Below are 277,836 nucleotides of genomic sequence, written 5' to 3'. Positions count from 1 at the left end.
GCCGCCGGAGCACTTGTGGTAAGGAATTCCCAAACGACGTTATCTTTTGGACGTTTTGAAGATATGCCTTAAAAAGCGAAAAAAAAATCATGCCGTGACCAGGATTCGAACCTGGGTTATTACGGCCACAACGTAATGTCCTTACCGCTAGACGATCACGGCGAGCCACGCTGTGGATCTATGTCAAATGGTATCTCAAGCAATAAATATATCTGCCTATCATTGAACGATTATGAAAAGCAAATAATTGTAAAGAGAATCAAATTTTAAGGCCAAAAAAAAAAAAAAACATGCAGCCGCCGGAGCACTTATGGTAAGGAATTTCTAAACAACGTTATCCTTTCGACGTTCTGAAGATATGCCTTTGAAAGCGAAAAGAGATTCATGCCGTGACCAGGATTCGAACCTGGGTTATAACGGCCACAACGTAATGTCCTAACCTCTAGACGATCACGGCGAGCCACGTTGTGGATCTATGGCAAACGGTATCTCGAGCAATAAATATATATCTACCTATCATTGAATGATATGACAAGCAAATAATTGTATAAACATAATTAAATTTTAAAGCCAAAAAAAAAAAACATGCTTCCACCAGAGCCCTTATGGTAAGGAATTTCTAAACAACGTTATCCTATGGACGTTTTGAAAATATGCCTTGAGAAGCGAAAAAAAATCATGCCGTGACCTGGATTCGAACCTGGGTTATTACGGCCACAACGTAATGTCCTAACCTCTAGACGATCACGGCGAGCCATGTTGTGGATCTATGTCAAAAGGTATCTCAAGCAATATATATATCTGCCTATCATTGAATGATATGACAAGCAAATAATTGTAAAGAGAATCAAATTTTAAGGCCAAAAAAAAAACACATGCAGCCGCCGGAGCACTTGTGGTAAGGAATGCCCAAAACAACGTTATCCTTTGGACGTTTTGAAGATATGCCTTAAAAGCGAAAAAAAAAATCATGCCGTGACCAGGATTCGAACCTGGGTTATTACGGCCACAACGTAATGTCCTAACCTCTAGACGATCACGGCGAGCCACGCTGTGGATCTATATGTCAAAAGGTATCTCGAGCAATAAATATATATCTACCTAGCATTGAATGATATGACAAGCAAATAATTGTATAAACATAATTAAATTTTAAGGCCAAAAAAAAACATGCAGCCGCCGGAGCACTTGTGGTAAGGAATTCCCAAACGACGTTATCCTTTGGACGTTTTGAAGATATGCCTTAAAAAGCGAAAAGAGATTCATGCCGTGACCAGGATTCGAACCTGGGTTATTACGGCCACAACGTACTGTCCTAACCTCTAGACGATCACGGCGAGCCACGCTGTGGATCTATGTCAAAAGGTATCTCAAGCAATATATATATATATCTGCCTATCATTGAATGATATGACAAGCAAATAATTGTAAAGAGAATCAAATTTTAAGGCCAAAAAAAAAAAAAACATGCAGCCGCCGGAGCACTTATGGTAAGGAATTTCTAAACAACGTTATCCTTTGGACGTTTTGAAAATATGCCTTAAAAAGCGAAAAGAGATTCATGCCGTGACCAGGATTCGAACCTGGGTTATTACGGCCACAACGTAATGTCCTAACCTCTAGACGATCACGGCGAGCCATGTTGTGGATCTATGTCAAAAGGTATCTCAAGCAATATATATATCTGCCTATCATTGAATGATATGACAAGCAAATAATTGTAAAGAGAATCAAATTTTAAGGCCCCAAAAAAAAAACATGCAGCCGCCGGAGCACTTATGGTAAGGAATTTCTAAACAACGTTATCCTATGGACGTTTTGAAAATATGCCTTAAAAAGCGAAAAGAGATTCATGCCGTGACCAGGATTCGAACCTGGGTTATTACGGCCACAACGTAATGTCCTAACCTCTAGACGATCACGGCGAGCCATGTTGTGGATCTATGTCAAAAGGTATCTCAAGCAATATATATATATATCTGCCTATCATTGAATGATATGACAAGCAAATAATTGTAAAGAGAATCAAATTTTAAGGCCCCCAAAAAAAACATGCAGCCGCCGGAGCACTTATGGTAAGGAATTTCTAAACAACGTTATCCTATGGACGTTTTGAAAATATGCCTTAAAAAGCGAAAAGAGATTCATGCCGTGACCAGGATTCGAACCTGGGTTATTACGGCCACAACGTAATGTCCTAACCTCTAGACGATCACGGCGAGCCATGTTGTGGATCTATGTCAAAAGGTATCTCAAGCAATATATATATATATCTGCCTATCATTGAATGATATGACAAGCAAATAATTGTAAAGAGAATCAAATTTTAAGGCCAAAAAAAAAAAACATGCAGCCGCCGGAGCACTTGTGGTAAGGAATGCCCAAAACAACGTTATCCTTTGGACGTTTTGAAGATATGCCTTAAAAAGCGAAAAAAAAATCATGCCGTGACCAGGATTCGAACCTGGGTTATTACGGCCACAACGTAATGTCCTAACCTCTAGACGATCACGGCGAGCCATGTTGTGGATCTATGTCAAAAGGTATCTCAAGCAATATATATATATATCTGCCTATCATTGAATGATATGACAAGCAAATAATTGTAAAGAGAATCAAATTTTAAGGCCAAAAAAAAAACACATGCAGCCGCCGGAGCACTTGTGGTAAGGAATGCCCAAAGCAACGTTATCCTTTCGACGTTTTGAAGATATGCCTTAAAAAGCGAAAAAAAAATCATGCCGTGACCAGGATTCGAACCTGGGTTATTACGGCCACAACGTAATGTCCTAACCTCTAGACGATCACGGCGAGCCACGCTGTGGATCTATGTCAAAAGGTATCTCGAGCAATAAATATATATCTGCCTATCATTGAATGATATGACAAGCAAATAATTGTACAAACATAATTAAATTTTAAGGCCAAAAAAAAAACATGCAGCCGCCGGAGCACTTGTGGTAAGGAATTCCCAAACGACGTTATCCTTTGGACGTTTTGAAGATATGCCTTGAAAAGCGAAAAAAAAATCATGCCGTGACCAGGATTCGAACCTGGGTTAAAACGTCGATTTTCAAAATTTTGTCATTTTGACGACTTGTTTTATCTCGACAAAACGTCAATTTTCAAATTGTTGTCATTTTGACGACTTGTTGTATCTCGGCAAAACGTTGAGATTCAAATTTTTGTCATTTTGACGACTTGTTGTATCTCGGCAAAACGTCAATTTTCAGATTTTTGTCATTTTGATGAGTTATTGTATCTTGGCAAAACGTCAATTTTCAGAATTTGTCATTTTGACGACTTGTTGCATCTCGGCAAATTTAATAATTTTGTCGTTTTGACGAGTTGTTAAACTCGGCAATACGTCATTTTTCTGAATTTTGTCATTTTGACGAGTTTGTTTCTCTTTCATCACCATGTCCCTTCTACGCTTCCGTAAACGTGCCTCTCAAAGGTGATATTCCAAACACGTTGTATAAAGAAGTGCTGAATAGGTCTGCTGTTCTGAGATATTGAAATATCTATTCACAAAACAACAGACCGTTAATTTTGTATTTGTATTTGAGTGGATATAACCACTTCAAATAAATCACTACTTGCCTTCTATCCTCTGATTCTAGTTAGTCCAACAAGTGCCCACCAACTATTCCCTGGAAGGAATATAAACATTGGGTCGCGTTAGACACAATACCAATCTAGCCAGATTTTTTACCCCTTAATTCTGTCAGAGCACCTGATAGAGGGTCTTAAAGGAAATTGAAGACCGGCATTTTCCATGTCTCTTCCCCTCATTTGACTGAGTTGTATAGGCTCGCTGACATTATAAGAAAGTTGCTTCTATTCCACTCCAGCCCCCCCCCCCCCCCCCACACACACACCATTCCAGCGAAACGATATCCCGCTAATACTTACAAAAGATCAGATTTAGTAAAGTAGAAAAGACCGGAGAAAAACGTATTGGTGGAAACCTAGCAAACAGCAGTGGCGTCACCAGACTTTTCAGTCTGGGGGGGGGCACAGGGGAGACACCAGCATTTGATGGGGGGGGGCACTTAGGTGGATACGGATCGCCGTCCTGGGGGAGGGGTCTAAGGGGAGGGGTGCCCCCTCCAGGCGCGACGGAACGGGAAAATTATTGGGGGGGGGGCTAATGTGTAGATACTATCTAAGCGGAGCGCCACCATCGGTTGGCGCGGAGCGTACAAGAAAATTTTGGGTCTTTCAAACCCCCAGATGGCCGGAAACGGCACTTCCCGAGTGTTTATGCTGCGAATACCTAGCCCTAAAATATGGGTCTCAAGCCTGCAATTTATCAGATTGCACGTAAAAGCATTGTAATTTGTATATTCGATGGTGTTTTAAGAGAGTAGCTATTACTCGTAGTGTACTCGCAAAGACGTTTTTGAGTGTAGTAAGGGGATGTTGGAGAACTGGCTGAAATGAAGCAAGTCATTGGCCTAAGACGAAGTTGTGTTGCGCTCACCGGTACTCACACTCGCTGCTTCCACTTTTCACGGGGCGTGAAGACGCGGTTGGGGTGACAATGTGGTCCATAGCCAGGGGACGGGCCGAGGGTCCCCCCAGCATTTACTAAAATTATTACACCTATATAGTATACGTGTGCATCGGACAGATCGACAAGTATGCATTGAAAAATGGGCAGATGCACGTTTCGGAGCCTTGGTAAATATTGGGGGGGCTTATCATGCATTTGCCCCCTCAACTTTTTCATTGGGGGCTGAGCCCCCAAGCCCCCCCCCCCCGGTTCCGCCGCCACTGCCCCCTCCCCTTTGGAAAATTTTCGCATACGGAGGATGGGCTAGATGCAAAATGCTGCCACATTTGATGCTAAATTCGATCTGAAGATATCTCCAGAAATTGCTATTTTTGAGGTAATGATTTTAACAAGGCGCAGAATTTTGCAGAGGATATGAACCACATGCTGTCGATATTATGCCTAACCCTATATCAATAGAACCTACATTTGTTGAATTAATGTGTGCATGACCCCCGACTCCTTTCTTGTCCTTCTCGTTTTCGCCCATTATCTATTAAGATGTAACAGGTTCCAGCATCGTTTTTGGCTCCTATCAGGGATCTCACCATGCAATCCAAAGTTTGATCACACATCGAGTATGGCTCAGTATGCAGGTGTGAACATTCGCCATTTGTTCCTACAAGCATCTGACCTCAAATGACCTCTGCACCCCTTACACAACAGGGTTAATATATGGGTCCACAAATATAGGCAAGTATGGTGCCTGCGGACCCTCACATTCTCACATTTCGTCAGCTCCTAACCTGTCAACCTCAGACCAAGGCAACATATTGCAGTACCCTCCCTTCTCACAGTCATGTAGCTCGCGAAGCGGACGTGTATATCCGCTGGTATGGCGTGAGCACTGACACATGGCAATGTAAATATCGACACTTGTTGTGATGGCGCGGGTTACGACTTCGATACCCGACGTTCAAGGATAAACTTTTTCATTTTTTCGCAGCTCATTTGAAGAAAATACGAATTACTGTGCTTCTTTGTCCTTATGAAAAACCAACTCAGATGATGGGAGTTGAATATAACAAAATATATATATATTTTTTACCAACCCAAATCTCAGATGGGGGGGGGGCACTCGGGGGGGGGGGGCACTAGGTTTTCCAGGGGGGGGCACGTGCCCCCCTGGCCCCCCCTTGGCGACGCCACTGGCAAACAGCATCCTCGCCATACTCTTCTCCTTAACCTCTTCCCCACCCCCTTCCCGCCCCTAGCCCGTATTTACCCGCCCCACAAATAATTCCTAGAAATAGAACAAAAGTTTGGCCATGTTACACTCAGTCCCAATCTAGCCCTTCCGGAAAGAATTAGTAAAAGGCCAACCCAAAATAGAATTCTCTGCTCCCAAGCGTCAAAAGAATGGTACAATCAAGCGGCAATTATTTATACCAAACAAATATGTTGTCCCGCATATACATTTTATTTCACCTCCCAAATCGACCTCATTTCGATGACTATTTTTAGGTCCTCTCTCTAGATTCTGCATCGCATCATCTGAATCTTGGAGTCACCAGCTTCAATTTCCTTGGTTAATTTACAAACAACAGTTTTTACATTTTTTACCATGCTGGTATACTGAGACACCCGTTTGTATTCTTTCTCACGGATCTTTAAAAAAATTTTTTTTTACAATAAATTTCATTTTCCATCATCTATGGTTTACTTAGGTGCTCTTCTCCACCAAAATATATCCTTTACATAAAAACAGTTATCATGTTTCGTATCATACATGAAAAATGATATCTCCGAATCATTTCTTTTCTAGTTTATGGCAAATCTTCCCCGATTGTAAAATATGTTAAATATGAGAAAGGATCAGACTTCAGCAGCAAATAGTTAGACCCAGAATTCCTACCACTTTCCACCTACCTCCCCCTCACCTACATCTCAACCTTTCTCCTCCCAAACCCCCCTTTCTCCTCCCAAACCCCCGTTTCTCCTCCCAAACCCCCGTTTCTCCTCCCAAACACCCATTTCTCTCCCCCACAACCATTATTTTCCATGATCTAAATATCTCCTCTAATAGTGTAATATCCAGGGTCATTGAAAACCCCCCTGGTCCAAAGAACCCTTCCCCCCTTTTTTGATCCATTCCCCCTTATAACTATGTTATGACAATAAGGATATGTTATTCTTTGATCCCATAGTTTCTCTGGCCCACTAATTGATACTGGAGGTGTACCCCCTGACCACTCTGGTCAGGCCTGGTAAGGTCCTGTTGATTGATTACTCTTTAGTTTGACAACACAATTTTGATTACACATGGTGAATAACAATTCTACATTCCTATCATGCCCAAATCTTCACATACCCCCTCCCTCCCTCCCTTCCTTTCCTCCCCACCCCGAATGTTATCTTTCCCTTACCAACATCTTAACATATTTACCAATGCAAATATGAGCAGGATTTTGTTAACTTAATGTGTTTTATCCACCTTTTATTAATACTGTACATATCACAGAGAAAACAAAACTAAGAATTACCACCAATTTGTTCATGTCATACAGTGAGTAGCTAAATACTGTAAGTCATTCACTAATAACATTGCAATGAAAATAAAAACTGTAAAAAATACAAATTTACCAGAAAATAACTGTGTACACTTTTAAACATAATTGTGCCTGAAAAATGCCTCAAATGGGGTTTATACTTATACTGTGGGATAGCCACACTGTTAAAGAGAAAGGAAGTTTGGAGAGGGAGGGGGGGGGTTCATTCCATAGAAACTTTGATGAGGAATCAATGTTTGCACTCACATACACAAATCACGAATGAAGAATTGGACTTACTTTTCTGACTTTTTAGCTAAATATCTATAAATATAGACTGAGTTCACTAAAACACTGCACAGTTTGAAATTATTTACATATTCTATTCTACCAATATTCTTTCTCCTTTTGGACTATAAACCTGAGAAACAAAGAATACAAGTTGGTTGCCTTTAAAGAATAATTCATCTGAAAAAAGGTTGCTAGTTAGTTCTTCATAGACTAGACTGCTAAAGAGGAACAAATTAATCTAAACAATCAAACAACTTTATTCTGCTATATCCTGTGTCGAAACCCTTGGATATCAACATTTTTTAACAGGTTTATAGACCCTTCTTTTTAACTCCTATACATAACAATTTATTGTAACATCAATTGGATGGCGATCACTTAGGTTGCCCTCGGTAACGATGAAGTTCTGTAATCGACTTCCGTTTGCAGTTTATTTACGGTCAATCAATGTAACAGTATATTCGAGTGGCCCTAGTTGGCTTTATCACCAACTGCTTCAAGCCCAATGTTTCTATTTTGTCCATTCTTTTGTTTAGTTTTATCATGAGTTTGATTTATATCGATGTCACCAGATATGAAAACATCACTGAATGTACTTATAGGTGCATTACACTTTTCAGAAAACATATCAAGTACCAAGTAGAGCATTTGAATCACAGGAGGTCTCTATAGCATGGACATTAAAAAAAAAACGTTTCTTCGAGCACATAAAATTATCTTCAAACCATACTGTCTCAATATCTTCCACTTGATACTTGCTATGCCATTGAGACACAGATGGTCCATCTCACATTTTTTACCAAAATCTAGCTCAAAGCAAATGTGTGTAGTGTTATAGATGCAGATTGATGAAAAATGGTTTTGAGTTTGCTTTGTTTTTCACACTTTCTTAGCTGGTTTTTCTTCTATCTTTGACTGAGCAGGGTCCAAATTTTCCCTAAAGCAGGTGTGAAGTATACAACATATCAAAGAAATTAATGTATTTTATTTTTAGATTCTACCGATTGTCTAGTAGAAAAGTTGATACAAAATGTTTCGCCATTGAATATCAAAATCAAGTTTTCACCTCTTATTAACCACACAACTAAATATGCATCCAAGGTCAGACACCATTTTAATATATTTTCTAGTAACTTTAAATAACTGATCACACATTTGTGCGATAAATAGTTCCGATTACACAAGTGAATTAAGAAATTAAATTTGAAAGTCTTTAAATTGAGAAACAAGATCCCAAAGCCTAGGTAGCAAACAATTTTCAAAGTGAACAATACCTAGCATATAAAAAAATCAACATATTTATATCACAGTATCTTTTCAGATTGCATATGTTAGATTACCGTGGACCTCGTGGCAGTGAAATATTTGACTGAGGGAGTAACTGAGGGAAAGAGCAACATATGTACTCTTCAGTGGAGACGAGAAATCTGAAAACCTTAAAAATCATGCCAAGATGTTTTACTTTTAAACCAATTTAGTAGCAAAGTAGCCACAAATTTTCAATGTGAACAAAACCTAGCATCATCTTATACACTTTGTATTTCTTTGTAGAGTTAAACAGATACAAAATGATTTCAAAATGTTGCAAAGATGTTGATTAAAAATTACTATTGTTTGTTTGTTAGCATAACACTTTGACCTAGTTATCCCATAACCATGACAACCGCACCTGCTACTGGAATCATGAAACAATTTAGGGAAGAATTTGTTAATGGTTATTTACTATGCTGTATCACCTGTTAACCTAAAGCCTATGCTAATGCCCACATTTAGAAAACCCAGGTCAAAGTTGAACTCAGTATGAACATAGTGCTTTATTTATAACTTTAAAATTAGCTTCTTCTAGACTCATAACACGAGTACAACAGTATGAGTATTTGAGTACAACTACATTGTCCCTCGATACGAGTACAAGGCTCTAAGCAAGAGTACGAGTACCTATATAGTCTTGCATCCTTACTTGGGTACAGAAAGGGTAAGGACTATTGAGTATGAGTATAAATCCACAAGGGACAGAGTATCAGTTCGGGCAACTAGACTAGAAGACTTTTACGAGTAAACAAACACTACACGTCTGGTTTTCTTTCACCTTCCAAAACGACCTTATTTTGACGACTATTTTGGGGTCCTCTCTCGTAGATTCTGCATCGCATCACCTGAATCTTTGAGTCAACAGCTTCCGTTTCCTTGGTTGGTTTACGAACAACTTATAAATATCAACAGTCATTACAAAACCTAAGTAATCGTTGTGACCTGTCAGCTCGTCAATAAGCAAATGGCCTCCAAGGTGGTACAGCGGTCACTTCTACAAAAGTTAAACTCATTTTAGCTCATAAGAATACAATTGCAATGACAGAACAATTGTTGAGTTAAATATATATCTGTTTCAATAAATAGTTCAGTCAAACTGTTTTCACCATGAGTTCAAGTGGCTGTCACTTTTAATTGCATCATTCAAATTTTGTTCCTCTGTTTTGACCATATTGCACCCTGGAAGATACGGTTGTCGAGTTGCGTTCACTGTATCGTCGAGAATTCCTGGAGTACGCTCTGTTGCTCCAGGTTTGTGACGGTGAGTGCCCGCCTAAACTTGAGAATGATGGACCGCACCTGTAGCCAAGAAATATTTGACGAAAAAAAAGAAAAAAGAGAAAAATATTACACAAAAATGGATATGAAAAAAAGTAAATAGAGCACATGGATAGGAGGATGCCATTAAATATGCTAGATCAACCAGAAAATGGTCACCTATGCTGACAGCAGATCATGTCCTTATTGGCCACCCACAGGATTTTTTTTTAAAACCTTTTAGCAAAATTGTTGGCATGCTAAGATCTGGGAACAACACTCATGCCCTTTAAGGTCGCTGGTTACAAATAACGGATTTGACTGTACAAACGAGGCGGATGTTCACTGGATATGACACAAATTCCTAACAACTACCCAAAAATTCTTATGCCATGGCATCTTATGCTGACTTTTGAAACAAATAAGTATTTATAACATTTTTGCAAGTTTTGACGTTGATGAATCCTTCCTCACGGACCCAAAGTCAAAGGTGTGTAGATCCAGCAAATTCTATGACCTTTTAAAAGCTTTACAACTTGAGGAATTTTCACTAAGATTTACATATTTTGCTGACGGATGGTAAATGAGGAGTGAGATCCTACCAGTGCAGTAAAAAACGCTGACTGCTTCGGTTTTTCGGCGTATCTCTCGTACTGGTCCAGACTGTCCTGCAGTTTTAGCGTCAATGTGTCATAATTTGATTTCACCACTTCCAGGACCTGTCAAGCAAAACCCAGAGAATCACAAATGTTAAATAAACCAGTTACCGCATCCAAAAATACCATACAGATGTACAGAATGTGACAATACATGTTCCATATAGATACAACACTGTGATGTTTCAATGGCAGAGCTCCATAGCAACCAGCAGAACGATGTATCTGTATGCATCTTACCTGCCCTACGCACATATCACCTTAAGTCTCAGAGTTTCGTGGATCGTGATGGCCATCTGTTGGGTGCTAACAGTTAGCTGCAGCAACACTACATAATTGTGAATCAAACTGTCTCTACACTGCATTAGATGGTTTGTTGACAAGATTGGTTGCCACGGCAGCAGTTTCGAGACTGATCAGTGCTATATAGATAAGCCTTATGTAACTTTGTGCCAATGGTTCGATTGAGAGCTTACACCCTGGGTATCCAGAGGTCTCACTAGGACCCTCTGGGTTTACCATCAAAATTCCCAGAAGATTCTATGCAACTTTTTACATTAAAAAAAGCAATGCAAGTAAGATGAAATACACAGGTTTTTGTTGCTACTTCAAACGTAGCCTATCAGTTTGCTGTCCCTTAGAAGGTCTAATTGATGTCCAATCCCAGAAGTGGAGTCTTCCATCTTCATTCACTGCCCAATCCCCTCTATGGTACTGGATTGATAAACGACAGACATCTAGTAAAGTGAGTAAGAGATGACCTTAAAATGGCACGCTTGAAATTGAAGTTTCCTTAAAGCTACAACAACGTTTGATCATATCTAAATAGAAAACACACAACAAGCTTTTTCCTTACCTGTTCCTCTGAGAGTGACGGTTGGGTACTGACAGCCGAGACGGAATCCACTTTTGGGGTGAAATGGTTCACTATTGCCCTAGAGAGGTTAAGCAAATAAGAAAACAACACTATTAATAAACAACAGTGAAAACATGAATGTTACAACTAAAGACTACAGGTAGGTAAAGGTTACTGTTGACAACTGCTACTTCCATCAGCATGTGTGTAGGAAATGGGGAGAACCCTAAATGCTCAAAATAACCTGAGATAATAGGGCATGATAAATTAGTCATGTTTATCTAAACAGGTGCTCTTGAAGCACTAACAACCACCTCCCCCCCCCCATCCACCCTTCTTATTCCTATACCCCCTATACTCCCCTAAAGACAGATTCTTCTCACAGCTTCTTTATGCTTTGAAATGTCTTATTTCAAATGTTTATAATTTCCCCAGTCGGTGTTCCATTGCTCATCCGAATATATTCTTTAGGTTCCAAATTAAAAATAGATAAAACTTGCAGGTTTTGAAAAGTCAACTGAAAAAACTTTGAAACAGCAACATGTCTAAATGTATAACTTCTACATAACAGTCAAACTTTTGTCCATACAAATGAAACTCCATTAACTAGTTGAACCATGGTAATGCTATACAACTGGATTCAAATTGTAGAATTAGTGATGAGAAAGAAACATGCAAATTACTTTAAATGTTTAATTCTGATTGGACAGACTCACCTGACATTTACCAGACAGTTGGTCAGTTTGTTTGCCGTGATCTTAAATTCACCAGAGTTGGTGGAATGACGAAGGGCTGAAAGAGATGTAACATCGAAAAGAGGACGATAGCTTGACTAGTTCTTATCAATCAAGAAAAAAATAAAAAATGTGAACACCAGACTCTTTTATTTTGCTCTCACTAAAAACATATCAAATTAAGTAACAATTCACAACTATGAAATGTCATCAGGCACACAACCCCTACGACAGAACAAAAAGTCACTCCCTACAAGGGGTTTCTAAGGGCATTTAGTATTACAGTGTTCAATCTATCTGAGATTGAAGTGATGGAAAAAAACAGACTAATTCATATAACAGACAGATATCAATAAAATGAAAGAAAATGAACACAAAAACTGAATGAGATGAATAAAAGATATGGAAGGAATTAAAAAGTGAAATGAATAAGTTTAGAAGAACTTTAGAAAGAGAAAGGAAAGAAATCAAAACCAAGTCAAATAAATACAAACTTACAAAGGATTAAAATGAGACAAATTACACATTGGAAATGAGGAAATATATATATAAAAAAACCAAATCTTAAAGCGAAACATAGGTAAGTGATTGGAAAACTTGTTAATGAATGGAACCAATTAAGCAAAATGAATATAAATGAGAGGGAACAATTGAAACAATGGAATACATTTCAACTGAATGATTAAAACAAGAAAGACAAATGAGATGCCATATGATCATCTTGCAAACTTCTTTCCTCCTTCACCAAAAACTTTTGCGAATCTCCAAGCCCTTTCTATGACTCAACTTACCAAGTGAATAGAGGTTGTCGAAGACTTGGTGCATTCTAATGATTTCATAATATAGTTCATCGTAGCTACCGGCTGTCGGCAAGAATGTATCTCCGTAGGTGATGAATAGATTAAAAAGATTCACAACCTACCAAAACAACGAAACAGACAAGATTAAAGACCATCAGTCCTAAAATAGGCTTGGAGTACAAATTCTAGAGCTTTCAATGTTATCGAAACAAACAGATTCACTGGTTTACTGATTAACTTTTCTACCAGGCAAAAATGAAATTAATTCTATTCCTTTCCAATTCAGTTGTCTGTCTCTCTACACGTGATCTTAGTTTTGTTTCATTTCATTCAACCTCAGATGAAGATCCTGATTGAAAGATTGAAGGACTGAAAGATTGAAGGACTGAAGGATTGAAACACAAGTCCCTCTAAATGTTTTAGTTTACCTACACATGCTCTTCTTTGCAGTAGATAAGCAGTTTGTTAACAGTTTTTTTTCTCTCTCTTTCTCTATTCCCTGACAGCAGAATAACAAGAGATATTCATTCTTTCAATGAGTACTTTCATTATCAAGGGGGATAAAGTAATTTATTCAAAGTAAATTTGCCAAATTACTGTATATTTGGTAGTTCACTATATTTACAACGTTACTTCCATTAAAAGAAGGACCAAACTTACCTTGCATGCAAGTTCAAAGATATTCTGAGAAGGTAATAGTATCGACTCGTTGGAGAGAAGGTATTTCAGTAGATTAATTAACGCTGTAAGAAATTAAAAACAAAGAGTGTTCGTTATCGTGTTTATCAAACTCTCTGAATCTCCAGTTAAGTCTACACTGATAACACAAGTTTCAAGAAACTTCTCCAATATTAATACAGATTTTGTTTGGCCGTCTTAAGCTTCTTTCACACTGTCGTGTAAATGTGCCACGATCGTCTGTTATCATTGGTTTGGAATCCTATTCTAGCTGATATTTTCTTTGCTCTTTTCAACTCAAAATATCCCAACATTGATGTAAAATGTACTACAACAATGGGGAATTGCATGGTTGGTTTCTGGCAATTCCAAGTATTACGATATAACTAATTCCAGTGACCTGAGAATTCCTTCTGTAAAATGTTCATAACTTTTCCACGATTGCCATCGCCATGGAAACCCTGCGAGAGTGTAGGTACTTACATGTCCACAGGTCCTTCCATGGATACTGAAGCCTCACACGACACTTTTTCTGATAACACATCAACCTGTGAATAATGCCCAGACTCATCCTGCCAAAGAAATAATATCATATGATATGAGAGAGGTAGGTCATTAGAGACAAATGCTATCAGTGCATGTTACATTTCAACAGTAGCTTTATTTTTTGACAAAGAGGCTCGTTCACCTCTTAAAAGGTGAGAAACACACATCAGCATTTGGTCGGATACTGGAAAATACTTCACAAATTAATGTTCAGTTAATGAAATTAGAAGCTTCTGGCCATATTGTTATATGCAAAGTAGGCTGCAATGAAAAGTATGGTGGCCTTGTTTAAGTTCAGATTGTTTTTGCTTTGGAGGGTTAACTAGCTTCTCTCAAGAGTTTAATAATATGTAATTAGAACATATGCTGTAAGCGTACGTTGTAACCAAAAACTTAACAAAGTAACAGAAAAGGAAATGCAATCATTCAAATTCATAGACTACTTTACTGCTGATTTTACCACGTTACATAACCACCTTGATTTTATGCATATCAGTTTAAGAAGTCGTTGAACAGACGAAATAACATCTTCATCGTTTCTCTTAAATGTTTAGTCCAACCATTTCAACCATTTTATACGGAGAAACTACCACCTAATCCTCTTAAATGCTTCTAATTTGTTGCAATGTAAAATATAAACACTAAGATTTGTCCTAAAGTCCCTCCTTCAAGACAAAACATCGACTCAAAATCAATCTCGACTTTGTTGTTTTTTGCCAATAACTGTGATGCAAATCACTGACAAGATCTCAGGCAACATTTTCAGTGTTTAAGATTATTTAGTACCACACATGACCTTTGACCCTCCTTAATCAACTCCACAAATTAATTATGTCGAAGGTTGCTGATACTTATATCAGTACCACACATGACCTTTGACCCTCCTTAATCAACTCCACAAATTAATTATGTCGAAGGTTGCTGATACTTATATCAGTACCACAAATGACCTTTGATCCCTCTTTAATCAACTTCACAAGTTAACTATGCTGAAGGTTGCTGATACTTATATCAGTACCACACATGACCTTTGACCCTCCTTAATCAACCCCACAAAGGTTGCTGATACTTACATTAATAGCTCTTGAGGTAACGTCTTCATCATGTGACTCATTATGAACTCGACCATGAGATCTAAGTGAGAAAGCAAAACAAACACCTTTACCATTATTCAGTTTCCTAGTTACCTTTGAGTATGTAAGTAAAAAACAATAATTTACATTGATTTTGCCAATTTTTTTTTAGGGTGCCGGAGGGGGGTGGGGTGGGAATAGGAGAGTCAATTTCGAAAACAAATCAATTTGGGTCGTGGGTGTGTTGATGAAACTTGAAGGGGACTTCAGGGAAGTCTTTCTACCTCATTCTCCTAGCTCCTACAACTGAAGGTTTCATGTCACCTCATCACATCCCAAACAGCTAAATGCGTTGAAAGGTACACTTTAAAATCAATCGAGTATTCAGTTATCTTAATATGAATGTTGTTTGGACAATATGAAATTTCAGATAAGTTAAAAACAATGTGTTACTAATGGAGTAGCCAGCCACACAAAATAAGCAGAATAAAAAAAATCAGCTAACCAAAAACTGGCAAACATTTCGATTAACATTTCAAATATTCTTTCATTCATTACCACTCACCTAAGACAGCACATGCTAGAGGCCTGGGAGCTACATCCCTGTCAGTTCCTGGCTTTCGATGTCTCATTGGCTGCAGAATAAAATACAAAGATATGGTTACACTTCTGTTATTTAAAATTACAGTCTGCATATATATATAACTTTTAAGTTTTAAAGTCGCTGTGTATTTGAGGCTGTCAGTGTGCTAAATATCCAACCTTAAACTGTTTTATTTGAAAGATTCTCTGGTTTGTAAAAAAGATGAAGTCAGACTTACTGCTCGATGTATTGGTACTCGAAATGTTAAATTAGCGTCGTGAAGGAATGAGTTGGCATATTGATCCTAAAGGAATGAAAAGAAAAAGAAAAGGAAGGAAGAAATTCAAACTGTCCAAACATTTATCTTCTTCACTTCCAGGGAAGCATTAAGAGAAGTGTGAATATCTTCAGGGAATAAACTCATCCTGTATCGCACACAGCGAAATTCTACGCAAAAATGGGACAAATCAGCTGTGCAAGTGCAAAGATTTTTTTTGTACACAGGAATGATAGCATGTTCAGAGAGGACTAGACTGCTACAGGAACTTTTTATATAAATGATTCCCTGAGTGTTGCTATGTGTTAAAATAAGCATACTGTCTTGGCATGGAGGCAGTCAGATGGAGCTATAAATGGGATTTTGTCCTTTATAATGGTTGCTGTGCATTGGTTTGAAAATAAAATTGTTAATGTCTTCAATTCAACCAAAGTTTGAAACTTCTTGAAAGTTAACAAAATATGGTAGAAAGTCATAATAATGGTATTAACTCATGCTCAAATTTTAACAAATATATTATTGAAAGTATAATATGTCACTGTAAAATTAGATTATTTTCTTAGATAACACTCATCTATGTCTAAGTCACACCCTTCAGGAAACTTTTAAGAACTACTAACAAGCTAAAATATGAACCCAATACTGGAAATTATTAAGGTCTGCCTAGAGATGAAACCATTACATTGTTTGAAATTTGCAGTAATTCTATTTCATTATGAACTGACATGTAGATGGCTCTTGGTTGAAAAACCCACCCTACTATGACCTGGAGGGGATTGATACCTTGAAAACCCGATTGCTTCCCTCATTGCTTCAAGTGCTGCCGCCCATATCCACTCGGCCACAGCACGGGTACACAATGGTGAGCACCGGTTCTGGTAACTATGTTGGGATATGAGTACAATACAGACTTGCTGCAAACCTGGAACAGGTATCAACGTCTACAATGATTTGGTTGTGAGAGCGTGGTGGCCAATTGGCTAAAGCGTCGGACTCGTGATCCAAGGATCGCTGGTTCGATTCCTGCCTAGGTCATTACGTTGTGTCCTTGGGCAAGATGCTTTATCTCACTTGCCTCTCTCCACCCAGTGGTTAAGTGGGTACCTGTGAGGTAACTTGTCACTGGGCACAGCATAAAACTGCTGCTGACTGGAGGGATTGTCTCTGGGACAGGTTATCATTAACCAGGGGTAATATAACGTCTGTAAAGCGCTTTGAGACTTAACGCTGGTATAAAGCGCTAAATAAAAAGCAAATATTAGTAAATATAATTACTCCTGAGTACTACCCAACCCCATTCCCCCCTCCCCCCCCAAAAAAAACAAGAAAGTGACAGTGTAAACCACTTACCTCAGCAATGCAAGAGATAATGATAAGACAAAGCTTTGTGTTGCTGTATCGTTGGGGATCTATGGAATAAAAGAAGAAAAGAAAAAAAAAGGGAATTAAATACTGATACATAATATAAATAAAACAACACCACGAAACATATTTCATTGACTTCATGTATATAATAAAACAAATAAATATATGTATATGAAGAAAGTGGTTTAAATTTACAACATGGTAACTGCACTACAGCTACATATGTATAGCAGCACAGTGTGCAATGGGGAAACAATCAGTTTGTAATTTGAGACACTTTCATGAATTATGTCACCCATCTACTGAAGTTAATTTGCATGTCCGATGCTAGTAAATATTTGTTTCAAGCGTTGTGACTTGATACCTAATACGGTTCCGGTGAAATCTGATCAAACCATCCACGAAAATCTTGTAGTTGTAGTTTTTTTCTAAAACAGTACTAAATCACAGAGCAAATTCAGAGAGTTCATCATTACGTTTGCCCCTCTTAAAGGACATTTGTGATCTAAGCATTATGAAAGTTAACCTTCTAACCATTCTACAGTTTTACTTTGAATCTAAAATATTACTATTTACTCAATTAGATAATTAAGTTTTAAAATTAATTTGGAAAATATAAGTCTCTGATGCTTACTCTCTTCTCTGAAGATTGTTTACTTACTGTAGGTTGCTAGTTCATATCTCAAGTTGCAAAATCATTAAAAATCACATCACAGAACACAGATAAAATAAAAATCAATATTTTTTTTTTTTTTAAACTATGTACATACTAATATTTACTTACCTTTCAAGTCCTGCATAATTATGGAACAATAACAAAGAAATGTGACTTGAATGTTCATCAATGGCTCCAAGGAATTTGGGTCATAATGAAATTCTGAGAGAGAAAGCAGAGAAGGCAAAAATCAAATTAGGAAAAAATTTATGTTAAAAATATTTAACAGAGAAGTTTTCACAACTAATGAAAACCAAGATGATGCACCCAAGTTGACAGGACAATTATTCTCACCCACAGTTCTCCCATTCTAGGACTCATGGATTTTCCATGAGGACTGAGCCAAGACCCACCAAAACCCCCACCCCAACCCCCCCCCCACCCCACTCCTCAGAATCGATGCTCAGAACGAATGAAAGCTACCTAGGTCTATGGACTTCATCATTAAAATAATAACTTACTTATGCTCTGTTTGTAGGCTCCTAAAACTGTTCATACATTTTCTGACTTTTTAAAATAAAAAAAAATTTGCAACCAATTTTTGGGTCACCACCCACAGTTTGCGAACCATCACTAAACAAAGTTATATGTTTTACGTTCATAAACTCACTTTGAGCAGCACTTGGAACAGCCGGTGACTTAGGGGAGGCTGGCGTTGTAGGTGTCGGTGAGACGGGTTCTGAATGATTCTGGTGGAAAAGTGATAAAAAAATATCCTTACAAATCGTTACAAAATTTGCTTAAAGATAACAGACGGGTATGATGAGATTTTAAATAACTTAATATTAAATTAGCAAGAAAACGGACGTGCAGCACAGGACAATAGCATCATGTTAAAGTCAGTTGTACTGTTGCTTGTTAAACAGGTTCTGCATGATTCTGATGGAAAAGTGATAAAAAAAGGCCTTACAAAAAAATCTTACAAAATTTGCTCAATGACACCAGACAGGTTTGATGAGAATTTAAAAATCTTGACATTAAATTAGCAAGAACAAGAGACATGCAAACCCTGGCGACAATTATCCTGCTAATCTCAGATGTCCTGTTGTTTACGGTGTTCTTTCATCATTTGTAAGAACAGTTCACTTGGAACAGACCAGATTGTTCTCACTTATTAAAGCTCATCAAAAACAACAAACCACACCCCCTTCCTTCTTTCAAGCACAAAACATCAGTTGCAAAATATTCTTATTATCTTTTTTTTTAAAAGTGAGAGCTGCTGCATTTTCAAAAGTTCATTGTAAGGCCTGATTCAGAAGACAGGGAATGTCTAATAGCTTCTTTTCTTCTTAAAGTATTAAAGGATTGGTTCAGTTGTCATACATGTTTATGTTATATGAAAGAGGACAATAAAAGAAACACAATGGTGAAAAAACTGTTCAAATATCTTTTTCGGTTAAAGAGATATTCAAGTGTAAAGTTCTATCAGATTGTGTAGAAATTGCTGAAATCTGACTAGCTGTGATGTCACATTCTCACATTCCTGAAAAGTCTTTGTTTTTTTTCTCTAAATATTTTGTGAGATTTCATGACTTTCAACCAAAAGATATGTCAGGAGATGTGTATAAAGGTAGAAAGATTGCCAGTGGAGATATACTTAGATGCTTAAACTTACGTGAGCAAGAATTGTAATGAAGTTTCTGTTAAGGTGTACAGCCTCATAAAGAACCAGTAAGATTGCATTGTCTGGTTCCACTCTGGGGCAGAAGAAGGAGAGGTATAATTAGACATTAGAACCTTTAATCAAATAATTTTTAATAAACCCAAACAACTTGAGGGAGTAAATAAATATGCAGAGTTTTATGGCCACGACGATCACAAGATTCTTGATTTTGAAAGCTGCTTGGGGTCTGTTAATACCACGAATAATGTATTAAAACCAAATATTTTTAATATCTCTGCCTACTTGCTACTTCCAGCTCTCTCGCTGCTTCGTAGCAAAAGTTTACAAAATGGGTCATTGAAATAAGGAGTAACATGAGGTAAAGATTACCATGTGATATCTACATATTAAAAAACCCTGCCATCATTTAAGGACCAAACAAAAATGTCAGCTATCAGATATGGGTGGCTGCTCCTCATTGGAAATATTTCATTAAGGTTTTGTTCTTATTTACAATTAAAACCATCAGCAAACTTGTTTCCAGACTTAGCTTTCTACCAACCTTTCAGAGAGTGACTGATTGATTAGATAACAAGCGATACCTACTTAAGTTATTTTCAACAGATGGGAGGTAAAAATAGAAGTGATCAGAGAATGGAAAGAATTTTAAATTTAAAGACGAAACTCACCCTCTCGACCTTGCTTCTACTGATTCTGGGACAAACATATGCCCGACCTTTATACAAATTAGAGAAAAAAAGATGAAGAATTCTCAAGAGAAAATATCAATTGACTTGAGATGTAAAGGTGAAAATCCCTTATGGGGGGGGGAATGGAAATGTGGTGGAGATTCTGAGGTACCACAAATTACTGCATCCCAAGTGTCATGGTGACCCTGACAGCCTCATATCTGTTGGGATGTACAGCCCTCAGACTAACCCATCACGGGATACGTATGAGAGTGCTCGGGATATGTGTCAATTTATCATTGGGAAGTACTGTAACTTCCATACAGTAACAATTTCACACCTGCTGCTGGCTGAGGCAATCATAGCACCGTTTTTACATAAAAATTAATGTTATCTATACAGTGTTCAACTCAGATAACAGCAAGATCTGATGGTTATGGAGTTTCTTTGTACATCAGTAGCTTCTCCACACAGAAAGTTTTCATTGGCATATAATTGGATTGCAGCTCAAGCGGCCTCTCAGTGGAAATTGTCAGTGACTATTCATGAATCTACTCCACAGGTTTTTCAGGTTGCAAGAAATATTCTGTAGCAACAAATCTAAATTTACCATCATCAATTATGAGACAAATTCCCTTCCACTCCCCCTCCACCCATTCCCTATGCTAATGCTACTGTAACTTTACCATGGATGATAGTGTTGTAAACCAGCCGCCTTTAGATGGATCCTCTGTGTTCAGTTGATATTTTCTGAAGGAAAGAGAAGAGAACTCTATAAGGAAAGATCGAAAGCCCTACAGAGGAATAAGGCCCTCATTTTACGCCCCTACCTCACCCCACGCTACCCTCTCCCACTTTAAAAATGGAAACAACATGAAAGATTTGAGATCACAACAAATTTAAGGTCTACTTACTGATTATGATTTGTCAAAACAGATGATATGACCCATCCAAGTCCCTGTTAGGTAAAATGGAAGGAAATATGACATTTTATGGGAGATACTTCTTAAATAAAAAATTACTCAGTCAAATCTTAAATATGGGATTGAGATGGGATTGGTTCTTGAACATGATAAAGGTATGGGTGGTGAAAAATTTGAGGAAAGAAAAAATCTTGTGGAATATCCAAATAAATGGTATATGTTGGTCTCTGAATAATATGGAGTGGGAGGGAGGGTGGAGGGGGGGGAGGGGGTGGAAGGGGAATGAATATTTCTAGCAACAAGCCAAAATGAGCAACTGTTCTGATATATAGACTGTTTCACTATGTCATGAACTGCTGAAGCACTTTCAAACTCTTTAATTAATCTCCAACTCTTGTGACAGGAATACAACATGGGGATGAAACAAAACAAAATCTCTGTCAAGGTCTTCAACTTACGGTTAAAGCAACTTCATCATCCAGAATTGACAATTTGACGATGTAAGGGTTTGCAGACTGAAAAGCAGAAAAATTAAAAACAAAAGTTATAACTAATACTTATCGGAAATATATTCAGTGTCTATTAAGTCATTCTTTTTGTAAAAATGTGAAGATTACTCTTTTTTTTCTCTTTAATGGTCACTGGTATTGAAACCCAAATATGCTAGAAAGTGCTAGAAATGAGGTCACTCAGGTCGTAAACTTTGACAAGCACTTTGACTGATGAGCAGCTCTCAAAAATCATTTCTCAACACTCAGACATTTCATTTTTCTAATTGTTTACTCTCGATGTTTGCAAATAGATTGGAAAGTTAGGACCTCCAGGAAAGTACTTTTGAAGACAAACCAAAATGCCTATTTTTCAAAATGTAAATGGCTATATTTATATCTTCTTTCTTTTTCTATTGGTCTCACTATGTTGTTTACCAGTGTACACTTATCTTCATGTGTGTATAGTCATATCCTGAGAAACATTGAGAGAGCGCAGGGGAGAACAATTTAATAAGTATTGTAATTCTGTTTTCTCCTTTCCAATGCATATAAAGTTACAATACCATGAAAGTATCATACAAATATCCCTTGTATATATTACATACTAGTCTTTGTTCTATTATAACTCAGTAAATGTTTTTACTTGCTGGAAATAAAATAAATGAATGAAAATGAACGAATGAATGAAAGTGAATGAAATACTTTGAAAGCTAATTAATCAATGACACACTGAACGCTATTTGCTATACAGTCACATACTGCCACTTGGACAAACTTGCAGTTATGGTCTTCAATATTATGACAGTTCCAGTCCAACTAAGAATTTTCTTTCACCAGGTTGAATAATGACAATTTTTCCAGTCATTCTTGAAGATCAAACCCAAAATTTATCAGGGGTTTGTTAAAATGTCATTTCTGAGACAACTAGAAGTAAATGTAATAGACTCTCTACTCACCTCATATTTTCTGTAATTTACAAGAATCGCAAGAAGCAGAACTGCTTCGTAGCCGTGATCTTGCCGACTGACTGGATTGGACAGGATCTGAGGAGAGATAAGACAGAATTGATTATCTCCATTTGTTTGTGCATCCTGCATACAGCCGGTACAAATCAATGTACAACTCAAGTGATCTTTTCCTACCCTTTTCAACTGTTTAATACTCCGACCTCCTCTAGTTTCAGATAATTAAAAAGTATCCTTCAAAATGAAAGGATAATTTTTTAAGAAGAAAAGTCCACTTTGAATAGAGCATAGATGACTAGCTAGAACATGAAAACAAACCAGTTTAATAATACTTAGATAGGAAACTTATTTTTTTTTTTTTTTTTTTTTTTTTATATTTGAGCAAAAGCCTTTCAAATCGCTTGTATTTTGTATTCCGTATAAGATCAGGACAGTAGGGTTTTGAATTTCTGATGAATATTACCAGTCAGAGTATTGCAGAAAATGAACTAAACTTACAGCAACCAAAGTCTCAAACACACTGTTGATCATCATATACTCCATAAGAGTATTCTGACTGACGTTATCTGTGATCTGTAAAAAAACAAGACAAAATTTGACTAGTGTGAATTATCAGTGATACTTCCAAAATTGAAATTAACGGAATGACTAACAAAGCAAATCTGACCTACTTATATCTCTTGTTTGAAATGTTTTTAACGGCTGGTGAAACAATCTCAGCATTAGCATGTCTTGACTGAATTACACTGTACTTTGTCAAGCATTGTATAACTTCCTAACATATCTGGAAATTACTTCGAGGGATAAAACCTTCCCATTCAGAAACTTTTAACAATTATAACTTTACATTTGGAAATTTGGTAGCACTACAAGCAACCCTTAGGTAGAAGGAAGATAATTTTCTTTAATAACAAAACTAGATAACAGGAATTTTTTACACAAACATTGTGCACTGATATCTTAACTTCATTTATCAAATGCTGAGTATTACTTTTTTTTACATCCATACCAACCCTTTTTTTTTACTTGATTCTGTTTCAGATAAAAACAACAGACCTTAAAAGGTTGGGAAAGAGCACTGGATATTATTATACTAATCCATTATAACTGAAATGAAGGAAACATAAACCAACAAGGCTTAACTCACCGTAGCCAAGACCAATAAGAATCTGAGAGTTAAATTTTTCAAACTCACAGAGAAATCCCCAACCAGAACAGTATTCAGACTTTGAACCATACCCTGTAGCAGAGATGCAAACATTAATAATCACATGAGCAAAAACTTCCTGAGCAAAAAAATCCTGTAATTATACAGCTAACAAAATGTAACAAAATGACCATTTTTCATTCTACAGAGAAGTTGAGCTAGGAAACTTAAGACATTTATTTGTTAACAGTGAAGAAAATGGAAAAGGAGACAGCCTGACAGAATTTAATATCTTGTAAACATGACCGAATATGTCATGTTTCAACAAAACTATTTCTTATGCATAAACTAATAATGCATAATGTTTTCAAGTCTATGAGTTGTGATACCCATGACAATACACTAAATCCTCCAATCTCTGCAGTTTCTATCGAATACTCAATACTTATACATTTACCTACGCAGGCTTTTTGCTGTAGATAAGCAGTTTGTTATTACTTCTCTCATTTATCCCTACTGATGAAATGAAAAAAGTCGTAATATATTTCCACATCAACTGAATCTAGCAACTGAATTTAGCATATCATATTGTCTTATTCTGGTCACAAAGTAAATTAGCTTAATGTCAACTTGTTACCTGCAGGAGGCTCTCAGCGGAATCAAAACCCATGAGTATGTTGATGATATCAAAGCTGTGGTCTGCCAGTCTTCCCTTACAAACCCCTCGAACCAATGCACACAAAGTCTGAAGAAAATTAATCGACAAATTATTTATCAATCAAATGATTTGGTCATCGGAATGCACATGTATGAAACTGTTACATGAACGAATTTTGAATGATTCTTTGATGCATGTTCAGACATGTAATAGAATCATTCCATATGAATGAAAGAAACTTTTTCATAAAACTCTTGCCATGACACCTTTTAGATAATATAGTTTAGTTACAAACATTTTAATATACTAAGGATACCATGTAGAATTGAGTACTTTGGGCCTTAAATTCTTAAATTTTAATTTTAAAGCCACAGACTGAAAAGTACTAGGCTAGACCATATATGTGCAAGTGAATAAATCACTTGTTATGAATGTGTAAATTGCTTTACTTGAAGACATGGACTCTTTTCTTGATGCCTTTAATTAATTTTTTTTTTTTTAACTTTTTACTAACAAAGCCAACTCACCTGAAGAGAATTAATGATACGGATTGGATACTCATCTTTCAAACACAATATTGAATGGTAGAATATATTGTTAATAGTCTCCTACCAAAAGAAAAATAGAGAAATATAATAACAGCTAGTGACATATGATTTAGAACAAATATTAGAAAAATGTATGAAACAAAGGAAAATCATCCAAAAGAAACCCCTAACATTATAAATGACAATGGGAGCCAATTACAAATATTCTATTACTTAAAAAGGCTTGATACGTTGCTCACTGCAGTCAGCAATTCAACAACCTGTTTGATATTTACATTTCTTAAATCTATCTTTTTAGAAATGAATAATCAGTCTAAACTGACAATATATTATTAACATCTATAGGATACAGGACTATTTACAGGGTGGCAACAAGAAACCATATGAACTTAAATCCAGTTATCAGTACACAGCCTTAGAGTGGGTTGATAAAGGAATACAGCCTTTCACTTACTCAATTCAGAAAAAAGGAAAGAAAAAATAGTGACAATTTCTCTTGACATGATAGATATCTGTAATCTAACTAGAATCAATATCAAAATTATTGTGCAATGATTTCTGATAATTGAAACAATGGCGAAAATACCTTCAGTTTGAACAGCTTCTCCGTAGATAGATTTCCAAGTTCACTCTCTATATACTTCACATTAGCCTATAAAGATGAAGCCAAGCAGAAAAGATGTAATTTCAAAGAAATCGGATGCGAAAATATTGCTTTTTGGCTTTTCCAAACACTCGGTTAGTAGATATTCTACCTCCAGCACTCTCACAAGAGGGTACACTTGCATTCCCAGTCAAATTACTTCGCAAAGATATTGAAAGTTACTGTCACAAATTACATCGACCTAACAGAATTACGCCCTTTCTCCACTTCAACAGCTCAGACTTTTTCTCTCCACCTTCTTTCATTTGTTGATTTACATTTTCTTAATTGGGAATGGAGGGGAGGGGGGATAGGGATGGGATGGGATGGGGAAATGGGGTGGGAAAGGGGTACATAGATAGTTTGTAGCTATAAAGGGTGTAATGAAAAACATTTCAAATAGATAACATACCTTTAACAGGAAAAACTCATCCCAGAAGTTTGGATTATCCCTAGAAGGATCCTTACCCTAACGAGGAAATTACAAAGTGAAAGATATATACTTCGAGTGAAAACACACCGACAATGAAATTGACATTTATAAGCAATTTAAGCAATAAGTGTACATTACTAAAAAATAAATAAAATTTTAAAAAATTAATTTTAAGTAGTAAAGTCATTTTCCACCATGAGGTTCAGGTTTCATTCCTATAGCACTTAGTTCAAAGATAATCTGACATTAGCATGAACCAGTAGGCTCTATTTAAGAAAGTGGGAAACCTTGATGACGAGGATATTGTTATTGTCAGTATATTTGTGTAGCACATTCAAAGCAAAGAATTACAAGTATGTACTTCACAGACTACAAAAATCAATAAAGACTTACCTTGAAGAATTCATCATAGATATCAATGATTTTCTCCTTCAGTTCCATCTTGGACTGTGACTTTTGGCGCAGAAGCACCTGATTTTTGGCCCGTGGCATACCTATCACCTGGAATATCAAAGAAAATGGAAAATAAACTGAAAGATCAATAAATTATAAATATTTCATCATTTTCTACAAATTGTATGAATTGTTCGATACATACACATGAATGAAAAAATTCATTCAGAGAATAATTTATCCCGTATCTCATCGCAAAATGCTATGCAAAGTGGGCAAACTGCTACGCAAGTGCAAAAATGTGTATCAGTTTTTGCACACAGTAACCATAGAGTGTAATGTGAAACAAGTTTATAGCATGACACTAAAAAAAAAATGCTGAAATTGATATGCAATAAAGACCAGTGTTAGGCTTGCAGTACCTTAGTTTGTAAGGCTTAATTTGTCCATCAAAGAATCTGTTTGTACACACCATATATAATAAAGTCCTGAATCTGCATTTCTGAGTAAAATAATGTTATTTTCAGTCTGTTACTTTATGTTTTATACTGTCAACTGCTCATCACACTGCTTCTTAGATATCCCTGGCTGCTTCACATATTTACCGCATGCATGCTTTTATAATCTTAATTAACACTTAAAAAGCCATAACTTTTGTTATTCATTTGCCAGATTGAGTTTTATCAAAAATCAGTTCTGTGTCGGCATTAGGCCTACCTATTTGTTTTATTTAGTCATAGGGATAGACATATGTGTATTTTCGGCATTTCTTCGATTTGCTGAGATCTTACGTGAAAGGGTGTAAGAATTTCGCCAAACTACTACTCGGTGGAAATTGTACACCACTCCACCACTACTATAGTACTAACTAGGCGTAGTCCTAGAACAAGTGTGACACAGGCTACAACAAAATGCCTATTTCGTGAAATGGGTACATGTGATTTTCAGAGAGAATACGTGTAATTGACCAGCAAGTAGGCTACAACGACGGCTAAACATAAGCTCATTGAACAGCGATCGGCTAGACAGTAATAATTCATAGTACTATGTCATGAAACAGGCTTGCTATTATTAATTACCTATCTAATCATCGAGTGGTGAATTATGTGTGATCCAAACCGTTGATTTGCAGCTAATTCGGTTGGACCCGGCTCGCTCGCATCTTAATTTTTACTCGGGTCATTGAAAGTAGTTGGTCATTTATGTAGGCTCCAAAATTGCTACTTCAAAAAGCTAGACAAGCCAATACCCCAAGGGTTTGGAATTTTCATTTGCCTTTATCCAGTTTTCATCTCAATTTAAGGAGGGGGGGGGGGGTAGGTTGAGGCGATAGCATAGGCTCCAGGTTTCAAGTCGTGAGGTTGAGCGAGGCTGGGGTGATCTAAGAGCTTGACTGAATTAGCCAGCTTCAAAACACATTCACAGAAAAAGCTGAAAAATTATGACTAATGTGAAAACTCATGTAACAATAAAAGCCACATCACCCTATTGTTAATGATCAAGTTGGTTTTGACTGTCTTATATGAGGCCATAAAATATTTGTTATCTGGCACAGTAATTGCAGAGGCCAAAAGTTTTACAGAAAGGAACCTGAGCTCCTCTTTTGGGTGCACAAACCATCTGAATTGAGTTTGTACCAATAAGCATATTTAAATCATGCAATAAACAAAATGAAATGATATATTCTATCGTTTTTATTGACATACAAAATATCAAAATGTAATTTGATGCAATATAGTAAAAATTTTCAGAAGTATAAATAATTATTGAGCTAAAGACAGTGAATTCTTCAACAGGGTCTTAAATTAGGACTGATACACCCCATAGGACCTATTTGTGAAAATTTGGTCAAGTCTGCAACTGTACAGTAGCCTAAGCTTATCTAAAACTACCTAAGGTTATTCAATATAAAGTGATATCTCTTCACAAAAATAATATGTAAAATACTGTGAGATGTTCGCTCACCAACACAGGCATCAAAAGTAAAGACAACATCTACACAAAACTACATTCCTTGGTAAAGAAACACACAACAAATTATAACTGGAACGGTGGAGAGGGAAGGGGGTGGTGAGGGTGTACTTTTTACTGATAACCTTTATGTATTGTAATGAGATACCTCAAACAGATGAGGTACTTTCTTTAACAAAGAGAGCAATTGTTTGATTCTGTGATGTAACAAACAAATATTACAGCAGGACAATTGAAACTCTACAGGCAAACACAAACAGTCAATGGGAATGTACAATTTCTTAGACATACTATGATGCCGGTCTTACAAGTATTTTAATTAACGACAAAACTTAAAGATCTACTTTATTGGCTCCAATTATAGCAAGCTATAGCTAGGAAAGTTTTGTGATTACAAAATCGACCTGCCACGGTCGTAAATCCACCTCAGGCTCTACAATTAGCCTGCATAGCTTTTTGACACCATTAGGCTCTTTGTGTAAGCACTGTGTGAAAATATGTTCATGTCTACAGTGTAGTTAATCATACAGTGTTCACACAAAGACCCTCATACAAGAAAAATATGTGGCAGGCATTGCAGACTAATTGGTAACAGAGAGGTCATTTTATGACCTAGCCAGGTAGATTATGTAATCTCAAGAAACTTTTCCATGATAGCGTTCTATAGTTGGGGTCTATACAGGCATACAGCAGACCTTTTAGGGGCGCTAGACAGATATATATTTGGTATAAACCAGGAATATTTCCATGCAAGAAAAAAAGATCTGCATGAACACAAAAATTAATTATAGCACGATCCTCCACTTTGGGGATGAGGTCTCGAACTCTAGACATTTCACTCTCCACACCCTGCTCCTTCTTTGCCTCAGGCTTAAACCTTGAATAGCGATATTGTTAATATCGCCATTCAATGTGCATTTATAGAATACCATAGCATATGATCCACACTAGAAAGAATAAAAATGCAGCTGACTTGTGTTCATCACAGTACGTCTTAATCCTTTTATCAAAAGTTCAGAGAAACATAAGTACAATCTTCCACCAAGAATGTTCCATTAAACATTTTCACTACTACATATCTAAAAACATTGAAACATGACAAATATTTTCCTTTCTTATCTTTTCTGTATACAATCAAAACATTACAATAAAAACCAAACACATTGTTTCTTGTTTACTAATTCACTAGTAATGACTAATTATTAAGTTTAAGGCACTTAAGTGAAAACACAAGTAACCATCAAGTCGATAAAGTAACTTAAGTCGATAAATTTCAATGGTGAAGCAAGTCAAACAATGTGGTCAACTTTTCTTTCCATACAGTGATTATACAGTGACTCAAGTAATTGAATGTACTCAAGTCAATCAAGTCACTAGCAATGACTCAACTTGACTTTGATTAAAGTGAACAATTTCAACTCTGATCAAAACCATTGGATGAATACATGGTTTGCTCAACAATTTATTTTCCTAGACATTCGAATCAGAAGCAGGTTATCAAGTTATCATGTTGATAATTCTTCAATGTTGCTGGATACCACTAAAAGATGAGAGATGTGACATATACAAAAGTTTTACCTAGGGAAAGCTGTCAAACCACAGAGCTGTCAAAATGTATCCTTTATGACTGATTGTAAACCTTTAACAAGAAATAATTGACCTTTGACTCCTCAATGACACATCTATTAATAACATGTCTTAACAGATAAAACACTGGAATGAGTGATGTCTTATTTAAGCAAATTCTCTTCCGTTTTCATTCGGCATCTCCTGGGCTCTTGTTAAATTATGAATGGTTGGCACTTGTCTTAGGATAGTAGCATACATATAAATGATGAAAGCTCGAACGGCAAAGAAACTGAGGACCTAAATGTATTTAAGATCTTTCCATACATGAATAACTTAAAAAATATAAAAAAGGGACACATAACACAAATATATTACTTCAAACTAGTCATTTCCAAGAAGAAAGGATGAGGAAAATCTGTCTTTGAAGATAGAACAAGGAAGATCTTTCTTTGAAGATCGCACAAGGAAGACCTGTCATTGACTCCAGAAGAAAGTGCATTCTAAATAACTTCTGGATCTCCTACAAAAGGGAATATGCCAACTGACTTTCACGGCCATGTTGAATTTCTAGATTTCTTCCTGTATCTCTTCCAAAGAATGCACTTCCAACTCTATTCAGCAAAAACAGCAGAGACTTGCACATGAACTGATGGCTTTGGACTCGTACTTGGGACATTGTACTCAAACTAAAAGTCTGTAACCTGCTGTGGTGATAATGACACCAGTTTCATTGTTACCAAACTACATTTGATATTAACATAATTTTAGCTTGCAATTGTTTCTCTGACAAAGCTAGTTTCAACTATAAGCTTTTCAGTTATGAATGTATACGCTTTTTCACATAGAGTTTTACACCAGGCAATTAATGCTTATGTTTATAAACTTTGATTTACTTTTGTTTATACAGGAGGCAGTTTCAATTCTAGCACTGTTCCATATATAAGGTGACTGAAACAATCGTATGGAATTTACCATACATTAAGAGGACGATACAAAACCACGATAAACCCTCTCTCAGAATATATAAGAATAGCTTTGGATAGCTACAGAATCTTGGCAAAAACTACTGCACTCTTGTATACAGATTTAAAACTAACAATTATCTGATGATTTGAAATCTTCACACCGCATCAATTTAGATAAACTTTACACCCGTGAACCAAATTTCAGTGAAGTACCACCGACCACCACCAGCTGAACACAAAATACAAAGTCTTAGCTTGCTTCTTTTGAAGTAAAAAATATTTCCATAAGGCAGAAGAAAACAGAAACTTCTGAAAGTTTACAGTTGGATATCCATCAAGAACTCGGAATAAATGACGACGTGGCCAGGGAGAAGAAAGAAGGGTCCGATCAGATCAAGATTAACCTCAAGAGAGCTTGCCTAGTTCGGCTTTCTTGAAGACCTCAGCAGCGGTAAATATAAAAGAGTCGATGATCCCTGCTACGGTGAACGTGCCGCCGACAATGGCACAAATCTGTAACGAAATGAAACGCCCCAGGGTTAGAAATCCGCTTGCACAAAAACTGTTACACTTGAGGAACACTGAAAAGGTGAACCTTCTACAATCTGATAGAAGTCTTACTAACTGACACTGTTAAGTGTCTATGGTATCTCAGTTCAGATTCCTTAATGAAACAATATATGGCACAGTGTGTTTTTTACCTCCTTTAGGAATGGAAAGGGAGAGTGCATGTTATCAATGCTAACTTTGAAACCCTCAATAAGATGGACTACATTACCATGTATCCCATATCTATGGTAAAGTATGAGAGCTTCAAATATAAACTGTCGTTTCTTCATTCATTCATCTCAAAATATAAGAAGTTTGCTCTTAATTTTACGAGAATATATGAACATTGTCCAAAGTTTTTAAGCCCCAAATGCAGTCAATCCCAAACTGCTCTATGTAACATGCAAATATTCTTGCTGCTTATACAAGTTCAAGAAGTTGACAGTATTCTTTGAATTCTATCCCTCCATCCTCTCACCCCTCTCTTTCTCCCTTCCCCCTCCCCCTGTTTTCAGTGATCTCAAACATGCTCTGTCCAATCACAGATCTGTAAACTGGTACTTTAAACTCACCGTTGTGATGAAGGTATAGAATGGAGCTCTCTTTTCATGATACTTGACAGTGATCGGACTGATCTGATATCGGAACCATATTGCTGGTAGAGACCTGCCTCCATGGCCAAAGGCAGAATAATGCTGTAGGCCGTGAATAAACAATGAGACAATGAGAGTACATACAGTATGGGAGCCTGGGAGGGCATTATTAACATCTAACATCTAAATTAAACTCATCATTTTATTTGAGTAGACTATTCTTGTAAGATTGAATGATCGTTTGTCATACTAATAATTTGTCACTAATGTTGTTCAAGCACTTTTGTTGAAGAAATGGAACAAAATCATCATTTAGGCATTTTGTTAATTTGTGTTTTTAGGAATGAATCTTCATAAAAATACTCCTGACAAAGGTTCAATATTTCTCGGGCAAAATATGCCTGTGTGCAAACCAGACAAGAAATGCATTAGACAGTCAACTTTCAAGTGCAGACAGGTAGGTTCCAATCTATATTAGAGAAAATTAATTATTTGCCTCAGACATTGGTGGGACTCTGGGGTCAGAGGTTAACATCTTTAGTCTGTCCCTTTGAACTTGATACTCTGGTCTGTCCATCAGTCACAATGTCACATCAGATTGTCAAGTCTGTTTTCTCCAGACAATTGGAAAAAATTCTGAGACAATTCAACTCAAAATTCTCCAGTATGTTGTCTAGATCTGAACACCACACTTTATCAAGTCTGTTTTCTTCAGTTTGGTTCATTTCTGAGGACAAAGTCGATGTCAGATTCTCCAGCCTGCAGCTAGAGTCACTAGGTTAATTAGTTAATTAGTGTGTACTCTCCACTCTGTTGTTTCTTCGATCATTGTTCAGTCTCTTGTTCTAAGTCTGAACAAGAATAGCATCAAATCTGTTTTCTTCAGAAACTTGGTTTCAGTCTGAGAGAGATAATCAAGTCAAAGTCTTCTAGTCTGTTGCTTCAGTCTGAGCATGTAGCATCGAGTCTGTTTCACCAGTCACAAGGTATAATGCTGAGAGAAACAAGTCAGATTCGAAGGTCTTTTGGCATAAATGTGAACATATTGCAGAAAAATTACCACATAATAAGTCGAAAGCATCCACACAATCATACACAACGGCATCCCCTTTAACTTCCCTGTCTCTTCCACATCCCCCTCCCCCTCCCCCACCCCCCTCCCCACCAACAGTTCTGTTGAAAAGTCGATGGATGATATTTTTAACATAAAGCAAATGGTGTGCATGAACATACACGTAGATGTATAAACACATTTAAAGGAGAAAACAAACAAATTAATGTGACGCTTATAACGTAGCACCCAGGGAATAAATGCAACACATAGTGAACCTTTACAAGTCTGTAAAGCATGTCATGCATTACAAACATCTTATTTGAGGTCATAACATTCTTCTTATATAGAAACAAAATTGTGCCTTAAACTTTCTGTGTTTGTATTAAGTACAAACAGTGTATGGCTATGGGGAGGTGGAGGGGGAGGAGGGTGAGGAGGGTGAGGAGGGTGAGGAGGGGGAGGAGGGGGAGGAGGGGGAGGAGGGGGAGGAGGGGGAGGAGGGGGAGGAGGGGGAGGAGGGGGACGGGGGAAGGAGGAGAGGGGAGGGTGGGACATATGACCATTGAGGATGTATTAAAGGTGTTATAAATATGGCTCAAAGCACTCACCTTGTAGGCATAAGTATACTGGTAGGATATATCTTCGTTGCCATTTAGATGTTTGTAAACCGTTGGGACTATTTGAAGATAGTAGTCATGTGACTCATCAGCTGAGAGAGAAACAATATCAAACGACACATGACCTCTCAGAAAGCGAAAATATTCCAAAACTATATAACAAGCTGTATCATAAAGTAGACAATCAAATATACATGGATCAGTATTCTTTCAACATAACTGACAATTTTTTTTGTAAATTCTGAGATGAAAGTGTTTTTAAGAGATTTCTTTTTCACCCCAATTCTTTTTTTCAAATTCTTCTGGGACACTAAAACCTGTCTCTGCTCTGACTACCAAAGGATTAAAACAAATTTGCATTTTAAAGCAATTCATAGCTAACAAGTGGACTATATATTAATGCTGAAGATTACAATACCACTGAGCAATTGCTAACAATTTTGTAAAATTGAAGAGCCTTGAACTTTCGAAAAAAGAATCAAACAAGTAGTTGGGATTGACACTGAGAGTTATCTTCTGATTAAACTGATCATAAAATATTAATAATCAGTTAAGTCTTAACTTAAACAAGGATGGCATAAAGTTAAATTATCCAAAAATATTTAAATTCTCAGAAAATTGTAAAAATTGTAACCCTTGAGATTAATCAAATGAGATGATCTCACAAAAGGTGCATATAAAGGTGTGTGTGTGGGGGGGAGGGGGGTTGCCCAAGGAAAAAGGCAGAGAAAAAAAATCTACTAACAGATTTTTTTGACAAGCAAAGCTAAACGTTACATGGCCTTCATACAATGTTAAGTCTTCAGTGACATGTAGAGGTGAATCTTGTAAAGACTTAGAATCAATTGGAATATAGAAGAGGTATATACATTGGTGTCAAGAGTCCGGTCGGGACCCTGGGGACAGCTATGTCACTGGGATTCCTTTTTTTAAGTCTTCAATTTGCCTTAAATATTATGAAAATGACAATACATAATTCTTTATCCCATACTGCCCAGGTGGGCCATGGAGCTGAAGTGCCCTCCCCCCACCCCCCACCCCCCACCCCTGGGTGTCCCCTCTCGTCAGTATGATATCCTAGGAAGTAGTACCGTGAACTATTTATATGAGAACTACTTGACAGTAATTGGTAAGCTAACTACTAAAAAGTGAACTAACATTTAGCTCCTGAGTGGTCTGTTCCTTGTAAGGGGTTAAAAGCAGCTGCATCTAAACTTTTGTTCTGAAAGACAAAGAAACAATCCAGAAATGAGATATTTAAATCAAACAATTTCAAGAGTTTTAATCCTGATGGCAGACAATATGACAGTATATACATGGAGGAAAAAACTATACTGCATGAAATTTCCATTACAATTTTGATTTAGATTCAAAATAATACAGATATATAAGACTGCCAAGCTGGTTTTTATCAACTCTTCTATTTCAAAATTCATTTCTCATGTTACACTAAACCATTAAATATGTTTTCAATTAAACATGCCATCAACCTCAGATCAGGTTTTCATCTCTGAATACAGCATATTTTTTTTTCATCTTTCATTTCAGCCAATAGCTAGGTCACTTTGAAAACTGAAGATATATGAATCCCTCCACATGGAAGAACATTAAACATGAACCGCTTCTTAACTTCCTACAAACCACAAAATTATCAGAGTTTACATCACACTGTGCAATTCAATCTTTTAACTCTATTCTAAAGACAGAGCAACAAAGACTGTGTTTAATTAAGCATCAGTCCAAACATTTAACTGGAATCATGTCAACATTTGTCAAAGGCTTAAATCAACAGAGTACCAACTCAGATTTAGCATGAAAACATCATAGTTACCAGCTGTTACCAGTTGGTATATTGAATCAGCAAACATAGCAAACAGTTAAACTTGCTGGTGGTTTTATTGGCATATATATCAGGAAATAACTTATTCGGTATCTCATTGCAAAATGTTATGCAAAATGTTATGTTATGTAAAATGGTCAAATTGCTACACATTTTCAAAGATTAATGGCATATTTTTTACCCATGAACTATAGTACCTTTATAAGTGACACGATCTAGAGGCTTTCAAACTGCTAAACAAAATTGTAACAGAGTATTATTCCCTGTATACATATTTTCAGGTTATATATATAAATATCAAAATAAAAATGACCTCACCAATGATGTATTCCTGCATATTCCCAAAATATGCGAGCTTATATCTAAACAAGGCTAGGTATGGTAGATTTGCTATGAGAATGGTATTTTATACTGTAGGACTAAATTATAATGGGAGCACCTTGTATATTGCACTTGTTTTTAGGCTCACTCACTAATTAGTGAGTAGTGGAATGTTTCATAGAAAACAGTATGGAGAATTCATCTCCGCCATTATGGAATTCAAGAGCTATAAGTTGATAAAGGCTAGGTAGGGCTGCTATGAAATTGGTGAAGGCCTAACCTTAAGTTTAGAGGTTTCATTGTAAATGTATCGTTGATGTTTGTCACCTTGCACTGGAGAAGCTATCACAACACTGCATAACCAGCCACTTGTAAAGCAGCTAGTAGAATTCATTTACATATAGTTTATGGTACTGCTTCATTGTCTCTCTTATTGCAACAATGAAACAAAAAAGTGAGCAAAGAAGAAGAAGAAAAACAACAACAAATATGCAACACAACAAACAAATTTTGTGTATGTAACCTGTGAATCCATCAAAAAATTCTGTAAACAACCTTCGACAGTTGTGCTGGGGAATAAAGCATAGTTTTTCAAGCACAGATTTAATAGGGAAAGATGTAGAAGACCATTGCAGATTTTACATTGCAGGCTGTCCTCAATTCAATTCACCTGGCTAGCATTTAAATTTAGTTGAATGAACTTGTGAATAGGCTTACCTGTAAATCAGCACCAAGGGTTATCTCATGGATAATATGAGAAAAATCTACCCGTTGTGGTTGGTTCATACCCACTGCATGTGTAGATACATGAAAATTACCAGGTACCTATAGCATACGAAAACATACAACAAAAATCATCAACTTGTTTGTCAGAAACCTTACGATTAAGTTTTATTGATTGATATGATTTGAAAAGAATCACCATCTTGTGAAGTCTTTATTTACATATTGTCAAATGGACAAAAGAAGTTCCTCTTGTAGCAAAAATATTTCTTGAGTTTTTCAAAATTATGTCGATGGTTTCGTACATTGTATGTGGATGCTTTATTCTTTTAACACTAACTCATATTTCTATCCCTATTGGTATCATATAGATTCTGATCGATTTAGTTAATTGGAGTTAAAAACAAGACAAATAGCGAACTACACCAATATATATACCAAATACTGTACTTTGAGAGAAATTCCTACAAAGCAGAATAACTCCAAACAGATTTTCATTTCAAAGTATTTTCAAACAGATTTCAACGATGTGCTTGTCAGATGATATTTTTGAAATTTCAAAACAATATTTCTTGCCTTGTTTATCCTGAAATTGCTTTCAAATCTGCATCCAGTTCCTCCATCGATTGGTTCTTTGACGGTGTTATCTACATGTCCTACCTCGTGCCTGCCCATGTCATCTTGAATATCCAAACCAATAACTGTGAGAAAGAATAGAGAAACAAGTTGCATTTAAACTGATTGCTAGAATAAACAAATTTCAGAAAAATGTCTATATACTCATAATTATTACAAATATACTACAACTATTAACCTTTGATCATTAAAATTCTTGGGGATCGTGTTTGTCCTTTTAGAAGGGTTTTACTTTTTGGTTGTCCGAATCGCAGATTTGGTTGTCCCTAAAAATTGTAGCAAAATAATACAGAAACGATCAGTATGTACATTGTAGGAGAGATGTTTAAGTTTGGTGAAGACAACACCAGCTTTGAGCCAGTAAAACTCCCCCATGGGTGGATCATAGGCCTACCATTATTTTTTTTTTTAATTTCAGTATCTTCAAAGTTATGCAGGGCTATACCAATTTACACCTTTTATACCTACATGGAGACATTTAGTTACAATGCAATCTGAATTTAATGTAATAAAACTAGTCGTCAGTTGGACAGCCTCCAAAGCTGATATTTGGTATTTGGTTGTATCTTATGATCAGATGACAGTCAAAAATTTGCCCTGTGAAACATATATGTTATCATTACACCCACTCAAGTTAAAAAAAAAATGTTAGCAAAACTGCTTATCCACTAGAGAGCCTGTGTAATAGAATGTGTAAAAGTAAGTTGGCCTGACATTTCGATCCTAGCAGGATCTTCTTCAAAGGCTTTTAACACACCCACTCACGTTATTAGTTCTTACAGTACTAGCTGGTTAAATAGCACATGACTTACGTGATATTATGTGGGCCATGCTTTAACTAAAAAACATACCTCTCAATTTTGCCAAGAGAGTGTAGATATTATTCAGTAACTGCCACTGATATGTTTACACAAGAAAGGAGCTTTAAAAGCTGTCATTTGGGGTGAGAAGTTGAACTCCATTACCGGGGGAATGCAGACAAGTAGGTGAGAATGGCATAGTTTGTCTGATAATGTTTTGTCATCAGTCATTCATAAAACCCAAACAATCATGTTGAAAACTTGTTGGATTCTTAACACTAATATTATACTTACATGAACACTTGAGTTTTACTAGCGAAATATTGATGTGAACATTTAGCATCTCCACTTCACCGGGATTATCGACATAAAGTTCACTCACTCTGTCGGGATGGGGGAAAAAAAGGGTTGGTTGAAGAAGAGTTGGTTAATAGGAGGTTGAAAGTACATTGCAGGAAGATTTGTCAATTATAGCAACCCTACATGTAAATATCTGTTACTTCCAAGCAGCCAAACTCGTTGCGTTACAAAACTTATCTTTAATCCTTCCTCACATTCCTTCCTACACAAAATGACAAGAGAAATTTAAATTAAGCTTTTCATTTGGACCTATAATCATCAACAATTTTTGCACACATTTGAAACAATTAATGAATTTAAATTCTAGATAGTTTGTATATACATTTACTACTGTTGTATTAGCTATGTACATATGCATCAATAAAGTTAATGATTTACAGTCTTGTAAACATATAGTAAATATGATTTAATGATATCTGTTGACATATGCATAACTGTAATCTCTATGATATTATTTCATGAGTTTTCTGTAGCATTTTCTAGCTTTATAGGAGCACACAGACACTGTTTAGCCTGACTATATGTGAACTGCAGTCAGGCAGGCTAGAAAACCCATGTATGAAATTTGACAATTTCTATCGTGTAAATTATCTGCCAGAGGGTAAATTTGATTGCTAAGTGCTTTGTTAGGACATCGAAAGTATAGAAACTTCACCCAGGACAGACCTGCTAACCTTCACAGGCCTCACCTTCAGTACTTTGCACATAAAAATGTGGGTAGACAATTTTTGTCGAAAAATTTGATAAATTTTTGGATTTGCACAAATTGGATAGATGATGCAACAATTTCTGGTGCTCCTGGTACTACGTACAAAGCAAATCAGCTGTTTTTAAATGATTCTAGCACCAGCTTTCACAAGTCCAAAAGGTTTTCTTTTCTTCTACCCTCTGTGCTTTGTTGTTTGTTTCTGCCCACAAATGCAGTGCCTCTTGTCTTTGGTTAATATGATGAATAAATAAATGAGAGAAAATAAGACAAAATGGTGCTACTTACACTTCTGGTTTTATGAAATAGTAAAATTCAGAGAGTAAGAGGAATGAGATGAATAGAGCACTCAGAACTGAGACTGTAAGAGAAAGGGAAAGAAAGTTATAGACAAAAAGTGTGTGGATTAAATCATGTACAAATACAGACAGACCGGTGCTCATTGGTACTGATTCAACCTTTGGGTTTTCATGGAATGCCAAAAGGGTAAAAAGAAAAATATGAATATGATTTCAGGACTACGCATCAAACCTCCTTCAGTCTTTCGGTTTGATATTTCCTGCAATGTAGTTTGACATCATGATCTGTATGTGGCTTGTAATGCAAGTACTCACATAAACATACAGTGCATCCTGATATTTTTGAGGATATCAAAACAGGAAACAGCCAGTGACTTGCAATAACTCGAAATGAGCAGAATAAACAAGCTGGAGGCGGACGTGTAGTGGTAAAACATGGTAAAATGTTGAGTTTTTCATGACACGTCAAAAGATATAATTCATTGATATTCGAGAACAAAAATTGTAGAGAGATGGTGGTAAACCCAAATGGGCAAAATTGATGAACTGCTTTAAAAAATATTCAGATTTTAGAGAACTCACCTCCAGCCCCAGCATAGGTTGGCTGTGTCAGGTCCTTTGGAATCTTCCTGTAGACATCTAGCCTGTAACAGCAACAAAAGTCTCTTAAGTATGACACTGTTTTCATACAATAAATCTTTTTGATGTGAGAACAACATTTGCTGTAGTGCCTTTTTCAGCATACCAATGAGACAACATTAATTGTTCACCTTTTGGAGCTACATAGTGGTACTACTGTATGGTTTATATCTTACCTAAGTGAGAGAGAAGGCCAATTGTCAAGTCCTGCAGGTTGCTGCTTACACCTTGTGCAAGCAGTTCAAACAAGATTTATGTATCACAATATACATGCAGTGCTTTGTGTCTAAAATGTCTAAAATGTGAAACACCTTTTGGTGAGGTGATACTGTCATTATGTTACTAAACAAGCAATTTCTATTCAAGTTCAAAGTTCCCTTGTTAGGGTAGACAAAGATTTCTACCACATCATGGTTGCACATGTGTGGCCCTACACCACAGGACCAAACATGCAAGCAATGGCATGTAGATGGTTTTGGATGTTTAACAAGGGGAATTTTCTAGATCTTATATAAATTACTCTTGTTATGTACATGGTCACCAGTAATGATATATTATCTGTCTGAAATTGCTCTTATTTTTTACTGCAAGGTAAGTTATATACCCCCCTTTTCTTGGATACACTACAGCCATGTTTAAGGGCGAGGTTTAATGTCATTAGTGCCTTTCCTCCATCCATCCCTCACTCTCCTCACCCCCACCCCCCTCCCTCACCCCCACCCCCACTATGGCTTGTAGACACACATGTTTGCTGATGAACCATTGGTTCTGTGTTCACAATCACCCCAAAACCAGGCTTATCCCCAATAACCATGGATTTTAGGCTGATACACTGATATTTTCACTTGTAAATGGACTATGATTATCAAAGTTCATCAATGGAAAGATAGGGTTAATCAATGAACAAAACAAGGATTACTGGACAACATACAGGTCTAATTATTTTGATAAAATTCAGGATTTTCATCACTAAAGCTGGTTTACATTAAAGGGAGGGAAGACTCGCGTATCAAAGACTGATGCTGTAATCTGACCTAGTTTCGAATGAGGTGTAACAGAAGTGTTAGACACCACTATCGATCCCAGAAAATACACACACAGCTTGCTACCGTCGGTAATTAGACACTAGTGTACAGTCAATACATGCAGCTACGGTCAATACACACAACACAGTACATAGCAGCAATGGACATCTCAGGTCCAGATAAAAGATAGCAAGGTATCACGTTTCATTACTGTCTGCATTTTGTAGCAACAAGAAAAAAATGGAGTAGCTGCAGAATACCCCGCTGGATCCGAGATTGTGGTTTTGACGGAGACGAACAACGTCCAACGCAGCCTTATATTGTGCTTGAGTAGATGGCGCTATTATAGTATTGTTAAGATTATTGGACTTTGATATTTTTCCTTTTTTCGAATGTACAATGCATATACTTGTAAAACGGGAGATATCCAACGGGGTACGTGGTCCGTTTTTGTTTCTGTTGCCGACGAACCAACAGGCTACGCAGTCATTCTGTAAAGGAAAGTAAAGCCTGAAGATGTGGAGTGACATCCAACAGGAACGTGGGGAACTGGAGCGACATCCAATGGGCTACTGGGTCTAGCTTTGTTTTTAAGTAAACCCAACGGGCTACGAAGTCAGAAGTGGTGGAATGGGGGTTGAAGTATTTAGTGGCGACGAACCAACGGGCTACGAAGTCAGAAGTTGTGGAATGGGATTTGAAGAATTTATTGGCTACGAGCCAACGGGCTACAAAGTCATTCTTTATATTAAAGTATACACAAAAATGTTTTTAAAGTAAAGTAAAACGTAAGGTCTGGGGTGACATCCAACGGGCTACGGGTACCCTAACCCCTAACCTGAACATACACGTAAAATTAATTTAAAAAAATGCACTGTGGAACTTAAGCCTATCCGTAAATAAGTTAGAACTTAAGCCTATCCGTAAATAAGTTAGCGCCATCTACCACTTTTCTCTTGTAGCCCGTAGCACCTAATTTGGTTAAGTTTCAATAACGTGGGGTATTCGACAGCTATGCCAAAAAAACTTCACTTGCAAGCAACGGAAAGTTAACTTTTTCAGAGGGCGGCACACGGTTTGGGGCGAGTCTTCAATGCCTTTATGCTATTTTATGGCAACACAAATTTGATGTGATAGCAATCTGCATAATATATATTTCACATGTCTGTAGGCCTGGGCTGACATTAGAGTAGAAAAACCCATAATCATAACAATGTCAGTTCCCAGCTGTTTTCGATATTAGAGGTTGGTTTTTTCATCCATATATTGACAATTGTGCAACAATTGACTTTCACAGCCTGGCCTACTTGAGCTCAAGTGTAGCCACTTGAACTCACATCACAGGTCTAGGCCTAACTGATGCAATTGAAATGAAGCCTTACTTAGTTAGGTTACCATTTACCAATCAGTTATTATGTTTCCATTCTGTCCACGTCGAAGGTGAATTGACAATAGTCATATGCCTAAACATGAGAACTACATTAAACAGTTAAAAGTCTTAGACTTAAGTTTGTCTATAGCAAACACTGCCAAGTTTACATGGACAGGTGCAAGGGCCTAATTTACAACGGATTGCAGCCGGGCATACGGGCTGATGTAGCCTAACTTAGGATGGATTGACGCTGTCTGTAAGTGTAACAACATATTGAAACTTAGACCCCCAAAACACAGAATAGCTTGTACCTTCTGAAATCAAACGGCATTTTCTTAGCTAAACCTGAGTCCAAGCTTCACGCAATGTTGTCAATAATTCGAGTCCGGTGTACTTGGGAAATAACAACAAGCTGTTGGCAGTTCAATACTTCACGTAAACCCTACCCTTCCACTAGTATAACTGAGCTAAATGATTGGGGCTGCCTATAATCAACAGAAATACATTTACCCCGCATGTACACATCGCCAGCGACTCAGATAAGTACACCTGGCATTAGCTTCAGAGAAAGCAAACCAGATTTGAAAGATACCGTCTTGATGTACCTTACAATAACAGAAAAGATGTTTGAATATACCAATTCAACAACTATTACTCAATCCCCATAATGTATTAGGCAGCTTTTATCATTAATTTTGTTTTCGTTTTTCCGCTCTTATGTTTAATTCTCTAGTTTTAAGAAAAAAACTTTCAACAATTGACACGTCATATGTCAGCCAGCGCGAGTTCTTTTCAACTTCTTATATCTGTTAAATTGGAAGGGTGCAGACCCATATGTAAAGACTCCACTATGTTCAAAAAGCTGCCCTGATTACAGTAATGTTAGTGTTATGAAAGTGTGCGTAGGGTGTGAAGACTCGCGCACAAAGAAACGTCTCATGCCGGTAATCTGACCTAGTTTTTTTAATCATTAATCATCATTATCATAAAATGATGTAAAATCTACCAATTCTATCCTTTGTAACAAATTAACATGGTAAAGTATGGTTTCAGTACTTTATCATTTTTTGTGAAATGTTTAAGCCAATATTCATTCATACTTAGTAAAGATTCCTAAATCCTATTGGTCCATTCAGGTCAGCTGACCGTGGTTAATCCTGTGAGTAACGCACGGTAAATTTACGGGGCATCACTTTAATAAATCTTTGGTTATATGTAACCAAAAATGTTTTGTTTCATGATTTTTCCCCCACACAAATGGTAGTGTATCAGGTGCGTATCCAGGGGGGGGCGTTGGGGGCGCGCGCCCCCCGGGTAAGGAAAAGAGGAGAGAAAAAAAAGAGAAGAAAAAAGGGAAAAGGAGGGGAAAAAAGAAAAGGAGGAGAGGAAGGAAGGGAAAAGAAAAAGAAAAAAGAGAGAAAAAGGAGAAAAGGAGGGAGTAGAAGATAGCCAAGACCTCGGGAAGAGAAAGATCCCTATTATATACACAGGGTAGCCAGTGACAGATCAAGGATTACGGAGGGGGTGTGCGCCTCACCCTACACCTTACCCCGACAACTCCATTTTTGACGTTTCCGTTTTTCCTCTCTCACTAATGTACTTGAACTCGACCGAGTCGTCGGGGAACATAACGCATTTCGGGAAGGGGGCGACCGCCCCCCCCCCGAGCAAATTTTCTTTATGACATCGCTAGTAATTTCAAAATAGACAATGCTTAGATGCAACTTACAAGGCCTGGGAAGTGTCATTTCCAGCGATCTGGGAGGCATTTTCGGCCAAAATTTTTCTTGTACGCTTCGCGCCAACTCATGGTGGCGCTTCGCTTAGATAGTTTGCCTACAGGCTTCGCCCTCCCTTGGCAATTACTCGCTACACGCCTGTTCGAATTTGTAAAGCAAAGAGCAGATATAACATCATATCAATGAGCATTGAAATGCATGTTCCACGATGTACAGCCTCAAAAACTGTCAATGTGTGTAGTCAAAGGCGTAGGAGCCAGATTGGATTTGGGGGCTGTAATGACTTGCCCGAAAAAAAAGCCAAAATTTTTCGCGCGCAAGGCGCGCATTCAACATGTCGATGCCAATATCATATAGGCAAGATCGCTCATTACATCAAATGGCATCGTCTACCGCACGGTCCGTCAAAGTTGCACAGTATACCGCCGGATGCTAATGTAAACAACCAAATGTCTTATGTAGATCAGGAGAAAAACCATACAGATCCATTTATGTCAAAACTCTCTTTTACAAAGGTAATGTCGGCCAAGCTTACAACTTTATTTCAATTACCAAGGAGATCATTTTAAGCTATTCATTGCTCTTTATTTTTCTTTCAGTAGGTGCCCAAAAAAAATGGGAAAACAATTGGGGGGCTGCAGCCCCCGCCTCCTACGGGACCGACGCCTATGAGTGAAGTGTTCGCTTTCGATATACCTGATATCGGAAATATCTCCTATTTTTCTGTTCCTTCAACCAAGTTTTGTAAAAGCCATTATAAGAGGTTGCAATATTTCTACACCAAGAAATTAACTGTGTCGGAATTTTCCAAAATTTCCTCACCAACATTCTTCATCATACTTTCCTCTACTCGTTCAATTTTCACCTGCATGTCTGTTAGGGGTTCAAGGAGGTTTTTCTATATTGGTTGTCTATAGATTGAATTTTCTGCAACATTACGGGTATGTTTTCAAGTGATTTTATTCACGAGAAAAGTGAATTTTCAAATTCTCAACTAGTAATGTGCTTAAAACCTTGAAAAGTGGGGCTTTCGGATATTGTGGGCCGTGACGTAGAATAACCTACAAAAGCAATCATCCATAGGACATGCAATCAGGTCGAACATGATGTGTGACTGGTGACAATCTTCAAAAAGGTTATGGATGGAAAAAACTTTTGGGAAATACTTGGTTCTCAGGCAAAAGTGTACATCTGGTTGCTCATTTTCAAGCCCGAGAAGTGCCATTTCCGGTGATCTGGGGGGTATCAAAACCAGAAATTTTCTTGTACGCTCCGCGCCAACCGATGGTGGCGCTCCGCTTAGATAGTAATCAGAGCCTTATATAGAGAGAGTTGCGACAACTGAAATTTGGGCGCCATTTTGGGGCCAAATGGGCAACATACAGTATGTGTGGGAATGGGCGTTCAGGTGGATAGGGGAATTTTTCGATGGCATTGTAGAAGTGTGAGCGGGATTCTGGGTTTTATTTTTGGCCTGATAAAGTTGTGGTGCTTTTGGGCGCCGAGGCTGTGTAAGTAAGGCGTCGAGTGTCGAACGGGAGGGGGGGGGGGGGAGGGATTGGCTGCGCTCAAGTTCAAGGGGATGAGGTTGGCACATTTGGAAGTCCAAATTCAACAGTTGATATTCTGGTACGGTAAAATTGTATTATGACTGGTTATATATCATATTGTAACACATATTGCACAGTTGCGGAATAATGTACATTCTTCCATTGTTGCCATGGTAACCAAACAAAGCCTGTGATTGGTCAAAACTGGGATTAACTGTAACTTGAGCTAGCAATGGCTGATGAAGTTGATATTTGGACATGTGACTGGTACTGACATGGTGCACAGAATCATGAAGCTAGGTCTTTGAAAATTGGTTGCTATGGTAACTAAATGGACCAATCACATCAGGCTTGGGGCGATTACATCTGAATGTAATCGATTACGATTACTTGAGAATGTATGATTACGATTACAGCCTAAAGTTGAAGTAATCGATTACATTGTAATGTAATCGTGATTACAATCATGATTACATTGTGGTTACTTGCACAATCCTCTGCATATCTGTTTAATATAACTCTCTGCCGGGAAATAGGGCAATGAAATAGGGCAAGGGAAGGGCATTTACAGTATATACGGACAAAATTGTGGAAGTGTATCAACAATTCCTACCAGGCATTACACATTTATGCCTTAACACGTTTAAGATGTGTAACCCATAAGTCCAGTAAAAAATACATTTTAAACAGACAAAGAGTAAACAGACAAATACTAAAGTAAAACAAATGAAGATTTTCATGCAACACTATATTTTGTAAACTAATAATTTCTGCATAGCAGCAAAACTAAAAACTGTTTTACATTATAACACCAAAATAAAACTAAACAGCTTTGAAATGGGGCATTCCACAGTACATGGGACATGGAAGGCCAAAATAAAAGTAAATTATTTTCATCAAAAAGTGGTCAACTCTGGTAAAGCAAATTCTGATCCACCAAAATACTTAATTTGCAGTGATTTTTTTGAACAGAATAATTCAGGTGATAAAAAATCTCATCCCAACATCGCAACTTTCCTGATCAGAACTTGTTAAAAATAGACCATTTTCATGCCTGAAATTTATGCTCTGTTTTCTGTGATGTTAACTATGCGTGTATGTACACTGCACAGTGCACCATACATAGCTGTAAGGACTGTGTGGTGTAACCCACAGTCCTGGTTATCAGGGATGTAAGTGCAGCCAAAAAAAACCCGGAAAACTATTCGGAGAAAACGGGGGAATGTCGTCCTAACGCATCCTACTCCTAGCTCTGAATACTTACGAACTATCGTTATGTTAGGCTAGCTCAAAAGTATTAGCGCTCTAACACATCATACCCCTAGTTCTGACTACTTACACACTATCGTTATGTTAGGCTAGCTCCAAGTAACGAATACGTCGCAGCGAAATCCGGAATAAAAAACAGTCTCACATTTGAAAGCGATCACGAATATCGACTATCATATGCGTATCCCGTAGATTTAGCCGCTCACAAATATCACAAGCGTTATTTCCGAAACTTATGTCGAGCACCAGCAGTTACGAATCAACGTGAATTAGGCAAGGTTTTTCAACGACAGAAATGAGCTATGGCGATTTGAAGTTCGCACGTACGCAACGATGTTCACATGGCACACACAATGTTGTACAGTGCAATGCGATGTGTAACAGGAAATGGTATTTTGGTTGATCGATGAGTGAAAATTGAAGTTAGCTTGCTGCAACGGGCCAGGCATTTTTGCCGCGTTGTGTATTTGATATTTGTACAATTTTGTGGAACTTTATTGGAATTAAAAAAAAACCGGATATCCGTAAAAATACGGAAGATTTACATCCCTGTGGTTATGGACTAGGCTAGGCCTAGTGTTACGAATCTTAGTTCATTGTACTAGGCCTAGGTGAAGTACTCACATCACAAAGTTTGTGATTGGAGTTCGCCTTCCAGTGAAGCCTGTTTACTTTTGCCTCCCATGTTTTCCTCCTATCTAGGTTTGTTGGGAATCTGAAAAGTTTTGAACCGTTTTCGGGTCGATTTGAACAGCCCAACGCTGAACAGCCAGGCATTTTGTGATGGCAGCGCAGATGTTGACTGCGTACGTTGTTGTCGATCATACGGCCAGAATTAGTTGGCCCCAAAATGGTGCCATGATGTCACGTGATCGAAAATTCCGGGACCCGAGTTGTCGCAACTCTCTCTATATAAGGCTCTGATAGTAATCAGAGCCTTATATAGAGAGAGTTGCGACAACTGAAATTTGGGCGCCATTTTGGGGCCAAATGGGCAACATACAGTATGTGTGGGAATGGACGTTCAGGTGGATAGGGGAATTTTTCGATGGCATTGTAGAAGTGTGAGCGGGATTCTGGGTTTTATTTTTGGCCTGATAATGTTGTGGTGCTTTTGGGCGCCGAGGCTGTGTAAGTAGGGCGTCGAGTGTTGAACGGGAGGGGGGGGGGGGGGGGGAGGGATTGGCTGCGCTCAAGTTCAAGGGGATGAGGTTGGCACATTTGGAAGTCCAAATTCAACAGTTGATATTCTGGTACGGTAAAATTGTATTATGACTGGTTATATATCATATTGTAACACATATTGCACAGTTGCGGAATAATGTACATTCTTCCATTGTTGCCATGGTAACCAAACAAAGCCTGTGATTGGTCAAAATTGGGATTAACTGTAACTTGAGCTAGCAATGGCTGATGAAGTTGATATTTGGACATGTGACTGGAACTGACATGTTGCACAGAATCATGAAGCTAGGTCTTTGAAAATTGGTTGCTATGGTAACTAAATGGACCAATCACATCAGGTTTGGGGCGATTACATCTGAATGTAATCGATTACGATTACTTGAGAATGTATGATTACGATTACGATTACAGCCTAAAGTTGAAGTAATCGATTACGATTACATTGTAATGTAATCGTGATTACAATCATGATTACATTGTGGTTACTTGCACAATCCTCTGCATATCTGTTTAATATAACTCTCTGCCGGGAAATAGGGCAATGAAATAGGGCAAGGGAAGGGCATTTACAGTATATACGGACAAAATTGTGGAAGTATATCTAGAATTCCTACCAGGCATTACACATTTATGCCTTAACACGTTTAAGATGTGTAACCCATAAGTCCAGTAAAAAATACAATTTAAACAGACAAAGAGTAAACAGACAAATACTAAAGTAAAACAAATGAAGATTTTCATGCAACACTTTATTTCAAATGTATGAAATACGAATAATAAATTGCAGCTGACAGGACTTTACCACCATAATATGATCCAAACTGGGTGCTGTAAGGAATTTACACTAATCTGGAACTCACATCGCAAATATATGGTATATGTGAGTAGGATATTTCAGCGTTATGAGAACTAAGCTGCTGCTGGAATTTGAAAAGATCTACTTCAGAATATTTTTGTATGAGAGTCAGGCTTTTATCTACGAATTTTATGTCTAATAACTTGAAAAAGCTGCATCTATATACTATAGGATCCAAAAAGTCAGAAATTCTTCAAAATACCAATTGAGCCTCTATTACTAGGCATGGGCTTCTATTATTAATGGATAAGGTAATCGTGACCAGACAACACCCCCCGGACAACCCCTCCCCCAACAGAAGCATAAATATGTTGTCAGAAGTCGAAAATTAGAGAAGTTTTCTTTTGGGGGGGATTGCTGGGGGGGGGGGGGTGAGTTGCCCGCCAACCATGGTAAAATGCTAGGCCTAGGCTCAGTCAAATTGAATTTCCTGGGTTTATGTCCTCTTTTGCTTGGAACTGCCCGGTTGTAAGAATGTGAATTAGGATCTGTATACCGTACCTATGTATGACATGGACAAACATGATTCCTGAGCCTAATTTGGCCTATGGTTTTCAGTTGACTCTGTTAGTTTTACCTGCTACCCTCTAACAGGACACAATGTTCTAGGAAATATTTTTACCTAGCCTACAGTGATATTTTAGTAACCTAATTTTTCAATATTATTTCATAAAAGATAGTGGAGTTCTGGACCAGTTCAATTCAAATCATCAAGTGCAAAGCAGAATGATTAATCATTTCAATGGTCTGCCAGATCGCCACCCAAATTTTCATAAATAGTAATCCGAACAAGCTCATGACTCAATGGAGCCAAGCAGTTTTTCATTAGGGGGCTAGGCTAGCCCTTGGTGATTTGTATTGCACACTGTGCTTCGTAGATCCCCGATTTGTCTTGCCACGCTGGAGCCTTCAATTTAAGGAATATACCCACTAAACTTTGCAGAGATATTTTTATGCACCTTATAACAGATCTCATCCCAACATCGCAACTTTCTTGATCAGAACTTGTTAAAAATAGACCATTTTCATGCCTGAAATTTATGCTGTTTTCTGTGATGTTAACTATGCGTGTATGTACACTGCACAGTGCACCATACATAGCTGTAAGGACTGTGTGGTGTAACCCACAGTCCTGGTTATCAGGGATGTAAGTGCAGCCAAAAAAAACCCGGAAACTATTCGGAGAAACCGGGGAAATGTCGTCCTAACGCATCCTACTCCTAGCTCTGAATACTTACGCACTATCGTCATGTTAGGCTAGCTCAAAAGTATATTAGCGCTCTAACACATCATACCCCTAGTTCTGACTACTTACACACTATCGTTATGTTAGGCTAGCTCCAAGTAACGAATACGTCGCAGCGAAATCCGGAATAAAAAACAGTCTCACATTTGAAAGCGATCACGAATATCGACTCTCATATGCGTATCCCGTAGATTTACCCGCTCACAAATATCACAAGCGTTATTTCCGAAACTTATGTCGAGCACCAGCAGTTACGAATCAACGTGAATTAGGCAAGGTTTTTCAACGACAGAAATGAGCTATGGCGATTTGAAGTTCGCACGTACGCAACGATGTTCACATGGCACACACAATGTTGTACAGTGCAATGCGATGTGTAACAGGAAATGGTATTTTGGTTGATCGATGAGTGAAAATTGAAGTTAGCTTGCTGCAACGGGCCAGGCATTTTTGCCGCGTTGTGTATTTGATATTTGTACAATTTTGTGGAACTTTATTGGAATTAAAAAAAAAAACGGATTTCCGTAAAAATACGGAAGACTTACATCCCTGTGGTTATGGACTAGGCTAGGCCTAGTGTTACGAATCTTAGTTCATTGTACTAGGCCTAGGTGAAGTACTCACATCACAAAGTTTGTGATTGGAGTTCGCCTTCCAGTGAAGCCTGTTTACTTTTGCCTCCCATGTTTTCCTCCTATCTAGGTTTGTTGGGAATCTGAAAAGTTTTGAACCGTTTTCGGGACGATTTGAACAGCCCCACGCTGAACAGCCAGGCATTTTGTGATGGCAGCGCATATGCTGACTGCTCGAACGTACGTTGTTGCAGAATTAGTTGGCCCCAAAATGGTGCCATGAGGTCACGTGATCGAAAATTCCGGGACCCGAGTTGTCGCAACTCTCTCTATATAAGGCTCTGATAGTAATGAGAGCCGTATATAGAGAGAGTTTGGCCAACTGGCGATTTGTGACGTCACACGCAAACCATGGGCATCAAAATAGGTCCAGTTGTCGTTACCAGTTGCGCGAAACACGAAAAACACCACACACAATATATAGCAGCTTTGCACACTGTGCTCGTTGCGAACAAACGAAGCGACTCAGAATGTCAGATTTTGACAGGCATACGAGGAACAAAATGGATATCAGGTAATGAATTAGAGTATGCGTTAGTTAATGACATTTACGTTTATCTTCACACCTGAAATGCATAGAAAACTAGCTGAAAACCTGTCATTACACTTGTTTTATTTTACGCCTCATACTACTAGTCCTACTTAAGTCATACAAACGAAAAGCACACATCACAGTCCTGGCTAGGCTAGATTACAGACGCACAACTATAGCATCAGGCCTACATTAATAGATCCTTCAATTAAATTAAGTAGGCCTACACATAAAATGACAATTTATGCTTCACTGATCTTTTCAGGTTTGCCAAAAAGAAGTTGTACCAGAGGTCATTGTATTAAACTCCAGAAGTTACATAGTAGGATTAATATTCGGCATAACTTTTTCTCTAAAGTCTAATACAACTTATACAAGGGTTGTGAATGGATGGAATGGTTTGCCTGAGAAGGTTGAATTGCAAGTAGTGTGAATGGGTTTAAGAATACTTTGGATGAGTACATTAAGCATTGTAATTGGGTATGACATTTGATGGCCTCGGTTTTATTCCTCTCATATAGCCTTAGGGTCCTTAATGGGGACTTGAATGTCTCTCCTGGTCTTTTTTTCTACTAAACTAAACTATATACTTGAGTGTAGGAGTTAGCAATAGTTGGGAGTCTGTGGGCAAACCTAAGACTGATATTGTGGTGTTAATTTCTCAGGAATGTAGTACTAGGCTATAGTAGGTGCAACAGATTGAATGGGTCTGTCGAGAAAAAGAAAACCTGCAACAACTGAAGACTGGTGTATGTTGTAGCTTATGTATTTTCCATTAACATATATACTATAAGGTCATGTCCTTAATAAGGTTTCATGGATCACACTGACATAGTGTGCCTACTTGTCAGGGTTGTCAACTGTGCACAGGGCTGATGACATCATTCAGTTTGTTATTATGCAGACAGCAAATGGCCATAATGATAATTATTAATTGTTACTTATTCTTCATACTGCCCTTACTGGCCTTACCTGAACAGTGATGTATAAAAATGCAAGAAGTCGTTAAGCTTTCCATTTAAGAATCGTTTCAGCCTGTCCTATTTCTAACATATGATTGGCAGGTTTCCACGTTACATAGCTTATCAAAATGGAGCTGTTCTGTAAAGCAAGAAAATCACACATATGCATGCATACAAACACACTCATATATAACAATTTCTGAACATCTTTTCAGCTGCCCAAAGGTACTGGAATGCAAGCTCTGTTGGGTGAATTAAAAAACCCTCATTGTACTCTTTTATTATGGTCAGCGTAGCTGGAACCAGCAATGATGGTGATGTGGATTTGACAGTACCTAGACAAGAATTCAATAGCTGCTTTGTGTTGAAGTGGGTTCAACTTGCTCAAGGCCATGACAGGATGACGACTAGACATTAGGATGACTTATCTGTTGCAGAGCTCTATAAACCAGGCAGTTGTTAAAACATCCATTGGGTGACCCTCACAGTCTACCAGGCACTGCATCACAGAAGCAAAATGAAGTGTGTGTGATACCTTCATCTTATGAGAGTGGAATGGTATCAGTGTGGCCTCTGTCAATTTGGCTTCAAGTCTTTGTTTTCTTGAAAGCTGAGAAGATCTTTCAGTGGTTTCACACTGACCTCTGTACTTGACAATTCATGTGTATTTGCCAGCTCAGGAGGAAGCCAGATTTTAATTACATTAACCAATGCTGACATTTCTTTGGACATGTGGTACATCTGCAAGGAGGTGAAGGAAGCAGTTGGAGTTGCATGGATGTGGAATCTTGTTGATAGTCTGGCAGTCTTATCCACAGATTATCCCAAAGCTTCTCCACATTGCCACATTCAGAACTTATTACATTGATAAACTTGAAAATTGCAGGAATCTAACGAAGCACCCATCAAGAGAATTTGTTTGTATAATTATTGAAAGCTGTGACCTTCTGATGTGACAGACTAAGGTGAAATAAAGGGCAATAGATTACCTTGTAAATGAACCTTGTTATTGTTTGATTGTATCTAATGTTTGCAAATTTTTAAGTTGCATGCTACCAATTGAAACATAATTCTTTCTCTATTAATGGGATATAAATACTTCTCCTTAAAGGGTGTGGAGACTCCCGCACAAAGAAACGTCTCATGCCGGTTATCGGACCTAGTTTCGAATGCGGTGTAACAGAAGTGTTAGACACCACCATTGATCCCAGAAAATACACACACAGCTTGCTACCATCTGTAAATAGACATTAGTGTAAAGTCAATACAAACATCACAGTCAATACCCACAACACAGTGCACATAGCAGCGTGGACATCTCAGGTCTAGATAAAAGATAACAAGGTATCAGGTTTCATTACTGTCTGCATTTTGTAGCGACACAAAAAAAAAATTCACTTGCAAGCAACGGAAAGTAAACTTTTTCAGAGCGCGACCATGCGGTTTAGGGCAAGTCTTCAATACCTTTAAATATACTGCATCGGTTGTTGTCACTTGATCATTTGCTTGTGTGTGAGCTAAACAGCTTAAATAATATGTAAAAAAATAATACAAACTTTCAAATTGCTTGATATTTACTTGCTCAAAATCATTATCCAATCATGATTTGTTGCTATCCTTGAGTCCATTATTCAGATGATGAGGCAGATTCCCTTCAACTCTCCATGATGAAGGTAAAACCTTATATCTTAACCAACTGCCATTGAGTGTCCATTTGAAAGTTTCAAACACACAAGTGCATTGATTAAAACAAAGACTTTATTGCTGTGGTTGCAGGAACTGGATTTCAGTCTAGTAGTCACTCACCAGGTTTGTCTTTATCACAGTCTGCTAACTGTGGCTTCTTATGTTAGGAGTTTTTCTTCAGAGCACATGTCACCTTTGATTTGTAAAAAAAGTCCTGAAATTCAGGGAGTTAAAATTTACTGTCTAAAGATAATTTAAAAAGATTTTTTTTAACTTCAATCGTCAATGTGGGTGTCAACTAAGGGAATAAGGAGGTACTGATGCAACTTTGATAAATGATAGTTGACTGCATCCAAATTAAACCAAGGCCTAGGCTATACTTTTGAAGAAGAAAATATTAGGCTGAATTCATGTTAGCCTAAAAAGGCTAGGCCAATGCTGACAATTAACACAAACCAAGATCATTTAACCATTTGGGCACTTGTTTATGGCATACTAAAAGGGTCTATATAATTAGGCCTGTATGTGTACACAAGTTGCCAATGAGTATAGACCTAGCCTAACTAGTTTAGGCCGAGGCTACTTTGTTTTCCATAGACCTAGTTTAATTGGGCCTTATACTGTGCCATATTATGTAATGTGCTATAACAGTTGTAGTAATAGCAAGAATGGTCCAGGTCTAATTAAGCCCAGGCTTAACTTATGCTTCGGGCTTAACTCAGGATTAGGGCTTTACGTGATGCCTAGAGGCTAGCCCACCCTTTTACATTAAACTAAAAGTGATACTTTTTTAGGCTAGGCATAGCCTAGGCATACAATAACTAGGAATTAGGATAACTATATGTGCGACTGAAACTGCCATGCCTATGATTACAGTAGAAGAGCTGGCATAATGAAATCGAATTTGTGGATCGTAAAACGAGAGAGAATAGCCATGCATGTAATTACAGAAACCAGTCTGAACGTAAAATTCTCGCATTGCTTGTACATTACTCGTATTACACTAGGGCCTATGGCTAGTATGGGCCTAGGCTACACAGACTTTTTTTCATTAGATCTCCATCTTGTTCTTTCTACTTCCAAAAAATTCCTCTTCTTTTATGGTCAGTCGGAAAATCAAACAACAATATCCATGTTCTGACCGATTGCAGCATCCCCAGCACCATTTCTTTCATAATTTCGTACTTTTTCGTGTACACAAACGATAGTCTATACACTGTGAGTATGCGTGTCGCCTGCTAAAAAGTTTTCAAGTGGACCTATTTTACCACCCTGTGTGGGCGTTTTCCCTCTCGACCAATCCAAATCGGTTACATGGTTGGCCAAACTCTCTCTCTATACGGCTCTGATAGTAATTCGCGCCCCCCCCCCCCCCCCGGGTTAGAAAATCCTGGATACGCGCCTGCGTATGAATGAACGGGGTTAATCAACGGTCTAGCGTGCGTTACTCACATGATTAATGCACTCCGGGTGTTAATGCTATCGCTGGATGCACTCGGGCTCCGCCCTCGTGCATCGCTTGCATTATCCCCCGATCGTGCATTAATCCTGTGAGTAACGCACGCTAGACCGTTGATTAACCCCTTATTCAATAACTACGTAACGAATTCTTCAATTTTCTGCATTTGTGTTGACACCGTATGCCACGCAGTTGACATATTCTAGAGAATTTCAAAACTCAGTTAGGCGCCACCATATAGTCGCCGCGGTGAACTTAAATACGGAAGCGTAGAAAGAGCATTAGAGTAACGACTTGCATACATGATAAAACGAAAAAAAATACCATTCGGTACAATTACTATTTTCCTGCCATAGAATAAAAATGAATCTACAGTTTAAAACAGATAAACTACAATTATAAAAGAAGGTGACGTCACCATTTTGCAATTACCAACCGTTAATTGTAAATATTCGTGACACGTGTAGTAGCTCAAACACTGTTATACAGTGATTGGGGTCAGTGATTGTTCACTCGGCCCATGAAAATGGATAGTAATTACTTGGCCTTACAATGAAGTGGCTTGTTACGACTCTGCTTTGTACCGCGTAAAATGTCAACATTTTCGTCAAATACCGTGTCGACAAGTTATGCGGACAATGCAAATCAAAAGAATGAACGTGGTGTGTATAGATGTTTGCACAGTGTGCAGAATGCAGAGTGCACAGCGGATCACCTTTCTCGTCAATTTTACCATGTGTGTGTTTTGAATTAGTGGCTTTCTATGCTTCCGTAAAATAAAGACCCTAGATGAATATCCATAACAAAGATTACCGACACCACGAGAAGCAGGTCGCATGGGGTAGCCTAGGCTGGGATCGTTGGAACTGCACGGTACTAGTATTAGTGGAAGAAATTGAATCAGAAAAATGGCAACGAATTCGAACGTCAAGCAGAATTTTCACGCAGAGACAGAGACATTTATCAATACCCTGATACAATTGGAGCTCACGTCGTCGTATGGCTACTTAGCGATGGTAAATTAACGATCTGTATTGCATAGGCTAATCGGCAATGGCGAATTCTTAGCTTGATTGTACTGAAGCCTAGGCTTTTGTGTTACTGTTAGTATCACTATCACTTTATCATGCAGGTCTAGCTAGGCCCCTAGGCTATATGTACAGGTAGAAGTTTAGAACACTGTCGACCTCAGTCAAATAATTTAGCTGTACCTAATCTATCAGATTTATCGTGAGCTTGCAATCACGTTGGATGATTTATTGTGTCAGCATTACAAAGTGAAAGTATTTAGTCATAAAGGCCTAGTCAAACATTCAGTGCACAAACATGCAGGAACCACATATTTTATTAATAACAAAGTGGCTATTCTTACGACTGTTCGTAAGAATAATTTTCGATTACGCATGCGCAGTTGCTATTTTTATGACAGGAGTACTATTTTTTACAACCAGGAGTAACCATAATTTCCGGTTAGGGTTAGGATTGGGGTTTAGGGTTAAAGTTAGGGTTAGGGTTACCCCTACTACATGCGCAGTTGCTTTATTTACTTAACTGTGCTTGAATTCGCCTTTGTCGTAAGAATAGTTTATAAATAATTGTTACGACTAGTCGTAAGAATAGCCACGGCCTATTAATAATAGTTATAATACTGGTTATAGTTTCAAGAAGGATATAACTTGGAGAAACCATCTAATAAACATCGCCAAATTACATGAGATGCAATGCCTTCCACTGAGAGGGTCCCCCTTACACCGGTAGCATTATTCCATTCATTGTCGGTCACACTAATTAGCGTCAACAGGCCGATTTCACGACAACTCAAGACAACTCAAGACAACAAGTTTAAAATACCATCAAATACAATTGATGTTATCAGAGTATATCTGCAAACACGTTTAAAACTGACTGGAACCAGCGTGCATACATATTTTTCACGGGAAAAAATGTTTTTGTTGTAAAAATCGCCGACTTTTTCCTAACGTTGAATTGGACGACGTGATGCTATTGCGCTTGCGCAATGACATCGGACCGAACCATTATAATATCGGTGGGTTTGTGCTAGGTTTGGGAACTGCCTTGTGTACAGTGTCGGTAAGGTGGGTTGACGTAGTAATAAAGCACCAAAGTATGGTGAATGAACTCCAAATCAAATTATTTAATGTTTTAAAAATAATGAATATTGCTTATTGTTTTTCCATTGTAATTTACATATGTGCATGATTATCAACTTTACAGAGTCTTGCTAACTATCATTTTGCCTGGTTTTATTATTCTCTCTGTCAAATCATTGAATGTTTTTAAAATAATGAATATTTCTTATTGCAATTAAATCCTATCACACAATCATGAATTAAAGCTTACCCTGAATATAACACGATCTGGTTAAACATAGGAATGGCTCTGTAAAAATGAATAGAAGACCATTCACAAAAAGTAGTAGTACTCACTGACACTAGTAGTAGTATAGTAACGAATGATTCTCATAAAAAGTAGTTAAGTAAAATTAGATGGCGCTGGTCACCTTTTGCCAAGTCAATCATACATTGACACCAGTGTGTGGGCACCATTCTCGATTGAAAAATTGCACTTACCTGTAGTGTAATGGTTCGGTCCAATGTCATTGCGCAAGCGCAATAGCATCACGTCGTCCAATTCAACGTTAGGAAAAAGTTGGCGATTTTTACGACAAAAACATTTTTTCCCGTGAAAAATATGTATGCACGCTGGTTCCAGTCAGTTTAAACGTGTTTGCAGATATACTCTGATAACATCAATTGTATTTGATGGTATTTTAAACTTGTTGTCTTGAGTTGTCGTGAGTTGTCGTGAAATCGGCCTGTTGACGCTAATTAGTGTGACCCTTTATTGCTGATCTGGTGAAATTTACAGCAACAAAGTTGAATATATATACAACAACTCTGTTGCTGTAAATTTGGTCATACACAAAATAATTTGAGAATCACAATTTATATCCCTTATTTACATTAATGAATTAATGTTAATAAGAGATTTGTACCCAATAACATTATTACATTTTTTTCAGATTGTATGACTTTATGTTAGATTTGATATGATCATTCCATCATTATTTTCCAACTTCCTATGCAGTCGACACATTATGACAGGGATGATGTTGCACTCTCAGGTTTTCATAAGTTTCTGAAGGACATGTCAGAAAAGAAGAAAGAAAATGCAGACAAATTGATGCAGAAGCAGAACAAGAGGGGAGGACGTGTGACTTTCCAGGATGTTCAGGTGAAGAACAAATAAATTCCAAGAGTCATTAAAGTGAAGACTTAGTGAAACCCTTCCCCCCCCCCAACCCTCCCAAAAAAGATAGTAAAATGACCACAATGTTTCTAAAGCTAATTACACCCGTATGAATGTTATGGCGTGTTCTGAAAGGGTGTGAAGACTCGCGCAAAAAGAAACATCTAAAGCCAGTTATCTGACCTAGTTTCAAATGAGGTGTAACAGAAGTGTTAGACACCACCATCGATCCCAGAAAATAGACACACATCTTGCTAACGTCGGTAATTAGACACTAGTGTACAGTCAGTAAATACAGCTGCGGTCAATACCCATAGCACAGTGTACAAACAAACAGCGATAGACATCTCAGGTCAAGTTAAAGATAACAAGGTATCACGTTTCATCACTGTCTGCATTTTCTAGCGACACGAACAAAACGTTACTTGCAAGCAACGGAAAGTTAACTTTTTCAGATGGCCGCACACGGTTTGGGGCGAGTCTTCAATGCCTTTAACTTAGTAATGGAACCTTTGTTTTCATAGGGTTGTACTTCTGCAGGTTGAGATGGACAATGTTCCCTTAAAGTTCAGTACCATCAAGCAATGTTTCTTTTTATGGTTCATTTATTGTTCTTAATGAAGTCTGTTATCATCAGAAGGAGACTTTGAGTAGGTGATTGTTGGGGTTACACAAACTGAAAACAGTCCGGTTGAGGCTGCAATATGCAATCACACACCTTACAACACTTATAACCCAAGATGTAATTTAAGATATTTTCAGGGAATGTTACTGCATGCATGGTAAATTTGTATAATTTGCATTTTCTGAATGCTGCATGAAAAAATGCCATTGTTTTGAGTGTATTATTATGCTGGTTTATTTTGGATAACTGTATGTTTGACATTTTTGATGGAATTTAGCTCATCTTTATTGACCAGCAGTGCCTACTGTGTGAAAGGCAGAGCACAAAAGATTGTCTTTTGTAGCCCAACTGCAGATAGGATGAGCCCCATGACCCTCCCCCCCCCCTCCTGTAGTGTTTGACACATCACCTTATGCTCTCATAATCCACTGGCTAATCATTTTATCCTATCTTTTTGCTGTCTTTCCAGGCTAGTTCTAGATCGAACTGGGGTAAAGGAAGTGAGGGATTAGCTGCAGCGATGGAAGCCGAGATAAATAGTAACCAAACGTTTTTGAAATTCCACAATCTTGCCGAGACTCATGAAGATAAGCATGTAATTCCTTTCACAATTTTAATTTTTTCCCTCATTCTTCTTCTGTTGGTTACTTGTTATTTCATTATTGAAGGGATTTTGAAGTCTAACATGCTACGTCTGTGCCAATGAGACTGCAAAACAGCCTTTTCATTGGGATTTTGATCCAAATTTGTATTCTGTTCAGTGCCTTTATCCCATATCAATGTAGTTAATCAAATTCAATCTCTAAGTTTCATTTCAAATAATGAACCAATTTTGTAATTTTTTGAAGCTTTCAATTTTCATTTCTACATGTGAGTAATGCCGATATGAAAATCCCCATCTGGGCTACGACTTGTTGAGGACGGACAGAATCAAGTACTTGCTTGTTAACTTCCATATGGTAAACAAGATCTATGATCAAGTTGTCTTAAGTTTGATCAGTTGATTTCTTCAGTAAGCGATAGGTTTGGTAAAAAACAATGACCACATGCAAATATTATGCTTTAGTGCACAGGCTTCAACCACATTGAATCAACATTGTGCAGCCAATCTGTCGCAAAGTTTTATGGGGTCTTAACAAATCCTTATACATCTTCTCTTGCAGACAATGGACTGGATCGAGGAAGAATTTCTTACTCCTTATGTGGAAAATATTAAACGGCTTGGAGACCTTAAGCAGCAACTGTCAAGAGCCGGTGATGGACTTGGTGAATACATATTCGATAAGGAGTTGGCAGAGTAATATATCTCGTTTTGTCACAACACAGTGCATTGTGGGTGTCAATTGTTTTCTGTGAATAGAAAGGACATAGGCACTCTTTCAGGAATGTAGAACCCTAACACAAAAGGGGTTATTTCAAGAATGAAGCAGTATGTGGCAGTGCAGTAGTGATGTAGGTGTGCTATGAAGTGAAGGGGGTTTCATCTTGGCAACGAAGGGTAGTGACCCGAACTGGCTTCCCATTACATGTTTAATAAAAGGCTTTGGAACAAAAGGAGTTGGTGCAACACTTCATGCTATATTCATTGCAAGTTAACCTTGAAGGATAAAAAAAAAAGTTGTTTGTTTGTATGAGACATTGTAGGGGGAGGGGGGGTGTGTGTGTGCATTTCTGACAGTAATTTGATGAAAGTAGCCCTTGAGGTTTAAATTTTAGTGTTACTATGCACTGAAATAGAACGTTAGAATTACAGATGAAGTTCTAGTGTTATTTTGATATTTACATCACTAGTTTGCCAGTCTATAATGCCAGTAGGTAAACTTGGTGAAGAAAGTCAAAATTTGGCATGATTTGTTAAAGTTTTTAATCCATTGTTTTATAAATTCTTACAGATATAAGTAAATAAACAAAGTTCTTTCAGCTGCCAACAGAGCCTCCAAGAACAACATTGACAAATTGAATTTTGCCAGAAATGTTATTTTGAGACCAATACAGATATCATCAGTAAGTTGATTTGCTAACCTACAGTCATGGTGTTAAGTTTACCAGTAGACCAGCAAGTTACAATCGACTGAAGGTAGCAGTACCAACAAGCCGGGCAGTTTGCTCCTTGCGGTCTTGACATTTCTCTGCAGAATTGAATATTCAGTAACTCACTCAGGAAGTAGCTAATTTCTTGCAGCGAAATGACCTCCGTTTTCCGTGATAAAAATAAGCACACAAAGAAATAAAATGAATGTCAGTTCTCAGTGCATTACTTTTGTTATTCAAATTTGCTACCTCTTTTAATTTCATACAATATCTAATGATTTAATTAGTTTTTTCTCTATCCTTGATGCCTGTCGATAGCATTGATTGGATTTCCAAACAGTTGGCCTTTAATAATGCCATTTGAGTTGTTTGCCTTATTTCCAGTACACAATAATTTTCCACTTCTGAGGTTATTTTAACAATGCAGAAAATTGCTCTTCACAGTTTTTCTGCTAATTTATTGATTTTTGTATTGTTGTGGGTATGTTATTTATGTGATGTAATAATGTGTGCTTCTTTATTGGCCTTAATGCATTTCAATTGAACTAACAAGTAACAATGGTTAAAAATGTTGCTGCAATGCCATAACCATATGAATGGAATTTCAAAATTAATTGGCTAAATTCTGTTCATCCTTGCTGTTATTCAAAGCGACTACCTCTCAAAGTTTTGTTATTCTAGTTTTAATATTTCAGAAAACACTTGGTAAATACAAATTCAGTGCTTACACAAAACAGTAGTCCCTTTGTAACTTTTGGCGGTAGTAAACGTTGCTATATGCTTTAATTATTAAAATACCATAAATCACATAACTGTAATTTTTGAGAAGAAAGGAAACATTAATTTACTAGTTTCTGTTCAATCCTTACGGTTATTCTGTCAAAGTTTTACATAATTTCCAGTGACATATTTCTTCCTCTCATTTTTGGAAACACACGGTAGATATTAATTAGGTGCTAAGACAACCTTGTTTCCTTTGTTTTGCTCTATTGTAGAATTTGTAATATTGCTATGTTTTGTATTGTTAATTAACCACATGGCAGTCCATGTTCATCGTTGTCAACATGTTATTAAATGTTACTCTAATCTGTTCATTTTCCCAAACAGACTCATCATTTTGATAAATCTTCATTTTTTAACCAATTCTGTAGCATGTTTTGGAAGCTTTTGATTGATATGTACCAAGGTCCAAAAATTGGAAATGACAGCAGCTGTCTCTCTTATTTTAGCCGCCATTCTGTTGTTTTGTCCTATTTTTTGGAAGTTGGGCAATTTTTAAAGGATTATTCTTGCTGTTATACAGTAAAAACTCTTCAGTGGTATACCGTCATATTAATGGAGATAGATTACAATTTTCATCCAAGAAACCATATTGTTTTGTGTATAAGGATATGCTGTTATATGAATTAGTAAATTGGTACTGTTATTGGAATGGGGTAATTCCTATGTGATAGCATTGAGGCAGCTTATCTCACTGTGTGCCTAAGAAGTGTTTAAATGTTCTCTCTCTTTCTTTTCTTTTGATTAAATTTTACAACTTCATATGTAAGCATTTAAAAATGGAATTTAATAATAATAAGAATGATGAGGTAATGCAAGCTCATTAGAATTAATGATAACAAATCACTGAAACATTAGTAAACTTATGATCGATATGATTAAATTATTAAGTTGTGTATTTTTGCTAAAGAATCATCAAAATTTGTAAAAAAATAGTAAAATGATAAATCATTTATTACTTAAATGCAAGAAGTGATCAATGTGAGAATTTCTACAGTTTTGGTGAAATATAAGAGAGCATTCAGAGCAATTCAATACTTTGCACAAAGTTGCTAACATAATTATGTGAAAATTTTAACATTTTAATGGCACCTTAACAGTTCCATAATTTGGCCAATAGTTTGATAATCCCACACAATTGTAAGAATGTCCACATCTCAGGAAATTAAAAAAAAAATTGTTATAAAAGAAAATCGTTGTTTTAATTTTACTTATCTAAGAACTCTTTTGCATAGAAGCAAAATTTAAAGCTCTTGCCTCAAACTTGATTTCAAATGAAATGTCCTATCACAGTAAGCAACTTTTCCTTAGTCCATCCAGCTAGTGAGTGTCCTCTATGGCCAAGTACATACATAAAACCATTTTTAATACTTGGACAATTTCTTGTTCATTGAGCCTGACACTTTTCTTGTTTCAACATCATAGTTTTATTTTCTCTATTCTGAGTATTCCTCCTAACCTTTGCAGTTGTTTAGTTTTCACTGTGACCATTATTTATCCTTTGATTTGGATCGGTGCAAGTTCTCAGATTAGTAGGTTACTATTATGAGTACTGAGTAATAATATTTACATGTGTGCTTTATGGTAATTTCAATATTAAATGCTTCTCTGTCCATTTCATTCCATATCATTTCTTCCACAAAGAATTGTAAGCTTATATAGGTGGAGATGGAGGGGAGGGGGGAGGGGGGGTGGAGGCAACCAGTTACATAGTGCTTTAGTTCTATTGCTAAATTGTGCCTTCATTATTGGATGCCTTGTATTGCCTGTTGGATGCCTTCTGTGTAGGATAAACCATTGTTTGTTATTCGTGACATCACTACAGCCATCAGTATTCATTCCCTATGCAAATTCCCTATGCTGTACAGCTACACACACTACAACCACGATTTGTAAGAATTCATTGGTTCTGTTTGTGGTATGAAAGTATTCCTTTTAATGCCCATTTGTTTTTAGTTACACTGACTTTCAAATAAAAGTTTTCATGCAAATATTTTGAATGTATTTGTGAGACATTTCTTAAGAGCATCATGAAGAATAATAAAACAGAAAACCATTTTTAACACATTTAGGCATCTTACTTTACTTTTTCCTGTCTCTTTCTCTCCCAATTTTTCACACCTTCCATTTAGAGTTGAAGTTTAAAGTTATTTCTTATTGCATAGTTGTGTCCTCTTGTAAATTTTTCAGACGTTTCTAACCAGCATCATACCCTGGATGCATCCCTTATCATGGCTGTAACCATGGACCCACTCCCCCCCCCCCCCCCCAACTGGTGATTTACTGCTATGGCACTTTTAATTGACTCATTTGTCCCTCGTCGATATCTGGGAGTAATTTGGGGTACTACAACCTCTCATAAACTACTTCCATTAACTAAGTCATCTAGGGTGACTCGTTCTAAAATATCGGGACAGTACAGTCTGCACAGATGTGTTAGTTAATCGGTGCTACTATTATTATATTTTCATGCACCCAATCGGCTTCATATCACAGAAATATGTGCTTCCGTACGTTTATGCTTCTCCTGCCGTTGTAGCTGTCATTCACGTCACAATTTCAGTGACACCACGAATACTGAAGTAAATATATATAATTTCATTTGCAGTTTACATGTCTTAAAGATGTACTACTACTAGGCTACCAGCTCACAGTCACACCATTCCAGTACAACTTAGACTAGGGTTTGGCCTAACTTAGTCTATGCCTACATGTAGACTAGGATTTGGCCTAACTTAGCCTAGGCCTACATGTATGTTGTTGTAGAGACAACTCAAGAAAAACCAACTTCACACCGTGGTAGTGTAAACATGCTCTACTGATTTATTACTCTCATCTTCTCATCTGTCACAGAGACAGATGACATTCCTGCATGTAGAGATTACACATAGAGTACAATATAATTAGTATTACGTAGGCTTAGCTATTCTTAGTATTACATATACTTTCTGTCTACCCAGTATCATAGGTATAATTAACAATAGGGTAATATGGACAAGGCAGTGGCTTTCCCATCTACCCAGTATGCATATAGTAGTTAATAGCATGATTAACATACTGTAACCTACAATGTAGCTTAAGTAAGATCAAATGACATGCCTACATAGGTCTAGGTCTATATAGATCAAGCATGGGCTACTAAAGTTACTTACATAAGCTTAGACCTGATAGTCAGGTGACTTAGGTATACCTTGTTCAAGATTTGGCCTAAAATTCTGTGAGTTATGCCAGGTCTAACAAAGCATATAATATTTGCAACTAACGCCTAATACTGTATAGTACCATGCCAAATTGAAACATCGTTGTACATTTAGAACTAGCCTAAGATTGAGGCCCATAAAGACAGGCCAAAGAGTAACGGTATAATTTCTCTGAGAAAAGTTCATTTTGCATGAAGAAATTTGTTAACATGTCAAAGATATCTCCAAAAGTCAACATTTATCATGTGTCCCCTTTCACCAGAATTTGAAGATCAGCCAATAAGAATGACTCTGAGTCCAACTTTGAGATCAAGGTTTCGAGGATGTTTGGTTGGTGCTGTTGTAGGAGACTGTATCGGAGCACCGTTTGAAGTGACAGGTGTTGGAGGACCTGGAAGTTATGATAACGTTCAAGATTTTGTTAACAAGTTTGACGTGGAAATTGACGGTCCAGGTTCAGTATTGCTATTGATTACCATTTCATACTGGATTATTATATATAACTGTCATGGTCTGAGAACTTCTTGTGTTCTGGCTGATTATTCATTAAAAAATGCAAACATATATCTGATTCTGTAGTAATATACCTGTGCACTGTAGAACTTATGTTCAAGAAAGGGAGGGGTGAGAAGGGGAGGTTGGTGGGAGGAAAGGCTACTACTGTTAAATAACAAATTCCTGTTGTTTCACCTTTTCACAAAACATTACAAATACTCTGCACTTCTGGTAATATTGAGGACTTACCACAACTAGCAGTGGAATATTATGCAAAATAGTATGTTATAATATAATATTAATACCACCACTATAAGTGGAATACTATAATAAGTGAAAGTATGTTATCATAATATTTAAGTCTCATATTACATTCCAGCCTCATGTGTTGATGGAAAAAGGCTTGAACTGTTTTTTTAATATATTATTTGATAATAAATTACAGGAGATATTAAAACTGATTCTGTTTGAATCATTTTCCTTCCTTCATTCATTAGGAAAACTGGAATATACTGATGATACTGCAATGGCAAGGTGTGTGGCTGAATCATTGATTGCTAATAATGGCCAGCTGGAAGCAAAAGATTTAGCGAAAAGGTTGGTATTTTTCTGGCCCCCAAAAAAAGGAGGTAATTCACAACAGAGTTGACTGATCATAATTTGCCCAAATTTACAGATGTTGACAAATTCGAGTGACTCAAGAGCTAGTGTACCCACAGTACAGTGCCTTTAATAGCCTACACAATTTTTATTGCAATGCACATGGATGTCTTTGACAATGGAAACTAAAGTGGGAAGTAGCTGCATTCATAATACGTGTGTGTCTAAAGCACCTTGAGTATCTCAGTTGATGTCCTGGAAAGTCTGGAAAAGTCGGGGAATTGAGAATCGTCAGATGTGTACAAACCTTGTATTATGATCAGAATAATCACTTCACTCTTTTGAACTCTTCACCCCCCCCCCCCCAATCCATGATCAAGAGTAAAATCATCCTGAGTGGCCTAATATGGTTGCTCAATATTTTGTAATAAATAGTTAAGTGTTTCTGTACTTAGAGTTTCATGTGGTTTCTTTACCACCTTTGAGATGTTCCTGTTTTTTTTGTTTCTATTTCTGTTAGATTTGCTGATGAATATATGGCACATCCCACGCGAGGATATGGCTATAACGTAGTAACGGTACTTAAGAGACTGGGAGATCGTGATCTATCAGATGTGTTTGCGCCTGCCAGAAATCAGTTCGATGGAGGCGGTTCCTATGGGAACGGGGGTGCCATGAGGGTTGCACCAGTCGCACTGTGCGGTGAAGATGAGGTAGAAAGGGTCATCCAGGTATATAAATTTAATCATTACTTTCATTCTATGATTCCAGAAACTATTAATAGTCTATTTGCACCATGAACATTCTCGTATTTGCAGAATGTACATTCTCGTGATTGCATTTTCGTCTCAAAGCTCCCTTTTCACCGTCCCATTTTTTTTTTTGGTCTCTTCAGAATGCAAAGAGCAGTGCGCTTCTCACCCATTCCAACAGAAACGGTTATAACGGTGCAGTCCTGCAGGCTCTAGCTGTTCATCAAGCCCTGCATACAGCTACAGATAAGATGAATCGCGAAAAGTTTGCTGAGAACCTTCTGAATACTATGAGAGAAAAAGTGGAATGTCAGACGTCTGACGAAGGTACTGCAAATGATAACGAAAAGGAAGCGAAACTTACAACTCTAATGAGTCAAGTCAAAAAAAGGTAAAAACCAAATATCTCCTTCATCTCCATGGCTACATGGAATGCATCATTGTAATGTAAGATTCACAAACTCGTAGGTCTTCGTAAGATATTTGTTATGCTGGGAAGTATGGTCCGTTTTGGTTAGCTGTTTTGTTTAAGGTTTGAAATCCCAAAACAAGCTGGTTATTATGTCCCAAATTCTGAAAGGTTTTATTTCACAAGATACACTTCACAGGGATTTGAGAGGACGAATTACCATATGACCATTTAAATAATGCTACCTAAAGTCTAAGACGAGACTTAACCAATTGGCCTGTCATGAAGATCATTTTTTAACTCTAAGTGTCTCTGGAAAATCTTGTAAAGTAATTCTTTGCGAAGCCCTTAGAAAATTATCAGAACTTAAATCATGACTTCATCTTGGCAATTCTTTTATACTTTTTATGCATAACTGCTGTTCTTATTTACTCCCAACTGTCCACGCCATGCTCCACTTCCTAATGTCATACTTGTGAACAGTTGCGGCGCCAGGAATTTTTAGTTGGGGAGGCTAAGGGGGGGCTGAGCCAATTTTTTGGGTGGCTTACAAGATTGAGTGATCGCCGTCCTGGGGGGAGGGGTAAATTTTTCCCAATCCTGGAAAGGCCTACTTGCAAAATGGTGGCATTTAGCGAGGCTTTTGTCACCTAAAAATTTTTCAAAAAATATGCATTTTTAAAAAAAAAATTGAAAATTTAGAACACAAGAGCTGATGGAATGTTTGGCCAATGGCCACAATATTTGAAGGTGAATTGCGCCACCATTGTAGAGTGTTTTATGCTTGCAATCCTGAGAAACAACTCATCAACACCTGGCGGATAAAGCTGGAATCTGAATTGTTTTTATCAGTCACCAAAACAAGGCTTCCTGCACCACAACTGAGTCACTGACTATTATCATGTGAAAAATTCATCAAAATTTCCATTGACCATTGTAGCACTGCGTTATGGCTGACAAAATTTGGGTAGGCTATATTGTTTCAATGAGGTTTTTTTTGTTGTTGCCTATTTCAGTTGGGGGGGCTAATGGGGGGGCTGACTACTTCAGTGGGGGGGCTAAAGCCCCCAAGCCCCCCCTTGGCACCGCCACTGCTTGTGAATATGAGAGATAATTTTTCACCAGATTACAAAAGATACTTCGGTGAAGTATAGTGTCAGGTATTTTCCGTTGTATAACTTCCCAACAGCCGTACAAACGTTTATTTGCATTGGAATAATAATACGTAACAAAAATAGGACGGAGTAAACAGCCCTCCTCAGCTTTGACCTTCAGCAGTATAAATACATAACTGTTCTATTACTGTCCATATTCAATAGGTAGCTGGTAATCTATCACTTAACTTGTACACTTCATCAGGCCTCATGAGGGGTGGGGGGGGGGGGGTCAGGAGGGCTGGAGGCCCTGGGATCCGAGATCAATATGAGGGCCCAGGTCAATATGGGATCCAGAATAATGTATTCTCAACTTCATAATAATCCCAAGGCAAAATGAAGACTTCAGAAAAAAAGGGGGGCCCGGTGATATATTTGTCCCCTGGGACTGACCTGGCTCTTGAGGTGAAATAGTAGTTCATTCCCAGGGCTGTACATTAACATTTGCCCGGTTGCAGGGGCAAGTGAAACTTACATCTGGCCGGCTCTCTCTTATCTCAACTTGCGCAATTGCATAAAATTAAGAATCGGCTCAAAGTTGCAGTGAGATACTGTATAGGCTTACAGTACCTGCACACACCTAGGTAGTGCTACAGTAGCCCAAATGTTACAGAAGCCAAGCTAACTTAGTAGGCATTTTTGCTGATGTTCTTTAGAATTGTTTGAGAGACAAAATAGGACAAGCTGCATATTAATCATTCTGCAACTTGTTTTACTATGATCATCAGTTTCTTTTGGTGATAGAATATTAAATTTTCCTACTTCACACTAGTATAATTTTGTTTACTAAATGCAGCATTCTCAAATAAAGTTCCACCCAAAGGAAAGGCAGTGACAAAGAGAGAGATAATTATCTCAACCATCGATCACAAATGACATCACAATAATATGTACAAATACAAAGGTAGATTACAAATAAATAAACAAAAATATACTCAGTAAGGAAATCCTGCAAATTTTCATATTTTGTGAAGCAATGATGCAAATAAAGTTAATTATTAGTTGCCGTTGAGGATTGAGGGATTTGCAATTTCCTTGTTAATGTTGCTGAAAGTTATTCAACATTCTTTCATTGCAGGAAAGTGGAGAGAGATGATGTTTATTGCCAAAGGCTTGAAAGTTTATGCCAATTTTTGAAAAGTGATCCACCTGCTGAGGAAGTAGCTTCAGTGTTAGGCAAGTACCTCCTTTTATTTTACATAATTTAGCATTTGTGGATTGACTTTTGCTGCAGAGAAAATGGAACAAGTTTGTGTTTATGATGTTATTGTGTTTATGTACACACACACTCCGCCCCCCACCCCACCCAGCCACCTACATCCACACATAAAAAAAATGACAGAAGTTATATTAGCACTACCTGACATATAGTCCTAATTTGTAGCCTAAGAATGCACCATTTCACATTTTAAATTTTTTAGTGTTTCCCCACTTTCCCCACCTCCCATGTGTGGGTACACTTCTACAACCTGAAGGCCACATCCCCCTCCTTCCTCAAATCCTGGACCCCCCTCCCCCTGCATTCATCCTACTTATATTGCCATTAAAGACAACCTGTAAAATTTGCGTCCTCTCAGGAAAGGGTAAATAGATTAATGTAATCTATGGCACGTACTCGTTGTACCTTTTATAACATTGCAGGGAAACCTTTACTGTTCAAATTTTGTGTAGCAGTTTTGAAGGCTGTGACTCTTTTCTCTCTCATAGTGTTCCTGCATAGAAAATTGCGATACATCTGTACACTCGTATAGCAACTTGCCCATTTTGCATAGCATTTTGCATAGCAACTTGCCCATTTTGCATAGCAACTTGACCATTTTGCATAGCATTTTGCCCATTTGCATAGCAACTTGACCATTTTGCATAGCAACTTGACCATTTTGCATAGCATTTTGCCCATTTGCATAGCAACTTGACCATTTTGCATAGCATTTTGCCCATTTGCATAGCAACTTGACCATTTTGCATAGCATTTTGCCCATTTTGCATAGCAACTTGACCATTTTGCATAGCATTTTGCCCATTTGCATAGCAACTTGACCATTTTGCAAAGCATTTTGCCCATTTTGCATAGCAACTTGACCATTTGCATAGCAACTTGACCATTTTGCATAGCATTTTGGTTTGCGATACCAGATATTCATTCCATACATTGTACATCAATATGAATGACTTTTAGTGCAAGCTTATTGTTCAGTTGTTGTCAATATCCTTACGCTAGTCTTGCATCAGACTTGTTGCATATTTGGCCTCCCTTAGATACAGATTGAGTAGTACCTGGTCAATGTCTTGGTCGTTGTCATGGATAAAATTGTTATCACTTTAGAATCATATGTTTGTCTGGTTAAAAGGAGAAGGTATGTGGTAAGAAGGGGCACTGTTGTGGAATGGATGAGAGATGCAGGAAAGGTGCTCCTACTTTATAATGATGACAAATTACGAAATAATTTAAATCGCTTGGAGGTAATGAGGTAACTCGTTCCAGCATGACCACCCTGCCTCCCCACCCCACCCTCCATCCACCTTAAGTACCTTTTCACAGCTGTTGTTGTTATTATTGTTGTTGTAAATAGCACATCATATTGCTTCATTCGCAGGTAATAGTATATCAGCCCACAACTCAGTCGGCAGTGCTTTGTATTCGTTTCTTAGATGTCTGAATCCGGTGGAGGGCCTCTATGTACAGAGTCCAATGGAAAGAACTATCTTGTATGCAATTTCTCTTGACGGGGACACGGATACCATTGCCTCGATGGCAGGTGCCATCGCTGGAGCTTTCCACGGCATCGAATCGATACCCGAACAATGGCAGAAACTCTGCGAGGGCTCCGACACAGCTCTGAAGCAAGCTGATCGGCTTTATGAAATACTCACAAAAGCCAAAACAGAGAGGTGAAGAAAAGGTGATAGAGGTAAATTACCTTTCTGGGTCCTGTTTGTCAACACTAGGAAGAAGAAAATGCCGAAATGCACTTAGGGTTTCAAAGATTTATTACGCAGAAATGTAAAAGAATCTGAAAGATTTGATATGCAGACAGATTTAAGCGGTAGTTTTTTGAGATATTAAACATTTTTTGAAGAGAACACTTTCTTGAAGGAAAAGTTGAATTGATAACAACTACAGCAATGCAAATTGTTAGTACTTGAAAATTATTTCTTGAAAGGTAAAAATGACTGAAATTTAGTTGAGATGGCAGGCATAATTTACCAGTAAATCGTAATCAATCATTTAATCTGTCACCCAGTGTGCAACAGACCTGTAGCCATGTTTGGATGAGGTCAGAGGGGTAGATGCAAAATGGTTTCTATCATGTTAAAGTACACTTGTGTATTACAAGTTCAAATGTTGCCAGAGTATAACAAATTTACAATGTGGGCCTTGTGAAATATCTGGAAATCCCCTCCCCCCCCCCCTCAGCTACTGTTCTGGCACACAGTGCATACCAAGCATAAAGCAATGGTAATTTGACATATCATGTATAAGACATTAAGTTGACATTAACTATTAAACATGGTGTATCATGTCAGACTTACTAGTGGGCCTTGTGAGACTCTCCATTTTAAATGATACCAATTTTTGGTATTTAGACATTTTGCATTCAAGAATTTTGTGTCATAATGGTGCAATATTTGATATATGATCCTTGTAATCGAAAAAAGCTTATTTGTTCATTAGCTACTCTTTATTTCCATTACAATACCTGCAGTAATATGTCACTTAATAGTCATACTCTTCGAAAGTTAAAGATATGTCATTAAGTTGACGTCAACTATTAAACACAGTGTATCATGTCAGACTATACTAGTGAGCCTTTTGAGACTATCTCTCCTCTTAAAGGTATACCTATTTTGTATTTTTGGTATTTAAAAATTTTGCATTCAAGAATTTTGTGTCATAATGGTGCAATATTTGATTTATGATCCTTGAAAAATTGAAAATAGCGATTCTGTTCATTGCCTATTCTTCATTTCCATGAAACTACCTGCAGTAATATGTCATACAGGTCAGGATTTTAATTCACAGATTGTAAGGCCCATCATACACAATCAAAGTAACCTTTCCATGTTAAGTTTGTAAATAAAGTAAATAAACAAACAGTTTGTTTTTTGTTTTCATTGTGCTGATTTACTGTTTTTTTTAACCAAAATGATTTATTTTCATCGTTAAATTGGTCTCTTTTGTGGTTGTCTTTTTGTGACCTTATGCTCTGACCCAGCCAAACTTTCAGCAAAAGGTGATCATACTTTGGAAGCAAATAAAATTCACTGTAAAAAAGATGAAGCAAACTTAACCTGTAGGATTATAAAGCACTTAGGGAAGATCTCAAGTTTATGCAGATGATATCAACCATTAATATTTCACAACTGGGACAGTTGCAAAACACCCAATAACAAATAACATACACACAAAAAAGGAGCAAATAACACAAAACATTTAATGTTATAGATATCAGGTATTTTATTGTTAAATTCAATATCAGATTAAAAAAGTTTGTAGATTTAATTAAAGAAAAGCTTTTAATATAGTTTTCATCTCATCAAGCCAAATCAACATATTTTTAACAACACACTTCGAATGTATTTTGAGAAAAAACTACACGTTTCCCAACCTATCTATTAAAAAGGGACCAATACTTATTATCGTCCATATTCACGACGTGGAAATTGAGGTCATTAAGCCTTGAAATTATCAATAACTTATCCATGACTGGTCTTTATTTACCTTAAAATTATTTATTTTGGGGTGGGGAGGGGACCAGTGTTTTCGAATGACGGGAAATGACTTCAAGTTTTCAATCCTGAAGAAATCATTCATGTGAAAAATGAATCCCTTTTGTTTCAATCTATACCAAAAAAAGAACAAAAAAAAAGATAAAAATATGAAAACAGCAAACAGAGATATGTTGGTGAGAGATTTAACTTGTAGCATGTAGCATCTGAAAACCTAATAAGCAATTAAAATGTGCAAGTTCTCAGACGTAGGTGTTCTCTGGAAAGATTGGAGGATTTATCTGTATGGAGTAACGGTATAGACCACAAGAAGATAATGAAATAAAACATTTACCCTGAAATGCCACCCTACCTTTACAGTTGTTGAAGTATCATTGCATTCTTTTTAAATAATATCTTTCAAAGGTTACTTCAGAACATGATACAGGAAGAACAGTTACTAGAAGGTCTGATCTGAAAATAACCAAATTACACTCTCAATGATGATTTCCAACCCATCCCCCCCCCCCATCTCACCCCCATCTTATTGTACTATATGGCAGAGTTAATGCAAGCATCCACATACATATTGGCTGTGGTTTACCATGTCAAAGGGCGGGAAAGCCAAGTGCAAGATCCCTCATCATTAACCTTCTAGAGATATCGTGCTCACAAGCAGCATCACATACACACACCATCGCATAGATTCCTTTAGCTTTTGTCAAGGAATCAAAATGACAAAGCAAGCAAAATTTGGTTTGAGTCAATGAAGATTGTTTTTAATGCAAATTATACCTTGTTTAGAAAAAGAATAAACTTTCAATAGCTATACCAGCACAATAACTCATACAAAGAATAGTCACACCCAACATGCTCAGTCACTAAAAGTTGATTACTTTTAATGCTTGCAGAGTAAACAAAACACTAATCTATTCCATACATACATAATCCAAACATATTCTTCATTGCTGTTATAATGGCAATGAAAACTGGTTGCATTTCTTACACAGATTGAGCAAGCTCACAAAGAATAGTGGTGTTTAAAAAGGATATTATACTATTTTTTAACTTGCAATGCTATAAAATGTAATCTTCATTGTAAATGGAAAATAAGGGCCACCTATCAACATTCACATAGTATCAGGTATATGAATTCCATTTAGGCGCCGTGGCAACGGTCAGACGATGAGGGAGCTGCAGTAACACTGCAGCCAGGCTGTGCAGGATGCAATCATTAAAATTTTGCTAACCATTTCACATTGCTGGTCTGTAGGAAAACTATTATTGGATGTTTCAGCCAAGCTGCAGAGGTAATTTGCAGCTGTTGCAGCATTTCTTTCTGACTCAGAGCTTTAACTCAACATACACCTACTTGAACTTACAACTTAAAGGAGGCAAGGCCCAACATGTGGAGAGCTCTGTCTTTAAAGCAGCTGTTTTGAGTTCATTTTGGCAAATGTTTGAAAATGATGCTTGCCACTATTCTAGTCCAATTTCATGCCGTAAATATAATAGAGAATAATTCAAAATTATTGAAAATGTCCGAAATGATTTTAACAAAATCTACTGTCCAGGCGAAGAAAATGTTTGGCCTCCAAAAGAAGCCTTGATTATTCAAAACTTGATATCCAATTTATTAAATTCTAGAAAATTATCTTAGTTTCATCAACTGTGGTTTCATTTTTAGCATTAAGGTTTAGCTAATTTGGTTTGATTTTGAAATTAGCAACCAAATACAATACTCTACTTAGGATATTTACGTAGAGCAAGTCTCAAAGAATGATTATCCTGAAATGGGTGGGTCAAACAAACATAAAGCTGGGGGAGGGGGGGGGAGTGAAACAAGAGAGAAAAAAGTTCTTATAGTTCTTAAAACTGTAATAGTTGTAAGACTTCATATATATCCATCATAATAACATGATGATGAACTATTTACAACTTTCAATAATACCTAAAATGTAACTTGTACCAAAAAAAACTTGTGCGTCTAAGTAATAATTACTGTATTTAAAGAAAGATAAATAATGACAAAGAAAGATAAATAGCAGTAGACGATGGAAAATGACTTTTTCAGACAAATGTTGATGTAGAATTTACAGAGGAAGGTCTCAATTTCTTTGGCAAATTTCGGTTCTCCACCAAATGTATTTGGTTTAAACTGGTAGAGGTTGGTGCCAGCAGACAATTAAAATGTATGCAATTGAAGAAAAAAAAAAAGTTTTTCTTTGAAAGCAAATCTCATTTTAATGACATAGTTTGTACCTTTGTGTGCAGCATGTGCTGTGCTATCTTACACACAGTAAAGAGAGAAGTCTTGGTTACCAAAAAGGAAAGGAGGAGAGGGGGGGGGGGTGGAAGAACTAGTTGGAAAACAAAATCGACAGAAGCAATAGAAAATATACTACGCGTGAGCAGGTATAAGATATCACAGCAAATTAAATGAGATACAAACCCGACCAAAATCACTTGCCTATGTGATAAAGATAACTGTTATAAACATCTTCCCAAAACTTTTATTCCACTTGAGAGATGTCATAGATTTAATTTTTCTGCACACACAAGGTTGAAGACTTGATCAAGTCTAAAATATGACATCATTGAGCTATGTGTGCTTCAATTTCTGTTGTTTTTGTTTTCTGAAATGGAGATGAGGTTTTGCTAATGCTGAATCTAAAATTGTTGAAGCACTTAAAATTACCTAAATGATGCTATTGGTTTCACTATCCACACTGCTAACATTTTACTTTGAAAATATGAAGAGAAAAAACTGAAGAGAAAGTAACGGGTGTCAGATCTTAGTGACACAATGAGAGCTCCCAGATACAACGAGAATATGTCCCAAACGGAGCAAGTATTTTTTTTTTGGTAGATGTTTTTGAAATTTGTTCTTCACAAACTTCAGGGATGAGCCCGGCATAAAAAAAAATCACGGAACTTTGTAAAAATTGCGGTATAGGCTCTCGTTTGCGTATACTACAGTGTGTTAGGACAATAGTTTTTGTCCCCGAGGTAGAAAAGAAATCACGGATATTCCGCGAATTCGCGGAAAAAGCTCATGCCTGAAACTTAGATCTCTGCCATCTAAGCTAAGCTAAGGATGATGGTTGGGTTTGTGTCTCCGTTAAGAACAAGTACGGAGTTTTTCTCTTGACATAGGCAACCATGAAATAACACCAAGATCCCATATTTATGTACTACAGTAAATATTCTTGTGACAAACAAACCTCAATGAAAATGACAAAATGTGCTACTCAAAAGACTTGTCATATATATTTCTTACTTCAGAACCTGAAGACTTCTTCTCCCAAACTTAACAACAATAAAAGCAGCATATTTTCTCACACTATCAAAAAAACTGTTCCTTCTGTTTCATAATTTTGCCAAAGTTTTGTTACTTTGTTGTATTACTGTCTGAACAAGTGTCTATACTCTTGAGGGAAGTCTGTTACATTTCAAAATAAACAACAACACTCAGCCTACCACACATTTATTGCAAAGGTATCTTCGCCAAGCCTACATTGAAGATCAAGAATTAGGCTAGCTATCTGCTAAAAATGGGTTTTGCTATTTTATTCAAGAAAAGAGTAGAACCCACATTGGTGTCTACAGAAGTAAATTTGATTGAATCGTAGGATGAAATGTCCAAATTAGGTTAGGCAGCAAGTAGTTTTACTGTATGTAGTAAAATATATTTGCAGAGCTGGTTAAACTCTCATACCAGAATAAAGACTTAATCAGAACAAATTTGTTTAATTCATGCCAGTTGCTTGTCTCAACAATGAGGTAGATGAAAAGATACAATTTCTCAACATTTCCTCAATTTATAATGTAGATTTAAACCTCCATCTCAATATTCTATATATACATACGCCTCTCCAGTATTACATACCTTCCACCCCCCCCCCCCTTCCCCTCCTACCACCATCAGCTCCATTGGCTGTCAGGGCTGAAAATTGCGTCAGGCACGGTGTTACAAAGCAAACAGAGGGGCCTTCAAAACGAGCAAAATATCGGGCTCCTCACACAAAACTAGCACCCTTTTACAACAAAGAGAACATCGGCAACAAAGACAACCAACCTGGCAGCACCATTAGTGCCTTGAACCCTGCAGCACACTGGTATCGATCGGATAAACCGATTCCGACCCCACCCCCCCCCCACCTCGAGAAGAAAATTGACACCCCATAACTTACTGGTTTGGGTATTTACTCGACTTCTCCCTCACCTCCCTCCTACTACACTACTGCACTCTCTTTATCTACCAAGATTAAATTAGGATTTAGTTAGTGTTGTTGGAGACAGAAGGAGTGAAGTTAATACTTGAATTATCTTGCTAAAAGCATTTCCTATCTAGAAAGGATATGAGACTATAAGGTTTGTCTTAATCCTTCTAAAAAGAACTCCTCCTTCTCCTTATCCTCATCCTTAATTCTTCTAAAAAAGAACATCAAGTAACTACAGACATAGAATACTTCAGATCTCTGAACAATGGAGGAGATCAGGGACAAAGTAATTTCTACATGAGGGATAAAATTATCAGAGTTCTAGAGTCATTAAAGTTAAAAGCAGCATTTTGCGTCCTTTTCTATGATTTTTCTCAACCTCACTGACTCCACAATGCCAAAACGACATACATAACTAGCTTATTTATCTAAATGGTGGCATAAAAGTCGAAAATTTGCAACTTTCAACTTTGTTTTTCTCCAAGATATTTTCCGTTGGGATCCCATTAAACCTCATAATATGAATATTTAAACACTACGAACGTCATTGGCCAATACGTAATACAACACCATGCTCGATTTGTGTAGTCTATATGGCAGTTGTACCAGGGAGTTCCATAACAACTCCCTGGTTGTACCAACGCAAAGTTTTGAATCTATTATTAGCAACAGCTCATAACTAAACCTGCATCTCTGATTGGTTGAATTCAAACTAGAGGGTTTGGGGGAACTGCATGCGATTAATTTTAAATGTGGAATTTGTCATTTTCTCATTATCTGCAAATATCCTTAATCAGTCGCCAATTAACGTTGTTGGCAGGGAAAAACTTGGCTTATATCTTAGTTTGCTGTTTTGTGATTGATATATGTAAAAAACTTGATGGACATGTCAAAAAAGTGGAAAACGGCGACCAAACGCAAAATGTTGCCTTAAAGTGCAACATGCTATGACTTAAATTAAGTTTGTAAATAGTGTCTTTGTCCAAAAGATTATATATAGCGACTCCAGTCATTTACCCTTAAAAACCAGTGAGAGGACACTTGACATGCATAATTATAACGTTGTTAAACTAATTATCACCTTATGCTGATAAATTCAACCCTTTCAAGAAATATAAAATAATAAGGGGAAAAAGTTGATATAGATATATATTGTTACTGAATTAATGATAGACTTTTTTATTTGTTTATTTACAAGTGTTCCTAACTTTACATTAAAACTAAACTAATTTAAAAACAAGACTAGGTATCACACTCTGGTCAAATGGATCGTCCCATAACAGAAGGGTGAACCACTTTTTAAATAGTTTACTACAGAAATTCTACCTTTGTAAGGTACAGGAAAAATCTGCATCATGGTTAAAGATGTTTTTTTTTGTAAAGATTCTTTAAGTTGATAAGTTTTCATGAATGTATCTGGCAACAATGTAGAATTTAAGAAATATAATTATGCCACAAAGGCTCATTTATGACAACCCTGTAATGTCATGGATCTGTTGTGACAGGATATACAAAAGACATTTCTATGTGTTTAAAACTCTAACTTTTCATTTCACTTGGATTATAATTCAACACCTCATTGGTGCAAATCGAAATTGGAATATATTCAAACTAAATTTGATACAATCAAACAATCGATATAAGGCACATTTTAAAGAGCTAACAAATATACTGACTTTTCTTTCCCTATAATACATCCAGGAACAACTCCATGATTCATCATATCCTGAAATGCACATTACATCTTGTAAAACTACAAAATCTCAAAACTTTTTTGGCAAAAAAGGGAAATTATGTTAACGTAATATCCTCGCTCGAGTGTAGAACAAAGGTTGTTGCTCCCAGACCAGATATCAAATCAAATCTAACAGTTAACCTGACATTTCCACTCCAGCCTGATTGTGCGGCCATTATGTAATTAAAACGTCTTTGTTGACAGACTAAAGTCCAACAATGTAACCCTGACACAACAAGCTGATTATCGTATCAAGAACAAACGTCGGTGCCCTTAGTTTATCTCGCATAGTTTATTCATTGACAAAGGTATCTGATAGTGGGCAACTGGATGTATTTGTCTCTGTATAGATTGCTGTGAATATTAAACTTAACAGACTTTGTGCTAGGACAAGAAAACACCTTACTTAATCAAAATTATACATATCAATATCGGATTAAAATAAATTTAAATTTGCATCAATCGATGCTAATCTGATGATTCACTTAAATGCTACAAGACCGGTCGTCTCATTTTTCACTTGCACGAACGTATCCTGGTGATACACTTCAGTAGGTCATACGGTACAATGGAAGTAATAAATACTTGTAAAAATGTAATTCTCTAGGAAAATTATCTCTACATAACTCATGTGACAGCAGAAACTAAAGGAACTTTAAGAAGCTTAAATGCATACTGTAGCAGTGATATCACTCAACTGTCACACTAAGTTACTTGAAGATTATACACAGAGAATATACCACGGAAACACACATCTGTAGATCGGACAAGCATGAGTATATTAAAATTAGATTAATATATATATATATATATATATATATATTATAACCAGATACTTTATATATAACCAGATACTATATATATAACCAGAGACTATATATATATATTATAACCAGATCTGCTTACTTTTTCTTTAATTTTATTTCCTGTCGTCTGAAAACTGTTCCTGTCATCTCTTGGTAATTCCTGTCTCTCATTTTATGTATGTACGAAACTACAAGATACGGTTGGCAGCTGAGAAAGGTGAAAGGCATAGGAGAACAGTCTGACCCTGTTACTTATAAATATTATATGAAAACTCAGTACCACAGCAAATGCTCAATGTGTCATCAATCTAGAAGGTGAACTCTCAAAGACCGATTCACGTGGTCAACGCTAACGCATTACCTCAGAGACAAGGGCTCAATTATTCAGAAATGAGGTAAATTAGGAAATTAATGAGGGACTTGTGAAGTAAGGTATGGTACGTGGAGAGTGAGGTACATGGTAGATTATCTAGAACACTATCTCCATATCAATATGGTTTAACATCGTTATCGTTAAAGTTCGGTAAAAAAAACCTGGACACATCTTGAGAAGAAGAAACAAGGCTTTTGAATTGGTCTGGGTCAGGCTCAGAGTTCTGAGTGATTTTGGTAAATATATCTTAGTGATGATCTGACTGATTATGGTAAATAAGTATATCTAATTTGAAGTGATGATGGACAAGCTAAAAAAACAGCTTTTTATCTAATCTGCAGTGATGATAGACAAGCCAAAACACAGTTTGCCTGCTGGACATGACTAAGCAGTTTTCACTCAATTATTTTTCCGGTACATAGCTACATACACTGTCAGCCGATACCTACAGTAGTTCAATATACCAACCTTCAGTATACCTTGATGGATTATTCCATTAAATTGAGTAGGGGAGTAGCATTTGTGGTGACTTTGGCTTTACCTATCATACTGTAAGCAGGATATTTTCTGTTAAAAAATATTATCATTCCTATCGAAAATATAAACAAAGCAAAATCGAGTATATGCACAAGCGATAATACAAATTACAGTTGCTATAATCGGTTACAAAACTTTGAAATACTGATTTACTACAGAGGTCAGCATATAACCAGATGTGCATTTAAAATCACCCAAGTTATTCACAGAATATGAAACTAACCTAACAAGTAAATGTATGAATATTAACCAACATCAAGATTGGTGATATAAGCCATTTCAACATACATGTCTATCCAAAGGTCAAACGTTAACTGTCCACATGACCGTCGCCCAGTACGATATTAGTTCAGAGCAAACAGATTTTACAATGGCAAACAACTTGACTGCTGTAGTTAATATGCATCTTAAAGCTGTAATGTACTGCATAAGTAGATGATGTTGCAATAACTGTCATAACATACTTATTTAAAAAAAAAAAACTTAAGTTTGGAATAAGCAGTTAGTCCCATGTCATTACTCAAATGACATAAATGCACAACCTTGACAGTCAAATTTCCCACCAAACTCATCACTTACGGACTCTTGTGACTATTTCTATGGTTTTGTAAAATGCTAAATTACTTTATTCCTTCTTCAGGGAATTGAGTAATGTCTCCAATTTAAGCTTGGTCTCATATTTTAGGGTACTCTGAGATTTGCAAAATATCATTTCTTTATAGTGAATACAGTTCTGTGTGTACTGCTATATGTTGTTAAGTGTATGTAGTAAAGTAGTATTTTGTGTAGCATAATGCAATACAATACCTGGTAGACAGACTATTGCCTGTTCTTGTCCCAAAAAGTTTTTCATCTGACAATGACAAGTTCAATGCAGAGCTGTACTGCACTTTCACATTGAATTAGATAATAAATTAGTCCTCAATTTTATATGTAAATTTGTGACTCTTCCTTCCTTATGTGGGTGAAAAAGTGAATGTTACTGGGGCTGTTACATTTATCATATTTATTCCACTGAATACATACTTTCTACATCTAAAACTACACCCACCAATTCTACGTTATTTTTGGGAAGGGTGATCCGTGGAAAATTTTGCCTTCCAGCAGAAAACAGTTCCCTGTCTAGCACACTTCGTTTCCTTCCACACGACAGGGTAAATGAAAGGCCTGCTACAAGCCACTTGATTCCAAATCTGCTTTCTAACACAAAATGATGCTGGGTAATAGCATGCACAATGTTACTGTTAAAGACATCATGAATGGCAGATTTGAAAAGAAAGAGGTGATTGGCATAATAGACCTGAGGCACAGTCAACGGGAAAGTTCAAGACCGGAGTCCGAATAGGTATAGAGAGGAGCGGTAATGCGGTAATGCACGAGATAATGCACTGAATATTCAGTAACATAGCTAGAGTGCTTCACAGAGACTGTTACGTACAAGACTGTGGTTGATTTCAAATTAGATTTCAAAAGATTTCATGGATAGTAGCATAGAAAGGAAAAAAGCAACACACTTTAACACACACATTGCTGGGTGCTGAGACCCCCACAGCAGTTTTAATGCCAGAATATACCAATCTCTGTGATTGGTCTTTGTGCTGAGATCTATACATATTCATATTAGAAAACCTTATAACTGAAAGATGAGACATACTGCAGAGCAGGGCATTCAAACAGAGCCAAGTGTCTCGTTGAAACACCTTTCTAGCTCAAATCCGTCAGGGGAGTACGGTTACCTCCTGGTTACCTGCCGATAAGTCTATTTTGCATCAATCTACTGGTTGCCCTTAGAGGACCTTCAATGGGTAGATGTGGTTCTTCCTTGATGACTAAATTAACTGTGCCGGGACACAAACCTTATTGTAATGTACCAGACTTAACTTGAGACTTTTACCCAATTAGATCTCCAACAGATACAACCCAACCCCCAAAACACAAAACTTTGATAAATTCATGGTTACACCTTATATAAATTCCAACTTTCATGAGCAGGATTTTGGAATGATGTATACTGTTTACTTTTACATACATGTCATCTTTTTGCTATATATATTTATGTATATATATTTATGTATATATATATATATATATATATATATATATATATATATATATATATATATATATATATATATATATATATATATATATATATATATACATACAGTATCTGTATTCTACAGTTCAAAGTAATTATCTCTAAAAAATAGAGGGAGGCTGCAAGATTACAAGGAAACAGAAGCAGCAGACAATAGGAAATCTTTGTCGTCCTCTTACGGCTTTCATAACGTGTTGCCAGTAGCAACAGTGGCAGTGCAGAACATCTCAGAAATAAGAGCACGGCAGACCCTCCACCATGTTGCGAGCACAGATATATCTCACTTCACAGGTTCTGAAATGAACAACAGAGAAAACATGATTAGAACAGGTTCTACTGTACATATAGGTGATATAAAACAACAGAAAATGCAACAGTGGCGACTTAGACAAGTGGTCTGTAATGCATACAAGGTTACATTCATGGTTTACTCTATTAATATGTATGAGATGACAGATCTGAAGGCAATGTATCAGCAATATTTTGCTATCTTTGCTGTGGACGATTTCATCCTTATTCAAGAATACATGATCATGTCCGATAACATTTCCGTTCCTTTTCTTTTCCTTTTAACTCTCTTAATTCCTTCCTTAATTTCCTTTTATTGGTCATCAAATGGTCACAATATCCATCAGACAGCTGAATGGGGTCACTAGCTGACGGCTTATGCCATTGCTCATATATAGATCTACAATACTGCATGCTATCTGGATGAAGTATCGAGGCATATCGAATTAAGCTGTGAGAAAGACCACATGCAATCACGACTTCACAGGAGATGTGAAAAGTCCTCTGGAATCAGTCACAATGTTTAAGTACTATGAGATCTTAATCTCAATCGTGTCCATATATATAGTTTGATGACATCCATCAATATTAGGAGCATACTTTATGTGCACTGCTACATTAAAATTTACTAGAGGCAGGAATGATGATGTATTAGTTTCCTGAACTACTTCCATGAAACAACACACACACATCAATAAACACATCATTGTAGTTGCATCGGGTTTTAAATATGATTCTCATCAAAGACTCCCGAAAAACTGATGGGTTATTTTCAACAAAGATATTTTAGAAACTATATTTCAGAGTACAGTACACATGTAACTCAAATATACTGGTAGGTGCCACTAAACAAAACAAATGTACCTTTTTATAATTAACGAACTATTTACTCTAATCAATATCTACTGCATTCTTGACATGCAGTCTCCCCATATAGATCTGTGTATGGCAGCACTGTACAGATTAGAAAGTACATTATGTATACGGTACTATCAAACTTTGAAGAGAAGATTTGCAAAGTCATTCTAGCTGATTGCAAAACATCCTGTGGGGATGATACTGTAGCAACAAAGCACAGTTTAAAGGGAAAAGAATTGTTGGTCCAATGACTAACAGTTGAGTGAACATGATTTGACATTATGTAAACATTATTAAACCAGTCGTTTCAGAATCACATACTGTACAAAGCATGAGATTGTATTCATACTCCAAATACGTATGTAAATGGACTATATGGGCTGTACGCTTACAGTATGTAAATGGACCATATAGGCTGTATGCTTACAGTATGTAAATGGTCTATATGTACAGTAGGCTGTACACTTACAGTATGTAAATGGACCATAGGCTGTGCGCTTACAGTATGTAAATGGTCTATATGTAGGCTGTACACTTACAGTATGTAAATGTTCAGAAAGTCAAAGAGGATATCCTCAAAATAAAGGCAACGGAATAGTGCCTGAATTATTGCAACATTTTCTGGGTACAGAATTTCAGAGAAAAAGGACAAGGGAGGGGTTGAGGGACAGTTTTCTCTATTTAATCTTATTGCTTTTGAAACAAATATTTAAGCCACTGCCAGTCCAACCAGAAAGTCACGTATATGTACAGTAGGCTGTACACTTACAGTATGTAAATGGACCATATAGGCTGTACGCTTACAGTATGTAAATGGTCTATATGTAGGCTGTACACTTACAGTATGTAAATGTTCAGAAAGTCAAAGAGGATATCCTCAAAATAAAGGCAACGGAATAGTGCCTGAATTATTGCAACATTTTCTGGGTACAGAATTTCAGAGAAAAAGGACAAGAGAGGGGTTGAGGGACAGTTTTCTCTATTTCATCTTATTGCTTTTGAAACAAATATTTAAGCCACTGCCAGTCCAACCAGAAAGTCACGTGACTTAGTGATTCCTTGCCAATATGAGAAGAAACTTTTAGATACAAGATTTTCTAACGATCTGAATTGCTGAGCAGAAAAGGCAAGTCTTGCAGAATTGAGTAATGCAAACCTATGCGAATAGGGTCGAAGGTCCAACAAACTTCACTTCTGCATAATAAGACTTATTATGACTGTAACCAACAATTGACATTCAACGACCTTTGAGCGCCATGGAAAACACAAAAGCCCAAGGGCACTATTGCTTCTTGTTTATAAATAAGGACTAAAAACTATCCAAAATTTGTTATTTCCAGGTTTAATGTATACAATATTATTGCCATAAATATCACAAATCATTGATTGGTCCTTTTGAGAATCTGTTGACTTTTGTATAAATTTGTTTATAAGAACTTGCAGAATCATCCTAACTGTACTTAATAATTTTGGTTGGACAGGAGTCAACCATGGACAATTAAAGTATGGGCCACAAAAATTCAAATATTTAACTTAAAAAAAACTAATGCAGGTCACTGGAGGTACTATTCCAAGGTCATGTGAGGTCAACAGAGGTACACCTCTCAAAACCTTGACCTCTGATAACTTTGCGCATGAAGGTCGCACAGGGGTCAACCATGGACAATTTTGATCAGTTTGGAGGTTGAGTTTTTGACCCATAATTGACCGTTGTTGACCTTGGCTCCCATGGCCATTACACTTTGGAAACAATCGCTTACCCTATTCACAACTAGTCCCAAAATGTCAACCATATTGGATCCCATCAGTGGAAGTTTCACAAGTTATTGCCCCAAAATACATTTTGAGCCATAATTGACCTTTGGTGACCTTGGATTACATAACGGTTATTTAAAAAACATGCACCTACTTCACTTACAACTTGTCCCAATATATCAGCCATGTCAGACTTCATCACTGGAAGTTTTTGCAAAAATTAACATAAGTGGGCAGTTTTTTGCCCATAAGCGACCTTGAATGACCTTGGATGGCATGACGGTTTTTATGGAAAATGTTCCCCTTGATAAAGTGCACTCCATCCTAAAATTGATATGCACTCCAATGTACATACAAAATGTTATTGCTAAAAAGGTATCAAATCCAACCTTTGGCACCGCATAACTTAAGAACCAGGTGTCCGATCGAAGGGGGAGTTAGTTTCGTCTATAGAGCACACAGAGCTATCATATATTAAAATAGTGACAAACATTTTTTTCTTTGCCCTGTATCTCCTAAAATGAGCATATTTATGAAAAAAATGTAACCTCTGATGACTTTGCACCTGAAGGTCGCACAGGGGTGTACCATGGACAATTTTGATTGGAAGACCATTTGAGATCTGAATATGGCCACAAAAATTCAAATAACCAAAGAAACTAATACAGGTCACCAGAGGTCAACCTAAGGTCAAAGGTCATAAAGATGCGGGTTGACTAATGGATTACAATAGCGTACCTCCCAACCTTGTCAGACATTTTGTTCTCAAGTTATCGCAAAAATACTAGTTTTTGACCCTAATTGACCTTTCTTGACCTTGGATCACACAACTGTTATTTTTGAAAATGATCCCCTACCCCATTTACAACTAGTACCACAATAACAATCATATCTGACCCTGTCAATGGGTGTTATTGTTTTCAGCCTTTGACCTCTGGTGACCCCAAATGACCTCTGACCTCCATGATAAACAATAGAGACCATCTAATCACTAGGAGCTACCAACTGCTAGGTTTAAAGTTCAATTCAGCTTTTACTTTTTGAGATATTGTGTTTACATGGTTTTCAGCTTTTGACATCTAGTGACCTCGAATGACCTTTGACTCCCATGAAAAACCATAGGGATTACCTGCTCACCAAGGCCTATCAACACACTAAGTTTAAGGTTCAAGCATCTTTTACTTCTTGAAATATAGTGTTTACAAGGTTTTTACCTTTTGACCTCTGGTGACCCCAAATGACCTTTGACCTCCATGAAAAACAAAAGGTATTACTTGCATACCAAGGGCTATCTACACACTAAGTTTGAAGTTCATTAAACTTTTCATCGAAATATCGTGTTTACATGGTTTTCAGCCTTTGACCTCTGGTGACCCTAAACGACCTTTGACCTCCATGAAAAACAATAGGGATCATCTGCTATTCTAGGTCAATCCACAGTTTAAGTTTGAAGTTCTAGCATCTTGTACTTCTTGAGATACCGTGTTTACAATGTTTTCTGCCTATGACCTCTGGTGATCGCAAATGACCTTTGACCTCCATGAAAAAAGATAGAGACCATCTACTCACTAAGGGCTACCCACATACTAGGTTTGAAATCTAAAACACTTTTACTCCTTGAGATATGATATTGTGCTTACAAGTTTTTCAGACTTTGACCTCTATTGACCTCAAATGACCTTTAAACTCCATGAAAAACAATTGGGATCATCTACTTACTAAGGGCTACCCACACACCAAGTTTGAAGTTCATACAACTTAAACTTCTTGAGATACCGTGTTTACAAGCAAAGCATCACATACACACACACATGCACACACACGCCATCACCATCGCATAGATTCCTTCGGCCTTCAGCAAGGAATCAATAAATTAATGCATCTTCAAATTCTGAGATATGTACATTCTCCTATTGAATAATGTAAAAACTTTAAACAATAGTTAACTTTGTTCCTTCTAAACCCAGTCCACGCCCCCTTCCGACCCCTTCAAACTGGCATATCTGTTAAAACTGAAATAGGCAATTAAAAAATTCAGGATTCAAGATATATCTCAAACAACAACACACACAAGCCCAGATATTGTATATAATGTAGCCTAACTACTTGCAATGCTCAGACAACAAGTGAAATGCATTTTTAAGTCCAATACTACTCGCATATCTATCCAAGTCTCGACAAAGGATGTACACAGTGAATGTTATATGTGCACTGCAGGTAGCTTGACATTACAGACATTCATCACCATGACAACGGGGTTGGCAATTACTGGTGTATTCTGTTTCAGGGTGACACTTCTGAATGTTTTGCCAATTCCTGCGTTTCTGGTTTTGAAGGCTAATGCCTCTACATGCGCATGTACTGTTCAGGAAGCAGACCAACCTAGTACTGTAGTTTCACTTTGTGAGAATCTCATAATGCCAAAAGCAGAATTTTCACTTGCTTTAATCCCACTCAGTGGGAACAAACACAGAGTTTCTTTTACGTATGTACATCCCCACAATCCTGTCAAATGTAACTTACATGTGTAGAATGACATGTTAGTATATACTGCACATGTGTATAAAATTCTTCTTTTTCTTTTTTTCTTCTCACAAATGTCGTGAAGAAAGACTTTTAAACATAAGAACTGCTGAGTCATTGCAAACATTGCATCCTAACAGAAATAGCAGTGTGTTTATATAGTCATTACTTACAGAAAGCAAAGACCTACAGAATTGGCCTTTTGTTAACTCCCTGAATATCCTTGGTATGTAAGTACAGTACTGTGATAGCTTACAACAGCACTGGTATCATTGCACTCTACATAATCAGATGCATATCGTAACTGCCTACATCATTGCTTTCTGCTTTGACAGGGTCCCTACAATTGATCACATTATTATGCTCATTACCATGCGATACTCTTTTCCACAGAATTAGCTCTTTTGCGAGGAACAACATTGCATGATGGTCTGTGAGACTTTGGAAGGACTGTATCTTTCAACTAGTGTGCTAGGGTCTACTTTCATGTGAGAACCATCACACTGAAACGGATGTTTTAGGCCATCAAGACAAGGCATCACCTAGTCAAGTATGTGTTTTATAGTGAAATACATGGAGATAATCACACATAACTAAATATACTGTAAGTTCTAAGGCAATTGCAATGAGACTACAACTGTTTGATCAATTGGTACTCGTTAGTCATTAGAGATGTTAACTGTTTTATTTTGTTTTTCATTCTGGAGAACTTAACAATTGATGTCTCACAATGTTAATTGTAATGATCTGTTGTTTCCATGTATACAGTAACCTTCATGTTTATTTAATGGTACTGAAACTTAACACAGAATGTGGGAGTAAACAGAAAGCTTGGCAAAAAAATAACCTTTAAAGTTACATATGGCCAAGTAAACTCTCACTTGATCAGTAATTTCATTTGATATTTAACATGAATATGAAGTTTATAAAAATCAAAATAGGGTATGTTCTTAATGTGTAGATGACATAGCAACATATATATACACAAAGAACTTTAATCTGTAGAAAGTGGTGTTTACAACAATGACCTCACATAAGACAACCTAACACTGTAAGATACTGTGACACACTGTACCTATATTCGACGTTGTTCATCTTTTCACTTTTTGTGAGTCTCATGTAATGAGGAAGCTGTTACTCTACAACAGCAATACATGCCAAGCTATTGCAGCTACCCATCACTACAGACCATGATTCCTCAATCAAAGTTCATTGAGAAGTCCAATCCTTGTTTGTATTGCTACGGTCTCTATTGTAATATCCTTTCCAGATCAGAAGCTGAGATGATGGAAGTCAAACAGGCCAGTGAGGACAATTTTGGCTAGCATTGAAAGTATTGGAGAAATATTGTGAAGATGTCTTCAGTGGCATTTGGGTAGAACTACTGTACTCTAGTCAGAGCAAAGAGGTTTAATACCCAAGATGTTAGAGGGTCAAAGGTCGCCAATTCAGTAGTAGTCATGTTATGGTACAGGAATAGCACAGATGCTACAAACAAACCTGGTAATGAAACAACATCACTGATTAATATTAGTCTTCATTACAACAGTGAGTGACCAATCAGGACTGAGACCTATCATAATAATGGCTTCCTGTTAGCATGTACTTACCAACCTCCTGCTCTCTGCCGGCTAATGGAGTACTTGAAAAATTCGTAAACGGACCATGAAAGCGCTGTGGCAGGCATTTGAAATATGACTCTGGCCTGCAGACCCTTGAAGTAGCCTTTCAAGCCTTGCTTGTGATAAACAGTCCTGAATGCATTCTTCATTCCACTTATTGCTATGCCGTTCTTCTCCGTCACAATGCAGGCCTCCTGGGTATTTAAGAGTGTCTTACACACGTCCAACGGGGTCGTGAGGGCCGCAGCCACGGCCCCCGCCAGACCTCCCGCTACCACGTGCGAGACGGGGTTGTACCTTCGCGTAGGATTCAGGAACTCCTGTCCAAATTCGTAGGCCACAAAATGCATGCACTGGAATGGTATATTCATTGTCAACTGTGTTGAATAACTGCGATAGAATGCACCCAAGCCTTCGGTCCTGTACACATGCTTGATACACTGCACGGCACTTGTGAAGGGGCTATGGTACATTTGTAGTCTTTGCTTTATCACTTTAAATTTTAATGACCATCATTTTTTTGTATTATTCCACAGGCAAAATACGGTCCAGCGGCAAGCATCATGATCCACAGGTAAAAAGGGAAATAACACGAACCAAATTTTCAAAAGGGCAACCAAGCATAGATCCAAGACAGACATGAAAAGAAAAAAAAATCAAGAAAGTTTCAAATTAGCAAACGTTTCCACCAGAAATTACACATAAAGAAAGTATGCATAAAAACGATTATAGAGAAATCACTCGAAATCAATGGTTCCAATCTTCATTGACAAGTTGATTGACATGTTTAATATTGTGCACTGGAACATACTCTATGAAACCTCCTATCGAGATATATCGGCTTGAGAACGTTTGCATCCAGTGCACTGTGCCTGTGGAACTCACTTCCAGAACATATAAAAATGTGCAATACTGTGAACAGTTTCAAATCAGCACTCAAAATGTATCTCTTCACCAAAGCATATATGTTATAATTGTTATTATTTTGTTAAGCGCTACGATAATTATTTCATAGTTTGTTTGGCGCTATATAAAAATTATGTATTATTATTATTATCTTCTTAAACCTCCTATTTAGTAATATCTACATGCCGATTATTATGTTGTTAAGATATTGAAATTTCAAAAACTTTTCCTGCAGCCGTGCACAATCATTTTAAGTAGTGCAAAAACAGGAACAGGAAAAAAAAATCATAATAATAAACAAAATTAGTACAACAATCAACTAAACATTTGCCTGTCAACTCCTGGACTCTTCTTTCCAAATGTGAATTCACGTGGAAACCAAGTCCCTCATATTACATCAGCTCTAAATGTTACCACTTTTTGCATGGATGGATAGAGCAGAATGTACATCATTCAAGAATTTCTTTATATGCTCGAAATAGATTAAGACAGGAAGGAATACCACCGCAAACTTAAGTTACAATAATATATGTGAAGCAGTACTGACAGCCATGTACAATAAATCTGAACATTATCCCAGTCTTGGTACTGGACATGTAAGACTTTCTATATTTGAGGGTGCACAGTTCTAAAAGGCCATCAGTTCAGTCTAGACTGATACATGGAGTATGACTGTTATGCAATGACAGCTGAGAGATAACTGTTTTTGAAGTGACTGCTTAAAGTCTCTAGTAGCAACAGTACATAAGCAATACTATGTGACACAAATATCAGTGAATCGTTTTGCGAATATTTATGTTTAAATAGGCAACAGGTCAAATGTTAATGATGAGGAAGTTCTTTACCATCCACTGGATTCATTGCAGCATCGTGGACGATCGTTGCCACACCTCCAGCTACGGCTGTAATAGATTGAAAAAGAGAAAGATAAACAAAATGAACATTGTGACAAATGTGCACTTTACTACTAATACTCCAGGTGTGAAGAAATCTTGCGTCGGTTAGATGACTTTGTGTAGGCTTGAATATGCTGGTCTGTTGACTTGCATATTCTTGCCAAACTTACCACCAAAAGCACACAAACTGGAGTACATAGTTTACACAGACCAGCAATGTTACTTACATTTGAAGGACGTTTATATTATGGCTTTGCTTAGTTTCCTGAAATTGAACAAATGTTAAAGTAGATGTGTATTCAGATGAAACTAAGAAAAATCGAAAGTGCAATAGCGTGGACAAAGCAACGTGGTTTATGAGAGGGTTCCCCTCCTCATTCTCACTGGAGGGTACCCAACCATTCTCAGAATTTTAAGACCTGTCTGTTAATTAATGCAGTTATTAACCAAGATATTTTAAAAACACCTCACCCCTTCATACAACCCTCTCAAACCAATTGCTTTTGTAATTGTTTGGTCAAGGGATAAATATTTTATGATTATTTATGTGAAATAGTGTGAAAAAATGTGCTTAGCAAAAGGGCAAAAGGAAAAAAAAACAACATTTAACAAAAACAAACAAACAGACAAGGTCCTGGACAAAATAAACAATTGTAGTACAGTTATGGTACTCATATTCCTAATAACAACTGAAGTACCATTTGCGAATGGATTTTTGCCAGGATGGGCGCTGAGTACTGTCTTCAATTTCTCATAGCATGCAAAATACAAGGCATGGGAAGGTCCCGCCCCTGTGGCTACCAATGGCAGCCCCCGCAAAGTCCTGGAGAGGCCCTCCTGACGAACAATTGTCTTCAACGCATTGCCAACATTTCTGTAATGAGGTGTTCCTGGTGCTGGGGACAGCGCTTGCATCCGTGTCTAGGACAGAAACAATGAAAATGAAAGAAAATCAGTTAAAAACAGATAAAACCAAAACGCAAACAGGCTTAGCATTAGCAATTCATTGTTTCTCTTTCAGTAGGCTTAGCGATTCGTTGTTTCTCTTTCAGGTAAAGCCATAATACCAACATGATTAGTGTTTTGTCAAAAACAAAGTGGCTCACAGATACATTTGACACCCAATAATAATTGATCCCCAAAAATTCGGACCCTAAATGGTCCCAAAACTATTGGGCCTCACAATTTTGCACCCAAAGAATGTTTCCCAGAATGCATTTGAGGTGGAAATAAAATTAGGGCCAACTTGGCCCAAAAATGGACCCAGACTTTTTTGGGCCCAGATGGTCCCAACTGCACACTAAATTAGGCTAAAATCCGACTGAAGGTTAGAGTTATTGCAATGTAAAGGTTTTTACGTTTGACTATAACCTTGTTCATATTCATAAGGTCAGAGCCAAAATCCAAAGGGCACACCTCACTATAATGCATCTACATAGCAAGTACGACACATATCCATCACTCCGTTGTTGATCGCGGACCCAGTCAAGTGTCACAAGCGCACGCACACACACATGCCAACATTACTGCATAGGTTCCTTTACTTCCAGCAGGGAACCTAACACCAAGGTATTGAAAGCAGGTCTGTTACTTAAATCTGTCAAACTCATCAAAACTTTGTTAACCTAAACTCACCCCCACCAACAATGAGATAATTTACAAAATTTAAAGCATTGCATATGGTGCATTATCATATTTATTGGTTACAAAAAACTTGCAGCACTAGATAAAACATGCAACAAATGACACCAACATTAGTCATAATCACAAAGATATTTCCCTGTGACACTACTTGGCAAACATGGACAAGAAACGGATCAACTTTTTAAATCATTGACAGAAACACAGAGCGCTCTAGTTACTCTTTTACAATTTCTTTGCTCTTGCAATTCTGCCTGTACAGCAATTTGTGTGTATGTGTACAGTATATACACAGTATTTTATATTACAAGAGTGCTGGCAACAAACATTTAACGGTCACTATCAAGATAGAGTTTTAAATAGATCATAAAGCCTACCCAAAACAAACATGGCTTCTGAAGGACAAAGCAAACAGTCAGTTCCTTGTATAACTATCTGTATTTTTCGCAAAAGGTAGGCTGTTTTCTGAACAACAGATATCGTAATTTCCAACAGGATATTTATCACTTGGGCAGGTGCTACTGTGCATGGCACGAAAGAGTCGAGTAGTAACGTAACCTCTTACTGCCCACATCATACATGTGTACCGTATTATTATTACTGGTACCGACGAACATCACTCAAGAGCATATGGTACGGAGCAAATTTCAATCAACAGAAAGGTGTATATTGCTGTACTATACTAATACACTCTACCATCTAAATGTCCTTTATTGAAAAATAATTTATAAATGATGTTATTTGCATCTCCTAACTGCAGTAGAGGGGAAACATTTCAGCAAAAAGCATGGCTCAGAAATACAATTTTATCTGTACATGATAATTTTGTAGCTCATTTAAGCATAAATCTATTCTATCTAGTAATCGCAATTCAGAGAATGCATGCTACGAAAGGAAGAAGGGAAACCTGTTTGTGAGGTAAACGTTACATAGTTTGTCACTCAATGGGAAAAATTAAAAATACCTCATCTCAGCCTTTTAACCTAAGTTGAACATACAGTATGTATGCAACAAAACAACTTGGTAATTGTCGCAAATAATCACTTAAGTTAATGTCTTTTTAAAAAGCAGGGTTTTGAATTGATTTTGGTCAACTTTTGATACTATGGAACTGCAATACTAGAATCACATCTTAAACAAGAGGGCCTTTAACCACTTAAACTTTGACCTCGGTTCCATGGCAACCACATATTTTTATTGTACTTGTCAAATTGTTATTAGGACTGTGAAGTTTCTATGTCATTTCAATGTTTCCACTTGGAGTTATAGCCAAAAAACTAAAACTTTTAACTAAATTTGACAATAAATTGGACACACCCACACACACAGACAAGTTTTGACCCCTCCCTCAGTCATGGGCTTCCGGTCACCCTGGAGTACCCCACCAAGGGTGGCAATGCCAAGAGCAGCTACTCAGGAAAATTAATCATTACCATGGCAGATGTTGCTATGGGGACTGACATAGCTTTATATGGCCCAAATGGCAAAGGAATTTCAATATGTGAGCGATGGGAGAACAAGGCTTGTACTTTGCTTGACTAGTCAGCATCATTCCATTGAGAAAGAAATAGTAGAACTTTAAATAGTGCCAGATTTGCATAAATTTGCCTAGTTTAAACATAAAAGAGAAAGCAACAAAAATTGTCAGACCAAAACAGCATCATTTTGCCTACCTTTTTACAAAACATGTATTCCAAATGTATACTGTTAATTATTCATTATGGATTACATATACATATATGTTCTTTCTATAAACAGTGTTAAAAAGTTCAATACGATGTAAAATGCCAAAAATAAGTTCAATGTATTATGCTGCTGTGGCTAAACTGTCTACACCGTCAGTAGTGCGTGGAGCTTTGTGTTGCGGGGTATTCTGCAATTAAGCCGTTAATCTTCCCTAGTTGACTCCCTAAAGTTATCAAAGAAGACAAAATAATAATGAAAACACAACTTCATAGGATAACCAACACCAACAAGGACTTTCATCTATTATTATTGCACAGTTGCAACTGCATTATATATTCAAATACTAATATCATTGTTTGGCAGAAGGAAATTTGAGATGTTCATCAGATCCTGTAACTATATCCTGTCAGCAAATCAACCATTGTCAGTCCCAAACATCAGCTTAGCTCTAAGTAAGACATAGCCTGGCTCCACTTTTCGTTAGGTACACCTCCATAACAGTAACATTAGGCTATGCAACACGGTTTCAGTTGTTTTCCGCATACGTTACTTTCCGCTGATTACTTTCCGATGAAAAAATTCTTCTGCGGAAAACACCTTTTTTTCACCTTCCTGTATACTATATTTTCCGCATATATTAGGATACCAAATTCGGGCAGGATGATTAAAATAACATGAGAAAGTATCAAAGAACGTCGATAAAGGTTGGTTAGACTGAGTTCATGTCAGAAAAGTTAAGCTGCTTATAATACAGAGGAGGCTTGGGGGGTGTGTAATTAGGGATTATTAAAGAAGTATGTGGTGGTCGGCCGATAAAAGGGCAAAGGGACACCCGCGTTATGAAGGATTGACAATCTAATAAAGTATTAAAACTGCGGTCCGCGTAATGATAGTTTAAAAAAAAAATTGTAAAAGGCGGTATCTTTGATTTTCGCTGGAAATGGCTGTATAAGTAAGGGCTGTTTTAATAGTCGAACACGCATTTTGCACCACCTTTCTTACGAGTTACATCTAAAATCATGGCCGATTTATCCTGTTACAGTTAAATCCTATCTTCTCCACCTTCCTAAATCATTCCATGTGCCTAATCAATTCAGTGAGTTATTCTGTCCCTCCAAAAAAAAACGTTACTTTCCGCTGAAAAAAACGTTGTTTTCCGCTGACAAATTTGTTTGCGGAAAACACCGTTTTGTTTCAGCGGAAAGTAACGTGTGCGGAAAACAACGGTACCCATGCAACACAACTTGTGGCTTCTTAAAAACTTGTGCAATGCACCTATACTGCAGCCTACAGTAGTTTTAGTTTACCAAGGACAAAAGCAAGAACGGAAATGGAGAGGTAGCCCAGACCTACTTATAACAATTAAATGCAATTTCGCATGAGGATTAAACCTGGGTTACGTTTACAGCCTACACCTCATGTTGCATATTGCTAATATTGTTAAGGATCCATTAAGTTTCATGCTTACGTCTACGTTCATCATGGCTGCACTATACACACCACAGTGACATTCGTTTGCAACGTCGTGAACTATTGTAGCCTAAGTGGTAGCCTAACATACACGTTGCAAACAACTCAACTTCATTAGAATGCGCGAAGGGGAATTACTTTCGAGAGGTACTTCAGGAGTAGATTGCGATTTTCTCCAACTTGCAACACCTTACCTTGACGCAATCTACAGGATACATGACACAATGTTCCATGATTCCTGCAATAGCCCCGGCTATCATAAATGTGGTAAATGATGACGTTTCGGGCAAACTTTCGTAATCATATTCTTCTGCAGCATGTTCAGATTCAGGATTGTCCATATCACTTATCCGAACTCTGAAACCATGATCTGGAATCCTTGGAAGAGAAGGTGGAACACCTATTGCACCTCGTAATTTTGGTGACGATATTTCTGCCATGCGAGATAATGCCACAGTATCAGTTGGCATATCGATCTAGCATTTGGATAGTTGGTGACTTCACAAATGATGAATGTACATAAAAGCCTACTGCCATTCCAAATGTTTCACTGCGTAGTCGTACATAAACGTCCTCATATGTATGGGGTGTGTAAATGCTATAGCATATGATCTTCACGTTGTAAGAAACACATGTACGTACTAAGTAATCGTACCGTGTACTTTTGTCCTTGCATAATACTTCGATGTGGTTGGCTTCTACCACTTATTACAAAGGGTTGACTGCCCGTTGAACACCACTTCCCGATTTTCTAGAAAACCAGTCATGAGTGATGTGATTCTGGAAGGATCCGGTTTTAGAACGGGGAAATCCTATGTTTAGACTGGAAATATTTGCTCAGGAATGGAACAATTAAACTATGACAGGAATGAGCAGCAGCACAACCGTCCGTGATTGCTGTGATTTTTCTTCTCGAGTCGTTTTCTTTCACTGCAACAGAAAACCGATAAAAACAAATGCAGGGGCCAGGCCAGACGAGATTGAGGGGTCAGGGGACTGGCTAAACCCCCTTGCCCGGGGGGCACCGACTTTTCATCATATGTGCATTCCGTACTATCAGCATTTGAACGTTTTTAATCAATAGCGTCCTTTTCCTTTTTAATTATACTATGTTCTACATTTTCAACCACATGGCACTTCTTGATTACAATGTCACTTAATTGGTCAACAACAGGGCACTTTGAAATAACAAATGGTCACTCCTTAATTACAAAAATGGAAACGGGGTGATTTTACTACGGAAAGGTGTCAGTTCGTTTATAATTATAGGGGCGCTTTTGATGTTTAAAAACAAATACTGGGTAGTATTTACCCCCGTTCGTCCCCACCCCCCCCCCCTATCCCGGGCTCCTTGCATTTGACTCGAGTCTAGTGAAAGTCGAGTCTGAGTCAAGTAGTACTTGTAGAACTTGTGTAAAAACATGAAATTATGCTTTACCACTGTTATCCCAATTAATTTAACAGTCTTAACAAAACAAACTTTACACAAAGTCTTTGCTAAAGTTTATTCTTCTATGAGAAGAACTAATTAAATATCACATTATTACAATGCAGGAACCTCGAGTGGGCCCGAAGGGGACAGCAAAATGAGATCAAAGCTTGATGAGCACATAATGCGATTAATGCAAGCTGACGTCAAAAGAGGATGGCCTGGAGCGCTAAGTCACGCTGGCGTGGGGTCCAGGGACCCGCCACAGAGCCACAGAGGTGGGGGTCGAGGAGCGAATCTTGGCGGTTTTCATTCCTCTTCAGATAGCTTCAAAACAGTAGAATTTTCGAGTTAGATGCAAGTAAATTATACTCAACGAGTTATACGGTAATCCTGCTTATTTATTTTTGGACATGGGAAGTTCCTGAATTTGTTTTCATGGGAACTATAGAGGTGGCTGTTGTATTGGGGGGGGGGGTGGCAAGAACAACATTTGGTGGGAGGGGGCATTGAGATGCCCCTTCTCTAAATTGACCCAATGTCATGTACACATGCAGAATTTGTTGATATCCATTCCACCTATTGATCCCCCTGCCCCAGTTAGTATGTTAAAAAAAGGCCCCGGTATGTGGATGCTCCGTTTTGAGTTAATTAACCATAATGCTATTATAACTAATGTCAAAGGTCAGTATAAGTCACCAGTGGTCAGAAACTGAACTAACCTTGTAAAACACAATATATTTCAAGAAGGGAAACTTGGATGAATCTAATATGTAGTATATGATTGCCTCACAGTATTGAGCAGATTCTTATTGCCTAATTTTTATTGGAGGTCATATGCGATTTGAGGTCAGACAAGGTGTAAATTTAAATACCTCTAGAGAAGAGAAACTTGGATGACATTTCATGCTAAGAATGAGGAGGCTTAGTTAAATTGGTTCCATTGTATTTTATTTTCTTTAGGGTATATATGTCAAAGTTCAGCACAGGTCAAAGTCTGACAACCTTGTAAAACGTTATAACGCTCCCGGGAAGTTTGGGTGGAATGTCGCACTCCGTATGAGAAATTTCTCATGACTTTATTGGAATTATAATCTATAAAAAAAACATTGATAGCATGATACACCTATCTCACGAAGGGAAATTCAGACACCAGATTCCGAAGAAGGTACAGCTAAGTGTATATGTCATATAAAACCTCGTTGAATTTACCGTAGATCTAAGTGTAGAAGAATCAATAAAAAAAAGTTAGTTATTTTTTCTAATTAAAAATTTATTTATTGATATCATCTTTTCTTTGGGTAGCGGGAGGGATTTTGTAAAAGCTGAAATTGAATTTCCTAAATCCGAGCTCCTCCTCCGAGATGAAAATATCTCTTGATTCTTCAGCAGCCGGAGAGTCCCCTACTTCATCACCTACCCCAAAACAAAGTAAACTATATTATGGCCTATGTAGGAGGATGCTTTTGCGGTAAAAACTCGTGCAAATCTGTAACCAGCTCAATTGCCAGTTTATTATAGATTGTTCAAAATAAATTATACGTAAAGTATAGTTTCTTAACTTGAAGAAATCTAGGTCTACGTACGTGTTAACTACAAGAACAAATCATATTCTGGAAACTTTCTATAAGGTCAGATACAGGTGTATGTTTTGCAGAGAAGTACAAAATTCCCATGGATTTGTATGTGTGTTGTGGAGGGGAGGGGCAGGGTTGGGTGGAAAGTGTCGCAATGAAAGGGACGATAGGATTATTTTGGAAAGTCCTGCCGAAAAGACTGTATGAGGGTCCCAGAATATGAGCTTCCAACAGTGTGCTGTGTATCTCTGAGTTGAAAGAATATACACTGCATATGATGAAAGTCAAATTTAATTAAGGCCGAGAAGCAAAAATGACTTGGTCCTAAGCCAAGGGCCGCTGGCGAAATTATTTTTCCCACTTCGACGCGGCCACATTAGCATAATGGGCGTGGACTATCGGTCGTTGTTACGGCTTATTGGTCCACGTCACAGACTATGCAGTGATATCACTCGGGTGTTTGTTTGGGTGCTGAAAGTTCTCAATTAAGTTACATGTCAGGGTTTCTAGTGCACGTACCAGTATAATAAATAGTATAGTTCAGAGGGACATTGCTATTTAGGCACAGTTATAGCAGGGAGCTGCTACTCTAACAGTAGCAGCTCCCTGGTTATAGTTAATACAGACGCAAGTGACAACTGTTTAAAGTGGCCATGACACGAAAATTTCAAAGTCCTATATTTTTGGGATCCATCAAAGAATGTTCTCTAGAACATGTATCAACCAATCTGCCAGTTTAAAACTTGATTTTTCAAGTCGAAAATTGAGAATGAATTTACCCTTTTCGGCGTTTGAAACTTTGTTTACTCGTTCATTTATAGATGAACAAATAATTGAGATCGATGGATAAAACAATATGGGGCACAATACATGTATCTTTGTAGGTTTTTAGCATTGAAAGGTCAGTGGGCCTACCTGGTTTAATATGAAGTGACACATCTAACTTTTTCGCCAGAACTTGTCAAGGACGATAATCAATACCACGGGAGGTTCATTTATAACTTTTCCAGACCCTGCTGTCACGACCGGAGCACAAATCCTCAAAAAGCATTGGGGGGAGGGGCGAGGAGGGGGGGTTGCATGCACTCTGATCTGATGCTCTTACGTGCATGTTGTCGAGACTCATACATCGAAAACTTTTTTGGGCGAATGGTCCTCGGAGGGGCACCAATGCCCCCAACGTCTCAGAGAGCATGTAACTCTCTAAACATTCTGCTGACGCCACTTAGTCATGTTTCTGTCTCCTCCCGATTTAACTAGAAAACGCAAGCGGCAGCGATATGAGCTTAATTATCCATGTAGATGGCAAGAATACTTGTTTTTTTGGTATCAGTTAAAGGTCTTTCAAGGTCAGGAGAGGTCCAAATTGTGAAAGCTTGTGAGAGACACGATATCAGAAGACTCCAAATATTGATTGAAGTCCCAATTAAAGTTATTGTGTTAGCAAGCCAACATAGGCCAAAACTGGCCACTGGTCTACATCAGAAACAAGAGGGTTCTTGATCTCCCATAAGAAAACTACATACCAAATCTCTGCCTGATCGGACCAAGCATTCGGGACTTATCGTGTTAACAAGATTTCCATAATTTGACCTCAGAAAATCTCTGACCTGGCCCCAAAACGATACGGATCATGTACTCATTATGGGGAACACCGAACACACATCCCAAGTATGAGCCTCATATATCTAAGTGGGGGCAAGTTATCGTGTTAACAAGCCAGGCATCACACACACACACTGACATGACTGCATAGATTCCTCAACTGGAGTCAAGGAATGAAAACAATTAGTGCAGGATATATTCATAGATTCAACAATTTTGAACCATTATCAAGCATTAAATAAAAATATGAGCATAATCACTACCTTTCTTTTATAACAAATTACATTTTATGGAACTGACAGTCGTATATTCTGACTGGCCTATTGGAACACCTGTAATAGGGTTTGCCTTTCATAAAATATAAGAGCCATACCACAGATATGGACAAAAATGCTAAAAGGTGGGGTATTTTCCAACAAGATTTATTATTTATAATATGCAGGAATATAAGTAGAAAAATCAAGGTTAAGTCAACCCATTCACATGACTACCCACCTCAGTTCCCAACTCTCAAAGTTTTTTCAATCTACCTTTTTTCATTCTACAAATTGTAAATTGCGTCCCCATAATTTATGTGGGTAAAATTTGCCCCCCTGTGCCCCCCCCCCCTGGCTGCCTCACTGAATGTTTATGTTCGGAATCGGAGAACAATAAGAGCAGGCCATGAAATAAATAAACCGTGTGAGTTCTGTTTACTGAAAATAATCTGTGAACCAATCATTGCACAAGCCGCCCCCCCCCCCCCTATCGTCCATACACACACCACCAGCAATCCACTCATATGACGTATTCTTCAATCCAGAATGTGGGAAAGTCTGTGACACTCTCCATGTACTGTGGGATGATTCTTCAAAGTCATTGAGCCAGCCACAAGCTTCATCTTTCGTAGTAAATGGCAGACGCAGAACAGCTTCAAAACAGTGTAGTGACGTTTCTTTGAAGCGACATACTCTGTGTTGATTTCCACTAAGCAATGGAGCTGGAAGTAATGCCTGTCAAATGAAATTGTCAAGTAGTAAGAATATGTAATCACAAATATTTCTGGGGGTGGGGGAGGGTGTTGGGGGTGGAGGAGGGTGTTGCGGTGTTGGGGACGGGGAGGGGGTTGTGGGGGGGGGTTGTGGAATGTGAAAGGGGATGGGAGAAAAGACCAAGAGGGTGGCCCCATGGAATGGTAAGTCATTATAGTCAAGGTAGGCCTAGCTGGGTGCAATTTACAAATCAAGCCAAACAAACCAAAGGGTCAGCAACTTGAACAAGGGCCAATTTACTCCAATGTCCTCAGACATTGCTTAGCCTAGGCCTAATTCTTACCTTGATTGAACCATCCTGTGCTGTGTCTAGCACATTAGGTTGGGCCTAACTTTAACTGTTTCAGCGTTAGCCTAGGCCTAGCTTATCAATATCAGAACAACACAGTTTGATTTTGTGATGGAATTTACCTCAAGAGCTCCTTAAGACCCGATTGACTGGGAGGAGCAGTCGCACATCATCATGGTTCTCATGAAGTCATGTCTTAGGCCTGAGTATATTAGGCCTGAGTATATTAGCTGAGTAGAGCTAGACGTAAGAGCTCGAAGTCGAAGTTACAAACTTGCCGGCCTGTGACGTATTTCATAAGCCACGCCCATGTGGCCGCGTCGAAGTGGGAAAAATAATTTCGCGGGCCGCTGTTCTATACTCAAATTAATTGGCGGCGGTATTTGAGAAAACTTTCCTCCAAGATCACGCGGTGAGTATATGAGACTCTTCTATCTTCTAGGAGGGGTGTACATATATGCGTGTAGCGAATATTCTCCCATTATCGAATATATCATGGTGTTCTCACAATAGAGATAGAGCAAATCATGTTTTTGTACAAATTTAGTACATCCTACACAGCTATGTATTTATATTTCTCTGTATCATGGAAACATAAGTCACGAATTCCTATTAGATATGTAGCCATGGTGCTATACAGTGTATGTATATGCGGCTTTACGTCCAGGCCTCTGCTACTGAATAACTGATTATACAAACTTCCCATTGTTTTGCGCACATAACTCGAAACCCACATTGGCAGCAAAGACCACAAACACCAAGTCCAAGTCTGAAGATTGAAATATCTTAGTCGTCATAAAAACTTATATCGGTAAGAAGGTTTGATAATAATATATGCTACAAGAATTGTTTAGTCATGCAGTGACTTTGCAGGAGTACGTATTTTAACCGTGATTCCACGAAATCTTTTAACGTTTCGCTGAATAGGTCTAGGATATATTTGTATGCAGTAAACTTCCGCATTTGTTGCTGAATAAAGGCTTAAAATGGTTGCTGATACTAACGTTCCTTACTGCTAATATAAACGCAACAGGTACTTCATTAAAGATGGCTATGCTTTTAACGTACACAAAAATGTGAATAACAGCCTGAGCTTTAATAAGCATACCGATGGTACTTTGGTACCTTGAAAATTGAGATCAACAGTGAGGGTCAGACTAAGGAAGTAAAAGGTAACAATAGCTGCCATACGTAGGCTACAGTGCAAATGACAAAGAGTTAGAAGAATTGGTGCTTTGAAGTTTGCAGATTTTAGATATTGGAAGTCAGAACATAAATTTCCAGAGGCGAACCAAACTTGTAATTGTAGATATTAAAAAGGTAAGACAGTACCAGGTACCTCAAGTTACTTTGTAACGCTGGTTGACCAGATTTATCAAGTTTTAACGACTAAATCTGCATAATTAATTGACCTAGGCCTAATGGAACATGTGATGAGCATTGCAAATCTGATTAGTCCAAAAGCCAAGCCTGAAAGTCAGAGACTGGCCCAAAGATCGGTCAACATTCCTTTTATATGTAAGTATATGAAGTGGTATCAGGTTTCGAACTGACCAGGCCTAAGCTAGACTTTATTTTAGGCATTCTCATTTTAGAAGCTCACTATGTTTATGTTAGACCTAGCAGTTTATTCCTTTTTTCTTAAATATTGAGTATTGTACTATAAAAGTTGCTAACTTAAAAGGTTAATGTACAACAGAATATTGACTGGAAAACTATAACAATGGACAAGGGCAAAGAACATTTGGCTAGAACATTCAGTTCTCTGAATACATGGGACCTATAGGCAGAGCACACTTTATCAAACAACAAATGAAAAGCCCTCACTTTCTCAAGGATCCAATGAAAAGTCCTCACTGTTAGATAAAAACATATGTATCATACATTAAATTTTGTTTTGCCTTTGTTTGATGTGCAAAAAATGTGGCCAACTTATAAGATGAATAAACATTGAAAAACTGACTGGTAAACGGGGAAAAAAAATGTTTGGAAAGTTTGGAAGTATTCAGTTCACATACAACCCCAGCTTTGTGAAAGTGTAATGTCAGGGAACAATTGAATGTTTGGAGTTTGTGTCGCCAGGGCTTTTGACTGAGATTATGAATATTTGGGTTCCGACTATTTACAAAAACTGTTACACACTGTAGCATTTTTATAGCAAACTGACCATTTTGCATAGCATTTTGCTGTCTATTCCAGATAAGTAACTCCTTGCGATTGTTCCAATGTCAATAACTGAGAGTTAATTATTCTATCTTTTATTCTTCAAATATTTGACTTGGTATTAAAATTAAAAAAACTTTTAAATGGTATCACAAATCAGTGACTGATTTATCTGTTATCCCATTGCAAAATGGGCAACTTGCTATACCAGTCAAAGATGTATAGCAGTTTTGTACAGGGACAGTTTATATTTTATATATACAATATTCAGAGCTTGCTGTTCAACATTTCAATACAAAAGTATTCCCTCTCCATTAACATAAAGGAGCCTTTAAATGGCACACAATGTTACTCACTCTATACTTTTATTTGCACAAATCCTTGTTTTTTAATATTAACAGTATGTGTGAAGCTAGACAGAGATAAGATATAGGACAGTCCAAAGCAGGTGGTCAGTATCTGTCCACGCAGGGGTCACTCACAGGAGTCACTCACAGGGGTCACTCACATCAACTTGTCAGCATTGAAACAGTGTAGGGACATAGAGATGGTATTGTAATTATACATGGGGGTATCACAACTATAAGTTTATTGCACGTTGACCAAGGTTTAATTAAAAGAAAAAGATAACAATCTCGCAGGGTATTGTTTTAACATAAAACCATCTTACAGGGTATTGTTTAAACTTAAAACCTTTGACACTACTGCATTGTAGCCTCATTGGACTTCCTGGACTCTTGTTAAAGGTTGGATCAACAACTCAAACAATCAGAGGAACTATTTATCAATGTGACCTACTGGCATACATATTCATTTATTTTCTATTTTCTTGGGAGGGGGGGGGGGTGGATGGGGGGATTAGCAGCAATGAAATCTTTCAAACTGAAGTTGAACATGCCCTTTAAATATGATTACTTTGTTGTTGTTAATGCTAAGAATTTCTGGCTGTAAAATTTGTAGCATCAAGAAGTGAATTTCATTGTTAGTTGCATGACTTAGTTCCTTACTATACCTAAGAAGTATCATTGTCTTCAGGTGAGTCTCAGTAGACTTCCAATGAGTATATTAGAAATTGATAAAACATATTTCTTCATTTTTTAGTTTTCCTGTTCATGCACGTATCAAACTGTATAGTTAAAATCAATGGGGTTTTTGAAATGTAATAATGAAAAGTCAAATGCAAAATGTTGTAGTTAATATTTAATTAATAGAAATTAATAGTAAATTCTAGTAATAGAAATAACTATTACTTCACCATGTCTTGTATATGTGTTTAAGCATGTTAGATGTTGTCATCTTTTGTGGCAGTGGCGTAGGAAGGTACTTTTGAGTGGGGGGGCTGGACTGATGGCCGGCCTGGGGGAGGGGTCTAAGGGGAGGGGGTGTGCCCCTCCCCTTTGGATTTTTTTGCATTTCCAGGTGGCCTCAGATGCAATTTGGTGCAATATAGCATACTTCAACCCACCCACTCCATTTTGTAAATAATTTTGCATTTTCACCTGGCCTTAGATGCAATTTGGTGCTCCAAATGAGATTTTTTTCTCATTTGGAAATGAAAAAGGGGTTTTCTGACTTGCGAAGCGGGGGGCGGAATGATACTTCAGCCCCTCCGGTTCCTACGCCCTTGTTTTGTGGTACTAATAGGGATATTGCTGTGGCCTACAATGTCACCCTGCATACAATATTTCATATTGTTAATTGAATGCCTCATCTCAATAGTTTATCCCTAGCTCAAGATATGGTTGATTGAATGCAATTTAAATTTCATTTCATTCATGGACTAGATCACAGTAGTTGGTCTGTGTTGTCATCACAGCAAATGTTCTTCAGAAGCATTCCTTTTGGTTAAAACCTTTACAATCGTGCTGGTGTGCGTGTGTGCATGTGTGTGTGTGTATGTGAAGGCCAGCTTGTTAACACTTTATTTCAAGAAGCACAATTTGAGTCCATGTCATGGTTGGTAGGTAGATGTCCCATGATGTGCCCATTTAGCTGTCAAATATTCTCCACTGCATTCAACCAATCTCAGTAGCTACATACATATACTGTATATCGATATATGATTGAAATCGTAGTGAGTTAGAAAATCCAGAACAGTGAAAAAACTTCCAGCCTCCACTGGGATTCGAACACAGGCCTCCCGCTTTATATGCAGACACCCCAACCACTAGGCTATGGACGCTGATTGTATGTCCAGAGGTTCAAAACCGGTAGGAAGGTCGTAATTTCACTGCAGGCGTTTGTCACCTGTATCAAACAATATTTACTAGTTCTGTTTCTGGTGACATATTTGGCCTTACTCTAGAGATCAAACATGATGCTAAAGCAACTCGAAATCATTTGTGATTCCTAAAGCCTGATCTTTGAACAGACTTTTGTTAATGAAATGGAGGTAAACGACAAAGGCAAATGAATGAATATATATCTCCTCTCTCCTCTCCACTCCTCTACTCTACTCAAGTCTAAAGTAGCGTTTCATGTGCTATGAGTACCAGTTTTGCCTTCCATGGATATAAACATCCCAGTCAGTAAGCAACGGAACAGAGTAAGGAACTGGATGTAATTACTGGCTAACCGTATTCTACTAAATTTCAGCATACTGCTGTACTGTGACTACATTGTACTATTTTACTGTGTTGCACTGGTATTGAACTCTATCAATGGAATTTGTGGGTTTTGTGTTTTTTTAAATTTATGATCGTATACAACATTATCTTGTAAGCAACCTTTGAACTTGAAATATTTACACTCTTTTCAAACTTTGTACATACCTTTTTTTACATTTTCACTTATAGAACAGGATTGTTATTAAGCCATGAAATCACACTACAATCTGAGATCTAGGGATGGTTCCCATGGCAACAAGAGTGGTAGAAAAGAAGCCAATGGCAACACTCCAGCTGACACAACAGATTCATCAGGCAAAGGAGAAGAAAGAAGCGATTCAGGATCCATGCAAGCGGTTGTATTCGTTACCCTCATCGTCGACCTCTTGGCCTTCACGATGATTCTGCCTCTGCTGCCCTCACTTTTAGATTACTATAGCCAGAATGATAAGGTAAGAGCCCCGTCGAGTCTGCTTACATATTGGACCAGTGATGTGCAAAGGGCGTGGGGGCCAAATACTCAAGTCCCCTGAACAGACTGATTTGGTTAGGAGCATGAACCGTCGTGGTAGGCTGTCCTTGGGCCTGGAGGGTTGGTCTAATCCTTCCCGACTGAATGTAAAGCATCTTTGAGCTGATGTTGGAGAAATTTTGGTGGGGAGGAGGGTGGGGGAGCTGAATGTTTCCAGTATCACACAGCATTGTAATTTATTGGCAGACTTGTCTAGTCAATTTTCATTTGAAAGAAGGAGATTAAAGTCACAAATTCCTGTTTGCATGATCTAGACAGTTAATACCTATTATGAAATGTTTCCTAAAAATGTTGAGAATTGAATCAAGTTCATTAATAGCTCACTTGATAAGCTAATACTTGGTGGTGGAAAACTTTAGAAGGTTGTCTTAACTTTGATAAATTACAACCCGATTTTGAGTAATGAAGGGAAAGCAAAAACATACTTGAATTTCCTAATGACTACAATGAATGGAAGGTTATGGTTATTAGAAGACTGAATTTTAGGATGTTACTATTGTAGTAATACCAGTAGCCTAGAGTATGGTAATATATATTTGCACTCTGCCATTTAACACCCACAAGCTGGAAAGGACAAAGTATTTCCTGTTCCTACGTTTGCGAATAATAGAGGGGAAATAATCCTTTGTTATCACCAGTGAGTAGTCTATTGATATTTCATCATCTTTTGAGCTTAATCAATAACATTGCACCAAAAACAGAAAACAAAGGGCCTTGGAAGGTTACGATATTAATACTAGTAGTATGAGAAAGGTCACAGCAGGTGGGAAATAGGAATTGCTGTAACAGCAAATGGTTCAACAAGTGTTAGCTACAGTATGTGTCATATACTACATTAATACAGCACTTGCTAAACTTCTGTGTTTCCTTGGAAGGCCCTTCTGGCCACAACTGTTTTGCCAAAAATAACAAGGAAATAAAAAAGGTTGATTACCTTTAGTATTGATGCTAAAATGTAGAAGAGAGAGTGAAATAATGGCCAATCATATTTTAACCATGATTTAAGTATTTTATTGCCATGCTCAAAGCAGTTTTCAATCATTGAGAATTTGTATCGCTGAAATTAAACACTCTTCACTCTCTGAAAATAAAATACTTGAGAGGGTAGCAACGTCTAGAAGAATACTCTTCAGCACCTCTTTGTTAGCATGCTAAACTTCGCAGACAATACCGATAACCTTCTAAGGGGTGATAGGGTTCAGGACACGAAAAAGTAGAAAAGGTTCACATTGGGGATTTGTCTCGTCTGTCGATGGTTCTTGTAGAGGTTGTATTCCAAGCCGACATTCCAACAGATTTGTCATTCATATTGCCCAGCAAATATGCCAGACAGTGTAGAAATGGTCACTCATTTTCAAACTTAAACAAACATCATGTTTAGTACTACCCTCAGTGCATTTTGCTACACTGAGACAGTGAGATGTTTTATTTATCACTCTTGAATTTCTGGTATAATGTTGAAGAACAGAACCTTTCGAGAAGCACCCACTTTTCAACTTCTCACAAAAAAGAGTATTTATTAGCTCAGAATGCACCCTTTGACGTCTAAAATTTGCACCCCCTCCCCCTATGTAAGAGTTGCCTACAACGACCCCAGGGCCACACCCCTCCTTTATAAATTTCTTGAGTCACATCTGGCCTTTCCGTAAAGGTTCATGCCCCAATTTAAATCAGTTGGGAGAAGTTAGAATTCCCCCCCCCCCCTCTCCCACCACTTAAATATTATGCAAGCCACTGTCTGTTGGTTGATACCAACATCTTCACAGGTAAGTCCATGTTAGTCTGGTAGACTAAAACCTGTGCGTGTTTTTGTCCCTTCTGTTACTGTTACTTGTCATTTAGCCTTTGAAGAAGATCCTGATAGGATCGAAACGTCAGGCCAACTTACTTTCACACATTCTCCAACACAGGCTCTCTAGTGGATGAGCAGTTTGCTAACAGTTTTATTTTATTTAGACCAAAACCTATCAAACTGCCATTTTCGAGGTTTATCATTCCATTCTCTCAAACTGAAACTGATATCCTTTAATCTCCCAGTAACTCAAGAAGACAGCCAAAAATTTTGTGTTTGAATTTGATAGATTTTCTCACTCTGGTGTTTAGAAAGTTGCTGGTATGGTAACTCATGTTGTTACCAACGAATTGATGCTACTCAAAATGTTGTGTAGTAAATCAAATGCCATCTCAAGAGACTTTTAGCAGTGAAATATATAAATATATTTATAATATGTTGCCTGTCAAGAAGTAGTCTAATATGGTAAAAAGTGCTCTGGATTTCACATCTGGAGTCCTCATTCAGATTATTAATAATTCAGTACTTTGGGGAATTATAGATCTTGTAAATAGAAGGAAAAAAATCATTTTGAAAGAAAATGTACCAGATGTTGGGTAAGGGTTATGTTTCTCCAGCTTATTTACAATTCTAATTAAAATAGACAAACAAAATCAAACAAAATTATGAAAATGAAAATTATTTTTGTATTCTCGTCCTGTGTATTTCAATGGAATTTGGAATATGAATATGTTTATTTCTTTAATTTGATGCTTTAAGTTGGTAAATGAAAAGTTTTATTAATTCATGAAAATAGTGACAAGTGTTAAAATCTCATGAAAATATCCTTCTCTGTTGACTGTGAATTAATTAATGTTTATTTCATGAGAGTCTGGGAATTAATTTAAATAAAATGCGATTGGAAAGTGTAAAAGCAATTTTGCTGGGCTTGTATGTAAATTGGTCAGCTCAAAATGTGCAGAAATGATCATTTGTTTCGTAAAAGTTGAATTTGGATGGTTCTTACAAATGTAAAATACTCCTTATTTAATTATATATTTAATGAAAGCAAAATGAAACAGAAAAGAAAAAGGACACATTAAAATGAAGCAAAGTGCAGTAGATTGTTGGAAGAGTGATCATAATAGATATAAATTATTTACAAGAAAAGATTTATTGCCACAAAAGAATGGAATGAGTTGCCTCAACATATCAGAAATGCACACAATCTTAGCAGTTTTTAAACGATTTGTGAAATGAATTTTATACTTATAATCATAGTTTATGCACATTTTTTGATATTTACAGTGCTCTGTAACATCTTACCTATTTTACTGTATATGTATATGTTTTTTCAATGGGCTTATATTTGTCCATTATACCCTTATTTATCTAATTATTTTGTATTCCTTATACGTTTTGGCAAGTTTACGTGCAAAGTTTTGCAATGGGCTCATTTTATTTGTTTACATTTTATTCATTGACATAATTAAGTTATCTGCTTAAATTTTTGTTTATAATCTGATTACATGATAATTCTTACATTTAAAATTATGATTACATTTACAACCTATGTTTTTTAATAACAATTATGGGGAAGATTAGCCTTGGCACTGTCATATTGTGCATAATCTGTACTGTTTCATACAGATCTCATAATTAATGCCACAGGATCACATGTGAAAGCGTTCACAAACATGTGAACACATTGGGTGAACTTGTATATACAGAGGTGCTTGGTGATTGACTAGTTCAAGGTTGTGCAGTTTGGCCAAAACGAAAAACATTGTTTTAGAATTTAATTTTCGGTTACCATGCTTTAAACAATTAGTCTGCCTTGAAAGTTGAATCTATGTTTCAACAGATCTCTTCTATAATTACGAATGTATAATACATGTTTATGTTTGTATTGATATTGATTAATTCACTGTACTGTTATGATCTGAAGTCAGCTACTGCAGCCTGCAAGTTTCGGGGAACTCGATAGGAATGATATGACAGCGCCCTCTGTTGATATTTTGGGCTGGAGAACCTTATTTGAAGATTATTTCAGATAGAGAAAAGGGTGGATTACTCCTTACTTTATTTATCCCGGTGTTTATTTCCCTTGCTTCTAATGCCACCACCTTCATACACTTAAATAGATAATCATATTGTTGACCTATGTATTAATTTTATAGACACATTTCTTACCGTTTGTACCTTTTCTTTCAGACTGGCTTATTTCTGCGGATGCAGTCCTCCGTGGATAGTTTTCGTAATCTTCTTGGTATTCCTGATACAGAGAAAAACAACTCAGTACTTTTTGGAGGTATGTGTACAATTTGTTCAAATAGTGACTCAAATCAAGACGACAAATCAACATTCTGAACAACAAATCAACAAACTGAAGTGTTTGTTTGAATAAGCGCTCACCATCCCCCACTTCTTCCCACTCCCCCACTTCTTCCCATTCACCCACTTCTTCCCCTTCCCCAATTCTTTCCACTCCCCAATTCTTTCCACTCCCCACTTCTTCCCCCTCTCCCCACTTCTTCCCCCTCCCCCCACTCTGATTACTAACTGTGGTATTGTTTACTGAGTACAGCTTTCATTGCTGTAATCTGATGGTGCTTTCCCTTGGCATATTGTGAACTTCTGTTACTCTCTCACATAAAATATCCCTTGCCAACAGACTTACCATAATGTTAGTAAATCGCTGTAATTTTATTTGATTTAATTTGTTGCAATAAATGTCACAAACCAAAAGGGGGGGGGGGGAGAGAGAAGAGGAGGAAGAAAAGGAAAAAAAATTATCTGTTGAATTATTACTGTTACCATGTCATAAATTAGTGTTGTATCATTAAGACCAAACCATTTCCATGATTTCTTTGATTACAGGTATTATCGGATCATTATTTTCTTTCCTTCAATTCTTGGCGAGTCCTGTCATCGGAGCCGCGTCAGATAAATATGGGAGACGACCTCTAATGATCATCACAACGGTACAGCTTTAGATTTTCTCTGCCATTCATGAAAAGCATCCAGTGTCATCAGCTATATAATGGTCTTGCATATCAGTAAACTGTAATAATGCTTTACAAGTACAGTGATAGTTTGTAATAACAATGTAATTATAGAGTGTTGTAAATGATCCATAATAACATTGCAAAAGAACAGTTAACAGTTCAGAAAGGGACTAGATTAGACATCGAGTGAATATGAGATGTTATAGAAAGAATGGAGAACTTTAGTACTGTCCCATTTTCAATCAGAAAGTGATCGGTAATTTATATTCTGATATTGCATCATCACAACAGAATTATCACCCAAATCTCATTTAACCTTTAGAATTTTGAACAAAAGAACATTAATTGTATTTATTTTAATAATGGGATTTTTCTTAGTCCAGTGTATTGTTCCTTAGAAAAACAAAAGCATTTATTTCATTCCTAATTAGCTGTTTAAAAATTCTTTGGTTGTATTTTAGGTAATGACTATACAGTTCTCCACTATATATCTTTTCTCTTCCTATCCTTCCATTAGGTTGGGATCGCCATTTCCTATGCTGTCTGGGCTCTTTCTTATAATTTTCCCCTGTTTGTCCTGGCAAGGATCATTGGTGGAATCAGCAAGGGGAATGTCAGTTTGAGTACAACGATAGTGACAGATGTCTCATCGACTAAGAATAGAGGAAGAGGAATGGTAAAGTTTTCTCGCAAAATGATAGATAAATATTAGTCACTGGGAGAACCCCAAAATTGTTGCTACATTTTTGAAGAAACATCCTTGAATTTATGACCCCAAAAAAATATGACAACATTAACTAACAGTTATCCACTACAGTCAGTGGCAGTAATGGCTGCAGCCCTCAACCTATACATGTAAACTTATAAAGCTAGGCTAGTTAGCTTCCATGTGGAAAGTGTGGTAGGTTCTAAGGCCAGTTGTTAAATATTCAAATTATTTGATGATTAGAGAATCTTAGCTGCAACCAGCTGCTTGAAAGTAATACCTATTTACAAACAAGGGAGGTAATGCACTATTTTTATTTAAAATTTAAGAAAATAAGTCTCTCCAGTAGGCATAATTTTTCAATTATGATCGACTTGATTTTGTACCATTGAGTCACATGCTGACTGTGGGATATGAATGTATTTTAGATCCTCCTACAAGCAGGAACTAGCAAAGAAGCCTTGTTGGCTTTGAAAGCCACAAACTGACCGAGGTCAGTCTCTTAGAATATACATTCTAATTTGATGGCCCAGAAAATGTGACTCTTTGTTCTCTAAAAAGACCAGAGTACTGCAAAGCAGGGTCCTAGGAGACCTCCCTTTTCTTGCAGATAGCATTAAACCTCAACATTCTATGTCCTGTCACTGTGTTATTAACTTTGAATACAGGTTTGAGTTATTCGTCATTGCAGATTCTCGTAGGTAACAAACAGTGTCTTTTAATAGAAATGCGCAACAAAAATGATAGGAATTTGACACCACATATGATGGCCGGCATGAAAACAAGCTGGTATTATAGAAATACAGTAGGTATGAACGGTGTGGGGTTTCTGTGTGCCCTATAAGGCTTTTAAATAAAGTAGTGTAATTAAAACTGTGCATGGAAAGGTCATTCACCACAGTATGAAATATAAATCTTTAATATCAATCATTCTCTTGGTTTGGTTGTACAGTGTAGGAAAGTAAACCAAACTCTCACAATAATGAAACCTCTGAGAATTGATATTCTTACAAACAAATTTATGATCGAAAAATTGTGTTGCATTTGAAGTGTTTATTGGCAGATTCTTATGTACCACTATGCAAAATTATCTGAAAGCCAAGTTTGTATTGGATTGAGTGGTTCCATACTAGATCATTGTAGAAGAGAAAAAGGTGTCTGAAAGTTGCAATTTGTTAGCTCATGCTGTAAAAATCTCATCGGGAAAATATCAGTATAAAGCATAGACTGGTAATGAAAAGTGTATTTGTTTCTCTCAATGTGATTAGAGTACAAGTCCATTCAGACGAGTACAGGTAACTATGCTCGAATATGAGTACAAAGTAGGGGACTCACTACAAGCCTGATAGCACAAGGTTAAGAACTGGTACCCATGCTCGGAGCTCAGTACCCATATTGTACTTGTACCAAATTTTCTGAAACCATGATAAAAATATTTAGGTGGGACCAGAACAAGAAAACATTTCTTATCTTCACTGAAGAAGACTACATCTTCAGATTACCTAATAGTATGCGTCAGATTCTTTAAAGACAAGTAAACTTTTCATTCGTAGAAGATCTTAATGCTTTTTGGCTTTCAAGCCGTCTAGTTTATAAACTGAAACAAAAGTTAAAAGAGACGTTTCTTAATTTCACATTTCTAAATCTGGAACATTGGTTCCTCTTTCTGTCAATGATGTTTTAGGCTCTCATTGGCATGGCTTTCTCAGTTGGCTTCATCATTGGTCCGATGATTGGAGCATATTTTGCAAGAGGCAGTTCTTTCGACGCAGATTCCCTCGTCAACAGGCCAGCGATATTGGCACTGAGTCTAGCTCTGCTGGATATTCTATTAGTCGTTCTGTTTTTGAAGGAATCTCTCCCGGCTGATAAAAGAGTAAGTGAATTGGCTGTATTGCTTGAAACCTTTTTAAAATATTGTTATTATTTTTTTTCATCCTTTCAAAAATGACACCTTTATTTTGATAGTTTTTTTCTTTCCATCATGTAAGAATTATCAGAGAACTGGGTTCGGGGAGTATTAATTTGTAGGGGGTGGGGTTGGATGAGGGAGTGTGTTTAACTGGAAATAGAGGGGCAGGACATTGGGGAGTACAAAGTGATGCCGATCACTTTCAGCGTTGAGGGGTTCACGACCATCCCGTTATCACGATGAGGTACTTCTTGTCGACGAGAAGTAGCCCTTTGGTAAAGAATGGGCAATAAAATTACTTGATTTATACACAACAGGTCAACAGAAATTGATTTTTGCCTTAGCCAACAGCATCCTAATCACATTGAAATCCTTTCGTTGTTTCGTTGTTCCATTCAAATTTCATTTCAATTTCTTGTCTACTATCTTCTAATGGTAGACTTTAAAGAGGAAAGAGGATTTTTGGCTAGAACGGGATTCAGACTAGCACGTGGCTTGCGAGCCTTAGGTCCCAGGTTTGGAATCCTGCTCTAGCCAAACATTTCTCTGCTTAATTCAAGTTTGTTTATAATTTTAATCTCTAGGTATCCTCGTTCGGAAACAGTCTTCAGAGTGCTCAAAACTTGATCAACCCTTTTTCACTTTTCAACTTTACTGCTGTACAGAGAGCTACTACCAAAGGTAATTACTCGACAAGGGTAACATTTATTTGAACGGAGATTGCTAGGGTGAGCACACTGCAGTGGAAATTAAAGGAGGACTTAAGACCAAACTTTTATGAATAAACGAGTTAGAGTAAAGTTGTGTCCGATTGTTCTGGTTTACAAGATAGTCATCTTTACAAATATGCTAAATCCCTGGAATGCTCCTTTAAGGCTAATCCGATGATGACATCGGCTCAACAGTGTCGGTCTAAGTGTTAATGTTAACCCGTTGTTTTATCAATTCTAATGACTTAAAGGAAACGTGCTCTTAGAACTTCATGTAAACATCAGAGCACTCGTGGAAGCCATACCACACCATTTTATCCTTGACAAATTGGGTAATGTCTTCTAAAAGCAGCATTTTGCGTCCTTTTCTATGGTTTTTCTCAACCTCACTGATTACGCGATGCAATGACGACATACATAACTAGCTTATCTTATCAAATCTTACTTCAAATGGTGGCATAAAAGTCGAAAACTTCACAACTTTCAACTTTGTTTTTCTCGAAGATATCCAAATAAACCTCGCCCATAATATGAATATTTAAAAGCTACGAACGTCATTGGCCAATACGTAATATGACATGCTTGATTTGTGTAGATTGTCTATGGCAGTTGTACCTGGGAGCTGTTAGACTCCAGCTCGCTGGTTGTACCAAGTTACCAACTTGGCGTTTTGAATCTATTTTTAGCAACGGCTCATAACTAAACCTGCATCTCTGATTGGTTGAATTCAAACTAGTGGGTTGGGGGAACTGTATGCGATTAATATTAAACGTGTCATTTGTCGGAGGACACTTTTCTCATCATCTGCAAATGTCCTAATTACTCGCCAATTAACGCTTTTGGCAGGGAAAAAAGTTTGCTGTTTTGTGATTGATATATGTAAAAAACTTGATGGACTTGTCTAAAAAGTGGAAAACGGCGACATAACGCAAAATGCTGCTTTAACATGTTATTTGACGCCATAAATAATCTGTGTTGCATGTGAGGAACTGACCGGACAGTATTTTGTATTAGAATAAAATAGTCCAGTCATGTCAACTGATGAAAAGAGTCATTTCTCAAATATTAGTACCCTTGTTTTATCCACATCTTAATTTTTGGGATGGGTGAACTTTACTAAAGATTCGCCCAAAATACTGTCCAATTTCCCAAATGGTCTTACCCCATGACACATTGCTCCTTGAATATAAAAATCCTCTTTAATTGCATTTTCAGCATCGATTTCTGTTTTATTCCTCTTCCTTTCTTCTCAGATAAGTCCATTTTTCGCCAAATTGGGTTATGCTACTTTCTCTTCTTATTCATCTTCTCCGGTCTGGAATTTACACTGACTTTCTTGGTACATCACAGGTTTCAATACACCAGGTAAGATTAATGGTTTATTAAACATGATATCGATATATAAGGTAACTCTTGTCTAAGTTTGTTCTCTTTCGCTTTTTAATCTCTTAGGAAATCTGCTTGTTCACAAAAATTGAACATATTTATTCTCTTCCTGGACGAAACATCAATGGTTTTATGATCTAGATTCCCCTCCCTTGCCTCCCTATTCTGCCCTTCCCATGTCTTCTCTCCCTCTTCTTGCTCCCCCTCCTCTCCCCCTCCCTGCCCCTTTCTACCCTTCTTTCCCTTTGTGCTTCTAACCCACGTTTCTTTTTATGAGGTGTGTACTTGTAAAATGTTTGCATTTGTGTCGAAAAGAAATTCCAAAACTGATGAAGTGTACAGTCAGTTTGACTGTCAATTTGAATGCTTAACTTTGTAAGGTATTAAACCGTTTGGCATAGTTGAAAATCTTCAACCCTAAGAAATTAATCCTGTCTAGAATATTTAATCATGTTCTAATCTTGTTGAAAACGAAAATTCATTAATTGGCAATCCTAGATAAAGCTTAACATGTTTTGGATTTGATTTGATGGAATAATGTTTGGTCCATCTCACTCAATGGGATAGTGGGAGGACAGAATGTCTTTAACAGAAGTAAGGTTTGTGGGGGGGGGGGGGGGGAGGAGGTAGTGCTCTGCAGGGAAGATTAATTACATACAATGCATCTGCCACATTATAATATGTAACACTGTTTATTGACAGTATGTGTGCAGGAGGGCGTTGTGGTCAAGTGGTTAAGGCAGTGGACTTGTGATCTAAGGATTACAGGTTCGAGCCCTGGCCAGATCATTGCGTTGTGTCCTTGGGCAAGGCGCTTTATCTCCATTGCCTCTCTTCACCCAGGTGTATAAATGGGGACCTGCGAGGTAACTTGTAAATATAGTTGCGTGCGCCGGTTTGTGGCTGCACCCTATGGGAAGTCCCCCGGGGACACGTGGTTGTGGTGCACTGTGGTGCCCCAGGAGAGATTGATTGAATTGTGCACACTTTGGTGTGTGGGTGTGACAAGTTACCAATGACCAGGGGTTAATAATTATCAGCGCACTGAGACTTAAGTGTGTATTTGCGCTTTATAAGAACTGTGTATTATTATTATTATTATTAAAGTGGAATGGGAGGGGGGAAGGTAGTGGTCTTGTGAATCAGGGGAAAATGTTCAGTCAAGGAAAATGTTTAGTCGGTGGGTCTGTCATGATTCAAAAGTGTTAATTAGTAACCTTGAGTTTAGATGTAATATTGAAGCTGATAACAGAATTAATTTTAATATAACCTGAATATGTCTTGGAAGCACCATTTGATGTCTAAATTTTGAAAAAGACACACCCTACATTCGTAATTTTTTTATCATTCTACAGCCGGTCCATAAAAGTTCATGCCCATATCAAAATCAGTCCTCCCCTAACCCCTAATCCCCCCCCCCCTCCATCCCTCCACATTTAAAATCCTGTGCACATCACTGTTTTTTAACAGGAAACTTGTTAATGTTTCTAAATTAATTTATCTTTGCAGTATGCAACAGGGAAAGATGTTTGTCTTCATTGGTCTCATAATGGCTCTAGTACAAGGTGAGTTGTATTTGCAGATCAAAAATATTTTGCAGTTTCTATTTTTTCCCAGTCGATATTCTGTCGTTAACTTGCTTGTTGGTGTAACCCTGCAAAGAGATTTATGGTATTAATTGCTATCAACTTATGGTTCAATAGGCTAGTTAGTAGAGAGAGAGAGGCAGGATTTGTATGCCTGCAGCCACTTGTTTGAATTTCTGTTCTGGTCAAGTTTTTCTTTTGCTCAAAATTATTCAAATGATTCAAAAGATATTCTAGTAAGTGATAGTGAATGACACACCTTTATTAAAACAGTTTTGTTGAATAGGGATGAAAATGACTGGAGACGAGTTTAATAGTTGTAGTCAATAAAAGTCGTTTCCTCAGTGTTGATATTAAAATCTATGATGTTTGTCCAATGTATACGTCTAGATGTTGTTTTCACCAAAAAAAGTTGTATTTGTGGTTGCTAACGCCCTGTGTGAAATCACAAATAACGTAAATTAACAAACTTTGAAATATGTGTAACTTTTCTGAAAAGTTGACTGTTAACTTTAGTTCAAACTTTCAAAATTGATTCTCTGCTTTGTAAGAAAGGGATAATTTTTGTTTGTTTGGATGTAATCATTGCAGATACAAACTAATAATACATCTGTCAACAATATATGTTGATTTATCATTTTCAGGTGGTTACGTGAGAAGAATTAAACCTGGTAAAGAGAGGAGCGTGGCTCTTGTGGTGAGTTTGACCTAAAAAAAATATATATTTCTGTAAAAGGTATAGCCACTGGTTGCATCTTGCAGCTTAGCTTCTCTGATGCGTTTTAAACATAAAATACAAGCAAGAAAAATGATAAACTATGACTTTGTCTCCACAGACCAAAGAAGTCGACTGTGTTCTTGGTGTTGGTTAATCGCTTAGTATAAAGGCAAAGATTTACATCACCAATCCCCCCCCTTCCCCTCCCCAAAACAATGCATTTTTAAGAGGTTTATACCTTGCCAAAATAGCAAATTCCTTGAAGAGTGGAGAATCTGTTAACGTCAAATTATGAATTACAAGAGACATAGTTTGATCAGAGTTTGGTTTTCTATCTGCAGTTTTGGAGTTTGCAGGTTCACTTTTTTACATTATTATTTGGATTTGTTTGCCAGCTGCATCAGATATTTAAATTACTCTAGTTTTATTTAGTACTGACATTGTCTACGTTATCAAAACTAATTTATAGCTATATTGGCATCATTCTCGCATCGTTTTCTCTCTATGTCTTTCCCACTCTTCATACCTTCCAACCCCCCCCCCTCCCCCCTCTCTCCTTCCTAACTTTTCCCACATTTCAGTATGACTGCTGATAGTTTTTGACTTCTAGCACATCTTGACTGTTAACAACCATATTGGATATTCATATTTGTAAATGGTGCGCTCTATAACGAAAAATCCATTCCTCTGACTGTGATATCTTTGTAACATATGGGATTTCTTCATCAAGTTATAAAATGACACCCAAAATCACTTCATAATTCATAGAAATTCAAACAGTGTATTAGCAATGACTGTCTTAGTAGAGGGACCATTTTCTTAAAGTAATAGGCTTTATGATTTGAACATTTTGACATAAATTTACAACATCAATATCCATCATTCATTCCTCTTCTCTTTAAAGTCAGTGCAGCTGTATAGCAGCATTGTCCGGGGGCAGACAATATGACACTAACCTCACTGTTGCCAGGTGCAATCGTTAAATCAGGCATAACCTGTAAATTGCATATCTTCAAACATTAAAACATACTTACCAGAATGATGAAGACAGTTATGTTGTGACGTTATGAATTGACCTTTTACTCTAATCATTTTTCCATATAATTTTAAATTGATTTTTTATTTCTCCATTTCGGTATTTTCATCATCAGGGCATGTTCCTGTTGCTTCCGTCTTTCATCATCATATCCTTGAGTCATTCACAACTACCGTACTACTTTGGCCTTACATTATTTTCATTTGGTGAGTTGTTATTCTTGAATTCCTCATCAAACATTCCTCTAATTGTTTTCGCCTGCCAAAACGTACAAAGTTAGTGAAACACACAATGGTGATATTCATTGTTGGGAACGGTTTGATCGTAATGAAACATAATACGTGGGAGAGTCTGTGTTCAAAGTTTCAAGCCTCCTTGGTGCCGACTTATTAAAGGTTTCCATTCGAGAAATCCAAAGATTTTATTCATTCCTCACTTGACACCTGGCTGCCCTCAAAACTACTAGACTACGATCTCCAAGAGTCCCAAGTATTCTTCCAAAAGAATGCTGATTCATAATGATGAAATTTATTATTAAGTGTATAGCTCGCTGGTGTGACATGCTAATTACTGTACAAGCCATTCATATATATATATATATATATATATGTTCATATTGATATGTGTACCTCAATGTGTGTGGAATCCTAGCATTATACAATAACAGTCATTCAGGACATAAAATGTTTGTCCAGTCTTTATCATTCAAATAAAGCAAGTAGCCCAGTTGTTAGGAGAAATTAATCCCTTTCCACAGCAGTTTGGATCGTTAAAGAAGGTGGGGATTGCCGTGACATGGATTTCTCCCCTGCATCAGTAATCTTTTTAATTTTGGTTTCATATGCAGTTGTGACTGGTACTTGCTTGCCTGTCAAATTGAAATTGATTTTCAACTGCATGAGTATATGTTCAGGTGCAAGTAGACTTTGATAGTTACATTCAGTTAGATTAAGACCTTACAAGAGAAGACATACAGCAGGGCAGGGGAGGGGGGGTGAGTGGAGGGTCAGAGGGGCTACAACCATGGCCCAGGGTCAATTAGGAGGACCGAGGATATGTGGGATGAAGAATAATGTATTCTCATTTTTATACTGTACTTATGGAAAGCTGGAGACTTCAAAAGAGGAGGCCTGGGGGATGTTATTGTCCACTGGACCCCCTCTCCCCCCCCCCTCTACCCCTCTGGCTGTTGAAAACCACCTGTCAACATTTGGTTTCTAAGAACTGCATTTCAGATCGATCACTTTCACTTTATTTAAATTTACTTCTGCCTGTTTTTGTTGTTGTTGACAGCTTCTGCCACTGTTGTTCCCTGTATGACCACTGTGGTGACCATGTACGGTAAGTAACCCTCAATCCCCCCCCTCGTCCCCCGTCACTCCAGATGATGTCATCGTCCCCACAGATTCTGGAGTTTGATCCGGTCGTTCCAGACATCGTTGTTACGAGAGGCACATATTACTACTGTTAATTGTCAGCTGCAAGCTCTTACCTGAATTCAAGGTTTCCTTATGTAAAACTTTTGTCAACACCAACCATTAGGGGTGCAACAGCAGTATTGCTAAAGTGATAGTGTGTGATGCTTGCAATTATGATAATGCTTCGAGTTTCATGTAGATGATCACAAACATTAATTTCAGTTAGACATGACTTTATTGTTTTTTATTTTATTGGATAGGCCTCAGAATCTATCTTCACTTTGGGGGTGGGGGGTGGGGAAAGACAATTTTGTTCCAAATCAAAATAGATGTTACATATGTGCAATCCTTTACTTTCAATGTCAATGCCCAAATATTGCACACCTCTTGCCTGTTATATAAAAAAAAAATTCCCTGACTTTGTGCAGCCCTGGTGTTTCAAGGCAGACTATGTGTAAAATTTATGTAAAAGTGGTATGTCCAGGAAGAAATGTTATTCTATAATCAAGTTTCAAGTTGATTTGTACCATCATCATTAATTTATATTTTATAACATGATTATTATTAAATTAAAATACTTATATATAATAAATGATATGCAATAATCAGTATATATATACATATGATGGGTAGAGGAGTCAGAATAAGCAAAGCTTTCCAGTCTGACCCCTTACAATAAAGAAAGGAAAAGAAATAAAGAATAAAAAATAGCAATGTGCTAATTACAAAAGAATAACAGCAACATTTAAGATTGGTCTAAATATGCAAATAATTATATGTAATATGAAGTCGACATCAACTTTTTTCTCAACCTATTTTTAAAAGTATATAAAGTAATATTCAATTCAGTGAGATTAGATGAGAGTGAATTCCAGAGAGAAACACCGCTTGAGCAAATCTGGGACTGTCTTAGTCTAGTTCTTGAATATGGAATGTTTAGAGAATACATCGATCTAGTGTTGTAATGATGCATATTATATCTATAATGAAAATAGGAGTTGTAAATAGGAGGAAGATTTCTATTATTAAACTCAAACATAAAAATACCTCGCTGATAATCAAATAAATCAAAAATAGTTAAGACGTTCAGACTCTTAAAAAGAGGACCTGAGTGAGCAATATACGGCGCAATACAAATGTTACAAACTTTTTAATTTAATTTATACAACAGTGATTTATTTGCACCTCCCCAAGCAAGTAAATATAATTCAGGTGTAGAAGTATTAGAGTATTTTATAAAGTCAATAATGTATCTTTCGGAAGAACATGTTTTAATCTATATATAATTCCATTTCTGCAATGTCATAGACAGATTTTCTACAAATCAGTTGAGTTCTTAATAGGGCCATTTTCATTGAAAGGTGTAGAAAAGGTCAAGTTATGCTAATGTTCATCTCCAGGGTGTGAGTTTGGCCACGCCGAGCTTTTTGGTGAAACTAATTCCATCTCTCATGTCCAACTTTCGAAAAGGCAAATTCAAGCCTCTAAAACAGTTACTGTGAAAGGCTTTATAAGCCCAAGGCTTCAGTGGTGATTTTGTTCCCAATTACAATCCATTGTCTTGAGTTAATAAGCGTCTAATAAGCGTGAAATATGCGATATTGTACAATTGCGAAGGTTGGATTTTGGATCTAGATAATCCGCGATCCATATAAACAAAAGTCGGGATAATCCCATATTTTTTAACTCTATATAGTTATTTCTTATGTTTATTTGAATTTGTTTTGCGTTTAATATGCAGCACTGCTTAAAGCTAGTAATTTTTTGTCTCTTGAATTCAGCTTAATATTCTTGCTAATTTTGTTTTATATTTTGTTTTCTTTTCTTTTATAGGTTCTGATGACCAGAAGGGGACAATAATGGGTATATTCAGATCTTTAGGAGCCCTGGCTAGGGCAATTGGACCAATACTGTTTTCTACTGGTAAGTCATACAGTGACATTAAGATACTTATGATACTTAAAAGCTCAGCTTAGCATTGTTTAGCTTAGCTATTTAAGCTAAGGGGACGACACAGATCCAAACATCTTCTTTAGCTTATATGACTGGGTTATTTGTGATCAACAACTCCCCATCAAACAGCTAAGGAAAAAATCTTGCTCTGTTTGGGAGATATCCTACTTTAAAAGTCATTTCTGAGGTCTGTCATTTTGTTAATCGGTGATAACATAGTGCCACTAGGATCTGAGAATTATTATTTACCAGATTTATATAGCGCTGTTTTCATGCTGTAGCATGTTCAAGAGCGCTTTACAATGACAACAAAATGACAAAACCCTTAAAATATAAAAATAAAATTGATGCAGCTTAATTAAATATTAATATAAAAAAATATATATACGAAGGTATAATTTAAAAACAAGATAAATTTACAGTGAAATTCCTAAAAAGAAAAAGTGAGTTTTAAGTAATTTTAAGTAACAAAATGACAAAACCAAAGTTTCTCTTTTGTTTTTCTATTCATAAGTTCAAGGTTAGAATATTAACAGTGTTGACATTAAAACCATTGCCATCAGTATGTCATGTATTAGATCCAGCATTATTCAAAACCCATATCCATTACAGAAATAAACTTTGTAAAAAATAAAGGAAAACATAAAAAAAAAAACTTGAAGTGTGTGATGTCATATTTAGGCTTGATCAAGTCTTCGGCGTTGTTTTTGAAGGATCGTGAAATCTGCGATATCTACGAAATGGGATAAGAGTTTTGGAAGTTTGTTCCTGACTGTTGTTTTCATTACATAGACTAATGATGATGGCTGGGTTTGTGTTTCCAATTAAACATATCTTCTCGATGAGGAAGCTAAAAGTGACTTCTTTCTCTCTAGAGTGGCTTGTCTTAGTGGCACAATGATGGATGTGTGTAGCCACTGATTTGTGTGTCCCACATTTCTTGTCTTAGCCTCTGGTAGTACCTCTACCATTTTTTTCACGAGTAATGCAAGAGATCGTCCATGCATTACTTATTGTATTTCAATCGTTATGAATTTGTATCCAAAGGGGTTCATAGACCAGCCTTTTTATCAAAAGAAAATTGTGTATTTGGATGTGATAATTGATTATGCAAACCCACTTTATTAGAATTAATTGTGAGTACAATCTCTATGGACGAAGAGGTTTCTCTTAACCCCAGTTAACTTATGTGACATCTGACCACTGTGATGCACAGACACTCTAGTACAGCATATTGTATCTTGTAATTTTGTGCTAATGGTAAATTGCTTTTTTGAATAGAAAATAAAAAATTGTTACTCCTTGGGAAAACTTTGTAACCACAATGGAGTGTACAAAATAGTAGCTAACTCACAAATTGTCAGTGTTGTTAAAGGGGTATCCATATTACCCTATCATCTCCAAGTGAAAATTTTTAACCTAATTGTTTTTTGCATGCATGCATGCATGCATCCATGTTAAAGTCATTTACATAGTTCCAGTGTTGTAGCTGCGCCGGTCGAACTTGGCCAGCACTACATTTGCCGACTGGTACTCCAAGGAAAAAGTTCTAATACCGGCCGGCAATCGCGCTTCTGATCGACCGGTACAAAATTCAGTAAATAGTGTCACTGTGAAAGAAATCACTCTCACTCAAATATATATAAACACACACACCCACACACATATATATATATACCCTTATACCCCCCCCCCCAGGACGCGGAATTCACAGGCAACCACCACTCCACAAAATTCAACCGCCACCTGCAAAACCCTAGGTACAACCCTGCAAAGTTCACAGTGCAAATTTATTCTAAGCACCTCAACTAGAAATGAAGTCATGTTTAAGGTACCAAGTTATCATGTAAGGGATGCTGAGAGGGCTGCAGCATCACTGCAGCTAGGCTGCATAGGACATAATCTATTGTGCTCCACAGGTTCAAACAATAGGCAAACAATGGGCAGAGGTAATCCCTATTGTTTGATATTGATTCATCCTAGCTGAGCAGGGTCTTGCAGCTACTGCACTGTTTGTTTTTGACAGGCAGCCTAAAATTAATCAATCAATACATTATGAAGGTTAGTTCTTTTGCTTTGAATCCCTATTGGATTTGCTTCAAAAGAGAAATATTTTCACCTGGATGACGTTTTTCGATGACGTTTTCAGTCTCTTGGTGCAGTCATTTTGATGCAGATGTTTTGTAATCGATTCAATACTCTTACCAAAACACAGGTAAATTATACCTCAAAATTGATCAATATCTGTCTATGGGCATAAGCGAAAAAACTAAACTGTCTAAAGTTTCAAAATTTGAGGCGTTCCACTTTTAAGATTCCCTTCAGTATGAAGCATTCTTTGACATCCTGTACATCCCATGTGAGCATGAATGTCTTGAATTATTAATTATTAATCTCTGTTATTTTATCAGTTTTCTGGTTGATTGGAGCAACGTCTTCATACATCATTGGAGCTGCCTGTTTGTTGGTGCCTATTTTACTACTGAAGAACATTCCCTTACAGAAAGTGGTTTGAAGAAGAACCGGTAAGTCGTTTGTCTGTCTCGAATGCGGGTGTCATTGTCATGTAGAAGAGTGGCATTGTCTTGATTGAGATGCATTACCGACTGGTTAGCCTAGTGGTTAGAGCATCCGCTTATCAGCCGGAAGGTTCGGGGTTCGACTCCGGGCCGAGTCATACCATAGACTTTAAAAATGGGACCTACTGCCATCTTGCTTGGTGCTTAGCATATAAGTATGGAGTAGGGGAATATGTGTGTCTGATCGGTAAATACGATTTGGCGCTCTTTGTGGCAGCTCATCGTGTATAGTCCACAGTGACTTGAGAACAGTAAATGGAATGTAAATAATAGACAGTTGGTTATAGGCACTGCGCCATGAGTGTCTTCGAATGGATACCGGCGCAATACCAAGTGTACACTATTCTATTCTATATGCAATGTATGTGCGTTAGTAACTCTGCAATGTGGGTGTCTTTGCCATGTATATATGGCATTGTCTTGATTGAGATGCATATGCAATGAATGTGCGTTAGTCTGTCTCCTATGTGGGTGTCTTTGTCATGTAGATATGGCATTGTCTTGATCGCCATGCATATACAATGTATGTGCGTACCGCTGTCCATTTCTCACCTGTTAGTATCTCGTCCCTCTGTGTAAATGCACTGGGGATGAGATATTGTACTTTACCGACAGTTTTTACAGAAATGGTTCTTAAATTGCTGCCCACCGTCACACCCCTTGAGGCTCTGACGTAGTATTTGATCATATGTTAGTGTGCGTAACCCCTACAGACTAACAAGCTCGTGCAAGCTTTCTGCATGCTAACATTGATCGCACCTAGCCACGTAAACATGTACAAGCTTGCAACAGGCAAGCTTGGCAAGATTGTGCGACCATAGCTCAGAAAGTATGAACTTGCAGCAGATTTCAGCATCTATAGTAGGAGTTACCATATAGGATAACACAGTAAACAAGACTGTGGAGACTTTTGGGGTTGAGTGAAAAAAATAATGTGTGCGCATTTATATGTGTACGCGTTACCAATAATATGAATCATAGCTGGTTCAAATCGGCCTGATGTAATCGTATCGTTTGATCATAAAAAAGATTGAATGATTGAATAAAATGTTTCAATAATGAATCAAATGTTCCATTGTGTCGCTATCTTTAAACCAAACACGAAAAAAAAATGGAAATCCATTTCTTGGAAGGTACAAGACCTTATCAACATACTTTGTGTACAACACAGTTGATATTTGATTATATGATGTGGGAGGGGGGGAGGGGTGGTTGGGGGGAGAGAGACAAAGTTTGGTCAATCCTGCAGGGTTAGCAAAAGAAATTTTGGAATAAACAGACTAGTAATTTTAAGTAGATGCAGTTAGGGTAAAGAAGACAAGCAATTATTTTCAGAATGGAAGTGGTTACGAAATCATTAGACTTAATAAGACTTTACTGGGAGGCTGCCCCAGCCCTGGCAATACCACCCTCACGGGAGGGGGAAACTAGCCAAGATAAAAGAAAAAATTCCCTCCCGGGTGACTAGAATGTCTCTCCGGAATAAAACCTTTACTTCAAGATATTGACTCACAAGTCCTCTAGCTGCCTAGAGGCCCCCCCCCCTCCCTCTGCCAGAGCCAAAGCCTCCCAGTTTAAAAAAACAAATCAAGCTTATTGAAGAAGGATTTTAAATGGTTTCTTAGCGTAATTTTTCCTAATCAGATATTTAAGAAGGAGCTTTTGAATAAGGGGGTCGATGAGAAGGGTATACCAAGGTTAACCTATTAAAAAAAGAAATACGGAATTTTGTATAAAGCAAAGATTTGCATAAGAGACAATAGAACATTGCACTAAAGTTTTGTTTCACAATTAATTGGCTTGGGTTAAAGGAAAGCATGAGTAGACAATGGCTGTAACTACTTTATTCTTATTAGATTAACTCATTTGTCACAACCCAGCTGTTTTTTGCACTCCAGCTGGTAACCCAAGAACCCATCACAAACTTGTTGCATCATAAATTAATAAAACAATGGTGTTTATCAAAAAGGGAAGAACAAAGTCATCAAAACCAACGAGGTGCGACCTTCCCCCCTTGTTTTCTCTTTTCCTTTTCCTTTTGTTTTTCTTGGAAAATTACCTAAATGGGAAGTTTGCTGGTAGACTGAAAGCAGCATAGTATTACTGTTTTGACTTTTGCAAAATATTTTGCTGGTGTTCAAAATCTTTGATTTGTGTCGTTGAATTGTCATCTATTCTGTGGACTCAGGTTGTTGATAATGAGTAGGGAGAGGACTTTTGGTTGTTTTTCTTTATTTGTTACTAGTCGTAAAGGGTCTAGTCAATGCAGCAATCGAGAAGTTTTGGTAAAAGATTGATAAATTCACGAAACTTTGTAGACAAAGGTAAATTCTATCATAATACAGGCCCAAACAAAAACACATTTAAAGATGCCCAAACATGAGGAAAAACACAGAGCTACATTTAGTGTGTTTAAGCTAAAGATAGAATTTGAGGAATATGTATTAAATGACGCGTTTTCGGGTGAGGGGCATGGGCAGGGTTTTTATTTGGGGGTGGGGGCGGGGGGTTGGAGTGAAAGTCCAATGAACTTGGCTACTGTTAGCCATAAAACTTTAGTTTAGTAGTTAGCATGACATTGACAATGACATTGAGGTATTTAAGTGTCTGACTCATATCATTATTTGGCAAACACCACATGTTGGTTGTAATTCTTTTAGCTAAGGTTTAATGGGAAGCGTGTTCCTGTTTGCTTTGAGGTAGCTGTTATCATCGGTTAGATTGTATTGACGTCAGATGTCAGACGTCAGAGATACCCTGGAATCCCTTCTTTGTGATCATTGCTGTATCAATAATGTAAGCAAATTTACATCAAAACATTGGTTTCAAAGGACTATTGGCGTAATGGCTTTGGAATGTTCAGTTTAACGCTCAGTCAACTTTGTCTCCAATGCTAACTGGGAATGATATATATATGTTAGCCGTCACAAGCCTTTGAAATAGTGTTCTGAGCTTTCATATATTTTCCATTGTACACTCTGATTTGGTTTTATAATAATGTGAGGTTTCTTAATCGGTATCAAATTTCAAACTTTTTTCTACTTTTTAATGCGATTTTAGGTATCTATTTTTATGTCCTAGTTTCTTCTTTTTTTTTCATGTTTAGTACAAATGAAACATATTTTTGGAATGGCATTCCAAAATGTCAATTTTTTTTAATAAAGTGTAAATATAAAACAGTTCCATGGGTGTTGTCATGAAAGTGACCACACAAAGTTAAATTTACAATAAAAGAAATGTTGCTTAAAATCCCACTCCTCCCTCCCTCCCCCAGAAGAAAAACATTCCAGCTGAACAGGTGTTCTGCTCAACGTTTTAGTTGCAAAATTTCGGCAATTTGGGTCAAAGAAGTCAAAATTAAGAAAGGTATAGCCTGAATCAAAGCTTTTGTTCCATCCATATCACTGCTTTCGATTTTTACCAATATCCAATAATTTAGATCCCCATATCTTCCGGTACCAATTTGATACTGATATATATTACACAAACGAGCCTTTGTGCAAACGTTGCTTGCTCTTGACCATATTAGCAACACAGCGACAGTTTTACAAAAGTCTCCTTTCGTGATAGGTAGCGACTTTCACATCCTCTCTGCGGTTATATTCACCGGCGAACTGTTCAAATTTTCCCTCTCAAGACGTAAAGTATGGATGCTCTTATCATTGCTAGATCACGCGACAGTGACGGTTTTATCCTCATGAGATCGGTTATCAAAAATGCTTTCTTTATCGGACAGTGATGGCAGGCCAACACTGACGACATCAGGTGGATATTTTCCGATATCGGCCGTGGCTGATAATTGCATACCAATAATTGGTGCAGCCACAACAACAATCAGAGCAATTTAATGTTTCTAATCATTCTGCGTTAACCTCCCTCAAAAAAGATGTTTTTCATTTAGATTTGACTTGATTTGACTTGTATACGCTTTAATGTTTTGTATGGGTTTTTAATTTTTTTTTAATATCTTTAAATTGTTTTGTTTACACCAATCAGTCAACTTGACCAGTAGTATATAATAGTTGCAGGATAAAGCCAGACTCTGGCTGGTTTGTTTGCGAACAAGTTTACAGAGGGTATTCCATCCTGGTTAAGTTTGTAACTCTGTTTACAAAGTGGGCGGCTTGGATACACTTATTTCTGATTGAATTAAAGATTTTTTTTTCTTTTGCCCTCCTGTCAGTACACATTCATTCTGCAGTTGTTAACCTCCCTCAAAAACGATGTTTTTCATTTAGATTTGACTTGCATATGCTTTACTGTTTTGTATGTTTTTTATATTTTTTATGTTTTTTACATTGTTTTGTTAACACCAATGAGTCAGTTTAAACATTAGCATAATAGTTGCAGGTTTAAAGCCAGAAGCCAGACTCTGGCTGGTTTGTTTGCAAACAAGTTTACAGATGGTATTCCATCCTGATTAAGTTCGTAACTCTGTTTACAAAGTGGGCGGCTTGGATACACCTATTTCTGATAGAATTAAAGATTTTTTTTCTTTTGCCCTCCTGTCAGTACACAGTTAAATTCTAGTTATCAGTCTTGCGTTAAATGGTGTTGTCTGTGGCAACGGCTCAGATTTAATTTTTTTTTTTACTCAAGAGGGTACTCCCCTTCATTGCACCACTCTTTAGATGATCAAATAGTCAACAAAAATAGGAAGTAACAAAAAAAAAACAAGGAAAAAGAGAATAATTATTAAAATCACACTGTTGTATCATTGAGCTAATACTTGACTTAACAAAGGAAAAATATCAATTTCAATTACAGAAAAACTAGAAAGAGCTTAAATGATTTATGAACATATGTTGCCTTCCCCCCCCCCCTCTGGCACAAAAATAATCCCCCACCCTAGCTCCACCCACATCACAACCACATTACTACTCAAAGATCTTTGACAGAGTATTTGGCAAAACTTGTCTCCCGATAGTTAACAATTGCTACTCCAGTGCATTCTGTTCTATCCATTTCTTACAGTGTTTACCATTTATTTACTATTTTATTCGTCAGCTAAAAAAATATTTGTTTTTCTTTAAAAAAAATAATCCCTGACATCTGCATTTGTTGTTACATGGATAGCATCTTCCTGGGTTTACGTGAATCTAGGAAGTTTTGAATATGTCTCAACTTTAGAAGTTTTTTTGTTTTTATTTAAAATTGAAACAGACAAAACAATAACAGTTATTGACCAAAAAGAAATTGTTTTTCAAAAACAAATGACCCCTGACATATGCATGATTTGCTAATCGGATAACAACTTCCTACTTTAACATGAATCTAGGAAGTTTTTGGAAATGTCTCAACTTTCTCTTTAGAATTTTTTTTTAATTGAAATTGAGGCAAACACAACGATAATAGTTAATATTATAACTATGGTGATGCTTGTCATATATACAACTCTCAAAAACATTAAAATATAGAAGAAAAAAAACCTTGTTCTGTTTAGGGAAATATATGGCTCAAATATTATGCCAGGAGTGGGGGTAAGGGTGGCCATATTTTACCTTGGTGTGATGTCATAGTGCAACTAGGAGATGGAAAATGAACAGTTTTTTCCCCGATATAAACAAAGCATCAATGATGTTGAGAATAGTATTCAGACTTCCTTTGTTCTACAGTCATTTATAATTAGTAACAGTCATTTATAATTAGTAACATGTCAGACATGGTTTCTACCAAAAAATAAATAAAAACAAGGAAAGGAGTAAAGAAATTCATGGCTACAACGTAGAATTTCTGCCGAAGTTCCTTCCCTGTCATTTTCTGGGTTGGATCAATTGAAACTGGAGCGAGATTCCTTGTTTAGACTCTACTAGACTGTATTATGAAGGTACTGTGGTTTTTTGACGGGAATTCCCAGCAAAGAAACAGCTCTATATATGAATCACCACCGACTAAGGATTGGATAGCTCATAGCTTAGTTGGTAGAGGACTGTGCTTGTAATCCAGAGGTCACTGGTTTGAATCCATTCTAGCCATGCATTTCTTTGTTCTTTTCCATTGTTCTTTTCTATTGTTCGTAACTTCCCACTCAGTTTTTCTATTGTTCATTTACTAAAATCAAAAGAAGACATCTCTCTCTGTATAGTTGTCTGCGAGCTTTCTTTTTAAATTATTAGCGTTTCTTGTCCCACGTTCCAAGTTAAATAATCATGATGACGGCTGGATTAGTATGTCTTCTAGTAATAGGAACATTAACACACCATCCCTCATGATGCATAATGATCTCAGTGTTTCCCCCGCACAGTCTGGAAAACAGAAAAAAAAAGTATTAAGGAAAAGACAAAAACAAAAACTCTTTTCTAGGTCATGAAAGTCCTTGAACTCAGTATGGAAAGTATGGAAAAGTCCGCATTTGATCATTTCATATATATATATGATATGATTTTATAGGAACAAGGTTTCTTAGGAAGTGTAAAGATAAATTTTAAATGTTAAAAATCAAACTTTTGATGAAAAGTCATGTCTACATCATGTCATGTTTGGTGGTTCATGACTCTTTGAATGTCCCCATCACCAGAAATTTACAAAAGTGGTTTAGCATGTTATTATGCTCTGCAGAAGGCAACAGTTGTGTCTACAAGCTTAAAGGGAGTGAAGACTCGCGCACAAAGAAACGTCTCCTGCCGGTAATCTGACCTAGTTTCGAATGAGGTGTAACAGAAGTGTTAGACACCACCATGAATCCCAGAAAATACACACACAGCTTGCTACCGTCCGTAATTAGACACTAGTGTACAGTCAATACATACAGCTATACGGTCAATACCCACAACACAGTGTACATAGCAGCGTGGATATCTCAGGTCTAGATAAAAGATAACAAGGTATTACGTTTCATTACTGTCTGCATTTTGTAGCGACAAGAAGAAAATATAAATTGCAAGCAACGTAAAGTAAACTTTTTCAGAGCGCTGCACGCAGTTTAGGGCGAGCCTTTAGCCTTTAATATTGGTGACCAGGCTGACATCAGATTTTCATTAACCATAGGCTACACAGTAAACCGTAAGACGTGTTTTTGGTCTTGTAAAGGTAATAATAATAATAATAAACTGTTCTTATTAAGCGCCCGTAACAGAAGTCTCAGGGCGCTTTACAAATATAAAGGTCAAAAAATACATAAAGAATACAAGTCAAACACACAGCAAAAGAAGCAAATGACCGAATGATAAAAAGTAAATTAGCACACAAAGGTCTGGAGTTTTATTTGCTTTAAGTCGTGAGAAGTTGAGAACCATGAATGTCATGTGATTGTCAGAAGGAAGGCCACTTATCTTAACTTCTGGAATTAGTTGATTAAGGAATAGATTAATTAGGAAACGAATTGCTTCTAAAACTTGATTGTTTGTTTTTTTGTTTTTTCCTTCTCCCGTTACAATGTCATTTGATAGTACTACAGAAGCTTGGATGATGAAATAATTGCAGTGTAGAAGCAATTTACTAACCTGATGAAATCTGTGCAGAATATGATGTAATATGATGCAAGTTATTTCACATAGCTTTTGGTCATATTAATTTGAAAAGGAGGAAGTTACTGTTTACACCATATTAGCCAGTGAGCTGTTTAAGCAAAATAAAGTATAGATTTTTAGCTTACTGAATTTATTTAAAACACTTTCCATACTAGTTTATGATGCATGACATACCTAACACATGGACTGTATTTCAGGATTTCTGAAAGTATGATTTAGTCAAACTAAGTAAGACACCATCCTAGCAAGGAAAGTCCCCCAAAAATATACCAAAATTTGCAACTTTTTCTTCTTGATTTGTTTTATTGTTAAATCAGGAGTTAGTGAGTCTATGTGATTTGTTAGTCCAGTTCCATGTGACCAGTCAGTCTAGTCCTTGTGACTAGTCAATGTATTCCATGTGACTAGTCATGTGGCTAGTCAACCTAAACAATGTGACTAGCCAGTCTTGTAAATGCGACTGGTCGGTCTAGTTAATGTGACTAATTAATCCAGTCCATGTAACTTTTCGATCAGGGCCATGTGGCTAGTTGATCAAGGCCATGTGGCTAGTCAACCTAAACAATGTGACTAGTCAATATAGTCCTTGTGACTAGTCAGTCTAGTTAATATAACTGGTTGGTCTAGTTAATGTGACTTTTTAATCCAGTCCATGTAACTTGTCGATCAGGGCCATGTGGCTAGTTGATCAAGGCCATGTGGCTAGTCAACCTAAACAATGGACCAGTCAATCAGCATCTGGTCTATGTGACCAGTCGATCAAGGCAATGTGACAAGTCAGTCAAGTTTAATGTGACAAGTCAATCTAGTAAATGTAATTAGTAGTCAGTGTAATCTGTTTGACTAGTCAGTCTATTTAATCGTGACAAGTCAGTCAAGTTAATGTGATAAGTCAATCTAGTCCATGTGACTAGTCTGTCGTCTGTTTGACTAGTCAGTCTAGTCCGTTTGACTGGTCAGTCTATTTAATCGTGACAAGTCAGTCAAGTTAATGTGATAAGTCAATCTAGTCCATGTGACTAGTCTGTCGTCTGTTTGACTAATCAATCTAGTCCGTTTGACTAGTCAGTCTATTTAATCGTGACAAGTCAGTCAAGTTAATGTGATAAGTCAATCTATTCCATGTGACTAGTCTGTAGTCTGTTTGACTAGTCAGTCTATTTAATCGTGACAAGTCAGTCAAGTTTAATGTGACAAGTCAATCTAGTCCATGTGATTAGTAAAGTTAGTCAACTTGACTCGTTAGTCCATGTGACTCGTCAGTCTGGTCCAATTAACTTAGTCAATCTATTAAATCGTGACTAGTCAGTCAATGTGACTAGTCAATGTTTTGAAGTTGCAAAGAAAACTCCTTAAAGTTTGTTCAGATTTTCCATCCTGTATTGTTGGCCATTTGTAAGTGCTTGGCAGTTCCGTTTCCTAACATTTCGTGTTAGTTTTTTTTTTCCCTGTTTCTAATCCACATTTCCTGTGGTCTCATGACATGAACCGTTTAACATGCCTCTGGAATTTTTAGGAAATGAATCTTGCGTAACAAAATGGTTAACATCGAGTAAAGTACAGCTTCCATCATATATCTGTGGTTACCTGCATTGTGTAAAATGGTAATGAAAGGCAACTGTACTGATATATATGCAAATGACAGCAAGAGTTGTGGATGTAGTTCCAAATGCATCTCATGATATTATAACAAAATTTGTTTCTAAGAAAATACTGAGATTTTCATACTCTGTATGGGTAACATCAATCCTTGTTTACCTTCTTTCTTTTTTTTATCTGGTCGAAGATCATTTGAGGTCAGGAGAGGGAAAAGTCTGAAAACATCTTAAATATGACAACTGGATCAGTAATGCTTCGTTGACCTTCATACATTGTATAAAGATCCACCTTAAGAGAGCTCAAGAACCCTATTGTTTTGTGGATGTCACTTAAGGTCAAGAGAGGTCAAAGTCTGAAACCCTTGAAAAACGCCAATAACAACAAAGTTTCAACACTGGATGAACTTCATGTACGTTATTTGTGTGAATTCACTGCTGCAAGTACAAGAACCCTCCGAGATCTCATTTTTTTTGGTGGAGGTCAAACATCACTTGGGATGACCTTGGGGTCACAGTCTGAACTCTGAACTTTATCATTAGCATGTGGAGCCAGCCTAGTCGGTACAAGAAGCCTATCGTACTTAGTGAAGGTAATATAAGTCATTTGAGGTCAACAAAAGTCAAAGTAATTTATAGCTAACTCCTAAACCAAATTGTCTCTCTGTTTTATGTCAGTACGTCGTAGTATGTCAGCACTAATAAAGCCAGCTTTACGTTAAATATCAGACACGTCTTTCCTTTTTTTCGCTTGTTGAATTAAATATAACACAGCAAGCAAGGATGAATTCATAACTTGTCTCTTTGTGTTGAGTTTGGTTATATATATATATATATATATATATATATATATATATATATATATATATATATATATATATATATATATATATATATATATATATATATACATAAACATGTTTGTATGTATGTATGTATGTATGTATGTATGTATGTATGTATGTATGTATGTATGTATGTATGTATGTATGTATGTATGTATGTATATATATATATATATATATATATATACATATACATATACATATACATATACATATACATATACATATACATATATATATATATAGTGAATATTAAAATCCCGTAATCATGGTATTGATTAGTTATTAATATCAGTATTGATTGACTTTAATTTCCAATACATCAGAAAGGGTGTCTTGGGGACCAACTTATTGTTCATTCTGTGGTTTTATTACCTTACTCTAAAAACAATAAAGGGAGAACAAAGTCGAAAGTCAGTTCTAATTAGTGAGTGAAAAGTAACACATTGGGCCTACTGCCCCCTCTCTCCCCCCCCCCCCCCATCTTGATAGCTTTTTTCCATTGCTAAGATGTTTTCATTCATTCAATTTGATTCGTTTTATTCAGATAAATACATTGTGCAACAATTTGTGATGTTATCCATTATTTTTCACTAATGCAATGAGGACAACCTGCATAAATTGAAATCCCTTCTAGGTGTCAATGAAGTCACTGGAATACACATTACCAACATGAAAAAATAACATCCCAGTCACACTAGTCAATTATTATTATGATTATTTTATTATAAGTTGATATAATCATTTCATTTTCTTTTTAAAGAGAAAGAAAACCAGCAAAATTATTAGTTCCTTCCTTCATCTGATCATTCAGATCATTTGGGGATGTGTGGGGGGGGGGGGGGGGTGGGGGGAGGTGGGGATTTAGGGTGTGATTGTAATACTAAGCATTGCAATGAGCTTCAACTACGGATGGCCATGAGATACTTCAAAATGACCGAAGAGTACTTCTCACGGAAATGCTCTACAACAGGAAACTCAGGAATCCATTCACCTGTCGATGAAAGTCCAAAATCAGACATGGTGATGTAGTGTACTATTTCCTGTACGTTCTTCTTCCTCAAGGAAGTTGCCTTCCTATCAGTTCCAGATAATTTCCCATCAACATTTCCTACTGTTTCAATGTAATTTTTTTATGATGAGTTAATATTTGTTTGTTTTTTGTTGTGTCATGTTAGGGAGATTGATTGTCTTAAAACAATATTGTCATATTTATATTATCCTTTTCCTTCCTTGAGAAGTAGTGAATCAGATGCGAAGGACTCGCATGAACTGATTAAAACAAGAAACAAATCAAATGAATATTTTGATCTCTTTTGAACCCTGTTTGCACATTTTGGGCAAGAAACACGGAGAGAAGGTTTGATAAAAAATAAAGTCACAAGCTACTGTTTCCTATAAACTGTTGATATACACTGGTTCAGTCCTTTGAAGTTCAGACGATTAGTCTTTGGAAAATGTCCACTTCTGTAAATAAACTCCTACCCATCAATAAAGGAAATTTAAGATCAACATTATATTTTGTAACTGTGGGGAACCTTTAACAGTAGTCATAAAGTTAAAGGTGGCATTTGAAGCAATGAGGCTTAGCAATCGGGAGGTTCGGGGTCCGATAACCGGCCGGGTCATAGTAAGGTGGGTTTTAATCCAAGAGCAATCTACTGTTTTCCCATCTGAAATGACTTTCTAAATTGTAAAGATTCCAAATTTGAGTAAAAAAGTTGAATTGGAAGCCACCCGACGTGTAAGTTGTAATCCATAAGCCCCTGTGGGTTTCTGCCACATTTGTGGTCGCTTAAGCGTCGTAAAAAAAGCGTCGTAAAAATATAAATAAAAAATAAATAACTGTTGCTTATTATTACTATTATTATTATTATAATTATTCTGGCAGAAAGAGTTCCTGAGAGTTTCGACGAATAAGAAAGAAAAGATGGACTAGGTTTGAATGGTATATAAATGAATATTACAACATTCTCAAACTCTACTCAACAAACATGCGAAACAACAAATATTAAAAACGAATCAGTTACTTAAAAATGATCAAGGGTACCAATAAGGGTAAAGATTGACATAAGGCGCCAATTAAATAGATTAAATAAATGTAATAAATCAATTATACCTGTGAACTTTGCAGCAACCCTGATGAACATCAACGTCGTGGTGTCCTTGTTTATAATAAATAAGTCCCTGCCCAGAATTAAATTAAGTAAATCTTCACCAAGTCACAAACAGATGGATCCAGCACACCCACCCGACTTTGTCACTTTACGTTTCTAGTGGGTAAAGAGAGAAGATCCTCTTTGAAGGAAGGCACTAAGCAAAAAAGAACATACTGTAGAATATCCAAATTCAAAGTAATGAAAAGTGTATCCAAGGGGTACTAAAAGCAGGATTACTCAAGATTATGATGGGTGAGAAAGTTGGTTACGGCGAGGGGGGGGAGGGGGAATGGAAAGGACTTCTTCTTGAAGATAAGTGTGGGGTGAAATGCGATGGTCTGTCCCCATCGATGATGTATGAACCAAGAAGTTGCGACAACCGCGTGACTTCACTGCGATGGAGTACAGTATTGGATGACGTCACTTAGTGATGTCATTTTATAAATATTATATAACCGAGGGAATGGGAGATCTGGGGTAGGGAGGGGCAAGGGGTAGGGAGAGTAACGACCTACATTGCGGCTTTACATTATTATAGATGAAAGAATACAGTCATGTTCATATTTTCTGAGAATTGTAAAATTCCTTGCATCAGGTTCACATCTCAGCTGGGGTGGGGGTGGGGGAGAGGTTTTAACTTTTCAATCTCATCAGTAATGTTGGTTTGAGCTAGATGGCCTGGGGCCATGCGCTACACATATCAGTGGAAGATAACAGCACTTTGCAGACAAGGATAGATCTGTAGGTATTCCAGACCCCCCCCCCTCTGTCTCCACCCACCTCTCTCTCTCACCCATATCAAGACAGATTCTCAAGAGGGCTCTAAAATTCACAGCTGGTTTACAAAAAGTTAACACAACCTATCGAACGTAGGGTACTGTAACCAGGCTGTGTATGATGTAATCTTTTCTGCTGTGTGGTTTAACACGATAAGTATCATTGACGTGCTTCTACAGTGGATGTCTCTTGGTGGTACGATGGTCGTACGATGGATACAATATCAAGATTTTGTATTTTTTTTTCCCTTTCAGTGCTTCCTGTGACGGTATATTTTGAACTCTCGTTCATATTGAATTGCACATAAAAAAAAAAAAAAATACCACTTCTTGATTTACCAGTATAGCAATCAGTTGAAACGTCCTGATATTCTAGTTTCTGAATCAGCTTAATGAAAGCCGGGAAATAAAATAGCAGGGTGATGAGAATTGTAAGTTAAGGGCACCATTTCTGATACAGTTCCATACAGTCAGGGGGGGCGGATGTCCCCCCTGACCGACCCAAATGGACTGCTGGCGCCCTTTTCAGCTTCTTACCACTTTTTACTTATTCGCGATTATTGACTTTTTTATTGCGCTCTCATCTACCTATTGACATTTGTCACATTTTTTTGGCGATGACACCTATTTATTCTTCATTTATCTGCAAATTAGCAAGGCACGGAAGGGTCATTTCCGGCGATCTAGGGAGTATCTTTACTCAAAATTTCGGTGGCGATTCGCTTAGATAGTGTCCGAAGCGCCCCTACAGACCATTCTCGCCCCCCTTGACCAATACCCCTAGCTCGCCACTGATTTCTATAGAATAGCAGATGCAGACTGTTGCCATTTGGATGCCCCCAGAATGAACCCATGGGAATCAAACGTGTCAGGCAGAGTAGCCCTGGGGGTGGGGGACGGGGGTGGGAATGAGTTGTTTTCATGTTGAATATAAGTACTTAAGGTTAAAAACTTCTGTAACTAGCAATGATGCAATGATACAGGTAATTCACTTTCACCAATTCGTGTGAGTGGTTAGTGTAACTTTGGTTTGCACAAGCCATTTGCCACATTGCTGTTTGATGCTTAGTGGGGCAATTCAAGTCATTTCCTAGAACATTGCAAGCATGTTTTACCATGGAGGTAAAAACCTCCATGGTTTTACCAACTGGAATGCTGTATTGCTTGACAGTCATTTGGGTGGGTGTTCTTACTCTCAAGCCCTACATTTTGTTTCCCACAGATAGGTGTTGATTGCGATTGGGAAGGGGAGGGGGGTGGGGAACTGGGAGATATGCCCTCCAATGGTTGAGTTGGGTTTATACTTGTGCATTTTCTCCCCATCCCCCCCCCCCCATTACCTATTTGAGAAGCAAATCCAGACTGTTGTCTCTATAGAAAACGGTGTTTTCAAACAGGAAAGAGTCAAAGAAGGGGGAAAAACTGGGGGCTAAACTGAAAAAAGAACAATAGTAATCAACTAAGTTGTGAATCGTGTGTGTCTAACACAAAGTAGCCTCTAGTGTATACATATTAAGGCATGTTTGGTCAAATTCTGTGCTAAATATCTACTACCCCATTTTCAAAAGAAAGTATCAATTTTTCTGCCTTATTTTAATAGGGTCACCAAATAGCGTGTGAAGTCTGTCTGGTTCTGTGATACGAAACTGATAATTACTGTGTACCGATCAAATAAAAGCAGGATTGTTTTGGCAATAGTTGAAGTGGTAACAAACAGGATGTTGTGATACTACAGCAGCAGTCATGGTCCTTTGTTATTGAGCTGTTAATACAGTAGGTGTACAGCTTGCAAGATTTTTTTATAGTTTAATAGGTTTCTAGGATTCATTGTAAACAGTGTGAAGGTGTAAACTAACCTTTACCAAACACTTTTTTTTTTCTCTTTTTTTTCTGATTGCTTATATTTCACAACTAGGAAAGAACTCCACTGGCTGCCAATAAGGGAAAGGATTCAGTTTAAACTCTGTCTTTTTGTCTTTAAATCCATGAACAATGCTGCACCTGTTTATTTATCCAATCTACTGTCACCTTATACTCCTCAAAGAACTCTCCGCTCTACTCATGACATAACCCGCTTGAATGTTCCTAGAACGAACAAGGTCTTGGGTCAGAAATCGGTCAGTGTAGCCGGTCCACAGTCATGGAACAATCTCCCTCGTACTATAAGAGAAACTGACAATATCTCTCAATTTCGTAGTAATCTTAAGACTCACCTATTTCCATGCTAGGTTGTGTCTGTGTCACAAGCGCTATGATCTAGATGGAATAGCGCTATATAAATATTAATTGTTATGTTATGTTATGTTATGATAAAGAAGCTGACCAAACATTACTTGAAATGGCAGATAATTTTGACGATGATGTGACAAAGTTCAAACTTATTGGGCAATTTGGGCAGGATGTTTACATTTACTCTGTCCCCAGAGTGTATTGCCATATATATATATATATATTTTTAGGAAAGTCCAATATATATATATATATATTTTAGGAAAGTCCAAACAGTAATTTAGTGGACTAAATGGTCAACCGTTATCTCCTCTCTTTAACTGCTTACTTCAGATCATAAACCGTACCTCACTTGGATCTATAACGGCCTCCTTCAGATTGTGATTAATTAGCATCGATGAATCATTAATTAGCAAAATTACTGATTGATTCTTTTTTTAATTCAATATGGTCTGTCGCCCAGACATTTGATGGTATTTATTTATTTTCAGAGATTTCAAGCAAATTTTGAAATGTTCTTACTTTTTTCTTCAGTACATACTGGAAATGAAACTTGATTAGATAACTTTAGTGTCACTTTGTTAGGAATTATTACCATCATCGTATTAAAATGAAATTGAAGAAAGAAACAAACAAACATAAAAAGGAAGAATGAAGCACACGACTATCTAACCAAACTTTGATGATTCGTTTTTGCTCTTTCAATAACTGATGACTTAAAAGTTTTTCATAAAATGAAAATTTTTTAATCATATGCACATATATAAATTTAAGTAACCCCCCTCCCACTCCCACACACACAAAAACAAAAACAGAAAAAAAATAATTCACAACAACAACAAGGACGACCACAAAACCTTAGCAACAAGATATGACTCTGCAACAACAACAACAACAATGAAAAGGAAAAAGGAAAGAACTGACTTTTCTCAAAGATGGTTGTATGTTCTTTATTCAATATACTGTATGTATCATTTTAAATCTATTGTGACCTATAAGAGGGATTTTTTGAATTGCAACAGTTTATTTGCTTGAAATTTACGCCTTATAAAATGGATAATTTAATCATATGCACATATATAAAATGCAAGTAACCCCCTCCCACTTCCACACACACAAAAAAAAGAAAGAAATAATTCACAACAACAACAAGGACGACCACAAAACCTTAGCAACAAGATATGACTCTGCAACAACAACAACAATGAAAAGGAAAAAGGAAAGAACTGACTTTTCTCAAAGATGGTTGTATGTTCTTTATTCAATATACTGTATGTATCATTTTAAATCTATTGTGACCTGTAAGAGGGATTTTTTGAATTGCAACAGTTTATTTGCTTGAACTTTACGCCTTATAAAATGGATAATTTAATCATGTGCACATATATAAGATGCAAGTAACCCTCTCCCACTTCCACACACACAAAAAAAAGAAAGAAATAATTCACAACAACAACAAGGACGACCACAAAACCTTAGCAACAAGATATGACTCTGCAACAACAACAACAATAAAAAGGAAAGAATTGACTTTTCTCAAAGATGGTTGTATGTTCTTTATTCAATATATGTATCATTTTAAATCTATTGTGATCTGTTAGAGGGATTTTTTGAATTGCAACATTTTATTGCTTGAACTTTACGCCTTACGCAGGTGGTCTTCTTCCTAATCATTTTGATCACATGCTGCACCCAGTGGTTGTCATTAACCACGTGATTTAAATTACACCATTTTTTGAAACTGAAAGTGATCCCATATACAGGTGATCAGGTATCCAATGATTCAGCAATAATCAAATGCAAACCTTTGTCCTTCCTTTGATCAAATCCATTTTTAGTGAAGCCAAATATGGATATCAAAGATTCATCTTCAAATTTTGGAGGAAAAAAATCCTACTTGGAATGCATCATATTTCATACTACAAATTCATTGTAATTTGATACCTACCAATATATGCAGAAACTCTATGCACTGAAATTTTCAGGGAGGATTTCTTTTCTATTTTTGCATGTAATTTAGATATCTATTCCTATATACCTATCTAATCCTTTAATGACAATGGGAAACCTTTGTTGTGATATCTTGTTACTGAATATATTTTGTCTTGTTGAGATATTCATAATTTTAATTCTGCATTGGCATTATGTTTATAAAATCCCAAGGGTACCATATCCAGACTAAAGCAGCTTGATGTTGATATCAATCAACTTTTTGTAATATTTTTTTCTTCTGGTTTTCTTTGGATTCCAGTCAACTTTTGTTTTTCTGTTGTTTTCTTTTGAATTCACTAAGCTTTTTTGTACTTTCATTTTCTGTGTTGTTTTGTTTTTCTTTCCATTTCAGTCAAGTTTTTGTCCTTTTTGTTTTTGTCTGTTTTTTTCTTTAATATCAGTCAACTTTGTGCACTTTTGTTTTCTTTTTGTTTTTCTTTTGAATTTACTCAACATTTTGAACTTTCGTTTTCTTCGATTTCCCTTAACTTTTTGAGTCCTATTCCCCCCCCCCCCCCGATCCAACAAACATGCATAATAACATACCATAACAATGTAATTAATGTTTCCTGTATTAGTCACGGTTCAATTATCACGTAGTAACAAATTAATTATTTGGAATGTTTCAAGTTGTGATAATTAATATGCTTTGTATGTGTGTGTTTAATAAACCACTAAATACAAAATAAGTGGCTGAGTAATTAATAGCTTTTCGATTGCAACTGGAGCATAAATTACTTTCTCAGAAATGTTCATTTTTTAGCAAAAACAGAACAAAAAAAACAAGAAATGTGTAACATCATAAGATGATTCTCAAATGCTAGGGCATATAGACTTTGTAGATTTTAGTTTGAAATTTTAAAGGTTCCAATAGTTTTAACAATTTTTAATATCTATATATATGTCTTTGTCTTCTTGATAAAAGTTGATATTGCTAATTTGCTTTATAAGTCTATAAAACTGTAGCAAAGTGCTCCTTTATCAAAACAACAACGTTGGATCCAGTAGCTGGGTCTATCGTATCCTGGGAATAATGACTTCCTACTCGTCTTGGTGAAAGGTTGTACCAGGTATCAGCTGCCTTCTTGCAAATTGTGGAGGATTTTTAAAGGTCACATTTAATATCATATTTTTGTTATGCACAATTGCCCAAATAGTGGACTTTGACTAAACTCATTATCTGAAGCTGGGTTATTCCCCCAAAGTTTTGTTTTTCAGTGGCGGTTTGAACTTGGAGAACGTTCGGTAGAGAGTAGCCAGAACCCATCAGTTGTGTCGGTGGCGTGGTCGGGCCTTATTGATGTGTTCGGGGTGTGTTTTACGCTGAGGTCGTCACTCTGTGTCACCGTGACCAAAATAAATTGATATTATTCTCGTACCAAATCACGTTAATATTCTCGTACAGTTGGACGACCATCAGTCAGTCAGTCTATCGAAAGTCCCTCGTACCGACAATTTTGTGCGCTATACATGTATCGCTTCATTTGTGGAGATCTGAATTCTTTGCCTGATTCCATTGTTGGGCAGGTCCAAGCTATTGTATCCCTAGAAGCCAAATTTCAAACTTTACTGGAGCACCCTAAATTTGGTGTCATGTCAAAGCTGAATTTTTGAAGTTTCAGATTTTCATAATTTTTTTGAAATTTTTTGCCTATTCAAACAATTACAGCCTGCTAATTTGCATAAATTCAAATTGCAGTGTGACGTACGGGACATTTGGAATCCTATTTCCCTGCCAGCAATATGAACTAATTGAATATGAGTTATGTGGGACATGATACACCATTCCTTCCAATAATTTTGACATATTATGTTTGGGGGTTCATCAATTAAATATGCTAATTAGCTAGTGTCCAAATATCGATGTCCCGTACGTCACAATTTTCACCCGTTCTTTTCAAATTTTGATATGAAGAACAATTTTTTTTTGGTGATATTCTCTAAAGTTCTAATTAAGAACATTGCTCAACAAAATCCATCCCAAAAATTTTGAAATAATGTTCACTGCAAATCTAATTATCAAATTTAAAAATGTGACGTACGGGACAAAATGTGACGTACGGGACATACATAGGGGGAAACCCTGTATATTTATACATAATAAACATGCATGAGCTCCAATGGGGACCAAGTAGTTGGTTAGGCAGTTGGTTAGGCCTCATCTGGAGTATGCTGTGCAGGCTTGGAACCCATATTTTGCTAAGGATAAGGAAGTACTTGAAAAGGTCCAGAGGAGGGCTACTAGGATGATTACTGTAGTTCCTTAAAGAGTGTTCCCTATAATAGGTGGTTACAACTGTTAAGTTTCACCACACTGGAGCTTAGGAGGTTACGTGGGGACTTGATCCAGGTTTTCAAGATTGTGTATGGTTTTGACAATTTATCCTTTACCGACTTTTTCATGTTTGCTAACAGTAGTTGTACCAGAGGTCATTGTCTTAAACTCCAAAAGTCACATAGTAGGATTAATATTCGGCATAACTTTTTTCTAAAAGGGTTGTGAATGAGTGGAATGGTTTGCCTGAGAAAGTTGTACGCAAGTAGTGTCAATGGGTTTAAGAATGCTTAGGACAAGCACTTTAAGCATTGTTATCGGGTCTGAGTGTTTGTGTCTTCAGTTTTTTTCTCTCTCTCTATAGGGTCCTTGATGGGGACTTTTAGTGTCCCTCCTGATCCTTTTTTTCTACCAAACTAAACTGTACTGGAAACCTTCCAATGCTTATAAATTTATTTTGTTGAAAGGTGGTAGTTGCAACTTATAATCCCTGGATGCCTGAAGAGCACATCATGGCACCAAATAAATTATTGACTGAGTGATGACCACCAACAGCCCAGGTGTTGTTCAATAAAATATCGGGAAGTCAATTGTGTGTGTGTGTGTTGGATACAGAATCATCTACAGTGCTATTCAACATTGACATTGAATGTGGACGACTTTAAGAATGTGGAGTCGTATGCCTACTGTATTGTGAAGTGTGACTATCATGAACGTGCAACAATGTTCTTGTGTCCTGAACTTAGATAATAGACACTGAGATTTTTAGTTACAAGTGTAGAGTTTCGCTTGCCCAATTTTTGCAGAGGACAATCACTCATAAGTTTGTTCAATAACCAGTATTTGGTCTAGTTTTCTTTGTTGTACTAGTTTAATAGATGGACATTACGTTGACGTTGTTATGTGGACGTTACTGTGGACATTTTGGTATGTTTTGAATGGGATGGATCATATTTCAACTTCAGGGTCAATAGTAGGGAGTATGATACAGTGTTGTACAGTATATATACCAAAACAATTTTGCACCAAAACTTTTCATCTTGAATGATTTGTGGTCTACCAAAGCTAGAATTGATGTTGTGAGTATTGATGTATGTGTAGAGTAGATTAATACTTTACACATTCTATGTTTTATGTAGTGGAATGATCTCACAAGTACAGTCACTGCTCTTTTCAATCCCAGAAAGAAGGAAATATGGCATGAAATTACCAATGACATTGTTCTGGCATATCCAAAGAAATGTTTTTATGTAGAAATCAGCTTGTTATGGTATATTCAGGAATAAAAATATGAGTTTTCATAGCCAATTTGTATATGGACAAATTGTCCCGTACGTCACATGTCCCGTACGTCACAGGACAATTTTCATTTGTGTAATCACTGAACTGGAATGGCTTCATATTTTTTTCTAATATGTTACAGTTTAGCTCTTGGAAGGTTAGGCTATTCACTAGTTATAACAGCTTGATCACTGCCCTCCTAATTTCAGAGGGATTTCAGCTTTGCTCTTTAGTAAAAAAAACACAAAATTCTCTGGTCCCGTACGTCACACTGCATATTAATTAAGATGGGACCTAATTAAAGCAAGTGTAGGAAATCTTCATGAGCTTGTAATAAAGTATCAGCAATAACAAATATGAAAACCTGAAAAAGTTTCTGGAAAATAGATTTTTTATAACTTTTAGACACATTTAAGTCTCTGAAATGTCCCGTACGTCACAGTGCAAATAGCTTGGACCTGCCCTGTTCCTGCTGGGACTATCTTTAAAGAAACAGATTGGGTATTTTTGTTTAGGTACCTTCTCTTTCCTTTCAATGGTCGAAACAAATTTTTCATTTGTCAGCACTTTGAAATTTCCCCTTCCATCCCCCCACAATCCATCTGTGCTCCCTCCCGATCTTCCATCTACCCTCTCTCTCCCCACCTTGGATCTCTCCATTCCCCCCATCCACCATCTTTACTCCCTCCCCCATCCTACATCTCCCCATCCCAATGTCTCCCGCCCCCCCCATACTTATATATCAAACTTTCTGTTTATTCGTTCCTATGATAAAGTTTTATCCTTCTGCCTTGTAAATTTTCTTCATCAATGTAAAAGCTCATCCCTCCGCCCTTGAACATTGCACTGGAATCACAACAGAGATTGTTACTCTCATTTGCTGCTCTTCTCCCACATTTGGGGAAAAAAGGATGTTCAGGCAGACTGGGTGAGGGGTGGTGTTGGCAGTGGTGTGCAACCCTCCCCCCCCTTCTTTTTAATCCCACACAAAACTTAAAAGTGGTTATTAGCACAACTTTGCTGGTAACCTAATTATTAGACCTAATTTATAGCTTTCATATGCCTCAGAATGCAACATTTTTAAGATTTTTCTTTTTTTGCATACAACCATCCACCCTGCCCCCCCCCTTCTGACTTCAACAGCAACAGGGTCATACCCCATCCTTTTTTTAAATCCTGGACGCAGCCCTGGTCCTTTTTTTTAAAATCCTGGATGCAGCCCACATGGTCTCTGTTACGTTGTTCCAGAAGCTGTAAAGATATTCACTATGGCTTATTTTTCCATCCAAAACAAAGTTGAAAAACTGGTCTGAAGTTCTAGTTCTAGCCAAAGTGTTTATAATGAATGGCTTTTTTTTAAAGTACCATTTCTTCATGACATGCATTTATTTCGACCTGAAGACCATCTTTACTTCTTTGACGGATAAACATTGATTATTTAAACATACCAACCTTGTTGGTAAAATGAAAGAAGGTGTGTTGCAATCATTCACCGAAATAACTCAGGGAAAAATGCCTCACAGTTAATGCTGTGATAGAAATACAGCTTGTGAGATATGGGAATTTGAAACAAAAGACCTGTCAAGTTTCCAGTAGCTTCATTTTACTTTGAAATTGGACTTACACAATCCAGCTAGATTGCTCAAGCCCACCTCCCCCCTCCCCCCCAAAAAAACCCTTCCCATTTGTGTTCTCCAAACTTTTTCCCTGAAAATTTTTGGGAAAACAGTTTGATATCTTGTGTATTTGCTTAAAAACAGGAAACTTTCAACCTCTCCCTTCTTTTCAGAAAGCATTTTTTATCATGTCTCACTGATCTTTTTTTGTATCCATTGTACTTTTAGATAATTATTTGAACAGAGGGACATTCTTGCGGAAAAAAAGACTGGTCCAATCTAAATATAGGAAAAAACGTCAAGGCTGGATTTGATGGAAAGGGAAGAGGTCGCAGATCTACCAGGTTCTGTTTCTTATTTTACAACTTGTGGAAATGATATTTCTTTTATTTTTTCAAATTTATGTTAAAATTGTGTATCTTTTTGGGGGAGGAGTAACATTGTTTTTATTTTTTTTTTTTTTTTATTATTATAAAGAAACCTCATTTAAATGACAAAATATCTGGCAAAATAAATTTAAAAAATTATCTGACAATGGCCAGAAGTGAAAGCAATTTCGTTAGGTCGTATACCACTTTCCGAGTCGAGAACCAAACATTCTAAACACTTTGGAGTGGTAGAATGAGAAGGGGAGGTCATTGACTGGTGGGGTCCGGTACTAGAGGGCGCACACAGTGTCAAAAGGTTACCAGTTCACTCTAGACACGGTGGAGGGATAGTGCTTAGCTTGTGAGGAGACACGTAAGCAAGGAAGCAAAAATCCAAACCTGATAAGTTTTTAAGGATTTTTGCTCCTCCTGAACTTTATTGGCATTGAAAACTAGTGAAGTCCCATGCAATCTTACTAATGTCAACCCCTCCCCCTCTATGCCCCTTCTCTTCCTTACCCCCGTCCCGTCCACCCCTTCTTTCATCAAATCATTATACTTGACCTTGCTTCACAGTGACATTGCCATTGGTTGTTTTTCTTTGTGGCTTGAGGGCTCTACAGCAGAGTGGATATGTACGCATTGTAAAATCCTTTCATAACGATGATTATTATTATTATTAATTACCTATATTTGTTTCCTTTCTCTAATTTAAAGTGGTACTCACTCTGTAAACAAAGAAATACAAGCCTAATAAAAGTTATCATGTTTGTTCAAGGTTTATATAGTTGTATCCAGGGGCGTAGCGAGCGGGGGGGTGTGGGGGGGGTGTCACACCCCCCCAATAATTTGGTCGCTGTCAGCAAATTTTGGGTCTGTCGGCAAAAGGAGAAAAGGTGAAGAGAGCGGAAGGGGAAGAAAGAAGGAAAGCTGAATAGAGAAAAGGAGAACGGGAGCTTCTTCCGTGCCAAATTTGACTTAAAATATGCACCAGATTGCATCTAAGGACGTTTCAAAACTAAAAATTTTCCAAAGGGGAGGGGGACACCCCCTACCCTTAGACCCCTCCCCATTTCAGTCACCACTTCCAGATCCGTCGGCAAATCAAATTTGACTTAAAATATGCACCAGATTGCATCTAAGGACGTTTCAAAACTAAAAATTTTCCAAAGGGGAGGGGTAGACCCCCTACCCTTAGACCCCTCCCCATTTCAGTCACCACTTCCAGATCCGTCGGCAAATCAAATTTGACTTAAAATATGCACCAGATTGCATCTAAGGACGTTTCAAAACTAAAAATTTTCCAAAGGGGAGGGGGACACCCCCTCCACTTAGACCCCTCCCCCATTTCAGTCACCAATTCCAGATCCGTCGGCAAATCAAATTTGACTTAAAATATGCACCAGATTGCATCTAAGGACGTTTCAAAACTAAAAATTTTCCAAAGGGGAGGGGTAGACCCCCTACCCTTAGACCCCTCCCCATTTCAGTCACCACTTCCAGATCCGTCGGCAAATCAAATTTGACTTAAAATATGCACCAGATTGCATCTAAGGACGTTTCAAAACTAAAAATTTTCCAAAGGGGAGGGGTAGACCCCCTACCCTTAGACCCCTCCCCATTTCAGTCACCACTTCCAGATCCGTCGGCAAATCAAATTTGACTTAAAATATGCACCAGATTGCATCTAAGGACGTTTCAAAACTAAAAATTTTCCAAAGGGGAGGGGGACACCCCCTCCACTTAGACCCCTCCCCCATTTCAGTCACCAATTCCAGATCCGTCGGCAAATCAAATTTGACTTAATATATACACCAGATTGCATCTAAGGACGTTTCAAAACTAAAAATTTTCCAAAGGGGAGGGGGAAACCCCCTCCGCTTAGACCCGTCCCCCATTTCAGTCACCACTTCCAGATCCGTCGGCAAACCAAATTCTCCACACCCCCCCAACAAAAACCCCTTCGCTACGCCCCTGGTTGTATCCTCCAATCTGATTTCATTGACTGACAAATTTTAGCTGTGATCTCCATAAAATGAAAACCACAAATATCGTAATTGTATTATTACTATGATAATTACAGAAGGTGAATTCCTACTTACATCATAGAAAAAAATAAGACACTCTGTCAACACTGACAAGCTTGTTTATCGCGGTTACTCTAATGCCTGGATGATTGTGAAGGACCAGTTTTGGATGTCTGTGGTTAAGCTAGGTTTGAATTAGTTCAAGTTTTTAATTAGAAACCACAGAAGCGTTCATAAGAATTACTGGGAATTCTGAGTAAGGATTACTCAAACCAGGAAGTATTTTGTGGAAGCAACACTTGTTTGTAGACAACTAGTGCTTGGTTACCATGTTTACTTTTTCAGTTGATACAGTTGTTTTGTTTGTAGTCTACTTTAATACAAGGTGACATTCTTATGGGAATACTTCAGAGGGTTTCTCATTTTAATGATAGATATATAACCCCCATAAAAAACACACTGAATACAACTAAAATAAACACCAGAGCATGTATTTATACATATATATTTATATATATATATATATATATATATATATATATAGGTATATATATATAGATATAGATATATATATATCTGATTTCATTGACTGGCAAATTTAGCTGTGATCTCCATAAAATGAAAACCACAAATATCGTAATTGTATTATTACTACGATATTAAGATTATAAGATTATATATATAAATATATATATAACTATATATATATATATACATATATATAGATATAGATATATATATATATATATATGTATACATACTTTGGTGATATGTTTATCTATCGATAAGATGATAAATATCAGTACTACCCTTGTTCCTATTAAATGATATTGTTATATATATCCATTATTAATGGTTATTTTTTTAATGGTAATTTTTTTAATGGTAATTATTCATAAGACATATAAATGTTAAAAGACAAAATCAATGTCTTTCAGTTTTACACCACAGATCAAAATTGTGCAAAAATTGTTTGTAGAATATGGAACACCTACCTGTTCTAATGTTATATCCTTGTTAGACACATGCATCTTAATAATTATCGTTTTACTCTCTTTCAATTCCTGACTTAAGCATTAATTATAATTCGATTCTTGATTTATTTGAAATGTGAAAGGCAACATTATATACACTTCTCTCTTACTTACAAGTTGCATTTTTTTTAATCCTTTTTTGCTTTGTTAACATTGCGTTTGTCGGACATGTAATATTTGTAATAGCCACAAATAATTGTTTACCCAAGCAATCCAAATAGAAAGATATATGTGTTTGGCTACAACCAACATCTGATTAGACCTGTTTATGCGGAGGTAGGTGATTAACCATATAACCCTCGTATTGAAAATTTTGTGTCCCACAAATTTATGGTACTCTTTTTTTCCCTTCTATTTTGACAAACGTTTAAAATTTGTTTACCTAATTTTTTTGTCATTTCCTGGTGTGCCATTTTGAATTGTCTTATTAAACAGATCACATTTCCTGGTTAATTGTCTTTCTTGATTTCTATAGATTGTGACAAAGTGAACATGGTTAGTGTCTATTGCTTTAATAGTCATCATTTTCCTGTTACCTGTTGTGATTTTATAAATGTTGAAATAGTATACAAAGAAAGGAGGGTAACTAGGAGATAGTGTAAATGAGGATGGCATTGGTATTCAGGGAGGATGAGAAAATAGAAGGGTAAATGGAAAAGGGACAAAAAGCCTAGGTCTTTCTCTCCAAAAAAAGTCCCTTTTTTCCCCTTCACATTCCAATGTACATCATTGAATATTTAAAGATGGAGGGGTAGATCGGAATGATGAGAGGCAAGAGATAAACCAGAGTATTAGGGATGAGATGGGAGAGGTTGAGGGGGAAGAAACATGGGGAGTGAAGGTTTTTCTTTTCTTAAAAGCCTCTCAGTTTTTGCCTTTTTTTCCCTCCATTTCTTTTCATTCCAGGATCAAACTAAAGTATAATAGGCTTAATGTTACATTTGAAATTGATGTTTATTTTAGTTAAGAAAATTATTGAAACAGCTCCCTCCAAAATTCTATTCCTAATTTGGAGGGGGAAAAAATGAAATTGCAACTAGGCTATTAAAGATCAAAGTCAGACCAAGAAAAGGTCTCTTGACCATCGTCACTGGTCATTTTCATGTTGCATCTTTTTGCAATTCTACCTGAAGCTAATTTATCTTTATGTGTTTTTTTTCTCTCACTTTTCTACAAATTTTTTTTGTCTTTCCAAGGTTACTCTTCTGGAGGTTACCCTTCTGTTGTAGTCATCTGTTAATATTTTTCTGAAGGCAAAACTTCAGGATTTATGAAATGAACTTGTGAAGTTAATGAATCACTTTGCCATTTTATTACAACTCACTAGCATTGGTGTGGTGGGTATTAACAAACTCTCATGTCAGTTGCATCATAACTATGTAAGATTTTTACTGATACTGGAAAATGTTGATCAATTTTGTATTTTAATTTCTTTTTAAATTGACGAGGGAAAGGAAGTTGCACGTCCAGACGCAACAAGATATCTTCGTGAATAATCGAAAGCAACAACATGCTTCCTCTCGAAAAGTTGTTTACGCCCAAAAGTGAAACGATAAAATATGTAGAGCCATGATATTGATCAATGCACAGGAATCTCTTTTCAGGTGGTTACAAATAAATAGTTAGCTTATTTAATCAACACTTTTTTTTTCTGTTTGTGATGTGCTCTACAAAGTGACAATCCTGACTGAACAGCGATAGCTTTGTAGTCTATCAATTATTCCATTCTTTAATTTTACAATTTTTGCATAATAAAATTTAATAAAAATAAAAAAAATTATTATCCTCAGCTCATTTTACCAGAAAACTACCGGGAGACTAAGAAATGGTCATTATGATATCGATACTTACATCATTTTGTTTTTGTTTATGTGTTTTTGTTTATGTGGTTGTCATGGCATGTTTAAAGAATGGCAACTGTTTGTGGTCACATATATATACTATACATCTGTGCCTTTGTGTGCCCAAACCATGCACAGTTGATTAACGTTTATTAACTGGCAGCTGAAAGATTATTTGTCTTTCATTATAACTAATTGTGGACTTGCTTTATTGTTATTTTTTTAGAAAGGTGTAAAAAAAAATTTTTTTAAAAAATTTTTTTTTCAATCTGGTTGTTGTGCACAATTCCTTTAGCTGATACTGTTAACTTACTGTTGGTACTAAAAAAAAGGTTTTACCAGGGAGTTGTTCCATATCAACTCCCTGGTTTTACGCACAATAGAAACAACCCAAACGATATTACTCAGAAATTCTATTTACGTCAAATTTCCCTGATTGTGTACTTTTTCTTAGAATAGCATATATTTTTTATTCTCTTTTTTTATGATCGCTCGGTTATATCATCAGCTCCACCCATGACTGTCAGTCATTCAGTTGAGATATATTTATAGAAAGAAAGAAAAAAAACTCCCAAAACAGGACCACGTTTGAATGCAGGTTGTGGTATACTAAAACCAATGGATATTGCGACTCATCAGATCAGTGAAATCCTAGTCACAAGACAATACAGGATATGTATTACAGTAAAATTTCCGCTCAGATTAAAGCAATTAACAGTTTGATGCATAATAGAATGCCAAAAGGTTATGTGGATAAAATCATGTTGTTGGGGAAAAAATATGTGTATGGATATGCCTATCATTTACCCGTGTTTTGGTCATAAAACTAACATGTAGGGGAACGAGTGGGGGAGGGGCAAGGGAGAGGGGGAAGGGGAGTGTTATATTAGGTCATGAGTATCTAGAGACCACATTTGAAAGTTATGGAGGGTAGCATTGTGTGACTTTTGTGCTCATTTTGCAGGGTCATATTTCATCAAGTTGTTTCGCTTTTTCGTATGGTTTAAAAAATGGACTGATTTGGTGTAAACATTACATGAGGCACGATGGTTCAACAAAGAAAGACATATATTCTTGAGTACTGTTGGATATTATATTTTATTTACATTTTCTTACTGTTGAACATTCTTATAATGATGAACATTCCTATATAGGCCTATATATATATATATATATATATATATATATATATGTATATATATATTTATACGTACCAAGGACAGTATAAAAAATAAAAAAACAGAGCTCATCTCAAAGTGTCCCCATGTCAACAAACCCCCCCCCCCCCCCCGACCGTGCTAGGAAGAAATAACATGTTCAGGTCACATTCACGGATGTTTACGTCCAGTTGTCTGATGATCGCCGCACACAGCAGGCATGAAACTTGAGTAACAACATTACTTATCGTATAGGTATACTATATATATTATGTACTTGCTCTACTGTATCGAGCACTTTTGCAACAGGAAGTGAACATCTGAATATTAAATATATATATGCATATGTATAATCATGCATAATCATTTGTAGGTATTTTGCATTGATAAATGATAATGAAGCACTCATTAACTACTTGTTTTTCTGCCATTTTTTCCCCCTTTCTCTATTAAATAGAGGTATCTGGGTACTAGATTGGAATTGTGATGACTAATGATATTTATACATTGAAGGATCTTAATAAATAAATATTAAAAGCAATCTTTTTCTTTTCTTTCTCAATGGTAATAATAACATTTTGATGTAGGGATTTACAACTATGTATTACAAATGCTGAGTAAAATCATTTTATATTAGCAAACAACATTTTGTTGTTAATTGTACACAAAATCTGTATCTCTTACAAAAACCATTTGCATGTTGCATGGTACCTGAAGCAAGAAGAAGTTTGACTTAGTTTGTCATGTTGTTTTTTCTTCAAATATTCATTCCTGAAATAACAAAGGTACAATAAACAAACTATTTGGCCCATTTTTCATTTATTTCATGTCGTAATATAAAATAGAACTTTCTTAAATTCAACGATATATGAATATGCCTGTGAAATCTGTACAAGTTTCAGATTATCCTCCCCTCTCCCATACCTCTCACCCCCCCCCCTTTCATCCTCAACCTCCTCATCTTCTATACATCTCCAACATCATGTCCTCTTAGCGTTCAATTCTGTGTGTATGACAAATTCACAATTTTCAGACTCCTGCTTGTTTGTGATGTCCACTCAGGTTTTTATAACAAAGGCAGGCAGAAAATATTTTTCCTCTGGCCCAGTTGGGTGGGGGGGGAGGAGGAGGGGGAAAAGGAAGGAGGAAGTAACTAATGAAGTACGTTTAAAATATCTTCATTATCTCAAAGACTACATAATAACTGATATCATATTTAGCATCTATTTAAGTTTAAATTTGACTAAAAATCTGTGTACCCCTCCTCACAGTTCTCAACCACTGTATAGAAGCACACATTCTAACAATATTACTCATCTCTATATTAACAAAAAATAGAACATTACAGTTGTAGATTATTTGCACATTAAAAAGCTTCATTTTTTGGCAACAATGGCCAAATATAAATATATACAAAAAAGCCTTAACTATCTATTTGACAACAAAGATTATATTACATTACTAATATTGTGCCATGACATTTTTTGTTCCTACTTCTTTTTGTTGAGGTTTTTATCATATACATAAAGAAGATCTGAAAAGTTTAAATTTGTTGGCATTTTTGACAATCCTCACTTTGTGCAATAATCCAATAGTGTCTCATGTAATGGATTGCTCCATTCTCTGATATTTAATATATAATTTTAACCTTTAACCCAACACATAACAAGACTTTGCTTGAACAGTGCAAGATAAAGGTCAGTGCCACCAATAGTTCCAACAAATCGCATCCTATAGCGAATGTGGTCAGGGATTTTTCCCTTTCAAAGTCTCAAACTGTACAACGGATGTAAACTGTAGTGTGAATTGGGTTAAAGTTCTCGCTTGCTGTTTGTCACAAGGTCTGTGTATATACTCAACTGTAAGGGGATACTAAAGCTATCATGTGCAGCATGGAGGGTTTCATGATGCATTCTGCACATTCTGCAAACAACAATGCTGAGTTTTGTCTCATTACACACAGATCTCATTGAAATCCCAGTGAAATATAGAAATGCAGATTTTGAGAATGCATACAACTCTACTGGTCCCCCACAGGCTTTTTCAGCACTTTGGTCAAATATAATGTGCACAGGTATAGTTGCAAAATATCACAGAAAACTCGTATGATGTCCATCGGAAGCACATGTCAGGGCACTGGGTTGACCGCTCGGCAAGTAGGTACATTTGACATTGGTTAAGGACTGTCACGTTTATTGATATTGATTGAATCGATTGATTGATTTGTCTGTTTCATATGATGGGTCATATTGTTGTTCAGGTTCTCTGTTCTGTGACTTGTTTAGACTGACAAGAGTCACACCATACTGGCAATTGACACTTGTCAGTGAAGCATCCCTGTTAAATATCAAAAACCGACCACGGCCAGCTTGCAGGTCCAAGATTCGGTAAATAACACCGTCTAACAATCATACATACATACGTAGGTATCATCGGCCAGGTATTAAATTTCATATAGATGATTAAACAATTTATTGCACATAAACTAATCATGCTACTAAACCACTTCACACTATCAAACTGAACTTATATGAGTAAACAAGGTGATAGGATAACCATGACACCACCACTTGCTGTTGACGTCGGTCTATGATAAGGCATTCGATTGACGTCAATTCCAACACCAATGGAGGAAAGACCGTATCTGACCTAGAGACTTTGGGGGTTAGTTAATAAACAGGATTCACGTTTGAGTGATCCGAGTTAACTGGAAGACAAATGAAAATGTACTGCATGGTGGCAAACAACAACACTTATTAGTTGATATTATATAAAGGCAACACTAATTAGTTGATATTATATAAAAGCAACACTAATTAGTTGATATTATATAAAGGCAACACTAATTAGTTGATATTATATAAAGGCAACACTAATTAGTTGATATTATATAAAGGCAACACTAATTAGTTGATATTATATAAAGGCAACACTAATTAGTTGATATTATATAAAGGCAACACTAATTAGTTGATATTATATAAAGGCAACACTAATTAGTTGATATTATATAAAGGCAACACTAATTAGTTGATATTATATAAAGGCAACACTAATTAGTTGATATTATATAAAGGCAACACTAATTAGTTGATATTAGCTTTGTTTTCTTTCTACATACATAAAATTTTGGCAAGTGAAAGATTAAACTAGTAACAATAAATTTTGAAAGTCCTAATAGAAGAACAGACAAAAATTAGTCTACATTTTCTTTATCTTGACAAAAAAAACAAATCAGATCAGATCCAGAAATACCTGTCAATATATAGCAAACATTCCTTCAATCAATTAGTTTCCAGTTGCAGATTTTTGGGGGAATTAAAAGTCACAAGAAAACATGGCATGTGTTTTAATTGTCATCATAGAAGCAAGAGGTGTTTATGCGCTTGACTGAAATAGCTTGTTGCAATGTAACATCCAAACACATCTTTTAGTTGGGTACCCCACCCCCCCCCCCCACCACAGAATCATGTCATCCCCAGATTGCTACCTTTGCCAGTGAACACACTTCCTATTGGGAATTCACAACATACATTCCAGGTATATAGAACCAACTTACATACCTTTGCAAAGTCGGACAGGCTTGGAACAAAGTTTTTAGCAGCGAATGACTCCAGTAATGCCTTTGAGGGAGTGATATTAGAACATCTAATGTGGATGGGGGTGGGGTGGTTGGGGATTGGGGGTGGGGTGGTTGGGGGTGTGAGATTGCATTCTAACAGGTCAGCATACCCCCTTGTTACATGCATATGTCTATATGACAGCATCATGTACATCTCTATCTATACCACCTATGTATGGTACTTTGAGGGAGTGAGATTAGAGCATCTAATGTAGGGGTGGGGTGGTTGGGGGAGTGAGATTGCATTCTAACAGGTCAGCATACCACCTTGTTACATGCATATGTCTATATGACAGCATCATGTACATCTCTATCTATACCACCTATGTATGGTACTTTGAGGGAGTGAGATTAGAGCATCTAATGTAGGGGTGGTTGGGGTGGGGTGGTTGGGGGAGTGAGATTGCATTCTAACAGGTCAGCATACCACCTTGTTACATGCATATGTCTATATGACAGCATCATGTACATCTCTATCTATACCACCTATGTATGGTACTTTGAGGGAGTGAGATTAGAGCATCTAATGTAGGGGTGGTTGGGGTGGGGTGGTTGGGGGAGTGAGATTGCATTCTAACAGGTCAGCATACCCCCTTGTTACATGCATATGTCTATATGACAGCATCATGTACATCTCTATCTATACCACCTATTTATGGTACTTTGTACCTAGGTCGTACACTATATGGGAAAGTACACATCACAATCGATGGTTTTTTCTGGGAATACCATCCAGCAACCACAAAGTCTGTTCTTGCCATGCACTTCTATAACGAATTGCACATGGTACCTTTACCATCAAAATGTCCCATGACTACACAGCACATTGCTCAGAACTAACATTAAACAACATTTTGTGCAAAAAAAGCTCAAACACTTTGTTACTTTAAATAAAAAATAAATAAAAAAAAAACATGCAAATTAGCATGGCCGATATATAAATATGGGCATCTGCCTGGAAATATCGATGGTTTGATATCTGGTATTAAATACCACCACAGGTCTTGGAAGTGTTCTTGTCTTGGTGGAGGAAGGGGGAGGAGGGATAGCTCCATCAATTCAAGTTAAGAATAAGAAATAGATAATACAGTCAAACGGTTTACACTGGGTTGACATAACGTCTTCCATCTTCCGACAAAAGTCCATCTTCCAACAAACAATCCGTCTATCAACAAAGTCCACCTTTGGGATAAAGTTTGTAGGTCAAAAGTGAAACCTCGCGTAAAAAATCCCAGCTGGCTGTGTGCACAAATTCAGGGTTTGAATGCACAATGGAAATGTCTGTGGGCATTACACATATAAAGCTATCATGGTCCTCTTATGGAGGAGACTCTCTGGTAATAACCCAAGTGATTGGTGTCATACCCACGCCACATGAGGCTATCAGGACAGTTGTCGAAGTGAAATGTCCATCCTTGAGAGACGGGTATAAGGCACTGACAATACGGACAACATTCTTCCTCTGCAGAGCTGGTGGCTTCCTCCATCTGGCTGAGATCTTCCTCAGCAGAGCTGGTTGCTTCCTCTATGCGGCTGAGATCCTCTTGGGATTGTTCAAGCTCAACCACAGGTTCCTAGCAGAGAATAGTAAGTACCGAGAAGAAAAAAAAGATTAGTTGATAGGATTGCTAATTGTGATGACTATGAATCTATGCCAAAGAGGTGAGAAATATACCAAAGATGGTATGTCAGAGAATAACATGAAGTCATATTTTAGTGACCAGTTTGAAAGGCTATAAAGTTTATTTGCTAGAGAAAATACTAACAGGATAGTCTGGTCTTATAAATATATATCTTTGCAACTATTATGGACCAATTTTGCATTCTTCAAGATTACATTGCACTGTATAAAGGCAGTAAGAAGAATAACATCCTCTGTAAAGCCCAAATGAATAACATTACAATCACAAACACCCATTGGTTGATATTCATCGTTCCGTTATGAATGAGAGAAGAGAGCGGAGAGGGGCGTAGGGTGGAAAGGGAGGGGGAGGAACAGGGATGAGACATATTTAATGCAACAAAAGTAAATTGCAAGTGATACTATCACTAAGTTACGCTCTGATCTTAATGACAACAGGTCTCATATTTAAATATTAAGCATTTTCTATTACATGGCATACATTTATTTTATTTTCCTTTTTCTTGGCCGGAAGAAAAAAACACCTTTTTCTTTAAAGCTCATTGTAGGGTGACAAAAAGTCTCTCATAATGTCCCCCACCCCTCAACACCCCAGAGATTTGTGATCAGGAAAAATATCTCGTCATGCGACTGTCAATTTTTTCACTAGTGTACTTACTTCAGATTTGTTGATCTCCTTTGAGAGAAGACGGTTTTGACGTTTTAGGTCTTCGATAAGATCTCTTGCATCTTGAAGTTCCTTGTCTTTGTTGTCCAGCTGGGAACAAAAAAAACAAAAACAAATGTTCATTTCAAAATAGGTGTTTGTTGTTGTGAATGAATCACTAGCTGTTCATTGGGGTTAAAAACACTTATCGAAACAAAACATCAAGAAAAGTGTCATGGTTACGGATTGGTCAAAAGTTATTGTTTTTGTAACAAAGGACTAAAAAAAAAAAGTCCCCAGCAATGTGTATTCAACTTTGATCTTTCGCAATGCTATTTAGTTCGTTACAAAATCTGCTGCATCATTGCAGCTTAATGCAAACTGCTAAATAAAGTAACATTGGTAGTACATGCAACAACTGACTGTTACAGTGTACTTATATGTATAAGCAGCCAGTACATTGACTGTGTTAAAACTTGTTATCTGTTTGAAACTAGTTTCTTTTGTAGAAGCAATGCAATTCATAACAGATATTACTGTGACAAGATGGACTAAATATGCTTTCATTCTTAATGCGTTACATGCATGCTTATAACGCATATCTGTGCAAATATTCGTAACTGTTACGCAGGAAAAGTGGGCAACTCTTCCTGAATGTTGGAACCTTTAATAACCTAGTGTAATTCAACCTGGCCTGGATATCTTCAGCCATAATCTCTCCAAAGGGGAATACATTTTGAAGTACTGGAGTTTGTTTAGTTGTACAACTTTGATCGAGTGCACGATAGTGCGAGATCAGAATAATAGTTCAAACAAAGTTCCAAACGCTATGCGGATGTTGCAAATAAAAACTCCATTGTACTTTTCTGCAGGCAAATTTAGAGGGGGGGGGGGGGAAGGGGGAGGGTTGTCTTTTAATGAAATTTGCATTCCAAGAAGTGTAACAATGTATTATAGCAAATTTGTTTATATCAAAGGTTATAATCAAATATGATATGTAATTGTTTTCCTTTGCAATCTTTGTTCATGATCTACATTAAACATTGTACAAGCAAACAAAAGGGTTTATCTGTCATTAACTGAACAAGGTAAATTAGCAATTCCATCCTCGTTCCTATCCATATGCAAATTTATCTGAAAACAGTGGTCTCACCATTAGGTCTCGGATTTCTTTAATTTTTTCACATTCTTTCTCCTTCTCCAGGTAGTTCTGTTGCTGAATTCGTATATTCAAATCTGCCATTGCCAGTTCCCTCTGACACAGAGCAAGCTGGCTCTCTACATCAAGAATCTTTTCGTTCTGAGCCAAAAATACGGAGAAAACAACAATAAATTACGTGAAAATGATGAATTTTATCAAATTCAACAGCTCTCTGTAGGGAGGGAGAGAGAAGGATCAACAGATCAAAGTCAACTAAAATGCAAACTTTTCTTGGGTACTATTACTTGGTTTCTGAAAGTATCTGAGCCTGAAGTAATAGTGTACCTGGCAACATTTTAAGCAGGAAAAATCTGTATATACAGACTTCACATATATACAGAATTCTCAACAACCTAATTAGTGGCTGCATATCAAACCTCAGGCAGTGTTTGTCTTTTTAGTTTCCCGAAAGGAAAAAAACTATGGATTCACTCTTACCGAATGGAAATTTGTGAGGGGCTGGGGACCCAACTCAGTAATTAATGACTATCAAGCTGGGATTACAAAGTCGATAATTGCTTTAATTAACGGTTTGATTCGTTCAACATGGCAGCATATAGAATCGTTGTACTCAAAGCCGAAGCCATAGTGAATTAATCAGGTCACACATGCGGATTCTATTCATGCAAAGTTACCGACCTCATTACCTTTGGGGAACATTTCATAGCTGTAGTTTTGATTTATTTTGCCATAAACAATTGTATGCTTGTTAACTTGCAAAACTTTCCAATGATGCACCCACCCACCATCCATGTTCACTGCCAAGGACCAATGTTATGAGATCTAGGAATTGATTCTGTGAATGGGAATGCAAATGCTTCAGACAATTCTTCTTTTTTTTTCCAAATCCAAGCTCCAACCACTAAACTAACTGAAACAATTTTTGTCTGGCACTACTCAAGTTTTTTTCAAAAAGTTCCTTTAACATCTTCTAACAGTATAATGCCAGATAACTTCAAAATAAATTAAAATAATGTCTCTGTTTTTTCTCTGTAGGTGGTACTTATCCTTTGAACAATATTTTATTGCTGAAAAAAAAGATCTATTTTCCACGAATAACGATTGACGCAGTTCATATTTACAATTTTGAAGGTAGCACATATCGCAATTATTAAATACAATATTGATCATACACTTTCTTCTTAATGTAGGTTATAAAGTTAAACCAGCAGATTTTGATTACTAAAGGTATGCCAAATAAGGTTGTTGTTGGTGGTGGGGTGGGGGAGGGGACCAAATTGTGACATACCTTTTACTGCTTTATACACTATGGCTAATGACAGCATTATAAGTTTCCTTTAATAAAATTTTCTAGGCATAAGGTGGTAAATCAGTATGGTTAATAGCCAAAAATGATTTACTAGTCACTTTAACAAACCCCACTTCTGTAGCCTGAAGTTTTTTTTTTACCCTATTTGTAACAAACCATCAATTTATCTCACCATTTTACAGTAAAATACAATAATGGCATTAATATTCTTTACCAAATTCATCAATTAATGTAATTGCTAAATCTAGAGCACTGAAGACAGGAAATGTGCAGATCAATCCCTCTATTTCCTCCCCCACCCCCCTCCAACATGCCCCCACCTTCCCCATCCTCCCACAAACAGAAAACAAAAAAGGAAAAGAAAGATCTGGCAGGCCAATACCAAATGTAACATTACTGGAACCATGACAACATACAAACAAAAACAAAGAAACAATTTCACAGGGAAAAATGGAACATAAGGACCAAATGTACGGTTATCCTGTTTACACAAACTGTTTCATTTACTTTGTCAACAAACACACACTTTGCAAGTAGGTACAGACATTACAAAGAAATCAAGGATTTGACTGTACATCAGGGAACTGAGTTACTGGTCTGAAGTTAACAAAAGACCCTTCCACTGCAGTGACTCAGCTCAGAAACCATGACAACATCAAGGCAAATGGGAGGTGAAAGGGGTGATTAGGGAGTTTCTTTGTATTTGCTTTTCATGCAATTTGCAACTTGTCTCCAAAATATTCCTCAACGTAAGATTGCATTTGATAATAACTGACCCAGTAAACATTTTGACGTCGGATCGACGTCGGGCTTAGGTCCAGATGGTCGGTTAAACGTCGGTGTCCAACATAAGTAGTAGTTCAGACGTCGGATTGACGTCACAAATTAATCCTTTCAATTTTCGACGTCCTAACGACGGCGGATGGACGTTTGTTAATATCGTAGTTATATAAAGGTAGTCTTTCCGACGTCGGATGACAGCCCTTTAGTATACGTCGCGTTTCAATGGTCCATCCGACGCCGAAATGACCTATTATAATAGACCTATAATAAAAGGTTCGTTGGATCGACGTCGGATGAACTACGTACAGGCGACGTCGCAATGAGAACGTCCCTCCGACGCTCAAACGACCATTCAGAATAGACTAATCATAAACGGTTCGTTGGATCGACGTCGGATGAACTACGGACAGTAGACGTCGCACTGAAAACGTCCCTCCGACGCTCAAACGACCAGTCAGAATAGACTAATCATAAACGGTTCGTTGGATCGACGTCGGTTTAACTACGGACAGTAGACGTCGCACTGAAAACGTCCCTCCGCCGCTCAAACGACCAGTCAGAATAGACTAATCATAAACGGTTCGTTGGATCGACGTCGGTTTAACTACGGACTGGCGACGTCGCACTGAAAACGTCCCTCCGACGCTCAAACGACCAGCCAGAATAGACTAATCATAAACGGTTCGTTGGATCGACGTCGGTTCAACTACGGACAGGAGACGTCGCACTGAAAACGTCCCTCCGACGCTCAAACGACCAGTCAGAATAGACTAATCATAAACGGTTCGTTGGATCGACGTCGGTTCAACTACGGACAGGAGACGTCGCACTGAAAACGTCCCTCCGACGCTCAAACGACCAGTCAGAATAGACTAATCATAAACGGTTCGTTGTATCGACGTCGGTTTAACTACGGACAGGAGACGTCGCACTGAAAACGTCCCTCCGACTCTCAAACGACCAGTCAGAATATACTAATCATATACGGTTCGTTGGATCGACGTCGGTTCAACTACGGACAGGAGACGTCGCACTGAAAACGTCCCTCCGACGCTCAAACGACCAGTAAGAATAGACTAATCATGAACGGTTCGTTGGAACGACGTCGGTTTAACTACGGACAGGAGACGTCGCACTGAGAACGTCCCACCGACGCTCAAACATCCAGTCAGAGTAGTCTCATCATAAACGGTTGGTTAGATCTGCGTCCGCTCAACTACGGACTGGCGACGTCGCACTGAGAACGTCCCACCGACGCTCAAACGACCAGTCAGAATAGACTAATCATAAACGGTTCGTTGGATCGACGTCGGTTGAACTACGGACAGGCGACGTCGCACTGAAATCGTCCCTCCGACGCTCAAACGACCAGTCAGAGTAGTCTCATCATGAACGGTTCGTTAGATCTACGTCCGTTCATCTACGGACAGGCGACGTCGCACTGAAAACGTCCTTCCGACGCTCAAACGACCAGTCAGAAAAGATTAGTCATAAACGGTTCGTTGGATCAACGTCCGCTCAACTACGGACAGGCGACGTCGCACTGAGAACGTCCCATCGACGCTCAAACGACCAGAAAGAATAGACTAATCATAAACGGTTCGTTGTATCGACGTCGGTTCAACTACGGACAGGCGACGTCGCACTGAAAACGTCCCTCCGACGCTCATACGACCAGTCAGAATAGATTAATCATAAACGGTTCGTTGGATCCACGTCCGCTTAACTACGGACAGGCGACGTCACACTGAGAACGTCCCATCGACGCTCAAACGACCAGAAAGAATAGACTAATTATAAACGGTTCGTTAGATCCACGTCCGTTCAACTACGGACAGGAGACGTCGCATTGAAAACGTCCCTCCGACGCTCAAACGACCAGAAAGAATAGACTAATCATAAACGGTTCGTTGGATCGACGTCGGTTCAACTACGGACAGGAGACGTCGCACTGAAAACGTCCCTCCGACGCTCAAACGACCAGTCAGAATAGGTTAATCATAAACGGTTCGTTGGATCCACGTCCGCTCAACTACGGACAGGCGACGTCGCATTGAGAACGTCCCATCGACGCTCAAACGACCAGAAAGAATAGACTAATCATAAACGGTTCGTTGGATCTACGTCCGCTCAACTACGGACAGGCGACGTCGCATTGAGAACGTCCCATCGACGCTCAAACGACCAGAAAGAATAGACTAATCATAAACGGTTCGTTAGATCGACGTCCGTTCAACTACGGACAGGCGACGTCTCACTGAGAACGTCCCATCGACGCTCAAACGACCAGAAAGAATAGATTAATTATAAACGGTTCGTTAGATCGACGTCCGTTCAACTACGGACAGGAGACGTTGCATTGAAAACGTCCCTCCGACGCTCAAACGACCAGTCAGAATAGACTAATCATAAACGGTTCGTTGGATCGACGTCGGTTCAACTACGGACAGGAGACGTCGCACTGAAAACGTCCCTCCGACGCTCAAACGACCAGTCAGAATAGGTTAATCATAAACGGTTCGTTGGATCCACGTCCGCTCAACTACGGACAGGCGACGTCTCACTGAGAACGTCCCATCGACGCTCAAACGACCGGAAAAATAGACTAATCATAAACGGTTCGTTGGATCGACGTCGGTTCAACTACGGACAGGCGACGTCGCACGGTAAATGTCTCTCCGACTTAATCATTGATATAGTTGGTTGGATCGACGTCGAATGAAGTGTCGACAAGAGACGCCATATTAAACGACGTTAAAACAACAATTCAAAATAGACTAATCATAAACGATTCGTTGGATCGACGTCGGCTGAACTAGTTCGGTGTTGGAACGGCATTGGCGGTAGAAGTATATAAGCTTCCCTCTTTATACGCTCCAATGACTATGTAGAAATATACTATATCATAAACAGTTCGTTGGATCGGTGTCGAATCAATTTTGAACAGCGGGCGCTTACGTGAATACGTATACCTTCGACGTTTAATACAGTTTATTAATATAACGTAAAATAAACATTTCGAAATACGTGTATCCGTGACATCCAACTTAACACTGGCAATCATATGCGACTCAGACGAAAGCTGTGAAAGTACCGTCAGTATATACAACAACTTCTCGCTTATCATGCCGTTATTAAGGTAAGTAAAACTTAAATGAATCCAATAAAAGGAGACATATTTTCAGTAAAATGAATATATAGAGCAATGTTAAACATGTTAACAAGTATATTGCAAATCTACACTCGTTTTCTTCCATAACACTTGCACTGCGAGTGAAAGAAAGAACCATATCTGGTGCAGTAATATTGAGGTAACGTTTAACTTAAATAATTGATTCGGTCATGGCAGCTCCATATAACAATTATGAATCAAGTAATCGTTTGACGCACTAGAGCATACCTCGTTATACCCCATCCCATATCCTCACAAACACATCCCCGACTACGCTTTTATAACACTTCCGTAGACAAATGTGCGTCGGCAGCGCTTTCATCTTCTGCTGAGCGAACGTGAAAGAGGAATGTCAGTTTTCCTAATATGCGCTGTCCAAGACTATGGTAGCGCAGAAGGGACATTGCATTGAACAGTTACCGACTTTTCTAAACCACAAACAACGGTAAATTGTCGAGTTGACGAGACGATAACGTCATAAAATTCACAAACTTGGTATTGAATGTTGTTAATTTATTATTAATTTTCTGTAATTTGCTGAGTCGCACACTGAGTTGCTACTATCTCAAAAATGACAGAAATCGGAAAATGTTGACGAGATAAAGTATCTCCTTCAAGTTTCTGCAAATTGGCAGGTTACCAACTTTAACAAAACTACAAATATCTGAAAAATGTTGAGATGGTAACGTGATTCTAGAAATTGCCGTTTTGACCGTACAACCGACGGATCTCGTCAACGGATTAATTTTCTGTAATTTGAAGAGTGCCAAACTTTTTCAAAGAAAGTCGGGAAATTAAAAAGAAAATTACTCTTCAATGATTTGACGAATTGCACTATACTAATCTCGCGAACATAGCATTATATAATTGCGTTGAATTTTGGTTGCTCCATAGTGGAATTCAGTGTTGTTGCTTGTTCATTTTTTTAATAATATTTACGAGTTGTAATTGTGCAACACGACACTTTAACGGTGGTCATAAGGGGACATGTCTCACACATTATAGAATAACTCAACTTCTTGCCAAAACTCGTGGTTCTGTCGGGTACCGACGCTTTCTTGACATGTCTGTCAAAAAGCTTATACCTGTACCATTGGTTTAATTCTAGGTAGACTGGCCACTGTTTAGCCATGTAGTGCCCCCCCCCCCCCACACACACACAGAAACACTCATTTATAGGGAGTTTCATCCGCCATTTCCGGTCACAATCTGTTTGTTAATTTGGTGTGGGCGCTAGGGCTGTTGCCACGGCAACTCAATTTTAAATTGGAATTAATGTAAACAACATAAAAACAGTACGACTCTTTCATACCGTTTTATATTTTCACAGCACAGCAGACTACCCCAACCTCCGCATTAAATCTCATGTATAGGCTGGGTCATGTAATGTATGATTAGCCATGACCCATGATAATTGGTCATATAGGCCCAATAATCACGTGCAAATAAACAAAGGGTCAAGTTTTTAATGCTTTAGTATAGGTCAGGCCCATCTTTTAAGTGTTGCCGAGGCTGAAACTTCTAGAGTGTGGGACCTCCTTTATAGCTACTGGTTATCTGCTAACTTAGGTAGATCAAACATAGCTCCTGCGCCAGAATGCGATCTATTTTCGCGGTTATAGAACACTACCGTATTTTATTCTTAAATACGATCGTGCAAATGCCGAACCTGGCTTAAGAAATAGAAACAAAATTGATTTCTCGTTCAAAACGGTCTTTTAATGAGTCAACCATTCGGACAATTGAAAATACAAAAGATTACATTTTCTTAGCACAAAGTACGTCAGTACAAAACTGTAAACATGCAAAATAAAGCCTACATATAACGTTCGGACATTCGGTGAATTAAAGGCTGTTGACAAAAGGATCCAAACTAAATTAGAATAAATTACTTCCAAATATTTCTTGTGCAAATAGTGTGAGCTATATCACACTAAAATTTGATAAAGATCTAAGCCTTAATAGCACGATTCTGTAGAGCTGTTACTGTTGAGTACTTGAAGCAAATTAAATTTTCCTTGACGGGGGGGGGGGGGGGTAGTATAGCGATTACATGGGGGAGTGCCTCTTCGACTTGCAAAATGTGTGCAAGCAAAAAGTCAAACAAAAGGTTTCATTCGACAATATTTCACACCTGCAACTTTCCATATTACACTACTTGTATAATATTTGGATCAGTATCAGATCTTTAGTTAATTCTAATTTATTCAGTTTCCGGAAACGGGGACCAAATATGCTACGTGTATCATCCCTTGCTCGTATAACTGATATGAATCCCACACGTTAGATAAGTCATATATTCCCTTTAGTGCAAACACACGCCCTCACATATTCAACATTGAAGGTTTCCCGCGTAAATATTAACATAAATAATCACTCTCCTACACAATGACCGGCTGGTCGAATCGTACGTACGTACAAGTATGATAAGTTGCTGTAATCATACACGTTTTACATGCACGTGTTTGATCTCGCAGCTTGCGAGGCATGGATTATACATTGTATATATGACAAACATTCCACGTCTAACATACATTAACCGGCCGTTATAGCTATAACAAATTGATCAGCATCAAACTGGGATTTGCGGTTACGAGATTTTTCGGAGTACAAGGTTTTTATATAATAAATGCAAAACTAGTGGCAGCGGTCTCAAAAAAACAAAACTGCCAAGAATTCGATATAATTTGTGGAAAATAAGGACCTTGCTCTGTATACTTATGTTGTTATACTATGTATAGCCTATAGGCTCAGATTTATTTACCAACCTAGTGTATGCTGTTGTATATACTGCACAGGCGGTAGGATGTTATAGCCTAGGCCTTGTCTGTTTTTTGTTGATTCCTCGAATTAAGTTATAACCTATACTGGAGTATAGCAGAAACTGAAATGATAACGTCCTCATTGTGTTCCTCTTTATGAAGTCGGACAAGGCCTAGACGTAGGAGGTCAATTTTATTTTTTCAAACATTAAAAGGCTAGGGCCTAGGTCTATTCTTCGAACGGTATAACAATAAAGGTAAATAATTGAGCTTAGGCCCAGGGGTTGCTACAATTTTCGTCCCACTCCCAGTTTCAAACTGCCCCAAGCTAGGATCACCCCCCCCCTCCTATATCGTATTCTTAAACATTACCAAAAAAGGCACCAAAAGTGGTTTTTACCATATTCGATACTATCCTAGACTAGAGGCTAGTTCACAATCCCAAAGAAGAGAATGCCCAGGGACACTGGGATATTAATTTAACAATAACAGTTTAGGAAAGACAAAATCCCCACACCTGTCTTGAATACTCAATATAGTTCCCTCTGAGACTAAGAGGATATTTTAGGCCAGTTGAGCACAACTGCCCGTAGCTTAAGTCTCGAATTTTCAACATTTCTTCTTTGCTATGGCTTATGTAAAACCAATATCGTATTGGAAAATAAGACGTAATGTACAATTTCAACTAAAGCACCACCCCTATCTCAAAATAGATAAGAGTAAAGTTCCTAAACAGATTCAAGAGCCCAGCAACTTAGACATTCCAGTCACAAATACTGCACTAAATTTTACTTCTAGCCCCACAGTATCACAAACAGGCCATGACAATGTTAGGCTTAGCACTAGGCCTTCTGAAAGCAAACACCTCTTCAACAATACATTAAACAATCCTGGAGTTACCCACAGGCCGAGTAGTAATTCTGAAAGTGAATTTGAAGAGCTTTCACAATGTTCTAGTAGCCAGTCAGATGTTGATGAAATGAGCCTCTCTGATCAGTTGGGGGAATGGGCTACATCAAACAACATATCACAAACAGCAGTATCTAGTTTGTTAAACATTTTAAAACCATACCACATTGATTTGCCAAAGGATCCAAGATCACTTCTAAAGCCCATTAAAGACATTTCTTTTGAAAACATAGCAGGGGGCAAGTACTATCACTTTGGCATTGCTAACTACATTAAATCAAAAATGCAGTTATCACAGCCATGTAAAGAATCTATCTCAATTAAAATTAACATTGATGGTCTACCCCTGTTTCGCAGTTCAAATATGCAGTTCTGGCCAATTTTGGGGATCACTGATCAAATTTTTGACAGTACACCATTTCCAATTGGAATATTTTCTGGAATGTCGAAACCATCTCCAGTTAATGAATTCTTAAAACCATTAATTGACGAGGTTACAAGTCTCGAAGAACATGGTATTGAGCATTGTGGGGCAAAATACCAATTTTCAATATCTGCTGTTATTTGTGATGCCCCGGCTCGTGCCTTAATAAAGCGTGTAAAAGGGCATTCCTCCTACAAAGGCTGTGATCGGTGCATACAAACTGGAACTTGGATGGGAAAAATGGTGTACAAAGAAAGTGCAGATAGTTTAAGAACTGACGAAAGTTTCCAACAAATGCTTGACGAAGATCACCACCTTGAACAATCTCCATTTTCATCTACTTCTATAGGATTAGTTTCCCAATTTCCATTAGATTATATGCATCTGGTGTGTCTGGGTGTTACTCGTAAACTGCTGGGTTTGTGGATGAAAGGTCCGCTCAAAACTAGAATGCCAACCAGAGTGATCAATGCAATTTCTGAGAAGATGATTTCACTTAGAGAGTTCATGCCAAGAGAGTTTTCAAGAAAACCTAGATCACTCCGAGAAGTTGATAGATGGAAGGCTACGGAGTTCCGTCAATTCTTAGTCTACACTGGTCCATTAGTCCTTTCTAGCCAAATACCAGTGAACCTTTACCACAACTTCATGCTGCTTTCCGTTGCAGTTCAAATTCTGTTGTCACCAAGGCTTTGTAACCAATCATCATTGATTGATTATTCTGAAGAATTATTAAAACTGTTTGTTGCACATTTCTCCAAATTGTATGGCAAGGAAATGGTAGTGTACAATGTACATTGTTTGCTTCATCTTGCTGATGATGCACGTAAATATGGTCCACTAGATAATGTTTCTGCATTTCCATTTGAAAGTTATTTGGGCACATTGAAGAAAATGGTGAAAAAGCCATCACTGCCACTGCGGCAAGTAGTTGGGCATCTGTTGAGAAAGGGGGAAATTCAGAAAAGCATGAAGAACAATGAGTACACTATCCTCAAACAAGAACATTCAAATGGGCCAGTGCCAGAAGGACATTTAGCTATGTCACAGTATGCCTACTTTTATCACAAAGATTTGAATGTCCATATAACTCTTTGCACTGGGGACAATTGTGTTCAAATAGGGAATGATGTGTGCCTAGTGCAAAACTTTTTTGTTACCAATGATGATTTGTATGTGGTTTATCGATCATTCACTCACAAGGAAAATTATTTTAGCTATCCTTGTGAATCAAAGTGTATAGGAATTTTACAAGTTGACAGTATAAGTGAAAATCTACAGGTATCACATTCGAGGGAAATTTCCAAAAAATATGTACTTTTACCGCATAGAAATTGGTTCATTGCTATGCCTATCCTTCATTAAAGAGCAAGTTTATATTAAGGAGACTTCAGGCCAGTTACTGTTAGTTTAAGTTTAATGTTAAATACATTTTAACACTTCATTTACTTACATATATGATCATCACTTTAACATAAATTAGAAAAATTATATTACTCAATCTTAGCATGGACCCATTGTATCACATTGTGGAGTTTACGGACTCTAAGGAGATAGCCATCATCAATGAGAAATGGATGGTTTCTGAGGGTACTTGTTTGTGGCCCCCCTTCAAATCTTCAGCAAGTTTGGCAAAGGCTCTGAAGACTACCACAGAGCCCGAGACAAGTTGGAAGGCTTTTAAAATAAGAAAACTATATGCAACAAGTAAGTAAAAATTATGTTAAATATAATTGAAGGGTGTGTCTTCATACTCTCTATTTGCCCCCATTTCTAAGTACTGGTTTTAATACTTGTTGCTAATATGCTACACAGCCCAGCCCAGAAGTTTGAGATGAAATGTTGGAGAACAGTAATAAATTAATGCAGTAACTACCATTGAACGCACTGTTTCACCACGATGGGCTATGAACTCACAAGTGCTCTGTCCAGTGGTTACCTAATCTATAAGGACCCCCTCCCCCCCCCCCACCCTGTCTCATGCCCTTTGTTTATCCTTCTCATTTTGGCTGGGTTATCCAACTGTTTCCTGATATTTTTCAATTTACCAAGGAATAAAATAAAAATGTAACTTCACAAATTCAAAGTAAAGGTATTCAAATACATGGGGCATATTTTATATTATTCCATACAGATTCATATGACAAGGCAGTTTCCAAACTAAGGCAGGCTGAAGATGAGTCAGACCTGCAGACAGGAGATGAGGAAGTAACCATAGGAAGAAAACGAAAGTAAGTCCCAACACAGCAAAAAGACTGATAGAGTCACACATGTATACAAAGCAGTGAAGCACCAAAGTATAATTATCACCAAGTTTCTCTTTTCAACTGGGGTGGGAGGGTGATTTGTTAGCGTAAAAGTGGTCAAAGTAAGATAGATTTTAGGTTATCATTATTGTATTATGGTAATTTAATTTTTTTATTTTATTGCAGACCTAATCAACGTTATATGGTTGAAAGCTCGAGTGATGAGGAGTTTCCTGCCTCACCAAAGCGACCCAGACCACCATCATTGCCATCAACTTCAACACCTGTAACTCCGCTTGCTCTATCTCCTGCCCCACCGCGCTCTCCAACCCCACCTTGCTTCCCCAACCAAACTTTGGACAATAGTGCAGCCTCTTCTTTCCATTGCCCTGGTAATTTTCTTTTAACTCTTTTCAATTATTTGCAAGCATTGTACATTAGCTCTATTGATTTACAGAATTTTCAGCTTCATTAAATTAAAGCAATTGACACATGTTTGAATTGTTTCAATTAAAACCAGAATGCAAAATGCATTGAGGTTTCGATGACTTCAATGCACTAGACTTCTGCTTGTTAGTATATAACCAGAACTAGCTGTTACAATAACACTATGGCATTCTAACACAGGTCAGTCTGTACGTGGTTATACACACCTCCATCAAAAACAGTAGGGTTCTTGTACTCAATGTTATGAATCCGCACACCAAGTATTACAAACCAAACCAAATCGCTAATAACTTTGCACATTAAGGTTGCAGAGGAGTCCACTTATGGACAATTTAGATTGGAATATGCCCACGAAACTTGAAAGAATCAACTTGAAAGAAGCTAACACAGGTCACTGGAGGTCAACCTGAGGTCAAAGGTCACCCAAATGCAGGTCGACTATTGTATTACAATAGCGTAACTCCCAACCTTGATGGACATTTGGTTCTCAAGTTATTGCAAAAATACTAGTTTTTGACCCCTGATTGACCTTTGTTGACATTGGATCACATGACTGTTATGTTTTGAAACAATCCCTTACCCCATTCACAACTAGTCCCAAAATATCAACCTTGTTGGAACCTGTCAATGGTAGTTTCACAAGTTGAGAAAAACTAGGCCAACATTACAGCCAACTCCATGAAGTGAAAACAAATCTCAAGTTCACAGGTGCTTGACCTAGTTTCTCCTTGGCAGCTGGCCAAGAAAATGTTTTGAAATTCGTGGTACCTGTGCAACTTACATCCAACCAGAACTACCAATGATCTACAAATATTTTCTAGAGAAGGCATGCTTCGCCATTCAAATGCACTATTCCATCAAAATCACATCAACTTTTTAGCAAAATATCCATACGGATGAGTGACAAGTGTTGCAGTAGCTCTAGCACTTTTATATATCTATGGTCTGCAAGCAAGCCTTGGAAGACACTGTTTTACACACACACACACACACACATGTATGTAGCTATGTACATAGTAATTCAGGACTTCTAGCGACACACTTAAGTCAATGGGGATATTGTCGCGAGTTCGGATTCAAATCTACGGATGCCCGTAAGATCATTTTCAATTGTCAATAGGCTCTCCTATTCTTATGAGGCGAATCGCCCATGTCATCTACTTATTAGGCTGGACGATGGGAGATACCTATATTATGAAAAGGTATGAAAAAAGTTGACCCCTGGTGACCCTAAATGACCTTCGACATCCACCAAAAACGATAGGCTTTTTGTACTTAATGTGGTCAACCTACATACCAAATATGAAATCAATCCAAGCTTTGCTTCTTGAGATATCATGTTTACAAGCTTCTCACTATTTGACCCCTGGTGACCTTAAATGACCTCTGACCTACACCAAAAACAATAGGCTTCTTGTACTCAATAAGGTACTCCTATGTACCAAATATGAGAACTGTCCAAGCTTCCCTTCTTGAGATATCGTGTTTACAAGCTGGGCGTCACAAACGCACACACACACGCATGATTGCAAATGTTACGATTATCATCGAAACCAAAAATGCTAAGGTATGAAGACAAAGTAATATTTGTTACTATTTAATATTATTTATTTATATTCTTGTGAATTGTTATTTATTATTAAATTGATGCTAAATATGCAACAACAAAAAATGAAAGACCTAATGTACAGTATAATTTTTAAGGGAACACAGTTTTACTATGACACATGGAGTTTATAGGAATGTAACTAAGTTTATTTTGTTGTTGTCAACTTTTATTAGATTTTGAAAAAAGGGTAATCTCGATGCTGACGGAGATTAAGGCGGAGGTTCAGCACAACAAGTTGCTGCTAAAAACACTGACTGAGGCAAACGTCCTACCAGAGAGTGAAGAAGACGATTGGCTAAATGAATTTCCTCTAAAGTCCCTTGAAGGTATAACTTCTTTGGAGGAAAAACTTAAAAATGACACAGGATCAAGGAAAAAACTGGTAAGAAATGTTTTTTGTGTGTTTTTGATTGCACGTTTTTAAAGAAACCAGTAGTGTAAGCGTTCTATGATTGAGTTTTAGACTAAATGTAACTTGCTGTAATTTCGTGCTCCATCAATTTGTAATATAAAGTTAATGAAAACCTTTTCACAGCCATATTAAATAGACATATGATGCTATGTGGTCTATAAGTCTCATATTTCAACCCAAGTTATAAGTGTAGATGGCACAGTTTAAAATTTGCTCTATGAGCCTTATAATTGCATATTGCTTTAAAAATTGCACTACTTTTTTTTCAACTGGGAGTGGTAGGAGTCTTACAGTTTTAAACAATCTTGCCAAACTCTTAGATACTTATGCACCCAGTGACCCCACTCCTGTCATACGTGGTATGTCATAAGTCATACCTCTATCTGAGATATATTTGCATTATTTTTTTGAAAAAATTGTATCTCTGTTAACTACATACATTTTGAAATATATTACTTTTTAATTATACTTCTTGTAGTAATGTTTACCAAATACATATTTTTAGAAAATAAATTAATTACAACTAATGTAATACTAATAGTAGTGTGGTGGTAAATAACAAGTAAACAATTCATAACTTATTACAACTGGATAACATAAACTTTGTTCCTTAATAAATTTCATTTTTTTTTCGCAATCACCTCCTTATATAGGTCCAGAAGCTGTCTATGATAGGTGGGACCAACTTGGATAGTAGTGTGAGAAGGATTTTATCATTCCTAATGAGCAGTGCCTTGGCCACAAAATTCAACTGGTTAGGCAGGGGGAGTGCCGAAAAGAAAGCCTTTTCTACCCTTCTTCTGAAAGATTTGATTTTTAGTAAGTATACAAATGCCTATAATAAAAAAAATAAAATCGTCCCAGTTGTTCAAATGGTATATATACTGTGACAAACTAACAGTGCTTCAATGATGCATCATGTAACATGTAGAAAAGCTTCACACTGAACTACACACAAACATTATGCATTGTATACATCTTTCCCAAAAGGCCAAGGCCCATATTTTAACCATCAAGCAACTTTGTGTAGATTGAATGGTTTTGTCAGACTGCAATGTGTGACTGTAATTCATATAAGATAATGTACTCATCTTTGCAAAGCGCTGAGCAGAGCAGTAAAATTGGACCAAGTTGATAAGTATCATCAATGCCCTCCAATCATTTGGGATGAGACTTGCCTGAAATAAACAACATAATATCAATTAAGCCATGCGGTCAGTCATTAGATTACATTTTCTCTTGGTTTATTCATGTGATTATACTTATAATTGCTCTTCGTTTTTTCCTATTGTCCCTAGGGGCCATCTCAAGAAACCCTTTGACAAAAACAGCAACCCAGTCACAGGTGGAAGCAGTCATTAAATTATGGCTAAAACATGCTGCAGACCGGACTGGTGCCCGCAAGGACAGGCAGGCACAACAGCCAGATTGTCAGCTTGATTAAAGTCAAATACTTTAAATTCAACATAAGCCTAGATCATCTTTCCATTATCAGTATCAAGACTGCTTTCCCATTGTTTAACTTTAGTGTGACACTTTTGAACTGTCATTAAACTGTTCCTTTCACTTAACATGCCTTGTAAATAGTAATGGCTATATTATAGTCTTCTAACACATTTTGAAGACTATAGCAGTAAAAGTAATCAGTAAAAAAATCTTGCAGGGTCTACATCCTTGCATCAAATGCAATTCCATTCTCCTAGTGAAAGATATTTTATTACAATTCAAAGTAGTCCTTAGCCTCATATCAGCCCAAAGTGCCTGCATGACATATAAACTACATGCTGGAGCCTGGTGGTATTCTGTTTGCTTCCTGGTTCCTCCAGTGCCTTTCCCAGAGGATGGTGCTACTTTTTTTCTTACAAATTAAGAGTGCTTAAATACAAAATGGTGAGTTATTATATAAGATTGGTAGTGACCAGAAGCCATTCTGGCAATTTTCTTATCCCACCATACTTTTGGTGACTATTATCAAGTTACCACCCCCAGTTTAAAAGTAGTCTGCATAGGCCCCAAATTATAGCACTTTATAATTGCTAGACATTTTCAAAAAGTATTTTCCTGGAGGTCGTTATTCTCCAAATTGTTCTCGGACATTTTCTTAATGAACACCCAAGACGAAAGAATTTCTCAGTGGGGTAAATTTCTTCGAAGGCGGTAATAAAAACAATTTAAGAATTATGACCAAAAGTGACCATATTTAAATTTCTGGCATAATTCGCGGAAATACTGCATACCTTTAAAATTAGCACTGCTACATGCTGGTCGATACGCAGACCGACTTTACAAAAAAAAAAAATTCTTACAAAGGAAATCCCGGCCTGAACTTTAATCTAAGTTAGAGGGTGTTGGGATTCAGGCATTAGCCAAATATGCTACAAATAAAAATAGTATATACAAATATTGTACTGCAACTATATACCAACTGCTATTGAAAACATCGGTTGATACTTGATAGGTCCACGGCATATGCCCTTCCTGTACAGACTGTAGTGTTATCCAGGGCACGATCAATTCGGTATCTTATTTCTACTCTGCAGTAATTGACTAAGCAACTGAGAACGAGTAACATGATAATTAAACAACTGATGGGATAAATATGTACTTACCTATCAACTCTATCGATACTGCTCATTCCGTGTTTTTGGTAGCACGATATCTGTATTATTGCGTTTATTCTCGTATTAATTGGAAAACAAATTATTAGGCTGGAATGGCGATCCGTAACAAGTGTTATGAGGCGGTTTACTGCTACGAGTGTGACGACGCCTTGTGAGCTCGGTATAACTGGTATCTCGATTTCTCGCCCTTGCTCAAGTAAATGAGTCAAATATTCCGTTGATTATAAGATTACCTCTCTCGTCTCTAAATTAAAGTCCAATTAGCGTTGTTAAGTTTACTTCAAGATACTGATAAGAAACCATGTTTACTTAAATAGCCTGTACGTCCGCAAACAACGATCACTAGCTAAGAGCGATTGTTTCGACTAACTTTTCACTACTGACATGCCTCTGAAATAAGAACTCTTGGGCTCACTCATGTTCGGGCATCTGGTCACTCATTGGTTCAATGTTACCTAATTCATCAAATCTGTCATTGAAAGGACCAACCAAGAGTGAGAAAGAAACGTCACGTGCTGTTTATCTTTTTATTGTTTTTTTTTTCTGAATTGACTAGACGTCTGAAATAGCGGGTCAAGCAATTTCTTATGTTTTTCTTTTTAAGGGATTGTGGGAACCAAGGGAATGTCAAAAGTGCAACGAGGTTAATGACCTTACATCTTGTAGATAGACAGAATGTGGTATATGCACAAAGGCACCGACATTTCCAATCTACGTGTGTCTAGTAACGACTCCAGAACTGATGTAAAAATATTTATATTTCGAAATTTCAGTTGTATTACAGACTAGGCAATCACTACTTGTTTTGGATTGCTGTTATGGGAAAATGCTCGTGGATTTCAATATTTATTTTTTACATTGTTTTATTTTGTTGGTAATTTTCCTTTTTGTACTTCTCGAGTGTTTTCGGGATTTTCCCTACCTCTAGTGTAGTGAATGCGAGAAGGCATATTTTGGTGGGAGATTAGTACCGTGACCTAGCGGTGTCAAACCTATTCTACTTGTAAAATGCGATACCAATAGGACTGCATGGACTATTTTCTTTACATTTGTGTAATGAACCGTAGGCGGTTGCAGTGATATTACGGTAAATCGTTACCGCCATAAGGGCGACAGAAATTTTTTTTTCTTTCTTTCGATTGCGACAGCTTTTCTCCATAAAACCCACCTGGTCAGAGTGTATTTAGGTTAAGAAACGTTGGAATCTAATTCGGAAGTTTGTTTTCTGAAATTCATGAGGAAACTATGAATGGGACTTTAACATATGGCATTTCATCGGCGGTGGGGTGTAACTCGTACGACAATGTACATGTAGAGCGCTCCTTTTTACCACAACGGTTTATGTTGATAAGTTTGGAACAACAGTCAACAACTTCCATTGCCTTTTAATAAACATGCAGCTGTAGTAACATATAGTCTGTGCTATGTAGCGCATTTTACCTCTATTAACTTTATAGTAGACTTTTCTTGTGACTTTATCATATTATTGTAATCAAATATAAAAGGGCCGTTTTCTTTTAAAACGAAATATTTCAATCAACTCATGTTTTTCATTTTTCGATTTAAAACAAACTTACCATACATTGTTAGTAAACTATAAACCAAGCCAGAGTCAATCCGACGTTAAAATGATGTGTTACAAAGACGTCCACTTAACGTCGTTTGGTATATCGAAGAGACGGCCAAACGTCGGACCAACGAATAATGGACGGTTTCATCGACGTCAAATCAACGTCGACATTAAATGTTGGAAAAACGTCCAATGAACGTCGTTTGAACGGTATACCGAAGAGTCGGCCAAACGTCGGACCAACGAATATTGGACGGTTTCATCGACGTCGATTCGATGTCGACATTAAATGTTGGAAAGACGTCAAATGAACGTCGTTTGAAAGGTATACCAAAGAGTCGGCCAAAGGTCGGACCAACGAACTGTGGACGGTTTCATCGACGTCGATTCGACGTCGACATTAAATGTTGGAAAGACGTGAAATGAACGTCGTTTGAACGGTATAACGTAGAGTCGGCCAAACGTCGGACCGACGATTATTGGACGGTTTTATCGACGTCGTTTCGACGTCGACATTGAATGTTGGGAAGACGTCCAGTTAACGTCGTTTCAACGTATACCGAAGAGTCGACCAAACGTCGGACCTACGATTATTGGACGGTTTCATCGACGTCGAATCGACGTCGACATTAATTGTTGGAAAGACGTCCAATGTACGTCGTTTTAACTGTATACCGAAGAGTCGGCCAAACGTCGGACCAACGATTAATGGACGGTTTCATCGACGTCAAATCAACGTCGACATTAAATGTTGGAAAAACTTCCAATGAACGTCGTTTGAACGGTATACCGAAGAGTCGGCCAAACGCCGGACCAACGAATATTGGACGGTTTCATCGACGTCGATTCGACGTCGACATTAAATGTTGGAAAGACGTCAAATGAACGTCGTTTGAAAGGTATACCAAAGAGTCGGCCAAAGGTCGGACCAACGAATTTTGGACGGTTTCATCGACGTCGATTCGACGTCGACCTTAAATGTTGGAAAGACGTGCAGTGAACGTCGTTTGAACGGTATAACGTAGAGTCGGCCAAACGTCGGACCGACGATTATTGGACGGTTTTATCGACGTCGTTTCGACGTCGACATTGAATGTTGGGAAGACGTCCAGTTAACGTCGTTTCAACGTATACCGAAGAGTCGGCCAAACGTCGGATCAACGAATATTGGACGGTTTCATCGACGTCGAATTGACGTCGACATTAATTGTTGGAAAGACGTCCAATGAACGTCGTTTGAACGGTATACCGAAGAGTCGGCCAAACGTCGGACCAACGAATATTGGACGTCTGAATCGACGTCGAATCGACGTTGCCCCACTTTGCAAACGGAAACGTGGGAGACGTCGGTCCGACCATTTCACGCGACCCAAACCCAACGTCGATCCGACGTCAAAATGTTTACTGGGGAGCCACCCTCGATCTTTGAGTGTTCTTCCTTTTTTGCACACCACAAGGATTTGAGCGATTCCTTCAGGGAGAGGTTTCTGGTTCTATTTAGTTAAACTGAACATATACGAATTGCAAAAAAGGACATTTTAAGGTTGTCAACTTTTTCTGAATAGTTTAATATACAGCCTGGTAGTCCTACTGGACTATATATAGCCACATCAAGGACCTGCCTCTAAGTATAAATGGGATTGTTTTATACTGCAGGATAGAAGGACTAGTTAACTAGATTACAAAAATCGACACAAACAGTTGAAGAATTAACTTGACCCACAGATACAATATAAACTTACCTTCTCTTTTAACTGTGACAAAATGGTGGATCCATTGCAGTGACAGGAGCTGTTAATCCCGGCATCCTGCTCGGACTGAATACAGCTTACACACTCAGACGCACCTTTGGGTGTCATCTTTCAGTGTAGAGACTATCTAACCAGACTTTGTCGTAGTTAAACACTATCTGCAGTACTTAGCAGATGTAAGAGTCCCGTTTGATGCTGATCCTGTTTGATTGACAAAATAATTGTTCACCATGCACTGGCAAATCCAGTCGATCAGTAAAACACAACAACTAATGGTAAAATTCCTTCCTCGATATCCAAGTCCAATATTACTGTAATATGGAGCTAGCTAGGCAACTGGCAATTAACCTTTGCAACTGCTTGTACAAACCAGAGGAAAGTGTTATATATTCTAATATATATCACAAGTCCACAACAAATGCTATATGGAACTATACAGTATGTAGCAGTATATATGCCACTACCTCACGTGTGCATTGCAGTTGTTTAGCATGTAGCTGATCATATGACTGTAGTAAGTTTGGAATATGGTCTGTACAAAGCACAAAGATACCAAAGGGCATGGACTGCAGGCTAGACTGTTTACATGCAAACATATGCAGCCTAATGCAGGTACAGTTTGTAGACAGAATAGCAAGGTAAAAATAAGGTTAGGTTAAGTTTGATCAAAGTCTGTTTGCTTGTTGCAGTACTGTATGTGATGTCTTCCTGTGGCTAAAACACCAAATCTCAAACTTTTGGGAGATGTGGTCATAGCACTGTGTACATCACTAATGATCACATGGTCACAGCCAAGGGAAATATTAGTGATGTCGACGATTTGCTGTGTTGGTAATCATGGTTGAACCAAAACAAACTGACCTCTATGTTTAGAACAAACAGAGAATTAGAACTGTTTGACTGGAAAAAGTACTAAATCTTCAAGTTACCAAGATATTTTTTAAATTGGGATGTGGGGAGGGGCCGGGGGTTGCAGGGTGTTGGGGAGGCTGTAACATCTACTCAAAATTTCATGGAAAAATTAAAGATGCAAAACATGTAAAGGAATGGATTTATCAGCACCTTTCATGTTCTGGTTCTATGGTTATAGCACTTCGATAAAATTCACATTTTGCCCTCTGCAACATCAGCTCACAAATCTTACACTAAAGTATATCAGTAATGCCCCCAAATATGCTAGAAATTCAGATAATGGCCACGATCATGATCAAATTTAAGCCTATTTTTTTAGTAGCCTATTTTACTAGATCTACTCTGAGCTGATGTATAGTTATCCACAATGAGACATTTTATTTTCTATTCTAACATTAATTCCTGGTTGTCTGTGATAAAAGTAGAGGGATCAGAATAATTATACCTCCAAGAAAATGCTTTTGAAAAATTTTCATGCAATTATAAGCTTGTTAAAATTTGGTGACAATAACTGAAGACCTTGAAAGTAAGGTTTGTGAGCTGGGCTGCAAATTTTTTTGGATGAAAGCTATCACTGTCAAAAACAGGTTGTCAGACCAGCTGGGGAGCAGGAATTCAGTGTAGGCCCCAAATTATAGCATGCTATTATTGCTAGAAGTTTAGAAAAAGTACATTCTTAGGAGGTCTTTACTCTCCAAGTTGTTCTCAGACATTTTAATGGAAAACACAAGATGACTGAATGTCCCAGTGAGGAAAATTTCCTTGATGTTTGTAATAAAAACAGTTTAAGAATTTTGACCAAAGTTGACCATTTATGAATATCTAGCATATTTGGGGCTAATACAGCATACCTTTAAGAGTAGCAACTCACTGCTCATACTTTAGTAAGGGTGTAGTTTTTTTTTCTTTGCAAAATAACAGCAATATTGAGTGGAACAGGTCATACAATGAAACAGATTTCTCTGGCCCAGCTGTTAAAAACTAGTTAGTAATGATCCATAGAATATTACAGCAAAGTTTGGTCTTTTGCTTTGGAAAGTCAGAACAGGCTGCCTGTCAAGCCACCCTGGTCTACACAGCATACACTGACACTTTTGCAAAATGAGATCCTAGCAGTTTTCATTCCTCATCAGCACATGAAATACAGCAAACTCGTGCACCATGCAATGCTTTCAGAGTTTGACTGTATTGTCGTGCAAACGGTTTAAACAAAAATTACCTCTTTTCGTTGTGGAGTAAGGACTTCTGAAACTTAGCTTTCACTATATTTTCATACGACATTCGGCTAGGCCTACCACATATTTTTAGGAGCACAACTTGGTACAAGTTTAGACCTATGGTTGTACCGACCGAGTCTATGATTGTGATGTTAAATGAAATTTCCCTTCGTACATGCATGCGTATACCACTCACATATTAAAAAGCCGTCACACAATTAGCCAAGTCGCGTACAAAGGAAGCTCATCGAAGAAAGTGTAAAGGTGTTTCTGGGTGCTTTTGCGCTAAAAATTAAATGTCCAATTGATAACAGTGGTTTTTGTTTTGCCGGGAGTTCGAGGCTCGCAGACCCAGTCCACAGCAGGTATACAATAATCGCAAATGGATCTTACGGTGGCTTATAGGGACATAGAAAAGAAAGAAGAGTGTTCCAAAATCTCACAATTTTGACTTTAAAAGTAAAAATTTTGACTCTTTATCTCAAAATTTTGAAAAGCCCCGTCTGTGTACCTGGACTAGTACGTCACTTGTGGTTGTTCAGTCTCCTTGGTCCTTTCCCAAACTCCCGCTGCTCACGGGGTACGGTCAAATCTGCATTACGCCCAGCCAAGGGGGGGGGGGGGGGGCAAGGGGGCAGCCGCTAGTACTACCACAAAGATGGAGTGATGCAATCAGTCTTGCCACTCGACTCTGCTAATACAAGCACTACCAGATTTGGGCACTATAATAGAAAGCCCAGGGGCCTGTTTCACAAAGCACTAAGTATGTATGTATGTATGTATGTATATTAGATCCTCCTGCAAGCAGGAACTCGCGAAGAAGCCTAATTGGCTTATCAAAGTCGCAAGCTGACCGAAGTCAGTCTCTCACATTCATATTTAACGTCCATGATTATGAATTGTTAATTGTTAACAACTCTGTAACTGGATGACATACACTAATCTGGGAGTGACTCGAACCGGGGACCTTATGATTGAAAGGCACCGGTGTTAACCACTGAGCTAACACTCCGTTGAAGTCGCGTCTTAGTGTAAGTCGAGTCCGCACAGCACTAAGTCATGTGTGCGTAAGTCGAGTTTTGTGAAACAGGCCCCAGATTGATTAACAAAAACACAGCTCAGTGCAGGCGCATAGCCAGGAATTTGCCAAGGGAGGGGCGAAACTGTAGATTCGGCATTACACACTATCTAAGCGTATCGCCACCATGGTTGGCGCGAAGCGTACAAGAAAATTTTGGCTGAAAATGCCTCCCAGATTGCTGGAAATGGCACTTCCCAGGCCTTGTAAGTTGCATCTTATCATTTTCTCTTTTGAAATTACTAGCGATATCATAAAAACAATAATAAAAAAAAAAAAAATCAAAGGGGGGCGCGATCGGCTGCCCCCTTCGCCCCCCCCCCCTTGGCTACGCGCCTTGCTCAGTGTTCGTGACTTTCATTTCAACACTGAACAATGTATATGGCACGTAAAACGGCTACCTTATTTACATAATATTTTCAGTAAGTTCTAAAAGTTTGACTTAAATAGTCAAAATATTGACTTTTTATATCAATTTCTTTTTCTTTCTTATGTCTCTTTTAAACCACCGTATGATCTCATGTGTGCGCGGAAATTTTTTAGATATGAATATTCAATATTATGAACGACATACGACATACAGTAAAAGCATATCTGTTCTTGGTGGTGATATTTGTAAACAAGAACAAATTCCCATGTGTTAACCCTCTCCCGATTTTGAGATCGAACGATGTAGTCGAATTGCGCAGTTAATAAGAGGACCAGGCATTGGTAACATTTTGTTAGTGTAATTCGTAGCAGCGTTAGCGACGGAGCTGGTAAGAGGTGCGCCGCTACTATCAGTACTTACCGTGGAGCTAAGAGATTATACTTCCACAAATGCTGTCGAATTGGACAATCAGGTAGGCTTACTTTGTTCATGCTGATGTCATTAATGTTTCGTTTGTTATCCTGTAAGGAAAAATTGAGCCTTTGTTAAAGTTAAACGTTAAAACATCTCGAGTCGTATAGGCTAGGCCTAAATGCTATAGTAAGGTCGGTTGCGAACGTTTTGTTGAACGCTTGTGAGATAAAAGACTATTTGACGTGATGAATAATTTTAATGCAGTAGTTTTGTGGCAGTAAAGTGCCAGTGTGGATATCATGAATTAAATCTTAGTAATTTGCCGCGACCAGATCTGACCAATTCATCTGGATATGAAAAGCTGTAACATTGACACCAATTCATTCATTTTCTCATATGTACATAATTCCCTTACAAAGGAATTATATAATATATAATACATATGATGGAAATTTAAAAAAATAATACAGTTCAAGGAGGTATAATCATGTAAATTACCAGATGACCTTCTTTGTGAATTAATTTTGGGTCCTTATTACTGTTCCTTTTATATTTAATTGACAATCCCTGATAATACAAGTAGCACAGTTGTTTGCTGTGTATTAAAAAGTTGATAGCCAAACTGACCTACAAATCCCCCAAGATGACCTACTTAATAAACTGGAACAATGGCAAAATAAATGGCAAATGAATTTTAACCCCTCTAAATGTGCAACCAACCCCTAAAAGTTGTTGACTCTCACCCTTACCATGGTGTTGAAATTGATAGCAAACTTAGATGGGATTAACATATTAATAAGACAACCAATGAAGCAAAACGTGTTCTTAGCCTTCTAAAACGTACCCTCTCAAGCTGTCCCAAAGATGTTTAAACCACAGCAAACAAAACTCTTGTCAAGCCAGTAGGCTACTACTACTAGATTATGATTCAGTAGTCTGGGACCCCCATCACCAATGTGATGTGGATAAAATAGGAGCTATTCAGAGAAGAGCCGCCAGATTTTGTATGGCAGACTACTCTTATTAATCCAGTGTGACAAATATTTTTGAGGAATTAGAAAATTGGCCCATGCTAAAAACAAGAAGAAAGCACACATATAAATGGTTTATAAAATCAATAACAATCTTGTATCCATTGATAAAGACAATCTAATCATAACAAAACCTGTTAACACAAGAAACAAACATGAGTTTATCTGTCAAGTTCCTACGCTAGAAAGAATTTATATAAATATTCCGTTTTTTCCCACACTTTAAAAGATTGGAATACTTTGCCATCAGACATTGTGCATGCACCTAGTCTAGACTGTTTCAAAGACAAGCTTACTCTTGTTTTGTTAACTAATAAGTTATACTCATACTTTGTAGTGCTCGGTTGGCGTTTATGTACTCTAGTAGGATTTTTGCCGACTTAACTCATTCAGATTCAGAATTATCAAGAAAAGGGTGGAGATCTGAAAAGCCTGCTGACAACCGGATTCCATAATAGTATTTTCTCTTCATTTTTGCACTTGCAATGTTCACTGGTATTTTTAACACGTGGCAGAAGTGGGCAAACTTTCCTGAATGGTGTTTGCTCGATTGGTTATTAGCAAGTCAAGATGTTATAAAGCTTCAACATTTAAGTTCTCAGAGGTTTGCTATGCAGACCAGTGTTGTAGACATGTGCCTCAGTAGCGAAATGTGTGGTACTGTGACACCAGAACATGTTACATAAACAGGCTAATTCTTTCACATTACCTCCGAGCTACCTTGGAACTACAGTCACATTACGTCGAACAAATGAACGACAATCAACAACTAACTTAAAATCGACTCATGGGTTCATCTTTATTTATTAACAAATGTACTGTACAAGTTGACTGTGAATATTGTGATTTAGAGTTAACAGTAGGCCGCAAGCAAATCTATAGCACCATGTAGCAAAGCTGCTTCCATGACAGTATTTGCAGTGTAATAGAGTGTTTCTAGTTTATAGTGATTGGATATATATATAGTGATTGGCGGTTGTAATGTTGTGATTTTTTTCTCTATTTTCCACTTGTTGTTGTTGTTGCTTCTAGACAGGCAATCCACCACTTAGGCTGCGAAAGGTTCTATGCAAAATGAATGGTAATTGTGGCTCTGGGGATCCATCGCTCCCAACGCAAGCTGATGAATCAAGGAGACCACCAGTGCAGAACGAAAACACGCAACGGATAGGAAGTTCCGAAAGCGACGCCAGACAACAACTGGAATTTGAGAACGAGCTCCTGCGAGAGCCACTGCAGGTGAGGGAATTAAGAGTTGAAGAACTGGAGATGACCAATAGATTGCTGGTCAGTCTCTTCAACCTTCTAATTAGAACCATTGAACTATGTTCAATTGTTGTTCACATTTACATCACTCCTCACTTTAAGATGTGTCTCCTCACAACAAATGTACACTGGCTATACCGTGTCTAGAGAGCTCCTGGTATCAATTGTACACCAGCTATATCATGTCTAGAGAGCTGCTGGTAACAAATGTACACTCGAAATAACTTGTCGAGAGAGCTCAAATGTACACTCGCTATAACATGTCTAGAGAGCTGGTAACAAATGTACACCAACAATATATACCATGTCTGCAGAGCTCCTGGTAACAAATGTACACTGGCTATAGACGTCTAGAGAGCTCTGTGAAAGTCAAAGGTCATTTGTGGTTGGCCTAAGTGGTCAATGTCTGAATATCTTGTGAACAGGATTTATAAGTCAAAAAGTACCCTTTGCTTTGCAGCTTTTACATAGTATGTAAAACCCCCTTGATCAGTACACAAATACTTTGAAATGGGTGGAGGTCAAAGGCCATTCAAAGTCAGAAATCATAATCTGAATATCTTGTCAATAATGATAGTCAAGAGGTTTGGATGAAGTCCGATACTTGGTTTGTGGATTCACCTTATTGAATAAGAGAAGCCTATGTTTTCTGTGAAGGTTACAGGTCATTTGAGGTCAACAAAGGGCAAAGTCTGAGTATATTGTAAACATGATATAACTGATAAAGTGCACCTTAGTTTAAGTTCACTCTGGGTGTGTGTATGCCCCTTGGTTGGCACAAGAATCATATAGAAATTAGTGGAGGTTAAATGTCATATCAGTCTGAAACCGTGTGGACATGATAACTACAAAAGTAGAGCTTCGATGAATTTCGTATTGAAAGATAGGTTGACATATGCGAAAGGCCCTTTGCTGATAGCCAACACTAAGAAACCTTGTGATCAGTTTTACTGTTTAACGTTCTCATACAAAGTGTGGCGTAGAATCACTAAGCCAACTGGCCTTATGGTTGTTTCAGAGTTGTCCTGGTACTGTCTAGGTAGGTGTGTGGGTGTGAGCTGTGTTTGCAATTGTATAGATCTGTTTTGTATATATGTGTGTATGTGTGCTATTATCTTGGTCGTCTGTTGATTTTTATTAATTTTCTTATCTGGTGGTTCAAAGTTTCCTTTCCAAAAGAATCCCATAGGAACCCCAAAATACATTCCTTTCTGAGTAGTCATTAGTCATCAGCAAAACAACTTGATAATAGTGCTTTGTTACGGCATGATTGACTGTACTGTACAATTACAATTAGTCAAAGTCAAAGTTTGTCATATAGGTGCACTGTGCTATTGTCAGTTAGCACTACAGCGGAGGTAAGCGCTGACAAGACTATAACTTGTTTTGGTTACTTGCTGGACCCAAGGAACCTATATGCAGTCAGGTTTGTGTGTGCGTGTGTGTGTGTCTGTGCACTTGCCTTGGTCCGTGATAACTCAACAACGGAGTGATGGATATGTGTCCTACTTGCTGTGTGAAGGTGTTGCCCTATTGTTTTTGACATGGATTTTATGAATATTTATGAATTTATGGGGTCAAATGTAAAAACTATTTACATTGCAATAATACTGCAACCTTAAGTCAGATTGTAAACAAAATTGATATGTTGTTGGTTAATAGCTGGTACTTGAAGGCCTACATTTCTGGGTGCATTTTTAGGCAGGGTGGGACCAAATTTCCACCACAAATGATTTTTTGGGCACTGTTGTGTTATATAATAGCTCACACCAAGACTTTAGCCAGCGTCCTGTCAAGACATCAATTGGTTGGTATGAACATTGACAAAAATTGTAAAAAAAAAATGTGGCACATATGATTCAAGTATATACAACTCCTTTTTTTGCCAGTGACTTGACAAGATTCTGATCAAAAAAAAAAAAAAATGTGTGCATTCATCTCCTTAAAAATCTGAAAATGTTTTGCATATATCAGCATCTTCAAAGAGAAAACTTTCTGTGGACATCCAAACACAGAATTAGACTACGTATATATTATAGGCTAAACCGCCTAAATCCATCATACTGTATATTCAGATATATCCGCTGATATTAGAAAATAACATCATTATCAGCAAATTCTCTTCACCTGTTGTTTTACCCAGACAATTAGCCAACAGGTAATAGAACAAAGAAAATTGAAGTGCATACTAGCTTTCTCTCAAAGAAAAGTGTCTGAAATATTAGGCAAACGATTACCAAGCTTCCCCATGTTATTGTTCCACAATTTTTTTAACGATTGGGCCAAAGTTTGGCCAGAAAGTTCATGATTTTGATTGTATGATTTATATTAACTATAAAAAAACATTGTGCTAGAAAAGAATAGAACTAGGGGTTGGTTTGTTGGTGTTTACAATGACATGCAAACTGAGGTTTAAATGTAGTAAGTTCTATATTTTATTTTAGAATATTAAGATTCATACAACTGATAATATTTTCAGTCTGTTCAGTTCATGTGAGAAAAGCAGATAATTTTTAATGAAAAGGTTATGAAAAAGGTTTGTATTTTAGTTATCTTTGCTTAAACCTTTTTTGTCCACAGCTGAGTCAGCATTGGTTTCATAGCCAGGAATTTGTTGTCCGTGAGGAAGCGGATACACCAATAACTCATGAAGTGGGAGAAGTTCTGGATTTGGTGAGCATTCAGATCTGTATTTTCCCCCTAATTTAGCAGGGGATTTTTATGTTTTTCTTTTGTTGGGGGGGAAGGAGGTTGGAGGGGGGATTGCATTGTAAAGTACCTAAAATGTCTATCTGTAGCCAGAGTTTATAATACCTTCAGCAGTATTCTAGGTTATTAGTAAGCAAATTGAGTAATAGTTCAAAAAGGCCTGTCCTAGTTTAGACTTGATATGATGACTTGATGTCATATTCAAAGAAATGTGTGAGAACTGGCAATGTTTTTGTAGCTATTCCAGGTTCAAGGTTTCAGCTTCACATATGAGTAATCTCTTCAATGCCACCTTAAAGGAGCATATTGCGTGTAAGTTCCATTCCAAAGTGACGCCTGCATACTGTTAATTGTGACCCTTTACGCTTCTCCAAACATGTACCAAACACATTTTGCACGAAGAACATATATACTGTACCAGTGTGCAAACGATATGTACAGGCTGACCAAAACACTAACAGTGCAGCCTGCAGGACCTTGATAAATCTGGAGTAATGTTTTCCTCCGGCCATAAAGTAACTGAAAGAGTGAACTTCACTGACCAAAAAGGGAAAAAACAAACATTCAATATATATCTTACTCTGGTGATTCTGTACTTGGTACTTGTGAAAGGGTTTTCAACATAACAGTTGGACAATGTGTACGTACAACTTTTAATTTCCCATAAAATGTGATATTTCCATTATTATTATCAGTGAGGCCCATGTGCAGATTGCATCCATTTGAATTAATTTCTATCCTTTCTTCATCCTTCCTATTTGTCCTATCTGTAAAAACTTGTAAATGTGTTTATGCTTTGTGTAACTTCAGCTGCCCTGATATAAACAGTGTGTGGACACCAACACGACACATGTTTTATACTTCAATTTTTTTTCTTGTTTTGGTCAAAATGTAAAATATCTCCCCTTTATATTTTTTGGATACACAGCCGACTCAAACTGAACCCAATCAGAATATTGGAGAGGACCTCATGGTTTCAAATGGACAGGAAATGGTGCAGGCCAGTATAAATGAGGTAAAATAAATTGCGCGGTCGCTGAAGAATTAAAATTACATCAAAACCGAAGCCAAATATGCATGCAGGGATGTGTGTGTGTGAGATGGGTATACAACGACTTCACTATCATTTGAAGTATACCCATTGTATGTTATGACTAGCTGACTAATCCATGTCAACTTCAAACCTTTTTGGTTGACAAGTTTTTGAAGGTGCGTTGGTATTTGTTTGTTTTTTCCTGAACATGAACAAAGGATGGTAGGAGATGCGCTTCACAGGGTTAAAAAGGTTACAAATTTCTTAGAAGAAAGGTGGCAGGGTACCATGAATTGTTTTGATATACAGTAGATCCACCAAATGGGACTTAAGCCAACAGACATGTATGTTAATGCAAACTGCTACAAAATTGCATATTAGAGCTCCATTAGGTAAGGTATATAATGTGACGGTCTAAGGAATCCTTGTTTTGGTGCTATTCTGTAGTAAACAACCATGACTGTTAGAGGTATTTAACGTGACGGTCTAATGAATCCTTGTTTTGGTGCTATTCTGTAGTAAACAACCATGACTGTTTGAGGTATTTAACGTGACGGTCTAATGAATCCTTGTTTTGGTGCTATTCTGTAGTAAACAATCATGACTGTTAGAGGTATTTAACGTGACGGTCTAAGGAATCCTTGTTTTGGTGCTATTCTGTAGTAAACAACCATGACTGTTAGAGGTATTTAACGTGACGGTCTAAGGAATCCTTGTTTTGGTGCTATTCTGTAGTAAACAATCATGACTGTTAGAGGTATTTAACGTGACGGTCTAAGGAATCCTTGTTTTGGTGCTATTTTGTAGTAAACAATCCTTTCTAGGTGCTATTCTGTAGTACAGAATCACGACGAGGTAACGTTTCACGGAAACTTTTGGCCCATCGGCAGCGATCCAGCGAATGAGAAATCCAAACAAAACACTGTTTGTGTACCAAAACATACATCATGGGACGTGTGCGCGGACAAAGGTTTCGACCTCGGTATCTAACATTAATAAAAAATGTAGCATACACAGCGAATGATTTTTGCTGTACCCTGTAAATGCAAGGCAGGCAACTAGGGACTGAAAGTGTTCTATGTGGAATGCGTCCCTCAAACGGTCCTGTCTGCCTCGAGGAAAGTCGACAGAGAAAACACAGAAATTATGTCATATGCTAGGCACAGTGACATACATAGCCCAGCGTATAACCAAAAGCACAGTTATAAACAGAGAGGTCAATAAACGGAGAGGTCACAACAGATCGACCCGCTCTCGACCAAAACAATAACAAAGGACAGACATTGCGTTTTGGTGCAAATTTTTCATTAGCTCGATCTGCTTGAATAGGCCTCAATTTTGGGGAAGATGTACATTTTCTGTGATTACTTTTGATTTTATTTGCTACGCAATATTTCCAAGAAAGATTGAAGAGCAAGGAATCGGTCTAGTTTGTTTTTGTAATGGAGTGCTGGATGGGGCTTTAATGATATGCCAAACATTACTGTAATGGCATTTCAAAATCAGCCCCAATACAACTATCATTTCATATTTTGTCATAAAGAATAGAATATTAATTCAAGACTTAGACGACTGGTTACAGTATCTTCATTCTCATTTGTGTATTTTAATGTTCCTACAAGTCTAGTCTGGGGGTTTTGCCATGCACCCCATCAGTTCCTCTGCTTTTCTCCCACCTGTCTAAACTGACCAATGACTCTATGGTAACCTTTCAAATGATTGGTCGTTTCCACCCGCAGGAACCGGTGATTAAGAAATGTCAGCTATGTTCCGATCCGTTCCAGGGAAACCATGTATTCCAGGTGACCCACTGCCACTTATGTGACCGATTCCTGGACCACGGGCCGTACGATGCTCTGCCGCGCAGAGTCAATTGGGATCCAACGATAACCGTCCACTAGCCGAGCGATGGGGACGGACCGGTCACTACTGGCTAGAATTACTGCAGTGGTTACATCAGATCTACCCTGTCTGACTCGCGTTTGAAGGATTCAGGATGAAGACATAACTAGGATTGACCTCTGATGACATTCACCAGTTTGTGCCTCTCTGTGAGTGAAGGGAAGTTGTACTTTGTAGGAGTACTCAATCTGGTACTAGGTTTGCAAACTACCCTGAGTACCATGAGTACAAATCCATGATGGTGAGAGGACAGGAAGAGGTTTCTATCCGAGAATCGGGAACAAAACGACAATCGCTGCCAGTCTTTCGTTTACGGCTCAGAAGGCTCAGTTATTGAGTGCAGGTTCAAGATTTGCTGTAAAGTTTAACTTTCAGTTTTACCTGTAAAAAAAAGGTGAATCTGTCAACAACCAGTTGGGAGATGATACCATTGAAATTCCAACCAGTTAAATTGATTTCGAGGAAGGGACATTCGTTACGTAGCAGTGTAACTGTGTGACCATCGATCATGTTTCATTAAACATGATTAATTATAAGAGTCTAATTAAGGAAACTGTCACATGAATATCAGTAAAGGAGTATCACTTGCTGGTAACAATTTTTTTGTGAGAAAATTGTCTTTTCCAGATGGAAACACTTTGGGTTTCATTTTGTAGTCCATGAGACTATGGCGTCACAAAGCCAAAGCTGGAATTAAATCTACAATGTTATGAAAGATAGGAGTGGAATATTTTAAAAAGAATATATATAGTAATATATAGTAAAAATAACTGTATCAAAGAAGAGGTTGGGGCCTGTTTGATAGTATTTTTATCGAATGTCAAAGGTCTTTTGAGGTCAATAGGATGAAAACGTTTGAAAATCTTGTAAACATGATATCTCAAGGAAGGTCGCCTATTCAGTTCTTATATTTGGCACGTGTCAAAGGTCATTTGGGGTCAGCAGAGGGCAAAATGTGAATATATCAAAAGTGCTATTTCTCCAGAATCGGAACTTGAAATGAGCTCATATATGCATGGTATGATAGCCTTGTGTATTGTATAGTTTTTACACAATTTGATGTAGGTCAGAGTTCATTTAAGGTCACCGGGTGTCAAAACTTGAACACTGTGTAAATACAGAAAACTACAGTAGCTGCTATATATGGCTATGGCATCTCTATAAATAATACATGAACCCTATTGTTTTAAGTGGAGGGTACAGATCATGTGGGTTCAGCAGAGGTTACTTTCTGTAAATTTTAAACATGACATCATAAGAACAGCAGTTTCATCAGATGTCATATTGGCATATGACTTTCCTACAAGACCCCAGGAATTCTTTGTGAAGGTCAAAGGTTATTGGAGGTCAGCAAGGGAGAAGTGTTAAAATCTTAAAAGCACTGTAGCTGGTAATTTTGTTTTCAAGTTCAGGCTTCTTATTTGCTTCAAGTCAATGGTTGTTTAAGGCTAGCAGAATTCAATCCTTGAAAACTTTTCTCCTTATATAGGGAGTGGCCAGTAATAAGCTTTGGTTTTCAGCATGATATATTGTGCAAGGACATGGTGTACAGGAAAGCGCATACTTGTTCAGATCTTAATTGATATTGTTGTTATGAAAATGGGACTGATTTACAATTTTAAGAACCTCATTAGTAATGTCTGAACGTTTACACCATGTCAGGGTAAAATGTCATTGCTCTCACTGTCTTGGTATACATTCATGCTCTCAAAATACTTAATTGGTACAGGTTTAAGATTAAAATTTAAAAAATTACTGCACAATGTCTTAAACTGCTCTGAATACTAAAAATTAAAGACCTCCCACTTTGACACAAAACACTTGACCTTAACCTATTACAGTTGCCCTTATTAGTACTTGTTATTACAACAAGTACATTTAGTGACAGATATTGTAAAAGTATTTGCCCAAATATGATGCTGATGAAAGGACATTTGAAATCAACAGAGGGTCAAAGTCTGGAAACCTTGTAAACTTGTAAACTCAATTATTACCTTTGATGAATGGCTTTTGTGTGTCACTAACTGTCATAGGACTTGGCCTATTTTTAAGTGGATTAGAGGGGTTTCCACTTCCACTAATGACTGTTATCTGTCATCAACATTTAGAAGGGTAATACCTTTGCAATGATCAAGTTATCTGGTATGATGTTCTGGGAACTTGACTTCAGGACACATTTTCCTCAGTTGCTCTAACAATCAAGTGATTCCATATACATGATAAAGTTATAAAATCACTAAGCCTGCTGGCTTCCTGGTTATGGCAAGGAATCTGCTGGCTTTCTGGAAGCCTGCAGAAAGCCTGCTGACTTTCTGGTTAATTTATTTAAAAAGTATTTTACATCAGAGTAACATTTGGCTTTGTTTGCCCTTGATGTTGTTGTTTGCACTTGATTTGGATCAAACACTGAGCTGCACTTGATCCAGATCAATTGTTCAGGCCAGATCAAGTGTCCAAGCCAGATCAAATATGAATGCTCTGCATTTAAATGCTGGACAAATGTCATGTCTTGATTGTCTAAGAGGATTTCTTATGGATATAATGTAAAGGGCCATCTTTTGTAGCCTGGGAGTCGTTTTTATAATGTTGCTACAAGAGAAAGTTGGGGCCTTTGTATCATGCAGTTGTTGGATACATTTTTATTTTAACAATTTCATCCACCTTATGAAGATAACCATGCCATGAGCCAAAGAAACCTTGTGTATATAGTTTGAATATGTAAAAAGTGTAAATATAAATGCGCACAAAATGTAGCAAATCGTATACCATCTATTGTGTTTCTTTGTGTTATATATGATTTAAAAAAAGGGTAAATCTTGCAAGAGCTGTTGGGTCTAAAATAAACATTACATGGAATGGGCGTATATGAAGCGCGTTTTCTTCGAATCTGTTAGTTTTGCAAGAAACGTTACAGGGAAACGTTTGGTTTGATAGCTAAGAATACAGACAAATGAAATGTCAACAATATCTTACCACCACCTATACGTTAGCAGGCCGATGTTTCTTCTCCTTGCTCTCCTCCCCCCCCCCCCCATCTACATGTTCTCCTCCTCATCCTCATCCTTCATCTTACTCATTCAATTTAGAAGGAATTAGTAAAACAATACCTTTGTACAGGAACTATTTATGGCGGTTACAATTCTAGGGAAATGATTACTTTTTAGCTTTAATGAAATACTACGTTGCCTACAGAAGAAGTTTTCTATATGGGAAAACATTAGGTTTTACTGTTACGAAATTGACCATGCAAGGTTAACAGTATAACCGCCTATATTTTTAGCCTGCTGAGACTTCGTAAAGGCTTCTTTTTTTTTAATTAACATTCAGGAAGATTTGGAGATCCACAATTAATGTTCGCATGTAATGCATGTGAAATTAGGCAGTGAAGGTCTCGGCGACGGACGATTTTTTTTTTCTGATGGCTGCCTTTAAAATCTGTTTAAAGTTTCAAAAACTGACAATGCATGCATTATTTTACTTTGTATGGCATGAATAGCGAAATAATGGTGACATTGGATCATGGGGTTTAACTCAAAATGAACACAGTATTCACCAGGAACGCTGCAAACCCCTAAATTTGTAAGATCAAATAACATATTTTGCGATGCATTTATTGCAAGGCTATAACTAGAAAACTTGTTTCTATTATTAACTTTGCCTTAAAGATTTATTCCAGATATTTCAACTTAGCTAAAGAACTAAAAAAGGAGCCAAAAACATGATCTGTTCTGAAATGTCATAATCGAAAATTATACTCGAACGTCCCTTTAATCATGCACTTTGTTACACAAGGAATGTTTCTATGCACTATGTATAACTTTTCTATAACCTTGCATCCTCATCCTCCACCCCCACCCCCCCCCCCCCCACTCTCATCGAGTATCCTCTTTCTCAATTCACCATGTATACATGCATAGCGGAGCCTTCTGAAACTGGTTGTATATACCTGCCTTCTACCCTCCTGCGCATGCGCATTATTTCAAACAGCTTCAAACCGACGGCTTAATCGCCACATGAAGAAACAGAAAAACAGAAATCAGATAAAAAAAAAAGAAGCAAATTCTCTCAGAAAAAAAAAATTATATATATTTATATTTCTATATCTACTTTAATAAACGTCAAAGTTAGGAAAATCGTCATTTATGTTTGCACGTAGACATCAATTTGAGGGATAATTATATTTTAATTTGTCATTGTGTGTGGTAAATGGTAATCGCATAAAATGGTACCATATGATACCCTATCTGGGTCAAAACAAGGATCCTTCTTGCTCTCTTTTCTTAAGTCTTCCTATATTTAAATTTGCCATTGTTACAATGTTTCGTCCAATTCATTTCCGTCGGCGTTTGGATCAATTAGGCCATCATATGGTCGAGGTTTGTTACATTGTTTCAAATTTATGTCAGTGATACCTAGATCCCCGTGAAACCAATAAGAGCAACGATCTGTCTCACTGCGGGAAGCGTCGCCATCTTAGAGGACGCATCACTCTCGTTCATCATGCTCTATCTGAATGAAATTGTATGTGACAGCACGGCATTGAGAGTTCAGACAGAGAGACTAATGTTAATTCTAAATGCCGCCCTCTTCCGGTCGAATATACGGGGAAGGGGTGGGGGAGGGAGAGGGCACTTTCAGTAGGGAGTTGCTATTATTCAAGTTGTTGTTTTTAGTGTGTTAACCTCTTACATGGAAGTAACAGAGTTAGATTTGTACAAGCAAAATTGAAACAGAATCATTTCAAAAGATCACGCCAAGAACTAAGAACAATAAGTGCAGTTTTAAATATTAGAAAACGTTTAGGCGAGATATTACAACATATGAAAATATCTGTCTGTTAATATTTGCAATTTTCAGGGCAGCTAAGAAATTTAGACAATAATTAGGCTTATATCATATTTTGTATTCACATTTGTCTGCACCACGTTTGTCTTACTTAAAGATAACTGCACAGATAATGTTGCTATGCGAGATTTACATTTCCTGACTCTTCTCAACATCAAAGCACACAATAGGAGGTCTACTTTGGTCAAATGGAGTATGCATGGAGGTCAAATGGTGCTACATTTTGCAACCTTTAATATGATGTTAAAGAAAAGTTTCGACTGTTTAGGCTGTATATACATGTTATATATTTATGTACTGTACATAGGATTTTTTTTGTAACACTTTATCCGCTCATGGTTGCGCCGATCACCTTATTTTTTCTGGTGGACGAAAATCCCCATCCCCAGAAGTGTACGCGGATGTGTGTCACTCCCATCTGTTCTACAATCACGTGAACAAATACTTCACAGGTCACACATGCGTATTGTGTTCTCCTTAAATCGTTGGTGGCCCTCTAACTCAAAATTCCTGGCTACGGACCTGTTCACATCTACTTCAAATTGATACCATTCCGTGAGTATCATGTGATACAAATAAATAGATGGCGTCTGTTAGAAACATGGAGTGCCAAGGCAAGCAGCTGCGATGGTGTGAATGAACATGTACAGCAAAAAGGCTTACAAGGTACCATACCACAATTAGAGTAGTGTACATCCGCTCGAAAAGTTAACCATCTTCAGAAAAAGGAGCTAAAATGACCTCAAGTAATGCTTGTTTTAGCATATTATCAGTTACCATCATTGCTTTTTCTGCCTCTATATCAAAGCGCATAATTTGAAGTACAGATGGTGTGAAAATAAGGAGGATTGAAGGTGATTTATAAACCATTATACAGATATTTTTTGATTAAATGTTGATATTACTCCGAGCGAGCAGACGGAAGGGTTGTGGTTCAGTATGTTAAACTTGCTCCTCTTCTAGCTCAAAATCTAAACGGTCATGATGTGGAAGTTTGCAAGTGTCATGACAGGCCAAGATATCAGCTGTCATGTGGTGGGTAGGATATGCCAGTTGAAAACTTCTATCTATGCTTTGGCGGGTCTTGAAAGTGACGAGTTTAGATTGTCAGTCAATGGAACAATTTATTGTGGTGTGACACCTACAGTTGATGTTGTCACAAGTTGCTGTCAACTGGCTGTACCAAATTAGATGCTGCCGCCCTCTATTTTCTTCGTAAATTCTTATATTATTCCAAGGTGCAATAAGAATATATAAGAAAAAGCCTAGGTACAAGTATGGCGTTCGAAGCTGCTTTTTAAGTATTTTTGGTATACCTTTCATAAACTATATTATATTATCCCCAAATATGTTAGAAAGCTAAAAAAAAAAAAATCGTGTCCCGTGGTGAAATTAAGCTCAACAGTTTACCACTGCCCTCAACTTTTTTTGCCTCACTCCCGGTATGACATTGTCTAACTGCAGACCTTTGAAACATATGGGATTTGAAGAGACAGAACTGCCAGGCAATTATTTTTGAAAAAGTCTGCAATTTTAGCGTCCTAAAAACTTGTGACCAGTACTGTAACCGTTAAAATTGCAAACAAATGCACTTTATTAGCTTGTTTTGTCAAAGTTTCGTCTCTGACACATCGACACATTGAAAATAATAAATCATATCCTAAAATTTCATTTTACAGGTCATTGATTGTACAGTATTAAACGTGTTTTCAGACTTGCTGCAATTTTAATGAAAGAAACGTCTTTGAATCTGGCTGTTTACTGTCTGTACTCAGTTGGAGTACGCTTGATCAGTACTTTATTTTACTTTCTAGCATATTTTGGGAAAGATACTGGTTACCTGTAAGCTATTATGCCGACAGTGAAGAATGATGCGTACTTTATTTTGTTTTATTATGTAGCGTTTCTTACCTTGTCGAGAATAAAACAATTAAGGGACCATCAACCCTGCAACTGTTAGTTGTGAGTATCAGGGTAACTTTTACAAAACCGGCGCTAATTCCTTCTTAAACCTGGTTTATCGGCAATATGGTTGAATCATATAAGAAACACGTGGTACATGAAAAATTAATTTGTTACTCTAGTCCAGGTACCAAACATCTGATGAAACCTTGGGGCGTGACTAGATCGGTGGGGTAGGTGCGGCCGCCCGGAGCCCGAGCGCCAGGGTAGGGGGTGTAAGGGGATAGGTGACAAGTACCGCAAAAATAAACCCTCATCAGCACCCGTCCACTAGTATTGATATTCAACGAGCAGACAGTATATTAACGGGCTCTGTAATACTCTTTCGGTGCCATGGGAATTCGTTTGGATATCCAGATGAGCCAGTTCTATAATCTGCCTTCAAGACCACCAAAAATAGGATTAAGTCGGTCAGACCAGGTAAAGTATATCAAATGGCCACATGTACTGTTTAAGGCCCCTTATAGAATCATCAATTGTGTCATTGAAACGGATTTGGACCGACAAGTTTACAAATCTTATGATTTTATTCGTTTTTGTCTGTCTTAAATACTGTTCAGTAAGTTCGTTAAGTTTTCTATAAATACCGATATCTACCAGTATGGGAAATTCAAATCCTGCCCTCAGCAGAAGCCACATCCGGGCGTCTATAGAGGTGTCAAATAAATGCTTTCCCAATCCCAACCCAGATAGGCTTGGTAAAGGGTCTATTTCTATTGCTACACCGGATCAATGTTGCTCCTTGCTACGCCACGGGCCAAACATGCAGACGTTAGCTACTGTAATAAAAAAATATATAGAAATTTGTGGGACACCAAATTTCGTTAATTGGATTAATCGGCGATGTCTGAATGGGATTGAGAGTATATGTACTCACGTGTGAACATTACTTGCATGGTAGCTTGTTCAGAATCACAGAAAGTTATACGAGCCAACTCAAAATACGACTTCACAACTGCTTACCGTTACATAGTATAATGGTATGGGGCAGGGGGTTAAAGGGGCGGGTGGTGGTGGGACGCAGGGGCCCCTTCTTTACTATTGTTTGCATTTAAAATTAGCTGCTAAACAAAAGTTGCTCAAAATAGGCTAAGGTATACAGTGGGGGAGTGGGGGGGGGAGGGAATAGCACGCTTTCGCGTTCCTTATCCCCATTTTTCATGCACCGATATTTCGTTAGTAGTTTCGTATTTTTCAGTTTATAATGTTTAACATTCTTTACTCAAGGATTCGATGTTTCCAGAAATCTTGGATCCATCGCTATATTTATAGGCTGGTGGGACTATCAAATACCTTAAGGGTTTTTCAGGTGTACAATATGGAATGGATTCCTCTTTTCTTGTTGTTTTTTTTTGGTCAACATTTTGTGGCACATTTATAGATTCCACAATTTTTTCTCATATAATGCTACCATTCCCTTACTATACTACGTGTGCAAAGGAGAATGACCTAAGTTTATGTTTTATGGTACAATGACCCGTATATACTACCATGGCCATAATTAGCCCCAACAAAAAATTCATTATGTCATAAACTTACATCGTCGGTAACAAAAAAACATTTATATGTATCCAAAAATCTGGGACCAAACGTTGACAGAGTAGTGAATTTAGGGTATGATAACTTTAAAGTACAATAATGGGTGGTTAGGGCCGTGACTAGCAAACAACGGTTGACCCAATTATGAGTGCCGAGAAAAAAGGGGGAGAATCGCGGAGGTCAAAAATGTCGCTGGAGGCTTTGTTTTTAAATTTTGGGAAGTACCGGGTATGATCTGATAAGCTTGGATAGAAGCACTTCACAAAATGATTCAATCTGTAACGCCCCTTAGCTACAACCACCATCATAAATTTGACGTCTGTCTATTTGATACGGTTAGTACAGGGGGGGGGGGGTATTTCAATCTTTGAGAGAAAGGAATGTCATTGGTCGCTTTTAAAGAATCTGAATTGATTGAGAACTCAGTTGCAAATTTTCGATTTCAATATTGTTGTATCACTGCCCCTCCAGCTCCTCCCTACCTCTACCCCAAAAAAACACAGAAACAATAGACCAACAACAAAGGAACAAAGAATACAAGAGACAAAGGAGACAAGAAGAAACATTTTGAAACGGTAACAAAATATAACAAAATATCTTCATTCCATTCTCAAATTTCTGAGATTGTTCACAGAAATTTGTTTACTTGATTGAAAGTTCCTTTTTTTCTTTACTAATCTTACAACGTCCATTCTATCGAGAAGGGTGAAATAAAGACCCAGTTTCAACATAGTGCCGACACAGTATGGAACATAGTGCCGACATAGTATGAAGTATAGTGCCGACACAGTATGGAATATAGTGACGACGTATAGTATAGAATATAGTGCCGAGATAGTATGGAATATAGTGCCGACATAGTATGAAGTATAGTGCCGACATAGTATGGAATATAGTGACGACATATTTAGTATAGAATATAGTGTCGACATAATATGGAATATAGTGCCGACATATTATGGAATATAGTGCTGACAGTATGGAATATAGTGCCGACATAGTATGGAATATAGTGACAACATATTTAGTATAGAATATAGTGCGACATAGTATGGAATATGGCGACGACATAGTATAGTGACAAAATAGTATGGAATATGGCGACAACATAGTACCGACATATTATGGAATATAGTGCCGACATACGGTAGTATGGAATATAGTGCCGACATAGTATGGAATATAGTGACAACATATTTAGTATAGAATATAGTGCCGACATAGTATGGAATATAGTGACGACATAGTATAGTGACGAAATAGTATGGAATATGGCGACAATATAGTACCGACATAGATTAACATTAAATAAGAAGTGTATATTGTTTTAATGAAAATTACCCTTTATCACATTTGCATTGGAAAGTGTCTTTTTGTTATTAAAACACTGATCTTGTGATTGTAGTTAAGGAAACTGTAATTAGAAAGTGCGCTTTTTTTCTAATCTTACTTAAAAACGTTATATTTTACTTGAATGTTTGAGCATCTATTTTGTATGGAAGTGTTGAAGTGATGTTTACGGTTTCTTCCTCTAATCTGATCCAACTGACCTTGGAAATGTTGCCCCCCCCCCTTCCCCTTTCTCTCCTTCTACTCATTTTAGCCCTCTTCCGCTGGCTCTGGGAGGTTTAGTACTACCTTTCGTAAACCTACTGTGAAATACTATGGCGAAGATACACGGTAAGTTTTAATTCCAAGTATTAATTTAATAATTCATTTTGCAGCCTAATTCAATTATGGATAGTTTACAATACCGTGACTTTATAATGGACGCGACTGTTCATGCAGGAATTTGATGAAGATTGGGATAATTAATATGTGGTAACATTTCCGAACCATTACATCTCATAGTATATGATAACATTACGCTGTTCTATTTTAGAGGAGATTTGGATGGGAGTGAAGGGTGTTCGGAGGTAAGCTGAGGTTGCCTGGCATGGTGAATGTCGGTGAGTTGTTATGACTAATAATACTAATAACATACAAATTAATGTTGTGAAATATGATTAATTCTTCTGTAAGCTACATAGCACGATGGACAACCAACTTTTGTCCTGGATTGGAATAGTACACTGTTGATCGAGCCAGCGACGTAGCCAGGAATTTGAAAGGGGGGGGGAGCACTTTTTGCGATTGATATCGATTTTCAAAAATTTAGGCACGACGATCTGAGCGGAGCGCCACCATCAGTTGGCGCGGAGCGTACAAGAAAATTTTTGGTTTTACAAACCCCCCAGATGGCCCGAAACGGCCCTTCCCGAGTGTTCATGCTGGTTCCATGGCCTCTTCCTAACTTGAGACACCTCATTCAATATCACTTTTCAACCAAAAAAAAAACCAACGAGTTAAGATAGTACATAATTCAATAATACATAATGTATTTAAAATTAGCAAGGTACATGTACAGAGTAGTCTTACTTTTCAACTGCTGATACTTGTAGTTACATATATAGATAGGCCAGAAATGTCTTAGATACAACTATAGCCAGTAATTGTCTTTGATACAACTGTAAATGTTTAAGTTAGCCTAATAAGAGAAGGCGAGAGCTATCCGACGATTGCCATCTGATTCAAATTTCTCAACTGTTCTCTCAACTGAAATATTATCTGCGTAAACAGGTTCTTAACTAGATGTTACAACACTGACAAGATCGGATCCTATAGTCTTTTTCGGCGGGTAGAGTGTTGAATGAAACGGCACGCGATAGAAATGACAGCCTAAATTAGAAGACTAGGCCACCTAATTAAGCCATATTCTTGCTACGTTCATTTCAATAGTTATTCCTGTCTAGACTCTTAAACTCGTCCAGCAAGCTTATGGATTTGAAATATGGGTGTTTTTAAGAAAAGATAACTTGGCCAAAAAAGTGTAGGCCCGGGCCCACAGTGCTACATACTGGCTACGCCCCTGATCATATGATATCATATTATCAGCAGATTTTGTTTCCTGTTTGAATTCTTTTACATGTTCTTTTACATAATATATCAGAATGACAAACATAGTGCTCTTTTACAATTTTTCAAGTAGGATGATTCTTGTTTATTGTCCAATGTCTGGACTTAATACATTTGACCAACTTAACTGATGGACAATATAAACTTTCATATTTTGGAATATAGCCAGATATGCAGTGGCCTAAAAACAAATCTCGTTATCGCAGTGTATTAGCAGTGAAATAATTATTTATAGGAAGTGCGTATCACGTACGATTGCTAGCTTAGCTTCATAACATGCTGTTCGTGCAACAACTTAGGACGAATCATAGAAAGGATGAGAACGAACGTTGTCGACGTTGTTGTGCATACGGTTCGTGACATTCCATAGAGTGCGGTTAGGTAGGCAATATGTATTTTATTACGCAGTGGCCAACTGTAGGCTTGTAATAGGCTATACGCTAAATTTAGCTAATTGCATCTGCCAAACTAAGTAAGTAGTTGAATCAGTAGGCGTGAATGTTACTACGATTATAATTGAGTTAACGGAGCTGACGAGTATTCAAGATCTAAAGAGCACTGACAAAATACCATGCTAAAAAACAACAGTTTTTAAACATTTTTTCGACACTGAAAGGGGGGGGGGAACGGTCGCTCCCCCTGCTCCCCCCCCCCTGGCTACGTCCCTGGTATCATCGAGCTGTGTTATATTAGGAGACACAAGCCCAACCATCATTATTGATGATCTATTTGATAGAAATAATGATTGTAATGAACAGCTTCCTCAGACATCTGTGAGATATCACGGTTTTAATGTTCCTCCAAACAAGCAAAGGCCGAAGACTTGGGCAAGTCTTACTATAGACAACATCAATGAGCCACATGTGCTCCATTTGTTTTTATGTTGTCTTTATTTCTTACAAATTTTAATTTTCTGTAATGAAGATCAGTAGTTTGCAAAGTGCTGGTTTTAAACTATTGGAGTTCTGTACATGACCTAATGATATGACGTTGGTTTCAGTGATAATACTGTTAACATTCTACCTTGAAAATATGCCAAGAAAAACAAAGAAAACGGGTCAAAGGTTTCAGGTCCTATAGTTACACTATGACATCACAGATATACAAAATGAAAGATTTCAAGATGACAAGATTTCCTGTTGCTAAGGTTCAAGGCGCCAAATGTGCCAAATTATTTCAAGTTTCTCAGCACCGCTGATTGGTTCACTGAGCCGTTAACGTGTTATGTCCCAATCGGCTCCTGTTCTAGGTTGAGAAAAATTCAACACAAAAATGTAGATTTAATGGTTGGTTGACCAAGATTTTTGAGATACTTTTGATATTTATATATAGCCTACATATTCACAAAGATTTCTCTCGAATTTTTTGTTATTGTTTCTAATAGATACACCGCTTTCCTCAGAGTATAGCAAGAAAACAAATCTCTTAAGTTCTGGGAGTTCTTAGGGGGTAAAGAAACTAGCCCTGTCATAACCTTTTCCTTTCTGTAAAGGTCTTCTTGCCCAGAAATAGCACGTGCGTTTAACACATCTCGAGGCAATACTTTACCCACGGGATGCTTTATCAAAACTCTTGCTTCTATTTCCTCAAAAATATCAATGCTTAAAAAAAAATGCCACGACTAAAAATATCAATGAAAAATATTAAGTAAAAGACCAAAGGGATTTAGTTTCAGATTCACCGTGATAATTGGAAAGAAAAATTAAATTGTTTCTCCCAGACAACTCGCCGAGCTTTTGATATCAGCGCGAAATTGCTAGCGGGTGCACAGACCTATAAGAAGAACCATATCATTTTGTTGTATATAGATAAGTTTAAAGGTCAAGAGCCGATCTGATTTTTTTTTCTAGTATAGCTATAAGTTACATGTATCCGATCTGGGTCCTTGATTCTCATCTCCGATGGCCTAAATGATTTTGTAATGATTCCCCAATTTGTCGGGTTAATGTTTTAATATCTCGAGAAATTCATTGTGTGTGGTATGTAAATGATAAGGCGGAACTGTCACGCCCCATTTAGACCGTTAAGATAATAGACTCCAGATTGGGAAGGAATTACCACGATATATCTGTCAGTGTTAATTCTACTGCAAAATGATATGCTCTGTTAAACTGTCATTAACAAGACCATGCCATTATGATGTTTTTGAGATCCAGAAGCGAACAAGATTCGGTATCTTAAAGCGGTATATGATAATTAATAAACACTAATGTCAAACAATAAGAAAACCCATCAAGAACGATATTGAATATCATCTATGCCATTTTCTTATAATTACACATTTCCTTTGCTTAAGATAACGCCACAAAACTATAACAAAACATTGGGAGATATATTCTTAACTTCTGGTGATCAAGAAGGCATGGAGAAGGGGGAGGGGGGTCTGGGATAGAGGGGGGAGGATTTGTCAGGTTCGAGAAGCTGAAACTGGTGTTGACGAACACGAAGAAACTGTTTCCGTTTTTTTTTTCAATACTGAGACGAGTGATTCTCCCATACCAAATATAATATGATAATTAGCTTCAATAGACAACTTTCATTAGTCATATATAAGTCGATTAAAAAATTGGATTTTATTTTATTGACTTTAATTTCCCCCATTGTTTGTCTATAGCAACTCATTATCATGGAAAAGTCGCTGTGTGATTAACTTTTGAGAAGATTATGGTATCATTATACCTACACTTGCTTTCATTAAGCTTCATTTTCTTGCTGGGAAATTGGCGAGTTTGATTATTTTTAGTAAGTAGGTTTAATAAATTTGACAACTCAACGTAGAACCCTTTTTTATGTCACAATTGCAAAATAAGGTAACTGTCGAAATTAAATACTTAATTGTAAAGGCATTTTCCTCCCAAATTGGACAATTCTTGGTATTAAGGTGAGATACTCTCCACTTCTATATAAATCAAACAAAACAGTATTGCCGAAACTGTCAAACTCCAATTAAAACTTTGTCCGGCTTAAAACCATGCAAAACACATATACCTTATAGATATATCTTAAGAGAAACGCTTGTGTGAATAGTATGTTTAACATACATATATTCATCGTATTACTTTAAAGTAAGTGCGATCTCCCATTTTTAATGGTATTTCTTCAAAAGATTACCCGACATTTTTTTGTTGTCACTTTGACGTCACCTAATTCAAAACAAGATCTGTTTTTTTTTTATCACATTCTTTTCATACCAGTGACTCCATCAATCTCCAAGATCTTATTCCATATTTTTTCTTTCTTTTATCATTAAATATTTTCCCTCGAAGAATTTGATAAAATATGGATTATGTATCAGTTCTTCGTAGTCATGCACAACATATCTCTCATGTTTTATGACAATTTTCCATTCTTTCGATTCAGAGCAAATCGGCAGAGAAAGTGCTATATTTAGTTTGGTCATCAATACTCTTGTTGGGTATAGGGGTGGGGGGAAGGGGCACATGATGGGGGAAGGGACACATGGTGGGGGGAGGGGCACATGTACGCGGTTGGCACGAGGACGTCGACCGCCACCTGCGTTGTCAGGGGCATCACCAACTAACTGTACAGTTGTTGTCAGAGATGTCGCGCAGTATACCATGCGCGGTTACCACAGAGTTCACGATCCACATAAGAGGCATCGACGATACCGGACCCACTTGCAATGATATCATAGATACTAGGACCCACTTCAACGGCTATCAGATAGCCTATACCGGGAGACGCTAATAACTAATACACGGTTATCGCAGATACCGGGACCCACTTACATTGCTATCCAAGATACTGAGACCCACCTGCACGACTATCAGGTAGCCTATACCGGGAGACACTGATACACTATTTATCGCAGAAACCGGGAGCCACTTGCACGGTTATCGGATAACCGCAATCCACTGACACAACTATCAGAAAAACAAAACAACTTGAGGAGCCGATCTTTTAGAATGATTAAAGTTACGGTATAGTTGGCATATATTTTATGGAAATAAGAATACATTATTCTTTATCCCTCTCGCGCCCTCTAACTGACCTTAATACCCCGGGCTGTAGCGCTCCCATATCGTCAGGCCTGTCCACCAGATTTCCTATTCAAATCATCATCTATGAAAACCCACACTTTGTTTGCATTTCATATATTTCAAGTATAACGCATATATATATGATATTGTCTATGGGTAGATCAAACAGTTATGTTTTACCTAGTTAGCAGACGACATGTTTAGGCAATATTAAAGTACAAGCCAACTGTAGTCTGCTTAAACCATGATGTCAGTTACCTTGACAATTACGTTAATATTAAGATCGCTGGCATTTACAAATTAGAGTAGCAGTTCCCGTTTGATTGCCAATTTACGATAATTTAAAAAATTATATATAAATAGTAATATCGCAAGGACACTTTTTTTCTATATCAATAATTGCAAATCAAAATTTCTTACAACTGTTTATCTAATTTCATTTTCTTTTCTTTTTTAAATGAAACTTAGCTATAGTAAAGTTTATAATTGTATTGCTTATGGAATATTAATGTCAATTTATGAAAAAAGAGAAAGGAAAAAGCGCTTAAAGAAGAACATATTTTGATTATTTTGTTTCCTGTTTGAAAGTTTGGCCTTGTACTTTTTTTATGATTATATCAAATTTATGAAATGATTTTAAACTATCGAATATAATCATGTCTGTAATAATTTATATCGCTTAGCGATCATTACCAGTCATAATTATGATAAGATCTCGATAATTTGAGACAGTTTTCATAAAAAAAAAATCCTTTCTCGCTATTCAACCAAGCAAAATACGGTTTAATCACGTACAATTTGCGCCGAACATAATTAAACAGAATAGATTAATGACAATCAAAGTTGTTTTAACGTCTGGAGGGTTTATTAATATTTTCCCAATTAAAAGATTTGTATCCCCACATGTGATGTTAAACTTATGATTATCGTTAATGCTGACTTTGTGTACAACAAAACTGAAGGTCTTTACCACTTCAATGTATATCCGGCATTCTGTTGAATTATATTACAAATATCATATAAGTGCCGTTATCATTTAAAGACATTTTTAATGAAGAAAAATTCAAATATTGCTTTCGATGGTGGAAATTGTGTTTGGTTTTTATAAAAATTTAAACGCTTAATGTATATTAAGGACAAATACTAAACAAATACTGGAAAGTGTTTTTTGACATTTTGCATACAATTTTGCCTCAAAAATGCACCATTTGAAGTCTTAATTTCCCTACACGCCTTATGACCGCCGTATATATACGTACGGTATCCAATTATATATATGTATATTACACGACTTCGTCGGAGTACTAGACGAGATTCAGACGCAATACTACAACCTATAGCCAAAGACAAGATTTTATCTAATATGATACCGTATACAAATGATATCTTTGTTGTTTGGTTCAGTGGAAAGTCTCATTATATCTGCGGGAATGTTTTTTGGAGATGACATTTTACTTTCATAATTAACCGCTTGAAAACAAAGTTATTTGGAAAACTTAAAACTTGTTAGAGGAACTTCTTTCTTTACTGTGAAGAAACGCACCTGATTATGGATGGTATCTGCCACTGAATGACGGGTAAACATTATTGCTATACAACACGACACATTAGTGCCATTGTAATAGGTAAATATTAGTACCATAAAAATGCTAAAATATTAGTGCCATGTAATGCTAAACATTAGTGCTAAATAATAAAAGCATTAGTGATATAATAAGGTAACATTAGTGCTATTATGGCAGGTAAAAATTACTGCCATAAAATACGGAAACATCATCATCATCATCGTCATCATCATCATCATCATCATCATCATCATCATCATCATCATCATCATCATCATCATCATCATCATCATCATCATCATCATCATCATCATCATCATCATCATCATCATCATCATCATCATCATCATCATCATCATCATCATCATCATCATCATCACTATCACCATCATCATCAACATCATCATCATGATCATCATGATCATCATGATCATCATGATCATCATGATCATCATGATCATCATCATCATCATGATCATCATCATCATCATCATCATCATCATCATCATCATCATCATCATCATCATCATCATCATGATCATCATTATCATCATCATCATCGTCATCATCATTACCATCATCACCAACACTATCACCACCACCATCGTCGTCGTCGATCATCATCGTAAACTAATATTTCCAACTAGCCTATATTCTTACTCTGTTCACTGAAAAGATCTTTGAATTACGCGGTATTCAGTATATATGGACAGCCTCGAAAAGAAGAGCGTGCGCGTGCGCCAAACGAGAGTTCCTATCACGTCTTTGCTGTTTCATCCCCTCCTCTCCCCTCGGACCCCTCCCTTCCCTTTCCCACCCTTCTGTTTTCTCTTTCCATAAATTTGCGAAGAATATAGTGAGATCTTTAGGAAGTAGTATGTGCTTATCGAGCGAGAACATTTTATTGGACATTTAACTTTTGTCGGAAAACTAAAAACCAAATACATAAGAACCTGTTTCATACTATATACCTACGTTTTTATCTGAACTTGCCCTACATATGTTCTTACACTGTATCATATAATTGAACTTGGAATACATTGCTCAACAAACATATCATATACACGTGAACGTGTTTCTGATGTTTAACCTCCGAGTCATCCGTTTCTTCATGCGGTGACCTGCATTAAGTTTTTTTTTTTTTGGCCCGACACATCAATGTACTTCCCACCCAGCAGGTTATAAATGAACAGTTAATTTGGCGAAAATGCTTCCATAGTGCGCCCAACCGAGCAGGGATCTTTCACTATATTTTATTAGATCGCAATATAAATATTTGTTGTCGTAAAAACTTTCAAATTGAAATGGTTCCAGCAGAATTTCATCAAGCACTTAAAATCGTCAATACAATGCCTTTGATATTCCGCAAGAAAACACGCCCTCTCATTTCGATGATATTTCTATCAATTATGGAAGACATTTACCATAATAGCCCATTATCAGATTTGGATCTTTAAAATAAGTAAAACATGTTTCGAAGTTATCCTATGTGTATAATATTGCCATGGTATTTTTTTTTTTTTTTGGCTTTTACAGCTGTGAACCAACCGATGACATTTTTGGCCGTAAAAATATGAAGTAGTGTTTTTTTTCTTCTTCTCCAAGTTTATACTCAAATAATGGATTCAGGTGTTGTTAATATGTTTACCTGAATCTCTCAAAGCCTATTTACAGCAGAATTTAAAAAGAGAAATATCGAAATTAATGAAAAAAGTCAGTGTGTTCGTTATTCCAATTATCAGAAAATAATCAATGTTTCAAAGAAACCAATGTGCGACCGAAACGTTGTCTACGTTATATATAAGTAATACATTAAAAGTAAACAGGGCACAAGAGAGCACAGACACACACACACACACACGCCCTAACACACATTCAGACTGCAGTGGACCCCATTGTTTTTTTGTTTTTTTTTTGTTTTTTTTTTGTTTTTTGCTTTTTGTTTTTTGCTTTTTGTTAGAATCCAATCAAAATGCCCTAACCTTAAACAACACCCCTTAACAACTTAATTCTTCTGAGGACGTGGCAATTCTTTTCAAATGACGTACGAGGACTTAAAATTCCTTTGTTCGCGTCCTCAGAATACAAAACAAGTATACACACGTACACAAAAACTCATGCACACACAGACACAAACGGAACAACAATAATTCAATACCATGTTTAAAGTGAATTGCACATCTGTCTGACAAAATTGATGTCGATTGTTATTCAAAATAATACTTATTTTTGATCGAGATTTGCTAGATATTTTCTTTAAATGCTGGAATTAAGTTAATAACGATATGCCTAAACCGTGGAGAGCCGACGTCAACATGTATTAAATTTGCATAATTATTGATTTCCCTGCAGAGTGTCTTCAACGATGACTCAAGTGGTACGGTATATGGTTCAATCATGCACTTCTGTAAATTCTGTCAGGAAGCGTCTTACATAGAATAAAATATTTCATATTTTCATGCATAAATTTTGCAGCTAATTTGCGTGACTTCATCAAATGGCTAAAACAAAATTATTCCTGAAAAAAAATATCAGCATCGTGAACACTTTGGAAAACTTAATTCTCCCTCTTTGGGAATAAAAACGAAGAATAATGATTATTTATAAAAAATATAAATAAATAAATAAATAAAAGATTAAAAAATTTAAAAAAAGAATAATAATGATTATTATAATCATGCTGATAATGATTAGTATATCATTTATCTGTTCGATGCAGGTTTTGAAAACATTTCAACTCCCAATGTTATCTACATAATATACGGCTAAACATTAGAAGCACATTCTAATAGACTGACGAATTACCACTTTTGAAATCCTTTTTTTTATATATATTTTTTATTGTTCTTGTTATCAACCTTTTTCAAGCGTAAAAATACCTCCCATGCAAATCCTCTAGTTCGGTTTCTTTATAGTAACGAATCCTTCGCGACATTCTTAATCAATGTTAATTAAGTTCCTCATTTCGTTATCATCCCGTAACATACACGCCTCACATCAGTTGGAAGTAGAACTGAATGCTACGTATTGGCATTTTAAAGCTTGTTTCATCTCCATTCAAATTAAAAATGGCTGGTAGATGAAGGCATAATCAATCAAACAATAAAGCACACTTTACTGAAAGTAGACTTTTTCCATATTTTTCCTGACTATTTTGTCAATTTGGAAGCGATTAACTTTGTCTTTATCTATGAGGCTTCTAAATTGTCTGATGATACGGGGTGCGTGTCTCTTATATACATACATTCGCAGATCTACTAAAATCATTTTCGCCGTTGGGCTTTTTCAAGAAAACCGTCAGGTATAAGGGGGGAAACAAAACCTTTCAATTGATTGATGATAAAAATTGATGGTAAAAATGGAAGCTTTTTCTGCCTTTTTTTTTTCTTCTTCTTCTGTTTTGACGAAAGTTTCTGAATGCTTCGTGAAGTACGATTTCTCCATTCTCTAGCGAATACAACCCCTTTGTTTTTACTTTATGTTATTATGCATAGGATGTATGAATGCACCATCTCATATCTACTCATCAAGTTTTTCTGCCCCCGACCTTTTAGTTTTGATCTTATCGGATGTTTAGATCAAACGGTTGGCCTGTCCAAAATGCGAGTCAACCATCTGCTTCCACGATGACGAATACCTTACGAAAACAGGCGCTAGTTTATCATATATATATATATATATATATATATATATATATATATATATATATATATATATATATATATATATATATATATATATATATATATATATATATATATATATATATATATACATATACATATATATATATATATATATAAATATATATATATATATATATATACATATACATATACATATATAAATATATATATACATACATATATATATACATATACATATATAAATATATATATACATACATATATATATATACATATACATATATATATATATATATATATATATATATATATATATATATATATATATATATATATATATTTATATATATATATATGTATAGGCATATGTGTGTATACGTGTATACGTGTATTTTGCTACATAAATGGGGTTAAAGAAAAAAAGTTGGCCCAAGTGACACAGATTCTTTGAAGTATTATGTAACTCGATGGGGTGTCCTTATATGTATTCCTCGATAAGGGGATCAGATTATAATAAATTTAACCTCCTTCGGGGCACCAGTGGGCATCGCAACCAAAGGTTAAACGGTTTTATATGGACCTGTATGAACCACAGTCATGAAAAAGAGATATATCGTGACAAATAACCCGACATGAAAGACAAGCAGTAAGAATTTCATGTAAGGTGTATTATCTACAATTTCTCTTGTCTTCTGTTAAATTCGAATTAATGGTGGACGGTTTTCTGTTAAATTCGAATTAATGGTGGACGGTTTTCTCAAATTAAATCAAATTTTCAAATAATATACAAATTATGAATACGGTCTGTTTCATCTCTTTTGTTCTTGGGCTTTCTCTTTTTTTTTTACTTATTTCGTCATTCATCATTCAAGCAACGTTGGTATAGGCCTAGTATTGTATAACACGATGTTGAAATTGACATTTGCCCACACCAGGGAACTGTCCACACAAACACGCACACACATACACATAAAAACGCATAAAAGCGCAAAGACACATCCCTGCAGATTTGCCAATTCGTAAACTTAATAAATTAGAAGGATGCGTAATTTTCACAAGTCATGCGTGGGAACATATTCCATTTTCATCGTCCCTAATGTGATGTTGCTGAACGTTGATTGGACCAGGATGTAGATATACATTTATTTAGGGGGGGGGGGTGATTTCTAGGGGGCGGCGCAGTACCTGTTTTATATCAACATTTCTCGAAAATGTTTTTATTGGGAAGGATAGCCCCGGCCGCCATCACCCCATCTCCCTCCCACCCACCCCCACCCCCCCCCCCCCGTCGCTACACCACAGTGAACATATTATTTGATACCTAATTTTTCCTGTAACGTTTCAGTATGATACTAACAGTCAGACAATTCAACGTTAACGTATATACGTCCACGTAGACTTGCGCAGGGGGATCCTTATCTGTGTAATTACATTACCAAGTACCTATTCATTATATTCGACCCTTACCAACCAACCCCTCCCCCCCCTACCCCGACCATATTATGCGCCAGTACATACTGTAGGTACACAGGCTGAACGGCGTAAATGTTTGAGATGTTTTCCGCCATTGTTCTTACTATTGCATAATGAACGTTGACTGTACGTGGCGTCATATTTCTTTGGCGCTTGAATAACAGAATTGCTGAACAAAACATAACCCATATTTAGGTTTGATGAAATAATCTTTCAGAAGAATATTACTGGACAACCTATGCAGCTATTTCCTTGTTTTGCTTTTATATCATTAATTATGTAGTAAGTTCATGACCTTAACATTAAGTCCTTACAGTGACATAACGTGAAGCTGGAAGAAAATAAACATGCCACTCCTCCGGTTACCCTCTCCCCCACCCTCTCCCCACCCCCCCTCCCACCTCTCCTCTCCAAAGCTTCACATGTCTTCGAGTTTTCTTTACGTATGAAAAGATGCCTTTGTTGTTTTAAAATGCCAATAGATACCACTGACTGTGTTAAGACATCATAATCTCTATTTTCTCTATTGAATTTGGCAACAGGATATCTAACAGTTACATTAAAAACAATTGGCAACAGCTTTATTTTGGCGTCCCATAGACCAGTCGTACTATTGTTGTGTCGTCTGCTACTGTCTCAGTTTTCCCGCCTTGGCATTGCTTAAATTCCTTCCCCATGCAGTGACATGCTTATGCAAGCCTATTTTTGTGTCGGTACTTATATTATGCATACTCATAAGTTAATCACTTGTGACAAAAACCTTTGCCAGTTATCCAAATAACATTTTTTATGACTGTTATTAAAAGGAGCAACTCATTAACTCAATACTCGGTGTACTTTTGCGCGATAGGGCGCTCGTTAGGCACTGGGTCAGGTGCTAATATGACGAGCACTCAACTAGTAAGGTCAAAGTTCACCGACTTGGTGAATCGCTGTGATAAGTGAGTTGTAAAGCATTGAGAGGAAGAATTAAACTTCATGTGTCATTGGCATCGTAAATGTTTGTCTTTTTTGGGCGGGGGGTGGGGGTGGTAGGGGTATAAACAGATTATTCCTTAAAAAGATTTAGTATTTGGTGATCATATATGAAAATGCAAAAATCAACCCGATATCCACACCCCTTCTCTAATACAAAATGGACACATACAAAACATGTAATTGTTACTCGGGAAGCAAACAGGAGAAAATGAAGTTATAAAGTAGAAGAAGAAGAATCTTTTCAATTTTATGTTTAAGGCACATGTGCTGACTATAAACATCGTTAAGAACCACAAAAAAAACTTAAAAAGAAAAAATTTCTCGTTTTCTATTGTTCTCTCCCTTTTTTGACAGTACAAGGAAGCCCAGTTAGGTCTGCTTTATAACCTTTGTCCTAGTTTTACACTTTTGTCAGCTTTCGTATCTACTTTCTTCTGACGTCGAACAAAGACGAAGTCGTGGTCAAACGCCCAATTCGAACAAGTTTTCTACAACTTTTAAGAAGCATTTTTCAAAATTAAGAAGAAAAAAAAATGAAATTGGATGATAAGATAAGAATCATTATCGTTCAGTGGTAACACGAATGGGGTTTTAATTGTTCATTAATATACAATTCCGTATTCTATCACTCTCACCGAACCTTGACAAAGTTACCCCAAAGGCAACTTGAAGAAAACACGTAGAATACTTCAGTCCTACACAGCTTGCAAGCGATCCATTTAAAACCACAAGAAGATGTTATCATTCTCCTTTAAAAACAATTTGATCTAAAAAAAATTGCACCATTTAGATCGTGGGACATACATGAACCGTTCTTTTCTCGAAGAAATTTTACCGCAGGGGGCAAATATAAATTTGTTCATGTGAAAAATGTTAAGGCAAAACTACCGAAGACTAATGCGGCCATTCCCCCAAAAATATATATAAATATATAAGCCACGGATTTATATAGAAGACAACATTTAAAAAAAAAATCAAAAAAAAAAATTAACACGAAAAACAAATAGTTTAAAACCCGAGAAACAAATATTTTAAAACCAACAACAAAAGTTTAAATCGAAAATAAAATGTATAAAAATATAACTAATGTAGTCACACATTCACAAACATTGGGATCTGGCTGTGAAATTGTAAGCAGACTTTCGATTTGCGTTCTAAAAGTCTCGGTATGGATCGAGACCGCCTTATTCGGCAATATATCAGCATGGGGTTATTCTATGCTGAAATTCAGGCAATTCTAGCTTTAGAAAACGAGAGTTTTGTTTTTTATTTAAATAATTTTGTTATTTCTTTCAATATTTTGTTTTTCATTTGAAATTTTGGTTTGTCGTTTTAAAATTGTTGTTGTCGTTTTAACAACTTTGTCTTGTATGTATATTCGTGGTTTATATTTTTTTGGGTATTGCCGCATTAGTTTTCCGTACAAAACAAGAACTAAGATTAGGCGAATACCCCCTCCCACCCCCACCCCCAAAACGGAGACGAGGAAGATGTGAACAACTGCATATCACTGCAACCAAAATGCGTCAATGGTGGGGTTTTGTTTCTAGATTCTAGATAGTTACCACCGATATGTTCAAAACAATAGTTGGGGACTGGTTTCATTCTTTCATGCATTGACATAAATATAGTTATTTACAAAAAAAAACAGTGATAGATTTTCATTATACGAAGGTCCAATTCTTCAAAGCTTCAATAGAAGACAGTCACTGTTTACATTGCTTTGCTGTTTGACTGTATGTCATTTTTTATGTCTTTTTTTAGGAGGGGTGTGTGTAACGATCTTAATTTGGACAAGAAAAAAGCTTTATTAAGTCGGCACAGACTATCAAATTAAAGTGTACTATCTTTAACTAAAGAAGGACACAAACCCAATCATCATCTTTATTTTATATGACTGAGATCTCTGTGAAGAACTCTCCCAAACAGGTAAGCAAAATGTTGCTTTGTTTCGGAGATATCCTACTTTGGGCTGTCACGTTGTAATTCTCTGATATCACAGTGCCACTATGATCTGAAAGCCATTACTTTCTCGTGGCTTTTCTTTTCAGATGTTCCAGGTAGAATGTTAACAGAGATTATACTGACACTAATACAATCACGTTCATGTTAAGATATCCAATATATTATATTCAGCATTTGCAAAACTCATCTTCGTTACAGAAAATAAACATTGTAATAAATAGAAAATTAAAAAAAAAAAATGGAATCACATATGGCTCGATGATGTCATATTTAGACTTGATCCAAATCTTCAGCCGTTTGTGTGAAGGATCATAAAATCTGTGATACTTCCCAAATTGAATGAGATTTCCCCTTAGCTGTTTTGGGAAAGTTGTTGTTCGTGATATTTCAACCTCTATCATTGAGAACAATAATGATGTTTGAGTTTCTTTCTTTTTATGAATATGATGATCAGTGTATCCTAGCAACCGCTCGTAGCTTTTCTCTGTAGTTCTGTTAGGATATTCATGAGTAAATGACTACAGAGTTCACAAAAGTTTACAAATCTTACCAAACAAACGTTGAAATCATGAAAACCATAATTTTTTCAGTTTGTCCTCGACAATTCATGTATGGTTTTAAAGATATAGATGGGTCGACAAAGTCTGTTAAAAATACAATTGGAAAGAAGAAAGGGGAAAAAATAGAGAAAAAGAAGGTAGTGAAGATCATCTTGCTTGCCCTTGACAATGAACGATCGAGGGATGTTAACGTTTTTTGGGGGATAATTCCGTCATTCTATTCATCGATATCTGTCAATCAAAAACACAGATAAACTCGAACCAGACAGGACAAAATTCTGCTCATCAGGGAGCAATTAAGTTGTCAGAGAGGGGGAAAGGATTAAAAACGTTCGAAAGAACAAGCTCGTAGGGTTAGAGCCATTGGACTCCTGCCAGAGCAAGCAGCCTGTCGCCCAGTCCTCCTGCCGGTAAAGACGGTCGAAACTGTTTCACATCTTTTGCCTTGTCCCGGCAGGACCTCATTTGGGACTGTCTTCCTAGATAAATTCTTTCTCTCCCAATAATGCATCCTTAAAGATTGACTGTTTTGATAAGGGTATCATGGTAATGCTTTGAAACTGCAGGGGTCGGTAACATACATTCGTTAAAAATTTCGCTGAAGTGATTACCCGGAGAATGCGGGGTCCTTTATCGAGAGAATATGGAACCTCAGGAATGACTCTTCCACCTGCGGAGAAGTAAAAAGATTTAAATATCTTGCACTTCTAAAGTAGAGAGAATGTTTAACCTCCTACAGCGACGATCCCATCTCGATATCGGGTGATCTTTTAAACTGCAATATCTAAATATTATTCTTGATATAATTTTTTACTATATTTTTTACTATTTTTTATTTCCTATTTAATGAACTCAGAAATATTTTCTCAAGAATTTCAGTGAACGCGACTTGTCGAGAGGGTAGTTTTTAACTCGAACAGCCTGTGTTTGCTCACCGGCCGGGGGTTTCTACGTGGAAGCTCCCCGTGTTGCAATTTTTTTTCTTTGAAATTAATCTGTGGAAACTCGGTAGACAAGAGTTTTGTTTATGATGTCTGTACCTATGTATGTACGTTCCATAGTTTAACCGATATATCAAACGTATATGTGCAATTACATGGTCTAATTGCTGGGCATATTATTATCTTTAATCATCTCAACAAGCTTATAACAAATTCGAGACGGCAACAGCAAAAGAGAATGCGTCAATGTTTCTGCACCTTATGTATACTGTTGTTACATAAGTTAGATCATAGGGAGAATGAACGTCAATATAATGACGGGAGGGTGTGGGAATCGGGGAGGGACTGAGAAACGGGGGCACGGGGGAGGGAAACGGGAGGGGGGGAACGGGGAGGATAGGGGAGAGCAGGAGTTGGGCAGGAGAGACGGAGACGGGTTAGGGAGACCCGGGAAGGGCAACATGAGGGAGGTTGGGCCTCTCGACGGGTGAAGGAAGTGGATTAGGAGGTGGCATAATCAGTGTATTGTTATCTATATCTTTCGAGATCCGGCTTTAGGAATCACAAATGATTTCGGGTTGATTAGAATCATGTTTGATCTCTGTAGAGTAAGGCAAATATGTCACCAAAAACAGATCTAGTATTGTTCGATAAAGGTGACAAACGCCTACAGTGGAATTACGACCTTCCTTACCGGTTTCACCTCTGGACATACGATGTTTTTATGTATATATATATATGTATATATATATATGTATATGTTCTCATACACTTAATATGAGTTCGAGCAAGTTCCATATTTAAGGAAAATAATAACAATAATAGTTGCAAAAATAAAAAAATTAAATAAGACATACAGAAAATAGGCAAACTAGTCTTGTTAAGACCCTAGTATGAACAGCCTAGTGTACCTTTCTTACCACAAAGCTATTTTCCCGTATCTATTTGCTGTACTGCACAGAGAATGCCCTCGGCAACGCTTTCGAGTGATACTAGGTTTGTATCGGACAGATCCTCGGGCATGTAAAATACAGTGGGCAAGCACATTCGTGGTAGGCGACGGACTCTGAGGCATGTGCAGTTGCACGCGAGAAAAAGAGTATTACAAACGACTTGGCCAAGACTAACCTTTGCCAAGCCCCCTCTCCAGTAATAATATTCATAACAAAATCCGTATACTAGGCCTTCACATATACTTTCATTTATAAAAGAGTAAATATATTTAGGCTATCTCGGTTTATCCTCTGACGGCAAAGTAAGAAAGAGTAATTCCAAAATTTTTATATTTTATAGCCAAACGATATTGAAACTTTAACGTCTGCCGCGTCGTATACAGTATGTATAACAGAATGTCCTTAATAAATACAGAGTGAATGAGCGCCCTCAACTTCATCATCAAAGGAACTCGCGCGTTATATAAAAAAAAATGTCCTTCTTTTTAACGCTAAAATAACAACCAGTATCAATTACTAGAACGTGGCACTGATAGCCAGAAATCCTACAGTATTTATCTTTATAGATCTGAAATCCTTTTTTTTCGGCAGAATCATTGAACGCTAAATCCGTTCTCCATTTATATTCATGAGACCCCCCATTAACGCTCCAGGGCAAAACACTTGAACGCCAAATTGCTGTCAATTTAGACGTGCTAAATCAGCCGAAAATCCATTCAGAGTGTTTAGGGACAACACTCGAAATATATGCAAATAAAGTACGTTTATTACTATGTCTGACTTCTTTTTTTTTTTCTCTTTTCTTTTGTGTGTCCGGATTTGGTTTATGGTTCAAGACGGTAGGTAAAGGGGTTTGTTGAGGAGGAAAACGATAATACCAATAAAAAAATATATATATAAAAAAAATTCTCATGGAGACATATTAGATGCATAAGCCTGAAACTTTTAGTAATGACTTTCACGATATCAAGATATGTATATCTTTAGTCAGGCTTTAATTTTTATCTTTAGAAATGTCTATACAAGATCGTATTATGTCGGAATATAAATTTAGATATATTCTTGAGAAACTCTTTTACAGTCAGTCACAGAGAAGGGATTTGAATTATTCATTCCAAGTATCTTATTTCTTGAGAAATCTTTTCACTTTTTAATTGGTAATAAAGCTTCAGAGAAAACAAGGCTTTTGGTGTATTTACCCAAAAAAGAAAAAAAAAAAGTTGCATATATTTCTTCAAATTTATAGCCGTATCCTAGAAAGTACAATTATGATTGACCCGTAAATACGGGAAAGTATATTATCCAGCTTTAAGCAACGTCTGGTGCATGCGCAAGTATCACGTGACACCGGTAATACTCAGTACGCGTTGCGTAAGTTGCCTCAGCTAATATGTTCGGTCTTCATGTCTTACAAATTATCTTTATTAATCTGCATGACAGCTTTTCGTGTAGTAAGTAAGGTCATATACTTACAATGTGGAGACAACGAACTTACAGACAGGGGCCATGTGATATGGGAGAAATTCCACCCATTCTTATTTAAAGAAAAAAAATGCACTGAAAGACTTAGGACACTTACAATCGATTAACCGAGTCAAGTCTAGACCAACTTTGCATATAAAAATCCGGGCGGAAGTAATTTGTGCTATTAAAAGGCATAACGCTATTCATCAGGGTATTTTACTTTTGCATTGGGCGTGTGAATGGGCGGGGGGGTAGGGAGGGTGGGGAGGGTACATGAAAAATTACATTATCACCTGAGTGTAAATACGTATGTGTGGATCATTTTAAAGACTGCTACCCGACTTTCTGCCGTAAATGAATGACTTTATAATTAGGCACAAAATTAATTTTGATATGTTATTGATCGTTACATTAATCTGTGCTTCCTTTAAGGTGCGGTTAAAAATGTTAAGATGTTTCTGTGAAGAGATGCTAGCAATTTTCAACAAAACGATTAAATGTTTATTTAATACGTTTATAATTTGTAACAAAATGACAAATACCTTAAATATAATTATCCCTTTGGGTGATCCTCCTTATCTACTCTGTATTTGTTCTTGTATTTGTATTCTTGTGGTTCAGTTTTTCATTTCATTTTCACCATTTTCTTTCTTTCTTCTCTCCATCCCTTGTCTACTAATACCCTTACATCTATCTCTTTGTGTTCACCATGCTCATTAACCTGTCTGTATTCTGTGCGTGTATTTGTGCCTTCTGTTACTGTTACTTGTTATTGACCCTCTGAAGAAGATCCTGCTAGGATCGAAATGTCAGGCCAACTTACTTTTACCCATTCTCCTAGTGGATAAGCAGTTTGCTAACAGTTTTATTTTATTTTAATTTTAAATCTAATTAGTCATGAATTCAACATCTTTTTTTCAAATTGATTAATTCCAAAATTTGCAGCAAACCTATATAGAATACTTAATATATTTCACCAATTCAACATATTCCAACAGCAAAATGATGATTTGCAGCAAAATTGCAGAAAAAAAAAAGATCTTAACAATTTGACGGCATCATAGCGTATCCATATAGGTTTGTGTGTGATGAAATAACCTCGTGTATTTATCCATTTGGGTGATCAAATTTGCTTGCATATAGTAATAACTTACAACTTCCGTTCATAAGTGGGAGAGATTAATAAAAATGCCTTGAAAGGGAAGGACAAACATGCAGCGGTCTCGTTTGATGGTACTAGAGCTATTTCGACACGTTTTATATATGCCTTCCAAACAAGCGATACAAATAGGCATATCTCATATACAAATGAACAGTTTATACACTATAAAGGCCTACTCCAAAATGATTTGTGATTTTTTTTTTTAAATCGTATATTCTTGTCAGTTTAAAAAAAAGATATTTGTTCCCCACAGCGGCACCTCTTTCAGTCTTATAAGATCATTCAGCAGTTATAGATTAGTTACCTTAGACAGTTACCTATATACCTTAGTTGCCAGTATATACCTTATACCATACCTTATATACCTGATATACCTTATATACCTTTTAAACCTTATATACCTTATATATCTTAGAAACCTGATATACCTTAGTTACCTTATATACCTTCTAGACAGTTACCTTAGTCGATATTTCCTTTTCAATTTTATAAGGCATTACACATTATCAAGCTCCCATTTAACGTCCGAATGCTTTGCATCTAAATTCGATAAGTTTAATTGCGAAAGGTTACAACAAAACTGTTTTTAACAATTGACAAATATGCCTCATTAAGGCATACATCATAGTATAGCCCTCTAATGTCATCGGCTGATTGAAAAATGTTGCCTAGCCTCTGTGCCTTTTTATTTTGATAAATAATCCAATCGTTTCACTTTCTCTGCACGTTTTCTCACAAAGCAAGTCGTGCTGTAAAACGGTTTCATTTGTATAGCCGTATGCCTGTAAACATGCCGTGGATAGCTTATTCTAGACTATAACATGTGTCTAGCACAGGCTATCGCACACACTTGCACAGAGGCAGGAGAACACCCTAAGGGGAAGTTTTAAACTTGACGCCAAAGAACACAAAAAAAATAGTACAAACAAATCCAGCCATCATCGCATAATTATACTTTTTGACGTTTTTAATTGCTGCGTTCTTTTGCTTTCCCATAGAATACCAGCTTTACAAACACGTTATCTTTTATCTTTTTTTGCTCTTACAGAGCCGACAGAGAAGGAACCTGAATTGACAAACGATATCTGAGGAAATATTACCTACTAGTTTAAATTTATTCCCGGATACCACCAATTCGATATTTGCAAGTAATTTAGTTCTGAGCGCCCCCAGAGGCAGTTTTCTACGTGATTTAGTTCCGCGATGTGCGCTCTTGCGTGTGTGCATGGTTTTCACACCCCATTCGTTATCGCATTTTTTTTTAAAAAGGGGCTATTAACTCGTAAAGGTGGAAAGTCCGCGAGTCAATGCGGCACTGGTAATTTGACAAGAATATTGATTTCAACTGCAGTTAGAAGTGTCGAAGCATGCACAAATGAGTGGATATTAAAATTCTTGATTCCAATTTAATGATCGGCGCTTGTATACGTTTTTAATAGTTCTGAAGTGATTGCTCTCCGGGACAGCTAGTATATATATACCGGCTGACAGATGGGGTTCGCTACCGCACACGCTCACATTTGTTCCTTCTATTACGCTCTGGGAAAAGAAAAGAAAAGAAAAGAAATGGTGAAAAAAGCCATGCAAAACAGGACCATCAAAGAACTGTTTATTGGCAGCACGGCGTTTTATATGAATATTACCTCATCATTAACTCATTGAGATGACCTATTCTATCGACTTCTAAAGGCACCGAAAAACGTCACCCGTATACGTTAAATGCTATAGGTGTGCGAATTTCAAGTGTTTTTTTCTCGGTCTCGCTGACAGGCAATTTGTGTCCATTAATGATGGGGGGGGGGGGGGGGGGGAAGAGTCAATTGCTATAGCAGACAGTATATATCTACAAAATAAAAAATAATAATAAAAAATAGAGAGGAGGAAGGAAATATGATAAGAATATATCAGGCAATAACCTTGAAAATAAAATAAAAAAGTGTGTGTGATAATTAAACCAGACCGACATGCCGCTACATTATTCATTCAATAGAGCGGCCGTGTTATATTGACCGTGTATAAATAGAATGGGGCGCTGTGTATAAAACTATGGAGCGCCGATTGCAACTTGGATGATCGTCCTGCTAGAGGAGGTGTAGGCTAAGTCGCGCAGCAGTTTCTAGTCAAACATTACTTTACAATGTTGTATAGTGATGGATGGAATCATTTAACTTCTTAGACATCTGTCGTATAATGTATGAGGTTTCCTTTTCACGAAACAGGAAAATACCGTTGAATTAATTATTCACTACTTGTTAATCATGCACGGCTTAGTAGATAATAAATAAACATTTAAAGGGTCGCTTGTCTGAGAGCTATACGTACGCCACAGAGGGGGTTTCTTTTTCATCTCCCGATCTTTTCTTAACAATTATCCCCGTTTATGAAGTATGGATTATTTAATGTATACTCTTCATATAAGTCATATTACAGTAGCGCCCTCAATTTGTTTTCTTTTTAAATTTCTTTCAATGAAAGAGGAAGAATGAAGGGGGGGGGGGGGCAGGCGAACTTTTCAAGGAACGCTACTTATCACCACAGGGCAAAATACATGAAATATAGAGACACAGCTGAGAAACTTAATTTCAAATCTGTTTTAACACTTTACGGGTAGTCAAAGCAATGACGTCATATGTTTCAATACTGGTAACTGCGGTTTTGTAGGGATGTTAGATGCTGCATATACCTCGTGGATAGAAACACCGTACGGGGATAGGCGGGGGGGGGGGGGGTTGTACGCAGTCAAAGAGCGTCACACATGCACTGTACATACCAAATGTATACAGATTGCCCTCTTACAGAGAGGACAAAGTTAATGATTATTATCCTGATGTGACTTTATTGTTTTGATTCGTGTAATGTTTGTCACATTCAATATTAATGATGGTTGATTATTTTTAACGTTTTGCCTGAAAACATTCCTGAAACCACTGTGCACAAGATATTTCTGACATGATACGGTCCTATTGGGGGTATTGGGGTTGGCATGGGATGGGGAGGGAAGCCGGGGTTCTCAAGTGTCTAAGTGAACTTGTTTCAAAAGGCTTCATAACCAAAATACACCGTAAGCTAGATATGTTTGTTAACTATGTGTTATTATTGAGAAAGAAATCTAAAATGCATTTCCAACTGACATTGCACGAATAACTAAAAGGATTACTTGTTAGTCGAATGTGCATATCTTTGATTTATTAATAATATCACTAATGTCACATGCACTGTACACCTGAACAGAACCACTTATGGACTTAACATTACAATGTCAGAATCATTCTTTCCTATACACTTAAATCAAATATCATTAATTTTCCAACTGGAAAGTCATAGCCAACAAATCGTCGTGTATTCCACTGTCAACAACGCGTAACACGTAATGTGCAAACATTCCATTCTTTAGCGCAATTGTATGTTGACTTTCTCTGACATTTCTTGGGATTATGACAATAGTCATGTTGACTTTCTCACCAGCACATTCATTAGAGTAGCAATTTAGGTCACTGAGATGATTTTGATAAAAGTTTCCGTCGCTATTCAATACTAAAATCCCATAACATGCATAGGCCTGTGTAGGTTTGATCTAGCAACTTCCCTTTAAAATAATGAAGCTTTGAATGTAAACTTTGTTGAAAACTTTGAACTCACTCTTTTAGATGTTGATTATGCTGTTATGAGAAATGTCTGGGTCGCAGAAACAAGAGATACTATAGACTCGAATCGAATTCACTAAATACTGCTCGGTTAACTTTTATTCGGTGCCAAAACAAAATATAAGAAGGTGTCTTGTGTGATGAAATGCAGTCTTATTTGGAATAATGCTTTACAACTAACTTAGCATATATGTGTGACTGTACAATGGGAATATCAGTGTACTTTAGATCGTATCAAAATATTGTGTAACACCTCGGTAGATAAACTGTATTTGCTTGGTGACCCAAAGTTTTCCCTGTAATCACCCTGGCGACCCTGCAGTGGCGAATGTTGGTTTCTCTGACATTTAGGAGAATTTTTTTATATGATTAAGCTGGCTTATAATAATAATATGGATTATGGCTATGATAATATGGCTTATAATAATAATGAATAATAGTGCATATAATAGTGCTGTATGTTGGTAAAATATACCTTCAGATATATTAATTCCAGTTATAACAAATTTCCGATTTGCTTTTTTTCTTTATTTCAGTTTGATTTTAAGTTTAAAAATAATTTATATGGGGTATGTATGGGTAATCGAGTGGTGGTGACGTTGCCAGAAATAAAAACCAGAAACTTATTAATTACTACCTAATTAACTTGTTGTAAAGCGTAAAAGTAAAATTTAAAGTTATAATTTTATAAAATTATTAATATTTAGCCTTTGAAGAAGATCCTGCTAGGATCGAAACGTCAGGCCAACTTACTTTTACACAAAATTATTAATAGATTACAAAGAGTTCAAAATGCTGCTGCTAGATTGGTTACTCTTAATCCTAAATAATGTCATATTTCTCCAGTTTTAGTGACTCGTCACTGGTTACCTGTTGCTTATAGAATACGGTACGTTTTTAAGTAATTCTCCTATAGTATATAAGGCACTCCATGACATGGCCCATGATCACCTATCTTCCTTGCCTGTTACGAGGGAGGAAGACAACCACCAACTTCGCGCCAATTCTGGTTAACGTTCTTGTAGTCCCTCGTTTTCGGACCACACTGTTTGGTGGACGAGTTTTCGCTGTTGCTGGTCCCCGCCTATGGAATTCCATTCCTACTGATCTAAAAATGTGCTGCTCGGTTGGTCTAAAACTTATCCTTTTAAGCCATATATAAGCCAAATATAATCTGTTCTGCTTTCTTTCATTTTTTTTATATCTTTTATACGATTTATTCACTTTTTCTTCTCTTTATCCTTCTTTTATTGAACAGCGCAACAAAATATTTTTGATATATGAGGCGCTTTATTAATTTTATTAATATTATTATTATTAAATAAACGGTCCTTTTGATTAATTGCAATATTATATTTGGAATGATACTCAGTATACATGATTTCTAAATTTGGCTATATGCCATATAAACAAGCTAAGATAACACTTACAGTTTACATTCACTCTGAATGGACCAATCATAAATTAGCATACCTGTCGTCTGCCATGAATCATTTTTGAAAGCCCCACTTAGCCACACAACATATATTAATCACGCCACCAGACGGTAGCCTGTCTATACGGTGGCCGAGAGGTTTGAGGGTTGTAAGAACATGGGTTCAACCGTGAATTTTAACAGTCTATATAGTTAAAGATTTTGGAAATTTTTTAAGCCAGTTAACGATAATGATTGCCAAGCTAGTGTTTTTTTTTAAATTTTGCCAGAATACATGTGTTTCTGTTCGTTACATTTGTTTATTTTATAAGTATTTGAACTTTCCTTAATTAAGCTATAGGCTATTAAGCTATAGGGTAACTGAGTAAACAGTCCATTAATTTCAAAGACAGATTAAAGAAGATAACGAGCGAGAGAAAAAAAAACTAACAACAGAAGCAAATGAAAGGAGAATTACAAAAAGAAAACTCAAAGAGAAAAAAAGATTAAGAAACCTAAAAAGAGAGCTAACTAGCACAAAGGTTACTTGAGTCGTATGCGCTCCCTTTTCAATGAATCTGATCATGTTGTTTCAAGGTTTCGCAATCCCATTCCTCCGAAGTCTTCTTGTAGACTGTGGTTAGTATAACCATGGAGCTATAAAGCTCCATGGTATAACTTTATTTCCCCACACATAGATTTGAATAAATCGTCTTAAAAACTAAACATTCTTCCTGCAATCCCCCCCCCCAAAAAAAGATTCCCAGCCACCGTAGTATCAATGCGGATCGACTGAATGGTGTGTGGATCGTTCTCAGGTGAACGGCGGTGCTTACCGGGAACAATGTTTACAAATTTCCACAAAACGAGGGGGTCAAAAAGTACAGCGAAGAGGTTTGTACTACTTTGTTTGATCTTGCCGACACGGAACAAGAACTATTGTGTTTTCTTCCCCTTTTATAGCCCAATTGAGGGGTAGAGCCACTAAAATTGCCTCCTTGATAACCGTATACTGTTTGGTCCGTTCAAAATGATTGCCTTAATCATATATGAAGTAAGTAAAAATTTTTAACCATTTCAATGGAGTTACGTGTGTGATTGGTTCAGTATAGTAGCATATATAAGAACGATACGGTGTGTACATATATATATATATATATATATACCTCTGCTAAGAAACACACACACACACCACACATACCCAAACCTTACGGGGATAATTGACTTGTGAAAAATCTTCAAAGGACTCACCGATTTGTAAATGAGGGGAAACCAATGCATTTGTAACGCATATACCCTTATTCCCACGTGTGATTGGATACCATTCAAAAGTAATAATAGCCTACACTCGACAATAGATTAAGGTAATTAAAACGATATAGCCTATACTTGGTCACACACTGCAGACAGGTAGACCTATAGTACTACAGGCTCCATTTTTCCCCCTTCTCAGTCTTTATAGACAAGCTGTCTTCTACGCATGCACACGGTTTTGTGCAGTGGAGATCGCGTAAACCCGCGGTGAAGGCTCTCGATGGGGGAAGCCTTCCTCTCAAATATTATTAATAAACAGACGGAATCTTGTATCAAAACTGGTAACCACGCTTCATGTAACGTTCAGTCTGCAGCACTAAAAAACAAAATCTTTTAAGAGACGCAACGAAGTTTGAAAACAAATTATAACGGAGGTCTACATATAGTTTTTTTCGGGTTCTTTGGACGAGGAGAAAATTTTACTACAGGATTTTGCTTCGACTTCTCGAGTTCTGTCTTATTTAGTTGTTTATTTGTTGTGTTGTTTTTTTTTATTCAAGGTACATATTTCCAAACGTTGAATCTCACAACTTACCGGAGAAAGATAATTTTCAAGAGCTGGATATTCCTACGTTCTCAGACGAGTAATTTATTTATCTAAACTGGATTGCGTTCCCTTGAAACGTTTTGTTTTGATTTTTTCCGTCTTCTTCTACTTCTTTTTGTGCATTTCGGAAATGACGGCTTCATCAATTGTTTATACGTTCTTAAATAGAAAATTATAGCTCGTGAAGAGTTATAAATTTGATTCTGACTAAAACAACCAGCCTACAACATAAAACCAACAAAACCAACAAGGAGAGAAGTTTTTTTTTCAGCAAGTTGTGAAATTGGAAGTCTTGGAAGTGACAATAGTGACTTATATTTCACACAGAAGATAATCGCATTTTCTGCACTGTTATTCTTTTTTTGGCCTTCCTTAAAAACATTTATAATTTTAATTAAGATTGCATGATTACAACCGGAATCGTTATCATGAAGTAAGCTTTACATGGGCATCACCGAGCTGGGAGAGGTATCATTTTGAGAATTATGGCGTTTAAAGTAAGCAGTTCGTCAGAATTGGAAGAGAAACAGTTTGACTCCAAATTATCGGTGCAACATTTTTTGACAAACAAGACTTACCCCACAAGGATGGTGGCAGAGCTTAACGATGATTTACAGGATAATGAACCGGGACATTTACCCGTAGATTCCCCACTAGAAATGTCGGAAACAATGGACAGGATTTCGGTCGATTTAGACGAAGAACCCAGGGAGGGAATAGAGGCAATAGACCCTGCAGGAGCTAAAGTGACGTCTTTTTCGGTGATGGACATTCTTAGTCCGACTAAATTTAACGGGAAGATAAATCCAACTCTATGTTCTAACACTATCCGTTTATTACACCACGCGAATGATCTACGTCTTTGTACCGCAGTAGGCCACAGAAGGGAATCAATGAGGACCAAACACTATGGAAGGGGTGAAGGAGGGGGGTACGATACCGAATCTCCCGTGACATCAGGTAAGAAAATTATTCAAATGTATTTTTCTTAAATTGCATCAAATTTAAAGGAAAGTCTAATCTTGAAGAAAAAAAAGATGAATAATTTACAAGGGATGAATAGCCAATGAAGTTATTAGAAATGTGACAAGAAATCAACAAATTTTTATTTTATAAAACTGAACTGAATGATAGAAAGCTTGTTTTATTCAATTTGTTATATTCTAAAACACGAAAAAATTGGTAGAAAATATTTAGATTGAATTAGAATAGAATTAGAATTTAATATTGTTTTATCATTTCATTTGCGAAATATTGCGACGTTTTTGCTTTGTTGTTATAACATTTCCTGCATGGAGTGCTATTTGTACATGAATGTGGAACTGGTATCCATAGACTTATAATAATGATAATGTCACAAAAATATCTAAAAAGGTATTGACGTTGTATATATATATAATATATATAATATATATATATATATATTTATATATTTATTTATTTATATATATATTTATATATTTATTTACATATATATATTTGATTCCAGAAATTGTAGTATAAACAGCGCAAAATGCAGCTTCGAAAACTTTGAAACATTTATAAGTTGGGTCAACAATGCATCTTGTCTCTACAGAAAGATTTACAAACGTTCGGTGTAACGTGCAGTAAGAATTGGAGGGGTAGGGCATGAGGGTTGGAGGGGCGGAAATTATTTTTTAAAGCTTTGGCTTATGTGTCCAATATAGTCTTGACCTTTAGTAACAGATCACTATAGCAAATTTGATTTTGTGATCGAAAGCACCACGGCAAATTCTCCTTTTGCCATTGCGCCCCCACCATCGCACTTACAAAAGAGGAGATCCCGTTGACCTTTCACCCACCCTGTAAAAGTAGCATCTTAAACCTGGTCCCGTAAGCAATTATTATTTCGGTTGAAAATGATCATCTTTACTTTCAAACTTTGTGGTAAAGCATATATACCATGAATTTATAGTATAATATACATGGTGCTACCCGAATAAGGGGCATATACATATAAATATTTTTTCCAACTCACTATGATTTCAATTATATATATATATATATATATATATATATATATATATATATAAATATATATATATATATAAATATAAGCCTATATATATATATAGGCCTATATATAAGCCTATATATATATATATGGGCCTATATATATTTATATTGTTGAGAATTGGTGTCGTCGCCAATAATGGGCAACCACGAAAACTTGTTGGTAAACTAATATAAGAAAGGTTTGGTCGAAAGTATCAACAACAAGACAGACATATAAGTTAATTATCCTTGGCAGTCATTAGAATGCTTGTCTTCCAGTTCATTTGATTCTGAATCAATTGATCAAAATGATTATCTTGATCTCTTTTTAATTAACTAAATCTAACGATCCGTTATCATTTGAGAGAACACCGGTTGCAAAGCAACCTATATATACCCGCATTTTGTTTGGTTAATTGGTATTGTCAGAACACCTGCGTTTGCATCGTGCAAAATATTAACAAATGTAAATCCCCTTCATCCATTTCAAAATCCAATTAATGGACCTTTATTATCTCAATTGTTGTTCTTTTTGAGCTTCTCCCATATGTCCAGACCGGTGATCCGTAAAGACGAACAATAATATGTTGTTGTACCACAATATATATATATATATATATATATATATATATATATATATATATATATATACAACCAGTACTATAATAACGCTGTAGAGACTGTTTACTCGCATCAGATCATAAATGCAAGACGAAATGATGAAATGAAATATAGCTGATAACTTCAATACCAAATAAGCACGGCAAAATCAAATGAATGATTACTTCTCCTATTTTATTAAGTCGAAACTTAAGGAGGATTATAGAATCCATCATCGCAGTAACAAGATTACTACACTTTATTATCGCTATGATTGCTTTGATGAACCATTCTTGTCCCTTAGGCGTATTTTCGGTTTAACCTTTAACCTCAAAGAATCCTATTTATGGAGGTCATTGTTACAGAAAAAATGACTATATGACTTAGGATGTTAAACAAATATATGATATCTATACCCGCGGTAATTATGTCAGGTTTAATGCTTTCATTTTAAGACGCATGAAATCGATCAGTTTTGTGTTTTGTTTTGTGTTTTATTTTTGCAATTATGACAATTCATGTCAGAACGAAAACACCTGAAACTGTTTATATGTCAGTAGAGAGAGAGAGAGAAAACAAATTATGTTCACCAACTGCTTATCTAAACGGCAAACCTATAAAAACAAAAAATAAAATAATAATAATACTAAAAAACAATACAAAACAGGTTGTGTAAGGGAATATGTAAAAGTGGAGGGCATGACGTTTTTTGATATCCTCCAACAGCAAACTGCAACAAATATAGAACGAAGGCACGTTTAAAATACATACTTGTCATACAGACGAATTAATTGGACAATTAAAAAATGAATAATAAAATATAGACAGAACAAAGAGCAGTGAGATGAAAGGAAGCAGAAATTGAAGAGAATAAAATAAATTTAAATTTAAAGATTTTAAAGATAATTGAATTTATTGTGGGATATAGTATAATGTCAATGGATTTATTGACATTTCTATGCTGATGTATAGGAACCAAGTCTATCACTTTTAGTTTAATTTGATACTTTTCTATTTATTAAAGCATTAGCTTCCATATCATTTTAGTTTTATCAGGGTAGGGGATGAGGTTCGTATCCTAGCAATTCGATTCAGTAATGTGAGTCAAAATTAACGTATAAAACATATATTGTTAAACTAATCAATCTATTGATTGTAATACCTGTTAAGAAAATTCCGAAACACGAGGATAGATTATTGCTGTAAGCATGTTCGGTTTTAATGTTTCGATATTCTGACCAAGCTATGTAATAATTACACATAGTTGGTCCCCACCCCACCCCCCCCCCACTCATACCCGCATTGTAACTAAGAGATCTTTGCAGTTGAAGCCATTTATTTATTCGTAATTTGTGAGTTACAACCATTCTTCATTCTTCAAAACGGAAAATTTGATGTCCGGACAAATTTAATGTATTGTATCATTATTATTTCTTCATTTACAAATCCTTTCAAGTTAATTATTAGAATTATTTATCCTTATTTTTTGGCGATTTTTAGTAACTAACGTAACAGATAGTTAGATGGTGTCCAAGCTTTCCTTTCAAATACTGTTGAGTGTCTGGTATACCAACCGCGGCGGGTTGTGTCAGTTTAAATCAAACTGCACATGTATAGTTAGAACTATGTATGGATTGGGGGCGGGGGTGGGTTGGGTTAGGGGGAGGGGAGAGAATGACAAAAGTAGTTGACAAGACAATCAAGAAGTGAATTGGTGTCCGATCCGTGTTAATGATTTGTCTTTAGGTAGCTTTAGTCAGAAACCATTAGGATTTGTATATCCTGTGAGATGCACATTGACCAGTAACATTCGATTCCCATTTTTATACTCCAAATGCTGTGATTTCTTTCTCTTCAAAGAAAAACTGTTGGTTATAATGTCAAATGTTATTTATTCGTCATTATCCACGATTCCAAAAATTTTAATTTTGTTTAAGTTTGTTGACTTTAACTTTTCAAGTTAAAGCAATTTTAAGTAATCTTTGCATTATTATTATTACTTTTATCATTATTATTTATTTCGTGAGTAAAGGCAAGTGATTCAAGGGTGACCATGAAGTGCTCGGCAACCTCTTAAATCAATCATTTTAATATGTAATTGGAACTTAAAATTTTAAGTAGACATTTGTTGCTGTTTGGACGTTGAACATAAACAAAATAAATGAGTGATACATCTGTTCAAATTTAAATTTTCAGGAAAATTTGGAAGATATTACCAAAGAATATATAACCATGCTACAAAAACAAAGAGCTAGGTTCAATTTATCGCTTCCATAACTCTCGCATAATTTAATTTTAGAACTTAAAATACTGAAACAGATTTTTCGTATGTTTTAATATTATTTTATATTATTTAGAAGCAACTTGAACAAGACTGTTAAGACTTTATAGTTCTCTACGATAAATACATACTGGAGAAATTCCAACACAACGTTTAAGAAAACTTTATGATATTTTTGTTTGCAGGAAAACTGGGGATGTCATTAAGTCTAGATTTTAACAATTGTACTTGTTTCTACTGGTATTTTCGCTTTGTTCTATCACTCTAATATAAAAGATTCGTTTAAAGATAACTTCAAAATAATTAGAAACTTATGTTACCAAAAAAAAAAACTTTTTTTCGGGAAAACATTTATTCTTGATTTAAAATTCATCCTATAAATATGATACGAATTTTTTAAACAGATTTTTGTCGGTTAAAAAGAAATAACTAACTTTAATGCGCAATTAAAAATTGCCTGGTATTCCGGGCTTCCTAATTAAAGGAATACATTTTATCAGAAATTTCTGCTGGACTTTTGTCATTGGATGATGATGATGTGTTTTATGCTAGGAAAGAAACTATATTTATTGCCTCTTATGATTCTTTTTTTTTTAACATGCAAAAATAAGATTTCATTTTTACTAAATTTAAATGTTATCACAAGGTGGATCGGTTTGAAGTAAAAGAAAGAAAAAGAGGGTGGGGGGGGGGGATACCACCTCCAAGATTGATAAAGGCATTTTACTGACAGAGCGAATTTGATCATGGCCAGTGTTGTTAGATCCATGTATGTTCGCCAAAGAGTTTATCAAACTTTGTTAGAATTTTACTCAAACGGTTTTTAATTTTAAAAACTATTTCAGACAAATATAATGGTGAAGTTTTCAAAGTTGCACCAAACCTAAATGGTACTTATTGTAGTAGAGGGATCGGTATATATCTATAGCATATACGGTCTCTCCCCCTGCATGTGTTATAGACGTATAGGCCTGTAATGTTAATAGGGTTATGTATATACGGCGAGAATGTTAATGTTTAAATTCTAGATATGGAGTCGCGGTGTGTGCATGCTGTGGGGTGTACGCGGAATGAGAAATGTTACAATAATTACATTGTATGTCAATTCTGGGATGTTAGGAACCTTGAAAGTATATTACATATATATATAAACAGAATGAATAGGTACACAGGTATTCGCGTAAGTCACAACGGCGGTGTTCAGTTTGTTTATAACCCCGTCGTTATGGAGCTGGGCGTTCAGATAGTTTAGAAAGGTGCCACTTCCGATGGCAACGGGTTGCCATTTCAGATTTCAGAGAGGTGGGTTTTAGAGAGGTGGCATGTCAGAGGGATGGAGCGGTGCCATTTGAGATGGTAGGATGAACGCTCGTGTCATGTCGGCAAGGAAATGCTATTCAGTTAATATATGAGATCTTATTTCTGATGATAGATTGGTGCGATTTCAGACGACGGAGAGGTGCCCTATGGCAGGGGTGGTGCCACTTCAGATGGCAAAGATGCCACTCCAAATCGATAATGGGTATAAGTTACCATATCAGATGGAAGGAAATTGTCATTTCATATTATGGGAATTTTGCCATGTAAGATGGCAGGGTGATTTCATATCAAGACTACACGGAGCTGCCATTTCACATGGTATGTGGGAGTTCCAATTTCAGCGTTTTTTTTTTTTTGGGGGGGGGGGTGGGTGGAGAGAGAAGCCGTTACCATCTCACTCTGATGGCAACTCCCAAGTTGGAAAAATAAAGAAATATTGGAGATACAAACAAACATAACCGCTGTGTTTAATGCTTAGCTGATATCAGGAATTTTACGTGAAGGAAATTTGGTTTGGCACTATTTCATGGAACGCGAAACAAACAAACAAAGAAACAACAAATGAACCAATTGATTAAATACATTTGTAATATTCAGTTTGCTAATATTTCATTGAATGTGAATCATCCATACGTTTTATTTTTCCATAAATATTATGTAACATTTAACAGTAGACAATTTTTTTTTACACCTTCATAAGTGGTATTAGACGGTGATGATAAAAATAATTTTGGAAATGTAATTGTTATCGAAATACTGACTCTACACTCGTTGGTTTAACTCGGGAGAGACCGGGGACAGTTTGAAGGATGGGAAGACCATTTAGGAGCTGTCCCACTCCCCTCCCCCGTTTTCGCGCGCCTATACAGTGGTATAATTTATGTGGCGAGGTTATGCTTCTGTATCTAACTAAGGTAGTAGGCTAACCAGAACTACACAGGAGTTTCGAGTACGCATGGCCCTTGACGCCCTGTGACCAGGGAGTTGCCATAACAACTCCTTCTGTGACGTACATGGGGTACGTTTGTCCCTCTTTATTGCCAGTTCGTGGTAACGTCACTTAAATGGGGTATCGGTAGGGCGGAGAATACAAAAGGATTTCTATAGCTTATGACATTGTCAAGTGTAATTGAACTTTGCTTTTGATAGAGAGTGAAGTATAAATCTTTCATGTGCATTACAAAACTAAATAAATAACAACTTACTTTTTGGACCCAAACAAACCACTAAAAACGTCTGCAAAGTTGTTGTTTTTTTATATCAATAACCACATTTTTCACACGGCGCATGCTTGTTGTGGTATTTCGTAGAATCATCTTGTATTCCCAAAACGAAACATCGAAACAGATCGAGACGAAGTTTAAATAATCTGATTGCCACTTCAGTCTGTGACTGAGCAACACAAGAAATAAAAATTATTTGCTTTGCAATCAAACGACTGAGTACTGTAGACTATTTTGAGAGTATTTCTCAGCTGTTTAATTAACCACGTGTCCCATCAGTATGATGCAAAATAGGTTCCATTTCGGAGATTTTTTACTGACGCTCAAAGCTTAAACTCGATCAGTTTATAGTTAGACGTGATTGAAAAATACCTCATCAAAGACGTATTTGGTTGTAATAACAGTCAGACGTGTTTAAAGTTGCCCAACGAACGGTAGCCAAACATTTCGTTGCCAAAATGTGCAATTTATGAGTTGTAAAAACCCACATATTAGATCGAAATATGTAACACTATGTGAGAAGGGAATGTGCAGGAAATTCACCCAGAAGTTTCAATCAGAGATTTCTCAAAGGAACTCTCAGTGAATTCAGAGACCGCAGCGTGTCAAATTTCGCGGAACTAGATAGGACCGATATATGACCGTGCCCCTCGGTTGATTTCTGACGTGGCTGAATATTGTTGATCAAACTAAGAAAGACACCATATAGCGTACTCTTGCTACACCAACTGGGGGTTCAAGAGTAAATAAATATAGAACTTGATTCAATCATCAACATATTGTTCATGTCGACGCTTTTCATAGTGGCACAGCAAGCAAAGACAACAACTATACATAACAATTCAAAAAGTTGGATTTTTTTACGTCACTTTTTTTTTAAATGAGACTTGGCAAATCAAGTTAATGACCTCTATGAATATGAGATGTTAGTATTAAACAGGATAAAAAACCTTCTCAACTCAAAAAGATGCTTTTTATATAAAAAAAAATATGGAGCTATCAATAACATCTGGTTGATATGCGTTTTTCAGGAGGCCTATATAGCGATAAGACAAATTCACCAAGTTTACCCCACATTTTAAATGTTTACACTGTGTGACGAACCAGTTCTGCTATATACTTCAGACTTTTTATTTTTATTTTTACGACCAACCCTCTCAGAAAACTTGCCACCGTTCTTTGAGCTCTATTGTGTACATCAAGACTGAACAAGTTATTGGCCCAAAAAGTTGAAATTGATCACGGGGTTTTGTTCCGTATTATTATAATCACATGAAAATATAAATAAATAAATAAAATGATTTTTTTTTTAATTTTAATGCTCTTCTGAATTATTTCATGACATATTTCTCTAACCATACTTATAAACAGCATTATTATGTGTTTTTTTTTATAGAAATCACAACAAATCACAATAGAGTAATAAATTCAAGCCAAAAAATAATTAAATAAATCTGCCTCAACGTTCTCCTTTTTATTTCATTATCGTCTGGATATTGTGTGTAGTTGGTAACTTAAAATTTGAAGAATATAGAAAAAAAGCATTGTCCATTCGCCCTTTAATTTATTTTCCAGTGGATCTGATGAGGCCATATAAGCTCTTAATAATTAATTAATTGATCTGTTTGACGAGTTTATTCTCTCTGATTTTCTTTCTTTACAAACCTTTGTATAAAATTTTAAGCCCGAGCACAAATCCAATATTCCTTGCTCAACCACAATTACCTTACCAGTAAACTTTATGGACTAAATTTTACGCCACATCAGATTCTTTTAATTTCTAAATGAAGTCTTTTCACAATTTATCTCCTCGGTTTCTTGAAAGGTCTATCTATTCAACTCGCTATCTTTTTTTCTCCTACCTCTATATACTGTGTCTGATGTATTAAAACATTATACCTTTCTTATGTATATGTATCGATGTATAACCCATCGCCAGAGGCTACGTTGTTATTAAAAGCATTTGTGAAGGTGTTACGGGGATGTGAATCGCTACACCCTTCTTTTTTCTCACTTTCCTTTTTGTTATTGGATAATTTGGTCAACAATTTGAACCATTGAACTCATGACAGGTGAATCGAAGCGAATTCAATGAAGGGTAGCTAGGCCGCAGAAGAAGAAGAAAAAAATCGAAAAGGGGATTTTAAGGGAACAAGAAAGCAATCAACTTTTAATTAATTATAGACATTGGAATGATGACAGAGTGAAATGACTTGTCCAGAATCCATTCTGTTTATTTTCTTTGCTAAATCTTTTTCCTTTTCTTTTCTGACTTTCTATTGGCTTTTATCCACAGATCATGAGCGGCACGGTTCGTTACCTAGCAGTCCTTCGAGATTACACGGTGGAGGAGGAGGAGATGGGTTAGATGAAGCGAGAGACGGCGGCGAAAAGTCACCCAAGGAGGAAGATGATGGGAATATGGATATGTCACGTGATATGGATGGGCACAACCATTTCAAGAGTGGGGGTGAAATTGAAACTGGGGAATCACCAGGGAAGAGAAAACGAAGCGACGAGGATGAGGATGATATAGAAGATGAGGACGACTTTAGCGAGGCCAAATCTGCTAAACCTAGAAGAGCTAGAACCGCTTTTACTTATGAACAACTTGTAGCGCTAGAGAATAAATTTAAGACAACTAGATACTTGTCCGTCTGTGAGCGATTGAACTTAGCGCTTTCATTGAGCTTAACGGAGACTCAGGTCAAAATTTGGTTTCAGAATAGACGTACGAAATGGAAGAAACAAAACCCAGGCATGGATCCAAACGCCCCAACGACGGCTTCTCCGTCCCCGGGGCATCACTCACCGCCCCTAATGAGTATGACGCCTTTCGCTTACACCCCGGGGGTGGTGTACGCTGGCGCTCACCACCATCATCATCACCATCCATTCACAGGTTACACTACACCTTTAACTGGTTTATCCCACCCTAGTTTACCCTACACCATAATGGGATCATCCACGCCACTCCCTCCTTCCCACGTTCATTGCCATTTACGCCATCTTGGGCACGTCTAGCTTTATACGTGTGACATAAGAAGGAGAAGAAAGAAGAAACTGTCTTCCATACTGGGATAGCAGAGTGTTTTCAACACCAGTGAGTTATACGTTGAAGAATATCTATAGAGGTCAATTGAAGAGAACTGAGTGGACAAGTTTTAAGTTTGCCGTCTTATATGTATGTATGTATGCATGTATGTATGTATATGTGATCTTCCCGCAAGCAGGAACTCGCGAAAGAAGCCATGGAGGCTTTTAGACTCGCAAGCTGACCGAAGCCAATCTCTCGGCACACACCCATTTAACGTCCATGTCGGGAAGTTGTTATTGAACAACACCCTTGCCAGACGACACACATTGCTGTCGGCGGGGAATCGAACCGGGGATCTCATGACTGGGAGACCGCGGCGTTAACCACTAGGCTATACACTCCGCCTATCCGCCTATATACTCCGCCTGTATACTCCGCCTATATACTCAGACATTATCAAGCATCATCTCGAGAGCTGGAAATAATGTTTCTACTTTCGCCATTTTAGAAATCAAAAACCCTTTGTGACTGTGGGATCCTCTACTTAGGTTTGGACGTCACAGCATCTTGTACTTTTGAGAGAATATGGCAGCGGCCGCAGAAAAATTGCTCTCATTTCCTGAGTTCTGAGGATTGAGGATTTATATATTTCATGAGAATTATAAATAAAATAATAAGATCCACGCACAGAGTTTGGGCACTGTGGCTGGAATTTTAATGTTTGATGTAAATGTCGATATTGTTTGTTACACAAAGTGAAAAAATACCCCTAGGTGTTCATTTAGTCAAATGACTCAGCAAATAACCTTTGTTAAATGTATAGTTTTCCAACCTTAATAGAAATATTTATATATGTAAAAAGAAATGAAACCCTCAACACTTTCAAATTCGTTAGGTATTATTATTTGTCCAAGTGACTTAACGTGATTACAACTAACACGTTTTATACAAGTCATATATTTAATTTAAACAAAGCTCGTTTGGGGTATAGTGCCCTCCCAGATCCCCGAGCAGACTAAAATGGACCAAGAGCGCTGCTAAGGTTCCCTTAGCACAACTGCGCATGTATTGGTTCCGGGTCAGGTCAATACTGTGATAATACTCGCATATATAATACTTATCCAGTGCCCATACAGGTATATGTCTACAAAACGCTGCAAAATCATTTTCAAAATAAATGCTAAAATCAAACCTTGCTTCTGAAGCTAAATGTAGTTTATTGCTGTTAACAATCTTCCATGCACGCACACAATTACCCTGGTATTCACTGTTATATAGGCTCACTTAACACTCTGAATCCACGGTGCTATTATTGGGTTATTTTCTAAAGATTTTTGTTATGCTAACGGGTTCATATTTACGTATTAAGCGGTACTTTGAACCACGAAGGAAAGGAACCCATTAAATCATGTAAACTTGTTGTGTCAGTATTTAATTCAATTGACTTTGTTATTTTTCATCAAGGCCATTAGCTTTCCGGTTTATTGGCGAAGTTTCTTTTCATAGTATAGATCATAACACAGGAGCAGTCAAATAAAGTTAAACCATGCGGAATGGCTTTTGTTAGCGTAATCTGTTATCGCAGCTTCCATTGTAAATGAACTTTAAAGCAGGATTATGAACCTTATTATCAAGTTTTTCCATAACATGGCGGTTTGGCTGCATTCGTTGTATAACATTCTAATGTAGCAAATAACATAGATGTCTTCCATATCATTTTCAGGGGTTTCTTATGTGAGAGGGTGGGTGGGGGGGGGGGTAAGACATAAGAAAAGGGACAAAAGTGAACTTTTGGTAGCTTCGTATGCACGAATGTTAACAGTATATCTCAACATGTAGGCTATACTCTCATTACTTGTGTACTTTTGGGAGAGTTTGGTTACTTTAGTACTGAATTGTGCTCCTGTAGATGTTATAGTAATCATTGTCGATGCTTTTATGTTTACTTCTTGATCAGTCAAACTGACTCATAATTCCTTCTTGAAAGGAAGTCATGAAATGACACATGAGTCATTTAAAGGTCTGTTGTAATCATCTAACAAGATACTGCTATATCAGTTCAGGTATTATAACTATATCAAATACTTTTAATGCTTAAATTCTTAAAAAATTTTTTTTTTAAAGAAAACAACCATCTAATCATCCGATGATTATCAATCAAAGCGGCTGAATTACCACGTCTAGCACACCGTACACCGTTATGTCAACTCCTCCAAAGCAACACAAAAACACAAGACTTTTTTCTAAGGTTTCAAGTATGATCCATTACAACGTTTTCAAGCACAAATATAGTATTGCACGTCAGCCACAGGTGCTCCGTTCTGAATTTCCATGACATTTTAAAAGAAAATTAACTTTGACACAGTTATCAGAATGGTTAAATAATTAAAACATTAACATGTTAGGCTTTATACTGAGCAGCGGATGAAATCATCGATTTATACTTAAAGGAGCATTCTAGACATAAAGCTCATTTGAAGAAGGTATACCAATCTTCAAACCTAAAATAGCTGTAAGAACATTGCAAATATTCCTGTTGTGTTCGGATGATTACATGATATCAACACCCAAATTGCTGCAAAAGTCTCGGCTAAATTAAATTATTATATTCTAAGAATTTAAGAATCACGTTAAGACTTGAAGTTTTCAGAAGTTTTGCATTGATGCTGGGGAAGGGTAAGAGGTATAGGCGAGGGGGTCGTCACCAAGAAAAACAGGTTCATTTAAGAGTGCTTCTTCTTCTTCTGCTTTCATCAACGTACTGTCCCTTTAAGGGACACGGGCTCAGTACTCCGCCTGTATATTCTGTTCCCCCGCAGGTTTTATGCCTTGTTTACATGCGAATAATACATCGGTTTTTATACAATTTTCGCAATCAACTATGAAATGACTATGATGTGTTTCATTACAGTGTTAACCACATACTGAGGTTTTGTGACTGTGTAAGAGTGGAACAGCAAAACAAGACCATGTGTGTCAATTATGTCCGTAATAACACGTTGGCGTTACTACTGTTTGGTAAATCTTGAAAACATTGTCACCTACAGGAGGATGACTAGGTATAGAATAAAAACCAAAAACTAATAATTTGTTACAGGTCATTACCGACAAATTACTATTGGTGCATGTTACATTTCAATACCACTTTTAGTTTTGATAGATTTGTTTTAGTCTCATCGAAGAAAGTGACTGGGCAGGTTAGGTTAATACACAGTTTTTTAAGTCTAAATCTAAAGGGAAATGAAAAAAAGTGCATGTGTATTGAAAATTGTCAAAGACACGTTGTGTTTTGAGTAGCATCAAACGATACCCAGTTTTAAATATAAAGCTTAAAAACAAAATTCTGACAGAAACAATCTCTTGAAGCAACTAATTTTCGCTTTTCGCTTGAAAATGATGTCATTGAACAAAGGAGATGACGTCACCAACAGTTATTTTTCTTAAAGGAGCATTCCGCATCTTTGATACATTTTTCTTGAAATTCAAATAGATGTAGGAAAATGACTTAAATTCATAGTAGTCCATTGTGTTGAGCAATGATATATCAAACTTTAAGAAAATGACATCGGAAAGAAAGTTTTAGAGGGAGAGAGAGGGAGGGAGGAGGGGGGGGGGCTCGGTCAGGTGTGTACACAGATGTTAACACTAAGAAGGCTTGATAAATGTTTCCGGTAATGAAGAGACCAAACGTAAACAGCTGCTTTAAATATGTTCAACTATTCATTTAAAGGAGACATAAATCCAGTCATCCTTGTTAGTCTTTGTCATAGAGACAACTGTGTTGAATAACATCCACGAATAAGTAAGCAAAATCTGATTTCATTTGGAGAAATATAACAGGTTAAATGTTATTTCACACGCAATGCCCTAAGACTTGAGTAAGTCTAAAGATGACACCATGGAAGCACCATGTATATAGTTCAATTAGTGAGTTGTTCTAATAACTCCCTGATTGAATTCAGTTTTCATGTTTTTTAATTTATAGTATTGTTTTATCTTCTGTAATGGAGATGGGTATTGCAAATGCTGAAACTAAAATATTGAAGCTGTAAGATATATTTGGTTCTTTTTGTGTCTCATCTAAGTATGGTATACACAATAATAGAACAACTAATTTTTTTTTTTTTTGAAAATACCTACCATTGTCCGATCCTTCTTAGGATATTGCTATACATGATTGATTTTAATCGACTGCATTAGACTGGAAATTATATTTTTAATAATAATTTTATTTTGACGCTTCTGTCTGACTGTTTCTAGCTATAGTTTTATCAATATTGTCAGTCTACCGAATCACTTTAGTTATAATTATATATAAACGGATGCACATATAATACATTATTATTAGTGAGTCTTACCTTATGGGGACATGTCTCCATAATGACATCAAAGATATTGATTTTGATTATTGATATTGGTGTAAATCCATGCGATTGAAATTTTCAATCTAAAAAGCGAAGACAGTGTGTTTCCCCGAGATATGGATATGTGATTGCAGTATAAGAATGTGACCTATGGTGACTTTATCATATTCCTTCCTTAGATGTTATGTAAAAATGTAACTAATATCAGAGATGTTATTAAATAACACAATGACAAAATAAACAAACAACGTTCATGGAAAGCAAAATCAATATTGGTTTCTTTCTTAATATATAGTGTTTATTTATTTCCTTTATAAAATTAATCATTTCAGAATTAAGTTAGAAAAGAGTTACACACATGCAGTGGTTCACTAAACAGAATATTAACTTTAAGAATTTTTTTTACTGTAACTTGATTACTTCCATGGGCGGCGATCCGTACTTCCGAGTGGGGGGGATATGACCTTGTTGACTATCTAAGCGTAGCGCCACCATGAGTTGGCGCGAAGCGTACAAGAAAATTTTGGGATTAACAAACCCTCTATAGATGGCCGGAAACGGCACTTCCCGAGGTTTCCAAGCGGCATATACAGGGGCGTAGCGAGCGGGGGGGTGTGGGGGGGTGTCACACCCCCCCAATAATTTGGTCGCTGTCGGCAAATTTTGGGTCTGTCGGCAAAAGGAGAAAAGGTGAAGAGAGCGGAAGGGGAAGAAAGAAGGAAAGCTGAATAGAGAAAAGGAGAACGGGAGCTTCTTCCGTGCCAAATTTGACTTAAAATATGCACCAGATTGCATCTAAGGACGTTTCAAAACTAAAAATTTTCCAAAGGGGAGGGGTAGACCCCCTACCCTTAGACCCCTCCCCCATTTCAGTCACCACTTCCAGATCCGTCGGCAAATCAAATTTGACTTAAAATATGCACCAGATTGCATCTAACGACGTTTCAAAACTAAAAATTTTCCAAAGGGGAGGGGTAGACCCCCTACCCTTAGACCCCTCCCCCATTTCAGTCACCACTTCCAGATCCGTCGGCAAATCAAATTTGACTTAAAATATGCACCAGATTGCATCTAAGGACGTTTCAAAACTAAAAATTTTCCAAAGGGGAGGGGGACACCCCCTCCCCTTAGACCCCTCCCCCATTTCAGTCACCACTTCCAGATCCGTCGGCAAATCAAATTTGACTTAAAATATACACCAGATTGCATCTAAGGACGTTTCAAAACTAAAAATTTTCCAAAGGGGAGGGGGACACCCCCTCCCCTTAGACCCCTCCCCCATTTCAGTCACCACTTCCAGATCCGTCGGCAAATCAAATTCTCCACACCCCCCCAACAAAAACCCCTTCGCTACGCCCCTGGGCATATACCCCACTTTAAAATAGGATTTCATGTCCGAAATATCTCATAAGCAGGATCCAAAATACTTTTTTTTAAATTTCGGGTGTTATTTTGGGAAAATTGCCCCTGTCAATCTTGTTTCAGGCGCTACGTTAGAATGTTCGAGAGCTCTTTATATTATTCGATGAAGAAAATGGCCTCATGCAGGCTATTATAGGCCTATACACATGCAATACACAATTACACATAGTTTCATTCCTAGGTACCGATTGCTAGGGCATCCAGGTGAAACGTACGTGTATTAACAGGGGCGTCGGAAGTTATTTGGGATTGGTACGGAAGATCAGAGTGTGGCCATCTACCATAATTATCGGGGGGGGGGTTGGGGACGTTTGGAAGGTCAAACTACGCTACGCGCCACCATTGGTTGGCGCGTAGCGTAATGGAGAAAATTTTGAAAAAATGCCTCCCAGATTGCAGGAAATGGCACTTCCCGAGCTTTTCTTCTGTGCATTCTCCCTTGTCTGTTTTTGTACCCGATTAATCTTCTGAAACACATTTTGAAGTATGTTTTCATTTTGGTTCTTTATTTTTTGCCTTTTTTTCTTCTTAGTGCTACTTTTTTCTCCTTTTTTTTTTTTTTTGCGCCGTGAATATTGGTCCGGCGAACCGCTCCGACGCCCCTAATTAAGCATTACCCTGGTAACATGAGATTCTCAGCTGTTCGAGGGAACATGTACGTGTGTAGGCCTACTATAGGGCCTATATGAATACTATGAGGGTGCATATATGTACTATATCAATACCGTGGGCGCAATAATACATTTTGTTGTTATAGGGCCAATGAAGCCTACAGTCAAACTATTCTTGCTTTATAAAGACGGTTTATTTGAAAAGATCGCACTGCGTTTATGGTATAGGCGAGAAATGAAGCTAAAAAGAGCCGTACATTCGCGATGATGCATAAATGAAGGCATGAAAATATTCTTATTCCTGGCATTTGGTGGGGGGATATGGTGTATTACATCCCCTCCACCCATTTTCATGGGGGGATATATCCCCCCCATCCCCCCCAGGATCGCCGCCCATGATTACTTCTGTGTACGCATAAACAGATTAAGATTATCCCTTCCCCTCCCCTCCCTGTCTTCCAATTCTCCTCCCTCTCACTCGATGCGTTACTAATAAATCAATTCCTTGCAAAGACTACGGTTGCAAAGCGAGACTCGAAAAGACAAACATATAAATAGATAAAGAAACGAACGAACGAACGAATGGATACATTAATTAATTAATAAATTAATTAATTAATAAATCAACTTAAAAACTAACTGGGTACAGAACCAACTCATGAAGGAACTTTTTTTTGTTTACATACATCCGAAGTTGATGTCTTATTTCAAAGGCCGTATCCGATGTTGTATTTCGTCACTATCGTTATAGCGTGGACTGTGTACGTAAATCGACCGAGTGATCTGCGGTATATAAAACCAGACTGTTTTATGCACGGCAATCTGCTTGTAAACAAAATGTGCGTGCTGGAATTACAAGTAGAGTAATAAACCCCTGACTATACAATGGAAAGATTGGCCCTCTTTAACCCTTGAAGGGAACGAGGAGATAACAATGAACATCGCCTTTAGTAGCTGGTACTCACCCACCCCCATGGGGGGTAGGAAGTTTCCAAAAAGTGGGGGAGCAAATCATCAGAGGGGCACTTTCTCATTCCACATCCACAACCACCACTCGTTATGCTATAACACCGTTATACACACCGGTCATATCACTTAAATATATATGACTTTTTAGTATGCTATCAATACTATTATGGTGCACGTGACAAAGGCTTAAGATATCCAAAAGACAGTTCTTCATCAGAGGGGCACATTTTATTTACCAGTAGGGCACATTTGCTATTTTGGAAAAAAAAGTGGGGGGCACGTGCCCCAGTGCCCCCCGGCTCCTACCCCCTGCCCACCCCCACTCCCACCCTACGCCACCCCCATTGAGAGATGTTATCACTTCGCCCTTGTCTTCTTTCTTAGGATACAACAAAGTTGGGGATTTTGTTAATCAGTTATAGTACATTACTGAAATTACAGGTGGTCTGAACAATTGGGTAAATTTAGGCAACTTTTGACAACTATTTTGCCTTTTTTGAAAGCAGCGCTGTAAACTCAACCCTTAGCGTAGATTGCAGCGGTTGGGTTCCTTTGCCAAAACTTCTAACACGCAGGGAAAAACATAATATATAGCATGTTATGCATAAAAAGAAAGATACATAAAGTGCCACTGATATAGGTAATGTACCCTGCTGTGTGGTTAAACTTGTCTCTGGCGAAAAACATAAGTTTACAAGACTATTAATATTTTTAATATTTGCTTTTTATATAGCGCTTTATACCAGCGATAGGTCTCAAAGCGCTTTACAGACGTTATATTACCCCTGGTCAATGATAACCTGTCCTAGAGACAATCCCTCCAGTCGGCAGCAGTTATATACTGCGCCCAATGACAAGTTACCTCACAGGTACCCTTTTAACCCCTGGGTGGAGAGAGGCAAGTGAGATAAAGCAACTTGCCCAAGGACACAACGTAATGAACTAGGCAGGAATCGAACCAGCAATCCTTAGATCTCGAGTCCGACGCCTTAGCCAATTGGCCACCACGCTCTCAGACTTTTGAGACCAATTATGGTTTATAGCGATGTACCTTGTCAGTCGATGTGGATATTATTCACCGCTGGTGACATTATTTCTTGTTACGTATGGAAAACAAGAAACATGGTAAATCATTATACCAAACTGTGGGCATTGTCATTTCCGGGGGGGGGGGGAGGATATAGATCAGTGTACGTTCCATAACTTTATCGAATAAAATAAAAAACGACCTATATAAATAGTTTGTAGGTAGAAACACATGTAGAAAACCATTTCTCTCAAATGAAACAACAGAAATAAATTATGTATTTTTTTCTCAAGTTATTTACCTTTAAAATATGCTTAATCTCTTAGTGTAACGCTCCTTTAAGGCTAAATTGATGATGACGTCAGCCTCAGTGCAAGCCTAAATGTTAATGTTAGTCCATTGTTTTATCCATTTAATTAAAATAACACCATTCAAAACATGTTCTTTTTCAATTTCATGTAAACAACAGAGCATCCTTGGATGGCATTCAACACAATTTGTACTTTGGCTATTTGTTTTTAAATTAGATAAACAGGTCATTTGAGGTCAAAAAAAGTTTGTTTTTCCGTTGAGTTTTGTATCTGCAGAACTTATCGTGTCTGTGTAGTAGCTAGATTGATTACGCCAAGTGTTTATTCACCCTCGTCATTAAAATAATCCAGAACTTTAATGACGGAAGTCTTAAAGACTATAAGTGAAATGTTGACGTTTATCAATGTTTTATCAATTATAAAAACGTTATCAGCCAAACATTGATGTGAGAATATATTACGGTACTATATTAAATGTTTATGTGAAAACTTTTGTGTTCTTCTTAATTTCGCGATATAATTTTAGTATTTCTTTTTCTGTCTGGTTTCTTCTACTTAAAATTTAATGTGCTTAACATCTAGAAATTCTTAAAATAGCACCTTTTCATTGTCAGTTTTCACCAAAAATGTCAGCAACCAATAGAGAGCAATATGGACCGTCGAAAAGGGGGGGGGGGGGCTTATAATCTATTCAGAAGGCCTACAATCTATTTTCTTTTTATCATGAACCGCTCATGCACCGTGGACCGATTTTCATTACCTTTAAGAAAATATTTCAACATCTCGTACAAGATAGTTTTCTCCAGAGGTTTCTATTAATGGATTTTTTTCCTTGGTAGACAAGAGGTGAGGAAATTATGGAATTGTTTGTAGAACTTTTTGAGTCTAATCAACTGTCCGTTGAGGAAGCCTTTAACCGCTCGCTGTCATGGGGTTTCAGATTAAGCTAACACTTCGAATTAATACAATTCACTGACTCTTAAATCTTAGTGGATTCGAAACTATAAAGGTATTTCGATGAGCATCTTTTTGATTGGTTCTCAAAAGACGTTTAATCGACCATACAAGAGTCGTTCGCACTTTCCTTGATTTAAGACACATTCTTTCAATTTATTTAGCGAGAGCTTAGTAACCATCCATGAGTGTAATTGCGTAAATATCCTTTTCTCATTTAGTTTAAGCAGTTAATGCACCAAACATGTCTCCCATTTTTACCCTGTTTGTTCATGATAATGAAATATTTTATCTCTCAAGGTAAGAGTTTTTCTTCAAAGCAGAACTTTGTATAGGTCTACTACATGTGATTCCGAGCTATATCTATATCTATATCTATATCTATATCTATATATATATATATATATATATATATATATATATATATATATATATATATGTATGATTTCGAGTTGGTTAGCATCATGTTTGATCTCTAGAGTAAGGCAAAATATGTCACCAAAAACAGAACTAGTATTGTTCGATACAGGTGACAAACGCCTACAGTGGAATTACGACCTTCCTAACCGGTTTCGAACCTCTGGACATCCAATCAGCGTCCATAGCCTAGTTGGTTAGGGTGTCCGCGTACCGTGCGGGAGGCCCGGGTTCGTATCCCGGTGGAGGCTGGAAGTTTTTTCACTGTTCTTGATTTTCCAACTCATTACGATTTTCATTTATATATATATATATATATATATATATATATACGTGTGTGTGCATGTGTGTGTGTGTATGTATATACTTTAATGCACCAAACACACTTCGGGTATGATAGAATAAGACAAGCTTTGTACATGAAACAAAACCATCTTTTATTCGTCAAATGTGAGGGACATAAAAAAATGAACAGATTATTACTTTCAGTCCAATCATGCACTAACATGCCCTTTAAATCACGACACAGTTAAATCCGACGCAATTAAAACGACCGGCCACCTTTAAGAACTGTTCAAATGGCAGCGAAATCCATTGTGACGTAATCCTGTTCTTTATTTACTGAGAATTAATTAAATTATTTTACAAGACTGAAGAAAGAGCAAATCTTATTAGAGCTCTAATTGGCTTACTCGTGATGTTCTGTTTCATTGTTTCCTGTTGTTAACAAGGTAGTAATCTCAGTTCATTAAGGCTAACCCATAAAAGAAGTATTTATTTTTAATTAGTAATGTTATCATTCGAGAGGCGTTAAGTACGTATAATTAAAAATTGCCAATGCGGTCTCGACAGGAAATTTACTGGCCACGTTTGGCTTATAATTCTTTGATTTTTGAGTTATAGGATTGATGAGGTTTGCGTAATCAAGTTCTTGTTAATTAAGATTTAAATTAAAACAATCTTCTTTGAATTAGATCAATTATAGACGAGGTGGACAAACGTCTATACCGGTATCCTCATAAATATACGCTGTTGATAAATGGCGGGACAAAACAAAACAAAAAAACAAAGAGATAGCGTTAGGTTCGTTTGTTTGAATATTTAACATGCGATCACGTGTTAACGGTACCCAGTATAGATTGCCGCAACAACCTTTAACCTACCCACGTGCAGTGCGTGGTCTCGTGATATTCACGTGACGTAACATCTTTATGAGCATAAGGTCACAGTCTAGATGAAAGGGTGACTGAGCGTTGAGAATGAATCAAGTTGCTTGGTTTTCCTGGTTTTTCTTAAAGGGTGTGATGACTCGCGCAAAAAGAAACGTCTAATGCCGGTATTTGACCTAGTTTCGAATGAGGTGTAACAGAAGTGTTAAACACCACCATCGATCCCAGAAAATACACACACAGCTTGCTACCATCGGTAATTAGACACTAGTGTACAGTCAGTACATACAGCTGCGGTCAATACACACAGCACAGTGTATAAACGATACAGCGATGGACATCTCAGGTCCAGCTAAAGATAACAATTAAGGTGTCACGTTTCATTACTGTCTGCATTTTATAGCGACACGAACAAAACGTCACTTGCAAGCAACAAAAAGTTAACTTTTTTTCAGATGGCCGCAAGCGGTTTGGGGCGAGTCTTCAATGCCTTTAAAGAGGATAATGTCTTACTGGGCAATGCATTTGCTTCATGGAACGATGCATAAAGGAGACAATCAGCGTCCAATAAAATAAACTCAAACCAAACACAAAACAGAATCCACTGTTCCAATGTCACAGTATGGTGAGCAATGTTGGATAATTTTCTAATTAGCAATCCTGTAATTGGGTACGATTCATAGACAATTACACCGACAATCGTCTTCTGACGATATTAACTATTTATCCAAAATACGGTATCGATATTAAAGATGAAGGTCCTACGATATATTTCACGATATAGTTAATATTCTGTCTCCAGTCTTTTGTCATTTGGACGAAAGTTTCAGCAACAAACTGATAAATTCACAAGCAAACGGGAAATTGTTTTGCATCGTAAGAATGTGGAGCAAATATATTACCCTAGATATGGGCACGTGCCGGTATGTATCCCCTCCCCCCCCCCCAAACAAAAAATATATATATAAACAAAAGGTGGTGACATTTTAAATGTTTATAACCAGTTCAATTGCCAAAAAGGAATAAATTGCTCAAAATTTTCCGCATTTTACTTGTTTTAGACGCAAATTCTTACCCACATTTTATTTGATACAATCGTATGCATTGTCTCGGTAAAGTAGTCTTTTATTAGAGTCTGGTAACTTTCGAGCAAGTGAGTGTTAATCAATCGAATAACCCAAAACGTTCGGACAGTAATTAGCACAAGTGAGCAATACATGGACAATCGGGTATGACACTTGCTATCGTATAATACTCGCACTGCAGACGATCCTGAGAATGACACGATAAATGGAGTATGGTAAGAACAATCCATTCAAATAATGGGTAATCTAGAATATACATGCGAAATCGAATAATCTTGCGCTGCCAGTAACAAAGTGACAAATTTAGTAATATATTAACAATAGAAATGGGTACATGGGTAACATTGTACACAATACTTGGGTCTCCATGGAAGTACTTTCAGTAATTCAATGGATAAATGAGGCTTTTGGGGTTATATACATAGTAGATAGAGATGGACATAAACAACTGGAAAAGCATGGGCCAATCAAACAAGCGATGATTATTCACAAAATATGGTTGTGTACATACATAAATCAGTGCATCAATTTACGTTAATTGCATAACAATGTCGCCGTATAATGTACGGCATCTTTCGTTTGCGGCTAAATCTTTGTACAAAATATCTTAACTGGACGAAACGAAATTGATAACAGAACATTTACTAAGCCACGCACTTATGACAAAAACTGATAAACAACTGGAAAAGCATGGGTCAATCAAACAAGCGATGATTATTCACAAAATATGGTTGTGTACATACATAAATCAGTGCATCAATTTACGTTAATTGCATAACAATATCGCCGTATAATGTACGGCATCTTTCGTTTGCGGCTAAATCTTTGTACAAAATATCTTAACTGGACGAAACGAAATTGATAACAGAACATTTACTAAGCCACGCACTTATGACAAAAACTGATAAACAACATGGCGATGAATATAATGATGTAAATCATTTGAACGATGTCGTCTATATCTGTTATATGAACATCCGTTATACACCCTATGATTGCTCTTCTTGTTTTCATGGGGGGGGGGGGGGGGTAAACACACCGCTCCCTCTACAATGGGTGCATATACCCCTCTAGGACATCCCTACCAAAGATTCTAGTAAAGCTACTATTCATTCGTACGATATTGATAATTAAGTGTCCGTTGTTATGGTTGCTTGTGTGTTATCATTTCATCTTTCAAATTTTGTTCAACCTATCTCGAAATAAACTTTGACACTTAGGCCAATTCTCTCTTATCCATGATATATAACGACACAAGCTATTTGCACCAAGCTGTGTAAACTGTTATTGAAATAAAACCATTGTCTATTAAAATTTACCCTTTTGGCATCCCATGATCTCACGTATTTAATGCCTCATCACGACTGCCTTAATTAACGACACAATACGCCGTTATCCCTCCCGATGATTTGTTGATTATATCGCTCGAAAATTAAAACTGGTAGGGTATCGTTCTCAGCTCAATACCTTCTTAGGTTACCGCCCTCACGCTTTGCGCGCGTAAAACTTGCAACAAATTCTGCCAGATTTCAATAGCAGACGATCCGATCGCTTATTATCACCTTCGTATTTTCAACCCTTGGAATAGCTTGACCTCCGCGTCAGAGGTCACCTGATACGCGGCTCTCCAGAGACCCCCAAACGTTGTTTATGGTTTCTTAATTTGCATTGATACTCTGTACCTAAAACGTTTAATGATCCCAGGACAGGGGTCCACTTACTTTTCTAGTACACGGCGCCCCGACACATAGGGGGATACAAATTGCAATTTGCCTATCGGTGTGACAGCTGGCCCACCACGAGAATTCATACCTCTACTTGCTGGCGAAGGTAAAAAAAAAAATCAAACCTGTGTGTAGTTACAAAAGGGCTTCCTACTGCGAGAGCAAGTGTTTTCAAATTTGATATGAAAAATTACTGAAATAGTTGTGTGAAGATGGGATGGGGCAAAAGTGGTAACAATTGCTATCTAAATTAGTATCATGCTGTTTGGACCACCTTGGGGCATGACACGTCTCACATTGCGATTAGACTTGACATTTCCGCCGTTTGTATTGTTGAAAAGTAAAACGGCCTGTAAATCAGTTCCCTTGAGAAACCGATAATAATCTGTTTATGCAGAGAGAGAAAAAGAAGAAGAAGAATGTTTGAGAGATTATTAAACCCAAATGATTATCTTGACTTTGAGATTAAATGTTCAAGTTCTTGCACTACGTTTGATTGCAGCGTAGTGATATCGGATCGGAATAAAGGGGTAAAATAGGTCCATCCGCCGCCATACGAACTTAAAAATGTGCATGTGTTTTCCTCTATTTCAAAAAAGAAAGACCCCCCTCCCCCCCATCTTTTTCCAACTTCAAAAAGAATTATAGGGCGATTCAAAAATGAAAGTTATGGTAATCAGGCTGTTAAAGTCCAAAGGCTATTTCTATGCATTGTACATGGATTAAGTTTTGAAACAATGTAAAGGTATATGCTAATGTTTTCTTGTAGTTTTACAAAACAATCAAAGAGAAGAAATAAAGAAATAAAAACTCAAGCAGAAGAAGAAGAAAGAACAAAAACAATAACAGGACGATTAAATAATATTTATGATAACATTAAATCTAATACTATAGTATTATTAAATTCTTTCCAAGAATGGCGCAAGTATATAGGGCCTATTCAATATATTCTCAGGCATGGCATACGAAACTACATTCATTACACACGTTTTTGTATAGCGATTTGTGATTAAAATAAGGCCTATACACAATGTACATTCCCATAATAATATTTAATAAAATAATAATATTTGCCCAATAAAGAAAATCCGTTGCGTCCCACTAAGTTGATGGCATTCATGTGGCAGCTACATTTAACAAATGGATTATGTTTCTTTCATTTATTATATAATAAAAAAACAATAAGAACAAATGCAATGCAAAATTCGACATGAGTCAATAATATAAACGAATACTATGAGTTTGAAGGAAATATACACTCTACTTCCTGGGAATTTTTTATACTCTGCTTCCCCCCCCCCCTCCTTATAAACGCATCATAATATATGTGACATTTCAACGAATTGATAACTGTTGGAGCTTTCTGACTGACGAAGCCGTTACATTCATGACCTATGGAATTCAACTGTAACAACCCTATGGACCAATTCTCCACAGGCACGCAGCGCCCTCCAGCAGAGGGTTTTATTGTCGCAATTTCCTCCTTATCGACACCCCTTTTACACCCTTCAAACTGATTTCACAAAGTTGAAAACTATATCTTCCAAGTTGGGTTTCAACAAGACTCCTGATGTGCTGAACCTCACCTCAACAGGAATCTGTAAGAAACCGCGGTCAATACCAAACTGTTCAAGTTTGTTAAGACGGTTCATTTGATATGTTCGTTCTCTTGTGGTATTTCGTTATCTTTGTTAGGAATCAAAGAACATAGTTCCTCCAAACGTCACAGGTTTAAATGACTTCCTCTATAGTAGAGTATAAGAATAAATCCAAATTGGACACATATGTCCAAAAATGTTACTGTTTAAGTATTAAAATGGGATAAACGTTCAATAAATTATGTTTTCCTTTAGCTACAGTAAAATTGATCTAAAGAATTTTTATCTTAAAGAAAAGTTTGTTTCAAACTAATTGTAAGCAAAATGCTTTTGATATCAGATGGCATAACTGGAAATCTTTATTTGAAGTTTAATGATTTATTGGTTGTTGTGGATAATATTGACTAATGGTCATAAAGTATATGTTATTATGAACTGTACATTGTTTGGATACTTGATGAAATGATAGTAAAAAAAATAAAAAAATAAATAAATAAATTATGTTTTCAGTGAGGGTATAATACTTATATGACAGACTTGTAGTAGTCGATTCTGTACTCATATACTTCTACTCCGATAAGAGTACAGTTTCCGTATACTCGTCCTCATGGTCTTGTACTCTTGCATTTGTTGTACTCGATCGTTGTACTTGGGAACTTGTACTCAAAACTACAAGTCTGTTATATGATTTCAGCTTCTCTCAGTAACTGTTGTGTTCTCATTGTTTTACTATGCAGTCGACTGTTAGGTTATAAGTTATAATTAGTCTAAACAACTAATGATATGATTTATCTGTTTGTCAAAACAGAGCATAAGACTCAATCACTGATCTCTCTCTTCTTCCCACCCCCCACCCACCCCCCACCCCCCACCCACCCCCTCGAAAGAAGGTTTTGCGTTTCTGTGGTTAGAGGGGTATCTGGCAAGTTATATGCTAAGACTAAACACCTACATAGAATGGTGACCTCAAAATTCCTGCTGTTTTATTTTCTTGAGGTGTTAGTGACACCACTTACCTATCCCCCTCTTCAGTGACATCTCTCAGTACCAACCAAAGTGTAGAATAAATCGTTTACAAATAAAAATTGGACTAATTTTGGTAAACTTGGTATATAAATAGTAGACCAACGCATAAATAGGTTGAATTATAATTGTAAATTTTGCTATGTGACTCATACATATGTTTATGCGGCCTATCTGTAATGTATAGACTATATCACGTTTTATTGTTGAACGTCTATTTGAACGAAACCTACCATGTCATATTAATAATCAACAATTATTTTAACAATCAGCAGTTATTTTTACGACGCTTAAACGACAACAAATGTGGGAGAAACCCGCTAGGGCTTATGGATTACAACTTACACGTCGGGTGGCTTCCAATTTAACATTTCGACTCAAATTTGGAATCTTTTCAATTTAGAAAGTCATTTCAGATGGGAAAACCGTAGATTGCTCTTGGACGAATAACCCACTTTACTATGACCCGGGCGGGTATCAAACCCGGAACCTCCCGATTGATAAGCCTCATTGGCTTCAAATGCCACCGACTTTAAACACTCGGCCACAGCACCCGCCGGTAAATATTAAACGGTTTAATTATCGGATACATTGATTCAACGATATTTAGGCGCTACGTGAATCAAATTTGTACCATTGTTAAGGACTCAATACACACTGTGCAGTCGCTATGCAAATATTGACACGCATAATTGGGTATAAAATTAAACCAATATTTCAAGTGGCAGGTATGTCAACCTAAAGGTGTAATGTGTTCCGCGAAAAGTTTCACGATATGAGGATTAACAAAACATAGACCCAACTTTAATCAGACTGGGCGTCTCCTAAACCGCAATTGATCGTATTTTACAAAGGAAGTTAAATAAAATACATAAAAGATGACATCACAAGTGTGATTGCACTAAGTACTTCGAATTTCCAACCAATTTGTTTCAATTTCTCGGCTGAAATGTTGTGATTATTGTGTGGCCTTTTTCAGATCTTCGGCTCTGGTCCTTTTCACCGTAGAGCGCCATCAGTTTTCGTGTTTAACATAATAGTCAAATGATTCCTTAAAGGATTATTTAAGGCCAAAATATAATTAAATTTTGATATTTAATAGATAAAAAACTACTATCAGTTCAGGTTGCATTTCTACAACACTTTTCAACTTTTGAGAAAATAACGCTTTTAAACAAGTGAAGGCCATCAACTAAAGTGACTGGACTATTAAGTTTAATACAAATACCATTAGGTCACACTAGTTTCCTCAGATGCAACACAAAACTCAATGGGGGAAAACATGAGACTTCTATGGCCTCAAATGACATCCGTTTGCATTACATTATAACAATTATCAATGCCAAATGGTGTTGAATGCCATCCAAGGGTGCTCTCTGGCTATATGAAGTGAAAATGAACATGTATATGTGTTGAGTTATTAGAATTTATAAAACAATGGAATAGCATTAACATTAAGGGTTGCACTGTGAAGCACATGTCATCGTGTCTGGAGCCTTTAAGGAAGCGTTATAGAATGCATATTTATAGGCTAAAGGAGATATCTTGAAACCTCAATAGCTAGAGAAACATTATCAACACTCAAAAAAAAAATCCTTTTTTTTTTAAAACTATTATAACACATCAAGGCCTTTTTAACTTAGTTGAATGTTTGCAATGAAACCGAGCTCACAATGCGAAAACATGAGCTTGTTGCTAGGTTGATATGCACAGCAAAACATCTGCATCAAAAACTCCTAGCCTATCACTGAAACGCATAGCCTAACAGATCAGACTACGCAATAAGACGCACACTTTCTTGAATATTATATGCATATTCATTTTCTAGATACAGCATATCATTATCATATCAGGAGGAAACTATTCCATGACATCGACTAAACTCTTGCATGTTCAATCTAAAATACTGTAATTTTGTAATTGTATTATTCAATTTCAGTATTTCAAATTGTATTGATTTCCTGTTAAATAAACCCATTTATTATGAGCCATTATATTGGAAGACGTATAAGGCACAGATTAATTTTGAAATGTTGTTTTTTAAACCGTTCAAAAGAAGAAACCGCTAAAACATGATCAGTGAGCACAGTATTTTACAATTTAGCTTCTTGAGATGTTGACAGGCACTGAAGATGCAATAAACAAAAACTCTAACCCGTTTGCATGATATTCATCATACATACAAGACACACCCAGCAGTTTAGTACTCTTTGCATGTAAGAGTCGGGTTGAAAATGTTATTGAAGAAAATTACTATTAAGACCGATTACCGACACCATCTAAGGTTTTTAGATCAATACTTCATACCATTCGGAAGGAACAGTTACTTTGGCTAGACGTGAACTATGTTTAGGTAAGTCAAGTTATAAAATGCAACCAGCTGTGTTTTAACCGATGTGTGTTGATAATACAGTTGGTATATGGGCATGTCATAAACTTGTAATGTAGTAAGGGTCTCTATTTTTACAGGTGCACCCTGTAAAATCTTAAGGTGTTTATGGAAGTATAATAGAGATCTGTCTATAAGAAAGATGCGAACAAAAAGTACAGGTGACCTGTTTATATGTTCAAAACTTTAAGTCAATACACTCAAATGTCGTTTTACAGTTATTTAACAGCTTGTTCGATCAGTTAAAGAAGTTTATAGCCACCGCAATTAATAACTTCCACACTCGTCCTGTGTACTTAAAGCGGTTTATGTCATACTAACTTAGAACAGTTAAACGCCAACACAGTTATTTACTCAACTTTTATTTAGTGTGGGAAAATCAAATCAAAACTTGAACAGATATAAAGATAGAACGAAAGAACCGTTTTTTTTTACACCTCTCGTCATCTGACTAAAAGCTGACAGTTTTTTTTCCAGTTTCAAAGTTTACCTTTGTCATAAACATCTTAGGCAATTTACCAGTCGTTTCCTCGTTGTAATTTATACCGATACGGTTGAAATTTATTGAAAATAAATCTCAGAATCCGCAAGACAAGTATTTTACAGTAGTATTGTAGTATAAGTCCCCATCCTCCCCTATTTCTTTCTATCTTTTTGCTGCGTCTTCACTATATTCTGTCGGGCAGAAGTGTTTAATTATAATTAAAAGACAAGAGTTGTTTTGAGAAAGAAGTAATAATATCGTTTAATTTTATCAACTTTTTAAAGTTTTCTTTGTCTTTGAAGGAGTGACGTCACCTATTGTGCAATCATTTGATATATCATATTTGTTTGCCAAATGTATCCCGTCACCTCTGCATCCACCCCACCCCCAACTCACCCAGCCGCCGCCCAGCCCCACTGCACCGGCGCCTACATTTCTGACATCAATTATTGTATGTTGTATTTCAAACACAGTTTTGATAATGTAAGCCTTTCCATTGTCTATATCTTTCACGTTTCTCCTGAACTGCTGCTAACTTCAACTCGTCTGTTTGAAGTGAGAGGTGGCGAGATCCACGTTACAGCGTTAGCCGTAGCAATACCAGATCCGCCATCCTTTATAGCTTTGATGTTTCTCCTAAACTGGTGCTAGCTTCCACTCGTCTGGTTGGAGCTAGATGATGCGAGACCTCTTTGACTTACATTACAGCGTTAACTGTTGCAACAACCCGATCCGTCCTTAATAGCGTTTGATGTTTCGCCCAAACTGTATGCTAGCTTCAACTCGAGTCTAGTTGAAGCCTATAGCGCTGGGAGATCTCTACAGGCAAGGCCCCTCTGACCTATGTTGTTAAGTGTTAACTGTTGCAATTACTTTGAGAAATTTCATACCGTGTATAATATCTCAAACAACTTATTAGGTCGACAAAAAATCTGAAACTCCCTGTGAAGATTAAAATAACCAATTTCCTAAGGAATTGGAGGATTTTTTTAAACCTGTTCACACGATTAAGGATTGCGCTTCCCGCAAAGAATAAATTCCGCGTCCTTCAACCCCGTCGACAAAATGAAGACTATATAAGGAGGAAAAGAACTGGAACAAATATACCTGTCAGATTCCATCGTGCTAACAGCCACTTCTGTTCCTTAAAGGACTAAAGAAGGCAAAATGTAATTAGTCTTGATATTTCAAAATCCAATTAAGGAAAAAAGAAGAAATAAAACAACTAGTGTCCCTAATGTTACTATAGTTATTTTGGGGTTTTCAAAGATTTCACCTTCAAAAATAAGCTAAATAAATCTGCATGGAACGCTTCTTTAATCTTAAATTGATGATAACGCCGGTTCCTCGTGGCAGGCATAAATACCAATGTTATTCCATTATTTTTAAAATAATTTCTACTAAATCAACCAAAACATGTTTTTTTTTTGTAAACTTCATATGAACAACAGACCACCCTTTGGAAGGCATTCAACACCTTTTATCATTGACAAATTTTGTAAGAACATTGTAAACATGTTTTATTGAAGTATTATTTTTTCCTATTGAGCTTTGTGTTGCATCTGAGGAACTGCCCTAATAGTCTGTGTATAAGACTAAACAGTCCAGTCGCTTTAATTGAAGAAGGTCAGATTTTTAAAGGAGGTTTCTCAAAAACTAACAACCTGGACTGATAGCAGTGTTTTTGGACGGTCTAAAACATATTAATTGAATTTTGTGCCTGGAGTCATCCATTAAGCCCCCCCCCCCCCCGCCCTCCCTCCACCTCCACCTCTTTCTCTCTCTTTGTTGTCTCCTATGAAAATATCATTGCATTTTGGTTTTTATTTTAATATTTTATCATTCTGATCGAGCCGTGTAATATACACAATGGTAATTGTACACTTCTCGATCTTACAGTAAAATATTTATGTAGTATAGTATAGGCTAACTATTTGGCTGCTTCGACCTAATATAGTCTGTGTATTAGACTAAACAGTCCAGTTACTTTAATTGACGAACTTCAGATGTTTAAAGATGATTTCTCAAAACAAAAAAAAACTTAGAGTAGCTGCTCCTTGCTCCGACCAATCGATTTATCATCAGTTTAATTTAAATAAAGAAATGTTTGTGTCCCTCAAATTTAATGTTATTTTGTATCCCTCAGGTTTAATGTTAAGTTTTACTTTGTCAGGAATCACAAGGGCCGGAATTAAGATACAGAGGACAGCAACAATCGATATTTTGGATACAACTGTTTCATTCGCAGTGGATGGAGTGCGGAAGGTGGGACAGGGGGGGGGGGGCAATGCTCAAGGGGTTTTCGTTTGGTGTGTGTATCTTGTAGTTCACCTTTTGTTAAAAGCCAAACTTTATTTGTAGAGAAAGACATGAGAAAAAAGGCGGGAAACTCAAAGAGAGAGAAAAGGTGCGATGTTTTGCTGCATGAGTCTTTACAAATTCAGGGAGCGAACGTTATAAATAATAATATAGGAAAAACGGGTCCACTCGAAGTGGTAACTATTCAAACAGACCCTACATCAGTCTTCTGTTACAGGATTGACTCGTCATTTGTTTTTTAATTTTTCAATGTTTATAAATGAATCAATTTCTACTAACATGTCATGTGACATTTTGAACCCTATATCGTAGCCGTGATATAGCCAAATGATCACATGTCCTTAAGCTGTGACGCAAATTGTAGTTGACGTAACAGGAAGCTATTTGTTCTTACGAGTTCGTTCCCATTAATAACTTTAAAATGTCGCGGTTGTATCCATTGCATTTATACATTGGCCTACTTATACACACAGGCGTCTTAAATGAAGACATAATAAAAAGGGGGAACGCATGGAGTTTGATGGGTGATGGTGGGGCTAAACATGTCAATCAGTCGAAACTTGGTGTTATGTATAGATCGGTACACCTGGCTAAGCGATGTAACAGTCACATATATATATATCTGTTGTGATTTCAGAAAGCCGTAGAATACCCCCCCCCCCCCTTCCTGTTACCAATATATATATATATATATATATATACATCACGTGACTCAAAATTAAAGAGCGTCTGCAGTCTTGACATTACAGAATTAATTTGAAATAATTTCTTTTAAGCCAATTATCTTTTACTTAAATTTGTAGAGATTTGCAGCTTTCTTATCAAATAGTCCCTTAAATTTACACAATATTCCCCCCCCCCCCCCAAAAAAAAAAATGTTAATAATTGTGAGTTGCAGTGATAAATTCCTGAGAAAAATACTAGCGATTGGCAGGAAACAATTCATATCGATTTATAATGATTTCTAACGTATGAATTGATCGTGGAAGAATTTCTTCCTCAACTTTGCAAACTAAAGGTACCTTTTGACATTCCACGATCGAACTATACATGAGTCTTTTGTTTTTCAATTATAATTATAATATTTGTTTTTTTAACATTTAGAATCATTCGTTGCTTGAAATTTTAAAATATGCTACAAATGTCAAATACGGTCACAGAAAGCGATCAATTTTATCCGTATAATTCTGCCATAGTTTCAAAATTAATTTCTGTGTATGATTTAGTGTAAATTTGGATGTATATGTATAAATCTTAACAATCCTCAATATTTGGTATAATTTTAAGTTTAATAAACCTCATGTGAGTATGCTTTTGGAAATTCTTCTCGTTGTTCATAGATTTCCCAAAATGTTATAAGGCTAGTATAACTTAATTTACTTCCTTTGTTTTACCTTAGTCATTAAACCTACAGTTACAAATGCTACAAATACTACGGTAGGTTTCATAATATTCCATTAAAGGAAAACTAAGGTACCCGTAAGCATGACATTCTACCAGTTGCACCAGAATCACAAAATCTGTTAATAAGAGCATCCAATCAGTTATGCCAGACAACTGTAAAACTGTGACAGCTCTCCTGTGGCAGTTCGGTGGTTCAAACCATTTTACTGTTCGTTGTTAACACGATATATTTACAACGGACCGCATTTCCAGGGAGTGAGAGCGCCCTTGATGGACCGTATAGAGATCTCCTATAATTAACTGTTGTGGTATTTGATAATCTATGAATATGAATTATATAGGTCATCAGTGTCGTCCCCAAATATGCTAGACAGTCAAATAATGGTCACAAACGCTCAGATTTTAACAAGCATTGTACTGCCCTCTATAAAATAGTTTCTATACTGAGATATTAAATTGTCCATTTTTCATACCCTTCTCAAGGCCTAGGAATTATTATGAGGGATCAGAGCCCATAGGAAAATACTGTTCAAAACTTGTAGCAATTTTTGCTAAAATGTTGAAATTTGAGGTCAATACCGATGACCTTTAAGCATCAACTACGACGAATTTTCGAGGTATGTAATTTGCCTATTTTGTTATTATTAATTTATTTATCATTATTACCTCGAGCAAATACATCACACACAAAATATAACTGCGATTTTTGCTGACAAAATGTGACACAGATGTGAAGAGAAAATCTCAAATTTCTAGACCCTCGAATTTACACCATTTCAATCTTTCCGATGACGTCATTTCGTGTCAAACTGTGACGTCATTGGGTGAATTCCTCGGACATAGCATTAATAGCGGCATTGAGTAGTTGAAGTATCGGTACATTCATCTCTATCAAAAGAACGCGTGTTTCTTGTAATGTCCTGTCACAAAACTATTTTGTTAATTTTGTTTCCAATTCTATCTTTTTCTTAAAATTTTAATAGAATGAGGATCTTTTCGAGTTTGACTTGTCAAGGTTCATCTCAGAGATTCAAGTAAACGTCAACATTTTTGATAATGTTTTTCAGTATGATTTTTTTTTTTAATGTACATGAAGAAATGTCTGGGCGACGAAATGTTGAGTTCATTAATTATTAGCTGATTAATTTTCTTTTGTTATCAGTAAGAAATATGTATTCACATTTTATTGTGATCAATTGCAATCTTATTTTGAATAAACAATCTCTACCGATTTGACCTAATTTTGCCGATCAAAAATAAAATATATTGATTTTTACTTTTACTAAACAATTTTTTTTCTTTGGGTTAGCTTTCATAAATCAAACCTATCATGCTATCCCCCATAACAAAACAATTTCAATAGTCACGTTTCATTTCAAATTAAAAAGGAGAGAAAATAAATAAACCTTGTAAACAGCTGCTTTACGATAAAGGAAAACTCAATTAGATTGCGAGAGGCTGATAAAGATACACAAATGAATATTTGTCAAAAAGTTCTAAAACTTCCTGCCGCATCAATTGAATAAATTGAATCTCTTTAACGAATTCGAAAATTGCTTTTCATTTTTTTTATATGACACGCTGTGAAATACTTGACAACCCTTTCTAATTAATTCTTACATCTAACCTACTTTTTTATGATCTATATTTTTCTCTGTGGTTACCAATCTCTGACGTATACAGATGTGCAAACCTTGTTCCTTTACATGACCCTTTACGGTAGGGAAGAAACTGACTATACCATTGCATTGCACGGCAGTAAAAACCTGAGGTACAAGACCCCCTTTTGTCTCCAGCGGTACTCTTTGATGTTTTTATAGGCGGGGATCAACCCTTGAAAAGGTAGTACCGCAACTGATCCCGTCATAGTCAATACGTGAATAAGTATATTAACATATTAAAAGACCCTTTCTACCTTTTATGAGTTTGTGATAGCTGGTGATTGAGAATTTTTTATTATTAACTTGCGCCCGCATCTGTTTTGTTGTTACGTTTGAGAAACGGAGTTCTTGATTTCGGTTCTCGCACACGAAGGTTTACCATCTAAAATGTTTCCGCGTATACAATGACAGGCCACGCCGGGGTAGTTAACCGTTTTATTCACAAGGAAACCTGAAAACAAATTTTTACCTCGGCGTAAAATAGTGTTTAATGAGTATAACGGAAATGGTTGTTGCAGCCTTTAAAGGACGGCCTCGTGACAACAGGCAATCGATTAACAAAGATTAAAAACCTCAATGCTTTGTAATGTCATCGCGACTTGTTAAAGACGATTTATGTTTATGTCATTCGGATATCAGAATCGAGAATTATTCCATCAGCGTAACCTTGAATTTGATGAACGGCCGTCGTCGCCATGGTATCAAGTTCGAGAGCCGGTGATACCGCGTAGACTTTGATACGCATGCGTGGGAGAATCCGGGCTCTTTTTTTTGTTTCCCTTGAAGTTACCAAAGGAAACAAGAAATGGTTTTGGCGAGTATGTGAATGTTGACAGCTGCATGTCTTTAGTGACTGAGTTAAAATAAAAAGAAGATGCAAAAATATAAAAGTAAAATCATGTCGAGAAATTTCCGTAGTTGTTGTTTTGATGTTAATTTTGGAAGCATCACCAAAAAAAATGTTTTTTTCTTATCAACTTTATTTCTGTCAACTATACAAGAAGTGGACTTTTTTTACTACATAGGATTTCTCTCATAATATAAAAATCACCATTTTATTGAATTTTGGGAAAAAGCACTGGACCCAACCGGTACTTTTGAGGAACAGAGAAGTTGAAACAATTAAACTAAGCGCATTTTGGGGTGCTGGTGTGGGATGAGGGGCGGGGGGGGGGGCGTGGTGGCGGCATAATAATTTTTAGAATGTCACATTGAAACAGCTGCATGCGTGAGTGTTGAAATTTACTAAAAGTTAACTGTCTTCGAAATGTGAACAAATTCGTGCCTCACTTCAAGGAATAGGACCGCCTTAAACAATAGCCAAATTTAGCGGCTTTGGTCGGCATCATAGACTATTTAATTTAGTCAGGAAACTTCAAAAGTCAATGTATGCAGCTTATATTACGAAAAGGTGTGCAGTCCTCATATGGGATGTTTGGTACAAAGGGAAAGATAAAAGGGGGGATGTGTGGTGGGGGGGGGAGGAGGGGCCACTAATGCTCAAATTTTTAAAAGCACTTTACAACTACCTATAAAGTAGTGAGCCCTACCGAGACAGAATTGATTCTCTAGGCTCCTCAATCGTGTGGGAATAATTTGGAGACTCACAGCTTCTACAAAGTGAAAACACGTTTTACATATTAAATCTAAAGAGATAAGTTGGAAATTGCAAATTTTTTAATGTCACCACTTTTCATTAATTAAAAATTAAACTCGAATATTTAATCAAATGATCTATATTGTTATGTCATTTTTAACATTCAAATAGTATAGCAACTTAGAAAACTGGATTAAAACAGACACGTTAAAAAGACACAACAAGAAAAAAAAAAAGCTTCTACTACATTCCCTCTGAACATCATTGTTATATTACAATGTATCTCCCTACATATCAGTGATACACATGTATATGTTCCCGATAACCACATCAATGTAACACTCGTATATATATATATATATATATATATATATTCTCCCAACATACCAGTGTTATATTCATGCAGTCACCCTACACATCAGTTTTACACTTATATATTTTCCTTCGTACCTACATACCAGTGTTACACTCGTTATGTTCCTACTTTAGATCAGTGTTACATTCATATGTGCTCATATACATCAATGTTACACTGCTATATCAGGGGGTGTTATCGCACGTATATTACTATGCACATCAGTGTTACACTGGTATATGTTCCCCTATACATCAGTGTTACACTCTTATATGATCCCTAAGTATGCAATATATATATATATATATATATATGTTTATATATATATATATATATATATATATATATATATATATATATATATATATATAATTAGTAATATATATAGCCTATATATATATATATATATATATATATATATATATATATATATATATACCCAATATCTCTTCATTAGTGTTAGCATTGAATAAACACCATATTGATGTTATAAAGGTACATATACGCAATGTTCCACTACAAGTGTTGCCGTGTGTATATTCCATAGTAGCCTACACTATGCATTCATAGATCATGTTAGTTTACATACATGTATATTTATAGGCAATCATCGTTATAAAACAGAATATCTTCGTATCTGTATCTTATATTACATTTATTCCGTAAGCGTTTAAGTAGTCTCAGTTCGCTGTATAAGTTTTTAGGCTTTTGTCTAACATCTATTCCATTTCTTTGCAATTCTATAGTGTGAGCTTTCACACCTTCTTTAGGCTTTATTAATTTCCCTTTAACAACAAATCAAATTGCTCTCACCGGGAGTGAAATAAAACCATACACCCTGGCCTATATGATACTAATACTGACCGCAAAGCAACCCTTAAACACTTTATTAGAAAACAATCCTTTTCTTTCCTTAAGTTCGTAGTTGTGAAAAGTAAGCCAATTATCGTAATTATACCCATTCAATAGTTGTGTCATTTTGCAAATTTACAAATTAACCCGATTCTGTGGTTTACCTTTTTTTGAATTACACTGTTTGTAGTCTGCCTACACACACATCCGCTCATCCAATCAACGTATTAATCAACCGACTTTGTACATGTTTTATTTTTGGTTTTGTTTTGTTTTGCGTCCGTCTCTTTTATGCGTTAAGTTAACCTTTGACCCTACTTTTATGACACCGATTGTGACGTCAAACGTGGCACATGAACCGTTCGTAAGACCCAACGACTTTATTTGATAAGCTGAGCACCAATTAATTCCCCTTTTATAATTCATGATAACGGCTCCATCAAGAATCTTTTTTTTTTTTCGATGTTGGGTTATTGCTTCATAATAGCTATCTGTTGGCTTCGTTGAGCGGTACCTTTGATGTACTTTGATAAAGAAAAGCCTAAAGCCTGACAGAACTATGCGAATCAACATTCGCATAATTGAGACTTTAAGAATTGAGTTCACCCAAAGAACAAGATTACCACTATCGATAACTATCACACTGAGCCTTACAGCTGCAAAACAATTTTGTAGCGACAAAGGCATCATTAACACCGCTAAAAGGTGTCATGGATGAATGGGTTTGATGGAGGTTTCTCTTAAAGGTGGATACAAATGCATTATCAATAAAAAGAAAAGGAAACAAGAAAGAGTGTTGTGTATGGAAGTATTGTCAAGATGACATTTGAATAGGATTCTTATTAGTGTCATGTGAGAAGATGAGATCTGAATCTATATGTTACTAACACAATTAGTGTAATTAGAAAATGAGCCTAACCATTTTGCAAAACAAGATAATGTGGTTATCTATCAAATATTGATGTTCTGTCAAAACGATCGTTAAAACTTGGCATCATATTATCTTTTGGACGCACAGGAATAGTAAAAACTAAATACTTTGTTAGTTGAATGATTTTGGGATTTTTGTTTTTCAATGTCAGATACGGTCAACCTTTTAGTATTTGATAGTTTTGAAGAAAAGTAAAGGAATGAAAGATTCTTCAGAAACTGAATGGAAAGAAAATCCTGTTTTATTATTATTTGTTGTTATCCCTTTATTGCATACAAAATACATACATGCATAACGTCAGAGTATTTGAAATATGCATGTTATACCTATTGGGCGACAAATTCTTTTGGTATTTCTGTTTATGTAATCAGTTGATTTGAATGGAATGCTGAGAAAGAAATATGGGATACTTTTGTAAATGAAATTTTTGATAAACCCCTAAAAAAAAAAAAATCAAACAATGAGTTACACCCATATGTTTGCTTTCTCGGGTTGGGGGGGGGGGGGGAGAATGGACCATTTGAGGAGGAAACAATGTCTACCGCATATCACACGAACCAACACGAACGAAGATTTTATCATAATATTCGGCTCTTGTTTGGAGTATCAGCCCAGATGAGAATGTTTGCCCGGGAGCAAATCTTACCTCTAACATACCAACCAAAATTACATTTGCCTTTACTCCTAATGATTATCTCTTTGAATTTCAATCATTTGTTTATTCCGGTAAAAAAATATTTATAAATAGGGGCATAGAGAATAAGAAATAAAAAATATTTTACCGTTAAAATTTACGTTAATGTTAAATAGTTCGAACACCCCCCCCCCCCCCCAGAAAAAAAGTCTATGACAAAGGGTTCGAGTGCTTCTGTTTGGCTAAAGATCGCACCGCGGTAAATACAAACATTTAGAAATGATTCAGTTCTATATTTTGGCAAGATATGAAAGTTTCTTCAGATTCTATTCGCATTATTAGAAGACCCTTTCAAATGGGTGTTTTTTATTATTAAAGAAAAGTCACACAGTATATGGAACCAGGGCACGTAAACCAAACGACCTAGCTGAACCAGTCTCAGCCGCAGCTCCGTTACATCTAAACTGTCGCGGTGACTGTCTTATCATATAACGATGTTCTGTCAAATGTGTACTGTACAGGTCCCCTGGGAAAGAAAATAGATAGTGCGCACGATCAGACACTATATACATATTATAGTATAGCCAAAAGACAGACACCCTTTCGTGCGGAATATAGAAAATGTTTTTCGCCACCATCTTCAACTTTCCTTGACATCCTAATCAACTCGGTTTTAGCAGTAATATTTACAACATTTTACGTAGGGATGAAAATATAAATCTAACAAAACTATATTTGAAGTGTGCGGCCCGAATTTGTTTGCATTACTCAAGTATATAGCGATTTCCATTATATATTACCCAAGTAATTCATTTTTTTGTTAAATAGAAAAAGACATAAAGGTGTAGCAGAATGGATAAGTTTCGCGATAATGTTTACATGTTGATCGATATACATACTTAATTCCGGGCTTGGCTTCATGCATGACTATTTATAACACACTGGTTCCGCAAAAGTGGTCCACCGGTTGTAAATTATATCAAAGGTACCGCTTTCTAAAGATGAAATCGGCAATCAATAGCAGTGACAATTCTTCTCCGATTTGTGGCATCGTTTGAGAGTTATTGTAGCCTCCTATTCATTCGTCTTACCTATATACGCATTTATTCACGATTTCAAATACCTCAGGTCTTTGGCGATAATTACCTCTGACTAAACATTTGTAGAATCCTATTCAGGTTTTATTAAAGCGATACCTCTTGCCCATTTAACGAGGAAAATCTTGTTAGGTTTTCGTTTTGAAGTTTCTATTCTTCTCGTCTTGACAAGGTGCTTACGGCAACCCCATCCTTCGATCTACAGCCACAATGAGGTTTCTATAGTCGCAATCCTTTAGGACAAGTGGAATCCTTTGTCATAAGGTGCGCGGCTAAATTGCTTCTTTGTCCTTCTTTCTTCTTCTTCTTCTTTTCGGTGGTTCTTTTTTTTTTAGGAGGGCTCCCTAGAGAACCATCGAATCGACTGAGCTTCAACGCCACAGGTGTGAAGAATAAAATAGGAAGGGTGAAAGGAAAAATACAATGAAAGCTGAAAATGACTATCTTCGATTTGACTATACCTCCCACTTCTTGGCTTTTATGTTAGGTCGATTAGAACGAATCATCTTGTCTTCTCATGTTTGAAAACCGAGAAAAAGTTTGAAAACCGACAGATGAGGTGAGGTGATGTGGTAGAGAGAGAAGACTACAAAAGGTGAAAAAGAAACGTGAGCTTTTCTTCTTCTTCTTTTTTTGTTACGAATGGTTTCAATATATTTTGGAATGGAGCAATGGAGAATGGAGCAAGAAGAGGTCGAAGAAGTTTAGAAAACCCTGTCAAAACTTTGGACCTAGCTTCGATGGAGATGAAAAAGAATACAAATTGGAAATATTACTTTAAAAGCAATAATGGTTTGAAAAATATTTGAATCTGGAATATCAGCTTCTAAACAAACTATCCTTTTTTTTTGAAGGTTCTTATATATAATCTTGTCTTGATATTAAAACGAAATCGAAAATAATAATAATAATAACAATAATAATAATGATACTTTTTTATGTTGAATGGAGTCTTCTCAGATGTCGTTTGTTCTCGAACCCAATCACTTTTCTTGTGCCATCTCATAATTAGAACATTTGGGACATACTAAAACATATATAATGCACGTGATCGTATATATGCGCCAGGACAAATTGTGTTCATCGCCAAATGATCTATGACGTCAGAGAAGCACCGGTTTCGACTTAGTCAGTAACTGCACCCAGATCTGTTCATGGTACGAATTTAACTCGAACGACTTCCTGATGCATTCATGTTTAACGGTTTGATTATTCAAATTAAACAAGCGTAAAGTGAATCCGTAGGTGTGAGTGAAATGAAACCCGCGGATATGCCTTCTTGATTTTGAAGAAAAAAAAAATCTGCGAACTAATGTAATATGGGAACACGAAAAACAAAACAAAAAGTCTAAAAATTATTTGAACAGCATTAAAGACAAATTTGGAACGAGAAACTGAAACGAGGAAATTGAAGGACAATGTTTCACACAAACTAGTTATGTGGCCGTATTAGGAGACGCACATGCGCACTGAAATCACGACACGCCACAATTGCTAATTTAGAACGTATGCGCTTGCAGCGATCATAGCTTTACTATAGGCTAAATATTATAGGCCTACCAGATAGAACGAAACACCTAATAACGTACAAAATTGTCAATCGCCAAAAAATTATGAGAATCATAAAAAAAATAAGTTCAATTACTTTTGTCGTGTTCTAATTTGATCTTTTTTGTTGTGTGTAGTCGTGTTTTACGATGAACTTTGGTAACTACAGGTAACATAATTATGACGTGATACGGGTATATTAAAACAAGAACAAACAAAACATTTTTATAATCATGTATCAGCTGTCCGATGGGAAAGCGGCTGTTATCAAAGTTTAGCATCTATATAAAGGCTCTACCGACGACAACCAGTTAAGAAAGAGAATTATTATGTTTGGCAGTCACATTACTTTAGAAATCATAAAACTATGCTATATAATTCCATGAGCAAGGCTGAACAGAAGAAAAAAAACTTACCGGTGGGAGGAAAAAATCTTTTGGAGACTCCAAAGCGAACCGACATTGGTACTTGAAATTTATTATTATGCGTTTCTTACGAACTATTAAACGATTCGAAGAAGGTATGAAATTGTTAACAAGCTCATAAAATGTGAATACTCATCAAATAAATGTGTTATTGTCGACACAATGGAAGGGGTACAAGGTACATCTATAAAGGCGATATGCATATCCATAAGGGTGTTAGTTCTATGTACTGTTTGTTTTTAATGTTATATAGGCTATGACGCAGTGGGCTCAAAACTGAGCTTTAATACCATTAGTATTGGACGAGGATTTTGTTAGACTTATCACAAATATCTATAGCTAGAATAAGTTGTAAGGTCGGATTATTTAGGGAAAAAATATATCCTTTGGTAAAAACTTTCTAAAATTGTATACAATTTCAAGAAAACACTGATGACATTTTAAGTTTTGAATTGAATTGTAATACATTTGTAACGTATAGGCTATGTACCAAAGTTTACCAATGTTAATGTGTATGTACCAACAGTTACCAAATTTAATGTGTATGTACCAACATTTACCAATTTTAATGTGTATGTACCAACAGTTATCAATTTACTGTGTATGTACCAAAAGTTACCAATTTTAATTGTGTATGTACCAAAAGTTACCAATGTTATTGTGCATATACCAGAGGCTAACGGTACCAAGTTTAATTTGGATGCAAGAGAAGTTTCCGATTCGAATCGGATGTACCAAAAACTGCCAGTTTTAATTTAGACGTCACTACAGGAGTTACCAATTTGACTTTTGGATGTATATAGCAAAAAGTTACCAATTTTCATTTGAATATAGCAAAAGTTTCCAAATTTGTATTGAATGTACCAAAGTTAGCCAAGCCTTACCATTAACCTTGCCAAGTGTCAGACAATATGACATTGACAGAATAATGAAAATGTTCCACATAGCTAAACAGGTGAAACTGCATGCCAAGACCATACAGGCGTCTAACTCAAAATACGGTTTTTGAATGCGTTTTGTTTTGGATATTATAGTAAACCCTTCATTGGTCCAAGAAATGGGTTACAGCAGGGAGTTGTTATGGAAACTCCCCTGGTTACAGTGGGTACTAAGTTATGTCATCATGACACACGTGTATCAAAAGCGTTACACTGTTTTTTTAATAACCTTGTTCTTTATTTGTGCTAATTGAGGTGCTAGTAGACTGGTCCGTCTAATTGAAAATGTAGACTGTTGCTTAAAACAAGGGCTTCATCAAAATGCAAATTTTTTGGAAGAATATTTTTTCTTTTGGTCATGCATGAGGATGTTAATTAACACTGTTGTTGCCAGATGCAAATTCATAATCCTTTACAAAACATTTTAAAAATGTTTAAAAAGTCTTCGAGATCAAAGATTCCGTCAAAATGTAGTTTTCTCACCTTCTTATACTGGCGAAGAAAATGAAGAGTCTTTCTAACAATTGGGAAATGGTCGACATTGCCAAACGGAAGATTCCATTTTAAAGGACAAATACTGATTTAATAAACAATTTTAATAAACAGTTTGATTGCAAGAAAGATGTGTACTCCGACACTTGACTGTGAATGCCAAGTACCACAGCGATGCCCCGGTAGTCAAACTACGGGGCGCGACACCTTTTCTTTAGAGACGCCAAAATAATATGGAGGGTCGCCAAGAAAGAAAACAAATCAGAGGAAATTAATTGCCGATAAAGGTGAAAAAAAGTTGAAACGCTTGAACATAAATTACTTTATAAGTTGCAAAATAACTCCAACTTGCAAACTATAGGTATCCTTAATTATATATATTTTCCCAAAACGGCGGGATAATGCTGCCATCACCGTTAGCCTCTTCACCGGGCCATGGCACAGCATCCGCCTCTGTAGGGTCGCCAAGATCATCCAGGTCAAAATTGGGGTCACCAAGCAAGAAAAACACAGTTTGAATAACAGAGATGTAATGTACGGTACTCTGTATGTTCCACGTGGAAATCTCATGTTACGTTAGAACAATGTTTCGATATTTAAAACATTGACAACTTATTCAACTGACCTTTTAAAATAACATTCATTATAAAAAAAATCGCACCCTTTTGAACTACTCTCTTTCGAAGGTATATCATTTGTAAGATATTGTAAGAAATAAAAAGAAAACCATAAAAAGTTGCAAGAATATGCGTGGTGATCATGGACATATTTAGACTTGATCAAGTATTTAACTCTGTGTGCGAAGGAATACTGAAATGGTGATATCTCCCATATATAATTACCCCCCCCCCCCAATTATTTGGAAAACTTGTTAATCATTTGTATCATAAATCTTTTATATACAGTAGACCAATGATGAATGGGTTTGCTTCTCCTAGCTGCGCTGGGTGAGACGAAGGGAAAGGGAGGTGGGGGAGAGTTGGTGACTTGATAACACAAAATCTTTCATTTTTCGAACAGACCAATAACAAAAGTTTGATTTGCTGCGGATGGTGGAATGATGAAGGGGATTGGAGGGGGTCCGGGGGGGGGGGGGGGTTATCACAAGTAAGTTTATCAAACGGGACAATGCCGATGGTTGGGATTTCATCTCCGTTATTTGTTCCCCCTCAGATGAAGCATCACATTTCTAGTGAAAAAAATAGTCTGCTAAGTTTTGCTAGTTCTACCAGGGAGTTGTTATGGAAACTCCAATTTTTGCAATGCATATCCTTCATAATATGTACAACAGTGTGATGGCGGCATGTACTTGAATAGTATACGGTATATAATATGTATCAACAATTAACTCACAATGAGAAGAAATTTGCAGATTAATCCTTAATTTGGTGGCTTAACAGCCGAAAACAAACACCCAATTCTGGTTACAAGGTATACGTATCTAATCACCATGCTGGTTCATTTGTCGGTATATGCTTTGAAGAAATTGGAAAAGTCAAAATGCGAAAAAACAAAAAAATATTCTGTTCTCTAGCTGTATACCCAAGGTCAAAAGTGATTGAACATGTTGGGGCAAAAAAAAAAGGGGATAAAAAGAAACAAATACAGTACAAATACAAACAAAATGGCGGTAGTATATGAAAGTTGTGTTT

General features: G+C 36.9%; 10 protein-coding genes, 1 long non-coding RNA gene and 9 other non-coding genes across 28 annotated transcripts; 7 read left to right on the top strand and 13 right to left on the bottom strand.

Annotated features, from left to right (window-relative positions):
- Positions 1 to 90: 90 nt before the first annotated feature.
- Trnah-gug (transfer RNA histidin (anticodon GUG)) lies at positions 91 to 162 on the bottom strand. Its single transcript has one exon. It is a non-coding gene; the product is annotated as a tRNA-His (tRNA).
- A 223-nt stretch (positions 163 to 385) lies between these two features.
- Positions 386 to 457, bottom strand: Trnah-gug (transfer RNA histidin (anticodon GUG)). The gene has a single exon. It is a non-coding gene; the product is annotated as a tRNA-His (tRNA).
- Positions 458 to 971: 514 nt separating this feature from the next.
- On the bottom strand, positions 972 to 1,043 carry Trnah-gug (transfer RNA histidin (anticodon GUG)). Its single transcript has one exon. It is a non-coding gene; the product is annotated as a tRNA-His (tRNA).
- A 519-nt stretch (positions 1,044 to 1,562) lies between these two features.
- On the bottom strand, positions 1,563 to 1,634 carry Trnah-gug (transfer RNA histidin (anticodon GUG)). The gene has a single exon. It is a non-coding gene; the product is annotated as a tRNA-His (tRNA).
- A 219-nt stretch (positions 1,635 to 1,853) lies between these two features.
- Positions 1,854 to 1,925, bottom strand: Trnah-gug (transfer RNA histidin (anticodon GUG)). The gene has a single exon. It is a non-coding gene; the product is annotated as a tRNA-His (tRNA).
- Positions 1,926 to 2,147: 222 nt separating this feature from the next.
- Trnah-gug (transfer RNA histidin (anticodon GUG)) lies at positions 2,148 to 2,219 on the bottom strand. The gene has a single exon. It is a non-coding gene; the product is annotated as a tRNA-His (tRNA).
- A 224-nt stretch (positions 2,220 to 2,443) lies between these two features.
- Trnah-gug (transfer RNA histidin (anticodon GUG)) lies at positions 2,444 to 2,515 on the bottom strand. Its single transcript has one exon. It is a non-coding gene; the product is annotated as a tRNA-His (tRNA).
- A 224-nt stretch (positions 2,516 to 2,739) lies between these two features.
- On the bottom strand, positions 2,740 to 2,811 carry Trnah-gug (transfer RNA histidin (anticodon GUG)). The gene has a single exon. It is a non-coding gene; the product is annotated as a tRNA-His (tRNA).
- Positions 2,812 to 6,105: 3,294 nt separating this feature from the next.
- LOC139967963 (armadillo-like helical domain-containing protein 3) lies at positions 6,106 to 27,916 on the bottom strand. Its single transcript, XM_071972208.1, has 27 exons — positions 27,762 to 27,916; positions 26,683 to 26,790; positions 26,269 to 26,325; positions 25,800 to 25,865; positions 25,193 to 25,273; positions 24,645 to 24,752; positions 24,008 to 24,100; positions 23,359 to 23,433; positions 22,852 to 22,938; positions 21,863 to 21,919; positions 21,396 to 21,439; positions 21,168 to 21,231; positions 20,482 to 20,528; positions 19,805 to 19,886; positions 18,800 to 18,878; positions 18,259 to 18,351; positions 17,460 to 17,518; positions 16,071 to 16,136; positions 15,815 to 15,884; positions 15,250 to 15,310; positions 14,114 to 14,202; positions 13,613 to 13,695; positions 12,944 to 13,070; positions 12,135 to 12,210; positions 11,419 to 11,497; positions 10,509 to 10,625; positions 6,106 to 9,948 (listed from the first exon to the last, which is right to left on the bottom strand). Exons 2-27 carry the CDS (start codon positions 26,779 to 26,781, stop codon positions 9,856 to 9,858), a joined length of 2,052 nt encoding a protein of 683 aa, XP_071828309.1. The 5' UTR covers positions 26,782 to 26,790; positions 27,762 to 27,916; the 3' UTR covers positions 6,106 to 9,855.
- A 442-nt stretch (positions 27,917 to 28,358) lies between these two features.
- On the bottom strand, positions 28,359 to 43,208 carry LOC139967964 (endoplasmic reticulum-Golgi intermediate compartment protein 1-like). Its single transcript, XM_071972209.1, has 10 exons — positions 43,033 to 43,208; positions 40,268 to 40,329; positions 39,675 to 39,747; positions 38,615 to 38,703; positions 37,461 to 37,585; positions 36,879 to 36,986; positions 35,159 to 35,222; positions 33,992 to 34,092; positions 32,309 to 32,431; positions 28,359 to 31,700 (listed from the first exon to the last, which is right to left on the bottom strand). Exons 1-10 carry the CDS (start codon positions 43,050 to 43,052, stop codon positions 31,593 to 31,595), a joined length of 873 nt encoding a protein of 290 aa, XP_071828310.1. The 5' UTR covers positions 43,053 to 43,208; the 3' UTR covers positions 28,359 to 31,592.
- Positions 43,209 to 56,609: 13,401 nt separating this feature from the next.
- Positions 56,610 to 64,610, top strand: LOC139967962 (soma ferritin-like). Its single transcript, XM_071972207.1, has 4 exons — positions 56,610 to 56,853; positions 58,946 to 59,092; positions 60,202 to 60,327; positions 60,896 to 64,610. The coding sequence occupies exons 1-4, from the start codon at positions 56,746 to 56,748 to the stop codon at positions 61,031 to 61,033; spliced, it is 519 nt and encodes a 172-aa protein (XP_071828308.1). The 5' UTR covers positions 56,610 to 56,745; the 3' UTR covers positions 61,034 to 64,610.
- Positions 64,611 to 64,944: 334 nt separating this feature from the next.
- On the top strand, positions 64,945 to 73,251 carry LOC139967960 (ADP-ribosylhydrolase ARH3-like). 2 transcript variants are annotated; one of them, XM_071972205.1, is made up of 7 exons: positions 64,945 to 65,125; positions 66,006 to 66,197; positions 66,736 to 66,835; positions 67,359 to 67,569; positions 67,734 to 67,981; positions 70,232 to 70,329; positions 71,751 to 73,251. In XM_071972205.1, the coding sequence occupies exons 2-7, from the start codon at positions 66,029 to 66,031 to the stop codon at positions 72,047 to 72,049; spliced, it is 1,125 nt and encodes a 374-aa protein (XP_071828306.1). In that variant the 5' UTR covers positions 64,945 to 65,125; positions 66,006 to 66,028; the 3' UTR covers positions 72,050 to 73,251. The 2 variants fall into 2 exon arrangements, with proteins under 2 accessions (XP_071828306.1, XP_071828305.1); XM_071972204.1 differs by lacking the exon at positions 64,945 to 65,125 and adding an exon at positions 65,199 to 65,342.
- Positions 73,252 to 76,433: 3,182 nt separating this feature from the next.
- On the bottom strand, positions 76,434 to 97,877 carry LOC139967961 (mitoferrin-1-like). The gene is made up of 5 exons (XM_071972206.1): positions 97,475 to 97,877; positions 93,182 to 93,404; positions 92,433 to 92,489; positions 90,670 to 91,174; positions 76,434 to 83,929 (listed from the first exon to the last, which is right to left on the bottom strand). Coding segments are annotated over exons 1-5 (1,062 nt in total). The 5' UTR covers positions 97,751 to 97,877; the 3' UTR covers positions 76,434 to 83,928.
- A 4,415-nt stretch (positions 97,878 to 102,292) lies between these two features.
- Positions 102,293 to 103,708, bottom strand: LOC139967959 (uncharacterized). Its single transcript, XR_011793198.1, has 2 exons — positions 103,334 to 103,708; positions 102,293 to 102,883 (listed from the first exon to the last, which is right to left on the bottom strand). It is a non-coding gene; the product is annotated as an uncharacterized lncRNA (long non-coding RNA).
- A 163-nt stretch (positions 103,709 to 103,871) lies between these two features.
- Positions 103,872 to 159,039, top strand: LOC139967955 (major facilitator superfamily domain-containing protein 10-like). 3 transcript variants are annotated; one of them, XM_071972197.1, is made up of 15 exons: positions 103,872 to 104,022; positions 108,170 to 108,432; positions 112,498 to 112,594; positions 113,164 to 113,267; positions 113,809 to 113,967; positions 115,682 to 115,873; positions 116,494 to 116,590; positions 117,873 to 117,984; positions 119,515 to 119,570; positions 120,236 to 120,288; positions 121,461 to 121,551; positions 122,639 to 122,686; positions 124,597 to 124,686; positions 127,128 to 127,241; positions 149,761 to 159,039. In XM_071972197.1, exons 2-14 carry the CDS (start codon positions 108,190 to 108,192, stop codon positions 127,229 to 127,231), a joined length of 1,446 nt encoding a protein of 481 aa, XP_071828298.1. In that variant the 5' UTR covers positions 103,872 to 104,022; positions 108,170 to 108,189; the 3' UTR covers positions 127,232 to 127,241; positions 149,761 to 159,039. The 3 variants fall into 3 exon arrangements, with proteins under 3 accessions (XP_071828298.1, XP_071828300.1, XP_071828299.1); XM_071972199.1 differs by lacking the exon at positions 149,761 to 159,039 and adding an exon at positions 136,551 to 137,021; XM_071972198.1 differs by lacking the exon at positions 103,872 to 104,022 and adding an exon at positions 104,076 to 104,531.
- Positions 159,040 to 159,060: 21 nt separating this feature from the next.
- LOC139967958 (uncharacterized) lies at positions 159,061 to 185,529 on the bottom strand. 2 transcript variants are annotated; one of them, XM_071972201.1, is made up of 5 exons: positions 185,372 to 185,529; positions 183,038 to 183,247; positions 163,023 to 163,169; positions 161,882 to 161,980; positions 159,061 to 161,155 (listed from the first exon to the last, which is right to left on the bottom strand). In XM_071972201.1, exons 2-5 carry the CDS (start codon positions 183,152 to 183,154, stop codon positions 160,889 to 160,891), a joined length of 630 nt encoding a protein of 209 aa, XP_071828302.1. In that variant the 5' UTR covers positions 183,155 to 183,247; positions 185,372 to 185,529; the 3' UTR covers positions 159,061 to 160,888. The 2 variants fall into 2 exon arrangements, with proteins under 2 accessions (XP_071828302.1, XP_071828303.1); XM_071972202.1 differs by lacking the exon at positions 185,372 to 185,529 and adding an exon at positions 185,178 to 185,349.
- Positions 173,899 to 181,255, top strand: LOC139967956 (uncharacterized). The gene is made up of 6 exons (XM_071972200.1): positions 173,899 to 174,097; positions 174,525 to 174,621; positions 174,823 to 175,028; positions 176,866 to 177,074; positions 177,758 to 177,923; positions 178,403 to 181,255. Exons 1-6 carry the CDS (start codon positions 173,899 to 173,901, stop codon positions 178,546 to 178,548), a joined length of 1,023 nt encoding a protein of 340 aa, XP_071828301.1. The 3' UTR covers positions 178,549 to 181,255.
- Positions 185,530 to 186,867: 1,338 nt separating the features above from the next.
- LOC139967954 (uncharacterized) lies at positions 186,868 to 197,741 on the top strand. 3 transcript variants are annotated; one of them, XM_071972195.1, is made up of 5 exons: positions 186,868 to 187,095; positions 189,105 to 189,355; positions 191,915 to 192,007; positions 192,972 to 193,058; positions 194,816 to 197,741. In XM_071972195.1, exons 2-5 carry the CDS (start codon positions 189,143 to 189,145, stop codon positions 194,975 to 194,977), a joined length of 555 nt encoding a protein of 184 aa, XP_071828296.1. In that variant the 5' UTR covers positions 186,868 to 187,095; positions 189,105 to 189,142; the 3' UTR covers positions 194,978 to 197,741. The 3 variants fall into 3 exon arrangements, with proteins under 3 accessions (XP_071828296.1, XP_071828295.1, XP_071828297.1); XM_071972194.1 differs by having other exon boundaries at positions 186,873 to 187,095; positions 189,101 to 189,355; XM_071972196.1 differs by having other exon boundaries at positions 186,880 to 187,095; positions 189,101 to 189,307.
- A 33,206-nt stretch (positions 197,742 to 230,947) lies between these two features.
- On the top strand, positions 230,948 to 247,008 carry LOC139967953 (NK1 transcription factor-related protein 1-like). 3 transcript variants are annotated; one of them, XM_071972192.1, is made up of 3 exons: positions 230,948 to 231,100; positions 231,500 to 232,867; positions 241,644 to 247,008. In XM_071972192.1, the coding sequence occupies exons 2-3, from the start codon at positions 232,393 to 232,395 to the stop codon at positions 242,369 to 242,371; spliced, it is 1,203 nt and encodes a 400-aa protein (XP_071828293.1). In that variant the 5' UTR covers positions 230,948 to 231,100; positions 231,500 to 232,392; the 3' UTR covers positions 242,372 to 247,008. The 3 variants fall into 3 exon arrangements, with proteins under 3 accessions (XP_071828293.1, XP_071828294.1, XP_071828291.1); XM_071972193.1 differs by having other exon boundaries at positions 230,951 to 231,100; positions 231,861 to 232,867; XM_071972190.1 differs by lacking the exon at positions 230,948 to 231,100 and having other exon boundaries at positions 231,177 to 232,867.
- Positions 247,009 to 252,637: 5,629 nt separating this feature from the next.
- On the top strand, positions 252,638 to 252,710 carry Trnag-acc (transfer RNA glycine (anticodon ACC)). The gene has a single exon. It is a non-coding gene; the product is annotated as a tRNA-Gly (tRNA).
- The last annotated feature ends 25,126 nt before the right edge of the window (positions 252,711 to 277,836 follow it).

This window comes from Apostichopus japonicus, chromosome 5, assembly GCF_037975245.1.
Source record: "Apostichopus japonicus isolate 1M-3 chromosome 5, ASM3797524v1, whole genome shotgun sequence".
Lineage (NCBI taxonomy): Eukaryota > Metazoa > Echinodermata > Holothuroidea > Aspidochirotida > Stichopodidae > Apostichopus > Apostichopus japonicus.
Note: the sequence above shows the minus strand (reverse complement) of the source record. Positions and strands in the feature narration are given on the sequence as shown.

Excerpts from the sequence above, each read along its gene's own strand:
- LOC139967958 (XM_071972201.1), bottom strand. The coding sequence starts at position 183,154 with ATGACACCCAAAGGTGCGTCTGAGTGTGTAAGCTGTATTCAGTCCGAG. Across the intron at positions 163,170-183,037 it reads TGTCACAGTTAAAAGAGAAG|AACGAAAAGATTCTTGATGT; the intron begins GTAAGTTTATAT and ends TTTTTGGCTCAG. Across the intron at positions 161,981-163,022 it reads AAGAAATCCGAGACCTAATG|CTGGACAACAAAGACAAGGA; the intron begins GTGAGACCACTG and ends TTTTGTTCCCAG.
- LOC139967960 (XM_071972204.1), top strand. The coding sequence starts at position 65,294 with ATGTATGTTGTTGTAGAGACAACTCAAGAAAAACCAACTTCACACCGT. Across the intron at positions 67,570-67,733 it reads AGGTAGAAAGGGTCATCCAG|AATGCAAAGAGCAGTGCGCT; the intron begins GTATATAAATTT and ends TGGTCTCTTCAG. Across the intron at positions 67,982-70,231 it reads ATGAGTCAAGTCAAAAAAAG|GAAAGTGGAGAGAGATGATG; the intron begins GTAAAAACCAAA and ends CTTTCATTGCAG.
- LOC139967955 (XM_071972197.1), top strand. The coding sequence starts at position 108,190 with ATGAAATCACACTACAATCTGAGATCTAGGGATGGTTCCCATGGCAAC. Across the intron at positions 119,571-120,235 it reads CATAATGGCTCTAGTACAAG|GTGGTTACGTGAGAAGAATT; the intron begins GTGAGTTGTATT and ends TATCATTTTCAG. Across the intron at positions 121,552-122,638 it reads CCTTACATTATTTTCATTTG|CTTCTGCCACTGTTGTTCCC; the intron begins GTGAGTTGTTAT and ends TGTTGTTGACAG.
- LOC139967961 (XM_071972206.1), bottom strand. The coding sequence starts at position 97,750 with ATGCCAACTGATACTGTGGCATTATCTCGCATGGCAGAAATATCGTCA. Across the intron at positions 93,405-97,474 it reads ATCCTGTAGATTGCGTCAAG|ACACGGATGCAAGCGCTGTC; the intron begins GTAAGGTGTTGC and ends TTTCTGTCCTAG. Across the intron at positions 91,175-92,432 it reads TGCAATGAATCCAGTGGATG|TGATAAAGCAAAGACTACAA; the intron begins GTAAAGAACTTC and ends TAAAATTTAAAG.
- LOC139967956 (XM_071972200.1), top strand. The coding sequence starts at position 173,899 with ATGGACCCATTGTATCACATTGTGGAGTTTACGGACTCTAAGGAGATA. Across the intron at positions 174,622-174,822 it reads ACCATAGGAAGAAAACGAAA|ACCTAATCAACGTTATATGG; the intron begins GTAAGTCCCAAC and ends ATTTTATTGCAG. Across the intron at positions 175,029-176,865 it reads CTCTTCTTTCCATTGCCCTG|ATTTTGAAAAAAGGGTAATC; the intron begins GTAATTTTCTTT and ends AACTTTTATTAG.
- LOC139967962 (XM_071972207.1), top strand. The coding sequence starts at position 56,746 with ATGGCAACGAATTCGAACGTCAAGCAGAATTTTCACGCAGAGACAGAG. Across the intron at positions 59,093-60,201 it reads TGACTTTCCAGGATGTTCAG|GCTAGTTCTAGATCGAACTG; the intron begins GTGAAGAACAAA and ends CTGTCTTTCCAG. Across the intron at positions 60,328-60,895 it reads AGACTCATGAAGATAAGCAT|ACAATGGACTGGATCGAGGA; the intron begins GTAATTCCTTTC and ends CTTCTCTTGCAG.
- LOC139967954 (XM_071972195.1), top strand. The coding sequence starts at position 189,143 with ATGAATGGTAATTGTGGCTCTGGGGATCCATCGCTCCCAACGCAAGCT. Across the intron at positions 189,356-191,914 it reads AGATGACCAATAGATTGCTG|CTGAGTCAGCATTGGTTTCA; the intron begins GTCAGTCTCTTC and ends TTTTGTCCACAG. Across the intron at positions 193,059-194,815 it reads TGCAGGCCAGTATAAATGAG|GAACCGGTGATTAAGAAATG; the intron begins GTAAAATAAATT and ends TTCCACCCGCAG.
- LOC139967953 (XM_071972192.1), top strand. The coding sequence starts at position 232,393 with ATGGCGTTTAAAGTAAGCAGTTCGTCAGAATTGGAAGAGAAACAGTTT. Across the intron at positions 232,868-241,643 it reads CGAATCTCCCGTGACATCAG|ATCATGAGCGGCACGGTTCG; the intron begins GTAAGAAAATTA and ends TTTTATCCACAG.
- LOC139967963 (XM_071972208.1), bottom strand. The coding sequence starts at position 26,781 with ATGCCACGGGCCAAAAATCAGGTGCTTCTGCGCCAAAAGTCACAGTCC. Across the intron at positions 21,232-21,395 it reads GTTTTGACAAATCATAATCA|AAAATATCAACTGAACACAG; the intron begins GTAAGTAGACCT and ends TCTTTCCTTCAG. Across the intron at positions 18,352-18,799 it reads TGTTCCAAGTGCTGCTCAAA|AATTTCATTATGACCCAAAT; the intron begins GTGAGTTTATGA and ends TTTCTCTCTCAG.
- LOC139967964 (XM_071972209.1), bottom strand. The coding sequence starts at position 43,052 with ATGCCGTTTGATTTCAGAAG. Across the intron at positions 36,987-37,460 it reads GCAATTTCAGGATAAACAAG|GTACCTGGTAATTTTCATGT; the intron begins GCAAGAAATATT and ends CGTATGCTATAG. Across the intron at positions 34,093-35,158 it reads AGACCACTCAGGAGCTAAAT|CTGATGAGTCACATGACTAC; the intron begins GTTAGTTCACTT and ends TTTCTCTCTCAG.